Source organism: Copidosoma floridanum, unplaced genomic scaffold (genome assembly GCF_036245765.1).
Source record: "Copidosoma floridanum isolate Cflo_tuat_1 unplaced genomic scaffold, Cflo_Japanese_pri ptg000032l, whole genome shotgun sequence".
NCBI classification, from domain to species: domain Eukaryota; kingdom Metazoa; phylum Arthropoda; class Insecta; order Hymenoptera; family Encyrtidae; genus Copidosoma; species Copidosoma floridanum.
In genome coordinates this window covers 6,956,344-7,244,701 of record NW_028321909.1, presented here as the reverse complement: position 1 = coordinate 7,244,701, position 288,358 = coordinate 6,956,344, and the positions used below count along the sequence as shown (strand labels likewise).

The 288,358-nt window shown below is 43.6% G+C and overlaps 1 protein-coding gene and 1 long non-coding RNA gene across 3 annotated transcripts; one reads left to right on the top strand and one right to left on the bottom strand.

Moving 5' to 3' along the window:
* Window positions 1-10,623: 10,623 nt before the first annotated feature.
* LOC106646676 (uncharacterized) lies at window positions 10,624-12,408 on the bottom strand. The gene is made up of 2 exons (XR_001339213.2): window positions 12,134-12,408; window positions 10,624-11,026 (listed from the first exon to the last, which is right to left on the bottom strand). It is a non-coding gene; the product is annotated as an uncharacterized LOC106646676 (long non-coding RNA).
* A 164,333-nt stretch (window positions 12,409-176,741) lies between these two features.
* On the top strand, window positions 176,742-283,160 carry SoxN (SRY-box transcription factor soxNeuro). 2 transcript variants are annotated; one of them, XM_014362771.2, is made up of 4 exons: window positions 176,742-179,157; window positions 241,942-242,007; window positions 274,813-274,942; window positions 282,750-283,160. In XM_014362771.2, the coding sequence occupies exons 1-3, from the start codon at window positions 177,758-177,760 to the stop codon at window positions 274,862-274,864; spliced, it is 1,518 nt and encodes a 505-aa protein (XP_014218257.1). In that variant the 5' UTR covers window positions 176,742-177,757; the 3' UTR covers window positions 274,865-274,942; window positions 282,750-283,160. The 2 variants fall into 2 exon arrangements, with proteins under 2 accessions (XP_014218257.1, XP_014218258.1); XM_014362772.2 differs by lacking the exons at window positions 241,942-242,007; window positions 274,813-274,942; window positions 282,750-283,160 and adding exons at window positions 179,879-180,399; window positions 210,910-211,072.
* Window positions 283,161-288,358: the final 5,198 nt, after the last annotated feature.

The window sequence follows — 288,358 nt, the reverse complement described above, 5'->3', positions numbered from 1 at the left end:
GCCTTTCTCCCTCGAAAACGGGTCGAGCGTCGCGCGATCCCGTCGCACTTTACTACACTCTCGGGCAGCTCATTTCCCCCGTTGCATCGTACATAGCAATGGATTTTCCTTCGACGCTCCGAGAGAGAGAGAGAGAGAGGGAGAGAGAGTAGGCGAGTCTAGGTATACCTGTACAATATACTTATGTGTAGAGCTGCTGGATTCAGTGCAAAATCTGGGCTCTCCGTCCGTTTCGAGTGAGAGAAACAACGCTTTGTGCAGTATATGCACGTGTATACTTGTCTGCGTCGCGTCTTCTTGCTGAGTTTAATGAGAGCTCTTTGGCGGGGTGAGGGTGAGATTTTTTTGAGGGATGTATACGGCAGTGGCCCAGTTTTTAATTAGTTTTCATAAGTTTTTTTTTTTTTTTTTTTTTTTTTTTTTCATTCAAATAAAATCACAACTTTTTACTGTGAAACCAATTTGTATGAAGAAAAGGTGTTCCGAGTTAGTTTTATGATTTTCAAAATAGAATAAAAAATGTTCAACATTTCGGTACACCATGATTTTCGTTTTGCGGTAGTTTTTTTTCTTCTTCACCAGTGCTTTAAGTTTTAAAGTTTTTTTTCGTACAAGCATACAAATTTTTTTTTCTTTTTTTTCTCAGTAATAAAACTTTTTTTCTTACCTAGTAGTCAAAACGGAACAAAGTTAACTGAGACCGATAACGGAAAACATTCGCCAAGTGCAAAATTTTTATGATATATCAACCAATCCGAGTGGGTACACGTTTTTCTTTGAATTGCCAATCTCTGAGATTTTTTAAAGCTTATTTAAAGTTTACTATCAATACGATGAAAAAAGTCATATACGTGTCGAAATTTTGTTTGCGTGATAATTGTAAGCAAAAATTCAGATTTTCAATCATAAATGTAAGCTCTTACGTTTAGAGTGTAGGTATAGTTTACAGAATCATATAGAATTTCTCACGCTTCCATCGTAATACTAAAATTCCCAAAAATCAATGCCTGATCTTATCAGCGACGTTATCTGTCCGTGTTTACACTCAATGTGCGCCACACTACATCATCATTATCGTTCCGACTAGGAGATAAAAAGTAAGAGAGGTTACAAAGACGAGCGAGTCCCAAATTAAAAGGAAAAAGGTGGAAAATATCTGTCGCTCTCGACCATCTCAGGGACGAGGAGGAAAAAAAAAAGAATGAAAAAGACATACGACGTTGCCTCGCGTCCGAGCAGAGTCAGCCGCAAGCGGAAATATAAATCTGAGCTGGTTTACCCTCGGGTTTACCTGCAATTAGGCCCTTTTTTTCCCTCCACCCCGATGGACCCCGACCCATAGGGAGAGAAGAGCGTTGAAAATTCTTTCGCACCTTTTGGGACTACCCGCTGTGAATAAGCGTGCACAGCACACGGTATAAGTTGAGAAGGGCAGTTACCTTTTTTCGGGGAAATTTCCTCCCTACGGGCATCGGACGCCCTTTTCTCGGATCGATGCGGGCGACTCTATTTTTATATACACACGTATGTAAAATACCGCTCGAAGCTTGTATACCTGTATATGTTTTTTATTTCACGAGTACCAAAACACTTGGTTATGTTTTACGTACACTTTACGTCATTTAGCGATAATCTCATTGGAGCGGTGTACAAAATAAGGTTGCGCGTGCACCAGCCCAAAGATTTGATTTTTCTCTGTATAACACTCGATCGTTCCATCGGAAAATGGAGAGCGAAAACAACGAGCCCGTGCACCTTTCTACAGCTGCATGAAAGAAAAATAAATAAACAAACGAAAAAAACCCAAGGAGAAATAATAGAGCAGAGAGACGTCGATCTGTGTAACACCTGAGGACACATCTCGAGTGCTCACAATACACAGAGCTCGTTACTCTATGTATTATACTGTGGATAACAATGTGCAAGCGGCTGCACCAGCAGCACCGTCCATTCGTCCAAAGGGGGGGTTTTCCTTTTGTGAATCTTCGCAGTCGTTCCGCTCCGACGCAAAGTGACACCTGGCGTAGACGCGCACACGCAGCCTCCCACTCTTTTGTTACCTCCGCTGCAATTCATTTTCATCTTTTCTTATCAATTTTTTGACCTTTGAAGTTTTCCATCCTCGATAGCTTATAGGAATTGTATTGCAAGACTGTACCCATGTAGTGCACGATACCACTTGTACCTATTGTTGAAACCAACGGAAAAATATCGTGCCGATTGGACGTACGTGTTTAAACACAAAACGCAACGACTGATCTTATGCATTGCGAACACCTCGACGGAGCCGACAGCTATATTGGCCATTCCTTTGGGACGCATCCACCCGCGTGACACAGCAGACGCGTGTGCTCAAAGTTTGGCTAATTTCGCTCACTTTTGACTATAGGAATTTCCCGCATCCATACGACTAGAGCTAATAAAATCCGGACGTTATGACGCACCTTCTTATACCTTTGTCTCTATTTTTCCTCCAGCAGACAAATGGATATGATGCGCGCTTATAGTACCTACGACAGTACCAGTGAGAGATAAAACCCACAGTTTTTATTTATTGCCACTTTAGCTTGCCGTATCCCCATAGAGAACTATTTGCCTGACTATTTTTGAAAATTCCTTGTTTCTTACATCTGCTGAACTTAATTTAAATCTATAATTTCGTTAAGCCTAAACTCTTCGGGGTCTACATCACGACCTCACTGTGCATGGCTTACGCGCAGGTAATCCCACATGCATTTTCGAGTTGCAATCCATCCATAAGTATCGCACTACTGATTTTCTGGTTACCTGGTATACTCATACGTAAATTTTAGTTAATTATGTTAGTCAGTCAGTGTGTCTACTCAACTATAAATTAATATAAATTATTTGATAAATAGAACAATGAAAAAGAAAGAAAAAAACGTTGAACACGATTTCGTAGTTAAAGTTGCACCACCTGCACGTAACAATGTTTTGAAAAATACGAAAAACGTGTCAATGAGCTCTACTTTTAACCACAGCCCTTTTTGATTGGCAAATCAATTTCATTATTCGTAGAGGTTGGTGGTTTCGTGTCTCCCTTACCCTTTTCTCAGATGGACGATGCTTATCTCTTTTCACGCTCCCTGTCCTTTCAGTCTCTTGGCGGTGCTTGAAGGAGCAAAGAGATACACTCAGGAAAGATTGGTGATTACTTGCATCGATCATGATTACCTTTATCGAACAATACCAAACGATTAAGTACACTGCAGATTTTGTAAAACGTTACAGCAAATATACATTTTGTCCGAGTCTTTTGTCCTGTAGGCTCTTACGTTTAAAAAAGAACAAATTGTCCTACAGTGGGTGCAGTTTCCAGAACTTTTTCCTCGAAAAATCCACCATCATCATCATCGTCATCGTCATCATCATCATCGTCATCATCATCATCAACATTCGACGTTTCGATCTCTGTCTGGCCGAATTGACTGGAAGATCGATTAAGAGAGGGACGAATGCACGCAAAACCCGAAAAATCTCTGCCCCGAAATGGCCCGCTGGGCTTTGGGATGCCCGGATTCTCGGTAACGTCCTCACATGTCCTCCTCCACCCCGACTAAACGACACCTACCGATTCCTGCGCCAAAACACACCCGCGATGGTCCTCTCTCCCATCACACTATGGCTCCTCCCCTTTTTTCGCGCTGCTCCCGCTGACGGTGTGAAAGGTGTTTGTGTGGGTAGGTCCAGGTGTCCCCCGAAAACGTCAACATGGGGGCGAGGGAGGGAGAGCAGGTGCGAACGAGAGCTTCGGAGGATCGTTTTCTTGAGCCGGAGTCTTTTTTTTCTGTTTGAGGGGTGCATGACTAACTGATCGCTATGGCTGACGTTACAAAGATTCAGGTCCCGCGGGAGTTTTCTTTCTTTTTTTATTTTCGTTAGCTGAGATGATGAACGATTACTGCCGTTATCATCGAGTGGAAGATTCTCTTTTTCTCTCTCGATTTCCGGTAGTTTTTTTTTTTTTTTTTTTTCTCATGGATTTGGGGATTTTGATTTCAATGTACACGTAGGTATAAATTACTTTGAAACTACGCGATTGCGATGACTTTTCTTTAATTTAAAACTAATTGGAGCAGCCCGAACATTCCATCGCACGCATCGGAAATTTACTTTTTTATTCTTTCTTTTTGTTATCAAAAATAACTTAAGCCTTCAAAGTGGAGTATAAAAATGAATACAATTTACCATCCAGTGAAGGCCCAGCAAAAAAATGGTTATTTTTTATCGTCTCTATGCGCAGCAACACCGAGCATTCATTAATAATTTCCGATGGAGGGGGCGTTAATGATTAATAAATCTCTTTTGCCGGGTGAGCTCACCTACGGGGTCCCGTCGATCGCTCATCGCGTGACACGATGAAAGGGCCCCGTTGCTCCTCGATGGTATTTCACCTACGCGCTCCTGTTATTTTTCTTCTTTATGATATTACAAGGTTTACGCTCACAGTACCTGCACTGCTGAGGTATGCTCGGCCGTCGATGGTCAAAGTGTATACGGACAAAACGATGAAGGAAATAAGGTTTGGAAGAAAATAAGTTACGCAGCTTGTAAAAAATAATGAACTTTTGTATTTTTTGAAGAAATATTTAGTTATCTCGTTCTGTGTTTATGTATAAAATAATCCTAGTCGTAAGTGCGAAATTTGCCATCTGAACAAAAATTTATTTGATTATACATTAACGTACGTTTATAAATCATCGTGCTTTATTTGTATAATTCATGCCACTACAATTCATATGTAAAAATTATCCGCGCAAACACAAAAGCTCTTGATTCCGTTTTTTTTTTTTCCATCATTAGATCCGCAAACATTTAAATCACGTTACTTATCCAAAAGCCATATTTGTCGGTGACTGGTACTGAAAAGCTAGACTCAAAAGTATTTTTCTCGTCGATTGATTCCCATTGTACAAAAACACACTAATGCATCCAAAAGATCCGTACACCGTATTATACAGTAACGACAAGCAAAAGCCCCTGCGTACCTGTACGCGTTTATATACTCGTATAGACAAGGTAGCGATTCCCAGTGCACGAGAGAGCAAAGCCCTTTTATATTGCCGGCAAAGTGGTCGATTTGATCTTTGTTCACTTTATTAGCCGGCGCACAATGAGCGCACTCGAGGAGTCGAACACATCCTTATACATTCTCCATCCACAAAACGTGCGCCCCTCTCCCTCTATACATTCGCAAAAAAAAAAAAAAAAAGAAAAAATAAAGTTAAACGGAGCCACGACCGTGCAATGTAATAGCTCACGCGTGTCCGAGTAAAATCAGGTTTTTCCTCTCTTCGTAATCCTTGGCATATATTCGCTTGCCTCCTCCCCTTCTTCCTCCATTCAGAAGCGATTCGCGAGTGACCCTGAATGAAAAGTTTTCCTCGGAAAATTTTTACCGAAAGACCACCACCGCGCGCGCCCCCCATTGTGTTCATATACCTCCTGCGCCTCTTCTATCTCCCTTTTCTCTTCCCCCAGTGTGGTTTGAATGCCCTTTTTTTTCTTGCCTCGATTCGCGTGACGCTGTCTCCCCCTACCACCCGGTTTTCTGTTGTGCCCAGAGAGTCTTCTGCTGTAATACAAATGAAGGGATAATCGTTTTCGCAGTGCATCAGAATTGACGAGGGTAATGATGGTCAACGGGCAGCGGAGTGATTTTCAATTGAGTTGGTCAAATGCTGTAGAAGTTTATATGGGTCCGACTGGCGATTCTTCCTTTTGTCCATGTACAAGTACACCTGCATTCAGAGGAAAAAAAACTTACATAACTACTCGTATACTAAATTTTTGCTGTGGTTTAACTATTGCGTATAAACAATTTCTGTCTATAGCACGATGAAAATTTATCGGTTTAAAAAAAAGTGACCAACCAATATTGGGATATCGCTTGTGGATTAGCATACATGTGTACGAAAAAATATATCTTCTAAAATAGACGTATGGTCTCTTCTACAGGTGATGGAATGATATCAATTTATAGTGATAGTAGCACAGTAATTTTTATGATTTTTTTCTTCTCTCGGTTACATTCTGGATTTCAGAAAATTCTTCAAATAACCGTATCAAAACGCAGTTTGAGCCAAAAACCATCTACCGTAGCGAGCAATTATTATCCTTTTCCGTGTGGATGCGGAAGAAAAAAAAAAAAAAAAAAGGAAGCCGATTATTCGTCCACAAAATATTTAACGAGGCAGCGTCGCGCATCGCAGCCAGTCGACACGTCTTTGTAAACCGCGTGAATATCGCAATAAAATACCACCGTCGCAAAAAGGCACGCGTTTATATGAATGCAGGGTCCCATGAAACGCCTCGTCGTGTGAATGGCTGCGACGCGCGCCATAAAAGCTTAGCTCGGAGCTTGCACGGCGCAGCTGTAGGAGGCACAGAAATATACGCGGATAATTTCCCGAGGCGATGAGAGGGAGAGCCGGTTACCGTCCTCCTTAATTTTGATGCTTTTGTTTATAGCTCCGTGTTTGTTTTAATATAAATATTATAATTTTATAAATTTGCAAAATTATATTTAACTCGTGTTTTTTTTTTTTTCTTCCAGGTGAAAGTCGTGACAATTGCTATCATCCTGTTTTCAGCATCTCCTGAACTTCCGGTGAGTACATATACATTACATACAATACCCCCAAACCGCAACACCTTAAACATTTTAAAACGTGTATCTCTCAACAATTTTGATTTCCATGGCGTTAAAAAAGGTTGATCATGCTGATTCAACCAAGACGTGGGGTATCTGAAAATTCAGCGATGGTATAAAAAACTTATCTACATACCAGTTTGGCAGCTCGCATTATCATTTAACTCACGAGGTCGCTGGAAGAATGACGCGAAAGCGAAGCCGTATATAATTGCATGTGTTCGCGCAAGTGGGTCGCATGTCAAAAGAGAGAGCAGAAAAACGCCCAAATGCGAGTGCGTTGCGTACACACCTACGCACACTTAAGATGTGTCACGTATGTACGTGCGTGCGTGTGCAACATGGCATCGTGGATCCTTGTTAATTGGACCCTCGAAGTGATGCGAACTTTCGCAGGTATCGTGCGCTTTCTGTCCTTTTGACTCTCTCTTTGGATGTGTATTCGTGATTCTCCGTGACTGTAGTGACTTTGAGCGTAAGAAAACGGAAAAAAAGGAAATTCCTTGAACGAAAATACACTAGAGATTGGTGTGATGAAAAAAAAAAAATTAATAATGTGTGTGTGTCTGAGAGAGAGAGTTTGATTGGGGCTGCTTGGAGTATTGAAAACAACATTATTGTTCAATAAAAAAATGTTGCGAATTTTTCTTCCACATAGCTATTTTAGTACTCCATTACACATATAAGAGGAGAAGTATCAAATGTAACATTAACTTTATCTTAATCAACATATTATTCATCGTAAGTGTTGTTGACATATGATTTTCAAAAATCATAGGAATGGTAGCATGATTTTTTTTCTCTGTAATTTAATATAGACTGTTAATATCTCATTATCTGCAGAAATTTTTATTTTATTTCCGGCAAATTATGGTTTCATTAAAAAAAAAGTACATTAAAATTATACATCAACAATTTGATCGACAACCTCATTTACATGTTAGTTAAGATTATACAAAATAAACCCGAAATTTATTAATACTATTTTGTCCTAAGAAAAAAAAAAAAAAAAAAAATTGTAAGTTACAACGTTAAATTTAAGATATCAATAATTCCATTTATTCAAGATTTTAAGTTTTATAAGTAATTGTGCATGTTGAAAAAGAGAAACATAAATATTTATCCACATTGTAGAATAGTTTATTCCATTTTATTTTACTACAAAAATGTTAGTATGCAGTTTTTATGTTAATCGTTGTGATATTTTATATTTTTCTCCCTTCTGAGATTGAAGTTATAAACACATACAATTATAGCCAGTTATGGAAGTATCCCATTTTATACAGCGATAGTAGGCATAATCATGTACGCTGCAATTTGCGTTACATGCCAATTCATCCCAGTGGTTGCACGGCTCGTGATGGATGAGTCTCGCCATAGTGTCGCTCATAACTTTAAATCCAACTTTAAAAAATACATAAAAATTTATGATTTAATAATTGTCATCTAAATACAAATCTATTGCTAATTTTAGTGATACGTGTGAATAATTCGTAATAATAAATTAATTTTATAATTTATTAATAGGTTCATTAGTACTGCATTGAAAAATCTCTCTATTCTAAATTTTATTTACTATCTGCATGCTGTGCTAAGTGTGAGTTGTTAATACATTTTTAAATATTAATAGCCTCTAGTTGATTGATGCATATTATTATATCTATAAGAGTTATTGTATCTTATATAGAGTAAAAACTACACTGGGTATTTATCACGAGTTTTGATTTATTCTTCTAACCAAATAATGAAGCAGTGAGAGCAATAATAAATAATAAAATTCGACATGAATTATTGTTGAAAAGACTCGTTGGTTTCGGACAAGAGGGTAAAGGATGTCGAGAGGCTCCCATGAGACTTTGTATTTAAAAAAAAATTGTGCTAGTGTAGCCCGCTATATGTCTACGTTACGCTGAATACATTTATAATTAACTTATTAGTTCTCAAATAAATATCATTAATATGTTTTGAAGCGAAAATAAATATTGGAATGGTGTAGCATTAAATTGTAAGGTCTCGAGAAAAGTTACATCAAGTTTCAAATCATAACTTTGAGTAGTAAAGCTTCTGCAAGTGATTTCGTAAAAAGACATCATGCCACGTTAAAATTTGAATTGTAAGCAGACGCTGCTCACTTATTTATCACGCATTCAGCTATTCAGCATTGTAACTGCGTAGTAAAGTTTGCGCTGATTTTTCGTGAAAATATATGATATTATTTCAAATACAAAGGTTAGGGTGAAACAGAAATGGCGGTTACAGTCGAACTTTAAGTTAATAAAAAAAATTGTACCATGCAATCTTGCCTTTGTATTTCATTTAATAATCCTCGTTGGTGCCATAACAATACATTAAGAGAAACTCTAATTTCTTTGTGTATTTTTTAAATCACTGTAACTTTTTTTTTAAGAATGAAAAATCTACTTATGTACAAACTATGATGATAATTGTAAAATAAACAATTGTACTCACACGCAGAATAAATAGTGACCGCTAAAACGACAGTAAAGAGTACCACTAGGTATTTCATTTTCTCCTTTCTCCAATGTTAGTACAGAAAAGGACTTGTGCAGGTGCTGCGCTTACTTCTTACAAACTGACTGTACTAACAGATACTCGTGATGAGTTTGGTCCTGATATACAGCCTATCTTCTGACTAATAGTAAAAGTAGGAGATATACGACCACTTCCGGTTTGTTATATGCTTTCAGCGTCTTGAAGCTGAGTAGGGATTAAGATAAATACTGTGGTCGATGTCACGTTCATCTCGTTTCGTACCGAAAATCCAGAATTTATTGTAGAGATGAAAATATCTTGAGAATTTCACATTTTAAAATAGGAGAAATATTTTTTCACTACATCGTTTGTATAAAAAGGCGTCGTAAATTGTATCCAAAATTTTGAAGAATGCCAGTTTTTTTTCAAAACAATGCACGTAATTTTTTCAAAACAATGTAATTTTTTTTCTTGATTGTCTTCATTCTTCGTTAACGTACAAAATGCTTTTTCTGTATACACGATTCCCTATGGGTTTGTAAAGAATTTTTTTAAATTTTGGAGTACAATTATTTTATACATGGGTGAATTAAAATATTAAAGTCATAAAAAATACATTTTTAAAACGTACCTAATACGACAATATCGAAATTATTTCATTATTTAAGTATTTTACACTTTTAGGGTTATGGAATGGTAATATTTTTTACTCAATATTTTGTAAAATTGTAATGCCACATGCAATATAATTAAATAGTTGATCATAGAAATAGTAATTAATTATTAACTATTACATAAATATGAATAACGTTTCGAATAAATAATTTCCTTGCAAATTGAAGAAAGATTTTTTTCCAGATTTAAATACTCTGAAAATTACTAATTCTTAAATCCTTAGAAATTAACGCCTTTGGTGATCCAAAACTTTTCAAGTGTTCAATTATTTATGAAAAAATTTTAAATTAGATTAAATTATCATTACGTTACGTGTCTTTTTGTTGTAACCTTTTTTTTTTTTTTTTACTGCCAGCAAAAACCTTGACGCTAGCTATATTTTCACTCCTCTACCATATACGTGGGTGAAATTATCTTGTCTTTAAGTACAATAAGCACTATCGCAGTCAAGTTTTGTACGTACAGTACTCATATCCATGATGTAGCCGAGCCATTCGATAACCTATTCTCGGGTGTCCCTGAGGTGCAGGTCTAGCTACGAGGCATGGAAACAAATCTCGGCCGTGAAAAACTCCGAAAAAATCTTTACCTAACTTCCGAGTTAAGCCAACTGGGATTCATACTTGTATCCCACTAGAGCAGCCGTACTTCAACTGAGCTAAGACATTATGTATATATAATGTATACTTACGTTTTAATCAACTAAGCTTCGACTGCATGCTACCCTGAAAAAAGTACCAACTATCTACGAAAGGAAAATAAAATAAATGAATTGACACGAATAAAGAATTTTAATTATGATTTATTTTGTTACAAAAGTTTTACAGGTATAAATAACATGTTTATTTTATTTACGCAATTAATACAGTGGTATGATGCACTGCATAATTGGATTTTTTATTAGTCAACTGTTAGTGCTGTACGTTTATTTGGGTTAAAAAATATATATCTTCGATACAACTGGTTAATAAGTTACAAAACATTGCAAAGTGTGTTGAAAAGTAAAAGTTTATCATTATGACAGCTTAAGTTTTTCTTATATGTCGATACATGTGCAACTATATCCCAATGACTTATCCGATTTTGTGCAAACGGCATTTGAATCGAAGAGGCATTTAGTCTCGCATAAAAATTTTTGGAAGCCACTGCACGGGTTGGGTACGATTTTATTGATTTGGTCCAAGACTGTAACAAACAATGAACAATTCACATTTTTAGTAAAGCATACATTTTTAAAATTTAATCATTATTATTATTATTGTTATTATTATTACTATGTATACATAAATCGAGTAGTAAAAAAATCATTCTTTTGTCGTGAAAATAGTACTTCAGTTATTAGACATACATTTAATGTAACCTTAGCTGAGGTGTTCATGTTTTTTTAAAAAAACGTCGTTAAAGAGTATACAAACTCAACAGTAAAAATATTTAACTCCTTTAGTCATAAATACGCTAAATAACGCATTCAATGGAACATAGATTTAAGTATACATATTTTTATTTTAAAATTTGAAAAAATGTTCATACCAGATAAAGAACGTGGTTTTTCATAAATTATTACATCACAATCGTATTCTGATCAACACCAATTTTGAAGAAAGACATGTTTGTTCAAGTAGTGGATGTAATTACATTAAAATTAAATAAAATTAATCAAAAATATCTATAAAATCGAATACACCTAGTTTAAAATCCAAATTAAAATGTTATGTGCTTTAAAAATTAGTTTGAGTTACATTAAATGTAGCATTATTATTCTTTTTTTACGCTGTAGACTACAAGTACCAAATTAATCTATTTCAGCAGGCTTGAATTTTTTTTTCAGAAACTCGTATCATTTACATAAAACCATTTCAACAATGTTTTGTTATTAAATGGTTTACTTGACGAAAATTCTCAGCAATGTATCAATGTTTATTTTGAAAATTAAATGTCCCGTTATTTAACTTTATTATACTTGGGTGTAACTGAAATTTATTAGTTTCTTGGATACTACATAGCTTTTGTATTCTTAAAAGCACTTTTCCAACCACGACGTATGTGAACTTTGATTTCTACGAAATGACTCAATCAAATATATCTCTTTTTTTAAATTTACAAAAAAAAAAAAAAACTTTGTATCGCGTCACATTATCTTCAACCACTTAATCTTATAGTTTACGAGAAATATTTTAAATGTCTTTGCACGTATTTTACAACCACCGTTGTATATATGTACATATGTACAGTAATAAAATCCACTCGCGTAGAACATAAAAAATTCACAGCGTAATAAACAATCGAACTTACTATTTGCCGAGCAAACAGCCACAGCAAGGGCGACGATAAACAGCACCGTTATGTATTTCATGTTTTGGAAATCACGGAGCAAGACTTGGATCAGTGAACGCGTGGCACTTGCCTCGAAAGAACAATCCGTACTGGTTACTCGCACTATTTTAGAGTGTTATATCATCCGATCACCACTTCACGTCGGACGGTCGGACTGACAAACATACATGCACACATTTACACACTTACAATACTCTTCTACGCACACATTTTTATGTACAAGCATCATGCACGCTCATGCACGCGCATATACTAGCGCAGGTGTGTCACGAACACAAAGATGGAGAAAGTATCCGGTACGAAGTATACGAAGTTATATATATATGTATGTAGTGAACCGTGCGTATGGGGCGTGGGAGTGGTGGTAAAAAAATTATATTACATACAAGTAAAGAAAGATACGACCGCTGGTTTGTAACAGTGTTTCTGGTGCAGGAGGCTGAGGCATTTTAGATAAGTGTTGTTGATGTCATGCTCTCGTCTCGTTTTCTACGAACATCCTGTGTTGCCCTTTTATCTCTCTCTCTTTCATATCCCACTTTTATAATTTATCTCAAACTTTGTGTGCTTTGTACTTGGGTATAAATTTCTCGCTGCTCTCTTTATTCTACGCACAAGCTTGTTGAGTATGTTTTACTTGAAAAATACCAGTTTTCTCAAATAAACATAGAAATTCAGTAAAAATCATGAACATCTCTCGAATAAACAAACGTACGTATTGATTATTTGGATGTAATATTTGGCTTCAAAATATGGTTCTTATCGCATTGGTGTGCACGTGTATATTATATTAATAGAAAAAACGCAATAACTAATCAGAATAATGGAGTAACAAATCTAACTATAACAGCTCCCATCCATAAATAAACAGCTCGGGCGCAGATAAGACGCAAACGCGCGCTCGACATTTAAATCTAACGTCAACAATCTATCGTGTACTTCGCGATAATTAAATCATGTTACATCAATTCCGTGAAACGATTCAGTTAAGCAAGTCGTGTACGCTATATTTGACTCTCAATATTTGAGCGTGGATAGGAAAAAAAAGCTCGGCAGAGCAACAGTTTGGCGAATCAAAAACTATGGGTAGGGAGTAATTTTTGTTTGCATCCCTCTTATTCAATGATCCACAAAATAGCTACATCCTTGATTAAATATTAACCGAGGTAGCGGGTGAAATTTATCTTGATTGCCGCGTCGTACGTCACGGACATTTCTCGAAAGCATAAAATGTTGTCTTGGCGATTTATTGGCACCTTCCGCAGTCCCCGTTAAACTGCGAAGCTCGTCGGAACAATGCCATATGGAACTCGTTCCTCGAGAAGCCTGACGAGTTGACCGCGTCATCTCGAATTTTCCTTTGTTTTCCCCCGTGTATTTCATACACATGCCGAATTTTCATTACAATTTCCTTCGATATACCTCATTATATATAGCGTATGTGATAATTAAGAAAAAAAAAAAAAAAAAAAAAAAAAAAAAAAAGTTTTCCCACCCACAAGTATATTGTAGTCGAGCAAATTGAAAGATGCCAACCCCGGCTCGCCCCCTTTTCACATCCACAAACACACTGCGTATAGTTTGCGAAAAGCGTGCAGGCCATTATATCTTCCGCGTTATATACACATATATCATATACCTATGCGAGCAAAGCCGAGGCATCGCGCATAAATACGCGCATTAAGCGTCTCCAAAGCCACTCGTTATTCTCTCCCTTCCTTCGCCTCCTTGCCTCCTCGTCGCTCGTATATAAATGTACACGTATATATATATATATACCTGCATCCGGTAGCTATACGGCGCTCGCGTCGGTATTATCCAATTTTCCAAGCAGATATTTCGCGATATATAATAATTGGGCATTCAGGGGAGGTGCTCTCGCGGAGACTGCTCACTCTCACCCCCTCAACCAAGCCTCCCTTTTCTTTTCTTATTATCATTGTTATTATCGTCATTTGCAACGTGCATAAAACATCCTTCCTTCCTGTCTCCTTGGCGGGTAGATACCTTTTTTCCCCTCTTCTCTCAAAACCTAGCGTATCGAGGGTGGCGTTATAACGCTTTGCCCATCCTCTTCCTCCCGAGAACGACGAAGGCGACGGCTCAAACCGCCACTAATTATTGTTAACCAGGGCAGAGTGCACGCTAATGAGTTCGTGATGCAACTTTTGACCTTCCTCTCGAGAACGAGGAAAAGGACTTTTAACGCGGCGTCTTGAGTCGACACGACGCTCGGCTTGTTTCCCTTCGTCAAGCGACAAGCTCAAGGTTTCGCTCGTCCTCTTTTGTAATTCTTTTTTTATTTTACTTTATTCTCCTTACAGTCGAGCATCAATAAATGATTCTTGAAGAGCGTTGAGCCGACTCTTGTTGAGTCAACGGAGGTGCGCTTCGTTTTTTTCTTGCTTTTTTGTTGTCTGGCTTTTTTTCAGCGAAACTCGAGTTACCCGAGAGTGGAGGATTGGTTTTCTTCAACAGCTCGGATGCCGGTAAGTTTTTCGCGATTACGACGGTGACGTGGCGGCAGCTTTTTTATTTTTATATACGTTAGCTGCGTAATTGGAGGGAGAAGTTTTAATGAGTAATGGAACTGTGGATTTCTTTTTCTCCATTTATCTAACTTTGATGAGATGTTGTTGTTATATGATTTTGAAATTGTACGATGAGTACGTGTTTTCATAATGACATGGGTTTTAATATTAATCAGATCGAGCTTAGAAGTGTAGTGATTAAATAATATTGAATTACAAATGACGTTGATTAATGTCAGAAACAACAATTAGATTGATATCCATTGAAATTACAAATGTCTTGAATGCAATGCACATTTGTCTTGAGCACAATATGAAACCACAATTGTTTATAAAGTTTTTTATTTCTCATTTCGAATCGTTTACAAATAAAAAAGTCTTACATAAAATTGGGTGACTACATAGAAGTTATAATATTTCTTACAGTTTTTTACGGGAGAAAGCTTCATTCGAGATGCAATACTATTTAGAAAAATTACATCAATCCTCCAAATACGTTGATAAAAACCTAGAGTAAACACCATGGAATTGCAAACATTGTTAGAAATACGTACAGTAAATTGACTGCAACATCGTTATTCGTATACGAACATTCGAGTAATTTATTTACTTGCTTCCAAAAATGCGATTGAGAAATAATTATGTGTAGCACGTCAACAAGTATTTTTTTGCACTCTCTAATCTTCCTCCGGGACATTGTGACAACTCAATTGAAAAAAATCACCAGTCCGATCTGTCACCGCACCCTCTCGCCTCTTTAACGAACCTCCCGTCTCTGTCCCTCGTCGCAAATCCGTCGACAATGAGATTAGACTCCTCGGATTTTGGAAAAAGGAAAAAAAATGATAATAATAATAATAGAGCTCCACACGAAAAGCCGAACGGTTTATTAGATTCCCCGTCGCACATGCACACGCTCACGCGGATAATAATATAATACAAGGGAACGTGAGAGCGTCAGGGGGAGAGAAATCGCGCTCGCAGTTCGCGCCAGTCAATATTGTATTATACGTACCTGGGCACATATATGAAGAAAGATATATCCTGACTGCGCTGGCTTTGATTGACAGCTGAAGTAACTCGCCTCGGAGGCTCCACTTGCTTTTTCTCCTTGGCGACGATCTCCTCTTCCGCCATTCTCCGTTCGAGCACACGCGTGCCTTCGCTGCTTTTTCGCTTCCCTCTTCTTACACACCTCCCCCCTTATATATTATTGCCTCGGCATCGGGCACATATTATATAGAATTCCTTTCTATTCTCGCATGGGTTGGGATGGCTCTTGGATGAGCAATGAAACCTCGGCGAGCGCGTGATTCTTGGAATTCGCCGAGGTGACGATGCGAGGGGTATAAGAGGGCCAAATACGTCGAGGCACGAAAAGCACCATCCGCGCGAGGATGTGGCATTATCTGCTACAGCCCATCTAATAACCGTACCCCGGGTGTGGGAGGTCTACGGTTCGAAGGGGCGTGAGATAATTTAAAATTTACATTCAGTTGTTGTTTGGATTATAAAAAAAAAACAAAAAAAAATAAATAAACAAAGATGGAGTCGCAATGTGCATGCTTCAGTAGTAGACCTCGCACTCGAAAAATTATTGGTATTGGTCTGACTCGCTGGTGACTTCGGTTTTTATTGAATTGTTCTCTTAACCATGGATCTAAACTGAGACATTTTTTTCATGCTAATGACTTTGAAATAATTAAAAATAATTTTAAGTGAAATTAAAAATAACGATTGGTACTCACACATCTTAAAGTACTGCTGGGTACAAGTGTACGGTAATCCTTTCACATATTGTATACTTTAAGTTATTCAATTTTTATACATGAATCTCTGAAGATACGCGTTTTTTTGTTCTCATTTAGTCCTCAGTAAAGGATCATACGAATAAAACATTATTAAAATCTATAAAAAAATTATAATTGATATTTGAAAGAATTTGTATCGATTCTTGAAAAAAAAAAAAAAAAAAAAAATGCCCTCCAAACTAAGTTCTGTCGACCGCTAATATCACTGATTGAAACACTACGTTTATAACAACTAAGCGTAAGTTTTAATTTGTTACCTTTTCATTACGATTTTCGAATAAAATAACAAAAATTCTTTCTATTGGTAACTGCTCGGCTACAAGATCCATCTTAAATTTAAGGAACTGATTTCAGTACCAGAATCATAACATAAAAACCATCACACCATTGCGGTAAAGAACAAAAAAAAAAAAAAAATTAATAGCAAAAGAGATCAAGCAAGATAAAACGTAAAGATCCAAGGCAGATGGAACAACGAAGAAGGAGATAGAGAAAGAGAGAGAGGATGAACGCGGAGCGAGGCGATACGCGATTGCGCTCACAACTCGGTGGAGCTTTTGCTCTGGAGAGAAAGACGCTGGCAGCAGCAGCTCGCAGCAGCTCGCATTGTTAACCGGGAAATACGAGATTATCCGAGCATTGTCGCACGCGATGGCGCCTCACTCTCCCTTAGCCGCACACTTCCGAGTAAGACCAAGGGTGGTATAATATATAATGCATGCTCGTCCTCGTCGGGCTGAAGATTAGCTGTGCACACTCGTACCCTGTACAGTACCCACATACTTGTACGCACAGTTCATACGTTTGGAAGTGTGTTACGTAACACCGATTGATACCGCGTGCCCGAGCAGTTGAAAAAGAGAATGAGGCGATGAAACGAGGGAGAAGGAAATACAAAAAAGTGTGACGAGAGATGATGTGAATGAAAAGTGACGGCTAGTTACTCGCTTCCTTTTTCTCCTCCGTCTGTCTAGTCTGTCTGTCTATCTCACGTACGGGGCATGCATGGGGTCGCTTGCCAATGTACCTTTAGTACATTCTTTTTTTTTTTTTTTTTTTTTTTTTTTTTTTTTTTTTTTTTTTTTCACCAGGAGAAAGCACGTAACAGTATGGGAATTTTGAACTCGTGGCGTCTCTCCTGGATCCGATTTTGGCGATGATTTTTTATTTTTTTATTTATTGTTGTTTTTTTGGAAATTATCAGTGGTTTGGTATTAATTTATTTTCTGATTTACTTACAAAACGAAAAATCGATTACAAAAAAATTTCATACATCTCTTTTTTATTGTAAAAACACTGGATGAAAAACACATGCACATCGCAATGGAGGCTGATAACCGTTCACATCTCGTTTGCAATGCACCATCGAAATAAATAGGCTCATCCGATGAAAATTCCGACGCACTTTGCCTCCTTTTCAAAGCTAATTATCACGACCCCTCGTAGACTATTTTTTTTCTTTTTTCAATCCAATTGAAAAAATCCTCTGACACGTGCACGCGCGCGAACTCAAACGAAAAATAAAACTCGCGGGAGGAGGCCCTCGGCGCTGGCATTCGTTAACGCGTGTGCGCGAAAAACACGTCAAATTGAAGCGGAGCAGCTTGCCGCGCGTGAACTGGCAAAGGGACGAGTGTACAGACACGGAGAGCCGAAAGGGACGACAGACGGATTGATGGGAAAGAAAAAGAGGAGGACCCGCGGATCTAATGAAATTCGCTCCGAGGCCCGTGGTGCATTCAGAGATGTCGGGACGCTTCCTCTTTTTTTTTTTTTTTTTTTTTACCTCCAAAGCGCGCACACGCGTCTGCTTACGTTAATTAACATGCCGATTCTTGGATACTCGCGAAAGTTTTTTTTTCTTCTCTCTCTCTTGTCGAGTTCTTTTTTTCCCCGATGCGCCCCCTCACACGTACAAAGTGTCGTCTCGGAGAGGCGCGAACGTGCGTGGGCCTTTTAATGCGCGTGAACTCGAGCCCAGGGAGATGAAAGAGACGTGGGGAAGCAAAAAAAGATTACGTTTTATCCTTAATACATATTAGAGCCACTGGTTTCTCGGATGCTTATTAATACTGTGTGCGATGTATCGGCGAGTGCGCTCAAATATCATAAAAATCTTTGATTTCCATTGTACTCCGAACCTTCAAAGCAAATTGTATCAATCTGTGAGTATCAATTTTCTCGATCTCCTTAAGTTTCTTTATAGCACCGGCACTTAAAATCAACGACAATCCAATAAATAACGTTCGAAACACCCGCACAGCCATGGATCCCCATCAGCATGGTCCCACTGATTCCCTCGTCCACGATCCGTCAAAGCACCCGGTGTACCGATGATGACGGAAAAGAGCAGTACGTATCCACACACCGAATTATCCGCGAATATAATAAGCCTGCAGTTGTAAGGTATATGCGTACACACGTGCGATCCAAAGCGAGCTTCGCGAGGCTGAGCTCGTAAAGGTAGCTTATGTATCATACGCTCGCGAAACAGAGGCGCCGGGTAATTAGAGGGTGCGCTCGCTCGCTTTTCAGCTGGCGAATGAACTAATTACCAGAACACTCGCGTGCACGTGTACGACAAAGACGTGCTTCTGTGCTCTGCGTCTGTCGGAGCTTTTCTGCTTTTGCGTGGGATTTATTTCAGAGTGTAATGATTTTAACTTTTTTTTTTTTTTTTTTTTTTTACTATGAAACGATAGCTTACGAACAAAAACAAAAAAATAATAATAATGACCATCGTGGAGTCATCATCAATCACTTGATTGGCGGATGAAATTATTACTATTAAATTCTCCTGCCAAACAAATGGCACCCAGGAGGACTTCCCTGCGAATTTACAAGTTAGCCGAAATCGTCTCAAAGAAAAGATCCAGCCCGACAAAAGTAATCAAATATCCGACGCGCAGTGGTCGCGAGCTTGCAGCCAGTCGCACGTAAAAAGCTCCGAGGGCGTCCCTGAAAGAGAGGAAGCTTCGGGCTGGAAAAAAAAGCCCAACCTCCGGTAATTAGTATGCGAGTCCGCACGTTACGACGCTCGTGTGTGAATATGGCTCCTTCTCCATCGTCGGGTGTATGTATGTATATAGTCCCGAGGCAAAGTGCGGATAGGGAGGGTTGCGCGCGAGTGTCGCGATTCGCACTTACGAAAGTGAGCGAGCCACGCGTGCGTGACTCTGTACTACCGTCGACCCGAGGCATTAAGGCACACGCCCGCCGAGCCGGAAGTGTCGCCCTTCGCACGCCAGACTGCAGCGCCCAACTCTTTTTAACCCAGCCACCCTCCTTCTCGCGCCTTTTCTTTTTTTTTTTTTTTTTTTTTTGCTCAACTTCCCTCTGCAAGCTTCTCTCGAGCTTATGGCTTCTTCTTCGTTTTTTTTTTTAATTTTTTTTTTAGGGTATGTACGTGAGTATGTGTGTTTTGATGAGTTTACACAGAGATACAAAGAAATGCGTTCGTTTCGCACGCGCAGCTACTAGTTCGAGGTACAGCTTTTATCTTTATTATACAAGAAAAGGAGTGAGATGGATTTTCAAATGTGCCGTTTTCCTTTACGGGGATCAAAGGAAAAATAAGGACTGCTTTCCTTCACGTGGAATTGAGAAACGTCATGTACACGCGTCGATTGGCTCGATTTGGTCAAGTAAAGAGCGGTACTTGGATTTTCCATCCAAATGGATTACGAGACTCGAGATGCAGAAGATATACGTATCAGTTAATACTCACTTCAAAGTAGTTCAATGACAAAAAATTATGGGGAATGAATTTAAAAAAAAATTTTTTTTTGTGATCATCGTCAGATCCATCGAATATTTATATTTTGTTCATCACAAAAATGCAATTTCTAATCCCTCAATATTTTCCCTTTCTTCGATACGAAAAATCCGTCTAATTAATTCGCACTATATCAATATTTTTCTTTTGGCAGTACAATTAGCTGTACCTTCTCGCATCTTTTCCCAAAGACAGAAAAAAAAATTCTTTTTGCAGGTATATGTATACGTCAATCAGCTTTGATTATATCATCTCTTCCATTTATCCATGTACGCACGTACGCGTCTATACACAACGTTTCCCCAGAATCTCCCTCTCTCGCGCGTACGTGCATAATGTATACACAATGTACATAAACATATATACACGTATACGCGCAAGGAAGGAGAGCGTATATGTAATGCAAAACACGCCCTGCGGAGAAGCGCGAGTGAATGACGCAAAATTAACTCTGGAGCTAATTACGACAAGGTATACACAATATACGTGCATTCTCGTATCAACGCAACTCTTGTGGGTGAGCAAGGTGGTGCACATTCGTTCCCGGCATCGTGTAATTATTCTCGTATAATTATGCGTAATCGGTGCGCTCGCTTGACGCGCGAAAATGGACACAAGAGTATACGTACGAGCTTTCAGGGTACACGTGCCATTTTTCTGTGTGGCAGGGGAAGCAGGTTTTTTTCATCCCCCGGATATCGCGGTATTAATACGCCGCGATAAACAGTCACTGAAAATTCTGAACAGAAACTCGAGAGCTGACTGTTTTTTTTTTTTTTTTTTGCTGCTCTCTTCACTTTCTGTATACTTTAATTTGCGTTCTTGTGAATGTTCGTCGACGCGCTCGATATCAACTTCACTGCAGTGCACGCTACTATTTTTTTTTTTTTTTTTTTTTTTTTTTATAGCGTATCAGGTATTTTTTTCCCAAGCAATAATTTAGTTCAATATGACTTAAAAAAAAAAAAAAAACACCTTCTATGGTAAGCCCACGCGTTACATTACCCAGCATCGGTGATCTGCCGGAGCTTGTTAAAATCAGCCGTAGATGACTGTAGACAGATGCTCGAGCTTAAGTAAAAAACAAAAAAAAAAATTGAAGTAACGAAGAAAGGGTGCAACAAAAAAAAAAGCTGTCTTTCCCACCCTCTTATTTTCTTCCTATTCAGATGAGGGGGTGGGCACATGTTAAGGTGAGGATAGGGAAGATCCGGAGGCCAATGAACAAAAGAAGAGGTGCACGCGGGGGAGGACGAGCTCGTGGGATGAATGGGAGCAGCCAGCGATTAACGCGAAGCTCCGCAGCTAAGTATACACGGCTGCTGCGTCGCCGTCTCCGTGACTTTTCACCTCCCCCTGCGCGTTTACGTGATAAATACGTATGGAAAAAATGCGCGGACACCCGCACACCGTAAAATTTATCCACTTTAATGCTCGTTTCACGTTCCGTACGGTGAACATCGACTTTGCCCATTTTATCACAACTATACGTAATAATATCCCAGTCCGAGGGAGGAATCCGTCATTTTGGAAATGAGAAAAAGAGGAGCCTCCGTGTCGAGCTTCATTTTCTTTGCAACCAGCCACTCGGAGCGCTCGACTGTCATTCCCTTTTTCATGCGTCCGAAGTCTCGAGTCGCTCCTTTGCTCTCCCGGAGCTTATTAAGAGAAAAATTCCCGCCTCTCGAGGGTAAAAGAACAATGCGAGGAGCTCCCGCTAATCGTCATTTACACCGACGAAGCTCTGCAGCTTGGCTTTTGTTTCTCGCAGAGCCAGGAGAGCGGAGATTTTTCTCCTCCTCGAGGAACTGCGTATCGGCTGCACTCCCGAGAGCCTATTTTCCAAGGTGTCGCTGTTACTGCCCATTGTCGCGAACTACGGCAGTGGAAGAAGAGAACGGTGAGCTAACCAGCGCGTGTGCACCTATATGTATGGAAGTAGCTCAGGTTAAGTGCTGCGGAGAGCTCGTGTGTTATATTATTCTTCCTCGTGTACTTCCAGGGCCAATTTTCACTAGTTGCCATTCAAAAAGTCATACTTTCGTCATTTCTTTTTCCCACGTGGTGTATACGGATTAAAAAGTTTGTGTCACACACCCAAAAAGGAAAAAAGAGGGAAAAAAAGCACGCCCCGATGTAATTTTGCGAAATTGCAACCAAGTTTTCCCGGCGGGTGAAGAAAACTCCGCTGTAATGGAGCTCAAGAGAGAGGCAGAGAAGTACTAATTTAATAGAGCTCTTGGCCCCTCTCCACGCTCTAAAAACCGAATTAATTTTCTTAATTTAAATTTCGCTCCGCTGACTTTTACCCTCAATGGAGCTCTCCCAAGGCCCTTCCTCCTTTTGGAAAGGAAAAAAAAAAAAAAACGACGTCAGAAAGCTCTCGAGTACTCAAGAGAGAGAGAGAGAGAGAGAGAGAGAGAGAGCGCGCAAGAAAAAAAACGCTGGGGGGGGAGGAAATCGCCGCTTTCAAAATTCCGCGAGAAGTGCATTCGGGCGCTACGATAAGTAACGAGCTTGCAAGCTTTCGCGAATACCCCCCGTTGCCGTTGCGGAGGTAAGGACTTAACCGCTCCTCACGAGCGGGAGGGAGGGAACTTGTGTTTTCTTGGCGGCCAAAAGGAGTATAGTTCCGCGGTGGTATGGCACCACTCGACTAATGGATGCCGGGAGAGTCCCACCGCGCGCGGAGACGCCAAACTTTAACTCGTTAATTACAGGCACGCCTCTCTCGCGCGAACTCAACTTTGCCCCCCCCCTCTCTCTCTCTCTCTCGAATATTTCAAACTATTGTGTTCGCAAGCCAAGCGGGAGCTCCTTGGCTTTCTCTTCGTCTCCCTCCTCCCTACTTGCCCGTGCACGTGCACCGATGCCTTCTTTTCTCCTTCGTTTCTTTCGACGGTTTTCCGTCCCCTCTCCCACCCATATTTTTTTGCGATTCTCCCCCGCGAGGACTTTTCCTTGCCCTTCGCAAGGGCCATTCACCGGCCGCGTCTTTGTGTACCGTTTTGCGCGTCCCTTTTTGTTGTTGTTTTTTCTGCATCGCTGGCCTGGTTCGTGTTTCGATTGTGAGGCAACGAGTGGAAGTCGAGGCTTGTTTAATTAGGGAAAGTGGTCTCGACCACACATACTACACGTACACGAGCAACCACTTTTTCCTCCCGTTTCCCTTTTTTTTTTCCCTCCATGGAATCACTCGTTGTGTAATTTTAACCACTTAACAATCAGAAACTCCTTTGTCGTTGAAATAGTAGAAAATCCATGCCACCCGGATGATAATAATGTATATACATATAATCATAATAATCAGTGACCCCAATGCAAACATACTTCTCGTTGAAAGTTCCACGCGTGCCCGAGAGACGAATCCAAGAAAAACAAGCAGAAAATCAGCAAAAGGGGGGCATTTGTGTATTTGGCACGGGGGAGTCGTATACGTAATATGCTAATGCGAGAATAAACGCTTTCTATTAGAAGAGCCAACGGGACAGCCCCCCAATGAGCTCGGGGATTTGAATGCATAAATATATGTACGTACTCTCCAGAGTCACAGCTATGACTGCATAAATATCCGTACACGTATACGCTTGAGTACAATGGAGAGAGAGAGAGAGAGAGAGAGAGAGAGAGAGAGAGAGAGAGAGAGAGAGAGAAAGAGAGAGATACGGATCCAGTTGCTACAATCAAGTGTATTTTGGTGCCGCGCTCGAGGACACTGTCACAGGGCGAAAGTATACACCCGCTTTGACACGGATGATATTCGAAGTTATGTGTAACTTGGGTCGTTAATCCAGCTCGGTAATTTCGCAGAAAAAAAAAAATAACCCCGCCTGTTATGCAACGCCTCATCAGTTCATAATTTTCCAAAGCCAGAGAGAGACAGAGAGAGAGGGCCGCTCCAAAAATACACAATCCCCCGCATTAGCGTTTCTCGCGAAAACAGACGGGCATTGTACATAATATTTGCTCGCGAAATTTCGGTAAACAAACCCACGTCCGCCGCAGGGCGCAGGCGGAAGGGGAGTTACATTATCTCGGGCGGCGAGGAAGGCTCCCGCAGCTGTCAAGTGCAGCGAGCGAGAGAAAGTCCCGGGGGTCATCAGATATACGCGAATTTTTATCACTGTTTAAAATGTTATGACTTCTACTAACAATTTAAGACAGAATTTGTAATACTACATTCAAATCTTGTAACGTAATAGTTAAGAAATTGTTACGTAAATTTAATAAGGAAATTTATTAAAATCTTGTCCAAAGAAAAATATTAAATACTAATTCAAAATTTGTTTGAATATTACAAAAATATTTACGAAGCAATTATTATATTCCAAATTCTTTGTAACTTTAATAATGTTTTGAACTTTCAAATACAAATTCTTTTATTTTTTTTCAAGCACGTTACTTAATTAAAGATAAAGCTAACTTTTGAAATGAAATTTAAGTTGAGTTAGTAAATTTAAGAAAATTCCTTAAATTTTAAGAAGGATTTGTGGAAGATGTGTTATTGCTCAGGTCGAGCTCCGGCCCTTGTATAATAATCCAGCGCCTACTCACGGGTTGTACGCCATACGGATGTACACGCGGGGGCTTATATCCGTTGTCGTCTTGGTCGTCTTCCGGGATACGTGGGCTTCTCTGTGGACTGTCCCGCGCACACGCTGCTCTGTTAGCGGATAAGGACGCTCATTACCCTCCTACTCTGAGCTGTACACTCGGAAATTATTTTTCCACGATCCGTGTGGTACAGAGATTGTTTAAAAACTACGTGTATGTATATATTCGAAATATTAATAAACAACATGCACGTAAGGAGAGTCATCGAAAGTCGGGTGAAAGAAAAAGGCCGAGCGAAGGGGGGGGGGGCAGAGGGTGTCTACAACGACGGCGAAGAGGGTGTACGAGGGCTCGGGTAAAAGTGAAGGAGCCCAATAGCGCCAGAGCCAAAAATCGGCGCGAGGGTGTTCTTCCTTCCTCTTCGTCATCTTTTCTGCATCGACGTGTACAAGGCAGTGGGTATCGATGAGCGTTGAGTAGAGGCGACGTCGAGTGCCGTTCATTGTTCTCCACTTTTAGCACGCTGATGGAGGTGTATATATACAGCCCCGGTGTCTGAAAAGGGCTGGAGGCAGACGCGACCCCTTAACCTTTCGCTTGTCTTGTTCACTTTTGAACGTGTATATATACATGGACTTGATGCTCTTGGATTGACGTTTTTTTTCTCTCTCTTGATTTTCCGATAAAAAAAAAAAAAAAGAAAAAACAAAGAAAATAATAATCCTCACTACAGGGTGTCGTGCAAATTGAATTCCATGCGCGAAACAACGAGCCTTTCGGAGCGCGGGCGCGTCGGTATATATGTACGTATCAAATTGTATACAAAACAGCCAATCGTTATTGAAGCCGATACTACCCCGCGAATAAGACCGGCGAAGCGTTATTCCACTCCCCCGATCACGCCCTACCAGACCGCAATAACAGATCACCGACAGACAAACGCGTAGCAGCTTATTAAGTAATATTCCGTTTTTTTTTTTTTTTTTTTTTTTTCCTCTCCCTCGACCCGTCTGCAAGTACAATGGCGCTTTTCGTGACTCCTGAAACGCGTAATGCGCCCGCAAACGCGTCTCATAACGAGGCAATTACGCTATCTGTACGTTCGATGGGGAGGGGGGGGTTTGTCGCTATGATACATATATATGTTGCGTGAGTTCGCTTTGTCCCGAGTCATTTTCTTACACGCGCTCGTGTTGTCCTCCAAGAACAAAACGATCGCGGCTGTTGCAATGCGTACATTAATTAACGGAATTGATTGGCCGATATGCGCGGTTGCAAGAAATGTTCGTCGTGCCCCGCGATTGAGTACGAGTCTTTTGTGTTTGCGCACTTTCGGAAAATCCTGATGATGCGCGACGAAAAGTTCGAAAAAATTCATCGTCACTTTTGTTGATTCTTTTATTCGACAAGTGATACACAATTGCCACACTCAAGTGCCCATCTCGCTCGCAGGGATCTTCGTTACGGGCAAAAGCGTATTTTTGTTTTACATAAAGCTTACCGGCCACGTAACAGATAATTTTCTTTTTTTTTTACGGCTGTAATAAAGGGCACTTCTCACCCCGGGGGCAGCTGTGGCATGCGATTAAAAAACGGGGCGTCGGCCACGATGAGCGTGCAATGCGCGGCAGCTGTGCTTTCTCTCCTTCCGGATCCCAGAAGATTCGTGCTGTAAATTTCTCGTTCGCGTGCGCGAGGCCGTGATATTGTACCCTACTGGAGGAGGGGGGTGTTTAATTTTGTTTACGCGCGCACTCCCAAGACCATAAACGGGGCTATGAATCGCGATTCCCTCGGTGTAATTTTAGCCGGCGCCCTCCGTTTCGCCTTCCTCCTGCGCTTTTTTTACTTCTCACCCCCGCGCTCTTGTGGGCTTCGACGGCTCTTGGTGTGATTTTCATTTGTAATCGCGGCACAGGTATATATACACAGGTACACATACAAGCCCAATTTCATGTTTTTCGGTGACCTGATTATTCTTCTTGTCTACGTATTTTAGTACTGTTTTCGCCGTAGTTGCTCAAAAGTATGACAGCTCTCCGCCATAGGAATTTACTTCCAATCAACCCTCTCCCGTGCGCGTATAAAACAAACACCCACGGAAGCTCGTCATCGGCGCTAGCCATTATCACGCGCCTTCCCTTTGATATTCTCTACGTGCCAACGTGTACATATAACGCAGTGGCTCTCCGTCACCCCACGGGCCTCCTTTCCTCCCTCTGTCTCCCCTGGATAGACGGCGGTGACGTTTACGATTATGGCGCAATCATATCGGATTGTTATTACGGGCTGATGGCCCGGGCGCCAAAGGGGAGGCTTATCTTTGAATATATGCTGATACAGAGGATGGTGCCTTCCTTTTTCTTACTTCAGCCCGAGGAAGACGCTGCTGATGGATGCAGGGGGCACACGGGCGTTTTATCGTACGGTGAGCTGCGCTCCCGAAAGAGGGCCGTGTTTCTTTTTTGCCTTGATGGGCTTTTTTTTTTTCAGAAGCGTACGGTGCGAAATGGATTTTTCGTTCCGGCTTCAAATGGCGCTGGGGATCCGAGTTATTTTTCAGGGTCATTGAACAAGTTTAGGGTTCCATCTCAATTTCAGTACCTTCAGTACCTTTTTTTTTTTTTTTCCTTCTTTTATACCAAAGAAACTCCCGCCGAGTTTTGTTTTACAATACATGGATTTTCATTTTGCTGTTGAACCATCGATTAATAAGATCTATAGCACATGTTCGGCCGATTTGACGTAACAGTGGCTAAAATTCACTGCAGAGATTTCCCGAACAGCAGGTACTCCATCCGTGGGCATTACACCGAGTTCCATTTATAGGCACCATCCCGCCATACTTTAACCCCACCGACCAACAGTCGGACTCTGTACTTTCTCGAAATTGGACTCGAGTGGGCTCCAGCTCCGATTTTCCACTCCCGTGTAAAGCCCAGCATATACATCTCGACTCGCCGTGTAAGGGTTACATACCAGCCTGTATAATTTAGAAGAGCTTTGTGGTGCTGTATACATATAACATGTAACGCCAAAATTCCTCGCAATCGTAAATTTGCTCCTCTACGCACGATGATGCAGTTTTCACACAACTGGGCAAAACACAAAGAACAACAGATGTCCCCTCGGCTGATGTGCAAGTACAAAAAGTCGAGAGCCAGCCTTTGCGCAACGGCCCATAAGTTCCAACGCCCACCACCACCACCACCACGCCCTTTTAATCCTCACCCACGCGATAGCCAAGATTTTTGCTCTCCTCCCACACACACACACACACACTCGGGCTTATCATCGTAGGATGTCGGTTCCCCGCGTGCACGGAGCGGCATCCACCCTCGACCCGATTTTCGCCGGCGAGCGTTGATTGAAACGTCCTGATTGCGCGTCCCTTCCCTCTATGTATATATATAATGCACCTACCCTTGGTTAACTGAAGGGAGAGCCTCTCCGCCTCCGCCACGCGCGCACATACTTATTTGGTAGTCTAATGCTTCTTCTTTCGGGCCGATGACGGCGGCGATGATGACGATCATGATAATGACGAGGATGTCGATGGGAGAGAGCAAAGAAGAAGAGGAGCTCGTGCGACGAAGGAGAAAAGAGAGGCTGGCCTACAATTTTCGGGCGTGCAATTATCTTATCACCGCTCCTCCCGCTGGGAGAGCGATAATGGCAGGAAGTGCCGTGATTCCTTTGTCCCCGCCGGTGACCTTCCATCGTTCGCTTGCGATTATTGTATTTACCGATACGCCGATCAACGGCTCCACGATCCAATTGACAACCCCACGCGCTACATTTTTTTTTTTTTCCTGCAATTTGCTTTTTTCCACCTCATAATATATGGTGATAATAATAATCTACTGCGAACAAACAATGATCACCGAAAGGTACAAACAACAACCCATCGATCGGATGGATCGCTAACTCCCCAAAAAAACCCCAAAACGGGGTAAAAAAAGAAGAAAAAAAAATTAATCAATCGCTCCGCCCTGTAAAAAAAAAAAAAAAAAAAAAAAAAAAATTCAAAGAGAGGGGGGTGGAGAGTGCGCTGGTATACTTACTCGAGTATAGTAATCATTTCCCGTCATGAAAACCAAACGCGGTGCTCCCCTGCCGCTGTTGTTGGTACCCACACACGGCCGTGCCCACATAGCGTAATCCGCGCGAGCGGGCGTACACACGGACGCGAATGAATGGCAAATGAATGGGCTGCAGTATTGAAGTGGAGGGGCGGGAGCGACGTGGCCGTACGGCGCAAAAGTTAATCACGGTTTGCCGTAGTCGGCGGCGGTCACGGGGACTCTGTCGCACCACCACCGTATAGGGGTGATGGCTGTGGCTATATGCTTATATATGTATATGCATTGCACCGAGTGTGCGGGATTTCTTGATTACATGGGCGTGCGGCGTCAGGCAGCCTCGAGGGGACAGCCCTTGCTGTCGACGGCTTATATACACCCTGTGACTCGGCGATACGACGATCGGCTGGGTGTACAGTTGCCGATATATATTTCGGCTCGATGTCTCGCCTACCTATGCTTTCGGGGAGGAATACACGCGGAATGGTTCCTCGGATGAGTATTTATCAACTGGTACTGTTGAGATGATTTTGTTGTTTTAACTCGTTGTGTTTTATTAGCGTCAGTCGGACGAGGCTCTCCGTCATGCTCCCAAGGTCAATTCAATATAATTTAACAATTGACCATGCACGTACTATTTGAGATACAAGAGCATCAATAAAAGTAGAAAAATTTGTATTTTACGTGTCTCGTTTAAAAGTTGGAAATTCGTCATAAAATGCTTGCTTCGAGATGTACAGCAGGACCTGTATGATCCCAACAAAACATAAAAACCACTTCATGTCACGAGTATCGGTAGATAATTATAATTAATCTTTAGCAAATAAAGTATCAAAATATTCCATTTATACATCAAAATTATTTGTTAAAACCATTAAATTCTAAAGTAAATGGTTACTAACAATGATGAATAAGCTGTGCCATCCTGGTAAATAATAACGAAAGGTTATCCCGATTGCCATCCACTTTGGGGGCTAAAACCGTCCAAACAAATTCATACAAGAACAACGCGATACGAGGTGGGCGTGTGACGTACACCCACGTGGTTTTTTCTTCACCATATGCGAAAAAAAATAATCCAGCTGACCCGCTGAGCCGGCTCTCTTTCCCTCTCGATTGACAATCAAAACGAGAACCATCAGACGCGTATCCTCGCGTTTTCTCAGTCAACTTCGCAGCACGACTCTCTTTCGAAAATCAACAGCCTCCCTCGCTCCCATCGACATTGCCACTACGTGTGTATGTGTATATATGTACTACAGGCTCCACCACCGAACTCTGCTTTGCTCGCGACGTAGCGTTCAACGTGCGCCATATGGTCGTTGTTTGCCGGGAGTCTGTTGCACTACGCGTAACTGATGGTATATACGTGTACAAAATTTGTATACACGCGTCCGATACGTCCGTTGAGTCGGCGTAATTTTTCAAAAGGCGCACACAAGGGAGGTGTACGAGTATTATACGCATGAGATTTCATCCTGCGATATTTATGAAAGAATACACCGATGTGACGCGCTAAGGGGCGGGGAAAGGCCATTTGGAATAGCTTAGGCCGCACCAACACGCGATGCTTTTTTATTTAATTGATTGACCCTGCGGAAAATTATCAGCCCGATAAAAGCGAGGATAAGGCCACTGCACGAGTCTCGGATCGACCGGCCGTTGGAGTCGAAAATGACTCGGTCGATACAGTGCTAGATCACTGAGCAGACGGTCTATACTTCGATTCCAAGTACCCATAGACGAGCCGGTCTAGTTTACATCAAAAGTTGACAATAAACCGTACTGAGAGAGATGTGAAGAAAAAATTCTTATCACAATGGCCACTGACATCCCCAATTTTTTTTTTTTTTTTCTTATCCTTGCAATTTTTATCACTCGTCACACGTATCAATCAACTCGCCCTAGTACCTCCTTCTTCGCTACAGTATATAGTCCTTCGAAATCGTGTAGGGTATATAAAAGAGCGGACGGCAGTAGAGTGTGAATTTTAAAGTAATTACACGAGATTAGCGAGAGCGCCGCTGCGTCGACGCGTATAAGGCGAGGCACTCTCGGGCGCTTACTTCCAGACCAATGAGCCTCAACGGGAGCGCCTCGCTTTGATTCCCACACCCTCCTCCCACCCCCCTGCAGTCTATCCTCCTCGTTTACCTTTTCCTTATACCCTCCCCCTCCTTCCTTCCTCCTCCCCCTTTTTTTTCTTCTTCTTTATCTTTATTTTTATATCCCTCTCCATCCGTATCGAATGTATACTTTCGGAGCCGGTATATAGTGCCTCATCTGCATCGCATCGGCAGCGGGGCTAATTTGTTGAGAGATACCGCTTGCCAATATTTCAGCGTTTTCATGCCTCATTGCTTTCCCTCCCTCGTTGCTCCTCCTCTCTCGAGATACCGAGCACCAGAGAAGGAGGAGGAGTAATTTGCCCTCTGGATCGCACCGAGTGCCTCCTTCTTTTCACTCCTCTGTTTTCTTTTCCCTCTGTCTCTCTTTGCCTTTTTGCTCTTCAAGTGTTTGCGATCGAGCTCTTTCCCTGCCGAGCTTTTCTTTTTCCCTCCCGCTCTCGGGCCAAGCTGCTGTTCCTGTGCTTTCTCCGGATATCGCGAGCTCGTCATTATTACTTGTTGCCTGGGTATATGTATATTTTTTATTTGTATTTATAAGGTTCTGACCTCATAGAAATATGTATGGAAACGCCTCAATATTTACACGTATATTTTCTGCCCTTGATTTTTTTTCTTCGGTGTTATCCATGTGATGGCAAGACCTTTCGTGACTTCCCAACATTTTGTTTTGATAGTTTTAACGAGCATATTATTTTAATTGTCATTGTGAAAGCATTCAAATTATTTGGTGACAAGGCGTTGTTGCAGCGTTTCACTTGATGTTCTAGATGGAGTGAGAAAAAATTCAACCTTCAAGATAAAGAGACAGATTGTGCCGATAAAGAGGGGAAGCTCAGTGTTAAATTTGAGATCTGAGTGCAGATGACTTGTCATTATGCATAAGTATGTGTAGGAGAGCGAAAAATCAAGGTGCGACTGAAATTTAATGAAAACAAGTTTATTGGTTTATAAATAATAAGTTCATGGTTGTCGGATTCACGTGTTACACGTACCACAAAAATTCATAAGTCGCCGCATGAGCAATCGTAGCCTAAAAATTCGTCTGATTGCCGACAAAGGATGCTGTTTGATTTGTAGCACTGTACACCGCATAAAAGTTTCTGGTACTCGGTGCATGGCTGGGGTACGATTAAGTCAATAATAGGTGGGAGGGTGATTTCTTCCGCAACTGTAACAGAGAATGAAAAATCCGTGTTTTTTTTTTGCGTGAATTGTGTATTCCTTCAAATTTTTTCTTCAAATTTTATGGTTGGTTTCAATCGATTATGTGGTTTATTACGAGCGGGTAATTTATAGTTCACATCGTAAAGTTACAGCTAGCACTATTACAAGTTGCATAAATTTCAAGACGACCTAGTAATTGGTAATTTCAAGGCTTCATTTCAAATGGTGGTAAGAGTTATGAGGAAAAATCATCATAAGGACTAATGTCAATTATATACACATCTGTGTTGTCCAAAAAAAAAGAAAAAAATAGATTTATTTATCAATGTTCTTTTGATGCAACAATCAAAAAGTTATTGATTAATGAATGCATAGAATAAGGGCAGAACTTGTATATACGGTCTCACAGTAGAATTTTTATTGTTAATTCGTTTTTTTTTTTAACTTTGAAGCTCAGTAAAACAAACGTTTTAGCGTGTTTTTGTAAAAATTTTTTGCGCCTCGACCAGAAAGTAAACTAATGTTGTTTGAAATATTTATCTATTGCTAAAATTTAGACTTGAATTTGGGCGTAAAAAATTAGTAATATCTCAGTAACATCGCAATTTTTTGTGAACTACAGTACCCGCTGAATGTCGTACCTAAAAAAATTTTTTTAATACATACTTAAAATAAAAATGTTGTGAATGACCTTGATTACATTTCACGTTTCCAGTTACACAAAATTTTATTGCACCAGCTGATAATTTTTTTTGTTGTTTTTAATCGCATTTACCATATTAAACAAATGACAAGAATAAGTTTAAAAGTATGGTGGAATTTTTATCACGTCATACGCTTTGAGTATATTATTTTGTGTTTTATACATTTTGTATAATATTTGTTTGAAAAAGTTGTTCCTACTTTGTTTCTTTTACCTTTGGACGTTTACTGCGCCCTCAGTAGGAAAAATAGAGTTGGCACCTGGTGTGCATCCAACCATTACAGTGGTTTTCTTTATTGTGAATTGAAAAATTTTTGCAGTACAATTAAAGATTCATCAGAATTTCAACTGAAACGATTTTTTGAATGTTGAACCATATTTTGTTTAACCACACGTTAAAATTCACAACAAAACAAGCAATCAAACTTACTATCTGCGAAGCATGAAGCCACTACAAAAGCAACGATATGTGTCATTAAAAGATATTTCATTTTCTTTAATTTTTAAGTACTCGTATCAGTGCTCGCGACGCACTTGCCTTGAGGGAACAGAATGTACTGGCCACTCGCACAAGCTTTGTCAAGTGATTCGGAATTTTTGAGATCTGTGCAAATATAAACGGAGAAAATGGACCGAATACTTGGCACACGCACACATACACGCACAAATCCTCTTTCTCTTTCTGTTTAGCTTAAGAGTGATAGTAAAAGGTAGAAGCCGAAAGGATGACCACTACATTTTACTACGATTTCCGGTTAAATGAGACCGAAGAATTTATGTGTTAGAATAGTGTTGACGCTGTCACACTCATTTTGCGTCCTACAGAAATCCTGTTTTGTATGTAAAATCGTATATAACTACGTAGATTTCAATGTAGTTTATACAAGAAAAAAATTAGTAGGTATATTACATGGCTAAACCAGTAAAGTCAGTAAGACTGCCACATAAAATGTCGTACTGCCGTATTTTTTCGAAATGGAGAAAATATGATGGATCCTTGTAAAGTTGAACACTCTGAACACGATGTTGCAATCACATTTTGATGAAAACAGTATTTAATAGGTGAATTAATTAATTACCTATTTATTTTGTATAGCAGTAATTTTTTTTATAGTTTTAAGTTGATTTCGGCACATCGTTTTTAAACAGTGTTTCATATTGAAAATTTTTGTTATTTTTCCTGTAAGAAATATAGCAGCATAGCCCCAACTTGCAGAGATGAACTTTTCCTAAAAGAAAAAATCTTCATCCAGACTAGTTACTCATTCCAGTCGAAATAACATCTGAAAAAAACGTTTGAGTCCCAGTGCTGTAGAAATCGGTGAGTAGATCACGCTGTCACGTTACTATTACGTGTGTGATGGAGGCAACTGAATTTCGAGAACGCGCTCACTTTTGCATGGGCAAATTATACATATACTTACACACATTAATAGGTACATTGCATAAAATATTTCAAGTAAGAATGTAATTTACTTTATTTGACAAGCGAAAAACCTTATATTGTCATGAATTACGTAACTTCAATGTATGGTTGAAGGAAGATACAAAGTGTACTCGCGCTGCCATAAAATTTTAGTCCGTCTTTGAGTATGACGTCATTGGAGCAAACAACCAGCCACGTTGGGAAACTGAAAGGTCCTTCTCGTGCGTGTTGCAAACGTAAACAATGAATATTAGCAATTGCACCTGTACTTTTCGTTACTTACTGAAAATTTCGTGCAGAGTGATTGCGTGTAGTGTAAAATACACAGAAACCTTCGTGGCAATTTATCATAAGAACGTAAAGTTTTTAAATTTACTTTATTCAATAATTTAACTGAATAATTTTTTTATGACAGTATTTTTGTTATACCTCTATTTCAAAGTTTTATTTCAATTTTTTCGATGATTATTAGTATTTGAAAAAATTAAAACGTAATAATAATAATAGCATGGCAATACTTACAACTCATTGTAGAAAAATCTGTAATATTTTTTTCTCATCATTCAAATTATATTCTTCAAAGCTAAAGTTAAATGTTTCATAATTTCCGCCAACTTGATACGACGAGACTCAGCTTCAGCCAATCAAGTAATTGGAAAAGAGGCTCCACCTTAACCTCATAGTTTTATGTAAAGAAAGGATCACTTCTTAAAATAATTATAAAACGAAGTAAAACAAAAAAATATCATGATTTATACATGTACGTAAATTGATCTAAGTGGAACAAAAAAATTTTTTTTAATGTTACTTAAATCCCTTAAAATTTGTGAACAAAATTAAAATTTATTAATTTTTGCTTGTAGTAAAGTACTACTTCGATTTCAATCATAAACAAATATGTATAATGCACAGTAAGGCGTCAAAATAGCGGCGCAGTATTTAAGTAGTCGAGAACTTGATACTCATGATTTTTCATTACATGTGTAGGAGAGTAAAAATTAAATAAGTATTTTTATGTATGAGCAATTAAGTTTATTTCCTTACAAAAATTGTATTGAAATAAGTCATATTTATTATCAACATAAACTCAAAATATATCGAGACATTTACAATGGAAGCCTAAAGATACATCCGCTTGCCAACAAAAAATGAATTCTTTGCCTTGGCACATTGAGTGGCATAACAGTTTCTGAAAGTTGGTGCATTGCAGGGGAATCAGCTTGTACAAAACTGCAAGTAGTAATACTAAATTCAAGTGTTAGTGTCAACTGTAACCAACAACTTTGTCTTAGCAATTATATTAACGAGTAGGTAAATATGATTGGTCCGTGAAAACCATTGTGCACAATTTCTTATTAGTTTTGTCTTTTTTTTCCAAACGTTTATGAGTCATGTAAAAAAACTTCTAATACATAAAAGATGAGTGACTTTTACTGACTATTACGTTTGTTTGGTATGATTATATTTTAAAAGTGTCGAACTGTTAGCAAATCCAATTTGCAGTAAGCGCTAATATGAAGTATTTTGATAACATTACTAATATTATAGATTTTCTATTGAAAATAAATTGTTTTTAACTACAAAGTATAATTCAAGAGAAAAGAATTATCAAAATCAAAGTGAGTTGAGGTTATGTATAGGAATGCTCGCGCTTATGCAGCTAGATAAATAAAAAAACAAACAGTACCTACTGTCCTTGAACTAAAAAATTGACAACAAATGTTAACGAAAATAATAGAAAATGCAAGAAATGTGCCTATCAATTTTATACAATGACATGTGCATACATTCTGAATTTAGGCACGAATATACACAAAAAGTGCGATAACTTCTTAAAGTCGTTATTCTTGTAAACGATTATTTTGTGTACAATCGTCTATGCACAATCAAAAATATGTCCATATAGTCTGTCTGAAGCACGGCAAAAATTACCATTCCAACACAGTTAATAACATTATCATAACAGATTAAAAAATTTTATTTAATCCCACGTGTTTAGTTATTATCACTGGTAATTTTTTTTTTTAACAACAAAATTTAATACAAACTTAAAACAAATTGCAATAATAACAATGAAATAAGCGATGAAACTTACGATTTGCTTCGCAAATGGGTATTGCAAAAGCAACAACCAACAGCATCGTTAAGTATTTCATATTGTTTAAGTTACCGAACTCGACGTGCTTTCCTCGAAATAAGTAACCGTACTGGTCACTTGCTCAAGCTTCGACAATCCTGTCCCACTATGTTCTGAGTCGGTCGAGCCAAATGATTCGGAATTTTCGGAAATTCACAAATACACTGAAGGGAGAAAGTGTCTAGTGCATGTACTGAGTTTTTTTTCTACATGTAGTAGTAGTTGCAGTAAAGCTGCAGAAGTGGGAGGGAACAGACTCTCGGTTTATTGATGGGCTCCATGGTAAAAGGAACCGAAGGGTTGAGACAATTGCCGCCGATGTCACCTTCATCTCAGTTTTTATGATAATAACATCCTGTTCATACTGAATCTCGTATTTATGTTTGACTAGACGACTTCTACCTCGGGAGATGAAATTTGACATGAGACTTTGCACAGGACTTGCAACGTAATTTTTTTTAATAAATTGGAAAAAAAGAAAAAAACTATGAACACATTTTTTACTTGTTTCGCTGTAGTATTCTAGTGATAGTGTGTTATCCTACAGGGGGTACAAATAGATAAATCTGTACAGGCAGGGAGACAGGATGAATAATGATATAATAAAATCGTATATGTGTTTGTTGATGCTCTCAATTTCTACATCTAATATAGTAATTTTCATATCTGAATTCGGTTCACTGGTGAAATTTTCAACAACTTAACCGTGGTTTGATGGTACAAGTTACTGCATATCCAACACAGCCAAGATAGTAGTAATAACAGCTCCGTGTTTGACTTTTTTTCACTTCCAGGAGTTCCAGGACTGCAGCAATGGCTCTGACTGAACTTTGTTAAAAAAGGTCTGTACATTGGCTTAGTATCACGACGGTATGCGCGGACAATTGCATGTATAGGCTGCAGAAACATCAAACGAAAATTTTTGTGGGAACACATACGTGCGTAATATAATTACGAGAGTTATTAAATAAACATGTTACGACGTGATAAAAAATTTTACTCGGAGGGCATGGAGGCTGGGCGCTAAAGCGCAAAAAGAAACGAGCAACTTCAAAGCTCCCTTACCTAGGATTTTTTTTTCTGGTTAAAGATGGTACAAAAAGATAAAAGGGAGGGAGGGGGTGTAAAGAAACGAAGGAAGCAGGAAGTCTAAGAGATAAGCGAAAGCTAAACTCCCGTGCGAGTACAATGTGTGACCGCGTAATGGTGTCCCCGGGCTACTCTTCCCTCTTCTCTCACCTCCTTTTCCTCCTCCCGCATGCTTTTCGAAGGCTAATGTGTCTGCGATAGCGCCTGCTCGGCCATCCCTCTTTTCTTGCTTTCCTTGGATTACACTTGGTAAGATTTTCGAGGATCAAACGTACGAGGATATGCGTTAAGGGCTAATATGGCTCACTGGGGGTGTTTGTGCTCTTTGATCTGCTTGCAAGCTCAAAGTACCTTTGTACGATAAAAATACAATTTTTTTTTTTCTTTTCTTTACGTTCACCCCATGCGGTATTTGTGAGTTAGGGCGTGTATCATTAAAATAACTATTTGATACGTCAGTTTATTAATAAATTGGAAAAATTGCGTTCTTTTTATTCATATGTTATACACAATTAGTAATAGGAAAATCAAATAAAAGGGAAGAGTATGTACACAAAACTAACGTTTACTCTTTGAGAAAGCTTTTTAAAATCAAAGTATTGAAAAAAAAGCACGACAAACGTTAGTTTATCTTCCGAAGGAAAAACAAGTAACCCTATTTTTTCCCTTTCTTCGCATACGAAATCAAGACCACGACGATGACGACATTGGCAACGAAAAACAAGCATAAAAGTGTTCTCGTGTATCATCTTCCGGAAATATCTTTCATCCCCCTCGTAGCGTAAGCTTTTCACGCGAGCGTATGAACGTCTCGACAAGCCAAACACAATATATTTGCCGTGTCAACAGTTTAACCCGAGGGGAATGTACTCTTGACTTAATGCAGGCGTTTGCCTAAAATATCAGTGGATACTTACTCGAGATTGGTAAAAATAAAAATAAACCAAATTGATAAATAAAATTAATGTAATTTTGTAAAAAATTGAATGATAGCTCTGTTTACCCCCCACCAGTTCAAAATAACTCTTTTTATTTATAATCTCTATTGTTTAGCTTTGAGAACAATTTAGCCATAAATCGTCTTTAACTTTTCTTGACTAACTGTAATATATTTATTTTTGTTCGTATAAAAGCTTTTGGAAAAAATTCATACACAGAAGCTTAATTTAATTTATATCGTTAATAACAATAAAAAACAACAATAAATGCTTATCAGAAAAAAAAGGACAAGAAATAGAAAGAAAGGGAGCCCAAATAAAAGGCAGAGAGGTGGAACGGGAGGAGCGCGCAGTCCTTTGGTTTCGAGTCGGTCCGTGTCCGCCCATGTCTGTCCTGTCTCTCCGTCTGACTATACATCCCCGTAACAACAACTAAAGTCACGGGGGTCGTCCTCAATATGCCAGTGGGGACGGGCTAATGAAATATCAGCGTAGCTTTTAAGTGAGTTACAAGTCCCGCACCGTTGCTTCTGTCCCTACATGTGTATACACTGAGCAAGTACATACATGTATACGAGCCACCCTCCTTGCCACGAGACGCCGACGACGACGAGAAAACATATTGTCCTCGAATTTGCCGAGTAACACGCTTAAGCGTCTCCTTTCTCTCTCTCTCTCTCTCTCTCTCTCTCTCTTTATTTTGATTTTCGCGAGGATGTTACATCCATCCATCCATCCACAGTTGTGTCTCGAGGGTCGGACAAATCGAGTGTGCGTAAAAGGGGACAATGATCGCTTTTTAGGGAGCTGATTCGATTTTACGATTCTTACGTTACTCACGGGCCACCACCGTCACGAGACCCACGCGCTTACGCTTATATACATATGTGCACAGCCCCGGGGGCGCCAAAGGGAGGGATATTTAAATATTTATAAGTTTGCTCGTTTCAATTCTATTTATACACTCGCGCGCCCCACCCCCATCCCCTTTTCGCCTCTATTTGGTATTCAAATGCCTCGAGTGCCCGAGTGCATGTTATCGACGATTGTTTTTAGCTGCTTAATTAAACGACCATTGCACCCACCCCGTATACGCACGAAAATACTAGCTGCCGAGAAAAGTAAACAGCGCCCCCCGAAGAAATTCCTCCGACGCCCACTGCCAACCTCGTGGATACGCGTATACGTGTACATCGTGGCGTAATCTCCCTTTTAATCTAATTCAACCAGAAAACCAAACCGCAGCGGTAGCTATACACAGCAAACATACATACACACGCGCGTGCGAGCTCCGCGGCTGCAACACAGCCTTCCGCTGCTCTCGAGCGAGTTAATCCTCAAAAGCTCGGACGCGGGTGTGTAAATCTGCGGGCCGCCCCCGCACGAGCGTGAAAAGTGGGATTATTATACGCGGGCTCTCTGCGCCAACTTTTTTTTTTGTTATTTTTTTTTTTTTTAATTTGTTTCATTCGTGCTTAGCTCGCGTCGCTGCGTTTTCCTCCATCCGTCCTTGTCCGTCTGGCGACAAGGGATATTGTACGCAGTGCGGGGGTGGATCTCGAGCGAGACGGGCGAAATGTGTATAAATATGGGCTTAGAGTGGCTTAGAGTTGTCGGGGAGAGGCAGCTTTTTGTGCTCACTTGTCGAGTTGTTATTGTTGTTTTGGAGGATTTAAACACCGGAATAAACGTAAATAGCGATAGTCATGCTTTTGGGGGCTTGTGGTTGATAAAATTTATGGAGCATCACTTTTTTTCGTCAATTATGAAAATGATGGCTGTTTCCTTTGTGAATTTAAAACTATGACATTATTTGGAATTTTTTCCACGTTGAAACTTGTTCTTTAAGAAATATTTATCAATAGACTTTGACTATAAAAATAAACAGCGTTTTAAATTTTTTTTTTTTTTGTGGTACATCCTTTGCTAACCCATTGTAAATGAAGTGGTAAAAATGTATAAAATAACTAGATTAACTAAAACCACAACTCGCACCGACTGTCATTAATCCTGAAAAAAAGCACTTCGCGATATCCCTTACCCTCGAAAAAAAATGGAGCAGACAAATATATATACCTACTATCTCCCTCTGTATTTTTTATTTCCTCTGGAACAGCGATGCCAACTCGAGCTAATACACCTTCAGCCACAGCCCCGCGAAGCGTTGGAGTGTGTATTAAATTTAAATAAAAATACCAGCAGCAGCGTCGCTTGTTCGCAACCCGCCAGTCTATAAATCAGACGATGGCCGAGAGGCGTCCAGTTACCGGAGAGAATAATACCCCCGTGTTTATCATTACCATGCCTCTTTTCTCATTCCCCCCTCTCTCACTCTTTCCCGCGTAAGTAATAGCTTATACGGTTTTTCGTGCATCTCGCGAATTTTTTTTCTCAAATGAAAAATACTTTTTTTTTGTTTGCCCCTCAATGTCGTCCACTACGTTTTTATAAAACTAAAGTTGCTGGTCTTGGGTAGTTGCGTTATAAATTTGACGAGCTCGCAATGAGCATAAAAGGTCGTGTGGCGTCCATTATCCTCGAGAATGCGCGACTCTTCGGACGAGGTGCGGCGCGCACTCCCTGGCCGGCCGGTAGCGGTAATAATAAGTCGACGGCGACGATATAAATCACCTGATCCCAGCTTGTGTACGCGGTACGCGCGATTCCCTATCCCACGCACTTGTATACAATTCCTTTCGTTGGATCTCGATTAAAAAAAAAAAAAAAAAAAAAAAAAAAAAGTCGGTCCTTGAAGCGTCTCCCTGACAACTCGGTTGCACTGAAATTCGGAATATCCATGTTGATTTGGAAAAAAAAAATTTTTTTTCCCTTCACGTCGCCGTTTCCAGCGTCTTTGTTTCTCCCTCGCGTACACACACACACACACACAAACATCGGCAACTCGTTCGCCTCAGCCTTTCCACTCTATTTCTCGTTCCTTTTCACTTAAAACTCGCCCCCTTGCGTCCCCTCTTATACTATACATTCTATACCCCCCCCCCCGACCCCAAGCCCGGCTGTTTCACTCGAGACGGAATTCGTTTTGCTTCACGAGCAAGCTCTTTCCGTCTCCGGAGAAATCTTTTCCTTCGTTTTCTTGTTTCCTTTATTTTATTTTCTTCTCCTCCTCCTCGCCCCCTTTCACCCCTTTGCTTTTCTCGGGGTCGCGAGACGTGCGCGTTTTCTCCTACTGTACGTATATATGTATGTACGTTTTTTCTGGGCATCTGCGAAGAATCGCTCATGGTATACATATATACCTGCAGCAACGGAGGGCGGACGCGTTAGCGTAAACGCGGAAGAGACCGTCGTACAGGAGACGGGAGGAACGCGGAAACGTCTTTGCTCGGAATAAAAAGCTTCTTCGTTAAGGTCTTTCAGCGGAATTAAAATTCCACCCATGCGCGGCACTGATCTGAAACTGTTTGTTTAATCGGGAGTTTTTTTTTTTTTTGCATCTATAAAGTAGTCGATTTACAACGTAGAAAACACATGTTTGTTTATTGCTCATTTTTTTATTGTGACATTGCTGACAATTTAGTGGTGTAATAAAATGTGACAGTACGGGTCTACTATCGTCGGAACCGCATGGTTTGGGGTGAAAGTACCGACTGCTTACATGAGCCCACGATACACCAAATACTTGGTAAATTTACGATAATGATAAATGAAGAAAAAAAAACTCATCTGGCCCTGAGCATTTATTGTTTTTTTTTGTCATCCTTATAAGTAACTCTGTCATATTTTCACGCCAACACAATCCCAACAGCGGCATTTAATTAACACGTGATCATACAAACACCTTGATAAGATTAAGTTGACACGGATTACCTCACTGATCTCTGTTAATGCGAGCACATCATCAGCACATCGAAAACGCAATGTTTGCCGTGAAAAGCGATAAGTACACCAGTTGCGTGATCTTCGAAATATTTACATTTACGAAAAAGTACTACTTGAAAAAAAAAAAAAAATAATAATTCAATCAACTCTCCCCCCCACACACACACCTTACAGCCAAACATTTTTATTTCGCTCGCACAGCGCGACACCATCAACAAGGTTTAAGGACAAGAGAGGAGTCCTTCCCCCGCACTGCCGTTGTCCCCTTATAAATCTGCTTTATTGGTCAATTAACGTTTCTCGGTCTGCCTCCCACCTCGGAGATAAGACTCTTCTCCCTTGCTTTCCCTCTCTTGTGCTTCTTTACCTTTTTTTTTTCCTCTTTCTCCCTTTTAATCTACAGGCGCTTTTATACAGCCAACGCCGTGGATGACACTCGCGCCGAGAATGAGATATTTTGGAATATGAGCGCGGACGTGCTCCGGGATAAACTTTGTATTTATTGTCGTAGGCGAGGCCGGTTTGTGCATATTATTGCATCCACATCACCTTCGCTCGTCCATTGTGGAACTATACTCACGGTGTATAGTAGTTAGTGGCGCCAGATCCTCGCGGTTGGAGTGGAATTTCAAAAATTCATAATAAAATAAAGTGTACATACAACACCCTCCCGATGGGTCGTCGTGGCGGCGAAAGTGGCCCTCGAAACTTGGATTTCCCATGCCGAGGAACCAAAAATCGATACGTCCGCGCGGAAGGGATTCTAGCGCGTCCAACTCGAGGGTTGGATTCAATGAACACTCGTAGATAAGAAATAAGAGAGCGAGGGGGCGAGTTTCGCGATCCATTCTGTACCAGAGTACTTTTATCCTTCTTTTATTTTTTGTTCTCTCCGTCCGTCCATTTATCTGTTTATCCGCAAATTCGCCAACCCTCACCGCGTGTATCGAATACAAATCAGTGCATGACGTTGTATCTCCATTTTACGCGGGGAAAAACAAAAAAAAAACATCATATCTAAATTCTAAATCTCCCGCACAGTGGACCTCAGTAACGAAAATAGTAGCTCGTCCACTTGCTTCTGTATTTATTTCCACCCGGGCAATACCATCATCATCATCATCATCATCATCATCATCATCACTGCATCACCGTCACTGTGGATAGCGCGCCTATACCAGAGATGAGTAGACTCTACTCATCTCTGCATATACACTACTGCAGTACCGATGGCCGCGGCGTATCGCCTCTTTCCAACTCCCTTCTACCTCTGCAATTTTTTTTTTTTTTTTTTGCAATTTTCGCTACGCGTATCAAGGCTCGTACACCGGCAGCTCGAAATACGGTTTTCCGATACAAGCGCGGCCGGCGCTGGGGCTCTGCCGGTGGCGCGGAATCAATTTACTTGATTGCGATTGGCCGAGGCTCGGTCGAAATTTAAAATTGGTTTTTGGCAAATTGCATTGGTCCGGACGTGCATTGGCGAGAGGGGGGGAGGTAGTGGCAGGGTCGGCCAAGGCCCGGACATGTGGATGTGAAATAGTTGCCCGGGCATAGCCGCGGCTCCGCTGCGCTCTCTCACGCTCGGATTTAATGAATATAACCCGCAGCTGATGTCCGAATATCGTCTCTCGCAGCTGCATTTGTATGCGAGAGGGATAAAAAAAAAGAGCTGCGTTTAATTCACCGAAATTGGCGTTTTTCGAGACTCTATGGTTCGTTTTTTTTTTTTTTTTCCTGCCTTTGGGTATTTATTGCTCCCGGGGCTATGGCTTTCGATAAAGAATATGCAATTTGGGATTTTTTAAATTTTATTTGCTTCCCAAAGGATAATGGAGGGGTTTTACAATTTTCGTTTCGATCAATTTCCTCGAGTCGAAACTTTTTTGTCGAGCAAACAGTTGTCTCGGTTTACTCGGGAAAAGAAAAAGGGTGTGCTCTTTCCGGACGGGGTGACCTTAAAGTTTGTACGGATTCGAGTTACCCCAGATACGAGGCCTCTAACGTACATTTATTTTATTTTTTTTATTTTTCTCTTTCTACACCCTACACTGTAAATTAAATATAACTCGAAGCATGTTCAGTAGTATAAGTAAGTGCCTTCAGATCTACTAGCCGGATTCTTTTTTTTAATTTTTTTTTTTATTTGAGTTGCACAAAAAAGACTTAAAAATGTACATCATTGCGCACTGTACGTTTTACATCCTGTAGCCATTGCATATTAATTTTTTGCTCAAAAATTTTGTACGTCTCAATAGAGATGACCAATCAGTTGGGTCATTTTTCAAGTACAAATTGCCAAAAATGTAGAAATTTCAATAACACACTGGTATAGTTATGCACATGTTAAAAAAGGGGATATGGAAAATAAAACCAAATTAGATCACGAGGAGAGCAAAAAAAATCAAGCGTGCAAATCCGCACAAGCACCGACGACGCAAACTACTGTCATCATCATCGGTCCATTCACTGGCTCAAGTAACCGGAGGAGCCCACGAGAGATCTCCATTGCGGTGCGCAACAGCAGCTCAGAGGCTTAATTTCCCCTAAATGCTTGTACCACCACCACCTCGTACATATATACACAGCACGTAATGTACATCAGGGTCGACGACAGATGTACGAACGCCCTCTCGCAGTCGCCCACTAAATTAAATGTACGTGGCGGGCCGAGAGAGTTTCTTCGGCTTTGATTTCACGTAGGGTTGAGCGACGGGCGCTTGGGGAGGGTAAATAAAATTTCGACGCGACCGAAAGGAGAGAAAAGGAGCGATAAGCGGAGGGGCTGGATCAAAGGAGGCTCGGGGCTGGCTGGGGAAGGCCTGTGATGATGGGAAGAGCAACAGAATTTTTCACCACCGATGCCATTATTGCGTGACGCCTGGGAATTGAGTTAGTCGTGCACACCCCCGCCTCTTACTTTTCGTTGATTTTTGTTTCGACCATCGGCCTTTTCACGGTACTTTAGTTTGTTTCACGAGGGCAACGAGGGTTGTGTGAGTTTTTTTTCTAAACCTTCGATATTGTTTTTGTCGTCGAGAGATACGAAATCATCAAGAAATTGTATATTAAACATCAACATTGTGCTCAACAATCAGACCATGGTATGACGTTGGCTGTTTTCAGTTTCATCCCTCTGATGGTCAAATTTGTTATAAATAAACTACCCGCCAATCAAGTATACGGTATACGGTAATTCGTCATCTGGGGCATTTCTGTCTTTCGAGTTCCAATCATTGAAATAATATCCCGTAGGAAGATAGCACCGATGCTTTGATGGGCCATCCGGTAACGGGCAACAATGGATCCTCGTTGCTTCCAGCCCCTCGTACCCAAAAGGTATTGTTTGGTCTTTCCGATCCTCCAATTTTTAATATTCCGCGCGCATTGCCTAATGATTTCAGTTTAGAAAACAAAGGTATCGTAAAACTCGAACGGGCACTTAATCCTCTTATAAGTCAGCTAAAAACACCCTTCATTGTTCCATACGGCTGTTGGTCCGTAGAGGGCAAAAATAATCACTCGAGTGCACACGCGTGCGTTTATGCTAGCACTACGGGCCGAACAATGCATTTTTGCCGTTTATAATCCACGCGAAGAAAACCCATTTTTTCATAGTTTTCGCAACAAAAACGCAAAATGGGCCTGCTCCGTTGCAGCAGCGCACTCGCGCGCCCTTAAATCTGTTCGACAGGGCAGAAGGGAAAAAGAAAAGAGGGCGAATTTGAATGCCCGAGGTGGTGGTGGTGTACTCCCGATCTCCTTATTAACCGCAGCAGCAAGCCATCGGTAATTGCACACAAGCGGCGCGGATTACTCCGCGGTTCGATGACTGCGCCAGCCCACCCCTTGGCGAAACAACTCCCTCACGTCATCTCGTCTATAGATTAGGCAGATTAGTTTCCCCCGGCACAATTGATCCCCGAAACCCGGTGTTCTGCCTGCGTACACCTATTGCGCGTGCCACGACACGTAATTAAATCCCTCTCTCTTTTGTAACGATCAGGATGGAGCTGATAATACACTTGCCCGTGCCCGAGGCTGTTGCGGCTGGCGTGCTTGCAAGGGGCTGCCATGGTGGTGGTGGTTCTCGAAGTGACCAGTGGGTTACCGATACGTGTATATGATGAAACTCGATGATCATGCTTCGGGCGATGGGGTTTTTTTTTTTTTTTTTTTTTTTTTATATATATTTTGGACCAATTATCGAGGGAACTGATTAATTAGCCACGGGCTTTTGTTTTCGCTAATTAGGCGAGCTACACGTGAAAGGAATACACCGGCTCTGCAATTCGATACTGTACATTAAGCTGAGACAGTATTAAAAAAAAATTCCATTGTATGTGGGAGTTTCGCGATACAGGAATAAGTAGATAAACAAAAAAAAAAGAAAAGATAATCCGCATTAACGCATGGTAGTAGTGCGACATCGCGACGTTTGAAGTTTCCTAAAGAGTTAATTAAGTCGCGCGCTCGGGATTGCAGCAAGTGAGTACCACTTGGGTTTTTTTTTCAATTTGTTGAAAAAATTGGAGGCGAAATTAATAAACAAATGAGAGTAAAAAAAAAAGTGCTGCGTAATCTAGATAATTTTGGCGAAATAAAAAAACATGTTTGTAATTTTCCTTTTTCCTTCACCGAAAGACGAAACAAGCATTCGCGACACTGATTAAAAAAAGGGGTGTACACACACGAACAACCACGCAACATTTCCAGCACCTACGTCGTAACAGAGCTCAAGTATAGTATAGGTATGCGGGCTGTCGTGGCGCAAGCTTCCTCAGCAGCAATTATTTCTCTCACTCGGTGCCGCAAGAGCGAGCTAAAGTGCGTCCTCCTTGGCGCGCTCCTCGACTCCCCGAAGGAGTAAGTAATGCACACCAGAGTAAGTCAAGTAATTATCCGAGGCTCGGGCTACACGTGTGTACACCTATTACCGTACGAGCCAGATACGAGAGGAATTCCCTCACGGCAATTTACTTATTTACCAATCGGCAATTAAAACCACCGACACCTTTTTGCTCTTTTCATCCTCTGCCCCTCTCTTTTTCCCCGGTTTCTTTTGTCGCTCGGGTTTTCACCCGGGCAAGGAGGGAGGCACCACCCGTTTTGCTCGTTATTTTTGTGTTTTATCTCCACCGGAAAGATAATTAAGACGCCCAAGTTGTAAGAAACGTGTGGACCCCCCTTTTTCTCCCCCTCCCTCCACGCGATGGCGTCTCGTTTTAATTCAAATTGTCAATTGTTTCGTTCCGCCAACTCGCGAGCATTCCGAAAACAAAGTAACTTTTGCTGTACGTGTCTGCAAAATATTATACAAGTGCACGCTCCGTCAATTTCCAAACAACCTCAATGGCCCTGCCCGCCGCCGGACTACTCGTCCCCGTTCATCTCCGGCGCTAATTAATTAACACCCGTTTGGCAAACTCCCCCTCTTCTCGTAGCCTCTAATTAGTGACTCAACGCGCGCGCATGTACGTAATTAGTGTTTGCGGTGCAGGTGCATCGTCGGGGATCGATCCGCCAATCAGTTGGAAAAATATATCGGCAGTCGGTCCGATTCTCGGGACAGTGATGCAAATCACGAGATTGGAGCTCTCTCTCGTGTGGTGTATTATATGTTTTCGTAAACTCGAATCGCCGTGCGGCTCGTCCATTCAGTGGCGGCGGTCACGGATGGATGGATGGATGCCACTGCTACAGGCGTTTTCCTTTGTAAGCGCGCGCTTCGGCCTTTTTTTGCTTCTCTCCTTCGCTTTATGTTTTTTCGCGTAGTGGAGAGCTTTTCTGTTGCGGATTGGATTTCCGCGTTTGTTGCTCGGATATTATTAAATTATTCCCTTTTTTTTGGGTGCAGAGGCTTCCCGCGAGTGTCTTTTTTTTTTTTTTTTTTTTTTTCGACCAATTATTTTTCCCTCGCGGTGAGAAATATTTAATGAACTCGGGGAGAAAAAAAATCCCGTTCGCCCTGGTCCCCGGAGTTGTTGCTGCCATTGTTTCGATTAACGAGATATCCAACTTTTATCGTCAATTATTTTTCCAGAGTTTTCCATTTGAAGTCCTTTTTTCCTACAGCTACCTATTCGCTCCAAACTATTTTTTTTTTTTTTTTTTTTTTTTTTTCATCGGAAAATAAGTGCCTCGCGCCGATTAAAATCCCTGCGATTACATAGAGAAAAAGGGCAAAGGCTCTCGCGTTTTTCATCTCGTTCCAACTTGGTTTTGTCTTTTGCGCTGACTTTGCGCTTGACCCGCATCGAATAGACCCTCCCCTTTCTTTTTCCCGGATAATCGGACGAAAAATCGAAGCGAGAAAGAAAGACGATGGCGTTAGCAGCCAAGTGTGCTCGGATAATTATCATCGCTCAATTAGCGCCGTTCTCGCGAACTACGTGGCACCGTTACCCCGTATACATATACCTGTACACACAGGGTGGGCTTTTTCGTGAAAAATCAGCGATTTTCCTTAACCAGTTTGGGCGCCGAGCGAGCTTTTCCATTCCCTTTTATATGTGCACCAGTGGCGCGTTTTCGCGAGCTTTTCACGAGCGGAGGCATTGAGATAGCGCCGAGAGGAGGTAAACACTTGTGGATTTAGCTCACGTTGCGCCCACGCCCCTTTTTTTTCCTGCCACGGACAAATAATTGGTGAGTTTCGCGGGAATTTGGCAGATCGATGCGCACGAAGCAGCGGCTTCTCGGGCATACCGATGGGTGGACTTTGGAGTTTGCGAACACCAGAACTGTTTCGTTATAAATACTCGTATCATAATGTTTTTCTTTTTCCAACGTATGTAAAAATAAAAGAAATTTTAATATCAACACTACCTCGAAATCTTTACTGTTTTCTAAGTGAAGAAAAAATATACTACTCTTCTTGTTTATATTTAAATTGCCATTTAAAAAATCCTATTTAATTCAGCACATGATGTGGCCCCATAAGTACAGTTGAAAAGTAATTTTTTGATTTACTGCCAAACAGATCAATAACATATACTATTATTTCATTGTAAGATTACAATATAGTTATTTTTGTATTCATTAGACTGTTTTTTTTTTTTTTTCAGATTGTAACCCTGCGCTGATTGACAACCGACGACGGTGAGTACACAGTTATTTAACAAATTTAACATACGCGTCTAACGCGTTAGCTGAATCAGTATAAGACAGGGCAGTAGATTGGAAAAAAAGATTTTTTCTTAATCACCGATCAGCATGTCCGAGGTCATTTTTTTCATTTCAAACACCCCTTCGCGCTGTTACCACCCTGTCAATGCGTTCCCAGATAGCGCAACGTTGGCCATTCCGAGCCGATAGCGAGGCGAAATACTTTAAACTAAGCCTGAGCCATCGCTCCCCGGAGACACCTCGACGCGCGCGCGCGTTAGTTTAAAATGCCCCGAGATACCATCTCTCCCGGCATCATTATCGGCGCACTTTACGACTCGACCGCCACTCCCACAGGAAATTTAAATCCTCGACCACCCAGTGCGGACGAAGAGTGGATAGTTTTATAATGGTGCAATAAATTCTCCTTTTTTTTCCAGTTGCACAATCTCAAATATTGAGAGTTTTAAGTAACGTGGGGGCCTACATGTTTAGTGGAAGTAATCTTAAGTCAATAGATTTCTTTTTTTTTTTCCTCGAATGAAATGACTCGATAGCTATCAAACAGCTTTGAAAAAAAAGTCTCCACTCGCACGGTACCCGCGATCTACTCTGCGTAGTGTGCACCCCATTGGTACATGTAAGTATAGAAGAACCACGAGACAGAGATCAAAACGCAACAGGAGAGCAGTCGGGCAACCTTCGACTGTACATCCCCGAGAGCGCAAGAAGACCCACCCTTGCGATCCCTCTATTGTCGAGAGCCTCCTCCTCCAGGAGCGAAATCGAATTTACTCTCCGCGAAGCCCTGCGACGACACACGCGCGTAGCAGCAACTACTAGCAAAAGGCGAGAGCTGTCAAGGCGGTTGACACGCCGGTAACCTCCCTTCCCCTATACCCCGGCGCTCATGTGGGCCATTATTTAGCCATGAGGCCACGACGACCCCTGCGTGTATACGTACGAGGGCAGGGGCGCTGGTAAATATATGCGCGGCGTGTGATTGACGCCTACACGACCTTCCGCCTGCACTTCCCTTCGGGGCGTCTACTGTACGCTGAGCTAACGTGCGCGTCCTTTTATCGTATACCTTCGCGCGCACGAGGCTTCGAGAATAATAATACAACGTATAGGTATTGCGTTAAATGTCCCGATGATTGCTGGGGGGTCTCGTGTGTTTATGCGAGGGGAGGGGAGGTTTTGGTCGCAGAAATTAAACACCCGTGCTGTTAATATTATTCGTCGGTCCAAAGATCATAATAATTCATTAACACGTTGCCGAAGCAATTGATACATACATATTATACATATGCAGCGAGCAAGACGACCAAAGTCGATTGTTTCTTTTTTGCACCCTTTGTTCCTTGGATTCTGTTGTATACATGTAGATCCGCAACACTTCCAATGTATCATCGCTGCGAGAGAGCATAGATGTGCTCGTGATAGGCGTCGTCGCGATATGCGCGCGAAACGTTTTAATGGCCGTACAATACCACGGCCGGTGATATTTTTTCCCTTAAACAATGGGAAAAAATAAAAGACACGCGACTGGGGGCCGATGCGCGCTCTTCCCTTGCGAGCTGCACTCGGGAGATTGAGTGCGCCACTTTCATGGAGTGGGAGCGAGCGTGGAGTTTTTATTATTTATCACCGGGGAACTGGTGTAAGACAAAAAAAAAAAAAAAAAAAAAAAAAGACGCTACGTGTAATTAATTTGTCTCCCTCGCTCTCTTCGGCTCTCTTTGTCACCCGGTGAGTTAGAGACGATGCAGCACGAGGGTCTCTGCGAGAGTTGTGTGGCAGGGGCTGTATTTTTCCGAGGTTGGTCTCGTTTTCATTGCCGATGGTGAAATCGATGATTGTCTCGGTCTTTGATTTGTATAATTGCGGACGCGAAGTGAATTGGTTCTTGCAATCGCGAGCCGCGTGATGTCAAGCTTATGTACACCACGTGAAAAAAAAAAAAAAAAAAAAAAAAAAAAAAAAAAAAAAAAAAAACCCCACAATCGTGCTCAATCAAGTCGCAAGCTCCACTCGATGGGCACCCCAACGCAGCAGGGGGCCTAATAAGGTGTATCAAGAGTTCCGAATGAACGAGCTGCTCAAATGAAAATCTCCCCCGCCACCACCACCACCTCCCATCGCGTCAATCGACCGGTCGAAGGGCGTAAGCTCTCCAGACGAGGGCCGTGTGCTACCGAGCCTCGAAAAATTGGGGGGCGAGGCTGGAAGGGCCGTTACCTTTGTCGGGTTGTCGTAGTGACGCGGAAAGGGAAGGTGGGCGATACATGTAACGCGTGTAGGCCGATAACTCACTGCTGAGTGAATCTGCGGTCGGACTTTGCCGCGGCTGTGTGATCTTTGATAACTTTTTCCATTGCGAGTTTTTGTTTGGTTTTTCCTGCTTTGTCGGGTTTCTCGCCTTTTTCTTTCCTCACGTGAAAATGAAGCTCGCCAAAGCCATCGCGAGCACTATGTTCTCGCGACACCTGTTGAACCTTCCTTTGGGTGCAATTTATTGCCCAAAATCCAAATTCCCACGCTATAAATTTTTACCCCTCAACAAGTGTGAAAGAAAAAAATTAAATATCCATAACTAAAATCGCACCGGCTCGTAATAATCCAAAGCTCTCGTCCTCCGCAATCGCGATGACGCGTCACTCCAGCTTTGCCGTCTCAGCACGGCCTACGATATAATATACCAACGTAGGTACCCTCCGTTCTACAGTATACGGCGATCTATACCGCTGGACTTGACGCGCGCACATATATATCCCTCCTGAAGGTACACATACGCGCTGTAGTATCAGGCATCCAGAGCCAGCAGGCCTTATCTCCTTCGCAAGTATACGGTATACGTATCGAGTAAAACAAGCGCGTTAATTCGCTCGTGCGGCAGTCGTTCCCCTTTCTCTCTAATCCACCCCAGTAAAAAAGAAAAAGAGAGAAAGAGCGAGTCATCGATACGGCAAACCCGATAAAATCTCGATGTATATGTATATGTACGTATAATAAATCGGATTACGCGAACGAGCGATCCGGAGGTATATAGAGAGCATATGCCCCGTGTGTACGTGGAAGCTGCAGCAGCAGCATATTGGGAGATTACCGACACGCAGCGGACAGATAGAGAGTACGGCTACCCCTAGCCGTGGTATATATACAGCTATTGCAGCACCCTTCGGGTCGCGGTGGGATAGTTAGTCGCCCTCGGGCTCACTGTGCCTGATATATATGCTTATACACACACACACACACGCATGTATAAGTTTACAGCCTCCCACCGTGTGCACGATACATTTGCCTGGGTGTATATTTATATATATGTACGTGGAAAACGATAATAATTTAGCGCCACAAATCATGATGATACTCTTGCCTGTCTGACTAATGCTGCCTACTACTACTGCTGTGCTACTCTTCCTGTATAACTGTTCTCGATGCCATATAGTTGCATCATACGTGCGCAGTGGTGGTGTTGCACTCGTACGCGAGAGTTATAGGAGCTGGACTTCTGTGTTACAATAGGTAATATGATTGGGAGAAAGAGAGTAAACGAGGATGGGTGGGACGTTGGCATCAGACACCAGATGCAGCGCTCGTCGACGACGAACTACGGGTGGGACTTACGGGTGTACGGGCTTTGGACGGGGTGAGGGTTTTTTAATTGCTCGAGGTTGATTAATCGTTCGACGTACAACACCTTGGTAATTTAGGTATAGCGTGAGCTGCGCGAATGGTGTTGGAATTAAGGATTAACGGATATGGTGCTTCAATTGCGATTTTTACAAGAGAATAAATGACAAAGGTGAATGATATTGTTTCGGTGGGACTTGAGGTTAAGCGAAATTAAGGATATAATTAATTGGCAAACAGTAAATATCGACAAAAATTCTTACGGTCCATTAGATTTAGTCTTTAATTTTCTCATGCAATCGAATCGCACTGTGGTACATCGTACGAGTATTGATGGAAAATTAATTTTGAACGTCTCAATAAATATAAGTACAGCTCTCACGTGGGACGAACTTATCCTTGTGGACAAAAAAAATTTCAAATAGTACTTTCTTATTCATACACGATATCTTTTAACTTGACTTTTGTGTCGTGTATCCCATTTTTCTTTTATATCCCTGTACTTCAACTGACAACTCACTAATCAGCAGTACATTATTGCTTTTACTGGGAATCTATACGGTACAATTATTATCAGTGAACCCTCATCTACCCTCTGCATCACATCATCAATAATAAGAGATAAACAGCACCACGCGAAAAAAAATGTATCTAACGACCACCAAGTGACCCAAGAAAAATGCGTGTCCTACATAATGTGTGTCAGAATAGCCATATAGAGGATTTCCTCGATCTCCTCCCCACATTGGACCACCCTCTTGAGCCCCGAGTAGTCCCCAATCGGTTAGACAAATAATAATTTTCTTCGTCCCCTTCTCCCTTCCGTGCACGCAGCACGTGGGGCTAGTAATTATCTCGTACTTATCGTGAGTAAGAAAGTGAGGATGACATTTTTATCGTCCCTCGCTCTGATGCAGCTTCCCCACTCTTTTTTCTCCTGCCAGGAAAAACACATCAACAGTAGCGATGAATAAATTTCACCCACGAAAGTACCAACAAAATCAAGCCCGTATCCGAATAAAAAGTACCTCACTCCCTCCTCGAAATTGGAAATATCCAAGAGCAATTGTCTATATATTTATACCCATGTCTAGCCAACCAGTATAGAACCATAAATATTGCACGTATCGCACGAGGCCACCCTAGAATACACACTCTGTACCCACAAAACAGCGAGTACGAGCGAGAGAGAAAGGGAGCCACTGATCGCGCACCCCACTGATGATTTATAAAGCGACAAAGCAAGACAGAGAGAGAGAGGGAGAGCGTGACCCCCTGTGCGACCCCCACGGTTCTCTGCTGCTGGCTCGTAAACTATATATACACGCACACACCGTGGGACACTCGAGTTACTCTCTTCCGTGTGTATACGTATACGTGCACACACGTACGGAGCATATTTTCTACTTCCGGTGCCCGACGTGCTTCTCCATACTTTCTCCACGTAGCGCGTATACACGTGTGTGAGAAAAACCCCTCCGTGCTTGTGCTTCAGCTTGCACACCCCTTTACACGTGTGTTAGCATTTTCTTGCCACTTTCTGCGGGTCATTGGTCAAAAACAAAAGCGCGATAAGATTTTTTTTTTGGAAATTTATTTTTTAGGGAATCAATTGTGCCACCCATGCAGACAGAACAAGATCCAGCATTTTGTTTGTTTTTTACCATAATTTCGTTGTAATTTATTGTGATGTACCATAAGCGTAATAATTGAACTTTTTTTTGTTTTGAGAGCTACTTAAAGAGAAAAAAGAACGATATTGCGATTTGTAGAGTTTTGAAAGCCACAAATATCTTCCATCACAAGACAAGATCTTATTCTGTATCATCGCTAATTTAATTGAAGTTTCGCACGCTACCAAATATAATAACTAAATGACTGACTAAAATACATTTAATCAACAACTTCATTATTGGTATTAGTCAATAAACTTTCATGGAATAGTTTGGAATGCTCGTTAAATTATCATACCTATTGTTTTTACTGTTTTGACTTAATTTTGAGAGAGGTTATCCTTAGAAAAACTTAACTTTTTTTTTTAATTCGAAAATCAAGGAAAAGGGTAGTTAAGTAGAAATAAAAAGAGCGTTTTAGTGTCGATGACGGTGATTATAATACGATAAATTAATTAAAAATAATTTCGATCCATAATTAGACCACCCATTTTTAGTATATACATCAAAATCCCATTAACGCTTGAAGAGCTCAAAACACTCGTAAAAACTTATCATTGTTTATCATTTTACTTATACTTGCAGAATGATGCCCTCATGGTCTTCACAAAAATAAATAAGATATACGAGTATATATATATATATATATATATATATATATATATATATATATATATATATATATATATATATATATATATATAGGATGAACACGTTATAACCGTAAAGTCAGTTGCCGACCAGACAAAGAATAAGATTGAAGAAATTTATACAGCGACTCGAAATGGCTAGAGTCTCAAAAGTAATAATCTTGCTAGCTTTCAGTTTAATATTGAATTTGTTAATAATCGATGGTAAGTGATTTTGATGTAATGTCCAACTCCATATAACTGAAATACAAGAGTTGATTAAAAAAAAAATTGTTATTAAAACTTTTTAACATACGTAGTCGTTCCAAAAACATAATTTAATACTACAATTGTTGAGTTTATTATTTAGAATAATTTCACATAAATTGGCTTCGTTTTAAGTTTTCATAAAATACCATGATGCCTTTTGTTTTCGTAAGTGAGGGAATTAAAGTATTGTTAATTAAAATTTAGCCAAGGACGTACCTTGCAATTTACCGTAATAATATCTTAGTACACAATATAATAAATATATCTCGGAATAAGTTACTTGTATAGTTATGATTAAACTTCGCTAGAAGTTCATTTAATCATCACTAATTAGGTCCTACTTTCAGTATAATATCGAAATCTTATTCATATAATCCTAAAACTGCATGTAGACTAAATCAAAAACTATAACTTATGGTTTTTTTTGAAAATAATTTTGCATAGTACAAAACTACAGTTGTTTCGATACTTTAAATTAAAAAGTTTTTTTTGACAGGGCAGTCATCTTAACAAAAAAAATAATATATTTTATTTCGTTATTCACTGTCATATAAGTTTTTAAACTAATTCTTAATTTAATTTTGAATGATGTGATATAAAATCTTTTTAATTAAATTGCAAATAAAGTGGATTACCATATTTTTTATCATTCTCGTCTTTAATTACAGCACAAGGCGAGTGGTCGAAATGTTCAGACGAAGAGAAAACAAATTGTAATAAAAAATGTAGTAAAATAGGCATATTGAAGAGTATTTGCTACATTGACAATTTAAAAAAAAAAATGATTTTTGATCGACCCGTGACCACTGAGTGTAGCTGCGTAGTTGAATGATTTTATAAATAAAAATTGTCATTATTAGGACTAAGAAATACAAGTCGGACAACGCTCATCTCTGTTTCTTGATAAATTTAAAAAAATCATGCTTTACATATCAATTAAAAAATGATTATCGTGTTGATATTCATACAATAATTTTTTTAATGTATTTTTTTACAATAAATCAGGTGTTTGAAATTTGAGTACCCCAAATTTTAATATTCTTTCGAATAAAATTGGTTTAAAAAATGAGTTTCTTTTCACTTTATCACATATAAGGATTTTTTAAATTTATTATAATTAGTCTTATTGATGCTTTAATTAGTTTTAAAGTCTTTTGGAACTCTGTAATTTATTTAAAAGTATCTGGATTGTTTAAAAATTTTTTGTTTTAAAACATTTTTTTTTCAAGTGATTGAAATTTTTTTAAAAAGCTTTTGGAAAAATTAAAAAAGTAATTCGGTTGTTTGGGCTTAGATGACGTAGAAAATTAGTTAGCGATTAATGTTTAATACATATATTTCACTGAATTTGACTTATCAAAACTTTTTTATTGATTACTCTTATAGCATCTTTTATTTTATATATATTACAAAAATAAAACTTGCTTGTTTGTTGTTAAAGTCAAAGCTGTGCGCTGCAAATCAATTGGTTACTATCATATTAAACATAAAGCCAACGACCGCTCTGTTTTATTAACCAAGTAAGCCTATTTTTAGAATTTATCAACCTCTTGATAATTGTGATGTTCCTTAATATGTATTTAATCGCTTTTTTACGATTTTTCTTGTCACTCAGTTCATTAGTCCTAATTTTAAAAATAACCTTTGGAAATAATAATTTTCTTACTAGCAATACCTGTCACTTGAAAAAGTAAACTTGGTCGAATTATCACTTAACAGACCAGCAAACGATGTTATAAAAACAATAACAACATCAGCTTTTCGGCTCTGATTTTCTGATAATGTTAATGTACTAGAGTGCAAGCTTTTTGACCTCAATTTTTTCTACAAAAATCGTTAAATGCGTAACATAGTTGTTATGAAGTTAGCCAAATCAGTACTGAAAGTAAAGAAATATAATACATTTACTGTTGCCGATGTTTTCAAGAAAAAAAAGAAAAAAAATGTACGTCGGTGCGGTACAAGAGATTGAAGACTTCCTCCCGGCCGAATCAGGACTCCGTGAATTGCTTGTACTTCTCCCAACTTTAGATTTCTGTTTTACTCGTACAAGGTGCGCTTTTTCACTTTACCCGAAAATTTAATTCATTAACTTTCGGCGCTGCTTACGGCGTAAACTATCACATAGAATTGACCAAAGTCGTGTGCGGGAGGCCTTATATCATGTGCCACCCTCTTACAAAGTGTACCTATACAAGCGGGAAGATATATACGCGTACGTAAAAGCTCGGCAATAATTTTTACGAATGGAGCGCGTAATGCAGACATATGCCGGCAAACACTCGACGATGGTGTACATGGCGAGGGGAGGAAAGAAAATTCACCGGCTGTAACGCAGGCACGCCGGATGTCCCGACTTTAAAACAAATGTATATCGCGCGCGTAAATCCGGGTCGGGGGGGTTCCCGTGGGGGGAAAGGGAAAAATGAGAAACATCGGGACAGAGGGGTAAAGATATTTTTCGGGAGCACGGGGTAGATAAAAAAGCAGCGCAAGGAGGAGGAGGAGGTGCAGAAGGGCGCAAATCGAGGCTGCTTTGCTTTACATATTTCCTGGGCCAAAGTGCTTCTCTCTTCTGTCATCTTGCGCCAAAGAAAGGGAGGAAGGAGGTATCTGGTTTTGATGCTGGTGTTTCTTAAACTCTAGTTGTCGGGCACTTGGCCGAGATTATTCTTCTGTTTTTTTTTTTTTTTTTCTTTTGCTCTTTCGATTCCGATTGGCTCTTTGTGATGGCCATACCGGGGTGTTTTTGTTTTCTTAAATACCGATCAACCAGAAGAATCGGCGCTTTCTACATGTGTATTTTTATGAGACTGACGTACGTATACCTTGGGACAATAAGGGATAGCTCTGATTTATTCGCTATCAAGTCATTATATTTATTAGCTATTATTGTTATGAATAGTTATTAATGATAATTAATCTTATAAAATCATTAATCATGATTTATGTTATCGAATTGTACTTTTAAAATTATTTCAAAATACGTTTTTAGAAAATAAAATTTATGGTTTATTAGTTCTCTAAGCTTTCACGTACTAACACATAAATAAAGGATGCGTAAAATTAAAACACGTTAAATAATCAAGATTATTCATTAGTATAATCATAATTTGATCCACACGAAACAGATAGCACAAAAAAGTATAGAAATTAAATTTTCCATTAGTTCTTATATTTAGTTTTTGGGAGTTATGTTATTATCATGTTCTGTTACATTTACAAAATAAAAATGCTGGTTTACCCTGTGTACTTGTAAAATTGCATATTAAAAATAAAAAAAGTTATAAACCTCCTGCCAAAAGTATACGTCCCGTATACTCCATGCAATTTTACTCTTCCCCAACTCCACCCGATATCCAATCGGTATAATCGTGGAAAAAGCGAGCTCCTCCAATTTTAAAATAAGTTGAGTTTCCCTAGGAAACACAGCAATAAATCAAAGGTACAGTCAAAAGAATATGCCGAACGAAATTACGCGGTCGATGGTACAATATTTCCGAGTCAACGAGCCAAGGCATCAAGCTCGTGGCAAATTGCGTGAAAATTATTCGCCTGAAATTGACGTCTGATTGCGGAAACAGTACTCCCACCCGCGTCTCTTCGATCCTCTCGAGGTATGCATATTGTATACGTGTGAGCCAACACAGATTCACGAAATATTCCTCGATCACGTACCTTCCTTTTTTTTTCCTCTACTCACTTTGGTTGAGCGACAGAGACAAACCGAGAGCTTTTTTCCCGTGTACCGATAGCTGCTTTAATGCGCATTGTGCACTATACATACGTGAGCGCATTAATTTCACTTTCCGCGTTAACGCTCCGGCGATCCCGCGAGTGCACAAACTTTACTTACCCGACTGAGCTTTCAAAGGTCCACTAGGACACTTGAATATTAATTAGCGACAATAACCATAGAGTATATATAGGTATCATTTTCAATAGTTGAACTCTGTGTAAAATAACTTAGAAGCAAGTACACTACTCACCTCCATCATTGCGGATAAAATCTGGAAAAGAGAAAAAATATGATTTTTGAGTAACCAATCAACAAAGTAAACCACAAAAAGAAAAAGAAAAATATATCGTACGTATCGTTTATAAGCCCATTTTTCGCCATTTCCCTGCGTATACGTCACGGCGGCAGAGTACCTGTACATTTTTTTCATTTTCCCAGCCCTGAGCCCCAGCATGATATTCCCCAAGGTCTGGACTTCGACCTCGCGCGCACATAGCCTTGGGGCGCGAGGGGGAGGTACACGGGCGCGAGCTAGCCAGCCATCCGGGGCTTCATGAATACAAGAGTATTTGCCCACGCCGGCCACTGATACACACACACGCGCGTGCGCTCGCCTGCCTCTCTCTTTTTCGCCCACATACACACACACACACACAGACACCCACGACGTAAAAATATTTTCAACGCAGGTACAGGGTGTGTTGTATACCCCCCGCACCGCGCGTCAATAAACTCGAGGCTATACGTATACCTACCGTACACGGGTATACACACTGGCCGAGGTATGTAAATTTCAGGTTACCACTCGAGGAGATGGGAGTCGAGCCGCTTTCGAAAGACGACGACGATGATGATGATGGTGATGATGCAGGTGAGACGTGGCATTTGCATACGCACATATGCAACGAGCTCGCTCGGGTACACGTCACATTGTGCGCTCACGCGCGAAAAGAGTCTCTCGGATCCATAACACTATATATACATTACATGCATGTATTTTGACATTCTTGCGCGTTGGGGAGGTTGGGTTTATGGTTTCGATGATGTTTGTTTATTTCACTCCAATTCCAGAAAAATAACTTCGGGCTTTTGATTGAGGAAAGAAAAAAAAAGAAAAAAAAAGAAAAAAAAAAGTAGCTCGAGGTCGCAAGCTCGCAAAAGCTCTCAGCTGGCGGTCGAGCGGGAGAAAAAGACGAGGAGAGAGCGCGGGCCGGCGAGTGTGACTATATACTACGAAGCCTCAAGGGGGGGGCGGGTCGGGCGGTTCATAAGGTATGCACGTCTGTCGCCTCGCACCGGCTAATATTCCGCGAGTGGGCCCCGAACTACGTGTCTTGACTACCGTATACCGAGTCTTTTTTGCGAGGCTCTTGCGCGCGTGTGGACGGGTGATGTACACGTAGCCAATGCACGCGACTAGTGGGCGAGAATTTAGGTGGATATCGCGGGAATTTGTAGCCAGAGAGGGCGTGCGCGGACTGCAGCTTCGATGCAATGCACGTGGGGTGTTGTCACTACCGCTGTTATGGTATAGGGCTGATCGTTTATTTCGGGAAAAACCGATGCAGTTTCGTTACAATGGAATTTTATAGCTTTTTGTAGAAAACAAGGTATACACGCTTGCCAAATTGAGTTTAAATGTACCTATATGTTCTGGTAAGTATGTATAATATTGTGCCATGTTTTAAGTGTAACGAATACAAGCATTCATGACGATGCGTACAACATTTACGCTCAATGTCGCCAAAGGAGAAGCACCAGTTATTCGATGAAAAAAAACTCCTCTCTACGAGACACTACAGCTCACCTTGTACCGTGTAACAATGAAAATAAAAATAATTTTACCGCGCCATTCATACGGCTATCAACGCAAAGTCTCAAGAAAGGGAGGGAGAGTAGCGAACGGTAACTCAGCTCTGTTTGTACATATATACGAGAATAAGCGTTACAGTCACGCTGTATAGGCAACGAAGCGTGTCTACATGTATATGTATATATATATATACACACAATATTGGCTCCAATTTACGGTAATTGGCAACTATTCCCGGCACGCAGTGGACCCCGAGACGAAGGAGCCAGACGATAAGAGATAAGAGCTCCTGCGACTGGCTCCTCGGCTTCTTCTTGCGCGGCACGTAATAGCCGAGAGCCGCGTACGTGGCTTGAAACGAGATTGAACGTACAAAGGTATACATATATAACTATACGTATACATATATCTATCTACTCCGTACGAAAGAAAAGTATAGTATGTTTAATGTACATGTATATGTATGTGTAGCTCGAGGAGGCAGTACTGGAATAACCGAGTGTTATATTTTTAGTGCGAAATACTCGGACCTAGTATTTATGTACAACGTATATAACTATTTTTTGGTAGAAAAACGATAGCGTCCCGGCAGAAAGTCAACAACTTTAGATTCAAGTACAACCGCACGTGCGGTGTTGGTACAGTGGGAGCGTTCAAAATGGCGTCGGAAGCGAACGACCGCGAAGAGAGTATCTATATACATCGCGACGTGCGAGGTGGAAGGGTGAAAGATAAATGACGCGTCCAACGCTACCGCCGCGAAGACGCTTCTTAAGAGCCTCCATTAAACATAAGCCACTCTCGTCTAGCCCCGTGTCTCTGCTCGTCTCCGCCTCCTCCTTTGGTTTCCTCTCAACTTTCGCTGGAACGCCATCGCAGCTCATATTTTTACTATCCTATACTTTTTCAATTAAAAAAAAAACCTCAAAAATTTTGGCTCGGGTGATTTTATTGGAGCATTTTCTGATCAGAAAATAGTAACAACAATAACTCATACGTTCGAGAAGCGGACGTACTCTCTCGATCGGAAAGCTTCGCACAAGCACTTAACCGGAGTACAGCGCAGTCTCTACACTCCTCCCCCTTTTACACTAGGGGGGGGGGGGTCAGGGTGACCATGTCTCAGCTCCAACTTTGGCGACGTCCTTCCACATTCCTGTTTCTCTTTCCTATGCCCACACACATACTCGGCACAAGGGGGGAGCAAAGTTTCGTCAAAAGTTTTTTATTCTAAAAAAACCAGCCAACGCGTTCCCCTCGACTTTGGCCATTTTTTTTACACCCCCTTTCCCTCTCTGGTTACTTCTTCTTTCCTCTTCCTCGACGACTGACCGCCAACTTTTCCATACGAGTGATTACGCTCGGTTTGCCCCGAATCGGCCTTGGCTACTGCCGTACCTCCGCTGCGCGTAAGTTTAATTTCGCGAACAAGCGCCACAGAGGCTCCACGACCATCTTTTACTTTTACCCTTGTCGGCGGATGAAAAATTTTATGGGAACAAACAATATCGAGGTGGATTTTGCGAAATAACCAAGAATACATGCTGCACCTACTTCCTGCTAAACCCTTTGCCCGTTGTGCCCCACCCGCGATTTTTTCCGCCTGGTGTTCAATTAGTCTCCGTACACACTCGCTCAGAGAGAGAGAGAGAGAGCTCAATTACCCGAGCTCAAAACCGATAAATAAATAAAACCCAATCAGCCCGTATAGGTCCGCTCAATAATTTAAGACGCGATAATTGGTATTCGTTATCCAGGGAGGGTAGGGGAAGGGCGCAAACGAAATTATTAATCTATTTATATATAAACCTTGGGGTCGGCTTGGCGTACAAAATTCTAATTAACGCGGCTCCCGGCGGGCGATAACAACAATGATGTACCCGGCCACACAATACTCTCCATTCCCCTCTACCCGTGTGCGTATTGTGATGCACGTATATATAAAACGATCGGACGAAAAGGCGGTGGAGAGGCACGATTTAACGAAGGCCGATCGAAAGCTGAAAATTCGAGCCCGGCCCCGATAAAATTGCACCGTCGATCGCCGCGGTCGAGTGTAATTAAAAGGACTCTCCTGTTTGACGTGAAAAGTATGTATCATACGAGAGCACAACTATGTGTAATATACGTTACACGAGGCGAGCAATAAACCAGAGCCTAGTGTGCACGCGTGAGCCACGCGCGCCACAACCCCATATGGATACGTGCAACAAAAGTTCTTTCCCTCACATGGGCACTTATTTGCTTTGGAAAGCTTAGCACGTGGACTTGCACCCCCCCCCCCTCTCCACCCTTGGGGTGTGTATTAGTACCCATTGGCAGTTTGCGTGTGGGATAAGCGATCTCTCGTCCAAGGGAAAATTGAGCCTAACGAGCTTGTTATTAATCGACTATGAGCCGGGCAGGCGTGGGTGGGCTTCCTCCCTCTCTTGTGCGTCTCGATATATACCACAATATACGGTACTTACAAGTGCTACTTATATATTTTACCTTCCCTTTCAAAAAAAGTAATAATACATACGTGTGACGTGACATTCCAAAGTTGCGAGGTACAACAAAACGCGCACTCAAAAACCCAGTCGCAAGAGCCATAAATCCCGCGTCTCTTGTGCGTCGCGCGACTTCCAACCCTTTTCCCGAGTTCGATGGAAGAAAGAAGCTTGAGAGAAAAAAATTGTGTGTGTGGGGTGGTACTGGCGCAGCGGCCAAGTCCAGTAAATTTATCAGCGGTCATCGTTGGGCGGAAACCTCTCCGACAAATTCCATCGCCAGTGCACGGCTCCGCTGTCCTCCTTTTCCTCTTCTGCGTTATCTCTATGGCATATCACGAGTATACACACACGCGTGCCCGAACGACGTACAGAGATGGGGAAGGGCGGGAAGCAAAAAAAAAAAAAAAAAAAAAAGAAGGGAGATGGGGTGGATGCCGGTGCCACTGCAGCTCTGGGAGCGCGTGTACATAAGTCATTGCGGCTGACCGGAAGTCACGGGATCACCGGAAACCCGGGATATTTATACGATCCCACCCTGGACGCGGGCATGCACGTAGATACGCATACATACACATACGTATCTCCGGTCCGTGCTCCGTCTCTGTTTTTCCTCGAGCTCGACCCTCCAACGGTGGCTATACGACGACGCGGAGCCGACCGGGGCATTACCCGTAATAAGGAAATTGCGAATTTATTACCCCCGGACGCTGGCCGGCGTCCGATATTGTCCCGACATATATATATATATGTGTACGCGTGTACCAGTCGATCAAGGGAAAACCTATATCCCACCAGCGGATGACCAAGACACTACGAGCGTCATTTCGGCCCTTTATGGGTCTTGCTCGTCCGGCAGCTTTTTCTCTTGCTCTCCTCTCTTTATATTTATGTGTGTGTGAGGGGGTTCATACACGTGATCCAAGAAAAAACTGTAACATCGTTGGGAGACTAATACGGGAATTTGGCGAAAACGCGCAGACGTGTGTAAGTCACGCACTCTGTGTCTTTTACCCGAGGGTAATTATTGTACTGTTTTCAGGGCATCCTTGGTTTTGTTAACAAAATTTCTTTTGTTTCACAGTACCTATAGTGGCTTTGGTCATCAATAGATCACCCGCAGCGCGTTGGGTGAAATACAGATATGACTTCCATCCTCGTTTAACCAAATCATTCAAAGACTCGAAATTGCCCGGCAATTAAAAGCCAAACTAAAGCGCAAACTACTTGGGCCATCGCGCGTACCAAGCCAAAATCGAGGATATAAACACCAGCACGTATATACATACGTAATACATATAGATCACCGTGGCGCCCTCGAGTACCCGGTCCCGGGCTAAATCACGTAAATTACTCTCATTTAAGGCGCGCCATTGTTCGCCCTTCTGTATCCGGCGACGTAAGCCGAGAGCGTCGCGCTAACGCAAGACAGAGCCCATAAACAGATAAACTTCTCGCGAGGAATCGCTGCTCTGTACGATCGCGAAGATAGCTCCCTTTTTTTCCCACGGATTGGCGAAGAGGATGAAAACTCTCTGCGCCTCAATGCCGTTTCCGTGATGATTTTAACTCGCGGGATTTGGCTGGATATTATTAATATACACGGGGTTAATCGTTTCCAGCTTCACGTGCAGGAATGGCTGTGCTTGGAATTTATGGGCGTAGAGGACCTTTTTTTATGAAGCTAATAAAAATACTTGCGGAATCTGTTGTTTCGTTCAGTGAAAGGGCACGAACAATATGTTGGAATTTTCATAGGTGATACGGAGCAAAACCGTTGTATCCAAGACAACTTATATCTTACGTATGATACAAAATTGTACAGTTGAACTATCATCAGCAACACAATGTATATAGTCACGAAACTATTTTCTCCAACAAACGTGGCATCGTCTTAATTTCTTTCACTAAGAAAGACACGGATGAAAAAAAAAAAGCATCAAACATAACAACACCAGCAAAGAGCAAAAATCCTCAGCGACGGCAAAAGAAAAGAGGCGTCGTCTCGCATCCAGTCCAGCTGAAGTGCAAAGAACCAGAAATCAAGAGAGAGTGAGAGAGGGGGGGGAGATCCTGCTGAGACTATTAACACACATCATCGACAGTTGGGTGGCTGCGCGTGATGCGAGGGCATTGTGCGCGCGATCGGTATACGGCCGAGCCGCCACCACCGCACACTTTGAGCAAGAAGAAGCAAAGGGGGAAAGGTACGTATATAGGGAAAGGGGGAGGCGTGGCTGGCGCGATAATTCATTCCTGATTGCGTGTCTGATACATACGCGGGCGCAGTAATTACGAGGTCGCGAGGAGCCTTGGCATTATACGACGTACACCTTCCACGCGTGTATACACATGCATGCATGTACCATATATGTATACATCGAGAGGAAGAGCCGATTGTTGCTCTCACCCCCCCCCCCCGCATTGGGGTAAACCACATCGCATGCCGCGGGTTTCGTGAAGGATGCTGCTGTCGAGTATTGTTGCCACGGAGTGTACTGTCGGTGGTTATTGCCTCTGGTTTCCGGTCGTTGTATCGTGCTTCCCTTCGTTTTCTCGCCAAAAAACGCGCTCCCGAGCTCCGGAATCGTGCGAGCGTCGACGAAAAAATGACCCCGCCAACTCGTTATCCATCATCCGTGCGACTTGAGCTCTTCTCCTTTTTATCAATCATCCGTCCCTTGGCGCGTTCACCTCGGCGGGCAATTACGTCTCGATTAGCGAGTATACGGAGGAGGTGCTTTCAGTGCGACAAAAGCCGGTCCCCGACTGACATCTTCATACGAGCGTCTCTCTATAGCGGGCCTCGGGAGAGCGTGGGACAGGCGCGTTTGTATCCACGAGGTGCGATCCTAAGGAGCCGTAGTTTTTTTTTGTTTTTTTTTTAAGCTGATGGTACTCGTTATTTCGTAATCAGCCGTGAAGTGATGGAGATAAGAGCTGGTGATTGTTTAATAAGTTCTTCGGTGATGCTCGACGATCCAATGCCTGAAAACTGTGAGTTTATAGCCAATTTTCACTCGTATACGGACACCCTTGGCTTTCGTTGAAAATTCAGATGACGATACTTTGGTTGCGTATTTAGCGATCAGGATCAAAACGACCAAGACTCGAGTTGAGACTTTTTTTTTAAACGTACCATTTATCAAACTGGATTCCATACCGCCTTGGTGAGTGTAATACAACTTACACCGGCTCAAAGAGCGCGAGAGTCCGAGGACAGATATGCCCGGCACAATCGGCCATTACTCCGCGGTGTATACCACCAGACCGGATCTCTCTGGATTGTAATTGATGACTAAGGTGTCGCGTACCGCGTCGCGTCTTTAAAAATTAGTTTCATCCATCAAACGTAAAAAGATCCGATTTGAATGAAAAAAAAAAAAAAAAAAAAAAAAACAAAGTGTCCAAAGAAACGCCGTCGACTTTTTGATTTTACAGCGTATACCGAGTAATTTTTTAAATCAATAAAGCAAAAAAAAGTACCTCCCCTACCCTCTCATTCGTCAAAAAAATCCCCCGTGGAAGCGATGTACAAGAGCCATAAATACGCGTTGACGGCATCGGTAATCCAAACAAACTCAGCGCCACGCACGCCCCCATCCCGAGGTCTAATGGTACTTTAGCGTGCGCAAGTTGTTTCTCCCGATACACCCAAGGTCTGCCCCGAGGCTATATACGCACTTCGCCCTTCCGACGGAGGGAGAGAGCCCAAAGATTTCCGCCTTATAAACTTCGAATCCAATCTGTGCTGCTTCATCGGACCCCGCGCAAACACGAGCTTAGCAAAATATTGGCTGAACCCCACAAATTTTCGTATATCCACACACGCGTGTAACCTGTAGCCTCATTGCCGCGCGAAGCACCACGTAGTACGCTGGTGCCGTAAACAATGTACACAGTGCATATACATATATACACTACAGGCCCTTCGGGGGCCGGTCCGTACAGGGCTTGCCCATTGACTTATGAAGTGTGTGTGTGTGTGGATCGATTTTTAAAAGGACACAGGTATATGGTGTACCCTGCGGAGTCTATATACCAGCAAAAGTATCAGTTTGTGTTTCACCTTAAACATTTAATAAAATTTCTCATTACCCTTTGTGTTTTAAATCATAGTAAAATAATGTTAACCGTAGGTATAATTATATACATGTACGTAATTGCAATAATCCAACACATCCATCCCAGTGCACATCGTACCAGCAAGAGCATATGGCAAACCAGAGAGAGAGAGAGCAAAGAGCTAGAGGGGGAGAGAAGAGCCCTCGAAGCTGTTTGCCTGCAGTAGTGTACACGTACGCGTGTATCAGCGCGGCATTATGCGAGCTTGATTAGCAACTGCAAACGTTTGCTCTGCAACGAGCTCTGTGCTCTCCTACTTGTGCATATTATAACCCCCTCATGATAAGGCCGACCAGCCTTGTGTACGTTCATGCTGCATCGGAGAGGATCCTATACTGGTCAAGTTTGATTTTCAGAACCAATGGATTAGCTGATTACCGCGTCACGGATCGATAGTGTATATAAAGGGGGGTCGTGTGGTCATTTTCGTGGGAACAATGAAAAATACCCTTCCGAGCTTGCGCTCATGTCCTAGTATACAGATAACAACTCATTTTGGACGATGTTGCAATACTTTTGGTAATTGTTTGAAAAATTTAACACTCGTAGTTTTTACACGCCCGACAAATCACTCGAGCATATATAGCTCACGCGATTTTACAATCTGCGCGCAACAAACCTCCCCCTCTTTGACGGCAAACTTAATTCCGTCCTCTCGCCAGCGCTATACATAAAGCTTGCAGGTATAGGTACAGGTATATTATACAACACACGAGTTCGCAAACGCGTAGTCGTCGCGGTTAATCCCAGTTTCGCGACTAAGTTATCCAATTCGCCGAGGAGCTTGTGTGTGTATATGTATACACACACCGTCGAAAGAGGAAAAAAGAATCGCCCACCCCCGAACGTCGTTACGCGCCTCGGCTCGACCCGCCAAAAGGGGGGAAATTTAACTTTGTCGCTATCCGAAACTTCCGACTCGTTTGTTACTCGTGGCACCGCCAAGCTCTCTCTCTCTCTTTCTCTCTCTCTCCCTCTCGATTCGTTAATCAAACAACGCAAGTTCGGATATGAAAGTTCGCAAGGACGGGGAGTGCCTGCGCCGGGGCGTCGTACCGCGAAAAGTAGGTTGTACGCGGGGAAGAAAAATCAGAAAGTTACCCTAGAAGTGCCGAGAGGTTTGGGAAGTCATATATGTATAGTTTCGCAAGCTTCACTGGGAGTTTCGTCTGTTGGTAAACCATCCGCTCTGGGCCCGAAGACGGAAGCTATACCCATAAGAGAGAAGTAATAAGACCTGTACTACATGTAATTATAATATAGGTAATCGGTATGTATTATACGCGCCCAGCAAATTTCCACGCCGAGAAACCTAAAGGGCAAAAAAGTATATTTATACCGATACGCCATTGGGGTTAATATTGCAACGACAAACAAACGTATACCTGATTGCCCGCCAACCATTTGCAGCCGACTCCTCCCAAATAGGCTCCCCGTGCAGTACCGATCTCCGGAGGGCTCCCCCGTTATTTTTGTTTATCATCAGCCAGCCGCGATTATCCCTTCCCCCCTGGGTCTTGAGCCCCCCCCCCCGATTGTTCGCGCGCGCGACTCCGTGGCTGCGAAAAATAAAGACGAGCTGCTCTAATCTCATTAGGCTCATCCCCCTTTTCCCTCTCTCGCGAGCGAACAAACAGTCGCTATACGGATGCTCTGGAGACGCGGCGATAAATCGCGCGCGTAATTCCGCACAATGGGAGCTGCGCGTAATGTGCCTTCTTGGATCCTCGATGCCTGCACGAGAGTAGCAGTAGCAGCATAAAAGCTTTTGGGTCCGTATTATAATTCGAGGTGGCGAACGAAGGGGCTCTCTTCTGGAGTATCGAAGGAGAGACAAGAGCCATGTAGACGGGGGGTGATGTGCAGTGGGTATTTGTTGTATTTATAAACGAGGCGCGCGGAATCTCGAGGGATTGCAATTGCGGGGTTCCGGTTTTGTGGGTAGGCGTTGGATCACGATTGGTGTAGCTTTGCTCTTTTTGTACTTGTGGAAGTAATAAAAAGTACAAGCCCCCAATATCCCCAGGTTGGTCGAGTTGCTTGGTGGCCCTAGGATAAATAAATCACAATAAAGTTAAGTTGTTCGCTGGTTCTTTCGACTGATTTGAAAATTCACCTGACCTAACCAAGGACAAACAAACCCCATCCCCGATTCATTTTCCAATAACGCCGCTTCGTTTTCATACATTGGTTACCAGTAGCCGGGGGGTAAGCAGCACAGAGGAACAATTATCGGGAGCAAATTTCCCTCAAATCGACGCTCCGGGGACCCTGCAATATCTCTCACAAAAGCCTCAAGGAGTAGCAGCTCATCCCTTATAGACACTACTTAGAAAAAAAAATCGTAACAATACACCAAAGCCCGAGGCTCTCGCGGGCGATCGACACCGCTATACGATTTATCGCTCATTCCTACACCATTATTTTTTTTATTCCTCCAAAAACTGACAGCGCCTATAAGCATACAAGTATATTTTATAAATGTAAGCGTCTCCGCATTCCGTGCACTGTATTACTTAGCTCTCTGTCTCCGCGGGTCGGATCCCGGGAAGGGCCGTCCGGGAGATTTTTCTCACAACCCGCAGCGGTTCTCTTACGAGGTATAAAAAAAAAAAAAGAAAAAAAAAACAGAGAGGCGCGAGTACACGCGCAGGTAGGCGCGTGTGTGTACGTACATGTGCGTACCTGCTCGGGTTTCGTTCGAGGGAAGGAGAGGAAAGAGAGAGAGAGAGAACGCCGTCGTCGTGCTCCAGTTGGCGAAAAAAAGCGTTCCCACGATGGCGTGCGTATATACTACGTATATAAATGCGGTGATGGTGGTTCACGTGCGTGTGTGAGCGCTAGAAAAGTGCGCTGGTCCGCCTGATGCGCGATGCTCTCGTAAAAGTTACTGACCCGAGCTGTAACGCTGCGCGTACCTATATTATTATGAAGCGCGCTCGGTGGGTTGGGTCTAGCTGATTTATCGCTATTTAATTGTTCGCTTGGCGAAGGAAGGATGAAAGGAAAAAAAAGGATTATTGTCTGTGCCGAGGTGATTTTAAAATATGGAGGGCCACTCGAGTAACCCTATGATGCGTGTAAGGTAAATTTGTCGAAAAATCTGACGCATAGTGGTGTGATTGTGCAAAAAAAAAAGGATCCGACTGCTTGCAACAACGAGCGTTGGCTTAAAAAATCCACGCATCGGGCACGCAGATAAGAAGCGCCATTTTGCGGAGTCCGAGGGGGCCGTCCCTCACGGTTCCCCCTCATCAGTGGAGCCCGGAATTTTTCAAGACGGACATTCGAGCCTTCTCATTTAGCCCGTCCGTCCCCTTCATCGCGATTATAGACACCATTACTCCATACGAGCCACAATTGTACCTATTATACGTATATATTATATGCACAAGGTTGCACCTCCATGTTGTAAATTTATATACACGGCATGTGAATGGGAATTCGCGCATTTTGCACCTGACTCCCCCTGACCCCCGCCCCTGCTCTCATCCTCCTATAGCTGTAAGGGTCGACCTTTGCAGAACAGCGGCACTTGCGTTCCGATCTGTCTCTTTTTCTTTTTATATACATACATGTATTATATCTACTTTAATGCGCATTATTGTTATCATTGTTGCTGTTCACTCCGGGCGTCTTTGTTCCGCATCCCTCGTTTTCTCTCGCTCATATATATATAGTCCAACGCCTCGACTCGGCTGATTCCGCTAAGCTAACTCGCTCTATTTCACCGCTGGACTTCTATTGGCTATTATTTAACTTTCTCTCCCAATGCTGGGCTTCAGGGCCTTTTTTTTTTTTTTTCAAGTGCAACTGTATTATCTATAAGTAAATTGTGTAACTTTAGTTCGATGAATTGATATTTTTCAACCAAATGGTGAACGAAATGAATGAAAATTAAATGTTACCATGTACGATTTTCCCTGTAATTTATAATTAATGATCAATAGGATACATAGATTAATGTTAAACATTATTCACAGCACACAAAATACGACATACGCAAAATGGTTGAATGCCGGAGAAATGATTTCCAGCGTGATTGGCTGTGTTACCCTCGACCTTTGATTGCACGGGCATAATATGTAATGAGCTATCCGACATATTATGGTATACCCATCATCACGGCGCTGTGAGTCATCGGTGCTCTAATTAACAACGCGACCACTGCTGTCGCCGATGCGGTAATTACAACCTCGGTAATAATCCATGTCTGTGGCGAGGGGCATGGTAATCTTTATGCAAAAGCCACGAGAGTCGAATTTGTCGAATTAGCTGCGGTCAAAGCTTTCGAGTCACTTTTATTCCTGTTTGTTGTAGAGGATCAAAAGAAGTGTTTTCAATCAACTCGCGACAAAACATATAAATGATCAAGCAAATTGTTATCAACGAACCGTCAGTATGGTTGCTTTTCAATGGATTTCCGTGATTATAAAAGTATACCAATCGCACGTTAAAATACACTTGTCGAGGAAAAACCGTTTATAAGTCTGAGTGTTTAGAGAAGAGCCTGTCAAATTCACACTCTGGGCTCAACCCCCCCCCCCCCAAAAAAAAAAGCCCAACCACCATCAGGCATTCAGCGCAGCAACAGTTTCGGATTCTTATCTCAGAGTCAGTCCCACGTAGAGAAACCAGAGACTCGTAGCCATTGCGTAACACCAAAAAAATAGAGATTTCACTAATCAAGCCACTCTCCGTGGGCGGGTTATCAATCAAACGAAAACTACTGCCAGGGCCCATTGTCGGAGCTCGCGTCCATCGACTTCTCGAATCGTAAGGAAGAGCCCAATACCGGACAAACCGCGTATTATCGATTTAAACCAACTACTTACAGTACGATGAGAAAGCAATACTTGGTCCACTTTTCTGAGCTTATCGTATGTACACCACACGTCACATTGTACTCGACAACGGAACCTGGGCCGCGAGAGCTCGTCGTCTTGTTACACGGTTCATTAGCTCCGAAAAGTGTTGAGAGAGAGAGTATACGAAACGACTCGGCACAATGACCAAGAGATTCGCTTGAAGTGCGCGTGCAACGATTTGTAATGAAAAACGCAACGAAAACGTTATGTGTGTGTACCCACTCGTTGGCTTCTCCGAAAAAGAAAAAAAAGGAGCGATACGTCGAGCAGCGCAAGTTGAAGCTCGTTAGAGGAGGGGAAAAAAAAGAAAGAAGAAAGGAATAAAACACACACTCACACGGTGGGTATATATATGCACAACGGGACAAAGGGCAGAGCATAAAGGGAAGACTCGACTTTTACTCAATTAACATCGAGAGATCGATTCGAACAAAAATAAGAGTTTTATTTTTCGTATGTGCGGGTATGTAATGCGCGAGGGTAGGTACTTTTGCGGCCGCTCTCTCGCGTTGTAAACTCGATACATTGAGCGAAGAAAAGGCAAAAGAGGATGAGGTGGGGGGGACAAAAAAATATCCACGATTTCTTTTCACAGGCCTAAAGGGATCGGCTTTTTGTCCGGGACTGGCTTCCAAAGGGCCCACTGCACACGGGGCTCATTGTGGCCGGTGGAGAGTCCCTCCTCCTCGCGCGTATTGTGACACACGTGAATGAAGCCACGATAGCGAAATCGACAACGTAAACCCCTTGCAGTTGGGACAGCTCGCCTCGTTCTATTGAAACACCATATTATTTTTCCCAGCGGAAATTAATCGCCATGCGTGTTATCTCAAAGCTGCGGGGGTAAGTTTATCGGACACTTTTACGAAATACACAGAAAAAAAACAAATCATCGGAGAAAGATGAATTATGATGGCTCAAAAAAAGTCAACACGTCAAGGTCTTTGGTGACATACGGTAATACAGCGTTGCTCGTTCAACGTCAGAAACTGGCGCGTACATTCGCGCTCACATGTACTCAAGAGGTCACACGTGAAACCACGAAATCCAACGACGGGCCGCAAAAAAAAAGGGGCGCTCATTGTACTCTCTTTCTTCGAGCTGAATTGCTTAGCGGAACAAGAGTAATTGCACGCGTATGTACGGGATTGAGCGACGCACGCCTCTCCAATCGTCACCGATTGCCTTTTCCCTGTATGCCTACACCACTTGTATACCCCGAAAAATGCGAATAACAATAGTCATCGATGACTCCTCTCTTTCTTTTTTCTTTTTTTCTTTCTTTTCTTTTTTTTTTTTTTTTTTTGCCCTGAAAAGAAGCATATTGTACTCGGCACACAGGTACGTACGTCTCCCCTTTCTACAACCCTCTCGCGTGTAAACATCGAGAATCACCGATGTTCACGGGATCGCGTAGTCGCTTAATTTTTCACTTTCCTCGTTGTTGTTACTGGGTTCATCCTTTTTTTTTCATGGCTTTCTTTTTCTATGCGTGAGATCGATTCGACCCTGGCTCTCAAAAATCGTCACGTCGGTATCGTTCCCTATACGCATTCTTGGAGAGTTGGGAGCGCAAAGGGGATCGGATTACACATTTTTGTTCTCGCGTGTATTGTATTTCTTTCATTGCGGAGGTACAGTTTTTATCACCCCAAAAAAATGTAAAAACCCCAAAGAGCACCAATGAACACCATTGCTATGAAAAAAAAGAATGGACGGAGGTGTCGGTGCAGGTAGCTAATGTAAGAACCTAATCACGTGCAGCGCGGCCAATCGAGAAAAGTTGGGCCAGATAAAGGAGAGCCAATTCCGGGACTATATCCCAGGGACATCGGCATGCAACCCGTGCAGGCTTCGCAAAAAAAGCCCCGATCAGCACACCCACACCCACACACGTACTCTCGTCTCTCTGGGGAGAGTACCTACACGATGAAGGAGGAGGATGAGGGGGAAGATCGGCCGCGATTATTCCGTGTAATTAAGTCGGTGGAACTTTTCTCCGGGGCTTTCAGCTCGCCCCGTGGAAGAGCCGAATCAAAGACAAGGGAAAATGGCAGCGATTTCCACGTTTGGATTTATATATGTATATATATTACGTAACTTGCTGTTGTTTTGACGCTTCGGGGCTACCTCGTTCCATTGTCGAATTAATTAGTTGCTCCACTGTGAAATGTTTGTATACACAAATGAACGAGTACCCTTGTAACCTTTGGGCATGCAATAAAATTTATTTTATTTCTATACGATAAAAAACAAAAAAAAAAAAAAAAGGTAAAAAAGCTCGGTAGAGGTCAAAATATAGGAGAGAAGGGACGTTAAGCCGAGGAGGAGGAAGAAGAAATGGAGAAAGAAGGGAAGGGATCGAGAAAGTCTCGGGGGGGTAGGGAGTTTACCGAGGAAAAGAGGAGGTTGTTGGGAAGGGCGAGGGAAGTAGAGGCGGTAATTAAGAGAGTTAGCTGCAGGTCTCCCAATTAGGGACGACGAGCACCAGTGGCAGCCAGACAGCATCAGCCTCGAAGCAGCGACGACGCAACCATGGCACGAAGAGCCGGGGGCTGCCGAGGGGGTGAGCGAGCCTCCCGGCTCCGCCTAAAAGAGAGAGAGAGCCACACTGGGGAGGGCGTCTGAGAGATCGCGTTATCTTATATTCAAATCTCGACTAATTATCGCTTCCTGCGGGAAGAAGGGAGTCTCTTTTCCTTTTTTCGCTCGCGCAGCGCAGAGGGAGGGTTTTTGGTGGTAATAGTAATCCCTCGCTCGCTGCTGTCGATGGATTTATGTGGCGAAAGTAACAACAATTGGATATTCATGCAAAAAGTTCCCTCGTTTGAATTATCGGTCTTAAACGCGTGCGATTGCCCGCTCACCCCTTTCGGCTGGTATACACCGAAAAAAGAGAGCAAAGACCCCTTTTGCCGTGAAAAGATTTAGATTTCCCTTTCTCCGTTGTGCTGTAATTTGTCAGTCGCACCCGCGCGCAAGCATTTTCCTCCTCCTCGCTTTGATCGACGTGATTTGTGCCGTTATACACACAAAGACGGTGGTGTACGGTTATGTAAGAAACCTCGCGAAAATATCCGACTGTCGGCCGAGCAAATAAAAGAGGGCTTTCTTACACTTTTCCGGCTTGGAGCTCGGCTGCGGTAGAGGAGGAGGACGGCGCGAAGTGGGAGCATGTGTGTACGCGCATTGGAATATACGGAAGCGGAAAAGAAGGGGCCAAAGTATATAGTGAGGGAGAGAGAGAGTGCGCATACATACGTGTACCGACGTTGCACCGGAAATTTTTGACGTATTTTGTGGGTGTACCAGTACTCACTTATTGTGAGGTCCCCTTCTATCTAGCAGTAAGTACTGTATGGTCAAGATGCGGCTTGTGAAGTTTTTAAGGTTCTTTCAACAGATAAAGTAGAACATCGCTGTTTACCCGTAGAGTACCAGATTCAGCTTTCTAAATCGTCAAGGGAAAAAAGTATACTTTGTTAAGTGCAGAATAATACCTTCTTCTCAATTGATCGTAAGAATCTCAAAACAGTACCTATCTCATACGTGGCTTGTATTTTTTTTTCCTTTAGTGTATAAAATATACAACTAGTACGTCCACGAGATTCAACTGATATAGCTTCCTGCTAACTGAATCGCTAAGTTTCATCGGTATCTCGTCTCGATTGCTAAATTCCCAAACAAACTGGCCATTGAATCATGCACGAGCTGCCTATCTATATGTATCTGTATGGAGGTAGAATTTGTGTACGGAATGTAATAAAATCCCACGGAAGGAACAACGCGCTCGAAACGCCATTCAGCTTCGCACGAAGTCGTTAAAAAGCTCTCACGAGGAGAGGAAGCCGAGCAGCACAACTGTACGATCAAGCTCCGCGCCCCCAAGACTTTCGAATCATTCACAGCCACACACCTATACACTTTCGTCACAAGCTCTCGTCCTCCGTCTTTCGCGCGAATGGTACCTATCACCACACATCACGCGCCGCACGTATAAATATATATATATATTGCGTATACGTAACGGGAGGAGGAAACGACGGCGACGCTGATGGGGATTTACGTCTCGATAAGCAGGTGTGACGATGCGTCGACACGCGTCTCACCGCGTACAGCTCGCGAGCCGAGTTCTCTCGTGGCGCGCCGCTTTGAAGAATATATTGCTCCGGCGATAATTGTTTCGCCGAAAGTGAAATGTTTTCCGGTCACGTTCGCCGTCGCTCGACACGTTTTACATCTTGAGATTAGTTTCACGACCCAACGCGGAAGGGATTTCGAAAATACCCCCAAAGCTTTTTCTCCTTCCATAACGTGCTTCGCAAATTGGCACGCGTTTCCCAACGAAATACCGACCCAGAGAGAAAAGTGACCTCTTTTCCGATTACCCGGCTATACATCAAAGGTGAAACGCTGTGAAAATATTTTTTGCCCACTCGACCGCATGAAGGGGCCTGACTTGCACGAGCTCAGCTAAACACATAAATATGAACCCTCCGCAACTGCAGCTATCTCCCATCTATACTAATCGCGATCACTCGAGCGTAAGGACCGGCATGGGCACACCTCTCTGACGCGCAGATCGTACGAGAAGAATAGAAAAAAAAAAAAAAAAAGAAAAGTTTCCCCGCTTAGATTTCGAATAAAGGAATTCCTCGATAGCGCAGACCTGCGCCACAACAACCCTCGTGCACACGTGCATCGCGCAGCGGCTCGATATCAAATGGCCATCTAGGCTCATTAAAAATTCATTAATTACGCCCGTTCGGTCGGACGAGCCGGGCCAACTGTCGTGTCCCGAGGTGTATCATCGCCACCGACAGCGGCCGCAGCGCGTTTGTAACAGATACTCATCTAAATCCCATGCTTTTTTTTTTTATCTTTGGAGAAATTTCCCTCCTCGCGCTCCGCTCACTCCCCGTGTCCTTAGCGCATGCACCCAAGGAGGAGAATATCCAGTTGGACTGGAATAAAAGAAAAAAAAAAAGGGCTACTGTACTACTACCAATACCACGCGCCTGTGTGCGTGGCGAATTCACGAGCTGCTACTCCGAGTCGGACAACAATGGCCGATTATCACGCGGGAAGCAGGACGGCGCAAGGGAAGGATGGATCTTTTTCATCTCGTTTCTTTTTACTTATTTGCGCGATAAATATTGTGACTCGTTCCGAGAGAGCATACAGGACAGGGAGGGAGAAAAGTCAACCCTTTCGGGGCCTTTAAAGTGAGCGCGTATATATATAATGTACATGTGTACCTCTGAGGGGCTCGTTTCGTATACGATGCATGGGGCCTTGCGCGATGACTTGACCGCAAACGCCGGGGGTGACGGAGCAGAAGAAGCAGAGCAGAGCAAAGAGGAACGAATTAAACTAATGATCGCGTGCGTCTGTCTGGGTATGTGTATTGTGTATGTACCTGCATGCATGTAAGGGGGCGATGAAAAGGAGGATGGGCCCTTGCGGTTTGTACGTGCGGCCGAGGCGAGCGCGAATTTCGTGGGACTCGGTGTTAATGAGTCGAGTTTTTTTTTTTTTTTTTCCGGATGCTGATGCCGATTCTCTTGTGCGTGTGAGTGCTTGGGGTGGTACAGCGAGTTGAACGAGGGGATGTATATGTATATGTTTATCGAGGATTTTTATTGCCCTTTTGGAGGCATCTTTTTTTTTTTGCTCCTCATTATTATTGTCTTGCGGACGTGTTTTACCGTGCCTCTCGACATATTTATGGAGAAATATATCAAACATTGTTTACGTGATTTACGATTACATTTTAGTATTTACCCCTCTAGCCGTGACATTCATTACGAAATGCTTCTATATAAATCAACGCGAACGAGTTGGAGTTTAGAGCATTTAACGTTAAAAAAAATAAAAAGTAATTTTTTTCCAAAAACGAAGCAAGAATCATACCAAATCTCGTCCTCGGCTGAAAAGACTCTCTCAACCAGTTTAAGAGTACCGGCTAATTAACAGGAGCTTGCCAACTTTCGCTACACTTCATAATTGAAATTTCTCTCTATACTTTCGCGGTACATTTGACCTTTTTTTTTTTTTTTTTGTTAATAAAACCAAGAGTCCCCCTTGGGCGGCATCGAGCTCGACTCTTCAAAACTTGCACCATAGATCACTGTCCCGACGACTCGACATCAATCCTCGTACTTCCATCGGCTACCAAGCTCGAAAAAGAAAAATGTTTAAGACTTTCCACTCATAAACTTCGACACTCTTACTTATCTAGTCTCTTCTTCCTCTGCGAACTCTTGACGATTTTTCAAGGCTCAAACCCTTAAAAGGAAAAAAAAAATAAAAAAAAAAAAAAACAAACAAAGAAAAAAAACCTTATTCCCAACCAAGGCGCGTCTTATCGTCCGAGATATTGCCAAAAGCAGGAGAAGCGATTAATCTCCCACGGGGCGTCCCGTGGAACACGCGCTATAGGCTCTCAGGGTAATGATCCGTGTCTCGCGAGATAAACACCAGCGGGGCTCACTTTCGAGACGCGTGTCCGTCTCGTACAGTAATTAGAGCTTGATTCGGATTGATGACCGCCGAGCCTAAATTAATTACGACCCTCCCTTCCATAGATGTGCATTGGGGCACAGTAAATGTGGAAGGGAAAAAAAGGGATGTAAGTAAGGTAAACTGTGCGTGCGTGAGCAGAGGTGCAGCTACGCGTAACATAAGTGCTCCCAACAAGGCTCTGGGGTAAAACCAGTCGAGAGTACAGTGAGAAAAAAATGGATTAGCACAGTATAGAGCCAAAGACGGCGGAGTAGAATAGAGAAGGAGGAGGACAACGAGTTTGACCAGTATACCCACTTCGAAATGGACATTCTGACCTCTCGAACGAGGTACATGTTATGTACGCTCTTCTAGCTCAGGCCACTTTGGATCGCTCGCGAGACTTTTGTACACGTATTCGAGTACGCGCGTAAAATCACCCTTAAATGCAACGATGAGCTGAAAAATATAAACGGGGTGGATGAAAATTCCCTGACTTGCTAAGCACTTGACGTCCACTTTTGCCTTACTCGACGTACAATAGGCTCATATTGCGATACTACTTACACATTGAGCAGGGAGATCGATGATTATTGAAATGAATCTCGATAAAAGTTGATTTTGATCAGAAAAAAAAAAAAAGGATTGTTTATTCATAAAATTTCACCCTTTCTCCTCCTCTCATTAACAGAACAATAAACATTTCTTAATCACTGGCTCGAGCCAGGGAAGCACAAGCGGAGAATCCAAGGACCAGACACGACAGTACAGAAAACCAAAGAAAACGAAAAAAGAGGAGAAAAAAAATGGTCACAATACGCGAGACGCGCACAAAATATTCAGCGAAAGAGAGAGAGAGAGAGAGAGGTGTGTGATTGTGTTTGCGGGTAGGTATATGAACCCAGTAGCGAAACGAGAATATGAGAGAGAGAGAGAGAGAGAGAGTTGTGCCGCGTGAAATCAATGTTTCATGAGCTCATGTGCATGGGTGTGTATGTATGTATAATGGACACAACTGGCTGAGCAAGAGGGAGAGAGAGGGTAGAAGGAAGAAAAGAGGAGGCCCGGAGTGCCGGGCTTGTCTGGCCGTAACCAATGTACATCTTGATTTAGTAGGTCCTGTATATATATATATTTATCCATGTATCCGCGTACAAAAACACATATGTGCCCCTCCGGCGAGTCGAGAAAGATTATACTGGCCAACGCTGCTTCGGAGCTCGTTCGAGTGTCGAGCTGTCTCGTTAGCAGTCGGCGGATATACGCTACCGTATATACCTTGTATTATATTATATATACCCACCGTCCGTCGAGAAGCGTAAAATTATGGGCGTTACACGCATATATATTTATACATAGGTGAGGATGGGAGAAAGAGAGCAAGAGAGAGAGAGAGAGCGCGTCTAATAAAGCAATTCCGTTATGGGGTGCGCCAACCAGCCAGCGGCGTAATATGAGAAGCCATCCGCCCTCTCGTGTTGGGATTGTACTGCAGACGCTAAGCGAAAAATGGGGAAAAAAATAAAACAAACGAAAACCCATGGTATAGGGTACACAGAAGGGGAAGGCAATTTTTTTTTTTTTTTCAAGTTTGAGCTTAATTCTCTTTCAAAGAGAGGACGTGTATTTGTGTGGGTCGGCGGGTTTATTCTCTCCTGCCGTATGATTTTTACGAAGGTACGGGGTGTTGTTTGCGTACGCAATTTTGCTCTAATTCGTATATACAGTTGACTCGTAATGAAGAGGGTATACTTGTGGCACGATACAAGCTAACCATTTATGTGGCTTTTTTCTTTCATACCTACAATCATCAACAAAATAACAAAGGAAGTGAAGAGTAAAATTACCCAATAGACAAAGCTCTTGGGTATGAAAATTGTATGTATACGTATAGCTGGTATGGCTCAGCTATAAGGCACATCAATTTATAAAATCCAGCAGCACTGGCAGATCCCATATCGTAGGATTTATTCCCAGCTGATGGTCAGAGGCAGCATTGGTGCATGTATACGCAAGCGCACAATGCCGAGCGTTTCTACGGGGATTTTTCTCAGGGATGACTCTGACCGCATTTATGCGCGTGCAGTGGTATACATAGTGTATACACACTGGAAGGTATATAGTCTTCTAGAGCGAATTAGAGAGATTTATGGCTCTGCACGGCGAGAAAACGGGAGCTCGACCACGACCACCGGACTCTTTCTTCCACTGCCACTGGCACCCATACATACCGGTCTCCTTCTAGGCTTCCTCCACCTCTAATCCTTTGCGAGAGTATCTTCAATCATTGAATACACGGGTACATGTACATTTTACGTCCGATGATAAATAATAAAAGTGACGTCCACGAATAGATACTCTACGATGGGATAAATCAGGGGTCAGAGGAGCAGGAAGTCGAGAAAGTGTTGCTTGTTTTAATTACATTATTAATCGTCTAAAACTTGGCTGGGTCGTGAAAAAGGAATTTCTTAGGGAAGAAAGTAATTTTTTTTTTTTTTTTTTTGTATAATATCGGTTACATGTCAGGATTCGCTAGTCAATTTGTTTTGATCGCACAAAGCTAATAATGTTGGTTAGATATTCATTTTTTTATACTTGATAACTTTAGTGTTAATTATTTTTCATTCCTTTTTTTTTCTTTGAAGGGATATGAATAATTGTTGTGTTTAAATTTTTTTCCAATTATTTTAAATCTTTAGAGAATAAAATTGTTGACAAAATTCAATTAACCACGCAGCTGCAATCGTACATAAAACTTACTGTAAACCCTGGACCTCTAGATTTCTCAACAAAGCAAGTGCTGTCCAGTATGCCTATGATTTTACATTTTTTACCACACTCTTCTTTCTCCTCTTCGGGGCATTTTGGTTTCATGCTTTTTGCTGTAACTAGAGATAAATAAAATAGAAAATTATTGTTAATGTTTTCTTTATGTATGCTTTGCTAGAATTTTGGTAAAAAGTGTTTTCTTGCTCTAATGTATAATTTTAACATAATATTAAAACTAATTTTTCTTTTCTTTCTTTTTTTTAATATTTGAGTACCAAATAATATTATTCAAAATAAACCGAAAAAAAGTTGAATTTTCAATTTTTATTTATGCAAACTTGTATTATATTATACTTTAAACCATAAAATTTCCTCTTAATTATAGAGTTTAAAAGAAAAACTGAGTTTTTCCCTCGGTTTTTCCTATAACAACATTACAGCAAATAAAGTAATAACAACAAAAAATAATCCACCGAGTGCTTTTAAATTTTTTACATGAACATTTACTTGAAAGACGGATACAAAAAATAATGTTAAAAATAAGGGGGGGAGGGAATAGAGCGTGGGAGCATATCATTTGGTATGGCGATGGCACACGAGCTGAGTCTGAGGCCCTAATGCGATCTTTAATATAACATTCCAGCTGCGAATAAATCTCAAAGCCTCTAAAAATTTTCCGAATGTCTCAGAGCACATAGCGTCACTGCTAGTGCAACGGCGAGCTAATGAAAGCGACATGCCAATCCATCCTGTGCAACAACAATTATCTCGTGTGTGTACCTGGACCTACTTGTGATGAATTTGGGTTTTCGAGCTTATCGTATACCTCTACCATACACAGGTACACCTTATCTATCAAAACAGCGATTGCTCTGGCAATACCCGTCCGCTTCTTCCTTCGTGAAATAGTAATGATGAAAAAAAAAAAAAAAAAAAAAAAAAAAGAAGAGGAGTTGCAGGAGAGCTCGTCTAATAGTTTTTGAGGATAAGTCAACTTCCAGAACCAATCTATTTCCTTGCCTTCTACCCCCACCCCCCCTGTTTCCACGACTCCCAGGCTTTCTGTGCTCTCACGTAAAAAAAAAAAAAAGGAAGAAAGAAAAAAAGTCGGGAGGAGCTGCTGCGCGCAGTCTCTCTGTTTGTGAAGATCTCAAGTAGCGATTGAAGAACAGAGAGGGGATTGACGACTCCGAGCGAATTGTCTTTTCCTCGCGAGGGAAGATCTTGCCGATGTGTATACACGTATATACACACGCGTCGTGCTCTTGCGCCACCCTCCCCCCCCTTCTCAGAGTGTTTCGCGTTGTTTGAGATAATGACATTGTGGGGAGGGGGAGGGGCGACTCTGCCGTTCTTCTGTCTACCTTCGCCTCTTCGATGATGCTCGCGTGTAGTTGCTGTTTGTTGCCTCGCTCTTCGTTTAATGAACGTCGAGGGAAACTGATTCGAACTCGAGAACTTCTGCCACCGCTGTTACCTATATACTTGTCTTGGGAATTATACTTTGGAATTTAATGTTGTACACGGGTACAGGTGCACGACTGGGGAGGGCCACCCAGGGGTGTGTAGTGTATGCACCAAGGGTAGGGGTGTGTTTTAGGGTCGAGCTGGTGAGAAATACAATTGTAAATTATTTGTCATGAATCGACAAATAAGCCATTTCTTTCTATTGAAGGTAAACTATATCCACCATCATTTTTTCGAAACTAAAAATCTACTGTCTTATACTGTGGAAAGTATACATAAATTTAATATTAATGCTTTCGACAACAAATTGAAAGATTTTTATAGACCAAAGATTTCTTGGGCTTTAAACAAATCAGCATCAACAGTGTAGAAAAGTAAGCCCAATTACTCTCTAAATTTAAAATAGTGAAAATTTCTCTATTTGCGCAAGTAAACAATATTTTCACTGTCGAAGTAGTGAAAAATTAGGGTTGAACATTCGCACCCCGTCGATATAAATTTTAATTTTAAATATGTATCAGTAATCCAACGTACGACCTTTATCTGAATGAAATGATACACATTACTTCAAGTGGTACCAACAATAAGTTTACCAACTAATTCAAATAGTAAAATCAGCTGTTTCACTGTTAACTATAGAAGTGTGCACTATTTTGAGAATGTTGTAGTATACTCATCACTATTTCAAATTTAGAGAGTCCACACTCAATGTTTTTAACCTTCGACCGCGTGTGGATAAATTAAAGTGGTTTTTTAATGAATGTCTTTCAAACTAAAACAACAACAATACCTTGTAGAGGGCCTCAAAATGAGGTGTCCAGAGCCCATCGCCCCCCGAATCCAGCAAGAGGAGAAAGAGTTTCATTGTCACTCCGTATACCAACTACAAAACCGTCTCGAAAAAAAAGGGCACATAAGCGTACGACGTACATGCGGACTCGTATAAAAAAAAAAAAAAAAAAAAAAAAAAAAAAAAAAAAAAAAAACAAACCGATACACCCGTCGCGTGTATCACAGCAGCGGCGACACGCGCAACAAGCTTGATTCTTTCCCAGCGCGTGTACATGTAGATACAGATACGGACAGTCAAAGCGCCGCTCCCGTCAAAAGCGAGAGTCAAGCGCCCCGCGCGTCCGAACTGACGACCATTTTTCGCCATTAGAGGGAGAGAAAGAGATCGGCTCGGCGAAAAAAAAAAAACAAAAAAAAATAAAAGAGACGGACGGGGAAAGGTTCGATTCCGGTGACACAGTGACACTGAGTCTCGTGATGTGCTCGCTTGTTCACTCTCTGTCTTTTTACAAGAGACGCACGATGACAATGGGGAACGAGCTTGGCGAGGAAAGGGGAAAGCAGCTTTAATTTATCTTGCAATTACGGCCAGTAGTGAATCCCAGAGGATTGTACAGGTGTACACGTATACGTATAATGCGTGGGTGGGTGAAACCGTTGATAAATATCCAGCATTTTCACGGTACGAAGCAACCAGTGAGCCCCATCTGATTGATTATATATGTATTAAAAATTTCTATTGCGTTTTACAGAGAAAAGGAACTATTCTGCCACTATGCATGGAGTACTCGCGTGTATTTCGTATACCTATATTATATATTAAGATGCACACTCACTCGCACAAAATGTGGATATAGTAAGAAATGTTGAGTAGCCCATGTGGTGGCGAGCGCCCCTAGCGGCAGAATATATAGCCCCCGTTCGACGGAACCAAACTGTCACCACCACGACCCATGTACTATATGTATAGAAAGAACCGATCACGTCGCATTTTACATCACTCCCAATTGTACCCTCACGTACGCACAATTGCCTCGCCCTCTCGTGATTATGAATTGATAAATAATGATGGCTTGATGGCCCGTGCTGTTGCGGCGATGTTTTGAATTTTGTCGACAGAGGACACCAGCGTTGCCCTGCTTGTATGTACCTTCAACTCTTCCCCTTTTCCGTGACATGTAAATTCACGATCTCGTCAACGCGACTCGTTTTATAATTCCGTCGTTTTTGAGGGACTCTCCGTACGCACGTGTATATGGCATCACGCGCACGTGCTTCTTATCCAAAGGGTACACAGGGTGATTGACAGAGGGGGACTTTAAATTCATTCCGCGGTGATATCGGGAGTGACGTTTGAGTCGCGCATGTGCAAAGATGATGATGATGATGATGGTTAGTTTGCAGGTGATAGATAGACTAACTTTTAATCACTACAAGAGACACAACGGTGGATTCACGTTTGTCGATGTATCCCGGAAAAATATATATCCTATGGCTAAGACACGCGATTTCATGTTTTGACACAAGTCTTAGAGTTATACGTATATAATACAGCAGCTACTTTGTTTCCTACGGAATTAGAATATCTTGGAAACTGCAACTTCTGTATATATGTAACATTGAGGATAACGTTATGGAACATCTTCGAGTGGAGTATACAGGCATACAACCACTGATGGTTGTTGCGCATCATTAATCAACCGAATATCGATCAAACCACGTTTCCCATACATACTTACAATAATTACAAACGCACATGCTTCGGAGTGTGTCACCGCAGCTCCACACGTACACATATATTGCCGGACGTGACTGTCTCCGCGTTAAATGAAGCATCCCCGTGAACGCACACCCATATATAACATTGTACGCACACACACGGGTAATATAGCGCACAGAGGAGACAGGCCACAGGATGTGGATGAAATGCATTAATCAAGCCGTGTGCTACGCACCCTTAACCCTTTCCCTTTGGCTGGACCCATATATTATACCATCAGTGGCAACAGCCAAAGGGAGAGCCCACGTCTACAACTCTCGCCCTGGTATTTACATACATACACATAAATATATACACTCATCTACGGCTGACTGCAAAATTAATCCGGGTTTGGCGTCGATGTATATACCTACACTGTACGCATATGTTTCCGCGGAGTCACGGCGCGTTTCATCCTTCATCGGCTCGTGTCATGGCGCGCGTTTTATTACAGAGTGTGTAGGGGGAGAGGGAGGGGGACCAGCTGAAGAAGAAGAAGACAATATTGGCGGAATCGTCTAATGTACCGGGGATGTGTCGGCAGAAAATTGCTTGGTCACGATTACGTGGCCGTACAACACGAGGCTAAGCTGCTCCTGCTCCTTCGATCGCTTTCGATGATGGACTACCGCGCTTCCTTTCATCCTGCGCTGTTTTTTTTTTTTTTTTTTTTTTCCCTTTCTTTTTTTTTTATTTTCAAGTTCTTCGTTCTCCGGGCAACGTCGACTGATCGAGCGAGGTGGGTTGACAACCTGTGCGAGACCGACTCTGTTCTAAAAATATACATATGCTCCCCAATGCTCGAGTGATGTTTGATCGATGGTTAATCACGAAATTTTACCAGTTATCCATTCCACTTGCGAACGCTCCGTATTTTCAGCTCCGTGCGCAAGTACGAGAATATCCACGGACTCTAGCTGTGCTCTTGCAAGTGCCATATAGTGGTATAGCCTGAGGGAGCTGTACATAGGTATACGTACAAGAGCGAGAGTGGATGGAGGATCCTCTCCGCAACATTACGCTGATTGCCTGAATCATCCGCGAGTGCGGTAGATCCACGTGTGTGGACGTGCGTGCCTCGAGATCGCCTTTTGCAACTCGACCACCGCTAAGAGCACCACCGCTGGATTGGACTCCGAGTGGTGCTCTCGACCCATCTATCAATCTCTCGAGCGTCGGAATGTATCGATCGCTCGTGTCTCGTATATGTTTATTATTTTTTTTACTCGGGAATCGCCATCCATCTGGAAATAAAAGGCGCGTCGACGCGAGACAGGACTCGCTTTCAAGCTGCCCCGAAAAAGCCCAAGTACAAGATTACATGGAATTAACAGCGAGGGGAAAGGACCTTGTACACCCCTTCGACTCGAAACCTCTCGGTTTGGCTGATTTTTTTTTTTTTTCGTGCCCTCCCTAATTTCTAGGCCCGTCCTCGCTATCTCCGACTGCTCTCCACCGACATATAGGGAGGACGAGGACTCGAGAGGGTGCGCCGCCGGAGCTGATTTCTTTTTCCTTCTATTCTCCGTCTTGGCGCTTTCGAGGATACCTTATTGGTTCGAGCGTCGGGGAAACAATTTCCAGGTAATACAGCTGAAAACCGGCGGCACTGCTTGACCTTTTTCGCAAATTTAATTAAACGAAATAGCGGAGAGGAAAAAATCGCAGACAGGGACCCGAGTAGTCAACGAAGAACCGAGAGAAGGACAGACCCACCCTCGCTCTTGGGGGTGGAGGAAAAAAAACTCGCTTCATCCTCGCTCGAGAAAGAGAAAACCAACTGCGATGATCCGGGGTTGGGGCAGCAGGAGGGGAGGGGGGGGAGAGGCGCTCTTTCAAAAGACTCAAAATTACTTTCTGGATAAGCTGGATTAGGCTCGCCGTGCGCGGTCCAGATTAGACCGGTGACACCCTCCCCCCCCTTCCTCGGCTAGCAGAAAATGAGAGAAAAGAAGAATCCCCTCTCTCATCCTGAACGAACCCTCTCTCTTATTTTTCGCGCGTCGCTATATACACTTTTCTTCCCCTCGCGCAGGAATTTCATTACATCCTCGAAATTAAAGAAGTCCTCTGGTTTTTTTTTTTTCAAAGATTTGTTTTTTTTTGTTTTTCCTCGCTATATCCGTATCAACATGTCGGAATCTGCATACCGGCGCTTGGAGGGAACGTCATTCCTGGCGGATGTCAAAGCAGCCGCAGGGGAAGGGAAAAAGGGGAACAAGAGCGAGCGATCCTCCGAGATTCCATTCCATTATAATCTAAGCGCGGCGCGCGAATCGTAAAGTGGCGCGCGTTCCCTCGTCTCCCTTTTCCTGAAGAACTAGGCACTCTCTCCCTCTCCGCTCCGAGTTAATGGATTACTCTGGGAAAAAGGAGGAAGAAAAAAAAAAGGGAATCGGTGCGGATTTGCATTCGATCTAAAAACACGCGGTCGGTGGGAGAAATGTGTGGAGGGGAAAAAAGGAAGGAGGGACGGAGAGCCGCATTAGTAGGCACGAGACGCGCGCCCTGAGCTTCAAGAGGGTTGCGCTCTTTGTCGAGTCGTTTGCTCTACCCTTTAAACTCGATCCATCTTCTCTTTACCGGCCTATGCCTCTTATTTTATTTTATTTTATCAAGGAAATAATGGATAGTATAGAGTCCTACGTGGTGAAATATTAAAATTTGATACAATACATCCCGATTTGATCAACATGATCGCAATATGAAAAATAAACGTCTAATTTTCCCGCGTCAAAATACGTTTCTCGCTTTCCTCAGAATCTCCATCTAATGTCCCCGGCCTGCAGACGTTTCCTGCGAACAATCTTTGTCCCCCCGCCTCGCTTCGACTACTCCAAAGTCTGTGCTCTTCTACACTTGTCCTCATCCCCCCCCCCTTCCCGAGCGCAAACTCGAGGATCCGAGGGCGAAACCAAGGCGACCAGATTAGGAAAGGGAGGAGGGAAGAAAAGCTCCGCCAGCACTGGGACATTTCGAAGCCAAGTTAGAGAGATTCGCATTCTCTCCCTCCCTTCTGTGTTCTCTGTTTATATCTTCCTCGCGTCGTACGAAGGACAGGAGATTTCGCGCGATATTCCGCTCTCCCTTTGCCGTTTATTGGAAATCTTAATTAAATTTTTTCATTCTTTCGGCGCTGCGCGAGACGATCTTGTGACGCGCTACCCTTTAATTTACAGGAAGTTGATACCGTCAATTCAAGAAAAAGGAAAAGAAACTCGATGTTTTCCCTCTTGCTCATACATCGCATGGTAACCACGATCGATCTCTCGCAGCGATTCCACTTTGGTTAATCAGTACCCCGTGTGCTGGTGCGTAGCAAAATTTCGAAAATTCAGCTGAAATAGCCTCGCCTCTTTTATCGATTTGTCGTTGGGGTGTTGCGGGTGCGTACATATGTACACCCGCCCCCCGAAATCACTTCCACGGCCGGCCTCGTGAAATTGATTGCGTTCGTTCATTACGTTCTCTTTATAAAAGTTTACCGCGCGACCTTTGCCTGATGGGGGGACGTGTGCGACTATGTGCCATAGTTCACGGACTCACTCTCGTGTAGGTTACGAGTGACCCCTGGATCCACGAATTTTGATATCTTTTTTATTTTTTATCCAAGCAAATTGTCCAACGCGACGATCATTACTCGCACGAAAGCTCAGTGTAACCAGTTGAAAGCATACTATTACAAGGAATTATAAAAAAAAGTTTCGAGAAAAAAAACAAACCATTTTGCTTCCCTCTCTTATCTCGGAGAATAGAGCATCGGATAAACGCGGTGCAGCACACGTCTGCCGCAAAATTTATGTAACGCAAAATACTTTCCTCTTCCATGGTTTATATACAACACACGCCCGAGAGGCTCCGCTTCGTGTGCGCATAAGAAATTCCCATATTCATCGATTTCCGGAGTAGCTATACAGCCTCTCCTTTCCCGCTCTCGTACTTCTATATATACATATAAACTCGAGCCCTCTCTTCGCTCGTCCGCCATCGCTATTGTTTCTCTCTCATGGCCGCGTCGCGCGCACTGCCGCTGCTGCCTACGCCCGCGCTATCATCCGCGTAATCAGACGTATGTACATCTCTCCCTTTGCTCCTTTCTTGCTTGTATACTCTACAGTTGGCTTTTATTTATGTACATGCTAAACGCGCTTAAAACATCCGGGATTTTCCATTTAGAATATTCTTCAGTGCTCGTTAAAATTACGCGATACGGTGAGTTTTTCGTTGACGTTTGATTTATAATTTTTAGTTTTTTAGGAGGATTTCCTCTTTTTTTTTGATCGAAAACAACATTGTTGTGGAAAATCTCCTCCCCGCGAATAAGAAAGGGACTCGCGCAACAGTTCGTCTCGGGTTTGAATGGCCGCTTGTACTGATGGTTCACACAAATAAAAATATATCCTGCAAACTAGCGATGAATTTTATGAAATTTACAACCCGGAACGACTTCAATTGGACACACTCCGTGCTCGATGAACATAAAATTCGTCTGCAATTGATACAATCTACGCGACACGGGAGCAACAATAATGACCTTTAAGTGCCCTGAATCGCTCACATTACATACCTTCTTTGTAAGCAAGTGCTTGAATTAACGAGGTAATGATCCAATGATCCTATCGTCGCGTGCGACTGCAAAAAAAGAATGAAAAAAAAACGTCAACTACAGCAAACAGCAGTGAGCCAGATGGATGACAACTTTCTGCAACAATTAGGGAATTAAAGGGACTAATAGAAGACAAATTTTCAAACTTGAGCAACAAACGATTCATCCGCATGGTATTAAACAAAGAGAGCAAAACACGTATAGCAACACATACATGTATATTATATACATATAGTGAAAGGGAGTCGGAGTGCGCTGCGGAGGAGGAGGAGGAGTGAGAGAGAGACGAGTGGCCCTGCGATTGGTTCGGAGGCTAGGCCGCACACACAGTCTGCGCACGGGGACACCGACCACCACCACCTCCTTTCGCTCACTCCTCCTTCCCTTCCCGTCCCGCGCGTTTATACATATATAGACATATACATCTGTAGCACGCATACACCCTCGCCTGGGATCGATAGACGCACTGCCCCAAGTCCGTCTACTCCTCCGCTTTGTGTATAGGTGTATACATATATATATATATATATATATAGCTCTGATGTACCATATGCTTGTGCACACTTGTGGGGGATAAATAATAGGGACTGGCTCTTTCTCTCTGCCTCCACAATACTTACGTCTCTGAGAGTTTCGATTACTCGACGTTGGAGTACTTAGATCTAAGTAGCCGTGCAACTCATGCGACTGCTGCTGGGATTTTTCTCTGATCCATGTACCAGCACTGATTTTTACGCGAGAAGTTGAGTTTGATAAACATATAGTGCATTCACTTATGTAGGTATGTTCCCAAAGATCCAAAGAGCTTTTTGGTGCACGTTTCATTTGTTGCTCTTCCAGATAATATAATTTCAACCATTTCACGATTTTAAAACATTCAGATCCATTGTTGCACTTCCAGTCGTTATCTCAATTTTTTCCAGAATTTTCTAACACATATATATGTACGGAGGTAGGAAGATCGACCACCGCCTTCCATAGAATCAGGTACTACGCACGATAGTTTGTAAACAATTTGAGTCTTTAGATTGTAACCACGGAAGGCTTATACACATTTTTGATTCACGTCAAAGTTGCACCAAAATGGTCTGCTCTAAAACTTTTGAAATGACGTAAATTTGCGAAATTTCGGACTTTTTTGGTGTTTATTTCAATTCACTTTTCGCCGCAATACTTTTTGCACGTTATTGCGGGGGAGTAATTTTACACGTTGACGTGTGGGTGTAATTTTTCATTAGACTGTAAAAATGTTTCAACTTGTTTTAAATAAGTGCAAATCATGAATCACTCGCCAAAACGGAGTTAAATCACACCAATGCAAATGCGCGGAAAATGTTACAACTTTATGTGCTTCAAGTGGGAGTTGAAATAACACATTTGGATTTGCAGTAATATTCTAATGTATCTCCTCCTTGTACGAATCACTCTCTCACTCTCCTTGAGCTTAGGAATCGGGGGAATCTCCCATCGGGCCAACCATTGGACCACGCTGTACTTACAATTCCTTTGTACAAACGCTATAGACTCGAACTGTCGATTCAGGGTGCCAACCTTTTTTTTGTTTTCCCCCACCTCGTAAAAAAATCCGCACACGAGCAACTGGTGCGGGCAATATTCTTTCTACCAAACGAGCTCCTAATCGTATTTATACCAGACTCGACACCTCCAGCGATAATCAACCGACGATAAATTCAAACCCCTCTACAAACAGACGGGCCAAAGTTCTCGAGCTTTTGGCACAAATCCCTTGGAAAACAACAACGATTTCGCGCTACGTGTATACATATAAGAGCATGCAAATAGAATCACCGCAAATTCCACCCAAAACTGCGGACGGCGATCAACACGCGTACAGAGAGAGAGAGAGAGAGAGAGAGGACACGGTAGAGAAAAGAGAGATGATAACCCTCAACTGTGAAATACTTGAGTAAAATCCTCGCGAGTTTCCTCGCATTTCTCTTTCTCATCCCCCACCCTTATAGACCCGGCTCTCACAACGCGAGTGGAAGGGCGTACATATACCTATACAAAAGTGCATCCTAATGGTTATACCGTATAAACACACGTACAATTGGTGTATATGCGTGCGCCTGTCTGTGGGTGTACACATCGCATGTATATTTGATTTATTCAAAGCAAAAGTTGCACAAACTGGCATATCGCCTTCGGTCTGTATATGTTTATACGTGTTTATATACACACGTATACCCATACTCTCCCGTCATAGTTTGCCCGAAAGTTCACTCAACTCTCTTGTCTATCCCTAAACACACAGTAGGTACATATATATATATATATATATGTACACCTCTTGATTTCACATTATTTCAGTGGCATGCGTGTATATACATACACGGGTTGTTTCGTTTGACGATAGAGAAGAGAGCAACATGCAGTAGTGTATACATGTAGTGGCTGCGGGTCACTTTTGATCAAGCCATTTCGAAATTGCGCCACTACAAGGCCCGTCTCTGTACCTATATGTGTACGCGTATGCGTGTGTTTCGTATTTGGCCGCCGCTGCTATTAGGGGAAATCTGTATTGATTTTGCAACCCAGAGACCGATGCTATATATTATACGCGCACGTTTAAAGAAAATTCACCCTTTTTTTTTTTTGTACCGATAGTTAAACAGTTTCGTCCCAACTCCCAATTAATTAAACTGTGCATTATTCTTTCCACAAATGCAGCCTCGCACAAAAGGGGCCCATCTATACAAATGGATCGTCTCTGCCGACAAAATGGGTCAACGCTCCGACGCTGCAAGCCTCTTCAGCCTCGGAGGGCCATTAGTAGGTACACCCACGAATCGGCGGCACAAGAGCGATCTCATTAATCGTGCCCAAATATCATCAATGTATACGTGCCTCGCATTAGCCTCGCCATACACCTATATCTAGTGCCACGTATATGTGTTACACAATGAGCGCCGGTCTGTCTCGCAAACGAGGAAATGACGTCGATCGGTCGAAGGGGGCCCTTTTTGAAAAGACACGCGTTCATTCACGAGTCCCGCTGCAGCAGAGAGCACGGGCATTTCTCACGGGGATCTAGAACCGGACTCGACTCCGCGATGGTGTCACTGTCTTCCGAACAATCGTCGCGTACACTCATTTTTCACGACCATCGCGCGTCCAGGGCTGCATACAATACAAACTCGGAGGCTCTTTGCCACCCATTAACCACCATCAGGGCTGTACACAACTTGACCGACGTCGACGATCACGTGCGCGGCTGTACATGTATCCAATTGTACGTGTATATTAATCCTCCCCCCCCCACCCTCGTCTGGCACGACAAGTGACTGGTTAACCGTGCAATGACGCTCTCGAATTCTTTCATTTTATGTATCTCCTCCGATGAAATTGTTCCTGCATTATGGAGCAAATCTTAGGGACAATGGTAATAAACGTAGGTATACTTATATATATATATATATGTAGCTGATGACGACGACGATCCACAATAATATAAATACGGCCAACGTGCGCCTAAAAGTACACGCAACCCCTCCTCTGTGTGTTTCTCTCTCTCGCGTGCCTTATACCTCCCGTTTTTGTATCCGCAAACTCGGTGACAATCTTCCCGCATTATATCTGTATTATTAGCTTACATCTCGCATTGTGCGGTCAGTTCGTGAGACATAATTTCTATACGTATTATTACCTATACATATCACCGAGTCTGCGTGCTCTACTTACCTATCCCCTCATCCTCCCTTTTCCTTGGATATACGCGCGTATACGGGATAGGGTGTGTGTGTGTGAGATACACCGCGTGAGACATTATTAGCCCCCCGGGCGCGTTTACGTAACGAGCCGTGAATGCGAAGATAGACGGCCGTGATAGATATGCCGCAATTAATCGTCCGATGACGACGACGACGATGTGTATAGTAGACGTCAGAGGAGAAATCGTCTGGGATTGACGTGGATGAATATACACCTTATCTGGTGCTTTTTTTTATTATTATTTGTCCATCCGCTTGTACAGGGTGGATCGTCTCTACGCGATGGAATTTGAGTTCGTGCCGGGGAGGAAATAAGTGGGAGTAGAGTGCGTGTACAAATAAATGTGTGTACATACATGTAGGGGTAAAAATAGGTGGGAAATATCTTATACTTTTACTTGGCAGGTTTTTGACTAATGGTGTGCACGTATTCTTTACTTTTGGTTGATCGATGCTCGTCATACGTGCCGGGAGCGTGATTTAAAAAGTGTTGTGCAACGAAATTACCTTTTTTCGTTGTCCCAGGCTCTGTCCTTGAAACAAAACTACCGTATGTATCGGAAAATGTTTCATCGAGTCACCAACCGTGTCAGCGATGAAAAAAAAAAAAAAAAAAAAAAATGCGATGCTAACATTTTTCTACCTTTTACCGTACCCAAATACTTAGTGCGGGCGTCCGTTTTAGCGAATAAATTTTGAGCAAACTCGACAATTGTTTTCCAGATGCGCCGGATCAGTCCCGAGTGAAGCGTGAATATGCTCAAAAAAATCTCAGGAACTCTTCGAAAGTAAGATAAGCTGGACTAGCCGATGGCCCCGTTTTTCGGGACAAGCTCGTAAAGAGAGGAAAATCTGCCGGTACGTAAAAAATAGACTCGCTTGCGAGATACCATCGTGTCCCTTTTTTTTGTACGTATACGTATACGTGTGTGTGTGTGTACACTGGCCTTTAGCGATTATTTGCCTACAAAGGGAGAGCGGAAGGGCGGGAGGTACCCTATCAAAACCCTATCTTAATGGGATCGACGGAGGGAGTGTGTGCTTTCGCTTCCTCTTTTTTTTTTGTTGTCGTTTCTACCCCCCTATACTTTTCGCTCGTGTTCCACGATGGGGAGTTGTTGCGCGGTGGTTTTGAAGTTGAAGGAGCAGGAGGAGGATATCTGGGACTTTTCGCGCTCGGGTAAATCGTGGATATCACTTTTATGTGTGTCGAGGGCCATGGGGTATAGAAAAGCTCGTTAGGGGAGTCCGTGTGGAGGCCGATATTTATTTTTTTTTTTTCCAACGCTAGCATATGTGACTTTAAGTACACACTTGGAGGGAAAAGAAGTATAATTGATTGCACCCCCTCGACGAATAATTTCTTTCCAATTTTACCGTCACTAGCCCAAAGTTCAGTATGAATATATACACCCTCGTTAAATATAACCACCGCTTGATAATTCATTGCTCGGTCTCGCCGATAATTATCTCGCGGGACAATTTCCAATCGCGAGCTGCGGAATAATTGATTCACTTCTTCCAATTACACTCGAATACACACAATTTGTTCCGCGGGAGCTCTCTTATTCCCTCGGCGAGAGGAGAGATCCCTCCGCGAGACTTTTTCCTCCCTCCCTCTTGCGCCTTATTAAAACTTGCCGATTTTTCTCAATCGACGCCCAAACTCCGCTTATTCTCCCGCGCCAATCGACGAATATCAATTTAAGTTTCTCGATTAATTAAGAAATTGATCCGTGACGCGAGCGCCGGCGCTTCGGGGCTCTGGTGATTAAAAAATTTTTAGCTCCCCGACCGCGCGGTCACGTATACATAATCTACAGAGGAGAAATCGAGGCTCGAGAGGCGAAAAGTCGGACGCGATTATTCCTCCGCTGCGAAAAGAAGGAAGCGTTTCCAAGGGGGATGGAAAAAAATTTGACGCGCGTTTTTCTCGCGAATGAAAGAAAAAAAAATCCACGCTGTTTTTTGCACCCTCGACGGCCCTGACGTAATTTCCGAACTGCCCCGACACACCGCGGCGCGTAATTAGCATGAGAATAATGCCCCTCGCTCTCTCTTAATCAAAACTTTTAAATAAGATTTTTCCACGACCCCGGCCTTTTTTTTTCACCCCCTCTCCCTTCATCTTTTCCTAGAGGAAAATATGCTAATCGGCCCGTAGCGCGACGTCCAACTTCATCTCTTTCTCTCTTGCCCTCGAGCAATTTTTTTTTAACGAAGCTTGTAAATGAAAACTCGGTCGAGGTGATGTTAGCTCTCGTCCAGGTCACATTTCGCGGACGCGTCGAGTCATACGGTGATTCGTTTGGTTTTCAATATACAAAGCTGTATTTGAATGACAAGATAAACGTATACGGATGAATCACCTGTACGGGACGCCTCCTCGCTTAGTAACGACACATATAGTATTAAAAATCCATTGTGGAGCTTATCTCGTCACACTCCTCGCGATAAGTTTATGTCCCAACCCGCGATTGTTGCAAAGTTACCGAAACAATTGGTCCTCCAACCCGTCCCTACCTGGTAAGACCATTGCATCGAAAACCAGGAAATAATCATACCACTGGCGGCTCCGTAGCGAAAAAAAAAAAAAAAAAAGAGCGCAAGTGTATATTACGCTATATGTACTCTCGAAAGCGAGCAAAATCGCTACGAGTGGGTGACAATGGCTCAAGCGAGAGAGAGAAGCGCAGGCGACATTTATTAGCTCCCTTGTCACGCGTATCAATTCTCGATGCGCTCGTGTATGTGCGCGCCAAGCCCGGGGTCGTCACGCTCATAATTTGGGCGTCATTCGATTCTCCACGCTCTCTCGCGGGGCCCTTTCCCGCCGCCGTCGCTCTTGTACGTGCTGTTTGCTCGCCCGGCTTTCTGCGGCTTCTGAAGGCTCCTACAATACACGGCGGGGGCTGCGCTGCGCCCCTGGCGGTAGTGGTGGCGGTGGTTTTTGCTGTCGTGTGGTCCTTTGAATTATTTATTTGCACAGGGGGAGTATTACGTTGGAAACGATCATCCTGATGATTTTCAGTGTTTTGATTCTTTTTTTTTTTTTTTTTTTCTTTCACCAGGGCCATATTAGACTTTCAGGGTGCGTGATTGATCGCTTTAGGGGATCGTTTGAATTAATTTTTCACGCGAATCTGATTGATTGCCGCGCGAGCGATTACTTACCGGGGACAATCATTAAGAGCAATCAGAGGACGTGGTCTTTGTATATTGTCCAAAAAATGGCACGAAATAATATTGTATACTTAAAAGTCGTAGAAACCGATATCGGCCACGTGGATTGGCGGGATCGTCGATTTTCAGATCGGAAATTCTTCTCGACTCCACGAGAGTAGGTGGAGCAGAGGAGAGGGGGAGAGACGACTCTAAAAGATTGCCTCCGCTGCAATTGACAGCGCTACTCCACTTTTGCCTCGTATAATCATTCCGTTCCGTCTATGTGGACGCTACATTGGTACTTTCAAGTTCTTGTGTATTACGTACACGCTCTGTAAGTTTCAGTGCGACCAAACTATGTATAAATAATGAGGGGAAAAAAAAGTTTGATGTGCAAGTATGGGAGATGGTATTTTCGTGTATTCTCAGAAAATTACCGACGCGGCAAGACCATCACATGAACGTGGTTAAACGGTCGTAAATCATACGCAGCGATCGAGAAACAGACGGGCGCACAAAAAAGTCACTCCCGAAGAGAGAACCTTCGCATTGTGATGCATATACTAAAAAAAAAATTCCCTTTCGTCCGCATTGTCTCATACGCGTTGCATTAAACATTATGCGCGCTTCTCGCGTCTCGACTCGAATAAAGAGCCCTTAGTATATACACGCATGCCGTTGCCCAAATTACCATACACGAGCCTTTACAATTTTACCCGAAATGAATGAAAAGAAAAGCGTCGTCGAGCAGAGCGAAAATACGAAGAAAAAGAAAAAAAAAAAGGCCCACTCAGCGACACACCTGCGTCGCACTGCCCGTAAACGACTCGACAATGAGGAGCGAGAGTTTATCGAGAAGCCTTTGCATTAAACTGTTCGACCGTATAATATTTATATGTATGTTCATATGATGATGCGAGTCGAGTGAAATTTGTCCTCGTTAAGTGACTGCAGGGCTTTTTTTCGAAAAGTGCCGACCGTGTCGCTCATATTGGACCGCCTTTTTCTTTCGTCACGGCGGAGAGGTGGAAAAACGTCTTGGGTTCTTGGTGATTAATAATAATAATTTAAAAAAAATAAATAATAACAATGATTTCATTTCACCAGCAAACAATCGTCCGAAAAGACAAAACGGAAACACACGTCAGCCTCAAAAGAACCGATCGATCGCAATCGGTGGGCCTTTCTTGCTCGCGGCAGTGAGTCACGAGTCGTCTTATCAGCGAGGGACCACGTCACACGTCGGGACGAAAGATAGAATTTATTTTTTCTTGCACAAGAAAAACCTTAAAGTACACGCACGTATGCTGTTACGTATGTACCTCTTGTTACGGAGTGACGCGAACAATACCGGCGATCGCGTTTCAAGCTCGGGAATATTACATTATTTGTTGGAGCCATTGATGTAATGGAAGAATTGCGAAACCGACGGCAGTGATGTCCTTGAGACATTGGCAAAATGGTTGTGCGCGTGGCTTGCGTAATGTCTTTCCTTTTCTCTCTCTCTCTCTCTCTCTCTCTCTATTTCTTATTGTTATCGTTTGGATTTTTACATGCGCGGTTTTTTCGCACGGAATATCAGTGGTCGTAAACTCACATCTTGCCGCAGTCGGTGAAAATCATGAAATTGGCGAAGTGAGGAGAAGATAACTGTATAGTTATTGTACTAAAAAAAAAAAAAAAAAAAAAAAAAGAAAAAAAAAAGAAAATAGAGATGACTCACCGTTAACTGGTAATAATTAATTTAACATTAAGGAAGGGATATTGATTTCCTTTGTTTTTCACCGCGATGAAAATCTGTAGCTCGGCACTTTGTCCAGTGTATGTATAATAATGGATTCTTGAATTTTCATCAATTCATGGAGCGTTGTCGATGCATCATCCGAAAATGAAACGAAGCAAAGAAAACAAGAGTGAGAGAGAGAGAGAGAAAAAGGACATATTCCCCCATTTCCGGGGTCGGGGGGTGGCGACTTCCATCCGGTAAAAGGCCTAGACGCCGTATACATCGGAAAGCCATATTAGAAGTGGCAAGGAGGGGTGAGGGTATATAGGTACATTCGTCGAGGGATAACACATAGAACCAGAAAGAAAAAAAAAACCAAGAGTGAGACAACCCACCCACACATGGAGAGTGTATAGAAGGGGGGAGGGATGAATCCTGGAGCTTCCTCTTTCGCTCCTATACGGCGATGGTTGTGTGTGTGCACGTATACGTGAAAACGCGGCGCAATCAATAAGACATTCGCGGTGCTCTTTCTCTTAGCTGTTGCTGTTTCTAGCGTCTGGTAGAGCTCGTACATAGTGTGGGTTGCCATACTACGACGTCCAGCGCAGCCCCCATGAATATCTTTCGATAGATTGCACATGGTTTTTTTTTTTTTTTTTTTTTCTCTCTGGGCACCACGCAAGGGAGAGTCTTGCCACGCGTCCGTGCGGTTAACTTTTTGCGAACGAGAGAGAGAGAGAGAGAGAGACGGGGAGTTCAAGGCGCGCACGCTTCGACGCTCTTTCGCCTCGTTCGCATGGTATGAACTTACATTAGGGGAGTGGGTGCATGATGTATGTATTTTATATGCTCGTGCGTATGCTGGGATGCGGAGAGATTTTCGCTTCTCTTTTTATGGGTCGTGCCAAGGGGAGCTTGATTTTTACAGTTTTGTTGTTTCAAGCCTTGCCATATAATACCTTACCTATATTGGATGGAGGGGGTTATGCAGCAGAGGATTTGCAATTTTATTGATTGCGGGATCATATGTTTTATCATGTATCTCATTGGTAAAACTCAGTAACAATCTCATGTCTGTACAGCTACATAGATAAGATTCTATACTAAAAATTCGAAAAAAGTGGTGAGTAAGAAAAAATAAAAAAATAAAACTTGATGCTTAATACATTGGCTACGGGTTTCCGTGTACATATAACACAATGCCAAAGTAGAATAATAAATGATCCTTATTCTGGATCTTGATTTCATTGAAAAAAAAAAAAAAAAAAAAAGGAAGGGAGTGACGATAAAAATAAATAGTATTCGAGTACCTTGCACCAAACCCTCGAGACGACGACGAGGGCGCGCAAGAACATCACTCATCAAACCCCATCTCGGCAACAGCAGAAGCAGGCGGCTCTCGCGCTAAAGTAGAACACAGAAACTACTCAATCACTTCTCTCTCCGCAATCCATTATTACACATTTGAATATCTCTCCTTCTTTGAGAGATAAAGTGATTTTAGAAAAGGGAGGGAAAAAAGCTCTCCGTAAAAGGCGATCGGGCGTTGGATGCGGTGGTCAAGCAGTCTCCGGTAAATCCTGATAAATGAAAGGGGCAAGCGCGCTCTCGTTGTCACTCTCTCTCTCTCTCTCTCTCTTGGTGATAAAAATGCAGAGGAAGAAAAAAAAGAGGGGAAACGTCACGCACGCGCCTCTGTCTTTCAAAAATCCGTCTCGAAAGGATGAAAAAGAGAGCCTCCCGTTTTTTGATTGATACACATGACATACGACTCTGAACTTTTGTCCTCGGCTCCTCCTCACATATAGGCATACAACACTAAATCAAAGAGCCGCTTCTGATTTTGATATCCCTCTTTCTCTCGAGCTATCCGCGTTTTAATTCACACAGTACAAAATATGTACACAATGTCCATTCATTAGAACAATAAAACCCATGGCTGACAATATACGCTGGGCATACGTATCCTATCTGCTCGAAATTTACGAGACCGACTGTAAAGTCCAGCCGTGATCCTCTTCTGCACATATTTCCATTCAATGAGACGCGAGCACACACACGCGCGCGTAAACAGAGGGTCAGAGTCCGGCAATTACTTTCGCATGCGCGCTCTATATATTACATACATCGCAGGGCTCGCACGTGCCGGTGGCGATCGTCTTCTTCTGCTCAGCTGGCCGAGTTAACGAGAGAGCCGTGTACACCCGATTTCACGATTTATCGACGCTCGCGTCTTTTGTCTTTTACCATCCCTCTCTATTTATTTATTTATTTATTTTTTTTCCTGGTGGAAGACGTAGGAGTTATTATCATTGTTTTTTTGCGTAATCGAGTATTGATGTGGCGCAACGCGCGTAATTATCGAATCGCTCACGGCTCGGCGGATTTTATTGCCTCGGCTGCAATGTATAATACACAAACGCGCGCGCGCGCGGTGTCAGATACAGTTTTCCGGGGGCCATTGTTTGCTCCGGCCCTCGTAATGACTTTCTAAACGCTCCTCTTCTCGCCGACCCTTTTTTTTTTTTAATTTACAGTCGTCGAGGTCGAGGGCCATTTATATAAAACTAAGTACGCGTGGCAAAACGGGAGGGGGATTTATATATATATATACATGAATTAAATAAAGAAACACGAGGTAACCCGACACGCCATGGATGGTAAAATCAGCCGAAAAATCGGGACGAGAGCGTGACATTCGCCAGAGTTTTTTCTCCCCACTCTTTGCCATTGTGCTCGTTTGTCCGGGCCCGCTTTTGTCCTGAAATGCTTTAGTTTTTTTTTTTTTTTACCGTACACCTCCTTAGGTCGTCGAACACGTCGCTGCTGCAAGTACCCACCAAGCTCCCATTGTCCGCTTAATTATTCGGTTTTTGTTGCCCGAGATTTCTCGCTGATCCAACGAAAATAACTATATACGTATACGCGGCAGTCGGGCTGCACCGCACGAAAGAACATATAGGACACAGAGGGCATGACTCGGGGGTCCACGTTGTGGGTTTCTCTCTCTCTTTTTTTTTTTTGTTTCCTCGTTAAACGCCTCGGATTTCGGCCCAACTCATACATTGTTATCCATCGGCAGCAGCGGCGGCGACTGAATCGACGGAATTCGTGAATGCGGGAAGCCCCCGAGATCGTATACACTCCTGCCCTTGCGTTACGTGTATGCTCGTTAATATCGTTCTTAATAATACCTCGGGGGGAGATTAGTTTCGATCAATATCGTCGATGGCCGATGAATGAAGGGCCCGCTCCTCGTTTTGTGAAACCGATACCGTAATTGGGGGGCTTTTGTTGCTGCTGCACACACTATGTTATACAGGTATACCCGTTGTTTGCAAACCGATCGAAAAATCGGCGCGAAAAGGAGAATTAAAAAGAGTATCATATAAATATCTGCTAATACATAATAATATATTGACGTATGTTGGCTTGTTCAGCAACCCAAATGATTCAATAATACGCGCCGTGGTGTCGTGGTACACGGCAGATGATCCTCTCGGCTGATTAAATCATCCGATCACTGCCAGACCGTTGGAGGAGAGAGTCGACCTTCATCCCCAAACGTTATCTCAGAGCCGAGCTCCCCTCCTCCTTTGCCGGGGAAGAATTTTTTTATCAAATTCATCGCTGGCATCATCGTGTCACGCGCTCGTCCATCTTTCCTCGCCCGAGGGGGCCGCGGGGTGGAAGATCGGCAGCGTTTAATCTCGATTTCGGGGCCGATCGACCCCCGGCCTCCCCCGTCATATCACCGTAGATGCGACTTGACAGCTAGATTCTGGCTGGGCGGACGAGAAGGAGGGGGGCAACTGATATGCGCTTGGGGTGCGATGGAGGGGAGGGGGGAAGTACAGGACACGCTCGGCAATATGCGAGCGTGACGTTCGCGGATTCTACAACGCGAGTAAGTACGTGCCCTCGGACTAGGCTCTGAATCCAACTCTGAACTCCAAATTGAAATCCTTCGAGAGTCGGACGGATCCTCGTTGTTCGTAAGAATAGTCTAGCTTTGATTTATTCAAAGTCAACGCTCCGGCGTGCATAATTGTACCGTAAATCACTCGATGTTTCCCGGATTCGTCGAAAAAAATCTCGGGCCGTGTAACAAACCCAGTCGAGCAAAATCGAGAAATGAAAAATAAATCCACACTCGGACGCGTGTATACGTACATATGCACAACGATATTCATATCTCGTCCTCTTGCTTCCTTCGGCCCTTTCTCCACCACGACTCTATACACGCGCGGAGTCTCTCCGCAGTCACACCCTCGTCCAGTTCTCGGTGGCGTCTCTCACCCCCCGGCTCGTGTTTCCCCTCTATCATCGCAACGTCGCGTAGCCGTCAACGTCCCCGGCCCGGGCGGCCAAAGTTTAATGACGTATAAACTATGCGCCGGATTAGCGGAGCCGCTGGCTGGCCTTCGGGGGGCTTATATTTTCCTTCGCACGACTCCTCCCCCCCCCCACGTATACACCACTGCACCCTCTTTGGCGCACAACATGATGGCGCTGTGTATATACGAGCCCGCGGGGGTGTCGGTGCCCGTGACGCGACGACGTCGGCCCGATTACGTGCTCACTGGACTGTCCGCCCAATGGCTCCCGGCGAACGAGCTTTCTCCAACTTTTGCTCTGCTCCGTACACGGACGCGTTGTTGTCTACTGTATATGCATCATGCACAGTTGGCCCACGCAAAGTGTTATATATTTATGAGCTGCCGATGCGAGTACGCCGAGTCCTCGTCGTCCTGTGTATATATATACGTAAATGTTTTGAGAGCTCCGTGTTGCATGGATTGTTTGCTCATACGTACACATACCAACAGGGCACCGAAGATTCGTTGTTGATGCTCGTAAGAGAGGGATATTTCCCTCTGCTCGTACATTTTCGGGAAAACTGTGTGTGGTGGGTGTACATGTGCGGATCGTAAACACCCACGCGAAGCGTCCGCACATCGCGCAAAACATCCCCGTGCACCTGCCGCTGTGTACCCTCTCCCGAGAGAAGAGTGCATATAACTTTTGCCCACTCCTCTGCTGTAGCTCCGGGAGAGCTTTTCTCTCCGCAGCGGCGAAAGAAGAAGAAGAAGAAGGCGTCGCGACTAAAAGCTCCCAGCGAGCGAATAAGGGGAGCCCCGGCAACCTCGTCGTCGTAGCAAAGGGCATCATTCTAATTGCCCCGGACTTCCTTTCATCCCCCTTTGTGCAGCCCCTCCGTCGTCGTCCCACTCGCAAGCGCAAGCTCCGCCGTCGTCGTCGCAGAGTATTCTGGGACAGAGAGAGTAGGAGGGGGGGGGCTCTAAGTCATTTCTACGATTAATTTTTCCTTCCAATTTGCACGCGGCAGTAATTAAGGGGACCCCGGGAGGAAGCCCGCGCGCGGCGGTACATCATTCGAGGAGAGCGACTGCGGGGGAGGGGGATCGTCGTCGCTATTTAAGTAGACTACTGCGCAACAGAGATAGAGGGAGTTCTCGGTTTTTTATTCTTCTTCCTTATTTTTTTTTTTTTTTTCAACTTTACTCGTCTCGACTCTGCTTCTCTTTTTTTTTTTTTTCTTTTCCTTTTTTCGCTGTGACCTACAATATACTGGGAGTTCGTTTAGGAAGATGACGACGACGGAAGGGGGGAGAAATTGAGTTGGAGTGAAATTGTTTGTCCGGCGAGCGGAAGGCACTTTAAGTAATGCCTTCCACTGTATACGTGTGTAGGTATATATACATCGTCCCCGAGTATTTCTGCGACTTCTCCTCTTGCAGCAGCAACTTTGGGTCATGAAATGACTTTTTAGGAATTATTAGCGACGCTCTCTGCTTCGGTCCTCTTTTTTCCCCCCTCATTCGCCTTTTGTCGCTCCTCGTCTTCGGAATGGAAAAAACGCTTCCATCTGCATTTTCGTTCTATGTATGTGCGTTTATCTTTAAAAGTGCAAATAGCGAAACTTTTACGCGTCAGTCAATAACCCGGCGCCGATAAATAATTTCCTCGAAGGTGAGCGCCTACGTGTATAAATATATGCGTGGACAAAGTAATGAAAGTACGTACAGCGGCAAGGAGTTACGTATACGTATAACGTTCGCAGGGGGATGCGCGAGCGTATAAACCTTGGGAAAACAATGGCGGACGTTTCCGCCGGAGGAGCGTGAGCTGAAATTGATGCGTATTTCACGCTCCCTTTCTAAGGACCTTGGTAATTTAGCTTTTATTGGTGTGCCTCTCGCGCCCGGCCTTGGCTGTCTTTTCTGTTTTGCGTAATCGATGGGATTAGTTTCAGGACCCTACAGGGGAGGGTTGTTTTTTTCCTTTTTTTCCAAAATAATGGTACAAATTTTTTTGCAATTAAAAGTCGGGCAAGAGATTCATTTAGCGATACAGAAATTAATTCTCATCTACTGTACACGTTTTACATTACTTTTAATTTTAACTAAAAAAAAAAAAAAAAAAAAAAAAACTAGAAGCTCTACCTTGACAACGAGTTCTTTTTGTCACAGTCTAGGGATCTTGGGCGTGCTTTTAATTTTCAAAATTCAAGTTGAAGCAGTGCTCGACACGATTTTTCCAAAATTCATCCACAAGACAGATAAAACAGCGTGCAACGTCGCTAATATGAAACTCAAAGTCTTTTGGCAAATGCCAACCCGTACGAAATACAACTGCATCCTCGCTTCAAATCGAGAAATGATCCATTTCGCGTGTGTACATAGGTATGGAAAAAAACAAAAATCTTACACGCGCGTCGCAGATTCTGATAGAAGGGATGGGACGGCCCTCTCCTCGTGAGGTGTTTAATAAAGATAATGCCCTAGATATAGGGCCGGGTAACTTGTCCCCGCGCTCCCATTCAGGAGCTCTTCTCTCTCCGCTGAATGCGCTGAATGCTTTTTCTCCTCGCCGCTCGCCCACATGTATATACACCCATATAAATATACACTTTTGCTAGTTCCTACTACTTCTGTCTCTGCTCTCCATTTTTTTCGTTCCCTTCGTCGCTCCACTCTCTCCCCCCCCCCTTTTTTTTTTTTATTTTCCACCGAGGCATCTCCACCTTCCGCGTGTCTTCTCTTCCTCTTATATTTTCTTTCATTCCCTCGGTCTCTCGCCAGATATCTTCCTCCTCTTTCGCGCATTTTTACCACGGCTTAACCCCCGGTCGCTTGTAATTTCGCAGATAAACTCCCGACCCACCCCCCATCCTTCCTTTCTCTTCCTCTTGAGCGCGTGTATTTTTCACTGTCTATTTGCCGCCGCTACTACTGCTGATGTGCTCTTTGCGCCACCAGTATATGCGCTGCTTATCGCTCGCGTACACATGATATCTCGCGGGTGCGGATGAACGAGCGAAGGACGCAAGAGGGATTTCTTTTTTTTTTTTTTTTTTCTTTTCATGACATTTCACACTGGAAACGATAATTCTCGCGCCCGAATACATCATTTACCTCAAGACCGAAATTTCGCCCCACGTCCCGTTGCAACAAGTTTGCATATTCGTCTCTCCTCCCCTATGTACTTTCTTCCGGGCAATGAAGAGGCTAATTACTCATGTATATACCAATCGTCAAGTATATATATATATGCATTACCCCGACTCTCCCCCCCCCTTCCAACTGCCGCTCTTTCCAAGCGTACTCGAGCATTTTCAAAGAAAAAGCATCGCCGGGGCCACGCGTAGGTAAACATTTTTAATCATCCGGAATCTTCCACCCAACCCCCAAATATATCCCTGCATATTGAAGATGTATATATAATACCCAGACGAAGGAGCAGCGAAGCCGCAAAACGGGCCAGCGAGAGTCGAGTCTTTTTCCTCCTGTACATGTATATAAATGTATACATATATATAGGTGCGCGCCGAAAAATAAAAGGGTAGCGGAAAACCGCGATGCGCTCCTCCGGTGCCATATACGTGTGTATAGGGTGAAAGGGCTGCAAGGGCGTACCCTAGCACAGTCGGGCCTTTCTGTCTGTTGCATCGGCCGAAAGGTGCACGGTATAGGCAAGGGAGCAATAATGGATACCACAATGGCGGCCGAGCTACCTTTTAAAGCCGCGGCGATCCGTCGAGCCCATAGTAAATGTATATATATACACGTACAAGCCAACACGGAGTACGTATATACTTGGATGCACGTACTCGAAAGGGAGATGATAGTACGGATGGAGCTTGCAGAAACGAAATGACAAGGTGAGAGAGAGAGAGAGTTGGGGGTTGCAGAGGAGTAGGTGAGTACGTGAGCACTGGAGCTCATCAACTAATGGTCCGCACCGGAACTTTTACTGTATCCATCCCTCCCTCCAGCCCCTTGCCCCACGTGCTCGCTTCTCCTCACTTGATACACGTGCACAACGACTCGTCCGCTCTTTTTGAGGACTACTTGTCCACGATACGTGTGTGGATCGAAGAGAGAGACCACATCACTGCTAGATCGATGGAAAAATAATTGAATATGCTCACGACCTAAAGTTTCGCGTGATTATTTGGTTATTAGTTGAATTCACAAATGAAAGTACGACTGATGTATATATTACCTATTTGTTTGTAGAGGCCAAACGTTTGACTGTACAACTTGCGGTGTGTGTATGTTCTGTGTAGAAAATTAGGTGCCGTACCACAAAAAAGGGGTTGGATTTTTCGGCAAAACATTTCATCTTGAAATTTCGCAACTCTTGTACGTCCATGTGCAAACGTCGTATGCGAAATAAGAAAGCCCAGCAGAGGGTAGCTCGTACGGTGAAAGACAGATAGAGAGAGAGAGAGAGAGAGAGAGAGAGAGAGAGAGCGGGTGTATATGAAATCGGAAGGAAGGATTCGCATAAATCCAGAGCAGCCGGGAGCCCCAGGGGCCGGCGGTACGTAGTATATATTGTATACACCCTATACGTATACGGCAGTGGCCCTTCACCCTCACGTCCCGGGCGCGGACCATGAATATTGATCATCCTCGAACGCCACTCTCCTCCTGCCCCCTGCACGTATATGTATACTCTTATCGCATCGCTTCCTTTTCTCTCTTTCTTTCGCGTCATCTCCTCCCACCTCCCCCCGTTCCGCGGGTTGATCCGTGCTTTTACTTCGTCATTTTCCTCCACGAGTATATTTATGTATATGCGTGTGTGTGTATATATATCGGGAGAATAAGGAGCCCTCCCTTTCGCCCAGTCATATTGTCGCTCCGACAGAGTATAGCGCTCCGCTTTCATTACACCGTCGCGCTCGGGATTTCTTCCTCGGTGGGAATAAGAAGCCGATGCCGGCGGCTACGGGGAGCAAAGGATTTTCGGGACGGAGGGTTTCTCCGTCTGTTTGTTCTTGGCTTATTATACGTACCACCGGCTTCCTTCCCCGGACTCTAAATTTGACGCGCGAGGGAGTTTTATTTTTATTTCTATTTTTATTATTACTCCCGGGGAGGAATTTGTTTCGCTCATCACGAGCTTTTCATCGGCGTGTATGTTTATGTATATGTACCGAAGTGTGGAGAATTTCATTTTATTTTGATTCTTTTTTTTTTTTTTTTTTATGTAAGTACGGTGTGTCTCTTTTGCGCACACAACGCGCTTTTCTATTACCATCCCCATCGCGAAGGGGCAAAAGAAAACGCGCGCTTCTCTCTATTTGCGCTCGACTTTATCTTGACGCGATCTAGTTATGCCAGGCACGATCCGTTCGCTCGTGCGGTGCAGTGCTCGTCCGACCGGTCGTTGAATACCACGCGCCAAGTATATGGGAAGGGATTTTCTCCTCGCTGCGCTTCGAGCCGCCAAAGTGGAAGCTCTTCTGAAGTTCCCTCCGCGTGTTGTGTGCAAAAGAAAAAATTTCTTTTTTTTTTTTTTTTCCTTCTTCCCTGCAAACGAATGCGCTCTCGACTGGTGTACCGAAAGCACAACTTTTTTTTCTTTCTCTTTCAGTGAAAATATTTCACGGGTGTTTGATGTAAGGGCACAGTCGAAGTAGATTAAACAGAGATTTGGTCAGACGAGCGAAGCGTGCACGCACGTATAGTGTACATACATGGCACGCGAGCGTCGCAAATTAATGTGCAGAGCGTAAAAGCATCGGCCATCATTTAACTTGTTCCCTCGAAATGGAGGTAATTTGAAGAATAAGATAAAGAGACGGCTGGGTAATAAATACGGGGAGGAAAGGCAGCTCGAAGCCCAAGGGTGGAGATGATGGTGTGGAGTGGAGAGAGAGAAAGCCCGAGCTTTCGAGAAAGAGAGATGGAGATTCATTTACGAGCCGAGAGAGAGAGAGAAGAGGAAGGTCAGCGCGAGGGTCGGGCGAAGAAGGGAGATGAATGATGGGAATATAATGACGAAGCCTCCGCTAATTCTACCTCACCCCGAGCTTTGGCAGTCGTCGTTTTTCTCTTTCCCGCATTACCGGCGTTATTATGTTTATCTCTTCCTCCCCCACCCCCTCTCTCTCGCTTTCTCGAATCTTTTTTCCGTGTGTATGTTGCCCTCTATTTCCAGTCTTCCTTCCAAACTCTTCGCCTCGCGTTTTCGAGCTTATTATGCGCTTGTGTGGCTGTAACGCAATTACTAAACTATAAATTGTGGAAAATAAATAAAAATCAGCAACTCTATATTAATAATAAGCACAGGTCAGTCGGTACAACGTATACTGCGTGTATGCATCTTATCGCGGCCTGTACGTTTAGGACATACTTACTGCAATTGATTGAATTGTTCGTGTAAAAAAGAGTGGCATAGTCTATTAGGAGAAGTCAAAGTTGTATGGAGCCGACAGATTTGTCGTCTGGAGCTTCTGTATTATAACAAAACTTTTTGTGCTTGCGGAACGAAAGTACTCCATTTTCTTTACTTTTCCTTCCTGTATACACTACGTAATGTACTATTATTGTTAAGGTGTTGGAATTACTAAATAATAAATTCAATTGATCACTTTGACTGATTTTGTTCCATGACAAAAAATACTTGCGTACTAAAAATTTAGGGATAAAAGTAACATCAAAGTAAATTATTAACATGTAAATAACTGGAATTTACCAGCAAACGAATAAAAATACAAAAACTGTACAAAAATTGCAAATCAATAATTTGTGACTGTGATTTATGTTTATTCAGTTACTTCTCGGTCCACTAATTGAATTCCGTTCATTACTGAAGATTGTGAATTATTGTAGTAAAAAATGTCGTTAGGCAACGAAATCGATTTAATGTTTTTCAATGAAAAAAACAACTTTAGCAATCATTGTAGTGGCAAAAAAAAAAAAAAAAAAAAAAAAACACGTAAAAAACAAATATAAGGTGGTAAATATTTCGACCCAGCATTATTTCGTTTCATGGGGAAAAGCTCGCAGGATACGTCATAAGCTCGAGGGTGGACCTCCGCACAGTTTAAGTCCCGGGGATTAATAACGCGCCCAATACCGCCGTGTCGCCAACGTCGCCATGACAACGCGGGCCACGAGTGCCGAGCAAAAAGTGTACACGTATATATGCGCACTACAACGCGGGTGTGTCTCCGATCGGTCGTTTAATGCCTCTTTAGCCGCAAAGTTGACTCGGCTGTTTCAGCTCGAGTGGCAGGGTGTGGGGTCGAAATTTATGAATGAAAGTTTTATTGCGGCCGCCTTGAGACACCCGGCCGTACAGCGATTAAAGTTGTTGCGAAACAACGACGCCGGATACGAGCAAAGGGGTGAAGTTTAAAAGTTTTTTTTTTTTTCTTTTCATTTCGTACTTTTATTTATCTTCGGGGGATGGTTTAACGGGTTAACAGGGGCCACTGGAGTTTACGCGAGCTTTTGCGGCTTGAATTATCGTTGCGAGGCGCTTCGCTTAATTTTGTTCGAGAACTTTTTCTTCTTCTAATAGTCAAAATAAATACAGGGCTCATACTCGATCAGATGTTGAAAAAGGAACAGAGCGAAGAGATCGTGATTCTCGCGCCGTTTTTTTTAGCCGGTGTGTTTGGTTAGGGAAGCGGTAAATAATAGAAAAGTCTTTGACAGCTCGCCGAGGCTAGACTCGATAAATAACGCGGGTACGACTTCAACTTTTTATGCATTTTCCTCCGATGCACGTGAACGCTGTATCATATGCATAAATGCGCGCACGAGGTGAGGAAAGAAAAAAAAACTGATGCGTGTGCTGAACTTTTTCTTTCCTGCTTATACGGGCGTACGATTTATCGGCAAACTCGTATTTAGCATGTGACAATCGTTGCGGAAAATTCCAATGTTATTGAAACTGTTTTTTTTTTTTAAAGTCAAATGTCACTCTATTTGACATGTTCGGACGTATCGAACGGGAAATTTGAAAATACCAATCGTGACATCGGTCGCAAATGAAAGGTGATTAATATATCTTTCGTATCGGAAACGCGAAAAAAGCACGTCAAGTATTTTCTAATAAACGCCAAAGCTAAAAATTATACGACAAATACATCAATTGGTTCATTTGAAACCTTGGATGATTAAATAAATTACGTTTTCCGTAGCGGTAATACAACAATTAGTAAAACCATCAAAAATTCAATATCCCGAAAATTTACCATTCAAAGCCTTGTTTGATTTCAATTAAAATTGAAATTGCTCTTGAAAAATCAATCTCCCGGCGGGTCGCACAATAGCTCCCCAAGTAACAATGTGTGCGAGTACACAGAGCCGTATAATAAATACTCGGCGCGAGTATGGACGGGTTCCCGCGTCGAAAAAGGTTTTCCGCGTTGATTTTTCGAAATACCAGAAAAGCCACGGGTACAGAGTCCGCGCGGCGGGTAAAGCAAAGCAAGTCAAGGGAGCGAAAAAAGACGAATGACGCCAAAGTAAATCGCAGGTGTGCACACACACACATATATATGCTTGTGCACGCGCGGTATAAAGGAGAGAGAATTATATTGGAAAATCGAGAAAAAGAGCCTCGAAGGCTGGGGAAGTGACGGAGGATAAAACAAACACAGGAGAGAGAGACAGCAGAGAGTCGAGAGCCCGAATGGTACAGAGTGAAACAAAAAAAAAAAAAAACAAAAAAAAAAAAGAGGAGGGACGAAGAAGAGAGGGACATAAAGAACGAAGCGAGGCGGAGCGAAAAAATCGGGGATAGGGCAGGGCGTCGAGTGCAGAAGAGAGTCGCGGGCTTCATGAATATTTGAGGCGATATTCCGTGTGCTGGCTTTTCCCTATTTTTTTTCTTCTTCTTTTTTATACTCTTTTCATTCGTACGTATACGTTCGTACAACGTGCGCACGCGAGTACCGAGAGAATCGCCGTTTTCGCGATTTATCGCTGACCTGAGAGAAAGCGAGCGAGCGTGTACTACGAGCCAGCGCGCGAAGCCCTTTTCCCTCACCGATGTGTATTCTCTCCCCCCCCTTTTTTTTTTAAATATTTTTATTTTATTTTATTTTTTACTTCTGTACAGCAACGGCGGTACATTTTTTTTCAGCCCTTCCAGTGGAGGGAACGAACGGTGTGTAAATATATAGGCATGCAAGCGAGGTGGTTGTGACTTTTTTAGCGAGAGCGAAAATTGACTGAGCACTTTTATTTACTGCTTGATTTGCAGGCTGCCGGTGTGTATACGCGCACTCGCATGCTGTTCTCGGCTGCGTGTACATGAGCGAATGTTTGCTCTGAGCTGAATTCTTTCTCATTCTCTTTTTCTTTTCTTTTTTTTTTTTTTCGTTCTCGGAAAATTCGCGAGTACTGTAATATTATACAAGAGCTTGTTGATCAATGCTACGGTGCTCCGGTGATTGTATTCGTATGATAAATATTTGATGCCTCCCTTCTTTGTTATTCGAGTAGATTGTGCTTGGGGGAAAAAAAAAGTTTTTAGTGAAAGTTTTCAATTAAATTACAATCGTGGGTGACAATAATGGGCTATTTTTTTCCTAGAAATCCGATAAACATCCGACAATGCGTATCGAGAGATCCACTTTGTATTGTACACTGCGTCTGAAATCCAATTCGCAGGTACGCCGATGGGTAATAAATTTAATATCCACCCGAGACTCCTTAATAACAAAACGAAGGCGTCTCTCTCTGTCGAATACGGAATTCTTGGCGCACCGACAGACTGACACAGCTGCATTTTCATTCCTGTTTTTATTCGATACATGCAAGTATATATAAATTTTTCATAAGTATATACGGGATATCATACATTGACGTTTCGTGAAAGAAAAATGCGACCTGTTGAGAGTTATGGCGCTCAATGCACGTGCGTATATGATACACTTACTTGAAAATATTTTTTCATCACTTGTATCGAATCTTGTGCAAAAGAGACAAGGAAACTTTATATGATATGGAGCGTCGTATTTTTACTGAGATGTGGGATGAGTTTTTTTTACATTTGTTGAGCAATTATTGTAACCTTATCTTTAAGAAAATATGTTGTGTGGTGTACGTTGCATGAAAATACTTATTTTAAAAAAATGACAATGAGAAATCGAGAATATTAATTACAATCTACAGTATATTTAAAAGCTCAAGATGTATGCTTGTATTTTCTTTACGTTTAACAAAACAGCAGCGGCGACGCGACAAATCGACTTCCCGATTTTCACATCAGTCCGTACTGAATCGTAACAACTGTACCCAGCCTCATCTAAATATCAAAGCTACGTGTAAAAATCTCGCCGAGGGCATATTATGCATATACGGTACAAATAAAACCGTTGGGTTTGGTGCAAGGACGGAAAGCCGATATAATTTGTGAAAAAACACGCCAATTAAATTTTCGTTCTCCGGCAGTTCACCGCTGGCCTTAGTCATTAAATCCCCGATCGATGAACGAGGGCACGAGCCGACGCCCAAGAAGCAGAGCTCCGCGTGTAGAAGCTTCCGGAGGAGGGCGTCGCGCATAGCCGGAAGTGCGTCTAATGCATCCTATACGGCTCGCACGCGTCGTCGTCCCTTTCTTTTCGCTTCCTGTAGGTGTGCCCATACACGCATGTACCGAGAGTCGTCCGTGAAGAAGGACACATCATGCACGGGGGAGTCTGCGGGTGTATGGGAAAAGGGTGTCTCGCCGAGCATCAGCGAAAATAATGGATCCTGCAGCTCTGGCGGGGCCAAGGGATTACCAGTTGTAATGCGCGGCCAGACGTGGAAATGTTGCATAACATTGATGCGTGAGAAAAAAAAGCAAATTGTTGCTTCGTAAATGTTTTATTGCGAGCTGATTGTAAAATATTTTACTGTGAGCTGCATGTTGTACATATGCCAAAAATCAACCAAGTTGTCCATGAAGTGAAAGAAAAATCCATCGGATCTAGGGTCCCACGTCAACTGACTCGAGGGACCAAAGATTGGCCATACAGTGAGAGGTGCGGAGGGCCAATCGGCTCGGCCGGCCCTTTGTCTTTCGAGATTGGTCGGCTCATTGTTTCAAGGGAGGCGCTGCTACACCGCACGCATGCGCGTAGGAGGGCCTTACTCCCACAGCCGGCCTACGAGTCAACCCACGATCTCTTTTCCTCCTTGGCTTCCTTGAGTGGGTATCATGTAGGCGTCTATAGGGCTCACAACACACAGATACTCGTACGTTACGCTGGTATTTCCCTCGAGACCGTGAGACGGTTTTCCCGATGTAGGCAGTCTTTTTCTTGTTTCCAAAAAAGAGGCTTTCCGCGTGACAGAACACTGCTGTACATGTATATATGTATATATATATTTTTTTTTTAATTTCGGGCGCCAAGATGTATGTATAATCTTGAAGGTTCAATCAACCGGCTGATTTTTCGAGAAGTAATTTTCGAAATGACGCGAGTACACTCGCGTCTACCTGCCGGCAAGTCTCCGAGGTTTAATTTGGAGATACGAGTGTTTAATTTCGAAAGTGAGAGCTAGATGGTGCAATTTTTTTCTTTACTTTTCACAACGTAGACAGACACTCGTACATTTTTATATTTCATATGAAATTCTTTGCACGACGTTTTTCACTTTAATTACCGGATTGAAGGAATACAGTGGCATGTCTCTTGTACAGACTGTCATCATGTCATGCCGTGGTGAAAATAATTTTCTCAAAACTCGTCAATCGAAATTAAATATTCAGCAATCGTATGGTCACAAGCCAAGAGAGAAGAATAAAAATTAAACATATACACACGCACATCATCCGAAATCCCGGTAATTTCACGAAAACCCTTGGATCTGGGAGCCGAGTATACCTTCCAAACCCTCCTCGTCTCCTTACACGTGCAGGCGTCCACAGTGATGTCCAAGTCCTCTCCAAGTTCCGATAATGGAAAAGTAGCTCCTTCGTTGCAGGTACGGGTAAAAAAAAAAAAAGAAGCAAAATCCGCACACGGTCCTCCTGCCGGCGGCTAAATCGATAATCGCGGCTGTCGTCGACGTCCGTAAAACTGGTCCTGAAAAGCATCAGGATGCAGCTTAGGCTCCCTCTCGGAGACTTATTAGCGAAAAATCCCCGCGGCGCGAGAGGAAAACCTCTCCTCCGTCTCCTTTCACCTGCCCTTCTTCAAAAAGGCCGCGTGCGCGCTTTTTTTTTTTTTTTTTTTTTTCTTCCTCTCTCCTTCTAATCGCCTGCATTGTGGCTGACTACGGTGCGCGAAACGAATGCGTTGTGTGCTTGTCGGAAAAAAGAAAAAAGGTGGCCGTACTGCTGTCGCTTGCTGCTGCGCTGGATACACCAAGTTGTACGATGGTCAGCGATTTTTTTTTTTTTTTTTTAAGGGTGAGAGGAGAGTGTTTCCTTTCTTTAGATCTTTTTTTCTAGGTTTTCCAAAGAATCGAGTGCGCCTGCGGACAAATCGTTTTTCACGCACGCGTTGCGAAATAGAGGGGCTTAGGGGTTGATGTGTACAGTATAAATGATGGGTGGTGCCACACACGTTGTTCATCGAAGGTTTAATTGGTTTTTTAAGGTTCAGTGGGGACTTGCAAAAGGGTTACCTGTGCGGTTAGCATTGGAAAACTGGTGATTTTACGTTCGGGGGATTTTATGTGGAAATCGATGTATGTTTAACCCTGTAACGTTGCTAATTATCCGTTGATTACGCAAGACTACAAGGAGAAAAGCAATTTTTGCGAGAACGGCAAAATATGGTTTTTTAGTCGCTGAACATGAACCCAGTTTTCAAATAAGTCTCGTAAAACTAAAATTATTAGGAAAAAAGAAATTTTTTACGTTTGATGTTATTATTGTCTCTATAGTAATTTAAATTTGCATAAAAGCAAGTTAACCGAGAAGAAATACATCATATTATCATAATCATACCATTAATATCGAACAAAAATTGAAATTAAAAAAAAAAAGATACCATATGCGTATATTGTTTTGAATCATTAATGAATTTTAAAATTTGTTCATTATCAATGAAAGCCACACTTTTTTTTTCTGTGCATCTTCACCATTGTACGATTTTTAATACTTGAACTTAATTAGGCTTCAAAAATTTACTCATCTCCTCGCCACATGTACATACAGTGTTACTACACCTTCCTGTACAGCATTGATGGAAAAAAGTGCCTCAATAAAGATTATTTTGGTTAGATTATATCGACAATATGAGGTATAGATGAGATAAAGAATCCGAAACAGTTGGTGAAATTGTAAAATAATCTTCATATATATATCCTTTGGTGTCGAATATTTTTGGTAAATTTGTTGGAAATTTTTTTTCTTCTCCCAAAAGTTGTCCACTATGATTGCCCAGTCAAACCGATAGAGCCACAATGCAACAGGACAATTTTTCGGCCTCTGGACACATTTTTTTTTTCCCCCCTCCAAGGCGTCCTCTGCTCCTTTCGAGCAACTCCTCAACAACCTCCACCTCGACGTCTCTATTCCCCTCGTCTCCCTCCCCGTCACGCTCTTTGACTCTCCGTCATGCATTTCCGACACCTCCCACGAGTTCCATTTCGTTTCGGCGTGACGCACCGCTGAAAGATCCCCTGACAAAGGAGTCCCTAATATATTACGCTTATTAATACTTCTTCGCTCGACTCTTTATCCTTTCATCCTCACGTCTCTCTCTCTTGCTCGTGCACGCACGAATTTCCAAGGAGAGGTTCCGGATATCGCCCGAGTGAACCAACCATATATATGCGCGCCGTTGCTTTCAAAGCCCGATTGACCCGCCGTTCGTTCATCCCCCCCCCCCCCCAAAGCGTTTCACAATCATCAGGTACTTTGGTGGTAAACAAAAATCCGTGCTACTGCGAAAGTATGAATTTCACGGCCCCACAATCAATTTTACGCCCACCAAGAATGCCCCCGAAGCAGCGTAAACTCGATTCGCAGCCACCACGTACGCATACTCTTCCAAAACTTCTGATTCCTCCGCGCGTAACGTACCCGAGCAATTCAGAAAGAGATAGTCCGACACACGCATAGTTACAGCACGGAACAATCCCACCTTCTCAACTCTATCTCTCTCTCTTGCGCGCGCGACCTGTCCTCCCAAAGTCCAAAGACACTCCTGACAAAGGCTCCCCGTGTAATATATTACCCTTATTAATGCCTTTTCTCTTCCCGTTCCACGCGCCCGCTTGTTTTCAACGCCCTCGTAAAGTCACTCGGAGAAATATTAGTTATGCCAATGCTAAAAAGGGTTAAAGGGACTCGTGCATCTATACATATACATATATACGTATTATTGTAACACGCCAGGAGAATTTTGACGAGAGAAAGGTATGCGCGACGCCTTCGATTTACAAATGGGCACGACCATACACTCACGTAAGACTTTTTTTTTTTTTTTTTTTTCAAGCGCGTTGCAGTCCCTGGCCCGGGCCGGTCCATTCAACGGAAAAATTCGAGCCAATAGGCACGACGACGACAGGTTTTTTTCAATCCCTCTCTGTCTATTTTCTCAATTTCAATTGATCTACCCCCTCTTGCCTTTTCTTTCTTTTCTATCGACAGTGTTTTCTCATTTTCGCGAAACCCTCACCCATTTTTTCCTCTGCCGAATTTTTTCTTCCCACCCACACACCCACCGGCTCCTCTTTCTTTCGCTCGCCTTTCACCTTCCGAAATAATAAATGTACACCGCGACTTTAAAACCTCGCTTTTCGCTGTTCCCAATTCATATCGCATTTCGCATTCGGCAGTGTGTGCCAAGCCGCACAATGGGGCTTGCGTGCCCCTCTCTCCACTTCATTCTTCTTCGTCATTTTTATCCCTCCTTTTTTCTTTTTTTTTTTTTTTATTTATTCACCAATTCGGTTGTGTGCATAATTAGCCCCCTTTGCCGAAGCGTTTACATTTACACGCCGATTTTTCGCACCATTGTTCCGCGCACGCTCATTCAATCCGAGTCGGGGGTGCACAGCGTTACTTTTGCCACCGAAAAAAAAAAAAAAAAAAAAAAAACAATCAGTAGACTGCTTCGAGTGAGCTGCTTAGAAAGCAAAGAAAGGCAAGCTCGATCGTTGGGCGGCGATTTCCTGCTTGGCGCGTGGGTGGCTGGACCATACGACGATAGCTCGACAATGCCGCGATAAAGTATAATAAGCTCCTCGTCGCTCGTTAACCTGGGGGCACACGCGGCTAAGTCGCTGCTGCTGGTGTGGCACTATAAACAACCACGAGCGCGCGGGGCTGACAATGTTTGCGGAGTTGCGGGCTCGGGCGGCTTTTATTCGCGCGATGTTTATCGCTTTTGCTTCGATAATACGTGTACGTGTGTGCGTACGCCTATAATCCCCGTACCTGCAGCCTCCTGTTTTCTAAGCGTTTTAAGGGAGTTGAAGGGTATATATTGGAGGGGCTTTGACTTGTTTGGCTTTTGCACGCTGCTGCTAACAAGGCTATTTAGTCGTGTCAAAGATACGCGGCTGATTATGGGTGCATTACCTACGTATGTATACATATGCGTCGTGCATGTTTTATACATGTGTACGTACACCTCTTGAAATGAAAAAATACAGGGGGCAAGACATATTGTTACGTGTGCGGATTGATCGAGGGGTTTAACGCGTGATTAAATCGCTTTACACGCGCAGCTACGCGAGTTGGGTCTGTTTGTCATTTTTCTTTTTCATTGTTTTAATCTAACATTACTGGTCGGAAACTTTAAATAAAACAAATAGTAATGGGCATTAAGATAGTGGTAGTCTTATACGTTGCAAACACGAGTTGTATGTTTATTTGTACATTTATTTATTTTTATTGCAAATAATAAAGCATATTGTGTATATTTATTTTTTGTGAATTTTAATAAGTTGTTTAGGATGAATAAAAGTTATTTCCTTCCATATCGTTTTCGAAGTATAGAGGACATGTACGTTTGTTTCAGTGCAAGCTAGAGGGTAAAAACAATATATCTCGCAGTAAACAACTTTTGAAAAAAAAAAACTGGTGGAAAAAAACATCTCGCGGACACATTGCGTTCACGCGGCACGTCGCGGTGCAACAACAAATTAGTATCACCCAAAGCGGTCCGCCGCTCTTTTTTTTTAATAAGTCGTCCCGAAAAACCGTATACACACAGGCCCTCGTACATGAAATGAAAGAGCGCGCGTATACGTACATATATACATACATGCCCGTACACGGTGTCGAAATTCCATAAAGAGCGTCGTCGTCGTCGTCTCCGCGCGTTCATTACTCTTCTTCTCCCTCCGTACCTCTCATTCTGTTGCTTGCGGAACGTTTTTCAAGTCGACGCAAGATTATCCTACTCTCATATTTCATATCACGTACACGTCCGCTGCTTATTTTTTTTTTTTTTTTCATTCTCCTTTCGCTTCCTCTATTATACGCGCATACATACGTCGTTCGGACGGACGAATGGACGCCGGCACACCGCTCATCACGAAGGCTGACTCATTTACGCTAATTTAGGAATAATCTCGGTCCTCTTGATCATCACCATCATCATCGTCCTCGTCGTCTCGGTGGTGATTGTCGTTGCGCGATGCTCTAATCGACGTGGAGATTGCGTGACGGCTTCATTTTTTTTTTTTCTCACTTTTGGATTAATAATAGTGCACCGGCTCCAAGGTGTGAATTCGCCCCGGGCCGAGGAAGTCCACGCGTACACACTTGATCCATCGCCATCGATCTTCTAATTGTATACGTTGCTCTCGTGGACTGCATGCGTTTTACAAATTAATCTTGTCTTGAATCATCGCTTTTACTCTTAAAAAAAAAAGTCCGAGTCGATATACTCCCCTCCTCGAAAAATAATCATCGCGAAACCTCCCCCCGCCTATACGCCCAAAGAGATTAGTTCGAAGAAGAAGACCCGCAGAACCCGGCATGTCACGTGAGAGGGAGCAGTGGATCTCCCGTGGCGCGGAGGCAAATTAATAGTAATGAAAATTGGTTATCAGAGTCGAAACGGGACCACTGCCGCGCTCGTCGCGACATCAGCGGCACCGAGGCGCGTAATATCCCGCGTACACGCGCGTACACATCAGAGCCCGGGATGCCGAATTGGGAGGGAAGCCGGATCACGTTGACACAAAGCGCCCGTAATCCGTTTATCTTCTCCCCGTGTGGAGCGCGCGGGGATGATGATTCGTCTGGAGCTCTCGGGCGTATTATGCATCGTATGTGCGTGTGTGTGTGCACTTGGAGGCTACGGCCGAATTGACCAAGTTAATGGTCGTTATATATGTAGGTGAAATTGTTTTCAATTTGCGCGCCTGTCGGCCGTCGTCGCGCTGATGGAACTCCGGCAGAGCTGAATATATATGCAGGCCCATATGCAAAAGATTATATTATGTACGTGTACAAACGGGCCGTTTGAGGAGTTATGAGATTTAATGCCGAAATGCCCGCGTGTGTTGGGACGCGTTTTTCCGTTTGATGTACCAAGTGATTTACTTTGAGGGACGTTACATGTGGGATGTTGGACGGGGGGCGTTGAAGGTACGCTTTTTGTTATTTATCACAAATCTCGGGTTAAGCTCGCTGTAAAATGGACTTTTGGAGTTGTCAAGTGGTTTACGGTTACCCATCGCGGAACTCTTTGATGCTTCGTATTAAAATTGTCACTTTTTCAAATACCCAAGTGTTGCGGTAGTCCAAATAACCAAATGGATCTATATAGTTACAATGTTTTCTGGTCAGAATCGTCAAATCGATTGATCATTGAAAGTGACAAATTGACCCGATGCAAATTTTACACATTTGTTTTTATAGTGAGCAGAGCTACCCATCAGTAAAAATGGATATAAAAGAAGAACATTTTTCATTCAGTTTTGAAACGATCGTTCGACATGCAGTTCATATGAATGCGATGTACATTACGAAAGGGTCGAGTTGAGTACACCGTAAGAGTGAAATCTAAAAATCCATACAATCTCGAGCTCGCGCTAATTAACGATAGACTCAGCGAGTGGTATTAAGAACGGCCTGGATTGGAATTTTCAAATCGCCCACCCAGAACCACACACAGAGAGTGAGTGAAGGGATATCCCATTGAATGGTAACATGGGCGAGGAGCTGACTATTGATTAAAAGGGGTAGCATCAGGCGGGCGCTCGCGCACAATGAGACGAACAGCCGCTCCTACCACCCATCACTTGGAACCAAGGACCCGAATGCCTACCTGCAGAGCATCGGCTAACTATATAGTTACCATCTCCTCGACGCTCGTGTAAGGATGATTTGGTCGACGCGGGGCAAGGAGCTTATTATATTCCGAGAAAGGATTACATCTTCATCATGCCAGGGTCCTGAAAGGGATCGAATTAGCTCGGCTGGACACTGTATGTGTGCGTGCCCCTTCGAAGGGACCGATCGATGGAAAATTGAAATGTTTTTGTCTTTGGTCGGAAAGCCACTGGTGTAAGGGCAAATCGGCTCGTACAATGGGCCGTAAGGAATTTAAGCATCGGTTGGACAATGTTTTCGCGCAACGTTATAAAATGCTCTTTATATCTCGTATTATGCTGTATCTGGTGGTACAAAAGGTGACTGCGATGAATGAAAAATAGGAGCAAAAGTGGATATAGACAATGAAAATGGATCGCAATCCGTTGATTAGGGGGTTAGCGAACAATGCGATATCCCAAATTACCTATCGAGTAAAGGGGTACCATGTGATTTTGCGGAATTATAATCCATAGCTCTATAATTGTACACGCTTCGAAGTTTTAAATGGAAATTCCAGGTCTCCTTGGGTGTGAAAGGAAAATAAAAATGTACAATCCTTTTCAACGATCCGTACACCGTTCCAATGTCCTCCATTGTGATGTTCACCCCTCTTTTTTTTATTAGCTCCGGAGTAAGTCCTGTTGGTTTTTCTCGAGTAGTCGACGAGTATTTTAATCGATTTGCCAAATTCTCCGCCAAATATTGTTATCATATCGTTTGTTATCCTTGGAAAAAAAAAAAAAAAACCAACCCTCGTCGGAGCTTTGGAGCTGTCCCGCTGTCACCGCACCCCATCCTGGCTCGATGCGCATTGATACAAGAGATCTCCGCCGCGACCATATAGTGCTCCACCACCACTGATACCATCATCGTCCTCCGACTGTGCACACACACAGAGACACACGTAGCGTTTGCTCTCGTTCCACGGGGTATTTGCATGACAACGCAGCAGTTCGCTAATTAGCTGACGCCACATACCGGCGCGGATTAACGAGGATATTGCATTTTTAATACGCAGCCACCCGCGGACCATCGCGCGCTTTTTCGTCGTCCTCCCCCTGCCCCTGCAAAAAAAAAAAAAAAAAAAAAAGAGATAAAGACAGGGGGAAGGAGAAAACAACTTTGATGTCCCTTTCTTCCTACAGCGCACCGATTATGTGCGAAAAGAAGGGGGCGCGCCCAGTAGGGGGGCTTCATTATGTACAGCGACTATTTTTCGGTAGTCCCCATTGTCCTGTACGCGGATTCCTGCATCGATTGGCTGTTGGCTACAGCATCCATCGTATTCCGGGTGTGCGTGAGTTTGCAGGGGAACGGCTTTACGTCGAGGTACCAATAGATAATACTCTTCGATCGCGTCGCTTGGCTCTTTGTGACGCGCGAAAGCTCGTCCGGAATTTTCAGAGGATCAAACAACGAAGCAGGTGTTCCTTCCTTTCTGTCCATCTGTCAACGGGATGATACAAGTTAATGGAGCGGCCTTTTTTTTTTTTTTTTTTGAACACAATGCGATACGTGTGTTTCCAATCTGCACAGCATAATGATTTAAAATGAAATATCCACGTGAGCTTTCAATCCTCGCCCACGCCCCGTCCTCCTATCCCGGGCTCTTAATTTTTCTGCCACTTCCGTGCAACGAGTTGCTGTCAACCCCTCTACAGCCGGCAGAGTGGGTATACACACACACTCCCAAGCCAATGTTCCTCGACTACGAGGAGGCTTGATTTAGACATTCAAAGAATTCGCATGGCAATCCTCCTTCTTCTCTCGACCCCCCCGTCTCTGCTCTTTACACACGTATGTATGTAGACAGATAGGAGCGACGAGAGAGAGAGAGAGAGTTGGCTCGGCCACCCGCTGACTAGCTCCGTTGATTGCTGCTGCATCTTTGATGACCTCGTCCAGACGGAAAAAGCAAAGAGGGTCGAGGTATATATACGCTGCCGCTGCCGATGGCCTTGCCCGCCCTCGACTCTCTGGCAAGTACTACCGATTAGTATATATACATGTATAAATGTGTACAGTGTACCAAGAGCTTTGCGCAAAGAAATGGACCGAAATAGTGAAAAAAAAAGGACACCACTCTGTCGGGATAAAACGAACCAGCGAAATGCACGGAGAGCAGTAGATTGACGGATTACGCGCTAGAGCGCCTATAGTTTGACGTAGGATGTGTGCCGATTCTTTTTTTATTTCGTCGCATCGTCGGCGAGGCGTAAAACATGAACTTTCATCGATGTCATTTGCCGATAGTTGTTTCCAGGCACGTATGCGAGCGCCGAGCCCCTTTTTTCTCTCTTTGTCCGTTGTTTTTTCGAGGCTGGAAGCCCAGGCGCACCAAAAAAAAAATTGTTATTCCGCGCGTACACAAGGTCAAAAAGAAACTCTCTGACCGCGACGAGAGAGTATATATATACGTACCCGCCCGTGTGTACGCAAATGCCGGTAAAATTACGAAAGCCATTTACACTTTCTTCTACGTAACGGACTCGCTTCCGTTTCTTTCTGATGATTTTTTTTTTTTTCCTCGCCCACTCTCTCGTTTTGGTGACATTTTACGTTTAGTTGTATTGACTATGGATTATCGATATATCGAAGGGAGAATGTTGCCACTGCGCAAGAGTCTTGGAGAAAAACGACGGGGAACGCAATAATTGGGAACAAGAAAAGAAAATACCATTGAGCGCATTCTACCGATAAAAAAAATACAATCATGCTCACAATACTCGCAATAATGGCACCCATCTCCCAAAGTGAATCAGCATCTGTCGGAAATCTCGCGGAATCCCGTTCCGCCGATACTCAAGAAAAATGATTATACCCCTCCCTTGTGGGGCTTTTCATCCCACGCGTTCGCAACTTCACGCTCAATTAATACCCTCGATCAACCTGGAAGAGAAAGAGAGGGCCATTAATAAAGTATTGCTCGTATTTACCCTCACCCTCGGCCTGAAAAAAAAAAAAAAAAAAAAAAAAAGTGGAGGGCTGGAAAAGTACATCGATGTACTTACATATAGGTAGGAGTGCCACCCTCGTAAATCGTACGTATAAGAGCAACTGATGCACTTCGAAGAGACCATATCGGGGGAGCGTATCGAATTATCGGTTATTAATAGAGCACCTCGCGCTCTCATCGATATCTACACGTGCTGGTATGGGTAATCTTTCTCCTTTCCCTCCCTTTCGTTCTTGGAAAGTTTTCGCCGCGGCTCTTTTTATAGTATACAGCATAGATGCTGTGCGCGATGCAGCGAAACTTCAGATCGCTGGGCATGTATTTTGTAACTGATGTCGAATGCCCTTTTCTCGTATGCTTTTTTTTCCCCAACACCAACTGTTGAGTTATGTTGGAATCGACGGAGCATTTCGTCGTGTAATTATATAGAGAATTGATTAACACGTAAACAAATACGCGCAACACCCGCAAAGACACTCTCACTTTAGGTAAAAGGAATTAGATGCGCCCGTTGGGCAGACACATATATTAAAAGAAAAGCAAAGGTCGCGTTTGACGCGGGTGGGTCTGTCACAGGCATCAGGCAAGTAAGTCTCGATCGCTTGGCTAGGCAGCAATGACTTGATTATTAACGCCTCGACGCTGCAACAGCGGCAAGGCTTAATATATACGCGTCTCTGCAGCCCTTGCCGGTGTAGGTATGTACACCTAGTTCGCTTTGATTTTCGGCTGCTCGGGGTTCCCTTGACGAGCTTCAAAGACTCGTGACTGCATATTACAGTGTATGCGTACCAAAAGCTCGTGCCTTTACCTATATTACATGGACTACGTATATATTCGCTCCTCTGTCACCCTCGTCTTACGCTTCGCACTTTTTTACTACATCTTCTGCTGTTTGAGTCGTTTGACGATTTTTTTCTCTACAATTTTTTTTTTTTTTTTTTTTTGCCGCTCTGGGAGCTACTTTTCAAGTGTAAAGTACCGCGAGTTGGGCGGAGCGAAAATTAAGTTTGCCTGACATGACTTGCTACTTGCTCGGAGCTTCTCCACCTTTTTCCTTTAGTTATTAAAAATAATTGCCACGTTTATTGTTTCTTTCCTTTTTTTTTTTTTAATAATTCATTGCAATCGATCCAAATGCCAAAGGATCAATAAAATTTAAAGTAACAGCAAACTAAAAATGTTGCACATCGTAGCTACTAACGCAACCTCTTTGTGAAACGACACACATCCTACCACGTATAATACCGTGTGCCCGTACGGATGGTTTAAATATTTTACGATCTCATTACGGGCCTCGTAAGGTCTCGTCGGCCGCGAGACAGGACAAAAAAGTCGCCACACGCAGCAGCGACAGAAGAGCGAAGCCTATAGCTGACCACCATACAAAATCTTTCTGCACACGTTAAAAGTTTAAAGAGACATTGGCGTGTGTGTACACGTTCTTGCAGCCATAGCCACCTTGCGGCTCACTGTATACGTGGACGTGATATATGGATGTAGGAAAAACGATCCTATGCGAGGTGTTTTGTACGAGCTGAATTATTTTTTATCCAAATAATTGGTAAATTAAAAAAAAAAAAAAAAAAAAATTCTTTTACCCAATGCAGATTCTCGTGAATGAATGATCTACGACTCGCTTCGCCAAAACCTGTATGACGTCATCGAGTACAGTCGATAAATCTGTTGTTGAAAACAAAACTCGAGAAAAAAATTCCGAAGGCGCTGTAGAGTCTCAAATACACGTATTATCGCAGGTTCGACTTGAACAAGAGAGCCCCGCTCGGATCATTAGGGAAGGATCCATCACTCGATCCTCGAACCTCCTGATGGCCGATACATATATATATATACATACGCGTACAAACGAGCACCGCCAAAGCCGCTCAAATTTATTAATCCATCCTTCGCGTCGAGTCATTCGTCACGTTCGCCCTCGCGTCTTTGGAGGTCGACGCGCGGCATATTATATACCCTCTTAAACGACCCACGTGTACACCGCACCCACTAATCCATCTTAAAAAAATTAAAACAATTACCGTGCACGTATTTCCAAGGGAAAAATAAGAAAAGTGTAAGTATGGGTACCGCGAATCACGAGGGTGGAAAATTTGAAGTTTGAATGATGTACGTATAGGCACTTGCTCCATCCCGGCGAGCGAGATTGGAAGAGCGGCGGACGCGCGTCTGTTCGGGATCGATGAACGAGAAAATAATTCGTCGAGGGAGGAGAAGCTGTACATATAAAGGCACGCGTTACATTTTCGTGAAGTCTCGATCAGACCAGCCACGGGACGTATACGTATATACATAATGTACATATACAAGGTATTATCCCGAGAGCAGACGGTGCGCGCCGGTAATGCGTTTCTGATTGCCGTGGCTTTTCCCGCGTGTAGCCTGTATCATCTCTACTCTCGAGTTTCTTGATATTGTACGGAGGAGTTTTTTATTTTTACCTATACCCATATATACGCATAATCGAAGAGACCATCTGGTTTATGTCCTCGTGAATTTCACGGTGCCGCCCTTGGTGGTTGTAACATGTAGTACGGAGGTATAGTTTACGATACTGTGTACTTGGGAAATATAAGTTTGTTTAACTTTGCATACTTTGGGGGGGGGGGGGTAAAAAAAGAAGAAGATCCACCTGTGCGAACAACGGAGGAGACAGGTGTGTATATATACTTATGTGTAGAAAGTTTTCCCGCATTCTCATCATGCGTCGCATCGCGCGTGCAGTAATACACAGGGAAAGCGAAGCCAAGCGCGCGTGCGATTTCTCAAGCTCGTTGCCACAACAGACGACGGAGAGAAGAGGAGGTACAACTCCTTTGGCCCGTAATGTCTCTGTCCCCTCAAGTGCAGGCTAGCGCGATGTTGTTCACACCCAGTGCCCGTCCAACTCTTTCACCCGTGTGCTTACGCCTTTTATATGCATACACACACGCACGCGCCTCTCTCTCTCTCTCTCTCCTTTTTCTCGCTCACCGCCGCCGTCACTCCCTCGTAATTAATCATTCCCCTCTCCCCGCCAACTTCTCTCGCGGCTTCTTCTTCTCCTCCTCGGGGCGTCAAGCAAAGCAGCATCATGGCCGCGCGAGCCCGTCCTTCTCTCCAAGCGATGCGTTCCTGTTTACCTCCTCGCGCCGCGAGCGAGAAAGACACGGCTGACCTTTGACGAAATGGCCACAAGCATAAGTACTGCCCTTTGCTTATATTTTTCTCCTCCATTGTGACACGGGCTCCGTAAGAATCGATCTCGCGGGAGAATCCGAGCTGCGTTAGTTTTAACAAGAAAAAAAAAAAAAAAACAATCTAAAAAGTTCACTTGAAAATAATTACATCCAGACGCGCGGGGACGAGTGATACTTCGTTTAACCGGAACACCGTGGTCCGGAGTCATTTGGGCAAACACGCGTCCTCGCGCCGTTTCTCCTCTTCAATTTGGGAAATAATGCCTTTCCAGCCTCGCGGGCGTCATAATCACAGCCCCGTTTCACCCGAAGCTCTTTTAATGAGTCCCGTCAGCGCCTTCCGTCCCCCTCGTCCCCCGGAAGGAGGAGGAGAAGAAAAAGGTAACTTTTCGCGAAGAAGAACTGTCGTCTCCGTGGAAAAATTTTTCCCTTTTTTTTTTTTCTTCTTTTTTCCTCTCCCTCGCCGAGGAGTCTCGAAGAGCGCCCCGGGGTGCGCGACATCGCGAAACGGGAAATAAGAAGTCGAAAAACCGGCGCGAAAATCCCCGAGGATTGTACAAGTGCGCCCGAGTCCCCTCCCCTCCCGAGAGTCGTCTGTTTTTTCTTCCGTCCGGAGACGACGAATGAAAGACTCATCCCCACGGAAAAAGTTTTTTTTTTTTTTCGTCCAGGAAAGCAAACGCGACTGATGAGGATTATTTGAAAAACACACGCGACCCGCCCTGACTTTTCTCCCTCGCCCCGCGGCCTCTTGGTAATTAAATGGTGTGTATATTACGCGATGAACGAGCTTTTTTTTTTTCATTTCATTACAGCCGGTTCCCTCGTTTTCGGCTTTAAATATTCAGCAGGTTAATTTCACGTGTTTGCCGATGAAAATCAACCGGGAGTCCGATTGATTTTAATCGACGTCGCTCCGTTGCATTGTGCCCCAACTGATTTCCAAAGTCAAACAGCATCCCACATTTATACCGCGTTTGCACTGCCCAGCTAATTGTACTCGTGAATAATTGCACACCGAAACAAAAGTACCTAATTGGTTTTCTCTTGCGCATCGGACGCAAGTTATCTGCATCAGGTGCAAATTGAAAATCCGACACAAGTTCCTGCCTGTTGTGATCGTCTTGGTTGGTCGTCTCATTCACCAGCCGGCGGTATAGTAACGACAAAATAAATCCCCCCGGGCGCAATTGGATAATTTGATCGGCGAGCCGACTGGCTTTTTCTTTGTCCGCGGTGGGCTCTCCTCGGCTGGGAACGCTCGGTGGGGACCTCCTCGGAGACCGAGGGATCATGCCCACGAGCGAAAGAATGCCCGGCGTTTCCTACTCGGTTGCGTGCGCCGATCACGCATATAATGGGCCAATCGCCTCCCACGAAGCTTCCGCTTGAACTCGACTTTTGAACCCTGCTACTCGGAAACCGGCCCGTGTGTACTTGCTCCTCGTGGGAGGTACAGCTGCGACGATCTAATTGACTTTTCTCTCAAAGTGACGGCAGAAAAGTGACATTCTTCTCCTTACCTCTCGTCGTCTGTGTGCAGAAAATAGCTGATTGCGCCGACTTGACGCTCTCGAGCACACTTGCCGCGAGGTTCTTGCGTAACGCGCGTTTTTCGCGGTCCGTGTGTTATACGCGTGTCTCGCGACAAACGCGTCTAACGAGCAGTGGGCTGCGAAGCTCCGACGGCGACAAATTCCGGCGCTTCTCGTCGCGGCCTCTTTTCCCTCGAAGGACTTTTCAGGGATCGCGGGCTCGTTGCACCGCGCGATTAGCCACTCATTCGTCTACTCTATTAGCTATCATCGTTGAATTTCATCCGCGTCCGTCTGTCGATAAAATTATACAGACCCGTGGCCTATCTTGCCTATATATCACTGCTTCTTGTTTATTTCTCGCAGACGCGTCTCATCGTGTACGTTGGAGATTATTCGGGACACGCTCGTGCGGGGGGAGGCTCGTTACGTACAATGCGGCGTTGATTGACCAACGCCTGAGGAGAATCTCTGCGCAGTCCCTCTCTCTCGCATATACATGTATAGAGCTCTGCCGTGGAGTGCCATTACACTTACGTGGCAGAAAAGTCGCTGGTCTCATACCTATACTTGTATAACACACGTATACAGTATTGTATCGAATGCATGGCTTTGTGTCTTTTATTTGTACTGTTTTTTTTTTTTTTTTCCGGTGTTGGATGAAAAATTCGCACTTGCGACCGAGATACGAAGGAGAACTTATTTATAATCGTACGCGTTACTTATAGTAGCTCAAGTCTCGAGGGGTTGGAGGGGAGTAGGGATGATGTTCCAAACATATCGATGATGGGCAGAAGAAGAAGAAGAAGAAGAGCACAGAAGCATGTACACCTATACACGTATACATTTATTATCGTGCCCTCGGAGGATCCGAGGTGTCAGTCGGCCCCGCAAAGACGAATTACAGCGCAGTGACGCGTGCTTTATTTATGATTACCGTCCTCCTCCCCCTATCGAACTTTTTGCTCCTCGGGCACGTATATACATGTACCTACGTTTGGGTTTTTGCGTCGCGAGGGCTACTATATAACTGCCTCGCGCGTGTATTTCTGCTGACTTACTTTTGTCATCGCTTTCGCCCGAGTGACCCCCGCCATCGATGAGTCCGTCCTCGTCGTCTCCTCCTCCAATACCCTCACGTCCTGAACATGATTATTCATGAATTTTATGCGCTCACTGCTAACGGTCATGTGTATTATAACACTGTATGCTGGACCGTCACCTTGTTAATGAATAGTTTCATTTCTTTTCATTTTGTTTGTTATATATTTATTTTATTTTTATTCAGTATCCATACAACTAAGCGCGCCAATGGGCATAAAAACAGTTCACACGACAATAATCCCAATCGTGTGACGGGGCAGGGGTGGGGGCGACACGAGATTAAGCTCATAACGTAATTACAATATCCCAACTAGTCCACATGAGTGCAGGCCGGTGACCATAGTCGTACAGTCGTATACAATGACGCTTAAATGCCTCCCCGAACAATGGGTCAGTCGGAAGTCCCTCCCCCCCCCCCATACACTCTACCCCCAAAAGCGTATACATGATGATACGTTTTTTTTTCAAAAAGTCGCATCTCCGGAGAAACCGACTCTACACGCCAATCAAAGCTACGATCCGCACAAAAGGAGAGAAGGACAACCCGCCCGCAGTACGCCTCCTCCCCAATTGACCTTTCTACGGGAGTCGGAGAGAGCATAGTCATCGGTCGCAGAAACATCACATTCCAATCAGTGTAACATTTGCCCCGATACACCACAGCCATAACCAACAGAGTACGCATAAGTACACAGTAGAGTCCACCTCCCCCCCCAAAGCATATGATGTATAAGTATGTCGAGGGATTGTATACGCAGTTTCGCTGTTGTACACCTACTCTACATCGTGCACCTAATACACATACATATGTGAGTGCAGCCTTGGAGTCGTAGAACGTGCCTGTATTGTGCATATAGATATACACGTAGGCGCTCGATGATGAGGGAACAACACTGTGCCACTACCCCCACCCCCTGTGCACACCGAAGGGGGTGTATAGGTTTGGGCTAACCAACTCGTGAAATTCAATTACCAAGCGCCAGTCAGTTCCGAAGGGGTGGCGGTGGTGGTTGTCGTAGACTTGCCCGCACTATATATACAGCTTGCTGTCTCACCGTACACTGTTGGTATGTATATGTATATACGTATACCGAGGACAGGGACATGCGTATATATAATATAGGGTACACGCGCAGAGACGACAGAGACGTCGGCAATGTATGACGATATATAGGCAAAAGGGGTTCCTCTCTCTTTGGTATACATATATACGAGAGGACGGGGGTGGATGCTCCTGGGCTGCCTGTGTTAGAAATTTGAGTGACGGCCGCCGGGTGAAGAGAGAGAGAGAGAGAGAGAGAGAGAGCGGGCGCACAAAGTGCCGGCTGATGGGACTACTCTCTGCTCTTCTCGGCTTCGACTGTACGTACCTCTCCCCTTTTCTTTCCTTCTCGGTGTGTCTTGTCTGTCGGTGATGTTAAGTATTCGGTCCGTCTTACCTCACGAATACACTCGTTCTTCTATCTATTTTTTTTTTTCTTTGTATACTCGCACGCGTGTGCGGATCTTCGGTGACATCGTATCCTTTTGTTTTTCTTTTAAATGTAGAGTGGAACAATATCTTGGCAGTTCATTCCGTGGGTACACTATGATACACTATGCTCTGAGCGAATAAAACGACATCGATAAGCCGAGAGTCTTCCAGCTTCTCTCGTTGGACGCAACTCCTTTCCCTGTTCTCCCTTGGATGTATTCTCAAGCCGTGGAGATCCATCGCCATTTCACCCGATACTGTCCGCAGCATGTACGGCTCCTCGAGCGAGCCTTCTGTTTCCATCTCCTCTCCTGTTCTTCGAGGGAGAGGCGTGTATGTACACACGGTGTGGGTCTCGCGATTGTTGTTGCGGAACAAAAGGGAGATGTAGATGCCGAAATTGAAATAGCCACTCGCAGAGGAGAGATAGCGAATGGTGTGTCTCTCTTTTTTTTCCCCCGTGTACGTAGTCCGCGACAGGCTCTGATGGGTTCGAGTGGTCTTTGCTTCTCCGAGCGACTCTTTTTTTATTCTTACATACTTAGCGATGGTGCTGGTCTTGCACTATATATTTGTATATACCCTTGCATCTGATCGCGAGCCAGCACTGACACGAGAAAAATGTTCTCGCATTGGTACACGCTCCGGAATTTTCAATATTTCAATTGGGGAACTGTCCCTAATGATCGACGGAGCATATTGACTGATTATGCTTCAACGCCCATCACCGCGAAGCTTAACTTTACTCGGGTGTGATATAAACTGTGTCGAATCCCAAAGGTTTCAGGTGATCGATCGCGCTGGATCTAACGGAAATACCCCAAACACTCTTAATAGATATTTTCTCCTTTCTTTACCCCCATACAGTTTTTATTTTTTTCTCAGGCGAATCAAAGATCCGACAAAAGAAAAGACGCTCTCCCGCGTGTATATACGTTGGCCATTCCCAGCCGGTCGTCATCATCAGCCACGTATGTGTATACATGCACCGCTCGCTCTTCTTCTTCTCGAGAGGCTCTTTATTAATTCAAGTAGCGATCCCGACCGTTGGAGGGCCAGCCGTTGCCCTTTTTTTGCACTCCCTCGCAGCGAACGTATAATATTGCCCACTGCGTACACTTATCCCCTTGGTTCGATATATTCTCAGATATGTAATACGTCCGCGCGCGCACGTGTAGCTATATCATCATCATCATATGTCGGCCCTCGAAGGATGATGATTATCCGCGTACGCCGGCGGTCTCTCGGACGCGCGTATATATATACGTGATGTACGGAGGAGTAGCCATAGCGCGGAGTGACAGGTCCGGGGCGTTCATTAGCTGCTATTCAAGGGAGAGGAGGAAGGCCTTCGGGATTCCGGACAGCGTCTCCCTGTGGCCGCGTGCGTGTGTGTATACGTGGAGACGTGCGCGCCGGGCTGCACGGAATGCCCGGGAGTTGTTACTCCGGCCGCGTGAGGGCACGCATAATTACATCCTCCGAGGCTCCGTGTGTCGTAGTAGCCCCTGGCCTTTCCGATATAGGCGCCCGGTGATGCTCTTGTGTCGCTGAGCGGCGATAAGACGTTGCTCCAAGGGTTGATTGGGGATATTTGATTCTCTGTTTTTCCACGTACTCCACATTATGCATGTACATTCGTACCATATACGATTATCACGCGTTAATTGTAAAACGAGTATTCGTTGAATGCACATAGTGAGACATTGCTTCAGACGTATAACGTTGGGTGTATATTATGTACTTGCGAAATCAAAGGCAGAAAGTACATGTCGTTCCCCGGGTTAACTTGGACTTTGGCAAATTAAGCTAATTATCCAATTGACTCGATGCAGCCCCGTTTGACTTTATATACCCACACACGTGTATGTATGTATGTGCATGCCACAGTGCCTGCGTAAGATTAAGCTCCATGATCGCTTTAACTGATGAATACGGAGAAGGCCGCCAGCCTCCTACGTTATACTCGATGGACCTACATGCGTGCGTCGGTATATGGTGGCCTTTTCATTTTGGTTTATGAAACAAATTGATTGGACTGTGAGAAATTGAAAAAAAATAATAATTAGATGGACAAATATTTGATTGCATATACGTTTATAAAAGCACTCGCTTGTTTCCGTAGGTGGAGTCGGTACACCCCCAAGCTCACACTGTCAAGTATGTCTATATGCCTATTTACTTTATTGGAACAAAGAAAAATAAAGCACCGTAGGCACAAAGTGGTCTTATTTTACAGCTTCCTCGGAGCTGTTTCTAGACGTACAACCTATACTTACGACTGCATCGCTACGTCAATCCGGCCTATGACGCGAGTCGCTGCAACATCACGTGGCGCGGCAACGTGCCTGTGCGCGTATACGGTGTGTTGTTAATGTTTACGTGCGTACTTTGAACTCCCGCGTCGTTGCACGCACGAAAACTTAATTATATATATTATACTAAGCCTTCTCGTCGGTTACCTCCCGAAAAGAAAAAGAAAAAAAAAAAAGGGGACAATCGCTGTCGTCGTCGTCGTCTTGTGTCTCACGCGGTGTGCGTCAAAGAGTTGCGGACAAGAGTTGAGACGAAAACGGTCCTCTGACGTTTACCGATCGCATACCCGTTTGCTTTGATTCATTGGCCGCGTGTGTCTCGCTTTCATCCTTTTTTTTTTTTTTTTTTTTTTTCTTTTCCTTGTAATGGTGGTTTACACGGTGAGTTGCTTTTTTTCTGGGTTTTGGTGTATTATTCTTTTTTTTTCCCTCAAGGGGATGCAGAGAGAAATATATGAAGTTCGCACCTCTGTTTGATGAGTGTTGTAAATATATCTTTTTTTTTTCATACTTAGGGGAAGTTTCAAGTGGAGCCTGTACGGTGTTGCGCATTATTTGGTGTTGTACATGCCATACTTACGTATTGTACGTGGAATCGTCGCATTGTGGGGAGAAAATCAGACAGTGCGACTTTTTCTTTGTCTATTTTTTTATTTATGGGCTTTGTAAACGAAGGAGTAATTGGTCAACCCTTTGCGGCCCAGCGGGACGTGTTGCGCCTCTTTTTATTCGATTTTTTTATTTTTAGGGAAACTTGGGTAAGGGTATTGGATTACCAATATGTATTGTCCAAAGGGGTGGTTGACATGCGATTGTTATGGAATGAGCCCGAATTTATCATCGATTCATTACTTTTCCAAGTTAAGGTCGTTTTTAGTCCTGTGAGAAAATTGCAAAGATAAACAGTAACTAAAATGTAATTAAACGTTTCAACCCCACTTTGTAACTTACATTCAATAATGAATAATAAAAAAAAAAAAAAAATTTGGGTGAAGAGAAAAATTACGAAAAACAATGACAAACACCCTCGCGAGAGTGAAATACACCCTCTTGGCTTAGTTCTTCTCAAATTTGAAAAAAAAAAAAAAAAAAAAAAAAAAAGTCAATTAAGAGCGCACAATGAAAGCATCAGCTAGCTCGCTGGTACAGAGAAGAAAATCTGCAGCCCGAGAAACGAAGAAAGCGCGTGGAGCAGAAGAGAAAGAGATGGAGGGGAAAAAAAATAAAATGTGAGTAGAGGAAGGTTGCCACATTGTCTGGCGATTCCTCGGGGATGACTGGCTGCATTGAAGCCACTCTCGCCCTCCAACCTCCTCCAGCGCGCGCGTGTGTGTATATATACATGCGTAGAAAAGACTGGACGCGGATGCAGGGCTGCACTAATGTGGCATAACTCGGAGCGAAAGAGAGAGAGAGGAGCCCGCCGCTCTGTCTAAGCCGTTCTTGGAAAACGCATGCACACGAGCACCGGCCCTTTTTCTTTCCTCCCCCCCTCCCCCTGACGTCTTCTAATACTGGCTGCTGCTGTACCTTTTTCTCTTTTTTCTTCAACAAAGGTAGATGGATGGTGCAGTGTTTCTCTCTTTTTTTTTTTTTTTTTTTTTTTTTTCCGAAACGGAGCAAGGTTTCGGTGCGCCCCCGCGCGTCGACCGGAAACCGGGGAAATGTGGATTTTCGATCTGCGCTACGTTGCATGATAGCGCAAAAATTTCACCCTCTTCTGTCCACCTGCAACACATCCTCTCTGTATCTTTCAAATTTTTCGCAGGGACTCGTGTGATTTTGCGAAGGGGTGGCTATTGTGTGAAATTCCGTAAATTCAAGTGTTTATACAATAACATTTGCATTAATTGCGAATTGCTTTTCTTGGTGTACAAGTACGTGATTCTTGGTTCTTCTGTTTCAGGATGCGGATCAAACACTTGGCTAAGGACTACTGCGTGTCACACGGTGAGTACAAGTTTAGTGTCTCTTACGCGGTATACCATACAATCCAATAATCCAAATGTTTCGATCTGCTCACATGTGCATATGGTATATAAAATAATTACACGACTACTCTGATCAATAACGTGTGTATGCGCATATGAAGTTACGAAGATAGCTCTGAAACTGCATGTCGGTGCCGAGTGGGGCGTGGCAGGGACACACCGATAATGAATTTCGCACGCGCGCGACGTGAGAAAGTCTTGTATACTTTTATTTTCGCGTGAACTTGCAACTTTCGCGCGAGATTTAATAACACAGCTGGCCTTGCCTCTATACTTATCAGAACAAGCTGCGAACAAAATTACAATCTGTCGTACACTTGTTATTATCGTGTTGTTTTTTTTTTCTTTTTACTTATCGTATCCAATGACAAGTAAATCGATTGATCGGTCTGATCTCCGGTGATGGCTGTTGAAAAATCATTTGCTCGGGATTAAATGATTGACTGGGGATGAACCTCATCGTTGATGGAAGACTCAAAGTATGCGATGCAATGCTCGGATAAATCAGCAAAAAACAAACCCTACCATGCTTTTCATAGTTTTTCCATCAACTTGTTGGATGAAAACACCTCCCGAGCTCTCAACTCCCTTAAATAATCAATTATCTACCCTCTGCCTCCCTCGAACCTTTGGTGAGACGTTCAGAGAGTCGCAAGGAAGCTGTGCATCAATCACGCTGCACCGATTGTCGATGTGTATAAACATATTTTTTTTCTTTTTCTTTTTTTTTTTTTTTTTCGGAAATCGTCCAAATTTCCGTGAGAAATAAGCATCCCCGAGTTCCCGGTACAGCACACAGGTCGTTCAGAGACCAGGTAAGAAGATCACCAAAAGAGGGGAGGAATACTCCTCGCATGTTGTTATATCGTAGGTGGATCAACCATTACTGCAGCATCGGAAACCATATATAAATACATATATATATATGTGTGTACCTATACATCACAGCCACGTGCACGGGCCCGTAAAAACGACGGAGGACTACCCATCATAGTACCTATACATATATATACATACATACATACATACGCCGTAGTAGCGGTTCACCAACGATGATCTCCTTCTCTCTTTTTCTCCCCCTAGTTTCGCGCTGCACAAAAGATCCTGCCGCGCGCACTCTTCCCCATACACACACACACACACACACACACACACACACACACACACACATATATATATATATATATATATATATATATATATATATACCTGTATGGATTTTTCCCATAGGCAAAAAGCCGGAGTTCTGTGGAAAAAAGAACTACGAGCAGCAGCAGCAGCAAGAGGAGGAGGAAGAAGAAGAGGAGATTGAACGCTCCCCAGGTAAGAAGGACACCCCCGCGGCGAGGCTGATGCCTCCGGAAATCTCTACTTACTCGCGCGCGCTTGAATGGCTCCTGGACCGTGGCCTCTCCCTCTCTAACCCCCCCACATCCCATTTTTCTATTTTCTATCTCTTTTTCTTTTGCTTACCCTCCGAAAGTACATGTATATGTATACTATATCGCAGTGCGGTCTGACGTCCTTTTTTCCTCCAGAGTTCCAAGAGTTCTTAGCTTCCACTCACCGCCACTGCTGCTGCTTTGGTTTCTTAAATTTTTTTCCTCGTTTTAACGTGTGCGTCTTTCCCTTTTGCCATATACCTGGCCAGCGATTTTTTAGCAAGGGAAAACCCCTTGGTTGAATGGAAAATACGCGAGTGCTCCGAGGACATGATAAAAATCCATGCAGCTCCTCGAGATCCTTTTTCTCTCTCTCTCTCTCTCACCCTCGAGATTTTTAAGACCAGCTTATCCGTCGACAGCCGCGTTAATGTTATTCCTGTACAAAGCTATAGCCTTTACAGATTTTCATTACATACATGTACGTAGCTCGCAAATGAATAAAGTGACTTTGAGGCGGATGCAGAGCTATATACACGTGTTTCGTTCCCCGCGTCTTTATCATTCATTCCGCATTAAAAGTATACCAGAGAATAAATAAAACCTTGTCAACCCCAAAGTGCCTCGTACAACTGTGACACACGCGTGTACGGTTTGAATCGGAGGTATAGGGAAGCGGAGAGCAAAGAAAAAAAAAAAAAAAAAAAAAATTACAAATACATACCTCCGAGTGCATAGTAGCGTCGTCACGGATGCGCCTCGTGATTTCGCGTAACCTTTTTGGTACAGGTAGCGTAAAAAATTTTAAGCCCTACTTTTTTGCACTTTTGCACTGCCAACCCATGGGAAGATGATTCTTTGGGAACGGCTGCCTTAGGACATATCCCTCGGTTTCGTTTCGCACGAGGGCCCCTCGTGAGTTGTTTTAAGGATTTTTTGTGCCGGAAGTGAGTTCTCAACGCGAGGAGCGTGGAAGTAGGATGAAAATATGTGTACACATCAGGCAAGAAGCGCGCGATGACTCCGTTTCGCGGAATATTAAAATTTAATTTCAGCCGGTTGTAAGAAGCTCGGGGTGTTACACACTTAACGAAATTATTTCACATAAAAAAAGCACGTGGTGGCACGTTTAAGAGATCGAGTTAAATATAGCGTGTTCCTACCCGTTCATTTCGGTGTACAGCGCAAGGTACAAAGACTAGGCGCGCTCGTGCGCGCACCGATAAAAATCGCGGCTCGGCAAAGCTCCCGGGGAAGGAGCAGAGAGGACGAATGGTTGCACCTTTGCCCTTTTCTGTATACCCAGTCTCCTCTCACACTCCTTTTATTTTTCTTCTCCGAGGGTCCGCGCGAGCGAGGCCCGATGGACGGATCCGTTTAATTTGGGGATGCAAGTGAAAAGGGTGTATTGTGCGCTCGCGTGAGCTCACGTCGCGTCCGATCAACGTACAGGGTGTATATATAGGTACGGCGCATCTGATATGCTCGGGCACATAATAAGCGGCACTTCTCGCTCTTTTTTTTTACTGCGTACCCTCTTTCTCTCGTTTTCTTATTCCTTCGAGGCTGTGTACACGGAGCTACATCCTTGCTCTGCTTTCTTTTTTTCCAAGGGAGCTACTCGAATACTTGCAGATAAGGTCGGTTTTGTTTCGTTGGATTTTTTTTTTTTTTTTCTACTAAACGTTCGGTAAACATAACGTTTTATGCGGGTATCAAGAGCTTAGGTAAACACAAAGTGTCCAGATGCGCCGAAAGTATACAGTCGGGATGAAAGATTTGTATCACTCGTGTGCTTAGAGGGTAGAAAAAAAAAACTATTATTGTAGCTCCAAAATGTATGGAAATTCATTCATCGTCCACTACATGGGTTTTAGTCTTTTTGAGTTTATTCAGGGATTAATAAAAATATTTTTGATGTTCGAAAGTATGTAATCCCTTTTTTCTTTATCTCTCAAGTGCAATGCATAAATTACTTTATGTACATGCAAAACTACAGAGCGGTCCCTAACTAAAGTTGAAAATTTTCCCACGTCTTTTCCAATGAATTTTTTTCGAGTCAAACGCCAAGATTTTAATAAAATTTGATATTATCTGCCTTACGTCAAACTTTAATTGGTTCTCGATCAGCTTATCAATGAAATCTCTGTACCGATTTTCGTTGAAAAATTTTAACATTTCGAAGATCACATAAGTACAGCGATTAACATTATTCATCGATATCTCTTTTAAAGAATCATGTATACATAATTTACTTAAAATTACTCTTTTTTTAGCAGATCAAGTGAACTTTTCGAAAAAATTATTATACCAGTCAAAATACTTGATCTGTCATAAGAATTACGATTAAAAATCGTAACCACCATTTGACAGTGAAAAGCAAATATGTGTCTCGAAATTTCCATAAAAATCACCACCGGCCCGTTCGAGCGAACCAATAAGGCGAGAATGATAATTGCTTCAGGATCGGCTTCCGTGCCTTTTCATTGTGCAACCTGAAATCCTCCGATTCTTACCCGAACAAAAAGCCACTCAAGAATCAATATTGAATGAATCAATATCACAACACAACCTGCAGCCCGTGCGGGCCCGGAAAGCGAGAGTCTTCAAAAAGACGAGACACTCTTTTGACGGTACAAATAAACCAAGCCAAGTATATTTATGTATATACGTGCACGAGATCAGGGGAGAGCTGGTTAATTTTCCGTCGATTTAACGCCTCCGTCGCACATACATACACATAAGGAACAATCGCGTTTGAAAAGCCATTGACGAGCCAACAGACGACTGACCGACATTCGTGTAAACACACTCGCACGCGCACATCCACATCATTCAATGCACGATTCAAGACTCCACTCTCATTGTGTGAACTCGACATTGAATTCCCTCCTCATATCCATCCCCTCCCGGATAATAGAATTCGCGATCAAAAGACACTATTCTGTACTTTGCTCTCCCTTCATTTTTTTTTTTTTTTTCTGAAAAAAACGGAAAAAAAGAAGGGAAGGAATCTCCCTCTTCTCGCACTGTACATTGTACCACGTGTAGCTACATAAACAGTCAATTGGCTGTTTCTTTTCCCCATTCACGTGCGCGTGAAAATCGCAACAGGTTCACCCACATTGGGCGTGCACGCGAAAGCAGGTGAAATTCCTATTCACGGCCGCAAAAGCCGCGGAAAATGGATGAGACGTGCAACTTGCGCTATCGAATTCATGTTTTACACCCCCGACACAATGACTGCGTCTATATGTATACATCGTATATATGTACACACTTACAAGAGCGAGGATGAATGAGACGACGATTGCTGTCGTCGCTTCCATTACAACGCGCGTGCGGTGCTTTTTGTTGTCGAAATGAGGCGGCCTGTTTGTTCTCCCTCGCGTGCGCGTCTCCCGTGATTTTGCATTTTTTTTTACTCCGCTAGCTCTTTTGCCTTTTGGCCCTCTAAGCGCGCTAATGACCGACTTTTCCGGCTCTGTCGAGTCACGGGGTGTATTAATTATACCTTTCACGCGCTCGTTTGTGAAATCGTTCGTGCGGTATAGTGGGTGAACAAGTGCATGCGGCATTTGGCACTTTGGTACTCGATGCAGACTGAATCGCCGAAGGTAAAAATGTATCCACACGATATCAAAGGAAACGAGTCCCCAGTATCGTCACCCAAGGCGATCATCGAACGACCACGACAAAAGGAAGAAATGCCCCGTATACGTGTTCGGTAAAACGATAGGTCCTCGAAGCGCTCAAAAAAAGATCCACCTTCCATTGGAGCCACAATAAAAAAGAAGAAATCCGTAACGTCTTGATCAATCACACGCAGGCTCGATTCCGCATGCATTGTCTCAATGTGTATGCCTTCGGTGCACGTGCATCATCCAAGCGAACAATGAAAGATTCCATGCCCCGTTTCCTCCCAGGACCGCCCAGGATATAATCCACGATCCGGACACTTCATCCTTGCACAATGCGCGCGCGAGAATACTTCGTCGTGCGTTGCACAGTACCTACACAACCTACACAATGTAGAGTCGAAAAGTGGGGGATGTGTTTGTTTGGGGAAGTCAATTTTTTCGGCACAAAATATCCCTCTGTTCTCCACGTACAGGTACCCCCGCGTGCGTTTTTGTATTGGTTGCACCTATGCACAGTGCATGCATGGGGCTCATCGGACCCCAAGTACATAAACACACTTGCATGCTCCCTTTTTCCACATACACAATTGTCGCGTTACATAATACATGTTTGGGGATGCGCATTATTCGTTATGTATGGGTATGCTCTATAGTGCTGGTGATGGTTCATTGTATGAAATCTGTGACACAAGTTGGATGGCATTTCGGATTAATTTTTGAGACCTGAACGATGGGGGTGAAAGTGTTTGGGTTGCAATTTTCGCGCCATCTTGAAATCTCTCGTCTGGTTTGGATCGGATGAGGTGATAAGAGTCGCGTACCGCATCGTCCGAGCCTTCCCCGATGTTTTGGAAAGATTTGCAAAAGTAAGGTGTTCGTCGAGGGTCCCCCGGCACAAAACCTTCCTCCCCCGTCGTATAGTGCTTTCCTCCCCTTGCTTAACAACCAAGTCCACCAGAGTCGTCCTCCTCCTCCGCCTTCGTGTCAAAAGGGGACGCAGAAACTCGGAGAGAAGAAAAAACGAGTCCCTCCTCCCGAGCGGCCCTTTCATTCATCAGCGGAGAGGAGAAGAATGCACCCAGTTTCCGGTGCGTCTGCGTTATATATATACGCTCCGAGCCAGTCCCAGGAATGAATAAAAGAATGCCCGCGCTCTTCTCTCTCTCTCTCTGCACGAGCTAGTTTGGCGCAACGCAGTCTGGCCGGTGCTATGTGACTATGAGCCCCTACGCGCGCGTGTATGATACACCAGGTGTGTCGACCCCGAGGAGAAGCGTTCCGCACTTCTAGGAACGAGGCCTCGAAAATTTACGAGCAAATTAATCGTAATATCGACAGTCGGGCCCTGTTGCTTTTCGACTCGGCCGTGCGGATGCGCATATATATATATATATATACATGAGGAGCGATGGGACCTGCACGGCGGGGCCGACCTTTTTTTTGTTGTTTCGTTTCTTTCACGCTTTTTTGAGTCGAGAGATTTTTTGGAAAAAAAAAACCATCGTAACTTTTTTTGCCCAAGACGATAGTTTTTTTTAAATTTATTTTTTTTAAATTTATTTACTTGGGTTTAAAAAAAAGGAATTATGCAATCATATTGTTTTTTTACAAGCGCGACAAATGTATCAACCTTGTACAAGCGTACAACGAGGGGTTGGAGGTGTTTTATGAGTTTACGAGGCCGCGCAAAAAAAAATATTTGCAAGCTGTAAAATTCGTTTGGACCGATTTAATTTTCGTAATAAAGTTACCGTCGCATAAATAACGTTCTGTTATACAGCACAGGACCACATACAATACGAATCGATTGGCTTTGAAAAAGCATCCGAGCTGGAAACGAGGGATGTAATCCATACGCAAAGTTACGACAGGCGCCGGGCACAGTGACCCTCGTTACGTGTAGCCGTCTAATCCCCAACCCTGTGGATACACCAACTTAAGTTTCTTCCGATTGTGAGTCCTGCCATTGGGCAGTTCGAGGGACACTCCAGAAATGTTGAAATAAAGGGGAAAAACGGAGAAAAGCCAAGGTGCCAGGGGTATAAATCTCGGGAGACAAACAATTGGCGTGCGCGAGGCTTACCGCAAGGCGAGGCTAAGCACCGAAGGATATAATATACCTGCTTGCGAAAAAAAAAAAAAAAAAAAATGAAAGTCGACGTGGGCACCTGCCGTGGCGGTGAAACCTCGCCAAAATGATTTATTGCCTGGCGCAGGTGGACGTGGTGGTTCTGCAGTTGTTGCGCGTCGTCCGGAAAAACGTCTGTGGCACGGAGATTCGCCATAGTCCGCAGAAAAGGGACTTGGGTTCTTGAAGGACGAGGGAGACGGCGGCGTGACGGGTAATATTCTTTTTTCCGCTCCTTTTTTCGATTTTTCCTCGCTTTGCTCGTTTGCTTTTAAAGTTCTTCCTTCTTTTTCTGGCGTTTTAACTTCTTACTCTACAAATTTAGGTGCAGGAATATTAAATGGAATATACACTCAATGACCCAAAATTGCCTACTCATACTCTAATGCATTTTTTTTTCTTTTTAAGTCAACAAAGTATCGGTGCGTCGTCACAAAAGAAATCGAGCTCTTTTATTTTCTAGCACGAAAAAAAAAATGTAATCAATACAACCAATAAATGTTCATTTCATTGGCAACCTATAACAATACAATTAAACAAGGAAACATTTAATCTAAGAAACAAAATTTAGTAAAATCAAATGAGTATTTGATACAATGATCCATTCGATTCATTTGTTTCATAAAAAAAAAAAATAAAAAAAAATTCTACAAAATAAAGCTTTGTATGAATAATCTATTAAAGTTAAATACATCGATTAAGTATTTCCTAGAAACAGTTTTTTTTATAGCCAGATGAATTATGTTTTTTTTTTCTGCAATACCACCATTCGAGGTATCCATCTCCGACTGTTGATTTTCGCTGCCTCGTCCCGGAAAATTTCGGCTTAAGACGCTTCGCTCGCTCCAAGACTCATCCCCTTCTCGTCTGAAAAAATATCCAGCCGGTCCATCGAATTTGACGTGCCGGTGACGCTCCCTCCTGTCAGTAGCGATGATCTCCGTCGTCGTCGTCTTTCAATGGTATTTATCGAATTATTTGCGGGGCCTATACATCCCTCGCTCGGCTCAACGAATAAAGTACACATCCAAGTGGCCGATCGATTTTTCGATTATTCCCACACGACGATTTTCAGATACCAGCACTTTGGAGATCGTAAGATTACAGGGATCGCTGCACTGCTGTTGTAGCTGTGTTTGGCTAAGAGATTTCTCTCGATGCCATGGACGCGCGTGTGGTCGTTGCGCCGTTTTTTTCTTCGGAAAAATAAATTCACTCGGTGCGTACCGTGGCTTGAGAAAACATTGATTGCTCGCCGGAGTACAGATTTCCAGCCTCGACAGTTACAACGCGGTGAGTCTCAGGTAGGTAGAAGATGAAAAAAAAAAAAAAAAAAAAAAACAAGTTACTTCAATTATGCTTTTTACGCGCGACCGGACGTTTCTTCGCAATTAAATTCGCGGCGGCGTGCAAATTGGCAGCAGCAGTAGAATACACGGGTATATATGGCGAAACTAGCTCTCCTCGTCGTACACGTCCGCGGAGGCGCGTTGAAAATTTCAATGAAAAATTTGCATAAGTCTCGGGGACAAAAAACAAAGATCGCCTCCGTCGTCTGGACGCGGGCATTATTCGTGACGCTCGAAGCGGACACCGGCTCGTGCTGATGTTTTTGCAAAATAATTGCACTCGTGCTCTGGGTGAGACAAAATCTTTTTTTTTTTGTTTTGTTTTTTTCTTCTTTTTCTCTTTACGTGAGAAAATATACGGAGACTCGCTGGACGCGAATAATACACGAAAAGGGGGCAAAGGGGGCAGGTGAGAGCCGAAGAAAGAGGAGTAAGCGCGGGTTAATGAGGTTAATCCTGCGGTCTTACGGGTGCATTAGTCGCGAGCAACTCACGCCGGATGGAACTACCGTCCGCGGAGAATAAGCTTCAGTACTTACGTTGTACTGTCTCCCTGTATACATATCGACCCGTTATACGTCTTCTTTATTTTTTTTTTCGCCGTCGCGTTTTGGAAAAAAATGCACAGCGAGCGTTATTATTTACAAACACGGAAATACTTCAATTGTATTCGTATAGACCAGATAAGTACAGCGATTGACATATTTACAGTCGCGGATACATAATTGAGCAGCTCTCATTTTACAAGGGAGTCAAGAGAGTTGCGACTAATCGAGTGAATAGTCGAAACCTGTATCCATAGAGATTACCAAAGCAACTGTTTATATAATGAAGTTCTACTCGAGTCACGTTGGCACTTACGAGTACCCCGAATCTACAATGTTGAATCTTACACCTACGCTAAAGTTTTGGTGTAAGGATCAGAACAATCATCATTGTTAACGCAGTTCATTGTACTCGTGAATTGTTTAAAACTTCGACAAACCCCAAAATCGACACTTGACCATTTAAGAGTCCTCACTACAATTAGCTACTAAAACAAGGATATAACCAAGCCATCCACGGAAACCACAGACACACGTACCACCTGTGGGTTGGCGCGATGCGCGAGACAAATCTCCATAGCGCGTCATTTACAAAAAAATAACTGGGCTCTGCCATTATAGGAGGGAAAAGAGAGAAAGGTCGGGGAGCAACTCGAGACAGCGAGGTGCCGCGAGTTATAGCTCGTGCAGCGTCGCGCTGTCTGGCGAGATGCACAGGATCGAACAATGCCCCGAGGAGAAAGAGAGCCTGTATAATAAAGGAATAAAGAGCATGCGTGGGCCGTAGCCGATACACAACGAATCTGTCGGTGGAGGGGAAAAAAAAGAAACTAAAAACGCTGTACCGGTAAAGCTCGTCCGCTCGACGACATTGTTTTGTACCACTTTTTTTTATGACGTCAGCCGGCGACGCGTCACAGATAGATATCACCCTATCAATATGTACTCTATACTTCAGAGCTTTTATATTCGTAACATTTTGCTGTTGAAACTCCATTGGCGTGTTCCATTTATTGCATAAATGTTTTTTGTTTAATCGGGACACCTCGACGCCGGCTCGGCGGCTAACGTTTAACACTGCAGTCAAAGCAATGGGCAAACGTTGAGCAGCTCCTTGTGTCGCGTGTGAAAAAATATTCTAAAAACACCCTCGTTCCACAATGCCTGGACTATCGTCGGACCAAAAGGTTTGCAACCTGCGGCCAATCCATTTTCCTAAAGAGCCGATCAAAGTATGCTGCACCCCTTCCAGAGTCCCTTCTCCAAAATGAAAATATATACATCTGTATCTGCCTCTGACAGAGGACTCCGGGAACAGTGGCACTCGTGGTTGCTCGGTTACTCTCTCGCATGTGTTTTATACATACCTGCACGCGGGACAAATCGTTCCTCTCGCAAGAAAAAAACGAAGAGAGAGTGGCAAAGGAGCTCTAGTATAGATGTCCTCCCGAGATACGGGCGTTGCGATCCTGAATGAGCTTTCCCCTCATTCACAAACCAGCAGAGAGGAGAAGGATGAGATCCTCCGAGATGATACAAGTTGGGGCCCGTTTGTTTGTTTGTGCTCGCGTTTGCACCACCCACTTCCCCCCTTCCTCTCTCCCTTTTTTATTTCACTTTTTCAAAATTACCCGTACGTGCACCTTCCATCCACGAGAGTTGGCGGTGTGTGTGTCATGCAAGTGTGCGCTATCGCTTACAATTACATCGATTTGAATCGGCTCTGCGTGTACAAAACACCTTTTTGTCCGCCATGTATTACGTCGATGGGGGCATTGTAGGTGCTCGGAAGAGAAACGAAGGATTTCAAGGACACGCGTAGAGAAAGGCGGGAGGAGTCCCTTTCCTGTGCATCTCGTGTGGTTTGATGCTCGATTTCGATGGTATTCAATACGGGAAGGGGTTGGCTTGGTACAAACTTTCTATTCGCTCGTCAATCCATTGACCTAGTTTTATTCATGGATGATTTTTTTTTTTTTTTTTTTATGTTAGAGGGTGTGATGATTTGTTGAAATGCACCGACCTACCGATCGATACAAGAATTAATCATACTTTTTTTTGCTCCTAACGAACCGTTTGCCATATAATATGTCGATTATTGAATTTTTGTTTTCCATCTCTTCTCAGGACCATTTTCACGGCTGACTCGTGAAATACGACTTGGTTGTAAAAAACGGGGAGAACAACGTAAGCACTGTATATATGTATATCGGAAGATCGAAGGCCGCGGGGGATAAAAAATGAACGAGGCAACATTTGTGAATGAAAACGCGGGTCGGCTGACCATTTGTCACTAATCACGGGAGAGCCATAATATTTTACGGTTCGAGAAAAAGGAGCGGGAAAAAAGTAGACGTGCGCGCGCGCGCGCGTCCTCGCGTCACGGCGAAGGTGAGAGAGAGAGAGAGTATTGTGTTTTTGTGTTGGGCTGCAGGTAAGATATGCAAGGGAAAAAAGGGAGCTGAGGAGGAGGGGTCCGGGGGAGTCCGACACCTTCTCGAATTCCATTAGGAACGAGCGAGACCGCTTCACTGTCAATTCACCGACTTCCTCTCCGCCTACCGTTTTAAACTCGACCTTTTTTTTTTCTCTTCTTTTGCATCGGGTTTGTCCCTGTTTCTTTTCTTTGCCTTTTTTTCTTTCTTTCTTTCCTTTCTTTGGTGCCTGGAGTGTCACGTGCGCTACTTTCTGTCATTTTTGCGGTTCGAGGACCGTAATGCGAATCCGGTCAAGGATCCAGGTATTCAATGTTTGTGTTACGTCGCTTCCCTGTGGGGGTGAGCTTTGTTACGGACGAAAAATCAAATGTCGATGTTACAAAAACATGGTTTATTTGCAGTTTGGCCATCAAGATTATTAATTTTTTTATTTAAATTTTTGTCGGGATAGCAAATGCTACTTCTGCCTTTAAATTGGAATTAAATTTACAAAACGTTAATCCGATTTCTCACTAGTTCAAACTAGTTTATTTTATTTTACACAAACAATAAAGATTTTTGTACACGAAAAAATCTTCTTTTTTTCCCACTAGACCAATCAAAGGATGAACTATTTACGAGAAAGTGAAGGTACTTTGTACGCCCTAGGTGATGGGGCATTATTTACCTTACCACCCTAGGTGCGTGTAATATACTGTTTTCTTTCTATAAAATGTCAACCAGATAATACATAATACGTAACACTAAGTATATTATATTGTCGCTGTACTCGATGGTGAAGGTGACAAAAATAGAAATCGAGGCTTTTTTTACTTGCTACCATAGTCTGCATACGATTTTTCACTGTCCGGCCATGAAGTAGAAAAGTGTATTCTCTCTGCACGGCATAAAAGTTACCATTTTTTTCCGAGTAAGGTAAAAAATTGTTTGTTTTTTTCCTTCTATAACATGTCAATGAAAAAACTTCCTCTAAGCTCCCTTACGTAAGAAAAAATACTATTATAAAATTGTGTATAAACTTTTACCACGAAAAAAAAAAAGAAATGGTATTAGAAAATATCCATTCAGTAAGAATATAAGGCAACTTTGTGCCAAAGAGTGGCAGCAATTTACGTTTTTTTTTCTTTTTTTTTTAGAGACAAAAAGTTTGAAAAAGCACTGGAATCTCAATAAGTATTTGCAAAAATTTTTCAAATTTTCCATTTGCCCACGATTGTATCGTAACTGCTTATATTCACTCAATCTTCAACTCAAAAAATTCAACTTGGCCCCCGTTGGCCCAAAATTAACAGATAGAGGTAAAAAAAAACAGCAGCCCGTTCCCCCAAGTCCACCTGTACACTTCGAACAGCGAGAAAAATCTCATCTGTATCATCCCCCCGTCAATATCTGCATCTCACCTTAGTGGGCAAACGAACGCGCGTGCCACCCCTTTCCCCGAAACTCGGGGTCCCTCTGTGAAAAATCTCAGGTAAGAAAATTCTGGCTAGCAACGTCCCCCTTCTCCTCCCTTTTCCTCTCGAGGGACATTGGAATGCGCCGTAAATTCGTATAGGGGGAAGGGAAAATTTTTCGTAGAAAAACTGCAGTGTGCCCGTGAAAACCGCATTGAGCCGGTGGAGGGGGCCCCATTTAACAACGGACCGACTGGTAGTACCCGGGAGGACAACGGCGAGGAAAAAAAAAAGAAATCTCTCGCAGAGCTCTCTTTTCGCTCTGTATATAATATATGTGCTAAGAGAAAATGCACAGAAAACGCGCGTGTATATATATATATATATATATAGGTGAGTAGTGTATTCCGGCATCGGATAGCTCGGGATTTTCATTCATGGATTTTTTCGTGCCCCTCCGGCTTCTCACTTTCTTTCTTTCACTCCTCTTTGTTCGCTCGAGCAGATTTTTATAGCTCATAAGTGCCAATATTGTCGCGCTAATGGCACGGGCCCTCCGGTTTTCCGAGTTCATTAGCGTTTTACGATCCATTGACGTTTTTTTTTGGTAGATATTACAAAAAAAAAAAAAAAAAAAAAAAAAGAAAAAACAGGTTTAACCCTCACCACCCGCAATTAAATCGACGACTCGTAACACCTGTAATTCATCCCGCCGAGTGAGAGCCCGAAAAAACGTCCCCGGATAATTCCAGATTAGAAGCGCCCGAGAAACTCCCTCGTTCGGGAGTCCGTAAAATTTTTAAATATTCCTTCTCAGAAACTAAAACTCACCCCCGTGAAAAAAAAAAAAAAAATAGAAAAACTCAAAGGCTTCCTTGACCCGTGTATTTTCCCAAAACTCGCGTGCGGCTCCAGATCACAGAGCTCCTGCCACCGACATCACCAAACCGTAGCATCGATCGGACGAACGGATCGGGATGAGGTTACGTGCGGACAAATTAAGAGAAACGTGAATCGGTAAAACAAGAAGCTTCGGAAGCTCTCGGGGGAAAAAATGAGCCGCACGAGGAGTCGGGTTACGCCGCTAAAGGACCTTTCTTTCTTTTTCGAAAAAAAAAACAAAAACCAAATCGGACGATGGTCGCTGTTTGGCTACTGGACTGTGTGCCCTTACGAAGAAGCGGTGGAGGACAAACACACTTTTCAAAGGCTCGAGAGCACAGGACCGGAGAATCTAGGTATAGGTTATCACATACACACGCTTTTGCATGTTTTGCATTCACGGCGGGTCGAGCAAACTACTTAGCGCGTGGGGGTATCGGGTTACCGGCTGAGGATTTCAATGTACACTTACAATCTCTACGAACAATGGCCAAAATGGTACGCGCCCGCTCGATTTATCCCAGTGAAAATAAATTTCATTAATATGCAACGTTGTTTTTATTCAAAGCAAAATTTTACCGATCACACAATAACCGCGTGTCACGCGTACATTGTCGCGTAAGAAAAAGGGGTGTCGCGGAGTACTTTTGTCGGGAGCCAAGTCAGTAATATCGAACTGCAGTAAAGGTATACGCGCGTACACATCCTGCCGGGGTAGCATTGACTTCAAAAGGCCGAGATCAAGTTCGCTTTTTCTTTATATTTCCTTTTTTTCTTTTTTTTTTCAAGGAGAGAAATCTCTCGCGCGATGGCAGATGTCGTTTTTATCCGGCGAGTGGACCGTTAGCATTTTTCTGTAACCGATACCCCACGTGTGGAACTTTTTTTTATTTTTTCCTCTCTCGCGGTTGAACAAAAGGCTTAGAGGAGTCCCGTGGGATGTTTGTATTTTCTCGATTCTCGAAACGCGTCTCGTGGCATTTTATAATTTACGCGTACAAATGACCTCGGGCGAAATGTACATTATTGATGTACCCGGCAGATGTAGCGAGGAATCATTGACCGTTAAAAGTTAATCTGAATCCCTTGGATAATCCAAATACTTTATTTAATGCGAGAGTCGTTTGTGATCCTAACCCCATTTGTGTACTTTCCGAGGTGATCCTAATCAGGACTTGCTTGATCCTGATCCTGGCTGGAGGGCAAGGGGTATTAATATATATTTTTTTACGTTATAGATGTACCTACGTAGGGTTTGAGGATTTTCTTTGCGTTGAAAAAAAAAATTTTTTTTTACTTGGGAACTTGAAGCTTCAGGCAGACAGTTTCATTGGAGTATCGTTTTTTAATTTCAAACAAACCACCCCAGTATTTTTAAAAAAACATATCATCTTAATGATAAATTTCCAAATATTTTTTATCTCATTCTTGAAATTGCATTAGGAATGTTACCTGCCATTTTTTTTTTTTTTTTTTTTTTAACCCAAAGCAATATTTTATAGTTTTAAATATGATTGGTAATTTTTTCAGAAATGAAAAACAATATCTTGGATACATAAAGTACCTTATAAATATTTGGCTCATGTTTTTGTTTCGAAATCCTGATAACGTATCGAGTAAATGTACAAGTATTTACTTGGGATATAATATTTAGTTAATTCAATGTGTAATCATCGAGCATTAAAAATAAAATCACCAAATACATGTGGATGTATATCATCTCTTTATTGCGTGCAACACAATGTTCTCTACGACAATAGGCCAAGCTCAAAAATAGTATCAGTTGAACTAGCATTCAATTACCATAGAGCTGCACTTATCCCCCTTCTTACGAGGAAAATGAAATCATCAAGTGGCTTCTTGTGATTTTTCAATCGCCTGTCTCGTATCCTCCCTCAAGTACGCAGTAAAAGAAACAAAGTAAAAGAATAACCTACGCGTACAAAAGGAAAGGCATATCGATATCAAGTGATCGTCGAATCCTTACTACGCGATAGTTGCAACACAATATCCTCGCAAGATCACGGGAGAAAATCAAGTTACAATGGGAAGATTGTACCTACCCGTAAAATGAAAAAAGAGGAGCTCCAAAAAGGGCTGGCATTGTCGAACGCAACGAAAAAAAAAAAAAAAAAAGAAAAGAAAAGAAAGAAAGAAAAATAGCAAAAGAGACAGGGAGGAAAGGAGTTAGACCGCGAGATGTATCAATTGGTTTCCCGAAGACGTATTCACACAAAAAAAAAAAAACGCTGCACATTGTAGCTGAGCAGTACCTAGGTTTTTTTAAATCACCGCCACGAGCGCCGCGCTTCAATTAAACAAATACAAAGGGCCCGGGCATCGGATTCCCGGGGTTTAGTTGTTAAAAAAGGGGGGAGGCGAGGGGGTAGCACGAGAAAAAGAGAGAGGGTGAAAAAAAAAAAAATCTTCCGAAGGCATCAATTACCGTTTCGTCTGCTGCTGTACTACACTACTTCGGGGCTCGTTGGGTTCCCAAGCAAAAAGTGCGCGCGCTCTCCCCATTGTACGAGCCCGCGATATCCAATTGAGCCTCCTTTTGATTCCTTTTCATTTCTTTTGGTAGCCTCTCTCTCTCTCTCTGTGTATTTTTTTTTTTCCATGCGGAAGGGCTAGTGGCGTGCGACCTTCGATATATATCGAGGAGGCGTGTGCGGCCTCTTCTCTCGAGCGTGTAATTTAAGTGAGAGCACGATACACACAGGAGGGGATGGATGTACGTAAGTAATACCGAGTTATCGTTGTCCCGATGCAAGCGAGCTTTTGCTCAATGACGCTCGTGTGCTGCTCTTGTTACTGTACATCTGTACTCGCGTCTTGTTTGCGATTGAGGATCGTTATGTGGGAATCGTTTTTTAATAACCGTTTGCCTCTAATATTGTTCTTCGATTCTCGACTGAAACCCAATTAGTTTCCATACCTACAGCCATATCCAAAATTTGTTTTGCACAAGTCGTCGTTGAGTGCTGAGAAGCCAATACAAGTGTGCTTTCGGGCAGGGTGCGTGTTTCGTCCCAGAGCTGCGTTGGTGGACTGGTCAGTTAGGTGCTTCTACTTGCCTAAGACATTTTTTTCCCCCGTATCGAAGATGACAAAACAAAAGACGACTCTGCAGTGACAGTGCTAACCTAATGTCGCATTCACCCCCACGGGGTATGTACGTTTTAAGGGGAGTAAAGTAGAAGTTGCGTGTCCTTGAAACGTGAAAGGAAGGAATAAGAAGCGAAGAAAAAAAAGCTTCGAAGGCTAACCTAAGGACAATAAAAAGTAGGGGAATTTGGTTATAGCTTCGACACTTGATTGCGAGACTTCAGTCGGAGGGTGACGATTACTGTGGTCGGCAAGAAAGCCCAACTGGCTGGGGATTCGTATATTCGTGTACAAGAAAATTTTGTACAAACTATTTATTTTATAGCATCGGTGTTGAATCGTCAGTTGAATTGTCTCAGGGAGAGTTGGTTTTTTGGAGAAAACTTGAGCTGTACTAACACTAAATGGAAGGGTTTTAATTTCTTTATCAATGTAAAGAGGCTGTAAAGTGTAGGTAAAACGTTTTGCTTCCAGGCGTGTCAGACTTGAGATTATTTAATATCTTGTAGTCTCCTGTGGTTCCACCTTTTCACCCAATCGCTGATTCTTTAGGTCTAATAAAAAATATTTCATCTCTGCAAAAATGAGAATACTTACGTACACGTAATTAAGACACAGAAGGAAATTTTTTTTTCTAAACGACATACTTTGATCCTTTTTATCGTAAAACACGTATTTCAGCGAAACTTCATTTTGACCGATAGGCATGACGTAACATCCTTCTTCAGGAAGACACTTGGACCAATAGTGATTTATTCGATCCAGGAAATAAATGACGAACTTCTCGGTTGCTCCTAATTTAGTTTCCCGGACTAGCAAACAACGATTGGTATCAATGAAATTTGCAAAAAGCACCCCACCTTATCTGTATACGTACAACCCCTCGGGGGCACACCGTCTCGCGTCCTCGCGCATAAGAAAATAATCACACATCTCTCGGCATCCCTTGGCTCGCCGTCGCCTAATCTCCTCCTCTCCTCTCCACAGAGCACCAGTTCTCTCTCGCAAGGACTTTACGGGTGCCCCGTGTCGCTCGGCATCCTGACAGCCGACATCACTCGAGGGGGTACTCAAAAAAAAATAGCGCAAGAGAGAGAAACGAAAATCCCCACACACACACTAGGACAAAAGTAAGACGCATAGAGAGTACATTACAAGGATGTGACGCGCTTACGCGCGAACTACATAGGTATACGCACGCACACACTCACACACAGAGGAGAAGAATAAAAGGCCTCCTCTCCCCCTCACTCCACCGACGCTCGCAGCCCTCTCCTTTAGCTCCTACGTATGTATATATATATATATATATATAGGCATCAGCGCCGCTGCCATGGAGCTTTGGACGCAGGATATCGCGTAGCAGCAGCTGCAACAGCGCTTTCTCTCTCCTCTCTTTCCACACTACTGGCAGCTTAGCGGGACTATCCGACTCTCGCTTGACTGACAGCTGAATGGCTCCCGAGTTTCTCTCTCTCTCTCTCAGGCAGGACCTCGCAACGTGAACATATTATATATATGTACACACAAGTACACAGCTCCGGCTCAGATTTTCTGGATCGAGCAGTCCGCGTACCTATACACGTATATCCTGCACGTTATATATTATTCCTGAGAGATGGAGGACGCGTATATATATATGTAACCCTAAAGCATCAGAAACAGCAGCCTCCCCGTGCGTCACTTCAGGTGTGTTTGCGTATACGTACCGCGCCGGTGTTGCATCTTGCGTGTATATATACATATGGGCTTTACGTACATTGGGTTGTATGTATACAGATTGAGTCGAGCTGCCGATCATGTTGCGGATTGCACGATTCGTCGATTAGTATAATGGACCAACTTTCCGAGGAGTCGAGCTAATTTTGCTACCTTCATTTTACGCACGTACCTATACATATATATATATATATCCGTTGTTTCCGTCACTCGCGAATTTGACGATCGTCCAATAGGATCTTTGGTCGTTACGACGGAAGACTTTGTGCCCGCAAAGATGTCTCGTAAGCGCTTGTGTAAAACGCTCCCGAGGAGGACGAAAATAAACATCGAGCACCGCCATCAGCCGTGCGTTATACTTCGGGTCGAGAGGGAGGGAACCTTCGACGAAAAAATAAAGAAAGAAAAAAAAAATGGGAAGCCTATAGCGCAGCGAATTAAAGCAGGGATCCTTACCGCCGCGGGTGCAGTCCTCCTCCTCCTCCTCCTCCTGTCATCATAATCATCATCGTATGTACGCACAGCTTCATTTTTCGGCAGCTCTGCACGAACACGTACACGCGTATATTTGTATATACCTGAGGCCCGTTGAGAAAACGAAACGCGTGTAACCCGAGATTTGCGGCCTGTCAAGGAAATCCAGGGCTCCCGTGCCAAACCCCCTCTGCGCCGCTGCGCGTCATATGTATGTATAAATGTGCTTGTTGTACGAGCTGGATCTTAAATGCGGAGGTACATGTATCGCGAGCCGGAGGCTGTTTCTTTATTTCTTCAGAGGGGGGAACGAGTACAGCTCTCTCTCTCTCTCTCTCTGTGTTGCGAAGGTGAGTTTTCGGTTACGGAATTTGTACTCGTCGTCACCCCCGTTTTTACTCGGGGTCCTATTTTTTTTTTCGGACTAACGCGTGTTTTTTACTCACGCGATCCGGTTGATCGCGGATGACATATATGGTACTGGTAATACTCAGTAAATTTCCGCCCTGGAGGATGATTAGTGTTAAATTCATTAGTCACCTCGAACTTGCAGAGAAAGAGAGAGAGAGAGAGAGCTATGAAACCAGGACGTGCGTTCTGCCGCAAGAACAATAATGATAAACAGCAGAGTAAGCGCAAGCTCCTCGTCATCGGATGAACGAGGAAGTATCGCCTATCACCGCACGAGGTATACATGTGCACGTGCATGGTGTCTCTCTCGAGGGCGACCATTTCAGAAATGTAGGCGTGGAAAGCTTGGCTGAATAGAAGATTGGAAACTCTTTTCTGAAGCGCGAAGGTTGACGTCGTCCTTCCGGCGGGGCCCCGATAGGAGCGCCGAAGCTATTTCCGCTGGCCGGTTTTTGCTATCGTTGCGCCGACGCTCGGGGCCGTTTCGCGCTGAACCGTAAACGCCAAGGGAGACGACACTCTCGAGTCGTGTAGGTACACGTGAATATCGAAAGCGCACCCCCTTCCCTACCGTCCCGCCATTACGCGGGTGTTGCATCGCTCATCCCGTTGCTTCTTCCCTCAGGTGAAACGTCGCCGTTTCGTGCTCGTACTTTTTTATTTTTCGCTCGCTTTTCTTGTTTTCCTTTTTATCTTTTTTTTTTTTTTTTTTTTTTTTTTTTTTTGCCACCGTTGTTTCTTCCATTTTCACGAGATGTTACGTCGAGGTACGTATACACGAAGGGAGCCTTTTCTTTTTCCACGCATTTTCCTTCCTCCCAGGCTCGCCGGGGAGAGGGTGAGGGCGCGGTGCTGCGGTTGACGTGAGCCCGCGGTTTTGCTCCTCGTCGCATTGTTTCGTTGCTGCCGGTTCTTCGCGACCGCGCGCGCTTCGCCCCCCTCTTGAGGTTTTTGTTCGAGGATATAGGGAAAATAAATGACGCGAGAGTTGTTTTTTCAAACAAAACAAAAAAAAAAAAAAAAAGCACGCTGCTCGTCTGGTTTTCACGGAGAGGCTTCGTCGCACGTATGTGTACGGGTGGAGTAATCGGAGGGGTTGAGCGAGTGATATTCGAGATGCGACGCGGTTACACCGGCGATGATGTGGAAAAAGACGGTCTTGGGATGATGATTTTCTTTTTTTTTTTTTTTTCACAACTATTTGAGAGGTGTAGGTACGACTTGTTCAAAAAGTAAATTAGAGATGGTGATTTGTTTTTTTTAATTTCAAATCTTTTCACCGTACAGTGAGTGCCACTTTTGAGAATGAAAGAGGTGTAACCCGGCACCTCTGTTCTTTCCCCGCAAACGCTTTGCATATACGTGTTGGGCGAAGGTGAGGCTTTTGCAGTGCCAAACTTTAGTGTGGAAACAATTTTAAGCTGCTGTTGCGTATCGTGACACTTGAACATTCATAATAAGAGGTAGATGTCTGACATTAGAAATGTTTTCTGTGATTGCAGGGTATTAAAATATTTATGAGTTTTTATCTCCAATCTGAATTTTTTTTCCGATTGAATAACGAATGGTGAGATCTCTATGAGTCTTAAATATATTTAACACGACCAAAGAGCAGTAGGTATAAAAAAAATCATGAGTTGCATCCAGAACGCTTAAATTAGCCAAAAGTTGGAGTAAAATCACCACACACCTCAAACATCATCCAGAAGCTCCAAAAGAACTCTCGCGTAGGTATACAAGTAATTTTCCAGTAAGCCATGCTCTTTCGTTTTATTTTTCATCCACCGCGTTATGTACTCGTGATCTCGCTTACGAGTGTCTCCCAAGATTTACGCGTCCTGTGAGCTCTACAATAAAAAAGTGATGCTGACTGATCGATGCGTTTTGAAGCTATAAAGGGACATCACCCACGTTGTCGCTCATCGCGTTGACTGTACGTACCTTCTCGCATACCGATGTGCAACGAAGAATGTACGTGTGCAGTCACGGGGGGGAGAGACACATCAATCTCGACCCTTCGGGGGACCATGGGAATTCCAAGGGATGCCCCGCATCTTTGGGACTCTGTTGAAATTAATTTTCGGACGGCTTACTGAAAAAACAATGTTTCCACCGAAAATAAACAAAAATGTGTAAGCAAACTTGACGTCAATACGACATTGAATCGGTTGATTTTTTTTTTTTTAAGGACAATTTATTTTTTCACGCGATTCATCACTATTAGGTATACGCGTGAACACACAAGTGTTTTCCCACACCGGGTTGTCGACGATTCTCTCGAAAATCCGGCAAACAGGCGACCCCTAATTTCTCAAGCCCCGAGTTTCGAGAAGATGAGCCGAAGCGATCGTTATCACCGTCACGATCATCATCATCGCCGCACGGGGCGCATCCCTGAACCGATCGATCGCAGGAGCTCGGACTCGCGTGCCCCTCCTGTTCTCTCTCCTTCGAAGCCAAGCGCGTGCATGTCCACGGATATTAATGGTTTCCGAGGACACGATTCGATCTTATCCGATGATCGCTCGTTTACCCCGGCTCCCTCCAAATTGATTTCTCACTCGCGATCCAGCGCGTGTCGAGCTGGGCTTTCCGATTCCATTTTTTTTTCTTCTTCTTCCGTGTACACCATCATTTACAAGCTCCTCGTCAATCCCTCCTTTTCTTCCCCTTTTCTTCTCCAATCGTTTAGCGATTTATGATCGAGCCGCGTCTTATTACTCCAAAGGGAGGGAACTCAATCGGTGAATTTGTAATAGGATTAGACATTCACAAAGGTGGGTGTTATGGTCGAGTGGGCAATGCCTCTACTGGGCTCCGGTGAGGAAAGAGATATATATATATGTCCCGACAATTACTCGATGATCCTCGAGACACTGGCGCTCGGATTGAGCGAGCTCGGGGATTATGCAATACTCGCAGCCCTGGATCCGGTCGATACTCTACTGCGCTGAGAGCTATCGGGAACACCAGCAACTATCCTATGTGCAGAGTATTTCGCGTGTACTACAATTTATGGCTCTTGCAGCTGGATTTTAGACGACACACACTGTTATATGCACGTGCCAGGGCGGACGAAAAATCAGGGAGTGAAATTTTCAGTGTGTGTACACATAGCCGGAGGCCCCGCGGCCGCTTGACCCTGAATTATTCAGCAGTACGAAGACCGCGCCGAGAACTCGATAAAAATTTCAGGCGCCGTGATTGCCGGCCCTCTTTTCGGGGGGAAAAATATATCTCGCTCGGGACGGGGGTGACAGGTTTTTCGCTTCAAAAGCTCGGAGCTATGGTTTTTCCCTTCCCCAATGTTTGTTCCCGGAATTTCAGATAAAAAAGGATTGCCACCGCAGCATGTAAAATTCATCGGGCTGTTACACAATTTGAAAATCCATTCCAATTTCCTTGCCATGGAAATGGACTCCAAAAATGCCCCGTTTGAAATAAGTTTTCTTTTTTCCAGCCCCGATAAAGCCCGGCAATTCATCTCGGAACCTTGCACCCCCGATCCCATCGGTCCTTCACGCTCCGCGCTCGCGGTAAAGGCTTTCGTTGTCGTTACCCGCGTTTCCTTTCGCACGCAAGGACGTGTAGGCGATCGATCGCCGGTGTAAGGTGTAATGCGGAAATCTTGTAGTCCACGGCGCGGTGATATACTCTTCCGGACAGCCCCGATGGCAGGCTCTTTACGCCCCGGAGCTTGGCCGAAGCTTTGCGTACTGATGTTCGTTGGGCTGGTTGAAAAACAAAAAATCACCCTTCTCTGCCTCATTGAATCGATGAATTTGGCCTGCGTGATATTATTCGAGCACACGTCGAGTGAGTACTGCATGTATTATACACGCATCAAGTATATGACGTATATGTAGAGTAGGTACTCGTTGCCAAAGAGGAGAGTCTCGAGCGTGCGCGCCTCGGGGTGCGGTTGCTGCTGCTGATTTTCCTTGCGCCGCCCCAACCAGGGGTAATAAAACGGCAATTTAATTCATGCACTTGATAAACGCCGGGAGTTTGCCGTACGTGTGTGTGTGTGTGTGTGCATTTTGAAGGGAGAGAGAGTAATGGAAAAGGGCTTATTTCGCAAATCATCGCCTCAGTCGCGCTGATGTATATGTATTACCAAGAGAGTTGTTTCAAACCATGAAAGCTTACCTATATCTACATTGTAATGTAACTGCTTTGGCAGTTGTTTTTATTTTTTTTCTCTCTCAACGACCTTCTTGTATATACCGTACGAATGAGTTTTAAAAAAATGTATCGGAAGAATGTGCGGTCAAACTCGAGATCCACCATCATCGAAGAAATTTAGCACTCGGAGGCACGAATTTCCATTACGCCATCAGAGAGAGGGAGAGAGAGAGAGAGAGAAGGGTAAAACCGACGAGTGGTTGAAACGCAGTTCCCATCCATCCCTCAAGAGCCAATCCATCCGCAACATCAGCGAGAGTTGAAAAAATTTCCAGGGTACGCTGGTGGTGAAAAAAAAAGAGCTCAATCGCGGAAATGAAATATTCCCGCGCGGCGCTCATTCATATTCCGGGGCTGTAATTTGCTTCCCGCGGCATGAATATTTTCTCGCGCTCCCCCGCGCGCGTCTGACACATTCGAGTTGGGAAAAAAAAGGGGTATGAGCTCGAAAGAAAGTCTCGGGGAGCCGGCACTCGATGCACATACATTACACGCGTGTATTAAAACCACCGGATCCCCCCTCCCCTATTTTCGCTCGAACGCTCGCAAATTGCAAAAGTAGGCCGAGAGAGAGACACAGAGTCTGATAAGCTCCTCTCATTCCCTCGTTCGCTACATGCGTCCGTACAGTATAGATACGCGCGTTTGCGGAGGAGTTTTCCTTTATCTTTACCTCGCACAACTTCTGCACTGTTGCTTTCGCTTCTGCGCTCGATAACGAAATCTAAATTAAAGTCTACGATCGGGGACACGGAAATCAGGTTGAGTCGTTCGTGTTGCCGTCCTGCATGTGTTACAGAGGTGCGATATAATATACGGGCATTCGAGAAATTACGAGATCGCAGATTAATAAAGTCCTACTCTTCGTGTGGAGATTAGATGGCTCGATTGGTATGGACACGTCGATGTGGAGCGAAGTAAATGCACCCGTTTTTGGCGTTTGAACCTTGGACTTTTGCTCGCCATCGCATTGATCAACCTCCAAGAGACTCCATCATGAGGTGTGAAACGTTGTGACGTAAAGTGATACAAGTCAAAATCGAACATGAGTCATAAAGAATGAAAGCATAATTTTTTTCTTCTTTTTTACAATAAAAATTTCCAACTGCTACTCAAGCGTGATGCAAGTTGCGCAAAAATATCAACCACAAGTTACCATACATAAATACTCTCTTTTAAAATAAGAAAAAAATGTCTACGAGTGCACGTAAATGCTGGCCCTTTTATATTGCTCGTCGTTGCCGCGAATACGTACATCAACGAAAATAAAATTATCGAGAGGCTACTCCGTGCGACGCAAAAACCGAGACGTGTACCTATAGCACTTGGAAAGTCAAACATTTTTTATTTGAAAAAAAACGAGAGAGAGAGGTAATTATCAGAAAAGAAAAAAAAAATTTTGGTATTTTTATTCGCAAGCAGGGCGTGTACGTGTAGGTACTCGAGTGGCCGTGCATGCGTGGATATGATATGCCCGCGGGATTAAAATAATAATCCGACGGCGTGAAATCAAAGCTCTCTCTCTCTTTATTCGTGCATATTTACGTATACAATGTGCGCACACCGCAGCGCGTAAACAATGCCCGAGTATGCACAGCGCGGCGCGCCGAATGAAAAGAGAAACAACTTGCTCGGCGTGCGAAAAAAATCTAAATCCCCCGACTGCATTCTTATTCTCGCGCTTGTTTTTCGGACTCTCCCCCCCCGCCCCTTTTGGCAGGTCCTCTTCTCTTTCTTGCTATGTGTAAGCGAGAAGACTCACCGGAGGGAGGGAAGCGAAGAAGCGAGCTCCAATGGAGCGCAAAAAATTGCTCTAATTAAAATATGAATCGATGCTCGGACCGGCCGAGTATATAGTCCCTCGGAAGCTGATCTCCGGAGCGCTCGCGGCGCGCGTATCCTGTTTTTTCGTATAGGCATTATCCGGCCTTTCCTCCTTTTTTTTTTTTGTACCACTACCTGCCGGCCGATACACACGTATACATGCTTATATGGCACGAAAATCAGCGAGATGGAGACGTCAGAGAAGGAGGGGCGCTCTTCTCTTCTCCTGTCGGGGAATCGTCATCGCGGTGACAGGTATACCTGTATACATATAATGCAAACTCGTAAGGTAGGAGGGGCAAAGTACCTTGAACACTATATGTATACGCAGTTTGCGGTTCCCTCCTCTCTCTCTCTCTCCTCCACCTCCTCATTCTTGTGGATAAATATGTACATGGGTGGTGTACTCGTATACACGTGAGAAGAGTCTGCTCCGATGCCGGAGTATTCAATCTCCGAGACGCGTCACTTTCTTTTTTTTTCTTTTATTTTTTTTTTTTCCATACATATACATATGTGCGATGGTAGCAAAGAGAAGCTGACCTCGGGATATATACAGGAGGAGGAGATATCGGCCGTCGTCGCTATACATTTGCAACTCCGCGGCCCTGACTGACTACACGATACTTCGTACTACTGCGACGAGGGTATAAATATGAATATACTTATGAGCGGCACCGATGCATTTAATTTCCTGTCTCTCCTCTTCGCCCGGGTAGGTATTTGCAATCTGCATAATACATCGCTTCGAGGCCGATTGCTGCGCATATAATAGGGTGCACACGCCTATACATATACATGCGTGAAGAAGCTTTCGCGGTCGCCTCTTTTTTTTTTTTTTTCGTCTTGGACGCGACGTTGGTTCGATTTTGCCTCGTCCGGCATTGTGTTTCATCATCATGTTAGCCGTAGTTGCCTGCAAAAACAGAGACTGGCTTTTTAATAACAATAAGAACAATGATACCGCTCTCGTCCGGCCGTCTTCGAGTGCGCGTGCACGTATATACGCTTGTATACATCGTTTGCACCGCTGAGCCGGACAAACTTGTTCCTCTGCTCATGTGCGACGTGAGATTAATGTATGCACTTCGCGCAACTCATGTTATACAATGATAATATGATATGTGCTTCAGGGCCGAGCGAAGTGCACCATGCGCGTTTAGGTACAAACACAATCCTTGCATTTATCCCCAAAGGGATTGTTATACACAAAGTGGCCCCCCTGCGCCGTATTTTCGTGGTCGCATTGTCGTACAACAAAATATTATACTCGTTGCATGCGAGCAAAGTATATAGGTACACACACCGTTGTCTTTTTTATCTCTCGCATGACCGATCGTCTTATAATTGCTCCAATGAAAGTATTCCGTGTATAAATACATATAATTATATTAAATGTGTACACCGAGCGAGAAGAAGAAGAAACGCGTTGTGTGTGTGTGTACCATGTACACAAGTGATGGGCTTACGCGCTCGTGACGTCTGTGGCGTGATAAACGGGCGCAAAGTGCGTAGTTGAACGTTCGTGTTTCGACGCGTGTGTTATTGAAGAATTTTGTTTTCACGCTTTTGATAACAACCGCAAGTCGAAGCGGGTAAAACAAAGTTGCGGCCTTGCCATCCGTGTACCTACTTACTGCGGCTCACGTATCCCATAAATCATCAGTCGTGTATATATACATGTATAGCTCGTAGTACCGATCTATATTTAACTCAAATCATGGGGAGATGATACGTTAACTTTGGAAGGGAAAAAAAAATAGGCAAAAGTCAACGCACGACACGTAAAACATATGGATACGCGCTCGTTAAGGTCATAGTGTATGTAATACGATTCTCGCAGGTGTATGATGTATCCAACGGAATAACAGTCGTATACGATAGACGTGTGTATACACGCACAGCCTCTCCCGACTCGTTTCTAAACGTCAAAACCACTTATAACCCTCCCCCCGTGTGTATATATAGGTTCTCCGTGTCCTGTGTATAGGTGCACAAGGCATCATCATCGTTACCATCGGTCCTCAGAAAAGTGCAGGAAAGAAAATAAGGCGACGGATCGAGAGAACGAGCGCCAAGGTAGGCCGATTTGCATATTCGCGTGTACTTATTCCAGGCAGCGAGGGCACGAAAATCCCCGTGTGCACGGGCGCTTTGTCCTCGCATATATGCATATAGGCTTCATAACTCCGACAGTGTCATCTTTTTCCCCGTCTCTCTCCGGGGGGAGGGGGGGGGGAAGAGACTCGAAATTGGCATAAATGAGATTGATATGATTTTAACCAACCTATACCTATATGCTGGACCAGAGGACGGGGGGCGCATGGCTTTTATATACATGTACGTGGTCGTCACGCCACTTTCGCGTCTGTCATCGCCGCGCGCTCCAGAGAGGAGCGAATATGAGAAAGAAACAAGCCAACGACGAGCTCTTGTCGCCCTTGTTGGCGACCACCTTCTCCTCCTGTCCTCTCGTTGGTTCGTTCTGACCGCTCGTTGTTGCTTTCCTTTTTTTTTCCTTCCTTCTTTTTAAGTAGCGTGACATGGCTTCTCCCTCTCGTTTCGGCTCTCCGATCGGCACGAGCTGTAAATTAATTCGCTCAGGAGTTAACGGGCTCGGGGTTTCGCACTTCTGGTTTCTTGGCTCATCGAGGGAAAGAAAAAAAAAAAAAAAAAAAAAAAAAAAAACACCTCACCGAGACTGACGGACACACGTTTCGTGTACAACACCGTATGCATGAGGCGGTCGTTCCAGATTAACAGCCATCAGAAATGCATACTTCATACTTATACGTGTTATGTACGCTCGGCGACATCGCCGGCTCAAGCGGCTTGAGTGTGCTATTGTACGAGCTTATACTCGAGAGAATGGCCGGCTAAAGACTTTCTGATGGCTTCTGTACCAAAGGGGCGAGGTTCCCACCAGTTTTTTTTTTTTTTTTTTTTTTTTTTTTTTGAAACCATACTCCTGTACTCCTGATAAACTGCTACAGAGACGGTCCAACCGAAAATATAAAAGTATACACCGTGCAACGTCTCTCCCGATGTTTTCGATCCCTTTGTAGCTAAATGACGAAATTCGCGAGTGCACGAGGGCGATTATCGCGAATCCGGGACAATAAAATTTATCGACAGGCACCAGCAGTGGCGCAGGTAGCGAATGACGGAGCACAAAATCGCGCGTTCGCACGTAGGTGTAGTGCCATACATGCACACGCGCGAAATTAAAATGTCGCAATCACGCGTGACAAAAATGTGTATGGTATTGTATATACTATACTGCGCGTGCATCATATCGATTAACTTGCCCCCGAGGCAAAACTTGCCGATTCATTTTGCGAAATTGAAGGAGATTCGGCCGCGTTACTCTCACCACGTCCCCCTTTTGCAACCCACTTGTTTATTACACCACATCGGTTAAGTGTTTTCGTTACGTTTTTGCGACGCAAACGGATTTTACATTCTTTTTTTTTTTTTTCAGAGCATCTCGAGGGGTGTACACGTGGGTTTTTCCCCGATTGTCCGCAAAGCCAGCCCCGTGTAAAACAACGTACGCGCGAGCACGAGACTCTTTAGGAAGTTAATCGTCCCAAAGCTCAGCAGAACCGCAGTGTGCGCTTAGCTTGCGTGGCTCGAAGAGGCTTGTCACTTCTGAAAAAACGCACGTCGACACCAGAGGCGCGAAATAACACCTTCACGTGTGTGACCTCTCAAAGTTGTTTGTATGTATGCACAGTGCAAAAAAAGAACGTGTATGTAGCGTTTAAAACTCTGGCGAAATAGTCCATGTATACATATATATATATACGCACGGACATACACGAAAAAATGTAAAGAAAGAAAGGTAGCAGAGCGTGGAATAAAAAAAAAAAAGGAAAAAATAGCGAGTATAAAAGAAGAGAGATTGCTCTCAAAGATCCTCGTGTCGCACTCTCTTCTGTCGCGAAAAAGGGCCGCGAGCCTCGCGTCTGTACTAATTAAGGGAGGCGTATAATGCGCAGAAAAGGCAAAATAAAGAGCAAGAGGGGGAGGTCTCGTGCACACACGGTGGCGCGCGGTTGACGATGTTGCCGAACTGCAGGGATGTCATTCGGGATTGACGAGGTGTGAGGTTAATTAAAAAGGCGCTCGCGCTCACGTATACATCGAGGGACAATTAATGCGATGCGCAGTGCGGGAGTCTCGCTCCCTGTTCTACTATATACTTTTTTTTCTCCCTATTATGCATATAATGTGTATATACATGTTGACTCGTTAATTATTAAAACGCCTTTGGATAATTATGAAGCGGCTTACGCGCGAACGCGTGTGTGTAGAGGATGACGATGCAAAATAGCGAACGACTGTGTGTGTGTTATAATAATACTTTATTCACAGTAACAACACTCATGAATCGATTGAGTGTGGGGGATCGAGTAAGTTAATGGTCTTGTAACTATATTACGGGAGTTTTGATGACGAGTTGATTCTAGATTTGAGAAGAACTTCCATGCACATACTTTATATAATCGATGCATTGAGAGTTTTTTTTTTGTGGAACAACGTGCACGCAAACAGCTTATAGAGTATCAAACATTTTTTGTCACGAACATAATATACTGAACATCCACAATCGTGTCAAATCTTTATAGAGCAGGTTAAGTAGTTGGTAATAGATTTGCATGATTATTCATCAGGTGCTCAGCAAACATTGCTGTAATGTATTCTGTCAAGATCTAGAAATTGAACAATCTTATTTGAATTTTTGATGATTTATTAATTGTTTCACGAGAAAATTTCCCTTCTGTTAATTCGCAGTTTTGTTACGTGTGTATTGAAACTTGTCCGATGCAAGAATTTTTACCGTAGGAATGAAAAAAGGGTTGTCGACGTGTTGGAATATATTCTGATTCGATATTCACTCTAATTATCCACTGCACCATGCAAACACATGCATCAAAAAACTAGTCGTCGCCGTTGCATTGAAACCTCAAACCGTGAGATTGAATTCCAATGCCGTTACAGATTCGACCAAGACACGGGGGTAGCGTGAACATCGGTGCGAACGAGCAATAAAATAATTTCCGTATGATAGCTCTACGGCTATATATTATCATAGGTAAATGTATATACATACAAATTATAGGTGCGAAGTGTGAATTATGTGCGACACAAATGTCAATTCGGGTCTCGCGCGCTCTACCCCGCAATGAATATACCCACCGAACGAGAGAGATGCGCACGCATATTTCAGTTTCTAGCGCTCTCGTCTATACCGCGTATCGAGTCCCGTGGAAATTTTATGGCTTTTTTATACCGTTGCAGCTGTACAGGGCCAACCAAGTTTTTTTTTCCTTCGGCCCGCAATGCGCGCTCAGCCGTGAAAAACTCATCGGGGCATTTACAATATGCCAAAAACAAATTATTCGCTCCGGATCGGTGATAAATCCTCGTAATTGTTGATTTATAAGACTGGCGCATGAATTTCGGTTGAAAATTCTATTGACAAAAAAAAAAAAAAAAAAAAAAAAAGACCTAACGATAACAACAGTACTAAACTACCAGTAAGTTTTCATCATTACATGGCGTTACGATCTTTAAGCGGAGCCTTCTTTACGTAGATCACACATATTAAACTTCAAGATACCTTGAAGGAGTTGAACCCTGCACTAGCGCTGGTGTATTTCAATCCTGTCTCTCTCTACCGCGTGATCCACACAAGTTCACATATGACAGTGAATCAATCATCGACTTGATGGTATATTGTGGCAAAAATTAATATCGGTAAAAATCGTAAGAAATCCACTTGTGCGATTCCATAAGAGTAAACGATCGAAAAAAGTCCCATCGACAATATTTTAAGTTAAAAATAAAATCCAACACGAGAGATACGAGAGTACAGTGTATACATTATATATTATTATAATACGGTGACATGCCGCAATACGTATACACCTATAGTCCGATATTACGCACGGCTGGTCGTTCGGCAATCACAGAGGATGACGCGGCCAAAACCCCTGGTGTACGTGTAATACCCGACGAAGAGCGATTTATTATGCATACACAGATGTGTAACTGCATGGGTGAGGTGCGCGTGACAGTTAATTAAATTATTATGTACTTCCATATCTTTTGGGCGCGAGTAGTGTGTAATTTTCGTGCGCGTACCCACTTTGACGATACGTGGCAAAGAATCCTTGGCGTTTGCTAATGAGCGAAGAGCGTATAATATACGTACGCGAGCCAATGGGGGGATTGTTGTTTCGAGCAACGATTAAACTGCCATAGATTGTTGCAACTCGACCGATTGGTCCGTAATATGGACTTAATTTTGATCAAACACTGGAATATGCTTCATCGGGATTTTCGAAGGTGAGGCGCGAAAGAAGCTGGCCTCAAATTTTGATGTCGTTCAAACATGTTCTCGCGTCTTCTGCGTATATATTACACGGCCACATGAATATTATACCGGAGAAAAACACACGGCACGAGCGGGGAAGCTCGTAAATACATTTGTGTCAAACACAGAGCGAGCGTGTGCGCCAGAGAGGGACCCCCGTACATGTATATACGTAATCGCGCCACATAAATTATCTCTCGGGTGCGTGCGCGGAGAGCCGGAACCCGTGGTTGGTTAAATGCAGGGAAATTCTCGGAAAAACAGGAACAATGAGCCTCATCCTCTATACCCGACCCAACGAGGCGCATTTATAATTCCATACATCATCGGGTAAAAGTTTTCCGGCCGGGGGGTGGGTATTTATCGCGCAGCCCACCCTGCACCACTGGGTTCAAACATTTTGCCCCGCGAAAAATGCATTGAGGGTATTTGTACACGATTGTCGTCGTGTATAGCCGTACTACACAAGGGGGACGAAATTCTGATGGGGTTTTTCATAATGAAGTGGATATATCGTTATACGACGCCACGTATTGGATATGCTTTATTTTTCATTCATTCGAAAAGTTTCGCGTTCAAGCGACGATACGAAAGTACATAATACATTATGATTGTACATTCGAATTTCTGACGTTAAGTATATGGAGCTCGAGTGAACCGATAAGGAGGCGATAAGTAAACGTAAGGTTATCCAAGATGTTTTTTTGAACATGTGCTCTCAATTGATAGTGCTCATCGCGCACTAGCGCGATCGCAGATCAAATCACTTGGGATCAAACAAAATCCTACAACTGACACGGATTATTTTTGTCTCTAACAAGCACATCTCCCCCTCCTCTTCCAATATCGATCGGTATTCACAGTAAGTCAACACTCGAGATACACCTGCCCCTGGTGGAGCATCGTCACACCAGCACCCCTCAGTTGAAACGTAAAAATGATATGTGCACTGCATGCAGAGATATACATAAATATATACCCACACTGTTGTATACAGGTTATACATATATATATATATATATATATATATATATATATATATATATATGTATATACACAGTGTGTGCACTATGCTCAGGAAAGCAGTGAGGCCGGCCGACTGACTGGGCCCTACTACTTGCGCGTTTCTGTATCGTGACTATATAATACCGTGTACAATGGCGCATCATTGTCGGCCAACAATGCCCAACATTGAGCATTGAACTCCTCGAAATGGTATACCTACATGTATACATATATATTAGGTACAATATATACAACCTCCTCGCTCGTTGGCCTGTGTATGCGTCTGCACGTACAAAGTATGTTTCATATACGTTGCGCGAAGCGGTAATCCGATTACACGCACTTTACGCGTTGTGAAAAAAGGTCTGTCGCGCCCAATAATCGTGATACGATTACGCACATGGGGTGTGTGAATGTTGGCGGCTACTTGGGAGGGATCTTTATACTTTTTTGCTTCCTGGGGTACCAGCCAAGTTTGCGGGGTGCTGATGAGCCGTCTTGGGCCTCACATTGAACCTTAGGAATCGCGTGACATTTTTTGTTGCTCTTTGGTATAATTTTATACGTGTATAACATGTGCATCGATCAAATAAACAGTTTTAATACACAAATTGTAGATTCGTGAGGAAAATCGATGGTCTGTATTTTCATTAACTACATAACTGGAAAATCCAAGCATACCAGAGGTATAGGTACACTTTTATCAAGCTGAAGGTCCGAACAATGTAAAACAGGAAAAAAGATCTCTTGTATGGAAACTCAATAAAACCATAACCATGAAATTCAATCGGATCAAGGTCTTGTAATGTATCTGGGAGTTTATGCATGTTGCAACCCTAAAATCAAACAATCGAACAATATCGCATAGACTTATGTCCTTAACAGTACTTGAAACCACTTTGAAATCCAGTTCTTGTAAAACTACGAAAACTCAGCTGCAAACGATTTATTTTTCCTTTGACTCTCCGTGCGCTCCCTCGTGCAAATATAGCGGTCTTTGTTTCGAGTCTCTTGCCGCAAGATTAAAGAAAAAAAACTTCACCACCTATACTCCCGCTTTTTCGCTACCTGCACGTATTAAACTCGGTACAGCCAGGAGTTTCGATTTTTCTCCCGCTCGACTAACAGTCAAGTTTTTCTCCCTGCGTATTATACGGACACATGTTTCCATGTTTATATATAATACACGTGCGTGTGTATTATTCGTCTGACTCTTTTACTGCCACTTTGTGGTGTATATGTAGGTAGTGCCAGAGTTCTTGCTCTTTATTATTCCTAGAGCTGCTGAAAGAGACCGAGAGCAACAATAGAGGATCACCTGTTGACTGTGCACTCGTCGATCACTTGCGCACAGCCCAATACTCTATTAAAGTTCCCGACGGTCGAACCTCGAGCGAATTTTGTCTCCCTATACTCGCGTATACTGATATATAAATATACGTACACAAATATATATGTATTCGTCATTCACCTAATACGAAGAGTAGAAAAATAACGAGATCCCATCGACGTTGATACACCTTACGATGTGTTTTTATTGCTGTAATCACGTATATACGTATGGTTGAATAAAAACTCGTTCGGCCAAATGTGTTTTTCAGTCAAGGTCGATGTATGAGCGCACGGCCACATAATTTGGAAATCAAACTTCCACGCGACCTCGGCTTAATGCACACACAACACACATACCTCCAGTCCGTATACGGATCACTCGAGTTTTCCCAGGTGTTCCAACTTAGACTAGTCAGAAATAACTCGCGAGAGAACAAATAATACACATGGCGAGAGTTTAGGAATGCCTACGTGAAACGATAAGGCATGTATATAATAGAAGCAGCAGCCGAGCGCGGAGATAAGATTGATGATACTTACCGAAAGCACACGATAATCCATGTACGCTTACGTACATGCAAATAAAGGTTCGACCGTCTAAAGTTGGGCAGAGCTTATTGTACGATCACTTATACGTGGCAATGTACATTTGACTGCGGTATCTCGTGCCCCTCTGAAAAGCGCAATGTTTTCCACGATTTGTCTATCTACACATTAATATATACCACGCGGGGGCGTCCGCCGTTGGCTCTTTCTCGGTGTAGGTTGGCGTATATATACGCACACATACGTAGAGTACCTTTGGACTAATTCGTATGCAAGGACGCGTCTGGAGTGCCATTTTGAATAATAACACGATAGCGTCTGCCCGAGAGCCACGAGCTGCCGATGTGTTGCTTCTTGTTGTGTGTCCCTCATTGTCCTGGTGATGATGTATCGAATTCAAATTATCCGCCTGACTCACGCAATTAACGTGAGTGGGTGTGACATCGAATTAGCTGCGTCACATTAATTATTTCTTGCATGTGTGTATTATTTACGTCAGTCTTGCCTGAAAAACAAAATTTTCATCACCATCTCGCCTTTAGTGGATTGTTTTTCGTTAGCATGCGCACGTGTGCCGGGACCCCTCGAGTGGGCAAAGAATTGTACCGCGTGAAAAAGAATACTTATTCATCCTTCTGAAAATGACAAATGCGAGTTTTGTCGGTCTCGAGCTGTCCGGTGAAGATAATGCAATGCACCTATCGCACACTCGAGCGTGTGTATAACCCAATGACCTCCGTATAAGTTAAGTTTTTCAAACCTCCTTTTCTTCGCCGTGCCCGTATTAGCATAAATAAATATTCTCGATATTACTTAGCCGTGCCATATCCCAACAGGAAAGTCCCGCTCCACGAAGCCTTTAACTATATTATATATTAGCCGTATAAATGCATATACCAAGAAATATATATGTATAGAAACCAACCCGTATATTATATTTATATTATATACATCGAAGCGCGTAACAAGGAGTGACGATGATGTCGTACGTCGTGTACACGCATACCCAAACATGATATGTGAAGAAAAACCATCGAGATAGCGTCTACACGTCGGCGCAAACATTGATTTGAATCACAATAGCTTCCCACCCACCCTCACCCCATTCCAACTATATTTATATATGCATCCGTGTATTGTTGCGCGTTACTTATTGTATAAACTTATCCTCCCCCCCCCCAACGGCCCGCATAAGCGTCTTTTTTTTCGAGTTGTCCAAGTTCATATGTACGCACGTACACGAGCAGTCGGTCTATCAATCCACTTACTTACATGTGCCACTTGTGGCTCTCTCTCTCTTTCCATCGCGGGGAAAATCGCGAGTGGAGAATAATAGGAGCATCGACCCTCCGCTCGATTCGCCAAGGCGTTTCTTTCTTATTTACTCGCCCTTCGTTCTTTTGTCTGTGCTTTGCGCCACAGTAGGTCGACCCTTGATTTTTTCATTCAAAAATTTTTTCCTCCGTCTGTTTCAGGCGAACTGGCTGCCCTGGATGTATATACAGCTGGAGTGATGATGACGTTTTACCTGCACTTGACTGTGGTAAGTACAGACTCCTTTAATTACAATTACATTTCTTTTGAACTATCGATTATTTTTGAAGCACACCTATACGAAATTTTATCATGTAATCAAATTATGATTCCTGCGCGCCTATATATGACTGCATAATAACAGGGAAAACGAAGTGTAAAATCTCCTGAATCAATTACGATTAACAGGTGAAAAAAAAAAAAAAAAAAAAATCACTTCTTACCTGTGAGTATCTTGTAAAGACTCTGCAGTGAGTAAGTGAAAGAAAAGTGAGTCTGCGCCGAATCGCGGGCATAAAACACGTCGCGACTGATCGGTCATCGTCACTCTATAGCTTTTATATGTATATACATATATATGTATAGCAGTGGCACACAATGCGCCCAAAGTCGGTCCGTGCCATTCATTCGCTTGTAACATATAGTTACTTTTTATTTCGCTCGCTCATACTACTATACGTGTATATACTGTACAACGATGAACTACATTGCGGTTTGTACGGCCGAGAAAACTTTACTTTCCATTCAGGTTCCATTGTTGACGTTTCTTTTGACATTATATCGGGTACTTACCCTCACGTCTGTCTATTTGCGCACAAAAAGATCTAGTTAGCTAATTGAATTCTCGACTTGAGCCATTGAATACCTTTTTCTATTGTACGTGAAATTTAATTTCACACCTTTTTCGGACCGACAAAGCGTTGTATGAACGATGAATTCCGCAAAATATTACCACCTGAGGCTATTTGATTAGATTATTTTATGTAATTGCACAAAAAACCAAAAATGATCGATTCCTGGGGGGAAAAAAAAAAAAAAAAGAAAAAAACCATTGAAGAAAAGTAGCCATTTCCTCGGTTGCTTCCTCGCGTGTCCTCGCGATGGCGCTCCTTACCGCACCGTGCACAAACAGCAGCGTCTTGTTACAACCGCACGAAACGAGCGGTGATGATGGCCACTCTCCTCGCATGTGTGCTCTCTCAAGTGCAAGCCCCTCCTCCCCGAGACGCCCAAAAATGTGAAAGAGCCCTCTCTCTCTCTCTCTCTCTCTCTCTCTCTCTCTCTCTCTCTCTCTCTCTCTCTCCGACGCGCACCGAATCTTATATTTCTTTCTCTCCTCCTTCGTTTGTCAAGTAAGTATATCATTCTTGAGCGGAGCGCGACTTCTGCATGGCTCTATGATTATCTATACGACGCATTCTTCCATTATTACCGAACGGTGTGTGCGTTTTTATGGGGTATGTTTGTATATAATATGCGCACGTGTGTTAATATGTATGTACATGTGCGTTGGTACGTGTGGATATATACGAGTGCCACGAGCCACCGCAACAGGTCTTGTATGTATTGGTATAGGGATGCAGGGGGTGAAAAGAAAGTCTGCGCCTTTCTTTCGTGAAGAAAGGCATTCGTCGAGACGCGGATTTTGGCAGGAGCAAGGATGTATACATATAGGACTGCGTGCGCGTACGTATAGGAGATGTACGCGGGAGCTGCGAGACTAAATGGATCAAACTGAGCGTGATAATGGCGAAAAGAAGACTTTAAGTGACGTTTGCCATTCATCGTTTTGTTCCCACCCGCTTCCCTATTTTTTTTTTTTTTTTTTCTTTTCCTACCTTTTCTATGCTTCAAGAAGGAGAAGAAGTACAATGCAAGAAGTCGTATCTCGAAAATTTGTCCTGGACAAACAACGAAGGGGAAAGTGAGCTAGAGCAACGGAGGAGTGATAGCGGCCCCTTTTGTGCGAGCACCCGCGATCTTTTGATCGTCGTACAACATGCGCATACAGAGATACTTACAAACATGTGGGCAGATTCTTAGTACCTACGCGTATTTAATAATGGCTTTGACGAGATGCGGTTCTTTCTTTCTTTGCTCCGCGCACTTTGTCTTGTGCGCCCCTGCCGTAGGTATAATATCTTTTCTGGGAATGCGTATATCAGCGTACATATTATATATGTGCTAAGGGTTAAAAGTTCGGAAGACTCTCCTCTTCGGGACCCGTCCCGTTTCTTTTGTACCCGTCTTTCGCTGCTGCAAGGCTGTAAAGTGTGCTCATTAATCCGCTCGCGTGCTTCCTTTCCTTCGATTCTTTTATCATTCCGTCTCTGAATGCCATGCGTGTATAGAGATTTGTTTTGGTGATATTGATATCGGTGAAAAAAGAGTTGCTCAACAATTTTCAGCCGTTATTCGCGGGCACTCGTGCGGACTTTATGTGCAAACTGTATTATTACGCGTGGGGGTGTTTGATGTTCAATAAAAGTTCAATAATCTAATTAAACAATCGTAAGTGATGGATTATATACACTTGGCTTAAAGTAACTCTTTATTTTTTTCGATGGTAATTTCTCTTTTTTTTTTTCCTATCAGCTTAAATTCGACAATTATGGAAGATTTGCCTTTTTATTTGACTTGAGCGTATATGATAAGCTGTAAGTTGAACAATTTTTGAGGTAGAAAGTTACGCAGCATACATTTAAACAGTTTATCAGACCTAATTTATTATTATAATTTTGGCAATCAAATATAAATCTGAAAATTTTCCAGCAAAACACGATTATCTTCGTTAAACACATGTTAGATAATCATGGGCGGGTTATAGATAATTTGAAAAAACCACGTTGTTTGCACACATACAGTCACGGTTGTTACGGTTCGAAGAGCTGTGTTTGCACAGACATTTGTGGAATATGTGTCAAATATTTGTCAGTTGAACGTACGTTTTCAAAGCCACCGAGTGAAAAGACGAAATGCTGCGTAAAAATATAAGTATCCAATTTCATAAAATTCATTGCTACGATAGATTAAATCGTACTAGTTTTATATTTTTAGATTTAAATTTTATTTTCAGATAATACGCTCTATTATGCTCTATCTACTCGATCAATTTGTTGAGTGAAATTTCGACTAGTAGTTGTTAGTTTCTTTAAATTTTAATACAATTTTTATCCCACAATAAATGCAACTATAGTATAGTAATCTAAAACAATGGGAGAACTGTATTTGTAAGTGAATACCAAGTAGCTAGTCTCATTACTATAAAATTTAATCTCATAAGTCGCGTTATCACCGTCTTCTTATAGAACAAAGACTTGGCTATGTTTGCCAAAATTTTTACGTGTGAAGCTTTACATCAAAATTTTGTGAAAAAAAAATGTTGGAAACTCATCACAGACCAAAAGAATACCTAATTTTTACATGTGGAAACAAACTGAGAATAGGTTGCTAAAGTATCAAGTTAATACAAGAAATTTGGAACTAGACCACAGTGCCCTATTCTGCATCATGCAATACAGTAGCTACATCATGCCCCTTTACGAAAATGATTCCATTAACTTTATCAAATTCACTGACGAGTTTAATGACGAACTTTGGAAATTAAAAAATATAAATGCTTTGCTACCCGTGCGTAGCTGAAATTCGCTCTCATCGCTTCGTAAATAAAAAAAAGGGTTAAAAAAAAGAGGGAAAAAAAAAAAACAATAAAACGCGTGTCAGCCGGGTGGCCGGCGTATTGGCGCTCTCTATTTCGCTTCCCAGAAAGACAGCCGTAGGCAGAAGCCGTCGCTCGATAGGCCGTCCCGCTAGAGGTCGCTCGTGAATTCTTGACGTCAGACACGGTGAAGCTCCGCCTCGTGGCTCCCAAGCGTCGACTAGCCATTGGCCGGGCGCAATGATGGCAGGCACGCGCATCCAATCGATCGACTTGCCAGGGCAGGTACGCTCGTTCAGCCGTACCCTTCTGCGCATTCGCCGAACTCCTGAGCCACGAGGTGGAGGGGGGATTCTAGTGCGAAGCGCCGCAAGTTCTAGTGGGTGGGGATGGTCGATGCAGAGGAGAATACCGAAGGCTTGCAGGGAACGCGATGGCGAGGAATGAGGAGGGGGGGAAAGACAAGCTCGCGCGCGCGCCTGCAGGAAACGACCGAGACAAGGCTCAAACTGTGCAGAGAGAAGTGCGTGGGGGGAAAAAGTGTATGTGGATACCTCGAGGCTAGAACTTCGAATGATCAGACTGTTCTGTTCTTTCGTCGAGAGTGGAGCGCTGCACCGGAGTCAGCCCCTCCGCGGTTTGTCTTCAATTTTTATCAGTGCTATCTTGACCACGAAAAATATAATACAAGTTGATACAAGCTTTTTAAATCGTTGTGTTCAATAGAGTACACAAAAATTAGCAGTGTTGAAAGAGCCCATGTACCTTGTATAGAAAGAGTAGCAAGAAAACGGGAGTGCAGAAATCGGAAATCGAGTTGCCGGAATCCGAGTAGAAAAAAAAGAGAAGGAAATTCGATTCGAACGAGCGCGCGCAACGGGTACACGCGATTCGTCGAAGCGTGCGGTGCCAGCTAACCAGTCAGCAAGCGACGAGGATAGGAGAGGGACGGAGCGTGTACAAACAGGCCAGAATCCTCTGTCCTTTTTCCTCTCTCGGGCGACGCGCGCGCCGTGCTGCCAAGAAGGTTGCAAGAGGCAAAAGTGACAGTGTGCATTTCAGTTCTGGTTCGGACTCTGTGAGGGACGGTCGTGTGTTTCTTTGTCTCGCTCTGTCTCTCCTCGCCTTGCGCAAGGAGTTCCAGGACCTGTTTGTGCAACAAATAAATCAGTACGAACTTGTCCACGAGCAACAGTCACAGTTCTCGATGATAACAATATAACGATTGTGTTGTTACATATAAAAGTTGTTCGCCAATGGTTTTGAACCTTCGTGGAACAATTAAAAAAGAAACATTGTATCGCGATTGTGCGGAAATATATTCTACCGTGTGCGAACATTAACCGATCTGATTCACGATCATTAATCGAATGACTCTCGTGGTGTTGTACTTCGCAATCACTGATCCGAGACAAGTGGCCCTTAATGTCTCGTGCGCAGGACACAAAGTTTCCAAGTTCGCGTGACGAACAACTGCGGTCATCTTAAGACATCTTCGAAGAAGAGTACCCCACTGCCCGTCATCAGTGTCAGCATCTTCGATAGCGTGGCGAACGCTGTCGTAACCAGTACTAAACAACAGGCAGGTGGACTCCTGCGGTGAGGAGGAGATAACTTGTTACGGTGCCCCAGGTCTGTAAACAAAAGTCAGTCAAGCTGTACGGGCACAGGGAGCAGGAAGACATGCTCACGATGGAGACGGACCTAAAGGGCGGCAGCCTGCACGGCCAGATGCCACCGCACCCCCATCAGGGCGTCTCGCCCATGGGCCATCACACGGGCGTCGTCTCGTCCTACGGAGCTTTGGGTTCCCTCGTACACAGCCCATCCCTGTCGGGCAGTCCGCCCAGCAGTGGTCTCGGCAGCCTCTCATTGCAGCAGCACCATCATCAGGCGACTCAGCACCACTACGCCTCGATGCATGCTGCCGCTGCGGCTGCTCAGCAGCAGGCCCAGCAACAACAGGCCCACAGCCAGCAACACAGCCAATCGATGCACTCGTTGGGACAGCAGCAAATCAGTGCCCAGCAACAGCAGCCCCCGCAGCATCACCCACACCAACAACAGCAGCAGCAACAACAACAACAACAGTCCCAGTCGCATCAGCCACCCAACAACAATAACAGCACCAGCAAGAACAACAACCTCGACCGGGTTAAGAGGCCGATGAATGCGTTCATGGTGTGGTCAAGAGGACAGCGTAGGAAAATGGCTCAGGAAAATCCGAAGATGCACAACAGCGAGATTTCAAAGAGACTCGGTGCCGAGTGGAAACTCCTGAGTGAGTCGGAAAAACGGCCGTTCATCGACGAGGCCAAGCGGCTCCGGGCTGTGCACATGAAAGAGCATCCAGACTACAAGTACCGACCAAGACGTAAGACCAAGACTCTGCTTAAGAAGGACAAGTTTCCGCTTGCCGGTGGTGTAGCCGGCGTTGGAGGAATGCTTGGGGTTGAGCATCAACGGCAGGTCGGTAACAGTGCCGGATCCCAACAAGTCAGTCGCGAGGTCTATCAGATGCCCAGTAGCTACATGCCCAACGGGTATGCGATGATGCATGACCCGACGGCCGCTTACCAGCAGCACTACAGCGGACACATGAATGCTGCTGCAGCAGCCGCGGCAGCTGGCTATCCCAGGTACGACATGGGTCATCAGCTAGGCGGTGGTAGTCCCTCGCCCCTCAACAGTTACATCAACGGATACGGCGGCTATGGGTCTGCAGCAACGACGACGGTTCCTGGTGGATCGCCCTCACCCTACCATCAGGCCCAGCCTGGCTCCCAGATGTCCAGTCACAGCCCGTCGGGCAGCAGTATAAAGAGCGAGCCCACGAGTCCGGCTAGCGCGGGCATACACACGCCCACGCCCAGTGGGCCAAACTCGACGAGTGGACCCCAAGTCAAGAGGGAGTACATGACCCAGTCGCAGCAGCAGCAACAACAACAGGACAACAGTTTCCAGCAAATGATCTCAATGTACATGGACCCAAACGCCATGCAGCATCACAACGTGTATTCGCCTGGACCGTCGCCTGACTCCCTCGGACAGCATCAGTCGGTCATGCCACCTCTAACCCATATGTAAGAATACATCTTTATACAAACTTACTCTTCGCTGTCCTATTTCAGAAGAATTTTTTTCCTCTCTTTGACTACTATTGGAAAAACTTTATCCTCTCGAAACGAGATGCTGTAATCGAAATGTTTATGGCTACATGGCTACAACAAGGGCAATAATCCCAACTGTTTGCTTGTGGTAGTTCATTGCGCATCAGATACATTATTGGTACAGCATTTCGTTTTATTCAAGTGCAATTCTATCATGCTGATTTAAAAAAACGAGTGAACTCGGAAGAGACAGTCGGCAACGTCTTAACACAAAGAGATCGGAATGAAGAATAATCGTTACGAGTAACGTTAACGTGCATTTGTAGCGGTGCTTTTAAATAATGGTTTTCGGCATCAAATTCAGAATAGTTAGTTCACAGCTTCTGATTTTTGTCAATTTTCTTCTAAAAACCACTTTTGGTAAAATTACATCCGGTCTCTTTGTGCACCATCCGACGGCGACTGATTAGCACGCGTGTCTTGGTTACCTCCATCAAACCTGGGATTCTAGGATTATTGTTTTATTTTCTCGCAAGATGAACGAAACGATAATACCACACGCCGTAGCATTCACTTTGAATTCTTTCTTTGTATACTTTCGCGTGCTATACGTGTACTTCTAACTCACAGAAAAAAAAAAATAAGCAAAAACCAAAATTCCATTACCTAACGCAGAATATAACTGACCCCGTAGGATAGCTTAGAGGACGGATGGATGAACGAGGCCTGAGCTCCCGAGAAATTGACTCAGACACGGATAACGAGAAAAAGATAACTATTACGAAAAGTAACAAAAAGAAAGAGAGCAAGCAAAAAGCTCGATTTTTGCTTAATTGCACAAACACGTGGGGGCCCGCGGGAAAAGCCGCTGCCGCCGCCGCCGCCGTCTTCGCCGTTGCTTCCGAAACACGGGGGTTTTTGCCACACGTGAAAATCCTAGGACGCACCGGAAAAATACAATAAAGATATATAACATACAGACACACGAGCCAGCGAGGAGATAACACATTCTCAAGGAGATACGACAGATATGAAAACGAGAATTATTCAGAAACACGCTCGAGTTGGGACACGAATTGGGATCGGCAAGCATCATCGATGAACTAAGCACAGACCTACTACAGAGCCTCACATCAATCAATATCACCGAGAACAAAACCACATTTAGCCGCAAATTTTTTTTTGGACGCTAAATTTTTATCATCACAACCTTGAGTTTGTATTGGCTGTATTTTTTTTATTTATTTATTTAATTTTACATCATTAATCATTATTATTATTATTGCGATTGAAATTTTGTTGTGCAACTACTTTTATATATGCTTGCGATACGAATACACTCTGATACTTGTTCGTATTGAAGATGAGAGAAAAGTCTTTTAACTATGATAGCCAAAAGTTTTCGAATCCAATACATACACGTTTTGCAGTCCCAGCAATGTTTATCGATTTGTATTTGCTGAGACTGCGATACTGTACACTTTTTAATAGTTTACCATAAATGACAAATACCATTACACCCGCACATTCTTTCGATATATTAGTATAGTCATTTTATACGATGATAAAAGACTTTTCTCTACTCGGCTAATCACCAAAAGTATCCATCTCGTGGGCTCTCGACGTTTTCGCGGCGGCGTTTGGTGGCGCTTCCGTGAGATCCCCACGTATACGCCTTTTTCTTGCTGCCTCTTTCGTCCTTTTTTCCAAGAGAAGAAAAAAGAGCATAAAGGTTACTTTTTATTTAAATGCTCGTGCTTTTTTTCCAACTAGTGAAAAAAGTGAGCCGGGGCAAACGTTGGACCGGTGAAAATTAAAATTATGTTCGTGAACGCGCGAGTGAAGCGCTCGATGAAATTTATTATTTAATTGGTACGACATACAAAAAAAAATCTATATATATATATATATTAACGTTTAGTATTATTTGTACATTTTGTAAAATATATTTTTGTATATGTAACATTGAGATATTATTATTACGTTTACATTTTATTTCATAAAAATAAGGGAAATTGATTATGTACCATCGCTCGATAAAAGGCCATCAAATAACAATCATGGAAATGGAAACAGTGTAATAGTTTTGGAGAAAAAAAAACAATATTATCGTCTTGTTCGCTCGCGCGCTTCCTCTCGAGTATAAAAAAGAAAAGTAGAAAAAAAAACTGGTTTCTTGTTTTTCTTTCTTACAGTTACGAACGTTTGTTGCAAAAGTGACGTAACGAAGAAAAAATTAAAATTAAAAATATATATTGATGCTCAGTGATTCGTTGACGAGTATACGGGTAGACTCGTTCTCCTCAAATAACCACTGTGATAAAGAAAGAATTATCGTGCGAAGAGTATACATGAGTTCGTAGATTCTTGCGTGTTGAGGAAACGAAATCCGAAGGGGGATGGTTTATTGTTTTCGATTAGTAGTGCAAAATTTTATTTGAACCATTTTTTTTTTTTTTTTTTTTCGAGTCAGCATTTTCATTGCTCTCTTTTTGGTGCTATTTAAATGACGGAGATGTGCACATGCTGTCAAGACTGATGCGTTGCAGATCTTGAGTCAAAAATTAACAATTCAATAATTTTAAATTGCTTGAGAGAAAAAAAAAATAGATTTTCATATCAAAAATCCTCCTCCAACGGTCAAAAGTTAGTATACGATTGTAAATAATATTTATATATAAATAAATAAATAAATATATATATATAAACGAGAAACAAAAACTGTGTAAACATAAAATAGATGTGTATTATATTTCCGAGTGTATATATTATTATTACAGATAAAAAAAAAATTAAGGTATTTGTTTCGTTTTTTTTTAGCTCTACTTCCTTCCAAAGTAGCGTGAAATATTTTCCGACGTGCCGCGCGAGCCTCCATAAACCTCATATTAAAAAAAAATAAATAAAAAAAAAAAAATGAATTTGGTGAAGAGAATACCAAGATCTAAGAGAAGCACAGCGTATAGTAAAAAAGTGCAAATGTCGAAGGTGTGAACGACCGAATGTACGTGACGATTGAGCGTAAATCATTTTTTTTTTCTTTTTTTTTTTTTTTCTTTGAGCGAAAGGTATCATGGCGACCATTACTCGTAGTATTTATTATGTAAAACGCGCGTCAAGTTAAACGAAGTTTCGGATGCGTTCTCGTGTTTTTTTTTGTTTTCTCTGATTTTACTTCAGGGCAATATAATCTTTCAATATAAATATATATAAATACATACAAGCTCACGTGAGTCAGCGCACACACGCACACACTTCTATATATTTATAAATATTTATACAAACGAATTCATATAATATGTGTATATAAATTATGTATCTATATGTGCCCGAACGCGATCTGAAAATTTACAAACAAATAAAAACTACATGCGAAACGATCGAATTTGTTAAGGGAAATAAACAAAAAAAAATAAATAAAAAAAATTATTAAAATTATAAACGACTACACTAGATGTTATGTCAAATATGTATACATATATAAACGCACGCTGAAGCAAATAAAAAGCAAAAAGACACTTATCACTCGTCCGTTTCATTTGTTTTACTAGAATAATAAACAATACCTATACCTCACTTACGATAACAATGGAATAAAAAAAAAAAAAGAGAGTTAAAGTTGATCGGCTGATTCATTTGCTCGGAAAATCGAAATCACAAGTGTTGAAGAAGCAAAAGGAAATGAAGAAAAAGAAGAACCCTTGTAAATATAGTTTGAGTCGCTAACACTTCGATTTACGATCGAGAGATACAATAGTAGACGTGCTTATGAAGCCAAAGTGGGAGTGAACTAAATGTCATGTGTATAGCACAAAGAAAATATAAAGTTTAGAGAAGCAAGTAACGTGACACAGTACGATAAATATAAAAAATAAATGTATCGATATAGAATATTGGTTATCCGTCTCTCTCGTAAATCATTATATTACATGGTAATTATTAATTAGTTAATTTTACGCCAAATTATTATTATTATTTTTTATCTTTATTTTCACTATTGTCATTCATTACCACTACAGTGCTCTTATGATGAAAAATTAAATGGTTGGTATTATCGCAAATTAAATCACGAATGTCTTTTTATTATTATTTAAATGATTAATTTAAATAATCAAGATCAGTCACGGTAACCCCGAGCCACTTCACAATCATCCATCCCCTTCACAGCTCGTTTTTTTCTTCTATTTTTTTTTTTTTTTTTTTTCCTCCGACCATCATTCTCGTCCATATTAATTTTCACTTACGTACGTATTTATACGCAATGCACGCTAGTGCTCGTACTCGGGACAGGAGAGCTATTACGCAGAAGAGACTTTTAATTTCGCAGCTTGTCCCTTTGTTCTCTCTTTTTTTCTCTTTCTCTCTCTCTCTCTCTTTTATTCTACGCCATGTTCTCTTACGAGTGCCATACCGTATATGTATAAACTGCGTGGCAAGGGGACGACGACGACGAGCTTAAAGAGATGCACGGGCACGATTTTCGTCAGCCGGCATGAGGCCTTGCAGTCATAGATGATGCAGGAGTCACGCGCGCGATTTCTCGACTCTCGTGGTGACCCGCAAGTGTTCTTCTCCGTCTATACGCTCTGATGAAACAGTATCGCAGTTGTACACGTACAGGGCAAAAGAACCAATCGCACGTGCCGCTTATTTATTCATTTTTTTTTTTTTTTTCGTGTTGCTCCTTTTTTTTATGAAAATGCGTCTATGATATGGGTGATGATTTCCTGGTAATTGCCTTGCACTGCGAGTAATGTCAAATTCTTCGAGTTGCAATCGATGCTACTTTGTACATAAACTGTAGCATCGATATTTTTATTTTTGCAAAACATCGATACTCATACTCTTGTAAGCAGTTAAAAAAGCTCCGTCCTATTTTTTCTGAGATTAAGAGTAACTAAGGTTCTACTGATGAAAGCTCCTGAGGTACGAACGAATAACCAAGTTTCCAACACTCCCAAGCTTCCAAACTGGTATATACTGAGTTTTCAAGTATAGGTACATTTACGTAGTGAAACGACAATAGCAGTACCGCTCTCGGTTGTCGCCATTTTCGCGGCTCGTTTCGAAACGAAGTCCACCGCAGCGAGTGCACCCGTATCCCTCCTGCAGGAATATACATGTATGTATATGTATACTCGCGCGCAAAAGAGCGAAGCGAGCCCATTCATTTGAGCCAATAAATATTCCATAGTTCCGCGCATAAACGCGCTGTTTGTCATGTACAAGTCGTATTTTCGATTTAAAAGGGCTGCCTTGCACGCGCACCCGCGATCCAAACGCGAATCACTCTATTTCTCTCTCTCTCATTTTTGCGCTCTGCACCCAGTAACGTGGTCAAATGAATGCGTACGAAGCGCGACGGGAGAAAAAGCTGGGGGGGGGGAGCGGACGGCAAAGCCACCCAGCGAGGTAAACTCTGTTTAATGATTGAATTTGGACTCGCTGACGATATGGCAATTCCACTCCGTTTTCGTTTTATTTTATTTTATTTTTTAATTCTTTATTTTACTCAAAATCGTTGGAATGAAACGATCGCACGAGAACTTTACTCTGGCCTATCTGTTGAAAATCCGATGGACAAGTAATCGAGTCTGTCGACAGTACGCGAATAAATAAATTTTAACATTCGCATGCTTTGATTTATCATAAATTTTAAATTTTAAACAAAAAATTAACAATCGGCCCAAAAGCTACAGAGAATCGCTCTCGCTCTTGTATGCCAGTACCACACTCGTATCAAATATTAATCATCAGTACGCGAGAGAGAGAGAGAGAGAAATACACGATAATGCTAATTTTAAACTCGCTTCTTTTTTGCAGGACACTATATATATATATATATACGTGCTCGCGATCCCGCATCGGTCGAGAGCTAGAGAGCGAGAGAGCGCCGATGTATATCATATTGATAATGATCTTTTCCGCAAGATTAAATTGTGCGTGCGACAGATTTTGATTAAGTGTCGCGGGGGCCTGTGACACTTGCGTGTGTCGTATGTATATGTATATATGTATTTGTACACATGGCTAAAGTCAACATTTGTGGGGCAGACTGTTTTTTTATTTTTATTATTTTTTTTCTTTTCGTTTCAGCTTTTGCAAATCGTAGGTTGACTAATTAATGCGTAGCCTAATCAAGAGCTCGTGGTATGTGGCGACAGCAGAAACAGTGATAATTTAGCTAATTTTTGTTAAGTAGAACAATATTTGAATTTGTCGCAAGTTTTGTGAGATTTCTTTAGGTTTTATAACGTTTTAAATAGTCAAATTTGTTATGAGATATAACGTGAATGGGTATTTAAAATTTTTATTTGAACAAATTTCTCTCTGCGAAACTTGATCACGTTTTTCGCAGATTATACTTTGAAAAACGTCATGGGTTTCCGATTACGTGCTAGTCTGCAAAAATCGAGTATTTTTTACTTAACAAAGTCGATACCTCATTTATCCGGTTACAAATTATCGTATCGCTAAGAAGACAGTTTACCCGTGACTTTCGATGGCGATCGATAAACCAGAAACTTTCTGCCGTAGCTATACATTCACGGATTCGACTTGTGGATTATGCAAAATTAAGCTCGTGATGAATAAGGAAGTATTTGAAGGTGGAGTAGTGTACGCATATTTTATTGAGGTATTCAGAGTACTAATTTTTTTTTTTTTTTTTTTTCAAGTTTCAGTACGAAGCTAATACGATTTGACAACTTTTCTGACTTGGATTCATTAACATTTATTGAATTTTTCTTGAATTTTGGAGATGTATTACTCCCTAATCGTAGACATTTGTTTTATTTGCATTTAAGCACTAAAAAAGTTGACCGATCTTGGCAAGACTAATTAATTTTCACTCTAAAAAAATTCATCCTATACATTGTAAGAAACTTCGGCAAAAAAAATTTTTTTTTTTTTTCACGTTTTAACATGTTAAAGAGTCGATGTTTGGAAACGCTTCGTTGGAGAAAAAAAATTAATCGTCCCTATATAAATCCCGTATGAAACGAATGCCAAATCCGTAAAATGCGCCAAAGAGCAATGAGGCTCTTAAAAAAAGCATTCCCAAAATAATCCAAGCTAATAACTGTCACGGCCAAAAAAACCCTCAAGCACCCGTTTACACCAAACGACTGGCAATAACGAGCCAATCAAATAAAGAGCCCGCACTGCTTGCGAAACAAAGAAAAAGAGGGTAAACTTCCGAATTTTTTTCGTGCATTTAGGGCCAATTTGTAAATAAGCCTCTTTAATCGAGCGACAAGTAAAAAGAAAAATAAAGTGCGGGGGAGCAGGTGGAAGTACACTCGGGTACCCCTGCCGAAAATTCTCTCTGTACGTATATACACTTTTTGCAACGCCTCTCGAACCTCCGCTAATTGGCCATTTGGACGTCGGAATGCGTACGCGTCAAAGGTATGGCTCTTTTTTTTTTCTCTCTCTCGATTCGATGATAGATTTTTTTTTTCCAGCACATTTTTCACTCCCACGAGAGCTTTATTATTCCCATCGCTGAATGCCCATTGATGCGGGAGGCCCGACTTTTTTTCGCGCTGCATTGTTCTTTGCGCGTGTCGAGTTTTATTATCGGAGACGCGGTGCAGTCAAAGCGGTGCATTGGCCTTTTTTATTTTTTTTTTTTTTTTCAGCGTCATAGATGTGGATTTCAAGTTTTGGGAAGTACCGCGCGAGTGACGCTTCTAGTGCTCGCTGTCAGCCGTAAATGCCTTTTATCCGAGTTTCTATCAGCAAACTGGTCTTACGAGTGCTGTTTTCATCCCGGGATATTGTTTACGCACGATCGAGCTTTCATTTTTTTCTTTGACCCTCCGTTGGAAGGTTTTTGAAGATTTGCGTGGTCATAGTTAATGGTTGCGTGTCTACAGTTGCCTACGCAGACTCTTTTAAAAATTTACCTGCCGATATTCGGATGAAACTGATTAATCGTGTTTAATACATCCAACATAATCGATTGTTGCTAACAAGAAAGTGCACCAATGCATAGATGAGTCTCTGTTTTTCGGTTTAAAAGTAATTGTATTGTATCAGAATAATCCTCGTGAGAAATTTCTGGACCATTTTAATCATAAATTTGAGAAAGAAAATGCTTTTTGCATTGGTAAGTTTTTGCCTTGGGATAAATAGGATTTAATTCGATCAAAAAACTTGTTGAAAATTAAATAAAATAATTCTCTTTGGAAAAAATATTTCTATCTATAGCTTTGTCATGTCCAATTGTACTTATACATATGATTTTTTAAGACCTTGATTTTCACACATGAGAGTAATAACCGCGACTCAATTAACGGACAATTGAAAATCAATTAAATTGACTTGTGAGTTTTTCATGACCATATGAACGTATGAGCACGCGATCGCATTTATAGCTGGTCTATTGATAAAAAATGATTATTATACATTGATATCGATGAATGGGAGCCCCTCAAATACAAACGAGGAGTGTAGGACGCAAGGTGAAATAAATTATTTAGGTTGGCAAACATTGCCCAACATATTAAACTCTCCAAAGATTATTCATACACACACTGCACACATGACAATAACCAATCACCACGTAAGTACCAAAACCAACGATAAAATCTAAAAATCCAAGAGCCGTCCCCCGTTGTCAAAGAGCCCGCACATCACACACATATATCTCTTAAGCATTAGCTAATCGACAAAAAGTATAGCCCCTTTTCGCACAGGGGCGAGCTTTTCATACTCGGGGGATAATTATGGCACTTACACCGGGGCAATAGGTGGGCGACGCGCGTTGTCTGCGCCAACCAACAACTGCGTACACTCGGCATCGTCATCAGCCCAGCAGCTCTTCTCTCACCCTCTCGGTTCTCTCTGTCCCCTTGGACCCGAAACGCACTCGTCCTTTCCTCCCTCCTTTTTTTTTTTTTTTCTTCTGCTCAACCCGTTCTGCGAGAGTAGCACCTGGCAGGGCGACGTCTCCTACTGATATATGCCGCGATTTAGGGTGGAGGCTCGAAAGGACAAAAAAAATATATAGGGGGAAACAAGAGGACAGTAGCGACTGAACCTGAAATCCTTACCGTCCTCGTATCTTTTCGCTCCTTCGTCCTCCTCGGGCTCTTCTTCCTCTTTTTTCCGTCCAAGGTACACGCTCTTTATCGCGCCGGGCTGACGTTTATGACGACAAACGGCCGTCACCGCGAGAGAGAAAAAGAGACCCGGGGGTTATCTCATTCTTAATAGACACACGCGCGCCGCTCCTCCGTATGTATATACTTATACATGTTGCTGTACGCCGGAGGAGGACGAGATGAGGCCCTTGGCTTATTCCTTTTATCGTCAATAACGCGCTCACCGCACGAGTTTACGACGCCAACTCGGATGCAACTATGGAAGCCCTCGGCGGCCGGCGTCGTTAAAATCAATTCGTCGTCCCCGTACTTACGCTCGTAATTAGTCGCGCTGCACGCGAGTGGGCCTGTAACCTTTTTTTTTTTTTTTTTTTTTTTTTTTTCATGCGTGACGCTCTTCTCGTTCCCGCTGTCGTGCGAATGTACACATTCGTTTCTCCTTTTGCGATTTAGCTAAACGATTTTATTGGCAGTGCAGGTAACCGTAAGTGCGGCAGATGCTACACAGGAACTCTCCACGAGACGAGGCGAATTTGTAATTTATGGCGCCTGCACGCGGGCCTGGTGGACGAGTCGGACGACTTGTGTACGTACCTGCACGTATATAATAATATATGTACAGCCCAACAGAGTAAATAGATAAGACATTTTCGGCTAACTTGTACGAGTTTTATGGCCCGCCTTTGTGCCCCAAGTGCCTTTTTCAGATGGTTCTTCCCTGTGAGGAACAAGGGTATATCCTTTTCACAGGAAAACCATCAACGCAGGCCTATCTAAAAATAGGAAGAGGAAAAAAAACCGCAGCTACATGTGGCAATCGCAGTCGATCGATGACGGAAACGAGTGTTTACAGAATTCCCACAGATGACCGTCCCTCTTTTTTTTCTTTCTCTCTCTCGGTAGATTCTCAGCGAAACTATAGCATACGTATACGAGCAAAGAGGAGAGGAGAACGAGGAAGATCCGTCCGACAGGCGCTAACGAGAATCGAATTTTCACGGGCCTCCCTCGTGCGGCAAACCCTTTCCTTAAGCCGAAAAGCGGGACAGTAGAAACAAAAAATTAAAAAAAGAAAAGAAAAAGGAAGGGGGTCCTTCTAGGCGACGGTGTCTATTTTTTGCTCGCCGCCGCGGATTTGCCACGGCGAAAAAGAGAGAAACGGAGCCTTGGCTGGAAACCCGAGAAGTCGGGGCCCCTGATTTATGCGCCTCGTTACCAGAGCCCACGGGTAATATAGTAGCCTTCGAGCGGTTACAGGATCGGTAGACACGAGAAAGGTGCGCCGGGGATGATGTGCAAAATCACGAGGACGGATTTGCGGGCTTTTTCACTCGTGTTTTCCCCGTATACACACTGTATAAGGTACATATACTTTTCTTTGAAAATTTTCGCAATGCCGAGGTGATAACAAAATAGCCGGAGCAATAAATTTTGTGTGTGCAAAGATGATGCCGGAAAGACGAGGAAGGCCGGTTGCACTTTTGTGCCGCGTGCACACGCAGAAACCGAGATCGGCCGGGAGGGGAAGTGGACGGGTCGGACTAGCTTCGGGGCTGGGTCAGTTTATCGCAAACAAATGGGTCGTGCGCTCTTCTGCAGCTCGAGAGCTCGGTCGCCCGTATTTCACCGAAATTTATTGTTTATTATTCCCCCCGCGACGGTGGCGGCGGTGGTAAAAAAGCAGAGAGAGGGAGAGAACGCGCTCGCGATGATATAGGGCCCCGTGTTTGCTTGGAGTATAGCGTTAATGTCGTTAATGGCTCTCCCCTGTATATTGGGTCTATACGTACACCGGTTTGCGCTTCTTTTGCTCCTCTCCCGAAGATGTATGCTGATCTGGCGACCGTGACTGTCGTGCAGACGATTTTTTTTTTTCTTTTTTCATCTTAATGGCCGGTATGCGGTGTGTAGGCCAATTTTTCATGTCACGCGCATCGCCGGGATGGATGTATCACACGAAGCTTTCCGATGTATCGATGTATAGGCGATGCCATTGTTTTAATTTCATCAACGAGACGTAATTTTATGACGGTTCAACCGCGGAGTTGAGGAAAAATAGGTATACAGCGAGAAAAATAATGGATACCATCTGCAACGAGCAGAAGCGCGAGTTTAATTGGTCGACAATCTACACGCGAACGTCTTGGGTTATTGTGCATCTTGGCGATATTTTGCACACTTGATCGAGAATAGATTGTATGTTAATTTATTGTACGGCCGAAGAATTCTTAACTCGAGCGTCTACGGTTTTAACTTACTATAGGGTATGCTGTCGTGCCAACGACAAAAGAAAACAGAGCAGTGGGTCAAAGGGAGTTTCGATGAGTATAGGGGCATGTATAGGTATCTTGTATTGAAAAGTGCCAAACAACATCCACACCCGGGATGGAAAAAAAAGACACGGGAGGATGTGAGGCGCGCGTGTCAGAAAATAGAGGCCCGCGCGTCCTGGACTTGACGCTAATGCGTTCTTGATGCCCGCGCTCGGCGACTGCAGTAACGCATTCCCTTCGACCACACGAGACTATATAAGTATACGAGAGATCGGAGAGATCGTTTTGACAGAGGCGCACGCACGCGTTGTTCATCCCAACCCGCTTCAACTGTATATACTCACGGGGGGCAAAATAGATCGGGAGACAAAAGTTCGTGGTGTGGCGATGACGTGTCGGGGACACGCGCTCGTCTACAAGGGCCTGATGTGGTTTGCTCGGAGCATGTATATACTGTGCACACAGAGTAGTTGTAATATAGTCTATTTGCTATGCAAAGCTCGAGGATTTCAGGGTTGAAGGTTCGGTGGTTTTCCATTATCGAGTGACGGCTCGCCGGAGGCTTGAGCTTCTGGTGGCGATGGGAACATATTATAATACACTTACTTATGTAAGGAGTGTTACGCGTGATGTGTGTTCCTTCTCTATCAAAATAGACTCGTGCTCTCTGCTACTATCCGATGTGCAATTGAAAAAAAAAAAAAAAAAAAAATTGAATCAAACGAAAAATAATTATAATGATAATAATATGTACCTTTATACCCACCATGAGCTGTGTATAGGTTGGTATAGGTGGGGAGGGGCAGCAAAGGCTTATTCCGATTGAAAAATTACAGACCGCATGCAGCCGCGGAACGGGGAGGAGATGATAGAGGGCGATAGGGCGAAGCGTCCGAGCGGCACTCGGGAGACGGATAAGTGTATATATTATATACCCGACTTTTTCGGGCAAGTACCTTTGTGATTTTTCACATGTGCTTTTTCACCACGCAATGCTCCTCGAGGAGGGTTTAGGCGACCTTCTCGCAGCAAAAATTACCTAATCTCCCCCCTACCCCCCTCCCAGTAATGGGAGGCCTCCTCATCCCTTTCCTTGTCCCTTTCCCAAGTGCCAAGTGCCCATAGTAGTGCCCTTATTAAAAGGAGCCGGACGTAGAGCACTATAATATACAAAAAAAAAGTATGTATATATACCGTCGCGGGAGAAGAGGTGATGGGAGGAGAGAAAGCTCTCTCGCTCCCCCAAGAAGTTTCGAAAGCCCCGATGGGCTCTCCGAGCTCCGAAATTAAGACAAATCGGGACCCGATTGCAATCGCAGCCAATTAATCTACCGGCGGGACGTCGTGCATGCGAGCCACGCGTTAGCCCGATGCGTGTCCTACCCTCCCTCCCCCTTAATTTTGGGGATGAAAAAGTGTTTGCGTGCAGACTACGAAATCGTCGCCGAAATGAAGGTGTCGTGGAGTATAGGTGAGCTTATCTCTCTAGTGAAATTTGCCGCGACAGCCATCGGATGTTAGGGGGGGGGGAGTCTCGTTTGGAAAAATGTGAGACGGAAGGAATGGGTTTCCCAATGGCAGGTGTGTCGTTTCAATTCGAGCGTATCTCCATATTACCATCGAGGCACGAGTTCGCGAGACGGCGGGCCCCCCCTCAAGTTTGCGTGCACAGCTCGAATCGTTTGTGATGTAGATTATTCGTTTAGCGCGCACTCACGGACTTTTCGCTGCTGCTCTTGAAACAGGCGACATATAGTACACACGCGAGGCAGAAGCTTTGAGTATTTTTGAGGGGGAGGGAAAAAAAAGGCCAGGATGCGGTTAGCGCGTGGCTAATGGCGCTGATAATATTGACAGAATGCACCACCTCGGGGAACGAGAGAGGCTTTTGCACCTGCTAATCTGGCCGTTCACCCTCTCTTTCCCTCGCGTGTACGTATGAACGAGCGTCGAAGGCAAATATTGTACGAGGCTCTTCTTCGCTGCTACTGCAGTAGCGCGGAAACAGTAGCTGTACGGCGTAGCAAGTTTTTTTTAAATCTTTTTTTACCTTTCCCCCCCCTCCCCCCCAAGTGCATGTCAGTAGCCCGCGAAGGCTGATGTATCTGGCTCTTCTTCGTCTTCTGTGCCTCGACCGGCTACTGGTAAATATTGTAACTCCGAGATTTCCTTGAATCGCGAAAAAGCGCGAGGTTTTCGGGGTACAATTGCTCGTACATAATATATGATTCGTTCAAATTTTTAACGCATGATTAAAAAGGACCCTTTCGCGGAAAATTTTTTTCCAGGGGTGCTAAAACACACGCTACTTCGTTTGGTTCACCTGGAAACGCGTCGTTGGATTTGTCGTACATGTTAATCGATAAAATCGATCGACTCTGCGAGAGGCGTACCTCGTTTTTTGCCAGCAGTGACGCTGAATGTTAAACACGTTTCGTCTCGGTCCAGTCGATGGATAGCCAGTGGTGCGCGAAGGAACTTTTTGTGGTAAAAACCTGGAGGATAATATCGGTAGTTTTTTTTTAATTATTTGATAAAAAAAAAAAAAAAAAGAACTAATTTAATTTAATAAAATTAACCGTCAGGGAAAAACAAAGCAGGAATTCCAAATTGGATTGGCGCACGAAGCGTGTGTATATGTAGGGAGCAAGCCACTGTATGGACTCGATTCCGATCTATGCCTGCCGTGTCGTTTACAATTTTTTCCCCTCCCGGTATACACGCAATGGGAGAGCCCGCAATCAGCATCTCCCCCGATTCGATTTATTTTAAATTTCAAAAATCACCCCTCCCCCCTTCTCTCCCCACTGGCAATCAACAAAAGCAACAGCTGGAACACGTCAATCGAATCAATTTCCCTCTAATCAATCTAACTCGCGCCTTAATTACTCGACGATCGGTACGATCGACGAATTCAATGGCGCTCGATTCACTCCCGAGTGTAATTGCGCGACGACAATGCACAGCCGGTCGACGAAACTAGATTCATTAAATTCGTTATCGGTGCGTATATTATATACAGCAGTGTAAAAAAGCCAACTTCCTCTTTCTCTGCTGGATCAATCATAGCAGTACACTTGTACGCCAGAAGAGGATACTATCCACAAGTTTCATCAAAGTGTACAATATGGATACCTTTGATGGACTATGCGTGCTCGTAAGGTGAGAAAAGCTGCTGCTACGCGAACTTCTCGATTTCTGATGGATGACGTTGCAATTATGGCTTCTTTCTCGCAAGCTTGCCTTCCCTTTTGTGATCATCGATGTGTTCGCGCATCTAATAAATTCCCTTCTGTGTAAAGTGCGCAAAACCTTGGTGATGCTCGTGTTTAGGTACCATTGATGTATTCTTTCACGTGATTCCTTTTTGAACAAACTTTTCTAACTAACCACGTGGTCCATAAAAATATTGAATATTGAAAACACAAATTGTAGAAAGAAAAAAAAAGACTGCCCGTCACAGAAAACGAATTGTATCGTCTAACTTGGGTACACGTGCATACACACTATGAGCGTTTTTTTTGCGAATTAATTGTCACGCGCTCGCGACTTTGCTTTTACGGCGTTTGTGCCTAGAAAGTTATTGCTGCTGCAGTAAGTACACGGTTGTTTTTTATACGTACGAGTTTACGGCAAAAATGATCACGAACGAAATTGATCAGTGTACAGGTAAATTGCTTTCTTAAGAGTTGAAAAAAAAAATCAATCGCGAACTTTGTCACTTATCATTATTTTTTTATCCGTATCAAAGTGTGGAGAGCCAAAAAGTAAGCCGCAATGCAGTTCAGCTACATCTGTAAATTAAAAACATCACCGAGCAACGAGGGGCCATTGTGATATATGCGTTCTTTTTTTTTTAAACACGCCATTCTCAAAGCTCTACTACGTAACTCGAGCAACTCTTTGTGGCCATTGTGACATCATGGATCGTTGTATAAACACACGTACCTATACCTACGGTCTGTTATATCAAAACTGCTGCGTCATTTTAATTTCCAAGATAACTCGAGAGCGAGGGACAAACTTTTACTTCGAAACCAGGTCACCACCTACTTTGATACACGCAATACTGTATGGTAAAAAGTCGGCACACGCGAAATTTTGATCGACGTTGTACACAGGCACACTCCGTTACAGAGATTTAACACTCTGTAGCTAACTTTTTGCAATACTCGGATAATTATCTGTTCTTGTAGCCCCCACTCGCAAGTAATCATTCCTGTACCATATATAGAGCATCCAACTGAACAAAACAACGATAGAAACAAAACGCGACCTGCTGATACAGATACACGTATTTCAACATAGAAAATGACAAATATTTCCCGGAGAGTACAAAACACCCAAGTCATGGGAACGTGGTGTTTGTGAAAATTCGATACGTACTTTCATCAAAAAGTCGAAACATATCGCTCGGGATGGAGGGCCATTAAAAGTTACCACACGTATTTGGTAATCCAATTGGCTGATGAACAGAGTCACTGGGGCGCATTCCAGAGAAGAAACACGTGCACACCTCGAACGAACGCAGTTTCTTAAAGACCTCTCGAAACATCATTACATTCCCACACCCTCCAAAACTAAAATCTCGAGCCTGGCACTCTCGTAAAGACGATTCAGCGAGCCAACAATAAAAAAAAGGGAGCACCTCGTGACTTGTAAAGCGTAACACATAAAAATGATGTAATATACTGTACTTTAGTTCTCGGAGAAAACAGGGAGAGAGAAAAGGGATCAACAAGGGCGGCTGTATACCTCATTGTCGCTCTGCCCCACAAAGGCCCCCTCTTTATACTTACCATGTATCCAAAAGAAAAGTCAAGGCGTGCAGTAGTCGATGTACCTACAAGATGCCGTGCATCGCGTCTTTCTCCCTTATTTACTTGGACACACGGTAGCTTAGAGCCATCGAGTCAAACGAGGACACTAAACTCTCGCGTCGAAAACGCGTGGGCGTCGGAAACGTGTGTATATACATATACACAACACAACAAATCCCCGTGCGAGTAATCGAAAGAGCTCACGTGTATGCGGGTAACCGGTTTTTTTTTTTTTTTTTATATTCCTCTCACTCCTGTGATTTTTTTTCTCCGGTAGCCACGCTGGGCCTCGCTAATAACCATACATTTATAGCCGTGACGTTTATTGATTTTGCGCGCTTATCAGATATTTTCAATGAGTTTAGTTTGATAGTCAATTCTATACTTGAGATAAAAATAACAATCCTCCGGTGCGCTCGCTGTTTTTCGAAATCATCGATTTTTCTTAAGCAAAACCATCGCACAACCTCCCGCATCGTCGTGCTGATACTTACACGCATTCCAGCACTTGAAATGTATAAAGCGTCCATCTCCTACCTGAAAACACACACACACACACGTGCGTGCCCTATAATTCGCATGCATCTAAAATTCTCGCGCGTCGCGCCGGATAGAAAGAACGAGCGAGAGAGGGAGGGAGGGCACGAAACGAGAGGCAAGAGAGGATGAGCCCGTGATATCCGAACTGGTTTCCCTAGCCACAAATCATCATCCAACTGCAAGCGCAGCAGCAACGGGGAGGAAGAAAAAAAAAGGACTAATTTACGAGCGCGCGCGCACGCCGGGAATCGCGCTACATATACCTATATATACGCGTGGAATAGTAATAATAACAACAATACTACAGCCGCATATATATACGTGTATATGTGTCCATGTACAGTCGCAGGAGGGAAGTGTGAAAAATGCGAGAGAGCGTCTAGCTCCCCGACTCCCTCGAGAGGATCTCCCCAGGACTTTCACTTTTTTTTTTCTTCTCCTTCGTCGTCGTCGTAGTCTCGACGCTTTTTGGGAAAACGTTTTTTTTTTTTTCCTCCTCTTTTTAACGGGGTGGTCCACTTTACTTGGGTACCTGTGTGTACCTTGAAAAATTAGGTCGGCGCGCCGGAGCGTAGGTGAGGGTATACGTGGAAAAGTCGGGGCTGGTTGCGTGGGTCCGTGACACTTTTTAGGAAAAGCCCTGTTTTAGAAAGTTGGTGACAAAGGGATGGATACAAAGTCGCTGTTGATCTTTATCGAGGTGGCTTTTGATCGATGCCCTCCTTAATTTGGGCTCCTTGGGTCGAAAAACACATTACTACATGATTGGCCTGGGAATACGTTTTTTTTTTTTTCCCCTTTAAAATATTCAGTAGCGGAAAAATGGAAGTATATATTTAAGAACTTTTTGCTTCGAAATTCGAATGATTTAGCGCGTATGCATAAATGGATGATGTTTGGACGTCTAGGTCGTAATTATTGAGTGGGGGGGAAAAAATGTGAAGATCTCGTGCTCCGTTGGGAAAAGGGAAGAAAAATAATCGAATTCGTCCCGGAGGTCGAGTGGAAAATTTGTGTGCAATCATTAATTCTAAGACAAGTGTTTCTGACACCTGCGGTGAAATATATACATATTAGGACATACGAGTGCAGTATTATGCAAATGCGAGAACAAAGTTCGAGACGACACGCCGTTTTCATGAGATGAGCCGATGCATGTATTTATTTGTTATGCAAACCAAAAATTGAATTTAACATGCGCGCGTGTGTGTACATATGCAAAGCAAACGTCAAAAATGAAATAATTTGGCAATTTCTTGTTATCTTATGTATATGTGTTGTTGGAAGGACGAATGATTTATGCTCCAATTGAGCCCTATTTTCCAGTATTTTGGGAATCCCTTTGTGGTCGTGCTCACGTGAATAATTGCGATGAGGAGAACAAAACACTTTAAATATTCAAATAGCCACTAATGATTGGGAATTTTCGAAAATGCAACGTTGGATTATGCAAAACCACAAACTTGACCCAACGAGAAGGGTAAACCAACGTTCGGTCCTTTGCAGACAATACCCGAAAAATGAAAACACTTTTTCTTATCTTCGCATTAATCACGAAAATAATACCATCTGTCTCAAATAACCCTATTATCTCTTGAAATCCACGATAATTTCAATCAAGCACATAACCTTGGGTTGTAAAAAAAAAAAAACAACACTTAAGTGTTTCATTAAACTTCACCGCTCAGGATTTACCGTCCTGCCTCGCTATTAAAACCATAGCACAATAATAAAAGCTCTCTAGCCGTACACCTCGAACGAAGAGGCTCTCCGTAGAGATAATTTTTTTTTTTTTTTTTTTTTTTTTTATTCCTCCGCTGCTGCATGGATTTTGAAACGCGCTCGTAATTGAATTATGCAAACGCGCACGTGTGCACGGAAAAATGCGGCTTAACGATCGCGATGAAGCGTCGCGGGGAATGCACGCGAAGCCAAAAAGTAGAAAAAAAGGTAAAATCCACAAAACAATCGCCTGAGATTGACAGCTAACGACTCGGCTTTGGAATTCCAGCGTGACGACGTGCCATCGGCGGTCATCCACCGCCTTGATGCATACACACCATTTTTTCATCTCGGTGTATACACGCTGTTTATGGAAAGTACATTTTAAGAATTTTCCAATCACAGGGCTCCGAATTACCCATGGTCATCATTTGTCAGTTCCAGAGTTACTTGGCTGCCTAGAAGTTACAGCACCCACCAACTCGTTAGCCAATTCAAATAAGAGAGGGTTTCCCGTGCACGCGCAAATTTAGCTATCTCGTGGACTATAGGCAAAACTCGCGCATCGCAGAGAGAGTACATTTGTACGAGAGCTCCGTAAAATTTATCCCTCGGCGATTTTTCGAAAAATCTCGTGCAAACCGCAGCATTCCTGGGCGGGGCAGCAGTAGCAGCTATACGGCAGCAGCGGCAGTGACAGCGGCAACGCCGGTAGCTGTAAATCATTTCCCGTGGCCGCCGAGGTGGGTGTCTTGCTATATCCCCGTTCCTCTCTCTCTCTCTCTTCGCTCCTGGGATGTTATGTGCGAGGGAGAGAGCCGCAGTTGCCACCAGCATCGGCTGCTGTGCAGCAATCCCAGACACTCCTCTCTCTCTCTCTGTGGCCATAACTTGGCCCGACTGGCGAGCGCTGCACGGTTTATTGCGAATGCACACACACACGCGCGCACGGATAATCTAGATGGGATATATGGGTGGGTATCTCCTTCATTCTCCGTGCCTCCCTGTACGCGAGCTAATAAATTCCTTTTGGATTTCGCGGTCCGACCGCGTGCGCCCGGGTTATAGAGGCGTCGGTATCACGCGCGTGTGCATCGACGTTGTCATCGTGTTGGAGTCGCGGGGGGGAAATTTTCGCGCGTATTTACACGAAGGACTTGGAATGAATCTAATGGGCCTCCGTTTCGTTCTCATGGCTCGTTGTTTTGGGTTTCGGGCTTATTTGGAAGGATATAAGACACGGGTTGAGGAGACCTACTGACTTTGTTCAAATGGCAAAGTCATTCGGAGGATTTGGGGAACTTTTACCGACTTTGAGCCTAAGGGGTGTAGTTGAAATGCTCATCCGACTGCCGATGATTTTAAGAGTGTCTTGTATACAATAGTCATAACTTTGTCAAAACTTTGCTGGAAAAACAAGGGGACATGATGAAACAAAGTCGAAAACAGTAGATGCGAAAATCCATGCTCCGTACCACCATCTCGACTAATCGTCGGGCCAAGATGTGCCCAAGTGTACGCCAAGAGAAGAAGAGTGTAAAAAAAAGTAGCAGTGGGTGATTCATTTGCCTCGTGTCTGTGCCCCACGCGACCGCGGAGACGAGCAACAAACATCAGCATCAGCAGGCCTAAAAGCACTCGTGCCTCCGTGTATTTGTGCTCTTCTCGCTATACTTTGGTCTGTAAGGTTGCGTTTTTACACGTGTCAAGCGAAACGTTTCAAGTGCCCACTCGATGATTCACGCTAGGATCTCCTTCTTTTTTCGTCTCTCGAGCTTGGCCATCACCACCGACGTAACCATTATCGTCGTCATCATCTTGCGTCTCGAGCTCGTGTTGCCCGGCTCTCGATCAAATTTCGATCCCGGCGTCGTATAGCGGGTGTACAAGGTGTGACGCAAACCGCGTCTTCGTGTGCATTTCCGTCACATATATGTATATATATATATAAATATATATGTGTGTTTAATCAACAACCAATCGAACAATCATTTTGTAACCCTACGTTTATGTATAAATAATTTAATCTCATACTGATTCGGCTGTATAATCTACATATTATTTCGGCGCAAAGCCAACAATGGCAGTCCCGATGTACTTTTTTGCTCCATCACGCGTACACAAATTTTGGCCCACGATCGAGGCATCAATCACGGGCATCTCGGAATATTTCGTGGTTTTTTGCGCCTCTTGAACACTCGACCGCGTCCCGGAGGTCAGACGTATCCGACTCGTCACTCGAGGAGATGCGGCCTTGGACGAGTCGAACTCTCCCGCAGCTCTCCCGAGCAATTTGACCAGAAAGGAGGGAAAGAGAGGCAGCCTCCGATGTGTGTGTAACAACACAGATTCGGTGTTTGCTCGCTCGGTCGGACGTGGCTGTTGTAATTAAATGTTTGAAGGCGAATCTCCTTCGCGTTATGGGCACGGGACGGAGCGTGATGTGTGCGACCGTTGAGTTTTTTCCGCAATAGTTGAAAAATATCAGCTGGTCGTACGCAAGTGGGCATTTTTAAACTTACCCATACGTACCAATTTTTTTTTTTTTTTTTTCTCTCTTGTGCACACATCGTTCATTCCGCATCGTTGAAACCACGTCTGTATTTATGAAAATTCAATCACCAGCAAAATTGTCCGATTGCACTTCGTAGAAGGATACACGTGGTAAATGTCGTTTTCTGGAAAGCGAGTAAAGATAATTTAAGAGACAGGGGCAAAAACTCGATGTTTCAGGCTGGAGACGAACGCAATTAGAGTTTGCCTTGCATATACGTGCATGCACGAATATATATATATACATATATGTGTACAGTGGCCAAAGGATGGGCCGAACAAACACTTGCGAGAAACGTGGCTTCGCCAAGTTCTGCGAAAACTCGACAAGATATCGTATATACTCAGCCGACTTTACGGCGATTCGGAATGACTTGATGATTTTTGTAGGTGTACCGCACTTCCGTCACCGAAAACCCCCCCCGATCTAGCGGCAATCGATGGGTACTGTAGTCTCACTCGTCGCACCCCAGCGAACGAGAGCCCCTTCGGTCATTAAAATAAGCACGCACATGCCTCATGGCGTATTATTAAAAATGCCAATCGTACAGGTTACTGTATAAGTGCAGTGCAGTAAAATAAATCAAGTCTGGATGATGGCTCATCATTACAATGACAATGGGGACGCGTGAACGTGACGCGGGGGAGGAAAAGCCGCGGGACGCGCGCCTCAATTCGTTAGTCGGATTTAGTGGTTGTTGCATCGCATCGTCGACGCACATGTGTACGGCGGCCCGAATTTAATTGAAATTCCCGCCGAGAGATCGCATACCTTCGGAGGGGGGAGGGGGCTCTTGTTTTTTGTTCCTTCCCCCTTGTCTTTAAATTTTTTTTTTCCTCCCCGACGAGCTGGATTTTATTGGTGATTACGCTAAGGCGATTTTGATTGACCTTTGTGTCGTGCGTGCCCGGTACTTATTTCGATCCGACTCCCATTCGTGCGTGTGGTGTTGAATTCAATGGATTTAGGTGGTTACTATCGCACTGGGCTAATTTTCAGGTGATTATGTCCTCAATAGTAATATTGCACACCATTATACGAATGTCTAGCTAGGACTATACGTTGGATCTTTGTACGTAATCTTTCATCATCCGTTTGCCATGGTTTCTTCCATAGAAGCTTTTATTTGTTTCTGTTAATAATATGAAGTTATATTATGATTAAATATTAATAGTTATTTTTGGTTCATAGAAAAAATATTCTAAAATCTTGAATCACTGAAAAAAAATGCACACATGTGAGGTGAGAAATAATTTTATTAGGGCATTACTCTTTTGTATAATTCTTATGACAGGTAAGAGTTTACGACATCACAAATTGAGGTAAAGATATTGACAGTCTTAGGTAACAAAGAGCTAGTTTAAATTTCTGTTCAAACGTAACTTGGTGTAATTTCCTGGCAACTTGGAACAATCATTTTTTTCAATCCAACTTAGTGGCGTTACTGATCACGTCATCTTTTCTATCCAAACCTAGCAAACTAACATTATAAAAATCCAAAGTCTAACTGTTTTACGGCTGTATGATATACAAGACACAATACTGCCAACTTCCATGACGATATCAGCCAAATGAGATTAGTTAATTAAATTATTTTCTCTGCTAAAAATATCCACCTTGACTGGTTTGATTGCACAAACAAAATATAAAAAAAAATATACCTCTTCAGAGCATAAAAAAAAAAAAAATACTCCTTGTGTCACATATATGTAAGGTGATTCGGGTGCATCGACCACGCGTTGCAGGTGAATTTGGTCGTAAAAAGAAAGAATTCTCGTACAGAAAAGAAAGCCGTGTACCAATTGTTACTCAAATATACCGAAATGCTCATTTGTACGGATACTGCAATACCCACACGTTACCTTACCCCCTCGACGGGGTCAACAACAACGAGAATAACAAACAAACAAAAAACCCGAGTAGCTGAATCAGTAAAGCAAAGTGGCTTTGTCGACGGCTTTGCTTGAAAATTGAATAAGAGCCCCACCGTTTAACGGCAAATTCGGCGCTGGCGCCTCCACTCCGCTTCATTCTTTCCATATATATAACTATAAACTCGTATACGGGCGCAAGAGAGGACTCATTGTTACGAATTCCCATTCATCAAATTCAAATGCGGTCTTTTTGTCGCGTGTGTGCTTTAAACACGCGCGCCTCCTCTCCCGCTCTTTTCTTCGTGCACGTGGGGTCTTCTTTCTTTTTACGAGCGGGAAACACTTTGCCAATATTATTACTCGGTTGTAGAGTGCCGCGTGCTGTTGGCGGCTTTGTTGTTGTTGATGGGAAATCTGATCTGGAAGATTTAGACGGGGCTGCGCTGCGGTTGATTCAGAAGGCAACTTACCGACTTTTATCGTACATTCTACCTTGTCGACAAACCATTGTTATTTATTATCGTATGCGTACAAAAGTGTGCACAAATTGCAGGATGTTGGTTGAGGTATTATCTATTGTTAGAAAGATTTTGGAGGAAAAGTAACTGCTATGACTTTTCGATGCAAAATTTTTTTTTCAAGTGTTGCTTTTAATTTTTTTTTTTTTTTATTTTTTTACACTTACGTAGTGCTCCAACAAAATTTAATTACTATGGGTTACTGTGGGATTAAAAACTATTTTATTCATACCAATAAATAATAGCTGTATTTTTTGGATAAGGTGTAGATCGTATTTTGAAGGTCGGCACATCCAGTCCTCCTAAAGTTACTAACAATGACCAAAGTTTTTTTTCTTAACAATACTATTTTTAACGATTAAATTTTAAATCAATGTGTAACACCAGCATTTACTATGCTTGTTTTGATGATTATTTCAATGATGAATTTATTAATTTACTTGCTATTTTCAAGCAGCATAGTAAATTGTATATTGCAAAAAGTCACCTAATGTACAATTAATGTCGAAACGAATATTTTGTATATTTTATTTCACTGTGCCCGACTAAGTTCTTTAGACCAAGTATCCTTAGTCCTAATTCAACAAAATTTCTTTTATTCACGGGATATTTCCGTACATCGATGGGCTAACGAAATTTCAAGTTTGTAAACGCATCATTAATTTCTTAATCGGTGCAAAATAATAAAAAAAGGTCACTCACTTATTACCCTTATAGCATCGCGATTTTTTCCGAGCGCGCTTCTCTCAATGTACCAGTGAAAAAATGAAAAATAAAAATAAAGCCTGCTAATATGTAGGACACGGTTTTATACCTTTTTTTTCTCTTCTAATTAAAAATTTTTTTCCATCCCCGTGTTTCCGTTTTTCTTCGCATAAGTACGCCTGATATGTTTTTCAAGTGCCTGTATTTTGTTTAAATTTCACTCTTACTTGTTTTTAAAACCAGGGCGTTATTTTTTTTTTTTTACCTCCAAATTAAATTTTTCACAGCTCATTTGCATCTTTATTTGGAGCACGGATTACCGCAGAGTGTATCTGTTGGTCGGATGAAAAAACATATTGCATTGAGCCAGGCAACATTTCATTATGCGCTTAACATATTTTTTTTTCAACGAGGTAGCACATCGATTTTCGGTTTTTTTTTTTTTTTTTTTTTTTCATCAGCCCTCCAAACATCCGCCAGAGCGAATTTTCAACCATCATCAACCAACAATTTGCATCGGCCAATATTGAAAAAAAAAAAAAAAAAAAAAACCCACCTCCAAGCTGAGAGACAGTTTTCGCCGAGCTGTAATTAACCACCGCGCACTCGACGGCTGAAAAACCTACGCGCTGTATAAAACCCCTGGAAAAGTGGGGGAAAACGTAAACATATATATATATATATTTCTTTTTTTTTATTTGAAACAGAGAAGACACACTCTGCAAGTCCCCGCGTCAGCCATTACTCGTCTCTCGCCCACTCGAGAGCTGCGCTCGCAACTTCGAAGTACTCGAGAGCTACCCGAGCGTTAATTAGTGCCAGAGGTTGCAGAGCGACGAGCGATTATATCGTGCCGGGGCACATCATCGCTACGATAATTAATTGGACGCCCGTACAAGCATCGGTTAATCGTTACACGCGTATTATACTGCACGCTCGTTCACTCGGAAAAGAGGAGCGCGGCGCTCGTACGTTTGTGTATAATATGCACACGCATTGTCGATCCAGGGATTCGTATTATAGCGCAGGGAAGACGCGGAAACTCGTCCCGAGCGTAAGCAATATTTATACAATCCATGAATCGCGTAATTGCTCGCTCGAACGATTGTCGCGAATAAGAACCTCTACTCCTTCGTTCCGCAGGTACTCCTTGGGTGTAATCCTTTTATTTATTTTTTTTTTTTTGAACCAAGCGACGTTTATTTTCCCGTAGGTTGTGGGTACCATGAAATCACTGCCGTGGATTTACAGCGTATAATTGGATGCTCCTCTAGGAATTATTAATAAGAGGACGATGTCATTTTTCCCCCTGACTAACGGAGAGCCGTGCTTTTTCCGTACATTTGTTGTGAAACGACTCGTTTTCAGTTGCATCGGGATGAATAAGTAAAATCTCCCGGTATACAACAAATGGCTCGTTATACAGAGTCGATGGGAGGAGGAAAAAAAAACAAAAAAATTAATATCCCTCGACCAATGATGCACCGCGCAACAACGAAAATTTTCCTTATCGTCGCTCGCGCATACTACTCGATGGGAAAAGGCAAGTACTCGTGCACGAAACGAGGGACAACGAGAGAAAAGCCGGCGAGCCGGGAAAGAAATAAAACGAGGACGTCGAGAGCAGACGCGAAAAGTCGGCATGTATATATAGCGACGGGGAGGGAAGTGCTCGAGCTTAAGTGCGGGCCGAGCAAAACTGTCGGGAGACGAGAGACAGCTAGGAGGAGGAGCGCCAACCGCAGCGTAGCACAGGCATAGGTTGCTACACGCGCGTTGGCGCGTAGGCGTTCGAGGGGGTGGGGTGTGGGGTGTATATATCTATGCGGGATGGCTGAGAGCCAATTGCAAAATGCAAATAGCCAAGGCGGGAAATCGGCCTGTCTTCGAAAAAGAGTCGCTTGTTTGCGTTTAATTTACGGCAATGCATAATTAGCCGGACGACGATGGGACGTGGCCCTTGGGACGAGTGGCTGGTACGGTGATGGAGTGTACGGCTGTTTGCGTACCGAGTAGGTACACGGTGAGGACGATTTGCTCACTTTTACGCCAAAGATCGGCGTTTTCTTTTTTCTTTTGTTGGTTCGCAAAGCGGAGATGCGCATACGCGTAACGAGATGGGTTTCTCGCTATCTTTTTCGCTACTTGCAAATCTTTCGGGCCCTGCTATTGCCGAAGACGCTGGTTGTTGTAGGTTTTTCAAGGCAATATCAATTCGCGCAGGGATTTGTAGGTACTCTTACTGCAGAGGATAATTCGTGAGATTTTACTTGTGTTTGAGTAGTAATGTGACCTTCCAATTATTTTTACTATTTAATTGCTGGACAGTACACTCAGTAAAAATTACTGTACTTGCTATGATAAAGTAAAAATATTGTGTACAAACTGTATCAGATTGCCATATTCCTGTGCAGTAAATTGTGTAACCTATTTATTCTCTCAGAATTGTTTAAGTTTGTGTGATAAACCGTGTAAAAATCCTGTCTGGTAACTAAAAAACCCTTTTTTAACTAATATTCGCTAATTTTTGTAAAGTATGAAAGAGTTATTATTGTTATGGCAAAAAACCAATTTAAAAAATGTAAGACACATCTCAAAGTTATGCATTTTAAAAATAGCAGTGGTGTGTTGACGTACTACACTGATCTTATGATTCCGCCGTTTACTTCTCATTGTGCGAATCAACAATGCATCGTACAATGATCCTTGCGGCACTTTAATTGTATTAGTGTGCAACGATATAACAACGTATCACCAAAGTACAATCGGTTGGATTATTTTTAAACTGTATAGCACATTCACCGACTGCAACGACAGTTAATGATACAGTTATCAACTTTTTGTGCAAAAATAACAATAATTTTCGCAAAGGCGTGGCTAATTGCGAATCTTTCTTTTTTCCGGGAAGTAGATTCTCAAAAATATTGATAAAAGTTACGACTCGGATGTAACGTTTACTTTTCGACCCGAATGTTTGCCGAGCTGCTGGAGAAATAGTTTTTCTGCCACATCGCGTATCTCGTTTTTATTCTCCCGCCCAACTTATTAGCGCTCGAAGCGAGAACCAGTCGAGCAGGACGCGATTGACCGCGGGACCAATAAAAACGAAAGTGAGTCTTTTCGCGCGATAAAACTTTATTTAATAATCCAGTGGCGTTTCTTTCCTTTTGCTGCAGCGAGAGGTGTCGCGTGTAATATTGCATGAATCACGACACCTTTGTGTTTGCTTTTGTTGTGTCGAATTCTTTTTTTTTTTGAGTCGGGCACATTTCTCGGCTTCGTTACAGGGGGTTGCGATATATTTAATCTTTCGACTTAATTCTGACACGGGGAAATATTGATTCGACATTTCAATCATAATTCAATAATCCGAGTTTGCCGTGCATGCAGTAGATCACAAATGCAAAAACATCCCCAATTAGCGCATACCACGCCGACCGCCAATCCTGTACACAGGATGGCATGTCAAACTTCATAGTCGTCGTTGTACGTCATAACCCGATATCTCGTAAAACAAGCTCGCTTGCACCCTTTGGCCGCTCCAAACAAAGCACATCCGTGAAAGCAAAACTAAAACGACAGCCTCTCTCTTCCCCTGTACTTTTTTTTATATTCCTTGTTATATAATTAAACCGACGGAAAAAACTGATTTACCGATTTACCGATGATGATCCGGACGGTATGGGCATTAAATGTTGCCCCGGCGTTGTCTTGGGGGGTCATCAAACTGCACCGGAGAAGTTGCACGGGGATGCCGCCGCGGCTCTTGACTAATTGGGTACGCGCTAACGATCGCCCGCTAAAACAATGCCTGGCCCATAAATCCTCCGGACCCGTACCTCCTCCTCTCTTTCTGGCTTGGCTCCACTGCACCCATACGTGTATAGGTATATGCTTACGCATCGCTGAGGTCAGCGTGCAACCTGGTCCTCCCCGACATGTGCGATCTTATTTATTGTTCGACACTATATAACAATACAGGATGGTTTGCGGCTCATTTTGTATTTAGAATCAATCCCACGGCCAGAGTTCAATGACAACTCGTCACGAGACGTAGTTCTACAAACAAAGTTTTCACAAATTTACGAGAAAACCTTATCTTCCCTGTGTATTTCTCATTATAAATTCGCGTCTCCGTGATCGTGTAATTATATATACAGACCTATAGCAATTTTTTTTTTTTTTTTTTTTTACCTCGGCGTATTAGTGTTTTCAGCACCGTAATTATCCTTCGGTGCGTCCGAATAATCGATCCGAGCCCTCCTCGTCGATTAAATCCGCTCACGTATAGAAATATTCGCGCAAACCCACGTGCTCGGAGTACATGATGAAGCCACACTACGTACAAGTATATACCCATACCATTTCCATTATCGTCGTATACAAAGGAAGAAAAAGGAAAGTTCTCCGGTTCCGCGACAGCTAATAAATACCCATCGCCCATGGAGACATCACGCCTTTGACCGAGAGAGGGAAAAAATGTATCCCCGTAACCTACGCAACATACTTGGATCCCATCTCAACTCGGCGTATCCCGAGAGCAAGCAAAAGTGGACGGAAGTTGCAGGTGGAGTGTAACCGAGAGCCGCACCACATCGCACATTAGCCTCGGGTAGGAGCCAGCTCTCCCACTCTCGCGGCCACACACGGGAAATCCGAAACCTCCCCTCGACAAGTTGTGTCTATACGCAAACACCTACGGGTCAACGCCCCCCCCTTGCTTTTCCGAGGACTCTCGTCACCGTCATCTCCATCGTGGTCGTTCCGTGTGTGTACACACCGGCCACCGCGGGGTTACTTATCGGGCAGGTTTACCGGAAACACTGCACCGATGCCACATCGGGTCTCGGGTGTCGACGTCGCGTGGCGACGGACCTTCCGCCACACTTTTTAACATTTCATTACTGCGTCGTACGGGCATCGGTGTAAGCGTACACTACGAAGAAGCACAAGGATAAGGAGGAGGCTATAATAGCTCTCTTTCGGGGAAGTAAACGCTGCGTGATGGCCGGCTCCCTCCGTTTCTCCTTACGAGACGCTCTTCGATCGGAAATGTCCATCTGACCACGTGCCGCTGATTTCTCCGCATGAGATTAATGCATCATTATGTACGGTACATTATACCTGTAAGAGGCTGCACGCCTCCTTTGTCTCTCGTCCCTTTTGCCTCTGTATGCGTGTACAGGCTTGCGGTTAATGCTCGTATATATGTATATATACCTTTGTGCGGCACACATGCGTGGCGGTGACGCGAGGATCGAATTTATTAGTCTTTCCCTCCCCCCCTCCTCCTTATTTACATTAATCGCTACAGCTCATTGTCGATTGTTTGCTCAATGCGCGCGCGTCGTGGATGATTCAGGTTTTTAAACATAGATTTTGGGGTTTTTCTTGTAGGTGATATGAATATGATCATTATTTTAAAAGTTATTAAAAAAAACAAGTGTCGGTTTGATCGTGAAAACCTACACGATCATGGCATATGACACACGAACCGCGTGTACCTGAATGACGACCACAACATGACGTTTCTCCCGTCCTACATCCCCCTCTTCCCCCCCCCCTACGAGTGAAGAAAGACTTCAATGTAACAGCCCCTAATCGTCGCTGCCAATGACATCGATATTCCTACGCTCTTCCAAAAACACGCATCATCGACACTTGAAAAGACCAAAAAAAAAAAAAAAAAAAAAAAAACAACCCCCCCACGGTTTGGTATTGCAAAAAGAAAAAGAAAAAGTATCGACATCAAAGTCATCCCGAATCGTCCGTCACCCGTGGGTAGGAGCGAGCGGGGCTTTTATATTTGCATCGTCGATCAAAAGCGAGCGAGAGAGTGTGTATGTATTTTCATAGAATACGAAATTATTAAATGATCGGCCCTCCACGGCATGACGCGTGACTTTGAAGGCAGATGACTCAAGCGCGTGCAGGATAGGTGTTAACTGCCCAGTCACGGTGCAAGTGTTCGAAAGGTTCCGAACGTGCCGGCCGATCTGTTGTGCCAGTACTTATACCGTGTATACGCTTCGGGAAAAGAGATAGAGGGTGCTTTTGCGCGCGCAAGTGACGACGTACGTGGGGTCCTTCCTTTTTTTCTTCTTCTCCTCCGACTCTTTGGTTCCTTTTTTTTTGTTTTGGATTTTTACGAACGCGTGCGCCGAATTGTCCTGGTGGCCAGGTTGTTGACGTCCAACCCTTCCCCCCCCCCCTGACGAATACGTATTCAACTGGCGGTGAGCCATTGCGTCGCTGTTTCTTTGTTGCAAGCAGCAAGTCGCACTTTTTACCTCCTCCTCGGGTAATTATTGTTGCGTGGATTTTTCGGAAAAGACATCCAAGCACACCTGACTCGCGTAGATCCAAGAGAAAGTTTGCTTTAATTAATGAAGATGAAAAAAAAATGGAGATGGTTTGATCCGTGAAATGCAGATCTATCAACAATATTTGTTTCGCCGATTGTGGGCAAATAAGTCCTTTTCCCACATTATAAATAGTAATTTCTATTTATCAAATGTTAAACGGGGCTAAGTTAAAAATTTTGTTAATTCGACTGGTAGTAAACTATGATGTAGATATACCTACATTATATAACGAGATAAAGCAATTTTCATTTTGTAGTCCAATCACAGCAGTGTACCAGAGTCGACAGATTCGTTTTCCCTTCTTCATGTCGATCCAAGTGTTTTCCGGCTCTTTCTTCCTTCCATCAGCTCGTGCATAAAAGGTACACGCTCGGTCCTCCCTTTTTTTTGTTCTTCCTCCCTCTTTTGACTTTCTCGATAATACGCGTGCGTGCCCCTTCATAATCTCCTACGTGTCTCAACTGCCAAGGCTCGCGTTATTCTCTCGGTCTTTTTTTTTTTTTTACTTTACAATTTCTTTTTTTTTTTTTTTTTTTTTTTTTTTTTTAACAGCACGTAATGCGCGAACACGGGAGATGTCGTGTCGTATGGCTCCTTCCGGGATCGGAACCACGAGATCGGTTTTTACGTCCATGTGTGCAGGTATACGGTTGAGCGAGAAATTATGCAACGCAGTGCAAACTATTGAATTATCGCTCGTTTGTGGGTGTATCTGGGAAATCAGTGAAAAAATTTAGACCAATGATCCAAGTTACTCATGCGTGTTTTAAACATTTTTTTGCATTTAAAAAAAATACTTAGCACTTTATTGTTAACCAAATATTGATCCAGCTCTATCGAAATGAACATTTTTTTTTTTTTTTTTTTTTTTGATAAAAAAAAACAAAATTAATACTGGAACGCAACATGACGCAAAATTATGTGCCTTAAAACTTCGAGAGAAACTTCTCTACCTCTCACTGTGTCAATTCATTAGATCTGGTCAAATAGTTTTATCATCGATCGGATTGGTTATAAAATTTTTATTACCATTGTTGTTGTGAATTTCATAAAAAACAGAAATTTCGCATTACAAACGCGTACTTTCACACGAAACTTAGATTTACGGTGATAGCGAACAGGTGCGCAGGCGAGAATTATAATCGACAGATGTTGCTGAATAAATATAAAAGTCAATATTTTTTTATGATTGCCTTTTTTGACGATGCCGATTATTAATTATGATTATTTTTTTTTTGTTTCAGGTAAGCACGTGTTCTAAGATCTCTTCACATCTTCGACGGCTTGGTAAAATCGCACCTAAAAGTATACAACTTAACAATTGAATTTAAATACGTGCTCCAACACTTGACATTTCGGAATTTATCGTAACTGCGAACACGTCAAAAAACTACCTTCAAATTGCACACCGCATTAAAACCAGAGGGACCCACAGCTGAGGAGGCCTCCTTATCTCGCAAAATCATCGTTCGTCGAACCAATAATTCTTCAAAAAGATAAAAACTCCGTAGCGTCGGCAAATTTAGTATCGATGCAAAAAACAATCGATCTCGGGAGGAAAAAAAAATGAAACAAGTGCCCCGAGGCAAACATGAATCGCGAGCGCAGATTCGCCCGTACTGTGCATACACGGTACCTGTCGTCGGGCTCCTTTCCATCAGATGCGTGCGTCGGAATACACTCGCATGTAGAAACGGAGATACGGTGGGTGCGCCCACCACTGTCGTGCACACCGCTTCGCCGCGGCCACCGTGACCGAACCTCACGTCGCTGTGTATGTCGGCGCTCACCTGCTGGTATATATGTGTGTGACTTTGCGTTAAATACTGTGGAAGGTACATACACACGGGGGCACGGTAATGATGGTGTTGTTCCGAGCGCAGGGGGACGGTGACGCGCCTTCAAACGTCCGTCACGTGTGATTGCATTTGTTATGCTCGAGGTCCGCGGGAAGGTGATTTAATTGTCGCATGCTCTCGTCAGTAGGTACAAAGTTTTTTGTCCTTACCGCGGAAATTTTTCGAGAGCAACCTGGATACTTTTTGAAACTTTTGCAAAGAAAATCAATTTGTCCACTCTCGCCGTGTAAAAATCTACATGTGCGTATATGTATATAAACGAATGAAACAGGTTGGGGTAAAAAAAAACATACGTCAAGCTGCCACGTGCTCTTACACACGTATTTATGTGCTCGTTGTACGTATACTACTTGCGTAATTGAAACTCCCGCGTGTATGTGTCCGTGTCGTGTTCTCCGGGGAAACGGAATACGCAATCTCCGCCGCGGGCTTTTCGCGACCTGCAGCCGGTTCTAGGCGGCTCTGCAGCCGCAGTTTTTCGTTGCGAGTGTTCATCATTTGTCCTTGATGTTGCACCAATGAAAAATTGTTAAATCCCGCGAAAAGTTTTGAGATTATTCTTGAAAAAGTGCACGCAAAAAAAAAACTGTACAGTTGGCCGCGAATTTAACCGCGGAAAATCTTTTCCCCGGGTTGGTGGCGTTTGTTGATTCGTTCGCCCCACCAGCTATGCCCTTATATATACATACCAGTGTGCACTAGCGAGATTTCAGGTGTATATAGGTGTAGCCCACGGCTCGTACCGCCGCGCGCCTTTCCGCTCCCCGACTATAAATTCATAAACTACCAGACTTCAAAACTCTCTCGGAGGCTGAACGACGCCGAGGACCAAGTTCGTACACATGTATATAGTATGCGTATATGTACTCGTTCACCTCGAGGCTCCGTATAGCCCGAGCTTTCCTCGGCTCTTTAGCTCCGCTGGCGTTATACAGCTTAGAAATAAGTTGTGCCGCACAGGAAGAGAAGAGAGAGAGAGTTCCCAGAGTCCCGATGAATTCGCCAGCAGTTGCCCCAAGAAACTCGCAGCCAACCTTCTCCTCATCTCTCTCGACTCGCTTTTTTTTATTATTTTTTGTTTGCTCCCTCCTCATTTTGTCCACTTTTTTCCCTCTCTGCTACTCCAAGTACTAATTTAAAAAAAAAAAAAAAAAAATACCCCACCTCACTCGATAGTACATACACGACTCTCGTGCTTCGCTAGCCGAGCACGTAAAGTTTTTCCTGCGCCCCCGCGGATTATCGAAATAGTATACCTGTATGTGTGTAATAAGTACGCTGTACATGTATAACACATAGTGTTATTTTGCAAGAGTTGCTTAACCGATGTACATTGAAGATCAACGAAATCGATTGCTTTAATTTTGACGAGTCGTGAAAAGGAAAATTGGTGATCCTTGGACTTTTTTTTTATTTATTATGATCAGGTCAATCTTCAGGTGTAATCTTCCGGAAAGATATCCAGGACACGTAGTACATTTTCGTAGTACAAAGCTTGGATAAACATCATCGGAGAAAGCTTCTCATTACCATTGAATCACCCTCCCCAAAGAACACCGCAACGTGTACACGCGCAAACAGCACCGAAGCGCCACGCTTGTTTGGGATGCACCAAACCGTACGCGCACGTGCGTATACATACAGGTATACGTATAAAAAACACACGCATCTGCGGCAGCTGAAAGTCAATTAAAATTCCAGGACCACCCGACAATTTAAGGACCTCGCGCGGCCGGTCGACACGCGCCCATAGTACCCCCACCTGACTTTTCCTGCCCCCTCGTTTGTATAGGTATACGTGTCCTCGATACACCGGCCGATAAAGTCGAAAGAGAATATAAAAAGAAAAAGGAAAATAAACAAATCAGCCCGATCCGAGAACCACCTCGTATACGGGACGCGTCGCGCGTGCGCCACGCGACCCGCGATCGCCGTGTACGTAGCGCGTCTATCCTCCCTTTTATTTTTTAAAGCCCTCCTTCTTTTTTTTTTTTTTTTTTTTTTTTTGTTTTTTCTTCCTTCTTTCTTTCAAGGAAAAAGAGACGCGCGCGGGTGGCTGCAGTGCACGGAGCACCGCCATGAATATTTCATCGGCCCCTGGGCGCGCAAGTGCACCGAAACTTCCGGCCCGCCGACAGAGTTTTCCGCCCCTTTTCACCGACTTTTGTGTCTATATACATATATACATATACATGTGTGTGTGCGCGGGTACCTGTGGTGCTTGCGGCTTGGCTCTTTAGATCTGTCCCTCCGTCTGTATAGCTTCCTCGAGCTGCGCCTCGTTAGAACCGAGATTGGCTGTACATGGTAGGGGATGCGGAGTGAAAGAAATGTCTTTTTGTGCTCATGCTGCGACTACTAAGACAGACATTTTTTATTTTTTTTTTTTATGTTGTACTTGCATTTATCTTTACATTAAATAAGGGGGAGCTAGAAATATTACATGTGTACTTTGTCGTCGAATAGCAAACCATTGAGTTTCCATTTTATATCGCTCGCGCGTGTAAAAAGTAACGAGAGCTCAACTTTGAATTTTTTTCAGTTCAGATGCGTATTATGAGCAGACACCAAGCGAACCCGATATATATGCGTATACAGAGGTTTTCTCGTCGTAGCGCCGACCTCGGCAGCCATCGCATCCACGTCTCGCTTTGCAACGAGCCATCGCAACACCCAACACTTATTCTCTTTTTCTTCCGACGTCGTGTACTTATGTAGGTGTTAACTTACCGTGTGTACGCGTCTGCCTGTATACATGCACATGTATAATATACCCAAGCGCGAGACTCTCATTTTCGCCGTTTTAGCCACGGTCGTAACGAAACATTTTTTCGTTCCCGTCGTCTCGGGCTTTTAACTGTTTTTCGCGGAAACGGGGCACCACCGCCAAGCGGTCCCGACCATTGTTTTTGCGCGCGAGATTGTTTTATCTTGATTGAAACTCGTGACGTTTTGCGTTGACATGCACACACGTATACATGTACCCGAGTGTGTCGAGATTATAATTATTATATGCATACATGTATGGATGGACGGATGAAAAAAAAAAAAAAAAACAAAAAACAAAAAGAAGCGCGCGTCGTTTCAATCGAGCGCTGCTTATCGGGTCATCTTAATCAATTTTAAAGAGCTTCGCATACCCCGTCATCCTTGTCGACACCCACGCACTAGCTGATCAGCACTCCCGTGAGTGTATGATATCACGTGGAATTGAGGGGTACCAAGGGAAGGGGGGAAAGATCCTATCGTTCTTAATAAAGCCGGCGAGTTTCTCCGCGCGGCGAATTCTCTATTCTCTCGTCGTTTCCTCCGTGGTGAGACAAGAGGGAGGGAGTTACAGAAACTCTCGGACGTCGACGCGAGCAAAATGTAATTTCCCTGTCAGTCCCTCTCTCGCGTCGATGTGATGATTTTCTCGAGGATGGCGCTGCAACTATGTGGTTGGAGGTATACCGAGACTAGGGTGCAATTTCCAGGTTGTCACGGATACGTTAGCTCCTCTTTCTCCCTGTGTCTTTTCTCGGTGAAGGCGCGCGGAGTCTGCAGTGTGTCATGGTGTATCGTATCGCTCGCTCGCGTCTTTCCGGCACAAGCGACGTTTGTATCGAAAGTTTCTGTTTTTTTAGTGCGTATCTCCGTCTGTCGGTGACACTGTGTCGCGAGCTGCGCATCCATCTCCTTGAGCGGGAAAATTTTATGCATCACGATCGAGATGAGCATCGAGGGTTGGAAAAAAAAACAAACTTTAATTTCACCGAGTGATTTTGCCTATCTAATGGGAATCGCTCACACGCAGTTATTTTTGTCGCAAACCGTACAACAATGGCTAACAGAAATGATCGCGACCACCGAGGTCTCCGAAGCCGAACGGAAAACCCGTGCCGGGCCGTCCGTAAGATGAAAATTCCCCGTAACAAACATCAAAGTCCCAGACCGCCACGGATGTATACCGAGCGTACATGCACCCCAGAGGACGGAGAGAAGCAGCGCGGGCCGCATGCAGAAAAGCACACCTGTAGCCCGTGTGCGTCCAAATTTCAACGAACGCGAGAGTTTTTCGAAATTCTCGAAACTCTCCCCCTCTCGTGTATACTTGGTGCGGCGAAAAACGCGCTCGGACGTGAAGAGGACCGGCTACCGGATTTCATCCCCGACTACACTTCTCAAATCTCTCTGCTTCATCGGCTCCTGGTCTCTCTTTTTTTTTTTTTTTTTTTTCCTCTTCGTCGTTTTTCTACATCGCCGGACTGTACATAACAGGTAGCGCATCTCTTTTTCCTCCTCCCCTTGCCGAGACCGGACCCCATCGTCGTCGGTATCCATGTATACCTTCGGCTTCGATTTTTAGACGGTACACCCTACCCCGATACGTGTCTCGTGTGCGGAAAATCGAGGCTTTATTTTTTTAGGTAGGTATAATACTTGGAAAACGGTAGCTTGATTTTTACGTGTGGTGTGTATTAGTGGTCGCCACCCTCGAGACTGGCATGATAAAACGCGTCTTGCGGATACATGCAGCTGTATGCCTCTTGAAACAGCAACCATGTCTCTGGCCATACAACATCCGATTCCAACCGATCTTTGGCCGCGACATCGAGTCTACGGTCTCAACTCGACCGGAATACAGGCATATCGACGAGTCCTTCTACCCTCCCTGTTGTGTCGTCCGAATCTTCTGCCCCTCGCTCTGCCCTCTCATCCGACGTGTATACGAGAGAAGGAGAAGCTGCTGTCGGAGGCAGTGAGAAAAGAGATAAAACAAAATGACGTAAATCAGAGGGAGCGAAGGATAAGGAGGAAGAACAAGAGGAGCGGTATGCAGTGATCCGCATCCTTTTTTTGGATTTTTTTTTTTTTTTTCGCTATCGTGATTGCGAGGGAGCTCTGACGTGTTTATTCAGCTCAAAGTTGAGGAAAAATTGAATTGATTTTTTAAATTTTCATATTACAATCAATGCAAAAGACATTTTTTCAGATACAAAAAACCATGATTTTTTTTTTTTTACATTGGTCCACGTTGTTAGACGAAACGTACTACCAAACGTTGCAATTAATCACGTGAAAAAAGATGAATCTCACTAAAAATGTTGTTTCTGGGATTTAATCATGATTCAGGACATCGGATTATTAAAATTCTTTACTACTGTGGCACTAAAATTTTGGCTGCTCAAAAGAGGAACATTGTGTCTATATTGTGAAACGATCGTTTCGTTAAATTTTCAGCCAAATAAATTATTATATAGAAGTGAAGAAAAATAACAAACCTTTAAAGAATAAATGTGATTGTCGATGGATTTCTCGAGTAGTGACGAGTTTCCCGAAAATCTTCTTCTTTTTTTTTTGTATTATTAAACTGTATGTTCTGTAAATGCAGTTCCATTTCAGAACCCTTTCAAAGAACCTGCAGTTTTATCAAATAATTCAACTAAGATTGAATAGAAATCAGTGTACATAAAACTTTTTGCTCTAGCAGAGCCATAAGGTACTCCGTGAAAAGGATCGTGCTCAAATACGAAGTTGCTCTTGCGACGACAGATCTAAAAATACCCCAAGTACACTACCGATAAGACAATCGCACGCTGACGCACGCTCCTCGAAATGTCTTTCTGGTTTTCCACAGCTCACTTACTTGCAAAATGTGTGTACAGTAACGAAAGAGCCCGTGCGTACGCATAATACGCCTACTTTTGCTTTTTACCTTAATATATAGGTATACTCTTACCTGTAAGTGCCCAAACTGTTTGCTATAAGTATACGTATATCGGTATTAAACAGCCCTTAAGATGCAATGAACGGGCGTTTGCGGTCCGTAGGGTATGTTTTTTAACACGCGTGTGAGTTAAATGCAAAATTTTCGCTTCGAAGAAGAGAAAGAGAGAGAGAGAGAGAGAGAGTTTTTGATGGATTTCAATTACATGTACCTGGTATTATGCGTGGCATCGAGTGGTCGAGCCCTCCTAAAATGAAGCTCGATCGCTGCTCTTCACGCGTGGTATATCTAAAACACTTGTTCTTAAGAACTCGTACATTTTCGAGTATTTTTTTGATGTGGTCTTTATTATTCAAACATCAAATGGCCATTCAAGACTTTGGCAACTGCATACGTATACACATTACAGCACTGCTACGCTTTTAATTTTGCTTGCAAATACCTACTTTATACATCTCAACGAGAGTACTGCACGTCAAATGGCCCTTGCGTTAACAAATCAATCATACTATACGGTTACACGCGTATTAATTCACCCCCCTGTTGCTGCAACATCTTACGATGCTTTTTTTCTCTCTCTCTCCCTCTCCACCTCCCCCACCTTGGGAGAAAAAAAAATACATCACCGAATACGTATACTTTTACAAACATGAGCTCAACATAATTGTTAGCCCCCTCGCGTGGATATTGAAAAAAAAAAAAAAAAAAAAAATTCTACACCGCTCAGGTACACGCACACACACACGGAGCCAAGATACATCTAATAACAAGAAAGAGAAACCCACGGAATATTGGCTCGGACGTAAGCGCGAGGTATATAGGTAGGGAGGGTGGGGGAGTCCGTATAGCCTAGATTTGATTTCATCCCGAGATTATCAGTACAGAAAAGGAGCGGAGATGAGCGAGGAAAGAAAAAAAAAAGAAAAAGAAAGAGGACCAGTAGCTACTCCCGAGCGCGTATACGATCCCCCGTGCCGGCTTCTCCAGAGAGAGAGAGAGATCCCCCGAGCCACTGATTTCCATACAGGAAGCTCTCGTAACAAGAAACCTCCCCGTTCTCTCCCCCCTCTCGTTTTTTTTTTCCTTCGCTCCATATACGTATACCTGCCCTTACACACATATATGTATATCCTCCTCTAGCTGTACCTTTCCCGTTTTTTTTTTTTTCTTTCATCTTCGTACTCCTTGTTGTCGTTGTGTCGTCCACGGGACAGCCATCGCGCGCCTCCCCATACAGTAAAGCCTCCCTGTCGAGTCTCGTTCTTCGGAGCTCGGGCCGAAATATGACGTTCATTCGACGAGATGATGTTGCCCGCTACACACATGTACTTGCTTCAATTGCGTGTACCTATATAACTTGCTCGTCGCGCGCACCCCACCCTCTTACATACATATTCACTTTTATAGCGACAAACGCGTGTTTTTTTTTTTTTTTTCTTTTTTCTTCTTCTTACACGCTCTTTATTCAAGCACCTCTATAACAAGGTCAAATTTAATTTCATAAAAATTCTGGCTGCCTCCTCCCCTCGCACAAAGTAGTGTTTCGTCCCTTGTGTCTTGACTTTAAACTGCACACTCGCCCGTATGATATTATACAATTATAGAAGGTATATTATACACAAACCACCTGTTGTACACGTACAAATAACCCACGAAAAAGTTACGTGCATCAGCCATTGGGCTACTCTGTAACGACTGTATGCGCACAATGGCCCGAGTACACAATATGGTGCACCCATCTAGAGAGATACAGGCGGTGTAAAAGATCTCGATCTTTGACAAAAGCTCCGGAGAACAAACAATTATGCAAATAAAATTTCACCTGCAACGCCCGGGGAACGCAGATAGGAGGGGGGGGGGAGCTTGAATCGCTTCTTCGGTATTCATTAACAAACAATCGACCTACCTGTTGTGCGTGCGTGTGTATATGATGAATCGTTGCAACACCGGTACTTTCCATTATTACACGCTCCTCGTATGGGTGTAACACCTATACACGCAAGGGGTGGCAAGGAAAAGCTACCATGGCACGCAGTGCTCGAAAGAGCAAAAAAAAAAAAAAAGATGGAGCAGAGAGCAGGAAAAAGTTCCTTTATTCGGCGGCATCATCGCGAGAGGACAAAAGTCGTGAATCTCTACCCCCCCCCCTCTGTACAAAGTATCCCTGACATCGGTGGTGGCATGCACGAGGGGGTTCCGGCTTTTCTTTGTTGCGCTCCACTGCTGCTGCACCTCGAGTCGTTAGAAAACAGTCAAGACTCTAATCCTCCCCTTCTCTCATTTTCTGACTATATATACGTATACACCATATAAAGGAAGGGGGGGATGATGCACGGCTGCAGGCTGCGGGGAGACGAGGTGGCGCGGAATTTCGCGTACGGGCTCATCCTCTCTGTGCGTTGCTTCCATATACGCCGCATGTGCGTCGGTCGATTCGTTCGAGCACCCTTGAACAACGATACATCCCTACCACCTATACAACTTTATGATATGCAGTGCCAGAGTAGACTGCGACGGTCATTGTCGATGTCGTATACATATATACATGTACGTGCAAAGGGCATATACTCTATATAACGAATGAATATAATATTGGGTAACCAAAGTACGAGCTGCGCGTTATTAAATCGATTTCTTTGTGTGACGATACATACTTTGTTCCTTTGTTTTAAACGTCAAGTTTGACTCTTTGGGTGAATGATTAAAAAAACTTGTAGATGAAGGACAAACATCCTTTTCTCCACTCGATTCCCGCTCGGGCACTGATACCAAACTTGCGAAAATGGTTTTCCACCTCGACAGTTGTACCTGCAAAAGTTTGTTCGATCCCCCGTTCCGTCTACGTGAGCTTTCGAGGGTTCTCGTATACCTACCCTTATACATTGCACATATTCGCATTACCACCAATCACCGTACAAGTACAACAATGGTATAGCTCTTTGCGGTTTTGTGTACCTCTTGAGCCCCACATAAATATATATATATGTATTCACACTTGGCTTTCCACGATTACTGTGTATCGTGTGTGCCCCTTTTTTTACACGGTGTACTCCCACCCCCGCAAGTTGTTTCCCTCTCGTGCTTGTAATGGCTTTCCAACAAGTGACTCTTGATTGTTTGTTTTCTATCGTTACGCTTGTCGCTGGTGTTTTTTTCAATAATTCCGAGTAAAAAGCCATGATCGATCAATCGGATTCAATCGAAACAGGGGCAATGTCGTCAGACGACGAAATCGCATGCAACAAAGTACACAAGCTACAGTCACGGGGCAACGGGACGGCTCCTCTCTCGTCCCTGTAATCACACGAACAATGTATACCAGGCGCTCGTCATCGGCTTGCCCGGCAAAGTTTCACCCCACCCCCCTTTGTACACACCCAATAGACTCATGCATATATGCGCAATTTTTTTCCTCGCTCTCCCCGTTCATCCGGCTCGTTTCCTTCGTCGTCATGACGTCTGGGAAATGTTTAAGTGTACCTATACGCGTCACGATCTACTTTTTTTCCCGAAAAATCATCCCGACATCAAACGTAAGCAAACATAAAATAGAGCAAGGGAGGAAATAGAGAAGAAAAAAAAAAGGATTTGCGCGCGCGTACGCGCTCGGGGACAAAGAGAAGGGACGATGTCGGAGGGGAGGGTGGGACCGGCTCGCCCAGGTGCACTCGAACTCGGCTATATATACACACGCATGGGGTACGTACCAGCTCTTCCCCCCCCCTTTGACCTACGCTTACTTGCTCTCGTTTTCGTCAGGCAAGCCAGAGCTGTGTGTGTATGTGTACAAGTAGAGGGTAATGTACTGTCGTTCGCGCAACCATATATTACGTACTATCCGAGCTCCGTGCGATTGAGCGGGTGATAAATTTTTCCAGATTCCGTGCGTTTTCGGGATGAGTACGCAGGACGATGTATTGTTACCCTGTATGCAGTGTATGGTGGTATTATGGATTTTCACTTGTTCGTCTAGTCTTTTTGGGGACGACGTGAAAGTCGTCCTTATAGAGTACACCTTATACGTACATATATATGTATATTGTGAGCGCGCGGTGGCTCGGTCGGCTAGGTCGGGGATTGGCACGCGGGAGACCGTGGTTCAGTTCCCGGCCAGTGCGACTTTTTCGGGCAAGTACCTCTGTGTCTTTCACATGTGCTTTTTCACCACGCAATGCTCCTCGAGGAGGGTTTAGGCGACCTTCTCGCAGCATCATTGCCTAATTCCCCCTACCCCCCTCCTGTAATGGGAGGCCTCCCATCCCTCTTCCCTTCCTTCTCCAAAGTGCTAAGTGCCCATAGTAGTGCCCTTATTAAAAAGGAGCCGGACGTAGAGCACTATAATATTAAAAAAAAAAATATGTATATTGTGAGGAAATAATGCAGGGCGAGGAACAATGAACGATAATGGGCACGCACAGGGATGGATTTTAGGGATTTGGGTGATTGTCGGAAGAATCCGTGGAACGAGATAAAAATCAGGTGGCTCGAAGAGGACGGAAGTGCGATGGTATAATACGCCGGCCTTGAAAAAATATTTGTGAACACGCGATCCGGCCCCTCTTTATTTTTACACGAGTATCGATGAACATGCAAATAACACATTGGTATAACATTCGAAGATCGAAAAGCCGTGCTTCTCGTTTCACACCCAAAAATCGTAGGACCCCATATATTTTGGGTCAATAAAAATATTTACCCGTGACCTCGAGTCCGCTATCGATTAGTTATATGAGATGTAGGAACGCTCCTTTTGTTATGTGCATGAGTGCGAGGACGCGCGACAAGTGAAGCTAAGCACATTTCACAGTTCGCAGATGATGATGGTAATGATTCAGCACCGAAGTAATCTACTTTTAATTTTTTTTTTTTTTCCCCTGCATCGGCGCGCAGTGTGTCGTCAGTTACTTACCGCTGGGCGATTCGTTCCGGTGAAAACAATCCGAAACAATCATGTATAATATTACCTACACCGACGAGCACGAAGCTCAAAGTATATATTCATCGTTTATTAAATTTGCCTCCCGAAACTTTTCTCGCCTTCGTGCCTGTAGCTGCTACACAAAGTGTGTGCGTTTTCTCTCCCCTCGCTCGTGGAAAAGAGAGAGCGTGCAGGGGCCCCGCAGCGGGGGGGGGGGGTAAAGGGCCCCAGGACGCGAAGGGGAGAAACGAGAATAGCTGCAGAGCTACCTGAGGTCCCGAGCCGGGACCCTTTCTCTCTCTCTCTCTCTCCTCCTGGCGGGCGCCCAACTGTCTACCTCGGACGGGTATGGGTCCTCTTCTCCTCGTCGCTCGTCTCGACTGCGCGTGTGTACGTATAGGTATGTGTGTGGGTTTTTTTTACCTTCCTCTTGCAGGTCTGATGGCTGAGTGTGCGAGAATGTGTGCGCGACGTCTCTTCCTGCGTCGGCGGGAGAGAAATGGCTCGTGGGACGCGTGATGGGTCCTTGGAGAGCGTGTATGTAAGCAAGAGACGCTCTGCGCTTGCGAAATCTCTGTTTTAGGCTGTACAATGTCGTGGGCCGCTGTTTGGTACTGCTCGATTTTTTTTCTTTCTTTTTTTTAAAGGAAAAATATATAAGGTGGAATTGCGAACAAAGAGGCTGCTGGATCGGTGTATATTTTTATAAAAATTGACAAAACAGTTGCAAAAAACAAAAAGAAAGAAATAAGTATAAATGTTGTTCGAGTGTAGTAATACTATTTGCACGTACAACTATTTCGATGATGAATAAGAAAACGATTTGTGTATAATGAATTTGTGCGAAGCGAAAATATTTTCGATTCAGCGATTAATCGGCGAATAAACGTTAGCAAAGTGTGTTATTATGCTCGTCACGCATGTGAGGAGTAAAAAAAAAAAAAAACTGGTCGAACGAATGTTGTTTGGAATTATGTAAGCGTCAGTCTCTCTCGTTCTACAGTTATTAACGGCATCATCGGCAAATTCTTTTTTCTTCTTCTTCGTCTGCGACTTATGCGACAATCAAGGTCTGGAACAGAAAAATAATACCAAATTGAATTTATTTTCGATTGATTAAAAATACTCTAAGTGAAAACAAGTATGTTTTTTTCTCTCAAATTACAAAGGCATTTATGTGTGATCCCGATACTGGGAGAAAACAAATAATAATAATTACCGTGCTAAAACGGTAATCCGGTCCTGTTCAGTCGTCTAGAGATTTCTTACTGTTTAAACAACAATCTTTATTTATGTAAAAACAGTAATTTTTATCGATCGTACCGTTCGAATGACGTCCAAAATAATGAAAACCCAGTGGCCATAGTTATTAAGTCCCTAAACGGGAGAATGACTTTGGATTACCATTTTGGCGCAATAACTTTTATTTTCTCTCGATGGACTAACTTACACTCGAATCGTACGTGATTTTGTGATAAGATGTAGGGTAGTGTCCTTCAAATGAAACATCTTAATGTACATAATTGTTATGCATTACATAGATAAACAAGTGCATTTGCAACCCCTTCCTTTTGTAAACACGTGAACATCGAACAGAAAAAAGACTCGTGTAGTATTAAAAAAAAGTTGCTCTACCACACAGCTAACCCGATAAAAACCAGAATTTCCAATGGAATTCCTCACCCATTCCGATGCGGAATAAATGTTCCGTTTCGTCGATAAACAACACGCGCGTCGTATTAATTACCTCAAAATCAGAATTCCACAAAAAGCGCGGTGCAATGCGATCCTCCTACTCGAGAGTCCTGCAGCCCTGGTTAATGTAAACCTCCCCCGGAGCACACCTAGGCGCACCCACGATGGACTCCCGCTCTTGTTCGTCGTTCTCGGGCATCACCCTGTCCTGGTCGTCATCGAACTCGGTGTCGTCGGTGATGACAGCAGCCCCGTGCCACGATGACTTCTGCGTCGTGCTCGCGGCCTCCGACTTGTACACGATCTCGATCGAGGGCGCATCCGAGTCCTCGTACATCTTCTCCGAGAAGGGCGACTTGGACAACACGGCCGGTGGCAGGACGCTGTCCTTGGGCACCGCGGGCTTCTCCTCCTCTTTCTTCTTGCCACCGCCGAACAAACTGGTCAGCTTGTCCTCAGCCTTGGCGGCGCCTTTGTTGATGGCCGAGCCGAGGTTTTCGGCACCTCGGCCGAAATCCTTCAACAGGCCGGCATCGCATAGCTGAAGAGCCGCTAGCGCGACGACTGTCGTCAACAACGCGACGGACTTGACGGTCATTTCGAGGATAAACTTGATTCAAGCGACTCCGGACTTGTTTTTGCCAACCGAGGCTAACGGCGAGTGCGTCGAGGTGCTTGCTCGGACAGCGAATTTATACCAAAGCCCGGCCGGTCATTGGGATTTTATGGATTGCGTCAAACGCGGAGAGTATCGGCGCCTCCTCGTCCAACACATGTGTGTGTGTTTTTTTTTTTTTTTTCCTTCTTTTCCCGTAGGAAACTGGTTTCGGGATTATTATCTCGCGATTGGCGGCGATGAGTATTATTTCTCTCTTGCTCTCGCGCTTTTCTCTCCGCTGATGACGTCATTTCTTCTCGTGCGATTCATTATGATCTCGGGCTTGTTGTTTTTTTACTTCTATTTCGCTTCGATCGCCAGTCGAGGGCGACGATTCTAGGCTTGTGTACGGGAGCTCCTTGAACTGTGCGGTCAAGATCGGACTGTGGCGTTGAAAGTGGGTCAGTTTCGATAATTCCCACACTCTGACGTTACATCTAGACAAAGTAGGTATAAGCGTGTCTTTCGACACATTCCGGCGTTTCTTGTTACGGCGCTATGCGTATCTTATATCTTTTGGTTTCTTTCAAATGAAGATGCTCTCGTTGGCTTGTTGTTGACGATTTTTTGCTGCTGCACGTTTTATCTCGCCTCTGTCGCAGTGTTGCGGGGAATCCCCGGGATGACAATGGGATACTCATCGGAAAGGATATACCCGGGGCGAGGGTGATAAACATCACACGCCCAAAATACGATTAGGTGCTTTCCGATGTAAACAACGCGTCATTGTGTTTTTACAGTCAGGGCATCATCTTGTCTTACCTCGGAAGGTTTCCGATTAAATATCTTATTTTCATTCGTTTCATTAAAAAAAAAAAAAAAAAAATGATATTGTGGCCTTCTTAGCTTCATTGCCTTTAGTTTCATTGCTTTCGGATGTCACATGATGAGAGCGTCGGATTGTTACACTCACTTGCCCTTTCACAGTAAAGAGACTACTACTCCTTGTCACGCACCATGTGATGGATGTAATATTCTGGAGATACCGAAACTTGTGCTCTACCAACGAAACCAAAGTCAGTTATTGGCAGCTATGTTGGTGAAATAACCACCGGTTGTTCAAACTTTGACCAACGGTTATGCAGGTATAGCTGAATGTGTCCACGTATACGCTTTCGAAAAGACCGTGAGAGAGAAAAAAAAGCCCACGAGAACAAGAAAGCCTCGAGGTTGTAGGTGCCTCAACAAACAGGAGGACGAAGGATTCACCGGAGTTTGGGAAGAGTGTACGGGAGAAGGGAAGAAAAAAGAAGAAGAAGGAGAACCGAGGGGCATGTGTATACACTAGACTCTCGTGTAAACGTCGAGCTACCGGTGTTACGAAACCATCGGGCGAGCGAGCGTAGGTACATGTATACATATGAGTCGACAGAGAGATCAGAGATCCAGGCAAGTATATCCTCTCCTCTGTTTTCCGAGTTAATATTTGAACAGGGCGCGCTTTTGCACGCGCACGCGTGTACGTAAGGTACCTGGACGACGTTGCTGATGCTGGGATTCCTTTTCCTCTCTTTGTCCAAAGTGCCCGTGCTACATATATAATACTCGTATCATCTAACCCTTTTTCCTCCCTTGATCGTCCCTTTTTCCCTATTTCTTTTTACACATCGTTCACTTGACTCGATACGGCGCTCATGCGACGCTTCGCACGGGATTTTTCCCATTGTGTGTGAACTGTATCTGTGGGCCGGGTAAATATTGAAATGAGATGTTTTCCGAACTCAGTTTTTTTCTTTTTTTTTTTTTTTTTCTCTGAGGCGCAAGGTCCTTTATTGACTTTGAAAAATGACACTTCGACGCGTACGGACGTACTTTTTCGGATACCAAAATTAGTGATCACAACTTGTTTGTCTTTTTTTTTTTTTTCCTTCTTCCTTTGTGTATGTATATCTGTCTCTCGCGCGCGCGTGGAATTTTGATTAATGGATCAGCGCATCGGCACTGAACCCGAGAGTTTCAGGGAATCCCGGAGAAAAAAAAGAAAAAAAACAACCCTTCGTATGAATCACACGGTGTGTTTATTAATGGTGAAATCGGTAATCCTCCGAGAGTTTAATGTCTTACACGTATGCGAACTGTGCAAGATTATTTTTCAGGATTCCCTGCACTATATACCCTGTCGTTTTCTCCGATTTATGCGAAACCTTCCCCGAAACGTGCTTCCCAGCGCTTCCAATGAAACGAGGCACTGATTGATTTTTAGCGAGCAACCATATACGAACAATAGCTAAATGCTTCACGAAGGGACAACTCAGAGTCGACCAATATAATTTTCACGTCCTCGCAAAGTCCTGCCTATACATATACGAAGAGGACTCGATTAGCCAGTAAGTGCCCGCATCTCCAAGTGTTTGTCGCGTTGGTTAGCCCGAGTTAGTGAATCGCGAAAAATCCTGGGACACTCTCATTTCGCGAATGTTAGTGGCACACAGCGAAAAAATGGTAATCGGCGGGCTAGAGTCCCACGCGCCGTGGGAATTCCGACGTTACAAGAGGGAGAGAGCCGAAATCTCGTGTTTTTTCAAGAGAAAAAAAAAGACTCGGCCCAGCCGAAAAAACTGAAAGTGCCAAGAGGATAACAAAAAAACGAGCGTGTCAATATTGTCCCTGCGCGTTATAGCCGCGTCTAGCCTCCGAACGCCCTATTCTCACAGTAATTAAGTTAATTGCGCTAACGGAGTGACCCTCGTTGTGGCATGTTCCTTGGACCCATCCTGATTTGGAGATCGCGCGCGGCTCCGCTGAAATTCTCCCCGACAGATCACAGGGCACCGAATCGTGGAATTCCACGGCGCGGAGAGCCCGGTAGCCTATAAATCACTGGGCGCGCCAATGGGGGCGATAAAACACAGCTATCAAAAATCAAAATTTAAAGGGGCATAAAAAAAAAATTGGATATCGGCTTTGGTTACGAGGAGACACGCTCGTAGGAGACTCTGCTGGGCGAAGAGGAGGAGGACAGATGCTAAGGAGAGGGTGGAGGTCGGCCGGTGTTTTGTGCGAGTCGCCGTCACGCGTCGAGGATCCTTCGAAATCGACGAATCGTGCTGGCGCACGAGGGTACGGAATTTCGTGCGAGGCAGCAGAAAGAAAGGAAAAAAAAAAAAAAAAAAAGGAGGGCGAGAGAGGGAGCACGCGCTCACGAAAATATTACTAATTTATGGTAATTTACTAGACTGCGCGCCGCGCCGGGCACACAAGAAAGAGAGGAAAGATGACGCTCCAAGACTCCTAGCTTTTTTCTCTCTCCTCGCGTCCGGCTGCATTTACACACGCAAATGAACGTACCCGTGTAATAACGATAATTGCACGTGTGTGTGTACGATTCTTCATTCTTCCTTTGCCCTCCTCCTTTTTCTCGTTATTATTGTTATTTACACTCTCTCTCTCTCGAGTTGCTGGTGCAAAAAAGCGCAGCGCAGGAAGCGTCCCTTTTTTTTTTTTTTTGTAATACCCGAGCGTTGGGAGGCATTAAAGTTTTTTAATTTACACGAGGCTCGCTGTCCGGGAGCGATAAAGACTCGAATTTGCTATCGCGTCCGAGTGCGAAGTGGCCCCTTGTTTCGGGCAATTAATTTCCCAGCCGCGGTATTTTTCCTCTCCCCCACCTCCCCCAGCGCAGATATGCTTGATCCTTTTTTTCCCCTCTGGGATTCCTGCGATTCCTCGGACGAAATTAATGAAGCTCGGCTCTGCCATAGTCCAAAAGAAACTTAATTATTGAAATCACGGGCAGTATCCTTATCGATTTGGCGAACACCGTCATTTCAGGAACATTTAATTATCGGTGATGCCTCGCTATGCTGCGCATGAATGTTCGCGCGAGCAACAATTGCGGTGTGCGTCTTATACGAGGATACGGAGGGAATAAAATTTTACACCGCATTTTCCTCGCGTCGATCGATAAATGGTACACGCTCGGCCGCGTACATACAACCGAGTAAGAAAAAAAAAAAAAAAAAAAGAAGAGCCGCGCGCACGTATGGTGGTGTACGTTAATTGATTTTTCATGCGAATACATTCATAAATTATCTCCATCATCGACGAGGACGGTGAGGAAACGAAGAAAGCGCCTGCGTACGCGTTTCCAGCCGGACGAAGAAGGTAGACACTTTTCAGGTGTGATTAGTCGCGCGTGGGAGCTGTACTCCCATGAATATTTATCGGCGAAATGAGTTACGATTCCTATACCCCCGGGGGGGCCGTGAAAATGACGTGACTTTTCTCTAGTTTTTTTTTTTTTCGATTCTCTTCCACCCTCGTAATAAAGCTGATTTTATGTCGGGAACTTGAACGCTCGCTTCTGTGTGTTTTATGGATTCGTTTTTTATTTTTTTCTTTTTTATGCTGAGGAACGTGATTTGCCGTTACCACTTTTAATTGACGCTCTATCGGCGTTTATCTTTGATTTTACGAACGTCAGGCATCCCAGGAGTATGTGCATAATTAATCAACCGCAAGCAATGTCGGTGAATGATTGTCGTTCATCGTCCATCGATAATTATGAGTACTGTACCAACAAAGTATTAATGCCATTTTCCTCGAACGTAATAATAATAATAATAATAATAATAATAATAATAATAATAATAATCATGCAGATATTAATTAAACTCGTTTGTGCTTGTTCCTTTCGAAAAACAAAATTTTCATTGCCAATTTCGTCACCATACATTGCGAAGTGAACAATGTACAAGTGCCCGATCCTCGCAAATCTTTGATACTTTCACCCAACAAATTATCTTCTCGCATCATCCTACAACTCAGGTATAACTTTATACTTTAAATTGGGAGGGTTACAATTACCGCCGTCCCTCTCGCCGCTCCAACTCGATTCTCCCCCGAGCAAGCAAGTCCAGTTGCGATTGACGACCCTCAAATTTGTTTATGAATTCCCTGGGCGTGCTGCTTAAGAGCGTACAAACTTGACGCATCATGTGTGACGCGAGGTGTGAAATTTCTACTTACTCAATTTCGTGCGTGCGCTCTCGGACCCATACCATATACGCCGTTCTGATTTCGTTCGGGCGAACGAGCGGTGTAGTGCTTGCACATCACACCCAAAGTGGCTCATTTCGCACTTGGTTTCTAGCTGCGATCACGCGTATAGGATACTTTTTTTTTCCTCCCGTTTAGCGATTCGAGTGCGGTTGGTGCAGGTATAGACTATAGAAACTTGCGTGGATCTGGGATTTTCGAGTGCCATCGGTGAAATTGGCGAGGAGGCCGGAGAAACTTTTGCTCTTGAAACCTATACCCGGTTTTTGCGCTTACCCACACTATTTTCTGTACCAAGTGCTGTAAAGTAGGTAAGCGTGTCTTTCGAGGTACAAATAATTCGCACTTTGGATTCATCGACTATTCTGATGCTTGTTACCTATATATACTGATGACCACTTGCTTAAGTTTGCAGTCGCGTTCTGTTTTTGGTGGCTGACGAGGGAAAATCCCATCACAATGACGTTGTGGCTCATCTTTTTCGAAGAGAGTATAGTCACCCAAGGCAAGTTTCATGAACGCCACACGCTCCAACCACGACCTGGTGTTTTCCAGTTATAGCGATGTACCTCGTGTTAAAATCGAAGATATTTTATTGAGAGTTCCTATAGATACGCTTTCAATTAATTTAGACTAATTTAAAAAAAAAGTTGATTGGTCGTGTAGCCATCAACAGCACCGACTGTTCCTTTCACTCAGTTTCGTACTAATTCATCACTTGTACGGAAAACATTGATACCTCGTTACACCCATACTCTCATATTTGGTGACTTTTCACGATTACCTCTTACCAAAGTTCCACTCAGTTATCAATCTCGTGTCGTACCATCTTGACTACAAGTACGTACGATCTATAAATTGTATTCGTAAGAGTAAGCGTTGGTTCCATCGTAAATTTAAACCAGGCAAGTATAACAGTATTTCTTGAACGAAGACTAGTGAGAGAATAAGAAAGAGTATAGTGTGATACCAAAAACAATCTGCATCGGTTCACTCTTTCATAACTCATTTCTCTCACTCGCAGCATCAGATCTCCGTTAATATTCATAAATAATAACAAACACGATAGCCACATCTATTTGAGATTTTTGGCAAAAAAAAGAAAAAAAACTTGCGAAGCGATACGAAAAATCGCCGCCAGATTTATCGCACTTTCGCGCCACCGGAGCTCACTTATCTAACGAACGAGTCGCCGTTCCCGCCAATGACCCTCACGTATATACCTACTGAAATTTTTAAGGCGCTCGTAATCTCCCCGCGAAACGCATTATGTACCTACACTCGGCTTTATCTCCGTATCATTATCGCCACCGCGGCTGAATAGGACACGCGGTAGCCAAGCACCTAAATTACGTCGCGTTGGCTACACGATATTTATTAATATTCATGGAAATTCTCTCCCCACATGTTGCGCCCACTTCGGTTCAAACGCGACTTTCCCCTCTCTTCTAATCGTTATTTAATACTAATCGACTACTCCCCCCCCCCACCACTCGTACACGCGAACACGAGTATATCCATTCACTCTTTGGTCCGCGTACACGAAGTAAGGAAAATGAGTACGATGATCGATCAGTTTTCCATCGATCCTCTTGCAGCCACACTCGGGGAACAACCGGGACGGAACGATTTTCTTCCCTCCTGCAGTGGATGGTGTCGAGGGGCTCCGCGTCTCCTAAATCACCGCGGACAAAGAAGCTCCAATCTCTTCCCCCCCCCTTCCATCTTTCTTGCTCTCGTGGTGGCGTCTTTCTCTTTGGCTCACTTCCTTGTGCCACGTGTCCTTGGCGAGAACCATTTCTCTCTCCCCCCCATCTTCAGATTTTAACGCGGTTTGGCAGTATTTTCCTCCATACATGCCCCTGAACTTTTTTTCGATAATATAACTATCGGCTCCGCACGTTGCGCAACGCTATCGACGATTATTCAGACCTGCGTGCTGTCGATTTTGTAAATGAAAACCATTTCAGTTTTTTCACGGCTCGGGTTACAAATTTAACTGGCAAAACTGCCGAACCGCACATGTTACGCACATTGTACGTTTATGCGCCGAAGCCAATGAGACAAAACGGGCGATTAATCGCGAAACCCGATAGCTCTCGATGTAACAGTATGATAATCCGTTCGTTCCGATATAATATGCACGCACGAGAGCGCGATCGTCTTTGGGCTTTGCTTGATTACCATATACGATTTAGCGCACGCGCGCTTTGTTACGCGTAAATGCGCATATATTACCGGTGGTTACACTATATATAGGATAAGCTGTTCGGTTATGGCTGTGCGAGAGTATATCGGTATTTTTCGGGGCGACGCTGTGCGTGCGCTCGTTGAAATCGTTGCGGGACGTGAATTTCGCCGCTTGTGCTATGTGTACCGAAGGGATGTGTAATAATGCATGTATGTATGGGTGGTGGTGGCACGTGTCCCCGGCAAAGTAGCCAAATGGTGCCGAGGGGGTACGGGTATGTGGGACGACTGGAGTGCCCGTACACAAATACCCAACTCTCCTTGCTGGTGGCAGCGAACGAGAGATGCCGGTCTCTCCCAACTGAAATTCGGTAATTGGAGACGAGCGTGATATATATATAAGTGTACGTGTGGGTTCGCTTGGTTGAAATTTGGCCGATGGAGGCTCGTACTTTGATGCCAAAGCTCCTACCGTCCATTTCCTTATTTGCATGTGATGAAAATCATAAAGCCACGAATCTACGAGTATCGCGGTGTAAAGGGCCATCCCCCGATAACCCAGATCCCTCTCTCTTTTTGAGAAAAAGGAGGAGAAAAAAAAATATAATAACCCAAATGAATAGAGTGTGGAGCCCAACACGTGCTACTCTACATCTCTCGAGCACACGTCACCCGTGTACGTACCATATTCCACCCGACAGAGTCTCCCCGTACGCATCATCCACTACCTAAAGGTATACCTTGCCCGCACTGCAGCCGCTCTCTTTATTCCCGAGCGCGTATGTATACATACATACATACATACACTTTATGCCTATACACGGTAGTCGCGCGTCAGCATCAGTAGCGCCTAGTTCCGCTTTCCCTGCCCCTCGCGCTCTTTCATCCCCCGGCATCGCATCATCGTAGGGGTCGCGGTGGCGCGCAGCTGCAGACTCGGTGTGCCCGGCAGCCAGGTGTGTGCCTTCCCCTTCCTACATACGTACGCTCCTTTCTCGTACCAGGGGAGCCCCGACGACGTTGCCAGCAGCATCCGCGCACCGCACTCGTCGCCCCGGCAACGTTGGACCTTCACGTTTCCCCCCTGCCTCTGTACATGGATCCCGGGAGGGTGTGCGCCGCGCGATTTGTACCCCACCCGTAGGTGTGTGTGTGTGTGTGTGTGCTTACGTTACACCGAGAAATGGGGGCTTTTCCTCGCTCGAGCGACTAGAGAACCGTACTGATTTCTTTCTTTTTTTTTTTTTTTTTACTTTCATCATTACACGGGATGGTAATTTTTTTTTTTTTGCCAAACCCCCCCCACCCCCCTTTTTTCCATCTCTGCTATTAGAAAATGAAAAATCGGCATCGGTTTCGCACTGTTTTTCCCAGTGCTCCTTCCGATACGGGTTAGGGGTGGAGAATCAGCCGAGTAGTTTTACTCCGTAAAAACAACAAAATATGAGCGCACCGGTGCTCTCTGGCGCAGAGGGTTGTCAATCGAATATCGTACATTGTGCTCATACGTCGGACAATGAAACCTGATGGCGCGTCCTTAACAAAAAAATGAGAAGAAAAGAAGGACGAGTAGTTTAGTAGTGTATACAGGACACTTGTTGAGGATGCGAGAGAGGGAGAGAAATAATAATCGTACACGACAAAAGAGACGCAGGGTTTTTCCATTTCGATGTTTCGGAGATTCGAAGATCGAGAGTGCGTTCATCCCGTCGTTGTATCATAATCGTTTTTTTTTTTTTTTTTTTTTTTTTGTCGAAAACACGGGAGTACGAGGAGAAGGACACTCGAGTTAATCGTCGGTGATTTTCGGCCCTCGAGTGTGGCCGCTTGCGGTGTGCGCTTCGATTACATTGTCAACCCTTTCGAGAGAGAGAGAGAGATCGGAGGCGATTAGATCGACGAGAGAGGACGAATGCGTGGGTGCTTGAATTTTCCATTCTTCATCTGTTGGCTGACTATTGAGTGTAAAATAGTCACCAGCGCGGAATCGTCAAAATAGGTGCGAGTGTGTGTTTGACGTTTGTGGCTTTCGTGATACATCATTGGTAATACATATATACGCGTTTTGCATTGAACCATCCGGGTATATATAATATCGATTCGTTCTCGATACCTACGATATATATATGCTACATACAAAATGACACTTGAGCTGGAATGAAAAATCATCAATTACATCCTGGTGCCTCTCTACGCATCTGTATACCAACACCAGACGACGCGTGTCCTTGTTTGTTTAGGGAAAGAAGAAGAGTTGCCGTCGAAAGTATACACTTACACGTACGAGGTGCACAAATTGTGATGGGGGAATAGATGCACCACACCGAGTGTTGTATTTACATAATCCTCAAATGTACCTATCCGTACGTGTTAGATTGCACTTGAAACAGTATGATGTACGAAATGGATATATTATACTCTCTTTGTGTCGACGAAAAACTTTAAGTGGACCATAATATATACCTATACCTGCGGAAATGACAACTATACATCGCGTATGGGTATTGCGTGTACTGGCAAAGCCGTAGTTCCGGCTAGCATGAACGTATATATTATATGTATGTATGGATGTACCAGCCTAGCCCTAAAACGTACAAGAATAGTGTTGATGATCCAAGCGGAATGACGAACCTTTCTATTCACGCGTCGCTAACTAAATGGCATTTTAACTTACTTGTGACTGTATCCACGCCTATTGATGTTATTTTTTATTTTTTTTATTTTTTTTTATTATAGAAAAAAACGTAGAAAAGAAGATAATAACCTATGAATAATAACGAGCCTGTAGGATTGAAAATGAGCCGGGAGAGCTTATCACCTCGAAAATCATGCTAATCCCCGTACGGGTTCCCTTCATCCTATGTATACCCACCCCGCGAGCTGGTACCGAAAAACAAAATTAATTCGAATCGATGACGAGACCAGAGTGGCATATCGGACTCGGGAGATGAATCCGCAGCGATAAAGAGGTGAGAAAGACGGGCTTAGCAAAAAAAAAAAAAAAAAAAAAAAAAAAAAAAACCTAGCAAACGGTTGGGCATGTGTACCTATAATACAGCCATTTTGCAGTGGAGCCGAAAAAGGGAGAGCAAAGAGGCGTAGGGTAATACTACCTACCAGGCCAAATCAGGCCTATATATCGCGTCGTTGATGGGTGATGCTTTTTTTTTTTCTGTCGCTCGGTAAAAGCGAGAGATATTCGGCCTATCGGTTCTATCTGACGGAATCTGGAACGGTGCATTATATATAGAGTATACGTATACTATACACGTTGCTGTTGTTATTATACATATACAGGCGATGGTATATACGAGCCTCCCCGGAAGTCCCACGTTGGAACCGGATTTCCAGGTACGGCGCTGCAGTTAGACGCTCTACTACTACAAAAAGAAATTTTACTACTGCAGCTTTTTTTTTTTTTTTTACCTTGGAGCGTTATAGTGTGTGCAAGTGCTTACTGTTGATTGAATCGCTCGTCATGGATTGAGACATTTTTCGAGAAGGATGACGGGCCGAAAAAATCGGTTCATTTTTACTATACTTGTATACTGTCTAAATTGTTTTTTTCTTTTTTTTTTCTTTTTTTTTTTTTTTTTTAATTGCCAATGCGCTATATTATGTTTCAATGGCGGCAAAACTTGTCATCCCGACAATTTTCACTCAATGTACCATCATTGTCGAAAAAACCTATGAGCAGAGCTCTTCCGAGATGAAAAACCACGTCCCCTCAGTTACACGCGAGCCGTATCTCCGAACTTTCCTATCGAGAGCAGCATCGACGGGAGAGAAAGCAAGAAAAAAAAAAAAAAAAAAAATGCGTCGGCCGATGATAAAAATCAGCGGGGGGTCTGCGGCGCGCGTCTCCTCTCGTGGGGGTCGCCCCTCGCTCCGCCGCTGGGGGGCATCATGTCGCTCGGCTGAGCGTGTATCCCACGTATACGTACCTGCACAAGCCGGAAGCGGCGCCGAGTTGGGTCTCTGTGGCGTGTGTGTGTGTGTGGACAAGCCTACCGGAACACAGGAAGCGGAAGGGCGCGGAGCCTCCAGCCGGACTCGCGCGCTGATTACGTCCTGACGATCGCGCGGTGATTGCCTACCCTCCCCCCCGCGCTTTTCTACATCTCTTTCTGTTTGCGCGCGCGTGTACGTATATGCTGTACGTACCTCCAACAGTTGTTGGATCGGTGCATATTTATGCGCGTATTATGCGAGATCTCTTGTCTTGTGTGTCGCCCCAGCTGATTTAGGTACACGTCGGAAAACTCGTTAAAAACGTGCAGGGGAGACTCGGTTCTTGGGAGGAAGCTGGTCGAGATTCATGAACCGGTTGAATGATGGCATTATTTTTACTATAGTAATTACGATGGCAATGTCGATTGCAGCACTCTTCACATCTTCATCGTGTCATATTTTTGCTACGTCCATCGATTAGTATATTAAAAAGTAATACCATCCTAAAAACGGGAGGTTGAAAAATGAACGAAGCAACAAGACTCGGAAAGTAAAAAGTACCCGCAGTCCCGAGTGTCGGCGATTATCAAAAATACCCAAGTGACCTCGACCTCGCTACAATTCCTGGCACAATAATAACAATATTAATGAAAATAAATAAAAAAGGAAGTCAAAGGCGCGTTGAGTGGATCCATCCGTCCATACACGGGGCAAATCACCGAGCAGAGTTTGACGGATCGCACCCGAGGCTGCGCGTGGATAATAAATCGCCCCTTTAATCACGCGGGGGTATATACTCTTAATTCACGGCTCAAGTCGGTCGGCCCATAATGGAGCTTTGGTCGTCTCTCTTGTTTAGGGCTAGTCGCCGCTACGCGCGGTAGGTTTTACAATACGACGACCATGGGGGGGCGATATATTCCTTTCGTTTAAAGGCGAGGGTCATTAGTCAGCCGCGAGTCTTTGGTCTTCATCGACTCGCCGCGCACCCCACACTTTGGTTTTATATAGGTGTGCGCGCGTTTCACGCGCCTCGATCCGCGGGGGAAAAAAAAAAAAAATAAACAACGACCCTTTTGAGAGTGATGAGCTGAGAAATGGATATGTAGATCGGATGACTCACTCGCGGAATGCCCGCTAGAGTTATGACTTGCCACTATCCGAGGCGTAGTATACATTTTGATCTTCGGCTGAAAAATAGAACACGATTGGAGAGGAGCCGTGGATTTTTGTTGAATTAGTATTGACGCGATTGAACAAGAGAAATATACAAATACATACAAGCGCACAATTTGCGAGGGAAAATTAATACACCCGAGCCTTATACCTCGTCAGATAACACGGCAAACTGTACACGCTCACGTGAGAAAGTAAAGAGGAACGCGAGAAATCCCATATTTCGGTTCCCACTGTGCGTCATACTGTGTGTACTTACTTATTTACTTACCTTACGTATGTATAGCCGAAACCCACCACCCATACACGGGCGGCGTGTGTGTATATATATACGATTGAACGGAGCCCGATCGTTTTAAATGCCGTGGCACACGGGAGAGCGGGACTTTAGCTCTATATGTTACATGCACACACATGTGTATATATGTACGTAGAGGCTTTTTCCATGGGAATCTCGGCACGGGTTGTACGTTACGTGTGTGCCGTCACAGGTGAAGTCGGCCCCGTTCGGGGAGAAAGAGGCCCGGGCCTTAATTAACGTCCGACGGCATGTCGTATATATACGGAGTGTATGACGACGGGGCTATGGGAAATCCGAGCGAGGAGGCACCTGCCGAAACCGCGTGGAACGGAGCGCCGGACTTTTCGAGATCCCCCCTCGCGTCGAATTTTTTCGCGCGTGTGTGATTATCGTGTCCAATGCTCACCTCGATTACTGACAGCTGCTCTACCATTTTATATTGTTATAAAAAAAAGAAAAAACAAAAAAACAAAAAATTTTGAGAAACCCTTTGGGTATTAAATTGTTAATTTCTCCCTGTTTAATCAGGTATATAATACACCAGACCAAACGTCAACCATTTAGATCAAACAAACGTTTCGAGGGTCTCTGGGGTATATTCGTCATCCAACAGCGTAAATATATATGTATGCATCCACCTGCCACTTCGCCAATGATATACTTTGCTTCGAAAATCCCGGTGTCCCTATACCATCGCACTCCGCAGCTGCGTTCGGCCTGTACGTAATTTCCATATATACACGTCCAAGTGGTTACTCGCGAATCCTCGGACGACCCTCGGTCATCGCGTCGCGCACGCAAAACATGACATATGCCACCGTAAGCGCGACTATACGACGACGACATTATTTAACGCTGAGGTTGTGGGAACTTGGACCTTCGCCTCCCGTAAATACAGTCATTATACGCCCAGTTGGTGTGGCAAAGACGTGTATCTCTATACACGTACGAAAATTACAAGCTAAACTCGCGTCTCTTCTGTCGTTGAATGTACGCTCGCCATACCGCAATATACTCGCGGTCACAATTGTATGTACACACGCCCGTGTACTCGTTTGTAAATGAATTCCCTGTACCTATGTATATGCGTCGCAATATAATATTACATGCTGATTGAGGACACTTGCGATGCATAAAATATATATTGTACGTATACATACAAATAGGCTGTTGCCCTTTTATTACCTTATTTGTGCCCTCACGTCCGCTTTGCCGGTCGGATCTTCTTGATTACTGTATTTACTCCTCTCCTTCCCCCTCCTCCTCCTACTTTTTTCGGGACTTGCACAGTGTGACCTCGTTTCCCCGCATGTTGATTATTCTAATTTCATGGATTATTTTATTTAAAAAAAAAAACAAAAACAAAAAAAAAACAATTTTTGATGATCCACATCATTCTCTGCACGTTAATTTAAAACTTTTCTGTCTGTACACTGCCAATGCTACCAAAAAGTTCTCTACAGTCCGCAACGAACTGTGCGCCATTAGTTTCCAATCGATCGTCTCCACCTAATTTACGATATCGAAAGGTGATGCGAGGTGAGACAGGGTGACTTGGATTTCCTCGAGTTACGGCGACGCGAGTGTCATACACAGCACGCGTTTGTACATGTAAAGCGAAAAACCATTACTCAAAAAAAAAAAAAAAAATCACCACCCACGCTCGCGAGGGTGAGATTGGCCTGTCACCACTGACAAATGGTCGCGTAAGTCGTTACTTACCACAGCGCCTCTGCCACGCACCTCTACATATCCACCTTTTTTTTTTTATTTTATTTCATTTTTTTTTTATTTTGCGAGCACATTTCATATTTTAGGCTCTTCGTGTATCAAACCCGCGAGAAAAATCGACCCCCTTCCCGTAGGCGCGAGCGAACGATTAGTCATAGAGTCGATCGGTCTCCTCTGCTCGAGAAAATTAAACGCGGGGATGATTTTGCAAAGACGGAAAGGCCCTCGATTACTGATTGGCGCGCGGTGATGTGCACTTCCACGTAGATATGTATACCTTAACCGATGCCCGTCCGAGGGGACAAATGATGAATATCGGCTCCCGTTTCGACACCGCGTCATCGTTACTATTGATTATCTTGGACTAAACGTATAACGATACGCGCACGCCGAGTTATCAGTGTAAAAATCGGAAACTCACAAGCTCGACTGTTTCCGTTGGAATAAAAAGAAAATAAAAAAAAAGGGTCCCATGCACCCTTAAATCGCTATACCCTATGGATCGCCTGCATGATCTTCCCACGTACCTATACGAGCTAATCGCAAGCGACGGTCCCATAACTCGGAAGAGGGCCAATAATGAGCTGAAACTAGCAACACGTTCACTCTCAGGTACACGTACATAAATTGTACACGTGGACTAGATACCTACCGAAAAATCAGAGGGGCCTCACAATATAATATGCGAACACCCCGTGCACACAACGGAGGGGGTGAGGGTGGGGGGGGGGGACGAGAAAAAGGGGCCCCCTCGCTGCATGTGGGAACACGGGGAGGCGAGGGTGTCCGTGACCGTATGTATACCCACATAGGGCACATCACGCAAAAGGTCTTTGGGGAGGGTGGAAATCACAGGCGACTACCGGCCGCATTAGGCATTCATGCGTGCTAGCTACACATATATACATACAGTATGGGAATTCGCCCCCTCTGCCAACACTCGTCGCTCTAATTCGAGGGGTTGGCCGTGCGTTGTACGCGATGGTTGCAGGACTCTCCCTAGCGCAATCGTATGTCTACAACGTCGGTATGTGTGATTTTATTTCATTTTTTTTTCGCCGACGACACCCGTATATAATATACCCACGTACACCCAATCCTGTAACACTCGATGACGAGGAGGTCATGGGGTGCGCCGAGATTTTCAATTGCATCGCGTGTGGCTTGGACTTTTTTTTTTCATAGGCGTCCGTGTGTGCGTTTTTGTGGGGTTACGGTGTGCTATTTTCCCGGAAGATTTTCCACATATAGGAGTCCATTCAGCTATACTTGCCTACATTTGTAACGTGACTCTGTAAAAGCTCTTTAATTGATCGCTGAAATTTTCGCAACCGTGTGGGGATGTAGTTTTAGCTCGTGTGCACCCGGAGTCAATTTCACGCAAGCTATCGATGATTTTCCGAATCCATTTGAAGTGAATTTCAAAGCGTAAAAAAATAACCAACTTCCGTCTAATCTGTTTGCGAAACTTCAATCGTGTAAATCAATGGCCATGAAGCAAAAATCAAATACCCCGACAAATCCCCACGGCACCGCACCCCTCGTTCGGAGCCTCATCAAATTACAGCACCATCGACTCTCTCGACCGCAAACTATGCCGCCCTCGCACTCGTCGTCCAAAGCCACCCCTTTTTTCAGCCACGACACACACACACGAGCCCCCTGAACCTGACGTTCTCACGCAACCCCGTTGCCCATTGCGGGCGAGCGAGATCGTCAAGGCCAATCACGCGACACGCAAAGACTCTGTACGCGTACCTGCCCTGTACTCGTGTTTACAATGTTACACGGACTCTATATATATGTCTATGCTTACCTGTACGACTGACAAATAATCGCTTGTCACGCTTTATTTCTTCATTGTCTCGTTCAATTATATCGAGGTTCGGCATCTCTTCACGGCTCGCGAGTTTTGAGGCCGTTTTTTCGGAGACGCGCCCATTCAATTTGTCCCGTGGGTATTATACACGCGACAAACGAATCACCACCGTAGATCTTCAGAGGGTCAGCTGAGGGTTGTTATGTGGTAGTTTTGTCATTGTACCTCCCTCTCGTATTTCTCTATGCTGATTATCGGTGATTTTAGCCATTGTTTGCACTATCTGAGGGTGAGTTCTTTTTTTTTTCCCCCCGAAACGTGTCCTTTTGTACAAGAGTTTCGACCGTTACTCTAATTTTTTTTTCTTACAACTAACGGACGTGTACACGATGCACGAATCACGGTTTTTAATTATCAGTATATTTCATCATCAGTTTGTAGCTGGTATACGAGAATTAATAAAATTTATTACATAATATATACTAGATATCTATGTCGTTTGTTGTATGAAGCAACCAACAGTATGTATATTTGTAAACTACGTTGCACAACTGTGCGGCATAATGCGGGTACGGTAACTAAGTCATCGATCGTCGATACGTGCACAATCGATTCAGGGCTTCAGGGGACTGCCAATAATACGTAATAAACAACAGCATTCCCTGTTAAAACAAACACGCGCAAACTGTCGCGTCGCCGATGTACCTATACCCCGTAATACACCGTGTGTGGGTACAAAGGGAGGGAGGCCACATCACCACCTACGAGTATGGATAATTCACGCGTACCTGATGTCACGACAAAAGGCCAGCAGCAGAGAGCCGATAGATCGATCGGCTGCCCGTGTACACGTTATTGCGTTGGATACGAGAGCGCGTCGAGTGGCTTCTCTCGCATCAGATATACCCGTCGTTCTACGCGTATGCCCCGACGTGCCCTTTCCCGCCAGCTGTGATTATCGGTCCCTCGGATTTTCATTTTTATCCGTTTGTCGGTCGAGTCGTCGAGGAGGCGATGACGAAGGACGCGTCAGGTTGACATCGCGACGGATACGCGCGCGCTAATTGGCCGATAATGAGGTGCTATGGCCCATTGTTGGAGGAGGGACGTTAATATTTTAAGCCATCGATTCGCTTCTCGATATGGTGCCCCCGCCACACGCGTAAAGCTCATTGCTGAAATATTCATAGATGCCCCCTCCCGTGAAGAAACAAAGGTTTGATTGACTCTAATTTGTTCCCTTTTTTTTTTTTCTTTCCGTCTGTTTCAGGCCGGAGAGCGATAGGAAAATGTTGAACCCCGAAACGAGCTGCTACTCCGAGTCCATACGATCGTGGTAAGTTTTGTATTTTATTTTACAAAACTCAATTTGCACATTTATGCCTTTGACCGATTAAACATACCATGACTGCACATTCCATCCGTGAACTGTACTAAACTGCGTTTAATTAAGAGACCCTGACATTCCTGACCTCGTGATTACATGTACCCGCGCGCCGGATAACTCGACCAAGGACGTGTTGGACGTGCGTCTGCTGCAAACTCGGGCGACGAAAAAAAAAAAAAAAAAAAAAAAAAAAGTATGCGAGAGGGTTGCAAAAAATCAGACGAGGGTGTACTGGGGTGTCGCGAAAAGTGCACCCGGTGAGTTCATTAGTTTAACAGGTCCTCGTTAGTTTGCCACTCGTCACGTCGTTCTCGGTGCGTCAAAGTCGTTGATACGCACCAGGTAAGTACGTCGTGCACACACGTGTGACGTGCGTCGAGGGGGTTTTACCATTTTTTTTTTTTCCTCTGTTTATATTTTTGTCAAAGCTTGGTGGTAAAGTTCTAGTATGACGAGGTGTGATACGTCAGAAGTGGGTGCGTGAGGTACTCGAAACTTTTGATTTTACCTGATGTTAGTGATGTTCACCTCAATTGGCTCGTGGAATTTTCAATTTTCATTTGGTGTTTTATTTCTTTCGTTTAAACCAGTGTCACGTACACGTTTGAACTCGCCACGGACCAAAGAAAAAAGAGCTTTCGTCGCCTTTGACACACATCCACAATTGTTGGGTCTCAGAAAGTGAGGGAAAGTGGAAGGCGCGGGTGCCGGAGAAGAATGAAAAAATGAAGAGAATGAAAGAGGGGCCACTTGATTTCTTCCTCCTTCGGGCGTGGAACAACCACTTGACTTTATGAAAAAAAAAAAAAAAAAAAAAAAGTAATAAAAAATATCGCATTGTCATTTGAAGGGTCGCGAATAGCGCATGCACGTGCATGTATGTACTCACGGAGTAGAACTCGAGGGCTGTCTTTCTTTGTCGCCCGCCACCACCCGCGTTCGTCCGAGCATGTTTCGCGCATCCCGCGGTATAACTTGCCATCACACGTGTGTTGGTACTCTCTCTCTCTCTCTTTTTGTTGTTACTCGGATTGAGAGGAGCTGGAGGACTACTGTGATGTACCTACGTGTATATACGATAAGTAAGAGCTGCTGGCTTTCATCTGTTCCCTCTGCCAGAGTGACCCTGGCACTCTGTTGGCGCCCTACCGCTCTAGTAGCCTATCTTTTTTTTTTTTTTGTTCTCAAGCTTTTGCATAGTATTTTTAGGTAACCTGTAGTACCTTTTGTTTATTAGGCCCATCACACGTAGCAAACACTCTCTTGGTCCCACCGGTAAATTTTTATAAATATATATTTTTATTTTTTTATTTTTTTTTTTGTGGAGACGAAAGTTAAAGCCAAAAATGGTAGTTTAACCATCACACATTACACGTATAGTCTCCACGTGCTTATAAGCGCGTGCACTCAAAACACTTTCACCCATTGTCGTTCCATTATTACGCGCACTCATTTTCCTCTCGCCATTTTCTTCGCACACCTTCAAATAGCCTCCCCTCGCCTTCTTCCAGTGTAGAAAAGAGTACGGTACGAAGGTGAGACCAAAAAAAAAAAAAAAAAAAAAAAAAAAAAAAAAAAAAACAACCCGTCCCCGTTGCGCTCCCCCAGTGTTTTTCTCCTGCTCCTCGTTTTTCCTCTCATTTAGCATCTTACTCCCTACCACGCTTACACGCTCGCCGGGTAATTTATTGCCGTTCCTTCGCTCCTCTCTCTTTTTCTTATACGACCCGCCCTACACATACATGCATAGTGCTTCTGTGGCGCGCTGCGATTTTATAACCCCTTCGCAGCGGGAATCGGAGGGAGTCACTTTTTTACGCCTCGCGCCGACGCCTCGCCGAGACTCCCACTTGCGCGCGTGGGCTTTCCTTCCTCGTGCGTTTATGTGCTCGCTCGCTTTCTGTTGTCGTTTGGTTGCTCTCCAAAAAGGGTTTCGTGCCTGTTGGGATGGAAAAACGCGTGATGCTGGAGCGCTTTGATCTTTGACTTTTTTTTTTTTTTTTTTTTTTTCCTGCGGAAACAGTTTTTTGGGAATAATTGTTTGACTCGTGGGAAAATAAAGAGAAAATCATCGTTAATCATCGAGGGGTGTCGGGCTCGATTAGTTCGACAAGAATAACACCAACGGACAGGTTGCTTTTCCGTTGATTTCGAGTATAGAAAATTGAATAAAATGGGGAAAAAAAGCAACCTGTCTATACATCCATCATCGAGCAACCTGCTAACACACATAGAGAGGGTCCATTAGCGCGACTGTAGTTTTTTTTTTCTCTTTTCAATCGATACGAGTTCCGTCATAACTCTCGTGCCTCCTTGTGTCTCCCGGCACACACGCGAGTGACCCCTGCACGAAGATCAAGATAATCTTAGCCCCGAGGGGTGATAATTTTTTTTTTTTTTTTTTTTTTTTGGGAAATCAGCAAAAGACGAATGATCCTTTCCTGGTGCGATTACGGCTCTTATCAGATGTCACTTTTGGCGATGACGAGCGTCTCCCTCGTTTGTCATACGCACGCGTGACGAGGTTCCTGCTGCAGTGAAGGAACACATGATTTACTTCCGGCTTTCCCTCCCTTTCTTTGCTAAGCTCCAGGAGATCATATTTTTTGGATCTCCAAGGTTTTGGTAAAGGTGAGCTCGCCTAATACGGAGTACTTTTAATTATTTTCTTTTCTCTTCTTTATTGTACAGTTACTCATTGAGTACTGTTGATTCGTGCAGTACATTTATCGTATTCGTACATAATTATATTGTACATTTAATATGAAGAGATACATCAAGTCCGACAGTAGAAAAGCACAAAGAGTATAGTTTAACTTACATACTTCGGAAATTTGTTCGTCTTCGTGAGTCAGTAGCTCGGGCTTGTAAAGTTTCAAGTCCTAATGTCATTTTTATTTTCACGTGTATATGTAGTGATCATTTAGAGTAATTAAAGTTGTTGATAATATTTTTGTATATTTAAAAAAAATAAATAATATCATCCCCCACTGTATTTTCCTTTTGCGCCAAAAGACCAGAAAAAAAAACACAACATCTGTCTTTGATGCTCTCGTCTATATTTACGTCGTAAAAAAGACTATCAGGGCGTTGTAGAAAGTTAGGATGACGCGGAAAAATATGGTTTTTCCCATCCTCGTAAGTGTTTTTTTCCGGAGATAGACACAGCCATTCTCATGTCCGACATGAAATGGATGGACCGCGTTTCCTCCTCCCAAACAGATACGACTATAATCTTCCGATTGTTTTTCTGAAAATATCACAACCTTCTATTCCATATGTAGGCCAACAGCTCCAGCAAACACGCTTTTATTGTCAAAGTCGCAGAAAATCTCTTATTCCTCCATTTTGACCCCAAAGCTTATTACTCCTTTCGGTTGGACTCACGCCTAACGATTAAGGTGAATGTATCTTCTGCTCGTCGAGTAGAGACACAAACGGGCCGTGAAAGAGGGAAGGTCCTTAATTCTCTCTTTCGCGTAACGCTAATATCCATCGGCGTGTAAATGCCCACGGGACAGCGTCAAAGATGATGACATAAGCTTTGAGAGAGAGAGAGAGAGGCGGTCTCTTTTCCTCTTCTTTTACGGGGAAAAATATAGAGAGGATGTATAATGACGAGGGACGAGTGAAAGGAAAATTACGGACGCTAGCTTTTCCACCCGCTCGGGGGCTCGAGTGCGTTTTGTGTGGCAGATCATAAGTTTTCCTCCTTTTTTTTTCCTCCAGTGATGCGTATAAAGACTCGCACGGGTCGTACAATTTTAACTAAAAAACAATCCATCGGAAAAACAACTGTAAATCATTATTGGTGATCAGTCCCGGGGAGAGACGTGTACTTGCTATATACATCATCAGAAGGAGGAAGAGTATAGGGTCCCCGGGAAATTCATCGAGTTACTTGACTGAGTTACTCACGCGTCGCTCGCTCCGTTCGCCGGGAGGAGGAAGGAAGTCGTTGTCCCTTCGCTGCTCTCTATCTTTGCCTCCACCCCCTACAACATCACCGATAATTTTCCTGAGCGCGCCTACGCTTCGGTAATTAATCGTTCACGGTGATTTCGCGCGATTGTAACGACGGCCATTCCCCTCCGATGTCTCCTCTGCCGTAACGATTAGCCGCAGTTTCGAGGAGAGCAGCTGCAGTGGCCGGGTGATCATCGGATGTCGATTAATGTCGTTGCTCTGCGCCCCTGTGTATATACGTATGTCCCCCTTCTTCCAGGGATGCACTGATTTATGTTTACTGCTTTTTTTTTTGGCAAAAATCCTTTGAACGGTAAATTTGTTTTCTAGTCACAGTACGATGTATCTACATTACAAGCTAATTATTTCTAGGGTTGGATATTTACTGCGTACGTAAAATCTCTGTCTTTCGCTTGGTAGGAAAGCCATTTCCGTTCTTGTAAAGGCATGAATCGAGGGGACAAGAAAAAAATCGGGGCAACAAATTTCGTGCAGTTTTACAGACCTGCATTGAGATTTTTTCCAGGAAAAAGAATCGATCGCGCCAGTGGACAATAGAAAGAAAAAAAAGAAAAAAAAAAAAAAAAAACCAGCATCCATCGGGAAAGCGGAGGGAAGCAACCCTTTTCTCGTTTTACAACGCAACGACTGCGCGCGTCCTCCGGTTCGGATATTTTCCCTTCTCTGAAAACTTTATTACCAGATTTTAATAGAACTCGATTTCGATTTTTTCCCCGTTTTTTTTAAAGGGCTAAGGGGAGGGACAATAGTGTGCGCGTTTGGAACCGAGGATTCGAAGGCACAGTGGAGGAAGGAGGTATATAAAAAACCGTCCAGGGCACCACTGCACTCGATGGTTGAATAAATGACCTTTGCTTTGGTTTTATTTTTAGAGTATACGTAAAAAGAGAAGAAAACGAACAAATGTAGAAAAAATAAAGGTAACAATATTATTTTTAATATTTATTTAATCATTTATTTATTTAAAGAAACTTTCAACTCACTGTTGACCTCGATCTAGTTGACTGAGCTACTTGTCAACCACGTATGGGATAGTTAATATTAAATGTTTATAATTATTGTTGAGGACCACATACTTAATCATTTGTATAATTATTACTCTTGAAGTTGCATGTAAAGAAAAAAAAAAGAAAATATTTTCGGTACTTTGTTCGAAACATCAAAGAACCATAAAACAAATTAAGATGCTCATTTCCATAGTTTACTAAGTCGAATAATTCAGAAATCCATAAAGTGCACCGCCAATTAGTAATGTCTACAGTACAAAAAAAAAAAAAAAAAAAAAAAAAAAAAGATGTTTCTTTGAATCGAGATTACACTTATAGCGGATAAGTACCTAAACCCACGTTTCAACAAAGACCAACGAGCCGTCCTCGAATCACCGTCCAAATAAATTTATCTGCAAGGATGCAACAAGGCATGTACAACTTCGCGGACAGTGCACTGCAACTCATCAACATGACAATGGTATTTTGTCTCGAGCAACTTAACCAAGAGAGCCGAGGAAGCAAAGACTACCCATTAATTGAAAAGAGGACTTTTTTTTTTTATTCTCTTCTTCTTTCGGTGCTGCAGGAAGCTACGCAAGACAAGCATTTCTCCACTCGGCCTCACACGCACAAAGCCGGGCATGAGCCAATTAAAAAACAATCTCCAGTCGGTAGGTATACCCATGCCAGAAACGACCGGTCGCGCGGGGCCAAAGAATCAGTTTTCTCCCCGCGCACGCGTAGGGAAACAAAGTCGTAACGAGATTATGCACGCGCGGCGCGCCCATACAATGACACGGAGATCAGAGAGGAGAGAGTGAAAAAAAAGGAAGGAAGGAAATGCGAGAGTCGCGGGAAGAGGGCGACAAAGACCAGCTCGAGGGGGGGGGGGCTGGACCACTGACTGACGGGCCTTCATCGTTGACGTGCGAGGGTCGAAATTTGTCTTCCTCACCTGAGGACAGACGGATTTTTGTCGTCAGACCTGTCCCTTTGGCGTGACCGGAGGCGCGAACTCTCTCAAAGTTTCCCGGCTCAGTCGAGCGGAAAATCGAGCGAATTCATCTTCCCCCTCGCCACTTTTGTTGGGATCTTAAATGGACGCGTTTGGAAGAACTTACGCTCGGACATCTGGATGCTGTCGCTCTACTTTTTTTTTTTCATTTCGCTTGCAAGATGTGTGAATCTTTTCGCCGGCCGTTTCTTTAAACGAGAATGCTATTGGTGTTTTTTTCTTTCTCCAAATTAGTCGTACAGATGCTCCTCCTGCTCGCAATTTGCGATAAAATCTCACGCCGAGGGGACATCAGCAGGAAACACTCAATTTTCTGGAAAATTAAGCCCCAAAAACAACCACCGCTACACAGGCTTAATAAGCGTCAGACGGGGAAACTGAAAGGGAAAGAGAAAAGAAGAAGAAAGAAAGAAAAAAAAATCGGCAAACCGAGCGAAAGAGAAGCGTGGAAGGAGGACCTGGGCAATCATTCGTCGCGGAGAGCCTCGCGACAGATTCTCCGAAGGCGACTCTCACTTCGGGGTTTCCAGTTTTTAAAGGCTCGCGCCCCAGTGGGGATTTGCATAAATTAGGCTTTTATCGTTCCGAGAAATTCTACTGCGCGCAGTGCGTTTATATATATATAATACACGGAAGGAGGATTTATGCGCGGCGCGCGAGGGAGGAGAACGAGGAGAAGAAGGAAAAAATAAAAAAAATAATACACCCGAGCTGCGTTTTTAATTAAAAAAAATCATTTCGATTTCACGCGTTTCGCCAAAAAGAGAAAATATCTATATACAACGTGTCCCCCAATGCCTGCGCTTCTGCCGATGGTATATACGCATGTATAATTGATGCGAGCTTCTCGGGCGTTTTGTATGTCGTTGTTTTTCTACTCGAGAACCGACGGCTCTAGGCGGGTCATTTATTTATTTATTTTTCTTTTGCTCACGCCTAGGAAGGGCGACAAAAGTGACTCCCCGAGACCCATTTATTGCTATTGGCAGATATAGTTTTGCAGGGAGCCCTTTCATCCTCTCCGGCATATTTATGAACTCCGCGCCAAAGATGAGACATTGTTCGCGAATCGTCAAATTGAAAATCACGAGGCTCTTCGCGTGTATGGGAACGTCTCGTCGTGCGTTGTGTTGTAAATCAAATTCTTGTTTTTTTTCTTCCCTGCACCCGTATGATTTCAAGAGCGCACACATATACCTCTCGTAACGCACCACACGCCCAGCGCAGGTGGAAAATCGAGCACAGCTACGACCCCGATTTTCCCCAAACAAGCACTTGGCGTGTGTATGACAAAACACAGGGCCCAGCAAGTGAAAAGCAAATGCGTTTTTGATGCACACTCGGATTGGCAGCAACATCAGCTCCGATTCACGTGCACACTCGGGCGTCAGGGGGGGGTTTTTCCACTTTGTTCTCTCCCCCGGTGCGTGCCGTGACGAATCGGCATCGACAATCGAGAAAAAGGATTAAGCGTCACGGACATCGCCAATTTCGTACTGCCTCTCCCCTGTATGCGGCAGTAAATTATCCTTTGTTATCGCGCAAGTGTTCGAGTAACTACACATTAATTTACTCGCATACCTACGGGATGTCTCGTGCATTCCGAGGCAAACGCCTTGTACTCGAAAAGTTCCATGGCGCGTATACTTCTCGGACGAAGGACGAGAACGAAAACGTAACAACAGCGCGGCATCGTCAGCACATCCATCTCCTTGCAGTCGCGATCACGCCACGAGGGGGTCTCGCGGTGACAGGCATACCCTCGAGTTGGCTCGCACGCGCGAAACCGTCTCGGGACAGCTGTGCCAAAATACGCGAGTCAGCCATACATATACGGGCCACACCCTTGCGGAAGGGGGCCCAACGCACTCGACGTACCGATGACGATGACGGAGTGGCGAGAGAGCGTTAGAGTATCGTGGCGAGCCTCTCGAGGAGGGCTAAAGAGCATCAGCGAGCGCGTGGCGGTTGTAACACGGGTATGCGGCAAAAGGGACGTGTCCCGCGTGTATACATATATGTGTGCTGCTTGGGTAGTGTTTCTCGATTGGCCGATATTAGATCCGGTTCATTACTTCCGTCCGCTCCGAGGACCAGACAGACAAATGGCACTTGTGTTTAGGACCGAATATTAGTCCGTTCGAGCTCGAGCCTCGTGTACCGTATAGGGTACAGGAGTATTTTTCTTCTTTTTTTTTTTTCATCCGGACAAAGGAAGAAAAAAAGTTTCATCCGATCTACAGTCATGATAATGTATCGGAAATTATTATCGCTAGGGGAAAAAAAAAAACAAAAAATGATAGGTTCCTTCATCTTGATTTTTAGGGGTGCGCGTAATCCCTGGAACACGTACGCGTATATATTGTATATGATAGATCGAGCCGAGGCATAAATATATGAATAAAATATAAACGCGATGGCTCATGAATAAATGAACGGGTTATTATTCCTGCGGGAGCCCCGTCGTAAGATTAATGGCTTAATCGACGACGGGTCAATTGATTTTCCGCATTAAGTGAATGTGCACGCCTCTGACGTGCACGCGTGTGTAGCTCGTCTTTGGTGATTTGAGAATAGATAAGCACATGTAGGCCCCGATGATGCGATGACGAGCGTTACCCGATGCGCCTCGAGGAGGGGCGCAATATATCCGTGCGTGTCCCATCTTTATTATTCATTCGCATGATTTTACGTAAATGTATATACATAGGAGCTTCTTTTGCTTCGTGTGGGTAATATAAGTATAGTGTACATCCTTCTTTAAATCAATCGGAGTTGCGTTTACATAGTTTTGCCGATATGAGCCCCCAGGACGAAATTTTGTAAATCTTGCGAAAGAAATTGCTCTACCCCAGTTCACTTGCGATTCTGCATGAGAGATTGGATAATACTAAAAATTCAGAGATTAATTGTATATTTTACAAGCATACAAAAACTTGTCAATAAAAAACATTAATTTTGAGATGTACATGCCAGTGGAAAGTGATTTTTTTTCCCTATACTCGAGTTAAACAATGGGAGTTTCAACTTTTTTTCTCAAACAGAACTCTTGCAAGTAAGTTCATGGTGAAACGAAAAATGAAGACGCGTTTCAAGTAAAATCATGAGCGAAGCATTAATTTTTTTCCCATTTATAGAAATAAATAACTAAAAATTAATTGACAAAATAAGAGACGCTGATGTAACAATACACTATTCGCACACGGTGTATTATATACTCGTTCATCAGGGGGGGGGGTTGTTCTGCGAGGGAGGTAAAGGAGAGGAAGAAGAGGCAAAATAAGGGTGATGTGGATACGTCGACGGGGGTAAACATCGAGCAAAGCCTCTGGGGATCCGGCGCGATGACTGTACACACGACCGCTGGCATATACGCGAGTGAGGCTTTGCGCGTGCTGCTCATAAACGATTCTATAAATATTTCAGCGGCCCGAGGCTGTTGTGCGTCGGGACTTAATCGAATGATACACGCTACGATTGTTCTCGCTTTCTTTGCTTTCATGCGGTCATTTTCGAGGTAATCGTGCTACGCTTATGGAGAGGGGTTGGTTTTGATTTTTCCTTCGCTTCGATTGCCGATGTTTGATTCATATGCATCACGGAAATGGATTTAATGGCGAGAGGCCCTAATTGCGCTGTCACTATGCGGTGTGACTGTATTTAATGATGTTTCACGTCTGTTTATATGCTGTCTCGATTATAATCATATGGCGTTTCGTCACTACATACACTGTTTTCACACTTGATTTTGGAGCATCACACGAATGCCTTACAGCCATGCAAATATTTATTCGTACTTGATAGATTTATATGTATATTACACGTGACAAAAAACGATTTTCCAAGTAATAGAAAGTTTTCCCATTGTTTTGAATATTTCGACTCACGACTCAGGAATAATCCCATGGATGGTGATTTCGCACTATACCAGCAGCCCTTGACCAAGTCCGAGTCTACTATTTCTGTTAATACTGTGACAAAGTCATCAGCATAGGGTAATACTGACCTGTTTCACAACGGTCTAAAGTTGTAAGATGTATGTTTTTTTTTCTTTTTTTTTCACGATGTATTCGAGGCTTTGGCATGAATGAATCTTCATCGATTAGTCAATCCCTCATCCAGTTTCATTAACCCCATCAACTTGAGATTATAACAAGCCCTCCTATACCATGCTCCTCGACGAAGCAACACCGCGAGCCTCGAGACGTGCCGATACGCTGGGCACATTGGGTAATAGGTGCACGGTTGAAGAAAAAACGCTCGAGTACTCGATTTCGCAAGGACAAGGGAGGAAAAAAAAAAAAAGAAAGGAAAGCAAACAAGCGCGAGTGGAGGTTCCCGCTCGATTCGTCCGCCCAAAGTACTCGAGCGCTTAATTAAAAGCTCACCGGCACTTTGCCCTTTCCCGTTACAGGCAAGAAGGAGCAAATGCTTTTTTCGCCCCGTTTTTCCTCCCATCCCCCCCTACACATACCTTCTGTGTACGTGTGCACACCTATACCCCCATCTCAAGCTTACCACTCAGCAAACACAGATCGAGCTCTGCTCTCCCGTTTAAAATAATTACATTCCGCCGTCACATACTTACCCCCTATATACGTATATATATTACCTGTACACATTTTGACGTTTGTTGCGTCGTTTTACTGACTCTAAGTGTATTAATACCCCATTATACACGCGAACGGGCAATTCATCACTGCCTCCCTGCCGATTCGACTGTGTATTTATTTTGCTTGAGCTTTGAAACCGCAGCCTCTTATTAATCATGCACACAGCCGGATGCGAAACAACTTCAAAGGAGCCTCGACTGGATGACTTTTCTTGGTTGAAAGAAAAGAAAAGAAAAAAGATTCCGGGGCGAAACGAAAGTTTCAGGAAGCGTCACATTCAACACCTCCAGAGTGCCGGCAACAGAGAAAACAAAAAACAAAAAAAAAAGGGATCCCCAAGCTCTGGGCTACCGATCCTTCCCCTCCTTACGTAACGATCCTCTTCGGCAGCGCGACCCCGCCTCTGCTGCCCTTCGCTCTCCCGTCCAAATTAAGTGCTTCAGTTTCCCCCCGCGCATCTACGATCATTAGAATGGGATTCGGAACAGTTCAAACGCCTCGGGTATAGTTAAAGGGAGGGGGGGGGGAGAAGAAGAGAAAAGTGGCCGAGTCATCGGACAAACGAGCCGATTCGCACCTTCGCTCCGGGAGCAGGTATCGTGCACATTCACGTGTATACACGTATACCTGCAGTTTTCTCGTCTCCTCGAAAGGGAATATCGGTGGCATTTTTTCCGTACAAAACACGGCGGTGATTGATGCTAGCCGCACCGTCCTTTGGTATCTCGACTTCCCTCGCGAACAACAAACAGATTCGCTGTATTGCCGACGTCGCTGGCACACGCACCGATTAATAATTACGAGCTTCCACCGCGTCGTGCGCCACCGTGTATAGGTATATGCGTATATGCACGCATACCCGTTAGCTCTAAACGCTTTTAATCAATGTCATCGGGCCAATTTCCGATGGCTGCAGCACGGCCTTCCTCGCACCCGCTCCTCCTCCTCCTCCTCGTGTCGTCGCTGATGCACAGAGTTCACCCTTCGTCGTGACTATACCGACTGCAGCATCGATATAAGCTCCTGGGACAGGAAATTGCGGGGCTAATTGACGCGCGTCCACGCACGTATGCACCTACATGCGAATGACGCGAGCGTGGGTCCGAGTATAGAGACGCCCAGGAAGTCGCAATTTATCAATTTCCACGCTCGATTTGCCGGTAGGGGTATACTAGTCGCCGCCGAGAGTTGCCCGAGAGATCGATACGCCGATCGCACATTGGCTCGTTCGCCGAGCAGTGCTAATATTAGCTCGTTGTGTTTGACGAAGCAATAATTGGCCTGCCCGAGTGTGTGCCAAACACTTGGCAGGAGGCCCGAATAATTGGTTCGGACAAGAAACCCTGTGCCGATGGCGCCTCCTTCTGCCCCCGCGCATATGCAATACATATATACGCTTCGCTCGGACCCATCGTACTTTACGAGCCGCGTTAAGAGGAGCGTTTATTATATTCCACAGCTGTACTCTCTGTGTGCAGGAGAGTTTATTCGAGTACTTTTTTTTTTTTTTTTTTTTTTGGGAAACGACACTGCGCTCAAAATATACCCTCTTTTGAATCTCGCGCACCATGACCCGCGTCTTTGCCGATTTTTATTTTTTAAATCGGCCGATTAATACAACCGTGCGTGTTCAAGAGCTGCTACCTGAAGTTTCTCTGGGATAGAGAGTTGAAACGCGGTGGTGTGCCATTCGTTCTCACGCTTTTCGGAGCTCTGATAATGAATGGCAAAGTTTTTCGGTCCACGCGCAAATAATGGCACAAAAGATGAGAATTTTGGGCAGCGCATCGTTATCGGTGAGAAAAATGCCGGGGGGTGGGCGGGTCTTTTCAGGCGCAATTAACGCGTCGGGCTCGAGCGTTTAGCGATGATCTGTGCTTAGTTCCCATGGGTTTTTTCTTTAATCATCGGTGCAGTTTCTAGGCGACCAGTCTCTGCTCCGCTGGCGCGTTTTCGCCGATGCATTTGCTTTTCTGATTACTCGACAATCGTTGCTTCTCCGTCCGAGGAGGATCCGAAAGGACACATTTACATGACAAAAGTTGGCTCGTTGCAAAAAACACGCGTTGTTGAATTATCGCCGAGGCTCTACTGCCGCAATTTTGAATATGCTCGTCTCCTTCCTATATACCCGGCAGTCGAGGCCACACCAAAGACCCTACGGTCCGCCGCTCGGTCGAAATATCATTGGCTAGCTGCTATATATATATACTCTCTTATCCGCCTCCTCACCTTTGTGACTTTTTTTTTCTCTTCTCTCTTTTTTTCGACGCACGCGTGCGCAAAATACTTTATGGGAAGGTGGGAGGGGACGGCAGCTGCATTCCAGCGATCCGTGGCCGAGAAATTCATCGGTTATCAAGTAACGGGCCTTTCTGCTCTTGACTTTTTTTTAATACTTTTGGGGAGGTCTATTTTTTTTTTTTTTTTTTTTTTTTTTTTTTTTTTTTTTTAATTTTCCCTCGGTTCAGCTGATCGAGGTGGTAATTATCGTGTGTACTAAACCTGTACGGACAGTACGACGAAAAAACTCATCCATTAATTTAAGCCTGGTAACGTTTCAATTCCAAGAAGATGGAAAAAACCAAAGCGAAGCCGCCGATTTCTCACGGGTGAGAACTGAATTTTGTAATGTACCGCGCGATATCTTGGCACTTGGCTGTATCTTGCTACTGACGATGCGCTACCGATTTTCCAAAATCATTTCCTCGACTCGATTGTTTTCCGTGATCACAGGATCATTAGGTGTTTAAAAATTACGTGTACCGGCTGTTCCATCTAGCTCCCGTGACTTTTTGTTTTCCCAACTGGGGAGCCAATAAGGCTTGTTTTTTCAATTAATTTTGAGGTAACTAAATCTCATTTGGGGAAAACATTTTTCTCGGATGGTTTTCCCACACGATTATTAACTCACCAACGTTTCATCCACGAGTGCATTCGACACCAAAGGCGCGAAGGAGTGCTCGCGGTTTACCCTACACCAGCCAGAAGCAAATCCTCGAGCAAAGGGGGTTGGGGCAAGAAAACTTAAAGATCGCGGAATCCTCGTCGAACCGCAAAACTCGGAGAGTAAGTTCAATCGCCCGCACTTGAGGAGCATCGAGTGGAGCCGCTTCTTGTACTTGGCGTTTTTTTTTCCCCACCCTTCTTAAATCTCCCCCGCCGAGTTGAACCGAGCCAAGCGATGAAAAACTTTGGCGATTTTTACAGTGCCCACGTAACTAAACCCGTTTGATCTCTAACCTTTCCTTCTTTTTTTCTTTTTTTTTTTTTTTCATTACAGGTAGTACAAAAAGTTCGGCCTGTCGCGCTCTCTCGACCCGAGTTGCAATTTTTTGAGGCCCCACAAAGCACCGCGTGTCGCCAACTCGGCAAACGCACTTATACGGAGCGCCCGTGAAAGCTACAGCCGTAACTTGGTCACCTGCAGTCGTTGCTCGAGGAAGTGCAAAATCATTTTCCCAAAGGAAATCAAGTGGAAAGCCCGGCCTTCCTTCCCCATCCCTGCCAACCTGTCGGCCCGACACAGGTGTAAACGTCTTTCTCGCCGTGCCCCCCTTCATCCTTTGCTTCCCCTTTGTCTTAATGAAGCTGCGACCCTATACTCAAGGCTGTGGCGCCCCGCCGGTACCGCCATCTCCTTGGGCTCGCTATAGGGGCTCGTCGCGCTAAAGACACGAGAGTGCACACGCGGTGCTTGTCTATGTATACAGGTGGTGGGTTAAGCCCGGCGGCCTGAGATACGCGCGGCGAGCAATTTGTTGCCGAAACTTGAACCCTCCCCTCGGGGCTGCTGTGAGCCGTGTACTCAAAGTTCCATCGAGGATTTTCCCGAGGCCATGTACGGAAGATCGTGAGGATAGGGGGCTGGCAAAGGACTAGGTGAAACTTTGCGTGTAAGGCAATATGTACTGGCTCAACACTTCAGTTGGTAGATGTGAGTTATCACCGTGAAATCGTTTGTGAAACGATTCTGAGATTAACAATTGGAATGTTGGCTGAAAGATTACGTGCTTTTCAATCGCAAGAAAAGTGATGAACGAAAAACGTAAGAATGAGTCGACTTTTTCGTGACTCAACGTTATTTTATAGCCCTATGAATGATTACAATGGCAAAGGAGACATTGATTGTAGTTTTATCCCTTCTTAAAGTCTTGGCGATGCAATACATTTTTAAAAAGGCTGCAGATATTACAAAGATGCGGCTGCAAATTCATTTTTTATTCAGCTATTGATGTTTTGTACAAAAAAATGCGTCCGATGGCACTCACAATCAGTTTCCTTCATCGAGGTGGTAGTTTGTCGTTATGTATGAAAATATAACGACTATTATTCAATTATCTAAAAAATTCTTATACTTTTCTTTGTTTCGGGTGAGCATCTCCCACACCTCGATCCACCAAAATCTACAACAATCAATATGGCACTGATCATCAATCCTCTAACCATACAACCCTTTGACAACCCGAGCGTAAAAGCCACTCCGAACTCGGTTAAAAAATCAATTTCAATCGTAATAACGGAAAAAAAAAAAAAAAAAAAAAAAAGTAAATACCTCAACCCTACAAGTGCCACCGCAATTTAATACACAGCGGCAAATCCAATCTGCTATTAGCTCTTTCACCGTATAACCGAAGCCCCGACCAACGCGTACACACGGCAACCGATCGCTCGGGGCCATCATCCCCCAACATTTAATCATCGAGCCCAAACCATCCGCTAATGCTCGAGCCATTAATACACCCATGCCCAACATTTGACGACAGGGGGGGGTGGTAAACACGCGTATACTGTGCGCGCGAGCGACATCGGCGTGTACACGACAAAACCACTGCGGGCACGATAGCAGGGGCTGGCGTAAAAAAACGAGACACGAGAAGACCAGCCTGGGGTTCATCAGGGGGGCACAAGCGAGCCGTCTAATCTATCGGCTGCGATCGAGCTCGGCTATGTATATACACGCGTGGAGGAGCAGCGTATCGATGATGAAGTCTCCGGCTTGCCGAGCGGTTCCTTTGATCTTGACGAGAACCGGCGGAGGGGAGAGAGCACCAGTCGCTCTCCACGGGGGGGTTGTTGCCGGACACTGCCGCCCCTTGGCTCGTGCGCCCAGCCTCAATGTACATGTACCCGCGCTTTTTCGATCCACTCGATCTGCACGGTTTTGCTACTCCGCGAGCGGCTTTGGTGACGTTGCGTCCAAAAAGTCGATGAAAATGTTGTTTTTTAAATCTCTATATAACGTACCGTTTTGTTTTAACTTGACAAGTGGTATCAGCTCTGCGGTTGTTAGCACTGGGAAGGAAAAAGTAAAATCCAAGCCAGCCGCAAGCTCGACCACACTCTACCCAACTCTCGTTATTCAGCTCTCGGGTCTCTCGATCTGCCGCGTTGAGCGTCCGGAGCCACTCGGTCTGTCGAGATAGAGAGAGAGAGAGAGAGAGGCGGCCCAGCGTCTGTCAGAGAAATTAAAGCCCACACCCAGCTCTCTCGATGCGCTCGCCAGATAAGGAAAAAAAAAAAAAATGAATAAAACGAGAGAAGAAAATTATCGACGCGCGGCTGTCATTCGAGTACATCCTCGGCACGAGCGCGCGCGTGGCTTTGTTTTATTTGACCAACAGGCGTCGTGCACGTTTGACATCCGCGACCTGAAAAACGATTCAATTTGGTATAATTGTCGAGAAATTGTCTGGATGGCGTTACATCGATACATTATAGGTTCCTTGTGACCACTCCATGGATTTTTGTCCAATTTCAATTTTGTTTGGAAATGGTCCCCCATTTCTCAATCGTCAACCACTAAACGCCACTCCTCGCGTGTTTAATGCTGACTAAGCTCCAAATGAAATAGTTTGAGGAATGAAATTGCCTCTAAAATAATATTGTTCAATAAACAAAATGTGTTAGTCCACCTAGATTTCTGCATGCAAGCACCAAAAAAAAAGAGCAGCACTTTGTTGTAATCGTCGAAGGAAGGCCCGGGAAGGCCTTTTTCATATCGGAGCTTCGTCGGTCGTCATTTTTCAAACCCCAGTTGGTCCCGAAACTCCCAATGACAAAGCCGAACCTGCGCCATTACCTTCGAACGCAAAGCAGGCCCCGTCGCAGCATGGCTTCGATCGGTCGCATATCCTTGCGCAACAGGCCCTTTCCCGGCGAGCCGCCCAAACAACTCTCTGCCTACTCCCCGTTTGGCACGAATGATCCATTCTACCGAGAAAAACAACGCACCGGCCATTAGCGTCGTTCCGGAAAAAAAAAAAAAAAAAAAAAAAAAAAAAAACGGAAGTAGAAACGCCGTCACCCAGCAGTGACGCGGCGCCGGAAAACCTTCTATACATATACACCCTCCCAACGCCGTCGCACCATAAAAGTGTCCACTAGCCCTCGGGAGGGTGATGGGGTACGTAGGAAGAGCCGTCGTTCCGGCGCTTTTTACGACCTTCAGGTCGACGACGACAGGTACAAGGCAACCTTACGGGAGGTCCCTCCCCTGGCTAATTGCCCCCGCGCTCGTATCCTCGAGGTGTGTCTCCTCCTTCTTCTCACGAAGCTTCGCCGTCACATCCGCAGCCAAGGTATCGAAGTCACGTCTCCCGAATCCTGTGACAAACGACCTCGCACACGATGCCCGTACTTATACGTGTACACATACAATAAAGAGGCGTATATTTGCATCGGTTGATTTAGGGTGCAGGAGACGTTGACTCGATGCCATATATACATATACACGTGTATTATGAGTTTTGCGTGGCGCCGCATACATATATATGTATATGCACTAACGGTGCTCTCAACTCGTGCGATCATGATCTTCGGGTAAATAAGTACTTTTAATAGCGTATACATACATATATATATACTTTCCGATGATATACACCACACCGTATACGCTATACTTAGGGGGGGGGGGGCGTGCTCGGGGTAAACTAAGCCGATTACTTTATGCTACGTACAGGTTTGCACACGGGGTTTTCGATTTGAAGGGCTTTGGCAGTCGTTGGATAGTGATGATTCACGTTTCGGTGGTACACAGCCGCACATGAGTTATTTACAATTGTTTTTTCAAGAGTTATTTACTGTTGTTGTTGTTCTTGTTGTTGTTGTTGTTGTTGTTGTTGTTACCGCTTATAAAATATGCCCGCCCGGAGATAATGACTCCTCCTCCTCCTGCACTATCTCTCGGAAACTCGATTCCCCGAACGTTGCCCCCTCACCTCGCTACTCCCACGGATGTTTTCTTAATCCTATATAATTAGAAAGAATTGAAGATTATCGATCGACGATGAAAATAATTATTTTTGAGTAAAGTTTACCAAACCCACAACTCGATTTTCACACCCCCGAAGACGTGGAAACAAAGTAATGATGTGAACACACGTACACACCACGGACGTCTCGATCTCCGATTTTGTTTCACGTCCTTGTATGTGTATGCACACCGCAAAGATCCAGCAGTTTTTTTTTTTTTTTTTTTTTATGCGGGAGCCGGTGGGCGTGGTATAATGCGTATACTTGGGATGTATATATATGGCACTCGGCCGAGCTGCTGATGAGATAAAAGTCAAAACGAAATTTAGACCGGCACTTTTGGATCTTTTTCTACAGAAAGCAAGTTCAAAAGTACTGCCCGTAAATAACGCGGTCGGAGGCTCGTGTTTTAATTGATTCCCGCTCGTTGGCCGGTGGGCTTCGTCAAGTCTTGTTACACACTTTGTCGATCATACGTATAAATAGCGATTTATCGCTCAGGACGGGGCTATTTAAGCATTGATTTGTCAGATCTGTAAAACAGCGGCACCGCTCGAACGCGTCCTGATATTGGAAAACAGTCCCGTCATCCATAAACTAGAGCATCTGTATCTGTGGAAATTTTTCCGCGGCACGGCGCCCGCGATATAGACGCCGAGCTCGCAAAGTTGGCGTATCTACGCGAAACAAACGTAAACTCCGCGGTGCGCCCGTTTGCCGATTTATCTCTCTCCGCTACAATATCACTGCTCTCTGTATATATATATGGTTATGCATATGTATAGGTCCGACAGATAACTGCGCCGGCGATGGAGTATACAGAGGGTAGTTAACTTTTGTTGCGTCGGACTGGCCTGGCGATAGGTCCTTGTTATATACATATCGGGTGAGTCCCACCGAGTGATACCAGCGTTGTTTCATATAGGTTATAGATATATAGGTTCATATAGTTATAATTTTCTTTGCTCGAAGGTACTCGATTTACTTATTTACAGCATCTTGAAGATAGATAAACGGGGTGGAAAAATAAAATTAATCTCCCAGCTGCACTTGTATTTCACGCGTCCCACGTTGATAAAAGACAGAGTAGCAGTGTTTCGTTGTACTCAGCGTATAAGAGCGATTGCACGAAAAAAAAAAAAAAAAAAAAAAAAAACAAACAAATTGACTCCGTGCGGGGAAATGTCTGTAAATTGTTTGGTCATGTTTTCTTGACTAATCATGAGTTTATACTTTCGGGATGAATGTCCAATCGGTATGAGGTATATGGTCCCATCATCCAGAGGGAGAGTAGTTTTTTGTTGAGTCACTCGTGTATGTAAAAAAATGCATCGTGCAATCGTGTTTAGTAAGCAACGCCTGACACACAATCCTCGGACCGTGCATGCACTTGCCCTCTTCTCGGCAAGTAAAGAGAGTCGGTGCTTCTGATTCTCGATTTTTCAGAATGCCAACTCGTGCGTACGCTATACATTTTACTCTTACGAGCATGTGTGTGTCTCGTGCTTTCGGACAGCCACGCGACACCGAGAGATGTTTGTTGTAACGCGAGCACTCGTTTACAAGCGCTCGATGACAAGGACTGTAATTTTTTTTTTTTTTCTCTCTTCTTTCGTATACGTACCGCCACGATAATTTGACCGTGGGAAACAAGGCACCACCTCTACACACTCACTTCTTGAGTTTTAACAAGTGACAACATTTTACTTTTCAATTTTAATTAGAGGTTTACCATAGACAATAAAGTGAAATTTAAGTTCTTTTGTGGAGTACTGCAAGCAAATATTTTATTACTTTTTTACGCACTTGTCTAAATTGTCGATTTAAAAAATTGAAATGTTTTCACCGTTACTCCCAATTGTCATTCAATGTACTTATGCATCAATCAAGTGCACGATCGCCCGAATGATATAGGCATCGCAATCAACAATAACCGTGTATCGATTTCAGCTCGTAAAAATGAGAGTCCGCGCCAACCTCGGCCCAACGTCGTAAGTAAAGCATCAGCGACGTCCGAAAAATAATTTTCGATTTGTATTCAATCTCGAGGTTCTCCCAAAGTTGGGCTCCAAGCGAGCGGGCCCGGACAATCGTTTCTAAAACGAAAGGAGGAATGACATAGCCGGCCGAATTCGCGAAACGTTGAGTTCCGAGGATCCCCCCCGAGTACCTATACGTACAGGTAATGGTACCGTAGAGCAGCGGTACAAGGTAACGAGAGATCGGCAATACAATATGCAATGTGTCCGCGACAGCGAAATGCCGTTGTTTTTCCCGATAACCTGTTTGCTTTAGCGTTAAACAGCTGCAAGCTTCCTCATAAACCGGACGCGGCTCGAGTTTTGTTCCCCGATCGATTATATCCCCCCCGAAACAATAGCTCCGCAGTTAGCCAATGGCGCGAAAATCGAGAGCCGAGCGACAACTTGTTCCTCGCTTCACTCCGGCGCGTCGCTCCGTGAAAAATTAACGCCACGGGTTTTATATTGTACAGCGCGTGTATTTTGCCGACCATACCGAGAAATCGTAACTTTGCGGGTTTATCGCCTGCTCTCTCTCTCTCCGAGTTACCGCGCGAGAAACGACTTCTCCCCCCTCACGGGAGGAGCGCTAATATTCCTTTCTTTTTTTTTTTTTTTTCTTCCCATCCGCCCACACTCGACGACTCTCTCTCTCTCTCTTTCCAACTTTTCTTTTTTCTTTTTTTTTTCTTACTCCCCTTTCTTTCCTTCCGTCCACACGGTACATGCTTTCTCTTCTGTGGCGCGCGAATTTCATTCGCCGAGTAATTAAATGTCCGGCGTGAAAAAGGGGTTATGGGAAAATTATGCTGCTCCGAGGAAGGGTAGAGGAGGATGGAGGCGAGGAGATTGATGGAAAGGCGAAGAAATATTGCGCGGAAAGGAGTCGCGGGAGGGGGGGGGGCAGTTCCATAGAGACGCGCAGAGTGTAAAGAATATTAATCGCCGTGATTAGGAGATTTTTGCCGCGCATCGCCGACGACGACGGCGAATAAATCTTGATTATTACGAGGTTGTCGATGTGCCCCTGCAGGTAATCGCTTGGCTTAAGCCCTTTCATGGGAACGGGAGGTACATTGGGAATTTTTTTTTTTTTTTTTTTTTTTTTCTATGTATAGTTGGGCAGTGCTCCTATTATTAATACGTTTAAACAATGAGATGTATCGGTACGTGGTTGGTGGGTGCACGTGAAATGTGATTTACTGGTGCGCGTGATCGGTATATATATCTACCTACCTGACGCTGAGAAACTACCGATAAAAACTTACTTATACATACAGATGGTGGAACACCGCGCGTCCGCGTAATAATTTACTTAATCGCTTGTGTTGTGCGTGGGCTACTTGCGAGCCCTTTGAATGCGAAAACAGGCCGTGCGCGCGCGTGTGCGTATATATATGTATAGCCACAAACAGAGGAGAAAGAGACAGCGTGGCCGTCCGAAGCGTTTAAAATGAAAATATTTCTCGTTTTTATTTCGAAGCCTAAACAAATTATCCTTCGCTGCTGCTGCTGCGCTTCGAAACGAATTTACTCGGATGTCCAATGCTATATATATATTATATGTATGTATGCACCCAAAGTGGGAGGGAGGGAGGAAAAAGATTTACTTATTCCCGCGCGATTTACGATTTTAACGAACGTAAATCACCTTTTGGTTAAAGAGGCGAGGCATAAATCTCCCGCGTTAATAATTTACCTTTCAATTACCCACGGGCACGTGTGCGTACACGTATATACGATGTGGGCTGCGCTCGTGTGTGGCAGAAACTCTCTCGGCCTCTCTTTCGTTCTCCATGTACTATACGCACGTACAGTGTCCGCATCGCCTCCTTTTGCAGGTCCCCCCGTAATGGGAGGGCTTTTCGTGAAAATTTTGGCAAACCCGAGCTCTGCTTTTTTTCCGACACTCCCTCGCTTTTTAGGGGGAAAAAAAAAGTTCATCAACAAGCAACTTGTCGCGCCGCTGCAGGGCATCGGGCGTAATAAATTCCCACTGGTAATGTGACGCGCGCGAATAACGTCGTCTCTTTTTACGTCGCGCAGACACGCTCCGGGTGTTCCTCCGAGTGCGAAAAATTCGAGGCTTCGTATTCGCCGACGATTTTCCAGACTCTCTTGTGTTATCGCGCAACATTACGTACATTTGTAAACCGAATGAAAATCCCGTTGCTTAAGAAATAATAAAAAAAATCATCCAAGTGGAGTATATGCACGAGTCGAAACTTGAGCAGCAAACCCACTGATAAATCTCGTACCGGGGGACTCTCCTTATCGTCCTTCCCGATGGTCTCTTCCGAGCTATACATGCGAAAGGGGCTCTGGCCGCCCCGAAAATAAATTGGCTGGCATTCTTCGCCGACGTTGGGCTAGCCCGTTCTTACCCACAAATACACATATCTCGAGAGACGGCCGCGACCCAGGAAAAGGACGAATCGAGGGGTGTGCTGGCTCGTCCGGAACTCGATAGCCACCGAGGGTGTATATATATATATATATATACGCACGGATTGTCAAAGTGGATTGCTTTTATATGACCTGCGGTGAGTTTCATATTTTTATCCACATAGGGCTAAACGGTGTACGGAAAGTGGGACACGTTTGGAAAATTGACTCGTCGACGAGTGCTTTCTTGCAATTACAAAGAAAAATAGTCCGAGTGATGGGATATACACCCATGTGTGCATGTTTTTATTGTGAATTAACATGCGCGCAAAAAATGCTCACCGCATCTGGACACAATGGCATACGTGAATAAGTAATACTAGTGGTCATCGTATATCGGTGGCCGGGCGTTGTTTTCCCAACTGTTGGACTCCTCGAAACATCCACTACCTAATATGTACACACTCTCACGCGTGTCCCATTGTCAAAACAGTCGTACTCGCACGCGTATACTTATACGCGCGTATAATGTATAGACCTGACGTTCGGCAATTTAAATCCCAGCCCGAGTTAAGAGATCCAGCGAGGCGAGGGTGAATTAAGATTGCGTCCTTCCTCACTGGGTAATTTTCGTCGCAGTGGTATATATATATGTATAGGAGGGAGTCGGAAGAAGGAGCTGATCTCAGCCCCAAAGGGTAAAGTATAGGCTGGGACACGTCGTTTATACCGGAGAGAGAGAAGAAGGGAGTGGGGGCGTCGTCGCCCCAACAAAAGGGGATGAGACGAATCGCCTCCGGAGCGGGGCGCGCTGGACAAATGGCAACATTAAGTCGCCTCTTGCGGCGCGGGCTTTCGTTGGTTATACGCCGGTCACTGTGCCCATATACCATCTAATGCAATTTTTGCGATTTTTCTTCTTTTTTTTTTTTTTTTTTTTCATCTAGCTTTTATAGTTCACTTTGGCCGACGTAATATCTCGTGCTAGAAAAAAAAAAAAAAAAAAAAAAAACAAATCATGCAACAGCTTTTCAAACAGTACCTCCATACGAGGTCATCTCGAGAACGTCCCCGTTGAGCTGCCAACAAATTCAAACAGATACCGCGTGGGGGAAAATCCTTGATCAGATCCGCAGCTGATAGGATGAAACGAGCTTCGCATCTAAAGGACGACTCGTCGCTCATCGTAACGAAACGAGCTCTCGCAGAAAAACCACGTCCAGGTCTTGCTCTCGCCGTGGCAGAGCACTCGTGAGTAACGCGTGGACATCAATCTTGGGCACACCTCTGATACGTACTACACTCCATATATATGTTTTAATCGTTTGCTCTGTGCTAAAACCGCTAATTTCATCGAGCTTTTGGAGCTTGCGTTCGGCAACGTGTATTTTATTCACCATAAAAATAAATCGTACGCGTAATTGGTGCGTCATCCCCTTCCAAAAGAGAGGGATCACCCGTGCGTGCGTGCCTTCACATATATACGATTCTCTCGACGCACTTTCATCGTCGTTTCGAGCCGGCCTCCTCATCCGTCTCTCCAAGAACCAAGCCGTGACCAATCCGGAATAAATATTGCCGATTATTAACGGCACCGCGCGTGTGCCCGCGGGGGCCTACCTGTACACCGCATTATAACATATGTACTCGAGGAGGCGAGAGAAGACGAACTCGCTGATGGACCGAGAGCGTCTCTGGACCGGTCGGTCCATACCTTATACACATGTACACACGAGATGCTTGAGATGTTAAGTGGGACCATTAGCGCGTTCCTCTCGCTCTCTCGTGCCATGCGTTCTCGCTGCGAGTGCCCCCTCGCCCTTTGGATCCTCTGAAATGACGAGAGATTCCTTTCGCGCCTTCTCTCTCTTCTCTCACTTTTTTCTTACTCTGTTATTTTCGTTTGATCCTTGGCCTTGTATCTTTGACGGGGAGGCTATGACGTTTGTACGAGCCATTTTTCGAAGGGCCGATGATTTTGAGACCCGATTTTCTTTTCAACTATGATTTCGTCCTAACTCATATTGTTTCGTTAGGCTTACTCGCGTAGAAAAAAATACTGATTTTATCATACAAGTGAAAAAATTACAAGCTATTGATTGTTACAAATATGATGGAAAACAAATGGCTACATTTTTCACATGAAATAAAGCACGACCGCGTGATCTTCAAAGGTAAAACACAAAAAATTTCACCATCACCAGTAGTACATTGACAGTAGCTTCAGCTCTAGAAAAAAAGCTCTGTGTACATGACCATATAATTAAAAAAAAAAAAAAAGAAAGAAAAAAAAGTCGCATCCATCAACAAACACGTCTGCTTTGGTCTCTCTTGAGAGATGAAGCTGACGCTCCGGCGTCGGCGATGGTATTAGGAGACTTGAATCGCCGCCGCTGTTGGCGTTAATTCGTTCTAAGCCCGTGGGTAAACAGTGTACATCACGCACTGCACGCGCTTGCTTACACGCGTGTAGTGCATCACCATCATCGCATATCCCAACACGACGACGTGTGCCTTCGGACTTTGGCGCGATGTACACACACACACACAAGAGAGCCAGCTTGGACATCTCTCTCGCAGCCCCTTCTTTGCTCTTAATCGAGCACGCAACGGGTGTGGATTATACCGTGGGCTTTAAACTGCAGGGTCGAAATAGTTTTTTAAGCCTCCAGGCACTAGCACCGTATACGGCTCTGATTGTCAATTTGGCGGTCTTGCGCGTACAGTGTGCAGCGACGCGCCATCAGAATCCCAAATTTGCGAAACAACGATCCTTCCACGCGCTACTAGACAAGTTGACCCTTGTGATACTCGTGGTTAATTTCATCTCGACAGAGGAATTGGGAGTACAATAAAAAAAGAAGAAAAAAAAAAAAAGTACTTTCACACTTGGATGTACGTATATACAATGAAAGAAAGAGGTCTGTATCGGTCCCCCTCGCTGTGTCTGTCCGTCCGACTGTCTGTCGCTCGATAAAAATGTGTGTCGCTATACGAGTGAAGGTGTAGGTGGAGCCGGCGAGGTCGCGCCGAGTCAGCGGATTCCAGCGCGAGACTCTCCCTCTCTCTATTCCTCTTATGTTAATTTTGACAACTGATTTTTTTTTTTTTTTTTTTTTTTGAGCCGATCGTCTTTGTTGTTTCATTGCAAAATGTTATTATTATTTTCACTCGATAATGCACTTACTGTTTTGCATCTTACTTATACAGAAGAACGTTTTGAAAAAAATTGGAGATACAAAAATTGTTTCGGAGAGCGTCTACCAAGTTACGTAACTTGAATATACGCCGCACATGGTAATACCTGTTCCGCTTTACATACACGCTGTATATACACCTATGTGTGCGTCTTGAAAAGAATAACGATGTTACGTAAAAATGCTATAACGGTGTACACGTTTGTCACGCACGCGCATTATTTCACCGGCTCGTGTCGCAGCTTCTCCGTGTGTGTTGCATAATTTTTTTTTTTTTTTTTTATCCATCCCTAACGAGATCGAACAACTCCTGTGTACAAAAAACCCTAAATTCCTCTAAAAAAAAAAAAAAAAAAAAAAAATCCGACTCGTTTGCTTGTTCTCTGGAAGATATTTATAAAAAACAATCACACCCTCCCCCTGACGCGTGCACCCAAAGTTTCTCTATACACCAACAAAAAAAAAAAAAAAAGAAAAAAGTAAAATCCACCCCCCCGTTGTCCGGCGGCAAAAACAAACATTTTTAAGGGCTCGTGAAAATTGTATCAATCGTTCCCGGGGCGCCCGTCCTCGTGTTGCGCAACACCGTCGTCCGTCTGTTGCAGAGCTGCAACAACTCAATGGGGGAAGCTGGAGCAGGAGTTTACAGCCGGGTGTGTATATAACATATATATAGTACACGCTCTCGATGGTAAGCAAGCCCTTCGGAGATTAAATTTACACATAGTTACGCCGCGGAACAATGCCCGGGGAATTGTTTGCATGAAACGGCAAATATTTGAAAGAGCCTCTCCGTCGTCGTATATACCCATATATATATATACGTACATCACTTGTTACGGTTCTCGTGTCTGCGAGGCTGGGTGTAAGTATATATAACGTCATGTGGCACCAGTGCAGGGCTCCCTCGAGTGCCCGATCGATGTTTGCCTCGGCCACTTGGCTGTAATTGCCGGCGACTCGGACGTCCATTAGAGGATTTGATGTGCTGCTTCTCTGGCCGATGCAAGTGCTCGATGCAGACGGCGATGTACAGTCCTCGCGAGAGTCCAATGCGAATTTTTTAGGATTTTATCGGGAGCTTCCTCGTTCCTTTGGATTTTGACAACTGGCGCGGGTATTTTTATATTTTACTCTGCTTACAATTACACGTCATTGTACCCGAGAAACACGTGTTGCCAACCGCACGACCGACAAATTACCCGAACCGGCCTCTCTCGATTTTAAAATTGCCCCCATTGTTTTCGGCCTCACGCGCGTGCGGGAGAATCGCGAGAAAACACGCGCAAGCGAAATCGAAAAAATTGTACAGCATCAGCTTTCTCTAAAATTACTCCCTCGTCCCATTGTTCGAGGGCATTGTGTGTGTGTGTGTCATGTACATCTTCATACTTGGGATGGCAGCTGGTGAAAACTGTATATCCATATACGTCGCGTTTCGCGTGAAACTAGAGCGACTGCGGCCGATGGTCACTTTGCGGAAACGCCGATGTGCACCGGAAATCGCGCCTCCTCGCGATCGTGTAATAGGTGCAGTAGCGCCACGCCTCGCTGATCTCGAGTTCGGAGTGTGTAGGTTATACACGCGGTGAACGGACGATACGCTATGCGGATTTACTGATTTATTGCCGGTGGGATTTATTTTTATGCTGTTTTGAACAAAGGCACCGTTTGCTCTTTAAACTTTTGCAATGTCATTTCACTGGCAAGTTATTAAAATTTGGTCGTTGCAGTTTTCCAAGTTTTCGCGAAACAATTTCTACAGCGTTCGAGTACGGAAGAGGACAGAAAGTCTTAAATGGGGGGTGGGGGGGTGGCAAGCAAATCACGCGCTCACAGGAAGCGGAAGTCCATCTAGCTGTGCGTATGTATTTTATGGGAAGCGAGCGAGGGCGTGGGTGCGGTCACGCTTGTACCTGAAACTGCGGGAAAATCCGGTTTAGGAAAAAATATACGCACCTGTGTGAAAAAATCTGCCTCGCAAGACACGCAATTTATATAAAAACAAAATTAATACACGTATGGCAGTGGGTTTCATATTTATATCATAAAATTTGACCTTACACAGATCTTTCACGATGTAGTGGCTAGTCAAACAGTCACATTTTCGATAAGATAAACAAAAATTTCCATCCAAGTCCGATAAAACCATATAGATTATCACTTTATGGTTGTACACACTTGCAGAAAAAGAAAGAATCTTTTTTTCTCCATTTGCAAGCTCAAAAGCTCCAATCACTCCAACCATGGGCTACTTGTACTTTTTTTTTTCCGACATCAGCGTCCGGACACAATGTACTTGTATATTTCAAAGCTAATGTTCCGTTTGCGAGAGATACCGCCCGCACGATAATGCAAAGCGTGCACATAGTATACACAGTGGCCCATCCAGAGAGCGAGAGATCGTCCGCCGGAAGGTCCGTCGAACCGGAATCCATAAAAAGCGGTGTATACGTATATATATGCGTCGTAATCGTGACCCCGCGCGTTACGCGCTCCGCCGACTTCCTCTCTGCTGTGCTGCACACTCCGCGTCTAGTTTCCCTGGCCCTGAGCGTGCTTTTTTTTTTTTTTTTTTTTTTTTTTTTTTTTTTTTTTCGCCTATATAGGGATATACAGACTCTAGTTGGTGCTCTTAGAGCAGTGCCGGTAGTCATCGGGCACAGCCTTGGTCGTAATAATTTCGCAGACTTCCCCCCGAAGGACGTTGAGAAGCTTTTTTCGCTCCTTTCTCGCCTAATAACTCGTGTGCGGATTCTTCTTTGCTCTTGAGAGATTTTTATTTCTACGCTTCGTCGTACGAGAAGCTTTTTACGCATAATGTCATCTGTGGACTGTTTGAAAAAAGTTTGTATTTCATTAGGTTACAATTTTGTAGGTAGCTTTGCTGTCCTGCCACAACTTTACGTGTTTTAACTCCCATCAAATTTTGGATTCATTTGGGAGAAACAAGTGCTGTATTTTAATCTTTTTCGTCACTTTGTCGATACGATTGGCCAACGATAAATATAATGTATCTGTACAATGGATAGTTTATAATAAACAGAACAACCTGCGCAGCTAACAAGTCACGGTAAAGAGAGTATCGTGGCGTTTTTACGTCACTTCGACGGCATTAAAATCGCAAGTGGAGGCAAATTAAAAATTCGTTCTCCTCTTGGCAGTCATCCCGAAGGCAGATTTACGTACACGTACAGATGGAACATGCAACTTGGAACCTCCATTTCATCCTCACCTCTCGCCTCTCTTACCTCACCCTGAATTCGAAAGACGAAGCGAGAGCCTATAACTATACACATTTGTACAATATGTTACATATATATTTCTCGTTGAAGAGGCGCGAAGAGCGAGAAATTCACGAGTTGAGCGGATTTATAAGCGTAGAAATATAGTATACGTGGCTGTATGTACATGTATACGTGTAGGTAGGTATCTTTCTCCCTCTGCAGTCGTACAGCGAGGAAGGAAGAGCACCTACAATATACATATATATATATACACGCGGTAGGTCTTTGCTAATTAGCGAAAACCGGATAACCGCTCATTTGCAGGCTCGTTTTTCATTCGGCGGGATTCATTAGTTTCCACGGGCTTCGCTATCTTTTCCTCTCGCCTCCCTTGTCCTTTTTTTTTTTTTTTTTCCCCTCCGCTCTTTTCTCCCTCAGATCAATAGCTATGTTACTTTTTTATCATCTCACGTAACTTTTTTTTTATCCCAAGTATAGAGTAGAGGTTCCGCTGCCGAGAAATTTCTTTCATCCCCTGTACAGAGAGATATATATAAATAAATACTTATTCGAAAAAGACCAAAATTTTGGGTCTGAAACTATAGATTAGGATTATCGGCCTATAATACACACTACTTATGTCTCTTGTAGGTATAAATGCAGAAAATAGTTCGGTCTAGGACAATACATGGGTTTAATATAGTCAACGCCAAGTGTAGTATATATAGGAGTAGTAGCAGCAGCGGAGACGCCTCCGATTGGTCGGTCGGTCTGGTTGGCTGATGCGCAGACGAGGGGCTTTATCATCCTCCTCCTCCTTTTCCTCTTGCTCTGTATGTACATGTACATATATATACCAGACATAAGAGCGCTGTGCCATTCTTCTTAAGATGAATTTTAATTGTCGCTGCAGTGAACTTCTTCGTCTCTCTCTTACACATGCAGATGTATACGCGAGATATGGAGCGTTGATTACATAACTTACCAGAAATGCACAGCCAACTGCCAATCGCGAGCTTATGTGTGGACTATAATGTATGGCTGACGAGGTCGAGGGAGGGAAAACAAGACGGGAGAATCAATTTTTTTACCAAGTACTTTTTGTTTTCTCAACACAAAGTATACCTAAATCGCCAATCACAGCGTATGATGATTATGGTCAAGTAAAAATCCTGTGCTGGTGATATAGCACAGATCATTCCACGCGTATTATAAATGGTAAAAATTATAAGTTTACGACGGTACTTGCGTATACGTGGGATCGAAGAAACAAATAAATAAATTAAAGTTCATCAGTCGTTATTCTCTTGTAGTTCCCTTTGATTTTTAGGGGAAAAAACGCGAAACGAAACTGGCAGGGTTATTGCTGAGAGTATAATTATAGAGAGAGAAAGCATGCGAGAGGGAGAGAGAAATGGCTCGGCAGCATCACGATGAGGAGGTAGGTTATAAGGGATGGTAAAACAGAAGGTAAAAAAAAAAAATGAGAACTAATGAAAGAGCGAGACAGATGGAAAGAGAGAGAGAGAGAGAGAGGAGCGTATCGTATATATATAGGTATAAGAGCGAGAAAAAAGCGCATATCCGCCTCTGATGCAACTCTGCCTGCCTCTTCGCCGCTGTTTTCTGGCGCGACTACGCTGCACCAGCAGCCTCGGGCGAGCTTTCCTAATGAACTGTGTAATAACGTCGCGACGCCCCTATATATACCCTGCCCTCTCGGCAGTCTTCGATGAGACTTTCACCCTTGTCCTCCCTCATTCCCGCCTTCGGTTTGCTACTTTCTATACTCCTTCGACGTCTATGACTACTCCCCCCCCCCCACCCTCTCTCTGTCTGACTACGCGCGTGCTGCGTCCGAGCTTTTGCTCTCGATATACTTCGCTTTTCCTTTGCCTGTATATGTATGCGTGCAGAAATGTTATAGCTCTTAAACTCTTGCTCTTCCTGTACCGTGGAAACTTTTGTTTACGAGGCCCATCAGGCAAAGTGTGTAACTATTGTTTTCTGCCTTGGGCGTGAATGATGGTTCAATAAAAAGAAGATACACCATCGCTGTCTGCGTTTGATCAATTTACCCTTAGGTAAGACCTTTTTGTTGGGTTTATTTGATCGGTCAGCTCAGCGATTTTGTTCAATATGGAACGACAAAAGTTACAGAAGCTTAAAAGCGCTTTTGTCGGGAGCTTTCCTTCATCGGCACATCGTGTGTAATGGCTAATAAACGAAAAAAGCTTGGTCTAATTGATTGGGACGAGCCAAACGAAAATCTCACGTGCCAAAGCTCTATACCCATCCCACGTCCCGATGCGTACAGCAACAAAGAAGCGGAAGAGCCTCGTAGAGGAGGATCTCCATCCGCGGTCCAGCGAGTGGATCACGCGCGTGAGGTCGCGTGGACGCGAGGAATTCGTGTGCTCCCATTGTGCGTGGCGGCCGAGTCGGAGGGAACTTTATTATATGATGTCTCTATGCGATGCGCCGCCACGTATAACATCAGTCCTCTCGTACCCTCGTGAGTCACGCGCGTCAAGCCGTGTACGAGCGGCTCTTTAAGATCTGGATGAGAAGGTGTTCGTTCTCTTCTTCTTTTTTTTTTTTTTTTTTCCGTTTCGGAGCCTCTTAATCCGGAGATTACAAGGAGCCTATACGCGGGGTTCGGCCGAGGGGCTTGGGCGGTCTCATGCGCGCTTTACACCTTCTTAGCTTCGGCGCGGGGTGAAGTTGCGAATTTTTTTCTCCATCGACTCTATCTACCATCGATGTTGCTCGGAGTGGCTCTTGACTTTGATTTTCGTTGTAATACTCCCAATTGAATATTTATACCACTACACCACCTCGATTGATTTTGTTTCGAAAATCGACTCCCTTCCGATTGTTATGTAATACATTCGCGGTGCATGTATTTAGTTTCACGTGAATCAACATTAGCCATGAGAAACACAAGGAGCGGCTCAATTGGCTAATTAAAGCGTCACGGTCTTACGTAAGAACTAATTTCCTAGCTTTGTAGCTGAACCTAGTATAGAGATTTTTTTTTTTTTTCCTAGAGGAAGAGGTTTTCCTGCACTACATAGGGCATTTAGTTAAGTCTCTCTACACTGTAGGTCACCTTGTGGTCCAGTACTCGAACAGTAAATGAGGAAAACCAATAAAAAAAAAGGAGCATATTAGAACGAGATTAGGACCAACACCTTTCATTACGAGGTGGTGTATGTAGACGTTGTGCGCGTAAAAATCATTAAATTGGTATAATACGAGCAGGTACGTAAGGACGAATCAATGGAAAAAAAAACCTTAGCCTCGAGAAATTCCTTCGCCTCGCTCGAATTCCGTGACTCCCAGGTCTCGCGTGTAATTAATTACCACTCATTAATAAAGCGGAGTTTAGAGCTTAACAGAGCCAAGAGTAGAAAATAACCAAGAGAGAGAGAGAGAGAGAGAGTCTCGCGGTGTCGAGTGATGTTGAAAAATCGAGGAATCGCGTTTACATCACGAATGATATTCGGACACTGTGTACCCTCTCTCTCGTCGTCTTCTCCTTCTTTCTCGAGCTGTTAGCGCTCCCGAGGATGATCGACTGTCGTCTCTTCTTCTTCTTCTTCTTTTCTCCCGCGAGCTTATGTTTCTGCGACTGACGTTTATTTATTGCACCGCAGCGATTTATACGGAGAGAACAAAAAACTGCGACTCCCATTCCGAAATCCAATCAGACTTTGGCTGGGAAACTTTTTTTTTTTTTTTTTTTTTGCCGTACGGGATGACTCAATCCATACCGTGTATTTTACACTAACTTTTTTTTTTAAGAATAACAATTCATTCGGTGCACTCGAAGAATACACTTGCACGTAAAAATACCATTACTCGGGGGGGGGGAGGGGAATAGGCTTTTACTCGCGTGGGTGGACATTACAATAACAATAGGGGTGTTGAGGAGACTGAGGGGATGCATGCATAAATAGGAGTAACAGAGGAGTAGGAAGAAAGAAAAACAGCGTTTGTCACTTGTACATATACACGGTGTGTTTAAAAAGTGTTTTTTTTTTTTGTTTGTTTTTTCTTCCAGGGACTGGAACTCGACGAGCAACGTGCGCGTGCAGGAGTCCTGGCCCACGTGAGCGCCGTTCACAATGAAAAATCCGGATTTCATCGAAGACGCCGGTTCTTCGCGCTCCTTGGACGATTCGAGCGTCACGGTAACTATGAGTGCCTTTTTTTTGTTCACTAGTTTTTCCTCAGTTGCATGCAGTCGTTGTACAACCCCGTCCCTTGCGTGCTGTGTACACTCATCACCTGAACCATCTCATCGAACGCACGCGCTATCAACACCATTTTTTTTTTTCACTATACAAAACTGGGTAGTTGTCCAGCCCGTGGAATGTAATGCCACTTCGCTTGAGATCCGTAAAATATCCCCGACGAGGGGCGTATGGGATCGAAAGATCATCCCACCGAGTCCTTCTCGTTGCGGATTATAATTGCGGCGGGGAGCGGAAGAAGAGGCGTAGGAAGCCGATCTAATGTTTTGCCCTGGTTTTGTTAGCCGAGAGCTGATGCTACTGTCACACCATCAGAGGAAAGGTCATTCGTTACGACCTTTCCGCCGAGCGTTAAACTGGCCCTAGGCGTATTGCACTCGAAGGTAGAGGGAGAAAAATACCTTGTACCAAAATAAAACCAACGGGGATGAACTTTCACGCGAAATCCAAGGTATTTCGGCAGGTCTTGAAGGATGATAATAATAACCTCTCTCGAGAGAGAGGGCGGCCACATAGAGAGGAGGAACGCGCATATAGCACGGGGTGATGGGGGGAAGGAGGGGGAGTGTTGTCGGCGGAATGCGCCCGGTCATCGAGCGCGTGAGCGAGAGAAAGCTCCGGATAGCTGTATATATCGATCGATCGGTGATTCTGGGCTCGCACTCACAACCTTGAAACGGAGGGCTCACGAGAGAATATAATATGTGCTCTCGCATCCTTTCTTCCCTCCCCTTCCCCCCCCCCCTGTATATCTCGCACTGCGCACGACAAGCTATGAAATCGCGGGTGATTGCTCCCCTCCTCCCCCTTCTCCTTACTTGTCTATATATAACGTGTGCAGAGATTGTGCATGTGTGGGTTTTCATTACATACATATACCTATACGGGGGTGTATCGCTCGATTTTCGATGTCGTGCTCTACTCGTCTTCTTTCTTGGCTCGGTAATCGTCTTCTGGTCGGAGTTTACAGTCGGGCTGGTTCTTCGTTTTCTTCTGGACTGAGGAATTTTACGAATCCACTGGACACTAATTTCTGCGAGCCTTGACGACTGTACAATCGTATATATGTGTCGTTCGTCGACAATGAGAACCGTAACAATATACACATAGGGGAAAGATCCATTGCGAGTAAACACGAATCTCTTTATTTTTTAATCCATGCAGGTTTCGCAAAAGGTGTAGATAGATGATTGTGAAAATTGTAAGGTGATGAGTATAAGTTCGATAAAAGAAACTACTTTTGTATACAGCGTATAATATATACGAGAGTAAGAAGGATGCGTTAATTTTACGTACTTGTGGAAAAAACAACAACAAAGACTCGGGCAATCAAGTGTTGAGAAGATATCGGATCGCACTTCTCCCTCTATACTACCCTCAATTTTCCTCGCTTCGTTTGTATAAATAACAGCTGATTCACGAAAAACAATCTGCTAGTTAACCTTTTTTTTTTTTTCGCCAAAACAAAAGATATACCAGAACAACCGATACAGCAACTCTAGTTTTTGCGGCCCATAGCCTCGTGCCGCGCTCAACATGGGAAGATTAACCCATCAGAGATGACGCGCCTCGAGTCAATTTTGCTGTGTACGCACGACTAATGGGTTATTTCGGGTAATAAGCTGGGTGCGACGCAAAGGCGGGGCCGATATCTTTTATTTATTTGCTTTCTTTATCTTTTTTTTTTTTTTTTTTTTTTTTTTTCAAAGGATATATGGCGAATCCGGTGGTACGCAAAAACAAGCTTTCTCACCAAGTCACTGGCTCACTTTTGTCGAGTTTTTGTTTTTTGATGCATCAGGAGGGCTGGTCTCTATTCGCTAGGGCAATCAGCTGAGATTTCACGGCTGCGTGAGACGATGGGCCATCGCTGCCCCTGTACGGATTACCAGCGAGTGCACGGTTTTAGTTTGCCCATACTGTAATAAATCATGTTGCATGGATTCTCACCAAAAATAATTTACATAGATAAAGTACGATTTTTTTTTAAATCCCACCATAATTTCAACCTCGACGGTCTCGCGTTGCAAAACAAACCCACGGAGCCTCTCCCGTGAAATCCTCGCCGGCTCTTCCCCGATACGTATACCCATCACAGGCATCATCCTCGTCTCTCTTTCCCTCGATTTTTCTCTCATTCTCTTTTTAATAATCCCTCGGCCGTATCAATCTATAAACTCCCGTCTCCCCCTCCCTCTCCCTCGTGGCAAGCTCGTTACGCGTCGTGACTCGGCGCTTCCCAAGCTCCATCCTCCTCTCGGCCAGCCCTTTCTCGCCCCGTCTTCTTCAGCTCCTCCTTTCCCCTCCCTTTGCCTCCTCTCTCGAGCTTATGCCCCCTGCCGCCTTCTTCTCTTGGATTCGCTCGAACGCCCGCTACTTACCGCACAGCCCAAGGGTTGCAACGAGCCATATATATATATATATTTGATGCGCTTCTTCCAAACTACGGTATGATGCTTGGGTGATGGAATATGGTTTTCACTTTTTTTTTTTTTTTTTTTTTTTTCATGAAATGCAGAAAAAAATAGTACTTTGATCGATGCATTATCCCGTATTGCTATCCGCTCCGATGAATTGAAAAAAAAAAGAAAAAGAAAAAAAAAATCGTTTAAACGAGGTGAGCATCAGCTGCAGTAAATGACGTTAATTACGAGCTGCAGTATAAATATGTACACGTTGGAAAAAATCAAAGATGCACTTGATCGGGAAGAAAGAAAAAAAAAAAAGAAAAGTTTCCACCTCCCGATCGCCGGAGTGTTATTTTCGTGTAATTAACACGCGCGCACATATGCGGGTAAGGTATACGAGCGGAGGCCTTTAAATCCCCTTCGAGCCTCGTCATCCACTTATTCGACTCTCATATATTATATGTTACGCGTGCACACCGTGTGGCTACACCATAATAACAATAATAATTATCTCAAAAAAAATAGGTGCGAGCGAGAATGCCTCGATCGACATATACTCTCTCGCTAGGACGCCGTGCCTCCATAACTTTGTTTGAAGCGTTATCTCTTTGTCTGCGGCTTGACAATCCACGTCCACCACATTTATTACCTATTTATATGAAAGCTGTCTGTGTTTACGTATGGTTCGGATGTATTATCATCACGTGGTGCCCGAAAAATAATACCAACCCGTCGCGTTTTCAAGAGAAAATAAAGTTGGGTTCAGCCAACACCTGCCATTAAAAAGTAGGCATACAAGGATCAACGTATGCAAATAACTGTTTGGGTTAGGCGTAAATAGTTGAGCCAAATTCCCCGAACTAAACGCTTCGGCTTCGCGAGGGGTAAAAAAATCAGGGGCTTGTTCCTTCAAAGCGGTATACGTAGTACACCCAACTACCGGCATTCCTCGCACCGAAAAATAATATTCGTCAGCAAACGCACCCATGCGATGCGACTCGGGAGAGTGTAACTCTGTTGCGGACTGTACTTGTTAATGTTATGTCTACGATTAGCGTGAATCGCGAGGCTTCGCCCAAAGACGGGTCAGGTGATGATATTTCGGGAAGCAGATCTCTCGAGCGTACATGACCATCAGTTATTATCAATTCCGCCGCAGAAGCCCTCGAAATCCCCGATAATGAGCCAAATAACAGGGCCACGCAGGCGAGTGCAAGGATAGGGAGGATCGGCGGGCTACCGATCTCCTAAATCCGGCGTGTAAGTGACGCCCGTCTCCTCCTCCTATTTTTTTTTTTTTTTTTTTTTCCGGAGCGTAAAAGGCAAAAAGGATTCGTTCGAGGAATCGGTCCGTCTCACCTGGCTAATGGACCGGCCAAATTACATTAGCACCGAATCAGCTGCGTCGGCTCTGCTCTCTCTTGGGCCGAGTAAAAAGAAGATCCTTGAAAGTCGCGGAGACAGTTACTAATAGCGCATGCTCTTTCTTTTTTTTTTTTTTTTTTTTTTCCTTCACATCATTTAGATCTCTCCGCGGTATTTGGGTGAATTAATTACACGCGAGCTAGAGTTGATTGTGATTGCTCCAGCGGGGAGGGGAGGAACTCCCACTTATTTTTCATTCGTGATGCGAGTAATTGATGGGTGTATTTGCTCGTTCGGGGCTGGGGATTTCTCGAGACGTAAACGTTTTCATTACCATCGCCACGGTTTCGAGGGACGCGAGTCAATTTAGGACGGCGCGACGAGAGAGGGAGACACATCGGTGCGATTACTCAACGCGCGATACCTGCACCAGTACCGATCATACCGGCGATCGAAGCTAGTATCCGTAAAGACGACAATGAGCTTTTCCCGCGCGTACATACAAACAAAAAAGGGTGGAGGGGCATCGAGGAGAGGGAAAGTGCCCCAATGTTGTACATATTATATGCAAGCGCGCTCCACGGCTTGTCACTTTCCGTATAATTTATAGGATAAAACTCCGCTGCCGGAGACACGGATCATTGTCTCTTCCCTGCTACGTATGTACATCGTCGTGCTCTCTTTTTCGCGGGCGTCTGGCTCGCTGACACGCGGTACACGCTTCGTCCCTCCCGGAGAGGCTTTTTACAATCTATGGAGTACGACGAGTGGATCGGAGAGTGTAGACGATACCGAGGGCAGAAATGATAGCGCGCGCTAAGCTGTTGGATTTCAAGAAAATTCCTTCGATTTCTCGGGGGTGGAAAAATGATGTCCCTACGTACATGATAAACTTCAATCGGGACTTGATTTTCAGAGAGACGTAGGTGTCCCGACGAAACTTGGAATGGTACACCTGTAGGAATATCGGTAACCATGGCAGTGGCCGGCACCCGGATCTTTGTATTACATGGCGGTATATACTCAGCTCACTGGCGCTCTCTCTGAGCGCGTCGTCCCCGTGTCTCCGTCAGGGAGGCGAGAAGGTATATACGGCGAGTAGAACTCTGCGAGTCGCCGTCGTGGTCGGGGCTGTCAGAGCCAGGAGTTCTCGCTCCCGCGAAAATAATTACCGCAGGACTCGAGAGAAAGATATAACCTGGAGCCGAAGGCTATTGTGCCAATCGGACGCGCGGGGGTTGGGGGTGTTACGCGCCCTTCCTGGTACACACTGTGTATATATATACGACTCCCTCTTCTCGACCGGCGGCGATGGCTCGATAAGCACGAATGGCCTCTGACGGTAATAAAAATTCATTTGTCGGGTGCTTTTGTAAAACGGGACGAATGGCGGGCAGGACGTTTGAAAAGCGGATTTGTCGAGGAACGCGGAAAGAATTAAGGATGTTACTTTGTCTCTGTGCGGACACTGGATTTTGGATCGACGTAACGTGGCATTGTTAGTGGAAGTAAGGGGTTTACTTTTGCGAGAAAGGAGGACATTCCTCGATTCCAATTGGTATAGCTTTTAATGGGATCCTTTTGTTTTTCAATTTAGCACGTATCATAACAATTCTACGTACTTAACGAGGTTTAAGCATTTCGATGATGAAAAATTTTAATTGTTTTGTGCGGAGTAATTTTTTCGCGGCAGTGCGATTTTCAATGAGCTCATGATCTTCTTCAATTAGATTGTCCTGCACAGTAGTGAATTAGTTCTTAATCAAAAATGCTTCGAGATAAGATTTTTATGAAAATTACTGTTTAAGCGGTCGGCGGCGACCTGTCTTGAATGCTCTCCACGTGAGAGAAATCAAGTAATTGAATTTTTTGAGGGAAATACTGGGTAACGGGGGATCAACACAAGAAAACACTCATTTAAGGGAAAAAGTCGTGTATGGCATAAAAAAACCCGTTTTATTGAATTATAACAAACAGCGACCACGAACAAGGAAGATATTGACACTCAAAGGAAATATTACACTAACGAGGCAATGATAAAAAAAAAAGGGGAACGCGATTATGTGTGAATGTGAGTGAGTGTGTGTAGAGAAGACGTCTCGGGATGCTGATGATCCTGAGGTCAGCGCGTGCGGCTGTAAGTCCGGGTGATCTCGGCCAGCGAGAGCAGGCGGGCGGACACCGTAGTCACTAGGATGCGACGCTCTATCGGCGTCGAGATCAAGGCGATGGAAAACGTAAAATTCGTGGCTGCAGAAGCTCGGCCACGAGAAAAGATGAAAAATCAAGAAAGCTAGAGAAGATGTCCTTGGGTGCGGGATAACGTACGAGCTAACCAATCACGAAGCTAACGCGACGAGATCAATAACTATACCATACCGAGAGCCACCGTTGACCCTTACCAAAATGCGCCTTTGCTCCCCCACCCCTCCTGTCATTTCTACGAGAAGAAAAAGGCCAATCAGCGCCGCGTTAATCATCTGCTGTTACCGAGTTGCGCATTTCGAAGTGAAAAATCCCACCACGCGTTGAATAAACGGGAAGGGAGGGAGGGAGAGAGAGAGAACAAGTGATAAGAGTTGACGGAGGGATCGGAACCAGCTGATTGGACCCGATGCGCTCTCTATCTCTCTCTCTCCTTACTACCTAGACTGTATTACAACAACGGAAACAATTACTGTGTAATTATTATCACAATTACTATCATTATCATTTTTTTTTTTTTTTTTTTCTAGTCTTTACTATGAATATAGGTTGTGAAAAAATTAGGAAACCATTACCCATAGGTATCTCAAGCCTTTTGATATTTCTTAACTATTGTTTTAATAATTCACACAGAAAAAAAAGAATAAACATTATTTTAAAAAACTTTTAAAAGGTATCAATAGCAACCAGTACGTACAGTAGGCCCATGAGAGCTTATCAGAAAGTATATAGGTACGCTACTCATTATAATCGCTCATTATTTTTATTATAATCGTAGGTGCATGGCCTTAAGGGACTGACTGTTGAAGTGAAAAAGTCTCGTGGATACAATGTATGAAAAGAAGGGAAACGCATTAGCTCGAACAAAAGAAATCTTTAATTACCCACTGAGCCAATAATAATTAATTCCATGCGATGCGCAAAACGTACATTATAAAAAGGCGTTCGCGTCACGCACCATCTCACCAAAAAGAGCCTTTTGAAATCTCAAGAGACTCGCTCTCAATCTGCTCTGATTTTTCCGAGATTAAGTTGGCTGATAATTACTCGGATGGGGAGATGGCTTTTTTCACCTTTGCGTTACCCAGGGGACGGGTGTAATTGTTGTTACTGCACGGATTGACGCGCAAGAACACAGGCATCGGAAGACGCGTGAGCACTCGCTCTCCCTCGGGGAGGTGCTTTTTGTATATGTACGCGTTATGCTGCAACGTAACGACCTAATCGTTGGATTACTGCATGTTACTTTTATACTTCATGCACTTCGACCTGCACACTTTTCTGCTTTTTGCACGCTTTTTTTCTATTCGTGATTTTTTTAGACATGCCTGCTCCATAGGAGTGCTTAATAAGTATATTTGCCACAGCAAAAAGTCAGAAATCGTCTATGTAAAAATTTAAAAATTAATCAAGCTTAATCTCGAATTTGGTACGTAACTTTGACTTCACGCTAAAATAATTTGTTTTGACGTAACAAAAAAAAAAAAAAAAAAAAAAAAATGATGATAAAATAGTTTAAAAAATGTATAAATTGTAAAACTTGTAAGTGACAATCAATATATTTTTTACTGTAACGAAAATTTTGGTTTAGGTATTCGAATGTATCAGTCATGCCTCACATGTAAAAGCGTACAGTATTTTTTACAAATAAATTTATGTACTTTTATGTATTTGGTGAAAAAAAAAAATAGTTTTAATCCGTAAATATACATAAATAATAAATACTATCTTAAATTACTAACGAAATCATTATAATTTGATTACAGAGCCAGACAACTGCGGCCTAAAGAGAAAACTCGACACTGTTCCATGAGCCACCAGAACCGCTTATAAAAAAAAAATAAATAAAAAAAAGAATAAAAAGGAAACAAATATAATTAAGCTCGTTTTAATAAGTTTGTATGTAGTTCTCACTTTAAGAAATGTATTATAATGTAAGTGTTGACTAAGCAAGCGTCGTTAAGAGATAAAACTTTATTAGGGCACTTGAAAAAAAAAAAAAAAAATTAAATTAAAAATAATATCTCTTTTTAATTGTAAATACAATGAATTATTATAAATAAAATCTGTAATTAACCATCCATACATCTTGTAATTAATAATTTATTAAAGCTAAATCGAAAAAAACAAAAAAAAAAATAAAATAAACGTTCTTTATCCATACCTCGAAATATTCAACTTTTTCATTATCAAAACCTGTTCTATCCATATCCTTGATATTGTATTTTTTATTTCAGTGATTTCACCAAAAAAAGTTATTGCATAGAACCAAACAACACAGTTTTCAACTTCAAGTCTCATACGTACTCAATTGTGTGTGAGCTATGCTAGCTAAAAATCTCGCAATATTTTTTTTATTTGATAACTTACGAAGATTCATTTCCTTTTATTTTTTTCATTTACGTAAGCAACTGCAAATATCTGAGTTTCTTTTCATTGAAAACATATTAAAGTAATCAAAGAAATCTTCATCTCGATTGTTTTTAAAAATTATAAATTCATTCATCTGTAAAAAAGTTTTCTTTCTGTACTTGCAAATCAACTAATAAGACTCCTCGATCTCGCAACGCAACGTCCCGAAGCATTCAACTCCACTCGAGCAGTACCACTCGCCCAAAACATCCTTCCGAGCCAATCGGAGCTTTCCATCGGCGAAACGACAGACAGTCGAACGCGCCAGAGCGTATACCCAGAGGAACGAGAAAAAGGGAGGAGCGCCAAGTGCACAACTTAATTAACAAACTTTCAGCTCTCGCGTATATATACACGTACCATCGCCAACTACCTCTTCCAATTAGAAACGGTTTAGAGAAAGAGCAAATGTCGCGTAGAGAGAGAGAGTGGAGTTGCACAACTCGATCCTCCGCTGCCGTCTCCGAGCGAGTCGCGGCACTAATTAAAGCGAAGACATTTTCTTTCGAGCTGAACCATATCTACCTCGGGGCGAATTAACTTTTTTTCATCATCTAAATTATCCGGATCATACTATAACGACACAGGTTTTATCGTTACCGCCATATCCCGGCATCAAGATATTAAGCTGTACGTAACGAGGCTTGACTCGCAATGAAAGTATATACGTATGTACAGTTGCGAGCAATCAATCAAGCCTTCTGGGCTCGAGAAAATACGTAACATACAGAGGGGAGGAGCGAGTAATTGCGAATAATTGCTCGCCCCTAAAAAATTGATACGCGCGCGGGGAGCGATTATCAGCACAATCGGCCAAACGTCGAGAGGTCCATCATCATCATCATCATCCGTACAACAGATGCCGAGGCCGTACACGACAGAGAGGGGCGCATCTGCGCGTAATCTGAAAAAAAAGAAACGAGTGAGATGGGGGAGAGAGAGAAAAAAAAAAAAAATTGGAGCAGAGTCCATTTTATCTCTCGTTGCTCGGCGTCCCCCTATCCCCCCTCCTCGAGAGGGCAGAGTGTACGTAGGTGGACGTCACCCTGGAGACGCGGCTCTCGGAGGGTTAGCGTCGCTGACAGTCCCTCAAATACAATGGAGAACGAAGGAAGGCTCCCGTATGAGCTTGTACATGTAAACCTACAGACGCGCGAGGAGCGCTTCTTTTTTTCCTTTCGCCGTTGCTTTGTATGTATACTAATACGTGCTGTTGGTTCTGCGCGAGTTCAATGCACGCGGGTGCGCGGGATCGTTTGAAGTTGCCCGATTATACAAAGTGTGCGCTGGAGCTTGCACACGAGCTTTTTTTTTTTTTTTTTTTTTTTTCTTTTGAAACGCAAATTCAAGTTCAGTGGCACGCTTTGGACTCTCCCACTCGACTTTTTGATGTATATGTATATTAAATGTTTTCATCCCCGTACAATATACTAATGTATGTTAGTTTTTTCCATAGTAGTGAGCGAGAAAAGCCAAAGAAGAATCTTGATCACCGTCAAAGAGAGGGAAAAAAAAGAGAGGAGGAAACTTGCAAGGCCACGCAGTAATAATAGTATAGTATACGGATAGCGATATATTTATATAGGTGTACATTACGTCCAAGAGCCAGAGAGGGAGAATATATGTAGAGGTCGGTGTCTGCGTCGCGTTCGCCTCGGCGCGGCTGATTGGCGGCCGAGGACTATCGACCAACCCGCGAGCCGGGCTTTGTTTTAGCCAACCACCCTCTCGCGAGTAGTGCGCGGGCGCGGGCGCCCCTTCCTCCGGAAAACACCTAACCTCAACCACCCACGATCCTCCTTCTTCCTACTGTCTCTCTCTCTCTCTCTCCCTCTCTTGGGGGTGGTTTGGAGAAAAAAAAGAAGGGAAGAGCGTATACAAACCAGAGGGTGGTGGAGACGTGGCGCAGATCTCTCGTCTTTTTTCGTCGCTCATCCGACAAAGTTCTTTTATTTCCCCAACGTCGGTTGAGTGTGTACATAAAATAAAATAAAAACAGAACAAATTTGTGATGGAGATTTTCATTTTTTTGCATTTGATGGCGGTAAAACGATATTTGACAAGTTGATTGAGGCTGCTCTATTAATATTATTACTTTTTTTTTTAATCAAAAACCATGACGAGACGTACATCTGAAAAGCTAAAAAGTCAAGTTCATTTAATTCAATTTTATTTTGGCAACATACATTAAGATTTAAAAATATTTTATCTTTAGTTTACATTTACATCCTGCACAGCAGGAATTTTCTGCGGCGTTGAGGACTATACGTAAATGTAAGCGCATGATCTTTCGCATATCATAATTGACGAAAAAAAAAAAAAAAAAAAATTGTTCAAAAAACGAGCTTTTCCTTCGAAACATTTGACGCCTCGTTATAACCGAAGCAAAGTCAACCTCCGTCGATACGTCAGCCGTAATTGCAAGCGCTGAGTCCCCGTCACCTTCACATTACGCATCAAAGGTGAAAAAAAAAAAAAAAAAAAAAAAAAAACCTGTGACCTGAAAAAAAAGGCATATTCCACGCCGAGAGCAGTCACGAAAGGGAGAAGACAGAAGTACAGCCCGACAAACTAACGCAACTCAGCATCAGCCGCAAGCAAAGCTCTCACTCACTTCCCGCATCATTGACCGAGGCATTTGCCTCGCTCCATCTTTTAATTAATAGAGCGCGACGTCCCTCTACTTTTCTCTGTTTTCCGTATAGGTATACACATATATTCATACGCTGCACGCCGCGAAAGGAAAACGACAGAGACGCGGAAGAGGAGGGGAAAAAAAAGAGAGACTCGAGGACAAAGGCTTTTAATGAGGATGAGCGAGATAAACCCCCGACGCTGCACTCCCTCCCACATTTTTCGTCCTCCCTCCCTCTGTCTTCTATATTCTTCCGACTTTCTCGAGTTTTATCTCTTTCGCGCACCGAGTGCTTCGCGATTTTTTCCCTGTCGAGCTACGCCTATCTTTTCCCTCTAACAAACAATAAAAAAATTAAAAAAACAACCTCTGTATGCACGAGTACCGAAAAAATTTGTAATTTTTAACTTTGCATTTTTTTTTTTTTTTTTTTTTTTTTTTTTGACTCAGGGATTAAGTTAAATACTTTTTAAATAACGCAATGATTTATCAATTTGAAGCTAACGGCACCGTCCTCAACTTGTCTTAATTATAAAATATTACAGCTCAATCAACCATACATTAATAGTACCGAAAACTAAAACTTGATATTAGAGTCCCTGTTGCTCATTGGTATCGTCTATCAATCATGTCGTGTACAAAAACTAACAGATATTCTTTTTCCCAAAGACAATAAACGATTTTCGATAAAAAAATAGTAAAGGTAGTGAAAAAAAAAAAAAGAAAAAGTAATTTGGTCTTTGATTACAAAAAAAGGGAAAGGTGTATATATAAGCACGGGCTATGACACGTATACCTACCTACACGCGAAAGCAGTTAGCAGGGGCATTAGCGTGAATTATTTCGTCCACCCTGCATGTAAAAACCTCTATAAATCACCGGGAAGCACGCCGCTCTCCTCTATATACATGTAACCACGCTCGAGAGGAGCCCTCCCCCATTGGCTCGTATGTACATACCTTCCAACTCTTCTCCTTTGCAAAAAGAGGACGAGCGCACCTTACACGTCGCTTTTAGATCTCTATCTGGCGCGCGCATTCCCCAACAGCGATGGTGGCGCGCTCGTGTGTCGACTCAATCTAATGTCGGATACATTCGAGTTTTTTTTTTTTTTTTCCACCACAGTACAAATCGCAGGGAGGACGAACTGATCGTTTACATGCACCGATATCCCATTCTGGTTGTCTTTTTCATTGAGCTTCGGCTGAATAAGATTTAGTTTTCTTACTTGCCACCTTTTACATGAATCAGTGTCGAGAGTAAAAATATGCCTACTTGAGTTTGAAACTTTGCACGGCAAAAAAAAAAAAGAAGAAAACGAAAAAAAGGGGAAAAAAAAAAGTAACAACGAGCAAATAAGGCACAACGCGACAGATGTCGTCGAGTTCTCGAGTGTCGTTTGCTCAAGCGTCAACTGGGAAGCTCTGCACGGCTTACGCACCCACACGCGTGTGTATATAAAGGCCGGCCGGCCGGTTTTCATTACCCTAAGAGCCGATTGCATTTTTTACGTTCTCTCAATCTCGTCGCCAACATCGTTGTCGTCCGCTATATCTAATCTACCCCCGTAAGCCTCGACCCTCCTCGATGTAGTATATGTATACGCGCGTGTGTATGTGCGGGTCTTGCGTATGTGCTACGGTCTATTGGACCATAGGACTCATCCTTCGGAGTCTCCTCTTTTTTTGTCGTTTTTCGCACAAAAAATGAATATTTACTCGATGCTGTATCTTTTGTATCAGATAATAAACGAGTCCTGTATTTTCTAATTATTCGGTAGAATCACGTGGTTTCCAACAAATCTTATCGACTAATTTACGAAAATTACGAAAATGTTAAAGAATGACGGTTTACCTTCTCACTCTACTTAACACGTAAAGTAAAATATGGTAAAAAAAATTAATGTGCATTTTCATTATAATTTGTTAAAACATATATTGATTTATCTTTGCAATTAATTTAATAACGAACAACCTACATAAAATTGTACCAATCATCCCAGAAATATACCTTGTTTTTTTTTTTTTCATTTCTTTCCACGTAAGCACGAGACTAGTTTTTCTTTTTTTTAAATAACATACAAGACGACGGCATCAGAGAGCACCATCGAACCCGAGGTCCTTTGATGTTCGGTATACGGAAGCTCCTTACGCCAATTATTTCGCAGATTATTCCTCCAGTCCCTCCTTCTCGGTGTCTTTCGCGTGCGCGTGCGACACGTCCCCCGCTTTTTCGCTCATCGTTACGTCTTCGCAGCGCCACTTTAGCCGCTTTATTTCTCGTGATTGATTTTTTTTTCTTTTTCCCTCTTCCTCCGCGTCCTTTGAC

Bases quoted from the DNA above. Each gene is read 5' to 3' on its own strand.
- SoxN (XM_014362771.2), top strand. From the start codon at position 177,758: ATGCTCACGATGGAGACGGACCTAAAGGGCGGCAGCCTGCACGGCCAG. The intron at 179,158-241,941 runs GTAAGAATACAT...CGTCTGTTTCAG, and splicing joins ATGCCACCTCTAACCCATAT to GCCGGAGAGCGATAGGAAAA. The intron at 242,008-274,812 runs GTAAGTTTTGTA...TTTTTCTTCCAG, and splicing joins TCCGAGTCCATACGATCGTG to GGACTGGAACTCGACGAGCA.